At 41.1% G+C, this 288,358-nt stretch overlaps 11 protein-coding genes across 21 annotated transcripts in view; 5 read left to right on the top strand and 6 right to left on the bottom strand.

Annotated features, from left to right (window-relative positions):
- Positions 1 to 18,457: 18,457 nt before the first annotated feature.
- On the bottom strand, positions 18,458 to 21,956 carry gemin7 (gem (nuclear organelle) associated protein 7). 4 transcript variants are annotated; one of them, XM_026192411.1, is made up of 4 exons: positions 21,472 to 21,606; positions 21,295 to 21,340; positions 20,851 to 20,973; positions 18,458 to 19,661 (listed from the first exon to the last, which is right to left on the bottom strand). In XM_026192411.1, exon 4 carries the CDS (start codon positions 19,638 to 19,640, stop codon positions 19,254 to 19,256), a length of 387 nt encoding a protein of 128 aa, XP_026048196.1. In that variant the 5' UTR covers positions 19,641 to 19,661; positions 20,851 to 20,973; positions 21,295 to 21,340; positions 21,472 to 21,606; the 3' UTR covers positions 18,458 to 19,253. The 4 variants fall into 4 exon arrangements, with proteins under 4 accessions (XP_026048196.1, XP_026048195.1, XP_026048198.1 ...); XM_026192410.1 differs by having other exon boundaries at positions 21,500 to 21,606; XM_026192413.1 differs by lacking the exons at positions 20,851 to 20,973; positions 21,295 to 21,340; positions 21,472 to 21,606 and adding an exon at positions 21,891 to 21,956.
- Positions 21,957 to 37,655: 15,699 nt separating this feature from the next.
- On the top strand, positions 37,656 to 41,355 carry LOC113036910 (uncharacterized). The gene is made up of 5 exons (XM_026193500.1): positions 37,656 to 37,957; positions 39,552 to 39,711; positions 40,552 to 40,714; positions 40,836 to 40,889; positions 40,964 to 41,355. Exons 1-5 carry the CDS (start codon positions 37,830 to 37,832, stop codon positions 41,209 to 41,211), a joined length of 753 nt encoding a protein of 250 aa, XP_026049285.1. The 5' UTR covers positions 37,656 to 37,829; the 3' UTR covers positions 41,212 to 41,355.
- A 30,970-nt stretch (positions 41,356 to 72,325) lies between these two features.
- LOC113036966 (uncharacterized) lies at positions 72,326 to 77,006 on the top strand. Its single transcript, XM_026193613.1, has 2 exons — positions 72,326 to 76,691; positions 76,879 to 77,006. Exon 1 carries the CDS (start codon positions 72,436 to 72,438, stop codon positions 76,267 to 76,269), a length of 3,834 nt encoding a protein of 1,277 aa, XP_026049398.1. The 5' UTR covers positions 72,326 to 72,435; the 3' UTR covers positions 76,270 to 76,691; positions 76,879 to 77,006.
- A 7,945-nt stretch (positions 77,007 to 84,951) lies between these two features.
- Positions 84,952 to 109,626, bottom strand: LOC113035666 (galaxin-like). 2 transcript variants are annotated; one of them, XM_026191272.1, is made up of 16 exons: positions 109,577 to 109,626; positions 109,445 to 109,477; positions 108,715 to 108,760; positions 103,813 to 103,967; positions 100,644 to 100,778; positions 100,216 to 100,410; positions 99,883 to 99,945; positions 99,360 to 99,373; positions 98,908 to 98,930; positions 97,954 to 98,054; positions 96,910 to 97,001; positions 95,635 to 95,861; positions 87,992 to 88,151; positions 86,876 to 87,038; positions 86,697 to 86,750; positions 84,952 to 86,601 (listed from the first exon to the last, which is right to left on the bottom strand). In XM_026191272.1, the coding sequence occupies exons 1-16, from the start codon at positions 109,602 to 109,604 to the stop codon at positions 86,351 to 86,353; spliced, it is 1,740 nt and encodes a 579-aa protein (XP_026047057.1). In that variant the 5' UTR covers positions 109,605 to 109,626; the 3' UTR covers positions 84,952 to 86,350. The 2 variants fall into 2 exon arrangements, with proteins under 2 accessions (XP_026047057.1, XP_026047058.1); XM_026191273.1 differs by having other exon boundaries at positions 95,635 to 95,714.
- Positions 109,627 to 119,164: 9,538 nt separating this feature from the next.
- On the top strand, positions 119,165 to 123,371 carry LOC113036933 (caspase-1-A-like). Its single transcript, XM_026193548.1, has 8 exons — positions 119,165 to 119,270; positions 120,469 to 120,753; positions 120,871 to 120,965; positions 121,097 to 121,273; positions 121,379 to 121,628; positions 121,724 to 121,894; positions 122,044 to 122,153; positions 122,568 to 123,371. The coding sequence occupies exons 1-8, from the start codon at positions 119,264 to 119,266 to the stop codon at positions 122,670 to 122,672; spliced, it is 1,200 nt and encodes a 399-aa protein (XP_026049333.1). The 5' UTR covers positions 119,165 to 119,263; the 3' UTR covers positions 122,673 to 123,371.
- Positions 123,372 to 126,650: 3,279 nt separating this feature from the next.
- LOC113036374 (caspase-1-like) lies at positions 126,651 to 128,648 on the top strand. The gene is made up of 8 exons (XM_026192696.1): positions 126,651 to 126,703; positions 126,802 to 127,080; positions 127,155 to 127,237; positions 127,363 to 127,539; positions 127,629 to 127,866; positions 127,960 to 128,112; positions 128,241 to 128,350; positions 128,429 to 128,648. Exons 1-8 carry the CDS (start codon positions 126,697 to 126,699, stop codon positions 128,531 to 128,533), a joined length of 1,152 nt encoding a protein of 383 aa, XP_026048481.1. The 5' UTR covers positions 126,651 to 126,696; the 3' UTR covers positions 128,534 to 128,648.
- A 5,411-nt stretch (positions 128,649 to 134,059) lies between these two features.
- LOC113035759 (syntaxin-1A-like) lies at positions 134,060 to 213,700 on the bottom strand. 3 transcript variants are annotated; one of them, XM_026191442.1, is made up of 10 exons: positions 213,220 to 213,695; positions 192,493 to 192,570; positions 177,518 to 177,617; positions 159,192 to 159,266; positions 153,219 to 153,292; positions 152,567 to 152,675; positions 142,421 to 142,494; positions 142,192 to 142,326; positions 140,026 to 140,136; positions 134,060 to 135,495 (listed from the first exon to the last, which is right to left on the bottom strand). In XM_026191442.1, exons 1-10 carry the CDS (start codon positions 213,247 to 213,249, stop codon positions 135,418 to 135,420), a joined length of 864 nt encoding a protein of 287 aa, XP_026047227.1. In that variant the 5' UTR covers positions 213,250 to 213,695; the 3' UTR covers positions 134,060 to 135,417. The 3 variants fall into 3 exon arrangements, with proteins under 3 accessions (XP_026047227.1, XP_026047228.1, XP_026047230.1); XM_026191443.1 differs by lacking the exons at positions 134,060 to 135,495; positions 140,026 to 140,136 and adding exons at positions 135,504 to 138,424; positions 140,333 to 140,443 and having other exon boundaries at positions 213,220 to 213,700; XM_026191445.1 differs by lacking the exons at positions 134,060 to 135,495; positions 140,026 to 140,136 and adding exons at positions 140,363 to 140,443; positions 140,828 to 140,870 and having other exon boundaries at positions 213,220 to 213,698.
- A 2,175-nt stretch (positions 213,701 to 215,875) lies between these two features.
- On the bottom strand, positions 215,876 to 221,598 carry bud23 (BUD23 rRNA methyltransferase and ribosome maturation factor). Of its 2 annotated transcripts, none has more exons than XM_026193552.1 (12): positions 221,374 to 221,598; positions 221,028 to 221,065; positions 220,060 to 220,155; positions 219,363 to 219,445; positions 218,171 to 218,267; positions 217,984 to 218,080; positions 217,856 to 217,906; positions 217,657 to 217,742; positions 217,406 to 217,451; positions 217,258 to 217,319; positions 216,460 to 216,549; positions 215,876 to 216,272 (listed from the first exon to the last, which is right to left on the bottom strand). In XM_026193552.1, the coding sequence occupies exons 1-12, from the start codon at positions 221,419 to 221,421 to the stop codon at positions 216,218 to 216,220; spliced, it is 849 nt and encodes a 282-aa protein (XP_026049337.1). In that variant the 5' UTR covers positions 221,422 to 221,598; the 3' UTR covers positions 215,876 to 216,217. The 2 variants fall into 2 exon arrangements, with proteins under 2 accessions (XP_026049337.1, XP_026049338.1); XM_026193553.1 differs by having other exon boundaries at positions 221,502 to 221,598.
- Positions 221,599 to 222,726: 1,128 nt separating this feature from the next.
- On the top strand, positions 222,727 to 225,515 carry dnajc30b (DnaJ (Hsp40) homolog, subfamily C, member 30b). Its single transcript, XM_026193599.1, has one exon. It carries the CDS (start codon positions 222,758 to 222,760, stop codon positions 223,856 to 223,858), a length of 1,101 nt encoding a protein of 366 aa, XP_026049384.1. The 5' UTR covers positions 222,727 to 222,757; the 3' UTR covers positions 223,859 to 225,515.
- Positions 225,516 to 226,893: 1,378 nt separating this feature from the next.
- On the bottom strand, positions 226,894 to 256,355 carry sh2b2 (SH2B adaptor protein 2). Of its 2 annotated transcripts, none has more exons than XM_026192323.1 (9): positions 255,851 to 256,355; positions 240,841 to 241,774; positions 234,105 to 234,206; positions 233,795 to 233,886; positions 233,310 to 233,410; positions 233,044 to 233,205; positions 232,719 to 232,921; positions 232,021 to 232,195; positions 226,894 to 230,460 (listed from the first exon to the last, which is right to left on the bottom strand). In XM_026192323.1, exons 2-9 carry the CDS (start codon positions 241,741 to 241,743, stop codon positions 230,126 to 230,128), a joined length of 2,073 nt encoding a protein of 690 aa, XP_026048108.1. In that variant the 5' UTR covers positions 241,744 to 241,774; positions 255,851 to 256,355; the 3' UTR covers positions 226,894 to 230,125. The 2 variants fall into 2 exon arrangements, with proteins under 2 accessions (XP_026048108.1, XP_026048107.1); XM_026192322.1 differs by lacking the exon at positions 255,851 to 256,355 and adding an exon at positions 251,918 to 252,145.
- Positions 256,356 to 270,669: 14,314 nt separating this feature from the next.
- The window catches only part of cux1b (cut-like homeobox 1b), a 62,226-nt gene continuing 44,537 nt past the window's right edge, over positions 270,670 to 288,358 (bottom strand). Inside the window, exons 15-23 of one of the 3 annotated variants that reach the window (XM_026193484.1) lie at positions 286,971 to 287,786; positions 286,197 to 286,280; positions 285,623 to 285,724; positions 284,964 to 285,511; positions 284,730 to 284,871; positions 283,748 to 284,035; positions 283,456 to 283,644; positions 281,442 to 281,706; positions 279,853 to 281,047 (exon numbers count right to left, since the gene is read on the bottom strand). In XM_026193484.1, the coding sequence (XP_026049269.1) occupies positions 280,540 to 281,047; positions 281,442 to 281,706; positions 283,456 to 283,644; positions 283,748 to 284,035; positions 284,730 to 284,871; positions 284,964 to 285,511; positions 285,623 to 285,724; positions 286,197 to 286,280; positions 286,971 to 287,786 (2,942 nt within the window). In that variant the 3' untranslated portion in view covers positions 279,853 to 280,539. Of the gene's footprint in view, positions 271,499 to 271,601; positions 271,667 to 271,761; positions 271,843 to 271,929; positions 271,987 to 272,235; positions 272,320 to 272,456; positions 272,574 to 272,676; positions 272,790 to 274,542; positions 274,747 to 279,852; positions 281,048 to 281,441; positions 281,707 to 283,455; positions 283,645 to 283,747; positions 284,036 to 284,729; positions 284,872 to 284,963; positions 285,512 to 285,622; positions 285,725 to 286,196; positions 286,281 to 286,970; positions 287,787 to 288,358 lie in introns of those variants that run through there. The other 2 variants (XM_026193486.1, XM_026193485.1) reach the window with 2 other exon arrangements.

Below are 288,358 nucleotides of genomic sequence, written 5' to 3'. Positions count from 1 at the left end.
CTACACTGCGTAAAAACAGTTTCTAGTAGGATAAGGAGGGGTGGGAGAGATTTTACAGATGCCAGAGGATTCAGGTGACGATTACTGGAACACAGTTTGCAGACTTACAGCAAAGTTTGAATAAAGTCAAGGAGAGTGAAGAATGAGGAGACAGTCATAGTGTTGGGAGAGAGGTGATAAAATAGAAATATTAAAGAAAAAAAAGATCCAAACTGAGAGAGTCTGGATGTGGTTTGAGTGGGAGCTGGTGCTGTTTTTAGAGCCAGCAGGTGGCTGTGGAGCACCAAGGCCACAAGACTCACAGAGGAATGTATGAATATGACTGCGGTAAATCATGCCATAGCCTTCCCAGTGCAGTGGAGAAGTAAAAAAAAAATCAGTGTGAACAAACAAAAACCAACTTTTGACCAGAAGTCTGGACTCTGACTCACATCTGGAACCATTTTTAAGTTTCACTTTCAGTCACTGTTTACTTTGGTTTTCACACACTGTTTGGTTTAGGTTTAAGCACCAAAACTGCTTGGCCAAAAAAAAGGCTGATGGTTTGGGTGTCAAATGTCAAAAAAACAAAAAACAAAAAACAAAAGACAATGTGTCTCACAGTAAGCAGATGTATCTACGTAAAATTTACCAAGCTGAGATGTTTTCCCGTAATCCTTGTTGCTATAGACGCTCATGTTGTTTGCGCTTATATTTTGGGCTCGATTTGTGTTCAACACGTATGGGCTGATTCCATTCAAATCACAGACCCCCTATTTCACCCCCACTTCCAAAGTATTTGGGATGCTGTGTAAAATGGAAATAAAAACAGAATGCACTGATTGGCAAAGCATTAAAACTGAGACATTTTACGTTCTCTCCGGTTACTCCTGCTTCCTCCCTCAGTCCAAAAACATGCAGTTAGTGCGGTAAGGTAATTCTAAATTGTCCATAGGTGTGAATGGTTGTCTGTCATTCTGTGTTAGACTGGTGATCTGTCCAGGGTGTACCCTGCTTTTCACCCTATAACAGGTGGGAAAGGCTCCAGCCAACCTGCAACCCTGATAATTGAAAAAAAAAAATAAAAAAAATAAAAAAAATAGTAGCTCAGTATAGTGATTGGCAGTTGGCAATCAATTTGCAGCATGTGATGTTAACCTCTTAAGCCCCAACTAGATTGGACATACAATATGTAAAGACATACATACTTAGAGAGCCAGAGTTCCTAAGAAATAACGATGGCTACGGATTCAAAAATCAGCAAAATACTGCATTTACAAATTGTGGAAAACCTTTCAGAATAGGATTCCTCCATGTGAAGCTGCAAAACCTTTCATCTACAGTCCATAATTTGATCAAAGTTTTCTTAAAATCTGGAGAAATCTCTGTGGGCAAGGGACAAAGTTGAAAATCTTTGGGCCTCAAGAGACAACTGCACTACACTGATTCTGGCATGGAACTAACTGCTCAGTAACTCTGTCATACAAAAACAACACCACATGTGATCATGATCCAGAAACACTGTTGTCTTCTCTGAGACAAAGCTCACTTAAAATGGACTGAGAGAAAGTAGAAAACTTTTCTGTGGTTTGAAAAATGCAAGCTTGAAATCATGGATGCCACATCCTCTGGACTAAAGAGGAGAGTGACCATCCGGCTTGTTATCAGCGCTGGGTTCAAAAGTCTACGCCTCTGGGTCATGTTTCGGCTGTGTGCTGGCAGGAGAAGGACCCAAATGCAAAACTCACCATACAGGAATTAAACTCAAAAAGCTGCTTTATTGCAGAATGGCACAAAAAATATAACAAAACTAAACTGGGACATGGCTAACTAACACACAGCCGGGGAGGGGAACACAGCCATGAGGGTAGATCACAACATGGACACAGAGAAACACAGGGCTTAAATACACAGAGGGAGCAATCAGGGAATAGGTAACAGGAGGGAAACAAAGCTGGGGCAAATCAGACCTAACAAGACAAAGGAAGCAAAACCAGACGTATTTACATGAGACACGGACTTTCAAAGTAAAACAGGAAACATAACACAGAGATGTGAACTTGACAAGGGGATACAGCTTACAGGGGAGACAGAGCAACTAGAGAACACAGAGACATAAACCATAAGACAGAACTCTAAGAAACCAAAGACTAGAAATGATAAATAATATAATAAACTCAAAACCCTGGGTCAACGACCCAGGCATCCTAACACTCTGATGGTATGAGGGTGCATTAGAGTCTATGGAACTGGCAGCTTGCACATCTGGAAAGGCACCATTAACTGAGAGGCATAAAAGGTTTTGTGCTCCCATCCAGACAACATTTTCTTAGGAAAGTAAATAATAAACTACATACTCCATCTAGTACAAGAACATGGTTTCATAGTAGAAGTGTCTGGGTGCTAAACTGGCCTGCTGCAGTCCAGACCTTTGAGCAAATGAAAACATTTGATGCATGATTTAAAAAAAAAATCAAACGCCACAAAGAAGACCCAGGGGTTTTTAGGAACTAGAATCCTATATAAGTAAAAAACTGGGCCAACATTCCTATGCCGGAAGTCCAGAAAGTGGCCTCATCAGTTCCCACACATTTACAGACAAATGCTAACAGTGGTAAACGTGGCCCTATGCCAACTTTTTTGACACATGTTTCTGCAATCAAATTCAAAATTAGCTTTTTTGTTTTTTTAATGGTACTTGTTCTCTGTTTAAACATATACTTACTGTTACTGTTTTCTATTGTGAATAAAATAAGAGAATTGCTAGTCGTTGCATTCAGTTTTTAATTATGTTTTACCTTTTGGGGGGATTGGGGTTGTACCTCACATCTTCAGAGCTTTTTATTTTCTACACTGTGGTTTAGTTATGAAGAAATTTTTGAGAATTGGTATATTTCAGAGGAAGATGTCACACAAAAATAAGCAACATTTCCCAAACATGACCTGCTTTAAAACAAAGCCAACAGAGTGTGAAATTTGAAATGCTTAAACTATCCCATAGAGTGGAAAGCTGTCCTCTCAGGTGGCCATTGATTTCCATGTGCATGCATTTTTGTATCTATGGTTTGAACTTGAGGGAAGCTCAGAGCTTTAATTCAGGATGTGTTGTCTGGCACAGTTAGTGGCCTCTTCTGGGAGGTTAAAATGCCCTCCAACAGCTGCAGCACCTGCTCAGATTTCTCTCCGAGACAGTGTGATAAAATCCAAGTCTCCCTTCATACATAAAATAAAAATGCAGACTCACAATTCATCTGGAGTCATGACTTGACATACATTTTTGTTTTCTGCATGTGTCTGTACATACGCATATGTACTTCATGCACATGTGGGGACATATGTTTGTTCTTTGGTGAAGAAGTGCATGCCTGTCTGAATTTGTGTATTTCCCACGAATAACATACTGTACATACATGAGAGTGTTATTTATGCATCCTCTCTGTGTCTGTAAGTGCGTAAGCTCCAGATGTGTCCCGGGGTCAGAGCAGGGCTGCCCTCTCCAATCCAGATGTGTCCAGGTGTGGCCTTAAGTGTCACGCCAAAGAGAATCTTCTTAATGGCAGAAACAGGTCACAGGTTCACAGATATTTTGTCCTGACTTGTGTCTCAAGAAGAAGAAAAAAAATCACAAAAAAAAAATAAAAAATCAATCATGTGACAAGCAGGTGCACAGACACTTGACTTGCTGTAGTTTCTACTAAAATGAATGAATGTCTCTGGTCTAAAGTAATCTAGTGATTAATTTCTCTGTTATTATCTTTGGCAGGATATGACTGTCTATTCAGTCCTTACAGCTGTGTCCGTTGATATCTTGAGCAAGGAGGACAGGACCACGCTTAAGGACGGAGATCTGGCAACTTTACAACAGGAAAAGGGCACTCAAGTCTTACATTCTCTGGCACAGCAAATGGAGAGAGCGAGAGAGGAGGAAAGAAAGAGACAAAGAGAAGGAGGCACTAAAGTTTAACAGAATTTTTAAAATGCAGAATTTACTGAGGGGAAATGTGAGTAAAGTTCAGGAAGAGCTTGGTGTTTGTTAAGTGTAAGGATTTGGGTTTCGGGGGCATCAGGTCTGTGGTCGGGAACATAAGGAGAAAGGGAAAAAGGAAGATGTGCTCTACTTGTTATCTAGCCTCACTGTTTACTCAGATTCCAGCTCACAGATAGCATCAGCAAATAAGCTGCGGCCAAGTCAACGTGCTGTTAGACCATGCCAAAACTGACCTTTTGCTTCTGTGAACACACACACACACACACACACACACACACACACACAACATATACACATGCTGTCAAGCCATTCTCCAAATTCTCCTCAGTTATAAACAGCAAGTATCAGTGGGGCCAAAGCAAAACAAGAACCTGATCCTCAGTACGTTTATCTGAATCAAATAACACAAACATGAACATTTACATTTAAAAGGCTCTGTGATCATTACATGTACAAATAACAAAACTCAATCCTTATATGTAGCAGCTAAACTACTAAAATATGAAATAAGAGTAGAATTCAGCAGTAATTTACCAAAATGATAAAAAGATCATGCAGAAAATGTTCTCAGAATCCACTTTTGAACACCTCACAGGATCTTGTGTGGGTTATACAGTCATCCATCCATTTTGGCCTATTTGGTGAGGCTCAGATTATATATATGTACAATGTATATAATCTACAAACAGTTAAAAAAGTGATTTAACACCCCAGCAATTCAAGAAATTAGAAACAGAGGTCTAATCCACTGTAACTCGTCAGATTTTGATAACTGTAAACTATCCTCTCTGTTATATGGAGAGGAAAGTAAGATTTTTCAAAACTGTTTTAACATAATTCAGCATTTTGGAGATCATCTTAAAATAAATGATCCTGATGATGGTGACAATGGTGATAACATTGATTACTTGGTATACAACCTGTTCTTATTTTTCTTGTTTTAAAAATAATTTTATTTTTTCAAATGTGACATGTCTCAGATATACAAAAGCTGTCCTTTGGGAACACTGGGTGATAAACAGGGTCTTGGGATAAATGAGGTGGAGCTGTTGCTACCAAGCTGGTGTTCCTGGTGTGAGGGGCTGTATTTTAATCCAAACCCAATTCACTGTTTCCTAACCATTCCTGAATCATTTAATTGTAATAATGTAATAATATCCTGGCTTAGAAACGTGTTATCTATGCCAGCCCTCCAACCTCTTTATTTGGACTTTCTTGGACACCATCACCAACTGGCACCAACACCAGACGGCCTCTTGTAGCATATGACAATGGACACAGTTGTGATAGCACAAGTAAATCTATTCCTAGATATAATATTTTCTTCATTATTATTAAACCTGTTTTGCTCTCCCTGCAGCTGCCATATGTCTATCCTCCCTTGGCCTTACAATTTAAGGTGAGTTTTTATTCCTTACTGTCACCAAAGCCTTACTCACAGCAGCATGTGTCTCTATGGTGTTGTAGGTTATATAAATAAGATGACAGGAGGCCAGCAGGAGTAGAAGGAACATGACCACTTGCCACGTAGCTTTGGTGAAAGTTATAACCGGCCCATGGGCTGTTGAAGCTAGCTCTGATGTCTTTCTGGTGAGCCAATTTCACAGATACTTGATCTGACTGAGAATTATGCTATGACCAACACTTTGAAGTCTTTATTGTGTTTCTCAAACTAGTCTGAAACAGTCTTTGCATTGCTGCAAGATGCAAGCTAAAAGAAGGCACTGCCATTGCCATGAAGAGGTGTAGCAGGCATACAGCATAAAAAGTGTGGCCACAAGAGTTCCTTAACCCAAGCTTTCCCAGTAAATCATTGGCCAGAACATCATTATTCTTCCAGCAGCTTGTTTTCTTCCCACAGTGCATTCCTTGTGGACTTACTCACCTGTTACATGGCATGAAATAAAATGAGCTTTAATTTATATCACTGCTAATGTGGGAACCTCTCATCATGCCAGGGGTGCTCTAACCAGGTCATCTGGCCAATGATAATGGTTTGATGAGGGTTGCTAAGTTCTGTTCACCTGCCTGTACAGTGGCTAATTTTCTGACCAATATGTCCTAGACTATGACTTTCACTGCTGGCTGGACTCTTGGTTTATTGCCTACATTTAAGAAATGTACTATTTTGAAATGGATGAATCAACCCTTTTAACTTCTGCTCTTTGGTGCTGGACCTCGTAGATGATTTTATGAACTAGAAAAAAACTGTAGCAAAGTAATGATGGAATAAAGTCTCCCATGTTTTTGTAGACTAATAAAATGACTAAAGTGTATTATAATTTTGCGACAGCATTTTGATGAAGCAATAGGAGTTAGTGAGCTTTGATTTTATTACGTAAGCATTACTGGATCTTTCATAATCCCCATCTTCTTGCAATGTCCCTCATTCATATTCAGTGTCTCCCTCTTTTGCTGTATTCCTCTCTTTGTGCGACGGAGTGGTGTGACAGTAGAGAGCAGACAATGTCGGGTTACCCTGGTAATTTAGGGAGGAGGACGGAAGTATCCTGGACAGGCAGTCCCTCCTCCCGAGAGTCCCACTGATGATTCACCAGCCTGCATGATGAAGGTTGGTGACCCCAATTTGAGTAAGGCAGAAGGAGGTGGAGCGGGAGAAGAAGGCGGATGAGGAAGGGGGATAATAAGCAGGAGGGGATGGCGATGCCTACGTCAGTGGCACTCGCTAATAGGCAGATGTCCTTGTCCATGACAGAAGTAAATCATGTCTCTTGGGGGAAAGAATACAAGAACGAGAGGAGAGGAAGGGAAGAAACAAGTAAGACAGAGACCAAGATTGCTGTCTGGAGTAGTGAAGTGCAGGGCTGGACGTGAGTGCGTGTCTAAGTGAAATTATAGGCAATTAGTTCAGCCTCTGAGCCCACTGTAGAAATGTTGTTTTGATGAAGAGGAAAACAAGAAGGAGGGAAGCCAGAGAAGGTGAAATGACTCAGTTTAAGTGTTTGAAGCTGTTTAGGTTGAGTGGGCCGGGTTGCATTAAACCAGAGAAGGTCACAAGTGATCTGCAGAGACAGAGGAATACAGAAAAAAAGAGCAAAAAAAAAAAAAGGAAAGGTAAAAGAGTAGTGTGCAGCAAAGAACTAGTAATGTGAGTGTAACAATAGCAGACTATGGAAATACTCAAGAGCAAGTTAACTTACAATTAATAGTATATTTCTAAGGAAACAAGCAGAGAAAAGTACCATCAGAAAACTGCAAACTAGCAAGATAAATAAAAATCACTCACATCCCTGTTCCCCAGATTACGTAATATATTCTCTGTATTAAATTACTATTTACTGTTTATAATTTTCTTAAAAGGCTTGTATGGCTTCAGACAATTCATGTGGAGCAATGTGTCATGTTTTGTAAGCATCTCCTTGTTTTTGCATGAAAATATTTATCTATTTTTTTATGTAACTCTTTGAAGCACCACAAAATTGATCTTAGATGTAGTACTTAAGTGTCCCAAAGACTCGGCTAATGACTAAAAGAACATCAACTTTTATGAGTATGTGATCTACCTCCTGATGAAATAGCTGTATACCCACCCCCACTGCCAAGGAAGTTTCCATGCCACAGAAAACATAATCAAAACAATAATAATAATAACAATAATAATGGATTGCATTTATATAGTGCTTTTCAGGACCCCTCAAAGCGCTTTACAATACCACTATTCATTCACTCTCACATTCATACACTGATGAAGGCAAGCTACAGTTGTAGCCACAGCTGCCCTGGGGCAGACTGACAGAAGCGAGGCTGCCATATCGCGCCATCGGCCCCTCTGGCCATCACCAGTAGGCGGTAGGTGAAGTGTCTTGCCCAAGGACACAACGACTGAGACTGTCTGAGCAGGGGCTCGATCCGGCAACCTTCTGATTACAAGATGAACTCCCAACTCTTGAGCCACGACAGCCCTACAAAACACCAGAAACACTTATTTCTTAAAAGTAATGTGGACATTCAAGGTCATAGAAACATTTCAAGCAATCATATTATGAGACACTAATAATAATAATAATACGATCCCATCAAAAAAACTAAGGACAGGATTGGGCCTGCACCCAGGGCTGGACTGGGACAAAAAATCGGCCCAGGCATTTTGACTAGAGACCGGCCCACCAGGTGTTATAGGAAAAGCCATAAAGCCTTTGAATGAAAGCAGACGCTGTTGTGACAGTGATGTACACTGTCTTTTTGGTATATTTATGATTTCTATACATCTTACGTCAGATAAAAACTTTGGTTGTAAGATTCAGATAATTATTTATTAAAAGCTAGACATTTTAAATGAGAATAAGAAAGAGACACATTTCTTTGTGCCCCCCTTTCCCTGTTAATGCCCTACATGGACCCCTGGCAAAACTTTGCCAGACCCGCCCCTGCACAGTTACCAGCTGTCAGCTACTTAGAAAAGGATCCTGGTGTTATTTGTCTCTCAGAAACAGTTCATAACTTCCCTTCAACTCATTCCTGTCACCTAAAAGGTAAACCTGTTTCTCCATCACCTGTTCAGCTCTGATGATTCAGTAAGGACATCTCCTGGTTTCATCTTCATGTTTCCCTCTCACCACATATCCAAACCGACATCATGACCAGCAGCTTTTACAGCTGTGGCTCCAGCAAACATCGGCTGATACTAGAAATTAATATTAAATAACTTCTTACCTGAAGTTCAGTTCACCACACTCAGACTGGTGGCCGCCTCGGGTCTCTCCTCCTCCTGCCTCCCCTTTCTCTCATCCACCCGCTGGCCTCTGTGGAAGCTCCGCCATAGCCACCACCAAACAACTGAGTTATTTTTACACATCTGCCAGCATCTGGCCAATCCACCACCTTTCATTGTTTGTACCGTTACAAAGGGGGAAAAAAAAAAGGCAAATACCGGCAAATGCCCAGTATGGCTAATGGCCAGTCCAGCTATGCCTGCACCTGAAGCAGGGTTTAAAGGGAAAATCATACTCATCAACAATGTGTTCCTATTTTTGTCTTATTAGCAAACATAGCTGAAAGGTTTCTGAATAACATATGGTTCAAATCATGTTTCAAAAGTAAGGCTTGAGTGAACCATCAAATCTGATAAACAACTTAATTTATATTACTGTTCAAAGAGTTTATTTTTCATGTGCCACAGCTTGGCATTGCTTTATTGACTGCATAGAGATATTTGCTCAGTAATAATAAAAGAATGACATCCCACTGTCTGCCTACACACTCAACATGTTCTTTTTCATCCTCATCTCTGAGTTGTGTTCATGGTGCAGATGTAAATAAAGTTGAGGTCATGGAAGAAGTATATTAATTTTTTCTTGTTTAAAGATTGTGTGAAAATATAAGGTATTTTGGCATACTGCAGGCTAAACGGGCTATTTTGCAGTACCGGGGTGAAGTTTACAGTAATGCACGATGTTGGAGTGGTGGAGGGCTGGCTGTACTGTTCATGGTCTATGTTGGGCTACATCAAGGCTAACAGGTATCAATTTAAGGTCAGTATTAGTCGCTCACCAAATTTTTACTTACTTTATATTGTCTAGGGGGTTGGAAAGCAGCCATATAGCTCATTACACATCTGCTTATACCTTGTTGAATTCAGATCGAAATATCTACAAAGAGCAGTGAATGTCAGAGTATCAGTACAGGTCAACTGATAACAGCCTGTCCACTGAGAAAATTCTTCTGGTGCTCCCAAAACAAACTATGTGGCTTATTTCCAAGTGATTCCTTTCCCTATGCTGCACTGCTACACCCAATCTTCAGGTTACTCCAACTGCCAAATCCCACTTTAACTGCTGCCTGGGATAAACTGGCAACCTCGACAGGTGGTAACGCACTTCTCATCCCACGATTGCTGTGGTACACTGCAACCTATACCAGCTGTCATAGGCCAAAAATGCAAATGTAAAATAGCTAAAAATAGCTATTTTAAGGCCTTGTAAAAATAAAGTTGGGAATCTTTGACGTTACCTTAGATCCTAAGCTCAGCATACTAACATGACCATAGTTCAGCTGATGTAAGATCTGTAATATGTCGTGAACCGCTAAATCACAGATGTCGAACTCCAGGCCCTGATGGCCGGTGTCCTGCAGGTTTTAGATGTATCCTTGATCCAACACAGCTTATTTAAATGGCTATATTACCTCCTCAACATTTCTTGAAGTTCTCCAGAGGCCTGGTAATGAATTAATCATTTAATGCAAGTGTGTTGACCCAGGGTGATATCTAAAACGTGCCCTCGAGGCCTGGAGTTCGACATCCCTGCAAGATAAGCACGTTAACGTTTGCTAGTTGGGACCAAAAAGGTACAGTTGAAGTTGATAAAAAAATTTCATAATTTTGCACATATAGATGTCATACACCAGAGGATTAAATAGATGACCATTGTGACTTGATCCTGGCATTAGCTGAAATATCATGATGGCAGTCAGTAAACTGACTTTGAAATCGATACAACATATTTAATAGGAATATTGATGACTGCACAAATGTGACTTTTACGTGTAGAAAAAAAAGGATCTCAGAGATAAACATCAGTCAAACCTTCACTCAAATATTCACAAGCTTCTCAATAATAGCATTTCTAGCTGGTCCTGATTGGTCATAGCTGATGAACCTGTCCAATCAGCGCTGACATCAGTTGGTCCTCAGCATCACAGACAGTAATTAGCAGCATCTTCCTGTGTTTACTCCTGTGGGGAAGGGAGTGGGCCGTGATAGAGTCTACAGACTTATAGATAAATGGAGATAACTTTAATCTCACTCTAATTGGCGCTTCCCTTCTCCTCCCACCTCCTCATATGTCTTCCTGTCTAGACTTGAGTTGGACATAAGCCTCCACTTTCCCATATCATGCTGTGGCAACTTCTTGATCATGGGCATGGATAGATATAGTCCAATATGGATTTGGTTCCTTTGCAGGGCTACAGGCCAATAAAAAGGAAAATTATAGTTTAGTATCTTCACTTTTTTATTTAAACAACTGGCAGCTTCATTTATGGGAAACAGTCTCAAAATGCTGTTGTGTTCATACATGTATATTCACCCTAAACACAAATAAAATTGAGTCTTTCAATGCCTAAGGGGTTTTTACAGTTTGGATTCCAGGCTTTTTCCAGCTGGCATGCTCCACTGCTGACCTCTTTATCTCCCTGGCCACTTGAGCTGGGGAAATGAGGCTGCCACAGAGCGCCTGGCCCTCACAATTGCTGGAGATCCTCCAACATTCCCCGCGGTGGCAAGTCAAACAAACCTGGGGACTGATTGTGACTCAGCCATTCCTTTTGTGTCTGTTTGCCTGGCTGCTTTGACAACACCTTCAGTGAGAACTTTACAGTAAATATCAGCACTTCTACTTTAGAAAACGTACTGTGACTGTATTGTATGCGCTAACATAAATGGGGTTTTATTCATTTATTTACCCAGTTCTTCTTAATAATATCTATAATCATAAAGGAGGGAAGCACCAGAAACACTCTCTCATTCATTCACTTCCTTACATAGTTTACAGTATTCTATAATGAATATTTAATTTGTGTTTTAGAAATAAACATAAATCTTTTCTGTCGTCACTGGTGGCTGTAATATTATAGGATTAATTTAATCATAATTACTACAATCATTGCATTGAGGGATTTTCAGCACTTCCATTGTGAGAATGTTTGAACTCATTAACTTGTGTATAAAGTTCATAATTAGAAAGCAGACACTTAAGTACAAAGTAATTCTGCTGCCTTGCATAGTAAACAGAGAATGATACAGTTGTCTAGAACTGTGCACATGTCTGCTGACACAATGTTTTTATGTATGCAAGCTGCTGAAAGCAAATGAGCAGTCAGGAGGCAAAGTATCGGACAATCTTCTTGGCATACTGTACCTTGCACTAAAGAAGGTCTGTATCAAATTTAGTGCCTTTTGTCTCACAAAGATATTTTTTAGTGATTTGTCTGTTGGTTGCACCACAGAGAGGTTCAATTCAGAGTCATATTTATAAAGCAACAAAATTACAACAACAGTTCCCTCAAGGCACTTTATATTGAAAGGTAAAACCCTGCAATAATTCAGAGAACAAAAACCACACACCCATGAGCAACCACTTTGGTGACAGTGAGAAGGAAAAACTTGCTTTTAACAGGAAGAAACCTCCAGCAGAACTAGGCTCAGTGAGGGACGGCCATCTGCTCTGACTGGTTTTGGGTGAAGGAGGGACACAGGGCAAAAGACACACTGTGGAGGAAAGATTTTCAGCACGATTGTAAAAGTAGAGAGGGTGTCTGTCTCCCAAATCCAAACCGAGGGTTGCTTCCACAGTAGAGGGGCCTGAAGGCTCTGCCTCCCATTCTACTATTACATATCATAGGAACCACAAAAAAACAGCAGTCTGACAGCAAAGTGCTCTATTGGGGTACAAGGAGGTCTTTAAGATAAGATAAGACCTGAAACTGAGTTTAGATTTAATTCTGGATTTAACTCAGAAGGTAATCTGGGAAAATCGTGGTCTCTCTTTGTGGTCTTTGTCAGTACCCAATTAAAAGCTAAACTAAAAGTTTCTCAGTTAGATTTTAGAAAAGCGTGGTAAAATGAATGACAAAGTTGGCTTTTTTCATTACTGTTTTTCTTTTAATTTTGGGGGGATTGAAGCAACCCAATTTTACTTCCAACTCATTTTATATTGATGCTTAATCAGGACCCCTTAGCCCTTCTTTTAGCATTCACTTTTAGCATAATTGTTCATTGTACAAAAAAAAACAAACAAAAAAACAAACTGTCTACACAGAGGCAGAGTGACACTGCAGGCACATGTAATGAGAAAAGGGTACGCAAGCATCACTATGTAAAGCTGGTACTGTGAATGCTTGCCTTCCCCACTAAACAAGAAGAATGAGCAGTAAGACAACAACCGCAATGTTTCCAAGTCAGTTACAAATAAGCAAAAATATTAAATTAAATGTGAAGTTGAAGGGAGAAAGTGATCACACTGACTCATTGAGGAAGCAGAGGAATGAAAAGCAGTTTCACTGACTCATCAGCCGGCTGAGTGAATTCCCCATCTCATACTCCAGTATATTCATTCATTGTGCTCCCAGTGTCACAGCTCAGACGAAACTTAGTCCTCGTTACCATATATGTTAACGGGTTTAACTCTAGCATTGATGCAATGACAACCAAAGTTAATACTTGCTTATACTTGGGTTAATACTTGTTCCAATGAATGTTATCACGTGAATCATCATTTCTTCCCCCTTTTGATAATGAAATGTGCTAAAAATACCAATTCATGAGGTCACTGCCCAATTATTTTTGTCTGCTGGCTGGTGTTTTTGGCAAAAAGGGTGATTAAGTGGTTTTGAGAGCTATCAGACACTTGCCAGGAAGTGACAGAGGACCACAAACAGGAAAGAGCGGAATGTGCTTCCTGTCGGCCGATGGTAGTGTACAGGGGCAGATTCCTTGTACCATCGTGACTGATACACCAGCATACACACACATGCATACACTAAAAGGCAAGGATGTTTTTCCACTGAAATCAGGGAGAAGCAGACTGTCAGGAAAGGCAAACAGCAAGAAAAGATAACACTGAGACAGCGTGTTCAAGTGCAGTGCGGCACATCGGGAAGCATAAGCCAACACCAGGCCTTCAGAACTGCCTTGTAAAGCTCATTCTCACTTAACCTTTAGAAAATACTCATGTAATATTTGTTTTGTTGAATAAAGTGAAGTCATGAAGAGATCACTCTTTCGGCCAACTTAATAATGCATCTGTTTGACAAAGATCTTCCCCTCAAATTGGACTGATCTTTTTCATACTAAAGCTTAATTTTCTAGGTCACGTTTGCATGAACAATGACAGCCTGGCATGCTGGCATAACAGACTCTTTAACAAAAAGCTTTTTACCAGTCAGGTAGAACCAAATCTGTGAAGGTGTTCACCGAAAACACCAAAACAGTGAGCTGAAAAAGGTTTCTGCTTGTTTCCATTTTCTTTTAATTGCATTTTTTTAAAGATGTTGTCCAGAAGTATTTGGATTTTGCTCAATGGTAATTTAAATAACCATTGAGCAATATTCAAGTTTTTGCCTTTTGCAGCTTACTTTAGGCCGTTATCTCTTTGCACTGTGAAGCAGTCTGATCAGTTCAGCTGAATCTGAGTAGAAAGTATAGCCCTGTATACTTTGTAATTCATCCTACTACTTTTACCAGCTGTCACATCAATAAACAACAAAAACCCAGTTCCACTGGCAGCCATACATGTCCATGCCAAACACTGCCTCCACCATGTTCGACAGATGACCATTGTGATCTACCCATTGTTCTGATACAAGTTCATTACGGTTTCATCTGTCCAAAGACCGTCCACTGAACTGTGCAAAGTATTTTAAATGTTTTCTGGTAAAGTCTAATCTGACCTTTCTGTTCTTGAGTGTCACCAGTGGTTTGCACCTGGTAAGCCCTCTGTATTTATGTTCATAAATCATCTCTTCATTGTAGACTTTGACAATGACATGCCTACCTCCAATACGTGATCAGATATCAGATCGGAAGTGTTATTAGAAAATGAACCAGGAACCAACTAAAGCATGAAGTTGTATAAAATTGAAATGAATGTGTTTATGTATTGTATACATTACTGCAGATAGTCACAGAGGTGAGAGTGAGAGCTGGGGGAGTTGAGAGCTGCTGGTCATAGAACAGTATATGAAATTAACATTGGTTGTCCTTGAGGGCTTCCTGATTCAATCACACAGGCTTGATGACGTCATGCAGAGGTTTAAGCCATATTTCGGATTAGGGAGGGTGAGAGAGAGTGAGAGGGATAGCAATGTGGGGTGGCGGGGAGGCGGACGGGGGGGGATGAGTCACTACCTCACTGATGACTGTCTCCACTGAGTGGTCAGATAATTCAGGTACAAAAAGAGACACAGGCACAGCACGACCGCCTAATGGCACTCAAATAAAATGACTTATTGGGAACTCGCAAAATACACCTTTTAGGAAGATTAAATAGTATTGATGCCACCCCTCCTCCTCCCCATGAGGCTGGTACAAAACAATGACCAATACTGTTCTTCTGTATTTAATTAATGATCAGGGACTTACACGACGGATGTCTTTGCTGCCATCATATGTTGAGTCAGTATGGGCTCTATTACTGAAACATTCAAGAAAAACAATCTGGTGTAATCCTGATTCATCAAAGAGTACAGTTGATTTAGGTTATACAGTCCCAATCAAAAGTTTAAGACCACTTGAAAAATGGCAAAAAATCTTATTTTTCAGGGTTCGATCTTATAAGGTTCCAAGTAGAGCTTCAAACTGCAACAACAAGAAATGGGAGTGAGACAAAACATTTTTTTGAGCATGCAATTTATTAAAAACAAGCTTAAACTGAAAGAGGCTGCTTTATAGCTGATATAATGTTTAGGACCCCAAAAAACAAAAAAAAAAAACCCATAAACCCCCCAAAAACAGAAATCAAAGTCCCAAACACGAACTCAGTAATAAGTAGGTCCACCATTATTGTTGATCACTTCAAAAATCGTTTCACGGTGTGCTTGATGCAAGCGTGCTACCTGACAGAAAATGACAATGAATCCATATTTTTGCACATAATTGGCCTTTAAAAGGCATGTGGTTCTAAACCTTTGATCAACTGTAAAGCCGACTGTTTCAGTTAAAGCGTTGTTTTCAATAAATTGCACGCTCCAAAAATTGTTTTGTCTTACTCCAATTTCTTCTTGTTACATGTTGAAGCTCTACTTGGAACCTTATTAAGATCCAACCATGCATTTTTTTTAAAATCGTTTTCAAGTGGCCTTAAACTTTTGATTGGGACTGTATGTTCCATGCTGTAAAAATGACTGAAAAAATATAATCGCATCACTATAATCTGCATCCATAGATGCAAGGTCAGAAACAAGGACAGATGATGAACCTCGAATTGTCATCATTACAAATTTCTTGATCATCAGAATCATCATTTTCAGTCAGTCAGTTGAGATCCTGCTGAACAGTCCAGCAGGCGAGTTTCACGAGTAAAAAAAAAAAACATTTGTGAAAAACTTGCTAAGAAAGAGGATAGCAAGATAATACTTTAAAAACTGTTGCAGTCCAAACATCATTACTTTTATGATGATATTGGAGAAATATCTTTTGTTTCTTTATACTCTGTACCTGATGAAACCTTTAAGAGGAACAAATTACAATTTTCCGTTGATCAGTTAATCAATTGAGTATGAAGACTTAAAGTGTTCATAACATACTATAACAGTTCTACATGTGAACATGAGGTTTTGAACTGTGTCTAAGTTAGCTCATTGTACAGCAACACTTTTATTACGTTTAATGTCATTATTATGAATATGAAACTGAAGATCAAGGAAATCGGCTGTCACACTTTTATAGATTAAATGGTTTTTTGTTTTTTAATTTCTCCAAATAAAAACAAACAAAATAAATATCCAGTATGATATATGTACGTCAAGGGCACTGGCACATATATTTTTCTTAAAAAAACAAAACAAAAATAGTAATACATTTTCAAGCAGAAACCAATAAATATAAAAACTGCGTGCAACTAACTGTTGCTACTGTAGTCGACAAACTGTTCTACCAGTTTGATGAAACAGATATTACACTGGTCATCATGATGATAGAGAGCCAACTGGAGAAAACTCAGTTTCTAGCTTTGTTGTCAGGCATTTTTAAATAATTATAAAAAAGGGTTAAAATATAGCTATGCAGTGGTAAGCCTTACAGGACAGACTTTGATTCCAACTGGCTGGAGGTGCTTCTGTGTGGAGTTGGGATGATCTCCCTGTGAATGCACACAGTTCCTCCAACAGTCCAAACACATGCATGTTAAGTTAGACCAGACCTTCCCAAAGTGTGGGGCATTGCAGGGGGGGCGCGGTATGAAAAGGGAAAATAAATAAATAAATAAATAAAAACCAACGCTTGGACACTGCTAGCACGGGGCTCGGGCCAACATTTTTCTTGTAAAACAAAGGGGGGCCTAGCAAAAAAAGTTTGGGAACCACTGAGTTGGACGATGGTTCTAAATTGGTTATAGATATGGTTGAGTACGAATGGTGTTACTCTTTATGTTCTTAGCCCTGTGATGGACTGGTGTCATATTTAGTATGAACCTAACCCTTAGTCACATTATACAGTACTACACAAAAGTGGGAGATATATATATATATATATATATATATATATATATATATATATATATATCTTCCAGATAGCCGACCATTTCAGAGGAATGCTTTGTTATTGTTTTGAGAGGAATGTTTAAGTCACTTAACACTGACCTATGAATCACCCAAACATAAAAAGCACCTAACTCAAGTAATGCACCAGTGTTGTGTCTACAGATAATGACAACTTGGCAAAGAATCCATTTTAAATTGAACAGTTCAGACAGTTAATAGCAGCCTGTTGTTGAAAAAACAAAACAAAAAAAACAAAAACCCGTCCCTAAAAATATCCCCCACAATTTACTCCTTTTCTTTAGATTAATCTAAAGAATTATTAATTACTAGTAATCTGTTATTATTATTACCATTATCATTATTATATTATTAAGCTAAATACCAAAGATAATAAAATCTGACAGGCATAAAAGAGAATTTTTGCACGAGCAATGTAATTCCACCACAAGAGGTATCAGCTGAACCTGGCATATCTTGACACGCTGTGCAGTGCAATCTTAAAAAAAATTGAGGAAACTGACCAAGTGGAGGACAAGTGTCAGACCTAAATTACAAACTACAGCCAACACAGCCAAGGACATAACATCCGAAAGTTGTGTCCTTAAGAATAAGGGGGAAAACAAACAAACAAAAAACCTGTTCACTGAAGTCTCATTAGAAATGGTCTCAGTGGGAGAGTGGCCATCAAAAAGCCATTCTTAAGGGAAACAGGCTGAGCAATGACAGAATAGACAAGGACTAGACTGAAAAACAGTGGCAACAGGTCCTATGGAGTGATCCACATTTGATTTTTTTTTTTTTTAGTTAGACGAGGTCAGGGAAGAGGTTTCCAGCCATCTGTAAAACACAGTGGAGGGTCTAGTGTGGTTTGGAGCAGTGTTAAAAAGCTTTTCAAAATTGGTGGAATAATGAACACTGAAAGGTACTATCAGAACCGTGGAATACCACCAAGATTCCACGTATCTGATTGGAAAATGCTTTACTTTTTAGCATCCCAAACATGCTGCCAATGCAGTAGAAGAATAGCTGGATAGAAAAAGACAATGAAAGACATCATGGATTATCCTCCAACATTACTGAAGCAGTGTATTATCTTAAGAGAGAATGAAACACAAGGAAGCCAACATCCAAAGCTTCTTGAATGTCCTTCAAGAAGCCCAGAGAATTATTCCTGAAGACTACTTCAAGAAATTACAAAAAAGCTGTCTTAAGAGCTCAGGATGTGCTGAAGAATATAGATTGTCTTACAAAATATTGACCTTGAAGCTTGTACTGTAAATGTACAAAAAGTTTGCTTTATTTAAACTGCATGTTTTTACACGTTTCAATAAATCACACATACTTCCCATTTCTGTAGAAAAATAATAAAGAAATGGAGGTACCTCAAGACCTTTGCACAATGCCAAAAGGAAGAGTTTAATGAGCCCACTTTAGGAAAAGAGCTCGATTCAAGAGTGGCTTTTGAAATTGAGCTTTTCATTAAACATGAATATTTACCAGTTATTTCTTTAAACATTTTATTTTGCAAAAAATAACATTTTGCCACACAGTCCTGATCACTTTCACAGAGAATACAAAAGTGTTTCCTTTAAGTGCAATAATTTATATACCACATTCAGTTAAATTGAATGAGGCAATTTCACAACTCCAGCACCAGTACAGCAGTAACATGTTTGTACATATCCAACTCTGATGTTTAACTGAGACAGGAAACCTGTTCATAAACATGATACTGAGGCTAAATGTCAGGTGACATCTGGCAGGATTCACTGACCTCAAAAAGCTGCATTATCTTTGAAGTTTTGCACTTCTTTAACTTTGCAGACTGTTACAGCCTCTACCTCACGCATTTGTTGAGACTTATTATGAAACCACTAGTGGCACTTCTGATATTTGAGAGTATCATTGAGCTCTGGAGCAACCACTAAACTCTGCCATCAGGTTTGGATGGCTACCTCTTGACACAAAGGCACGCGACTCCCTCTTGTGTTGAAACAGTGGGACTGCTTGTTGAATGCAGTCAAATCACTAGCATATAATCCAGTCCACCGCACACACAAAAGCAACATGTTTATACATCAAAGGTGAATGATATCACATCCTGACATCTGATTAGAGCCTCTTTCTGCACACCAATGGGAGTGTGCAGGTCAGACACCTGAAAGTTCAGCACGTCAATATCTGATGCCCCAAATGTGGCCTCCACCTTCACATTCTCGTACATCTGGAACTGAACCTTCTTGTTGGTCATGGAGAGCAAGCACCGGAGGAAGCCCTCTCTCAGCACAGATCGAGCATCCTGCTCTTTCTGCAGCTGCTCGCTGTCGGTATCTGAAGCTGCTGAGGAGGAAATGGAGGTTCGGCAGAGAGCGATGAAGCGGGGCGAGTTGGGGTCAAATCCACGGCTGTTGGGGTCAGGTCCTTTGGGCAGGCGGAGTACGGGCACTGGAGTCGCCATGCTGACTGCTTCTGCCAAAGCCTGCAAAAGGAAAATAAAAGTCAGGAGCAGGAAAATAAATGTGCTCAAGAAAAACTTTTCCAAGCACAACCACACAAAAAAAGATTAAACTGCAAACTAAAAATAAACAGATCTACTTGCAGTTCAAGATTAGCTACAATATTATGAAAAAGTCATTCACTGTCACTTGTAAATTGTCAGTTAACTTTTCTTATTATATGTAAGACGTATTTAAGATGAAGTGAAGGGGATCATCATGGAAAAGTTATTTATTTATTTATTAGTTACATTAAGTAACAGGTATAAAAGCAGTTATGTAATTATAGCGCTATAGTTACAGATCCTGCTACAAAATGTATGTAAACCATATGTGTTTGTTTTAAGTTCATTTCTATGGGATCAAAATGACATCTTAACAATTCTAAGTATAAGTGGTTATTCTTTTTTTCCCTCTTTATCCTGTCAATTACGCATATCCGTGTTCAGATTTTTGAGAACTGGTCTTCAGTCAAAGATGTTTGACATGGGCAGAATTAAAAGCAGCATGTCACGGATAAGAGAGATATAACGGAGACATAAGAAAAACAAACAAACAAAAAACCCAACAACAACACTCGCCTTAGTGTCGTGCATTCTTAGCTTTACTGAAATCAACGAACCTTTCATAGCTCGCTAAGAGTTGCTGATTAACAAATGATTTGATCCCATTCTCAGCTGCATATCACTGTAAAGTATATTTTGATTTTGTGTTTTTCCTTTTGTGCGTGCCTTTGTAAGATTAAAGCAAATATTCGATGCGCCATTCAGGGTTTTGATAACAAGTTATCCACATTTTCATTACGTTTTTTTTTTATCGTTTTCTCTCCAGCCCCCCTCTTTCTTTCTTTCTTTCTTAAATACATTCGGGACTTTTCATTGTAAAAATGCACTTCAAATTTAAGTTATTAATAAACACGAAAAAAAACCGATTTATATCATCGTTTCATCCAGAGCAGATGTTACAGTAAGCTAAAATGTACGCTGACCTACATTAGGCAAATTTACCAGAAAAGTAAAATTGGCCAGTTTATGATCAACTGAACTTCATTAACAGTCAGACACTTGGTTTACAATCCCGTTTAATTTAGACACAACATAACCGCACAAAACGACCAGAAAGCATAGTGAAACAATCCAATTAAAATGCACAAATGCTCTTTCCTTTACTTACTGTGTGCTTTCTCGTGTTAGCACCGTTAGCAACAGCTATCTAGTCCCAGACCTTGTTGTTCGGTTTCTTCCTCGACGGATTCATTTGCGCATATAAATCAGCTTAAATGTGCATTACCGCCCCCTAGTGGACGTGAGAGCAAAGAGCCAAATTTGCAAATAATATTCGCAATTTTTTTTTATTTGAAAAGTGAATTTTGAAATATTTTATTCTATACATCAATAATAATAATAATAAAGGTGGACATGTAGAGATATCAAGAAGCAACTGTTAATACCATTAAAAATAATGTTTTTGAATACAATTACTTTTTAAAGACACAGTAAAGTAACTTGTTAAAAGTGTGTCAAAGGTAAGTCAAATAACCATTCATTAAATCCGACATAAGCAGAAGAGCATTTCTGAAATCAAAGTCATGCTACAAGCTAGTTTGCTGAAAATTACCTCCTCTGTTGTCATTTAAGCTCACTGTAGCATTTTTCTTCAGGACCTGTAGTCGCAAACATTTGAAAAATCCACCCACAGAGCATAAGTAAATTTTGTAGCCACTGATGTAAACAATATATATAACTTTTCACTAGTCCGTTGTTATGTTGCAACATAAATTTTGAAAGCACATACTTTTGAAAGATGAAATAAGATGAATTACCAGTTGAACTTTTCACAACACCTGGGGCTTGTTTTGCCCCACAGCCACTGTGTAGTAAACAGTGTAGCAAAACAGAGCTCAAGTGAACCAGATAGATAGACATAAGGTGTCACGGTCCTGGGTTGGTTTTCATATTATTACAGACCTTTGTTTTTATCTGGGGTTTGACTGCTAGTGTGATGGTTTCTGTTTTGTATTTCTTGTTCAGAGGTTTTGGTCCTTGTACTCTGTGTCCCCTGTGTAGTTTCAAGTTTGTGCCCTTAAGACGGTTGTATTTCCTGTTTTACTTTGAAGGTCTGTGTCTCAGGTCATGTATTCTGTTTTGCTTCCCCATTGTCTTGTCTAATTAGGCTCAGCTGTGTCTCCCTCCTGTGTGGCATTTCCTTGTTACCTTTGCTGGGTCTCAATTCAAGGGCGGCATCCTTCAGAGACCAGGCCTTCGCAGTCTACTCAGGCCAGGTTGAGAAGGCTGGAAGTGCGAGGCTGTGAAATAGGACGGTCTAGCCTTCAGATTTACGTCACCAGCTGTGTCTAATAAACTCAGCCGTCTGCTCCTTGCTGTCTTAAATATAACAGGACATTGGAGTAAATTCTCTACCATCTCACACTTCTGTTTGATCAGTTTTCTATTTGTTTATTCAGCTGTGTAAAAACTATAACTTTAATCTCAGCCAAACCGATTTACTCAGGAACAAATAAAACACAGAAAAAAGCCAAACAATAACATTGTTAAGTTACCTGAGTGGCAAAAGACCGCGCGGGGTCTGAAAACAATGTGCAGGGAGTCTGGTGTTCTCGTCAGCTTTAGTGAGTCCTTACCACCCTTTCAGCTATTGAGTCTCAGAAAATATTGGAGCACTTTTGCAAATATGTGAGCAGATATTTGAAGTTGACACAGCTACATTCTTGCCTGAAAATATGTTAAAAGTTTACTTTGTGACCCAGAAAGAGTAATAAGATTAATATTAAAACTAAGCAGCTGCCACTATTGTTGGAAACTGGAATTGGCTGGGCTGTGTTATGAATCCTGGGATAGGTTGGGCCACGAAGGATACACCTGACCCATCCTTCAAATTTGGGGGAATGAAGGATGCATTTGGAGCAGCCTTCGAATTGGGACAGCCCTCGTCGCGTCACTGTGACGTAGTCGGCCTTCAAATGCGGCCTCGGAAGGGTCCAGCCCTTGAATTGAGACACAGCCCTTGTGTGTATATTTAGTGTGTGGTTACCTCTGTTCTTCATTGGAGCGTCTGCGTATCATGCATGTTGGTCATCCTGCTCATCTTCCCCAGTGTCTCTCCAGCTATGTTTCCATGTTTCAGGTTGTTTAGTTTTATAGTTTCATGTTTAGCTGTCCCCGGTTTAGGTTTTTGTTGGTGGTTTTGTGGTAATTCTTACAGCTGCAACAAAGGCTCAGTTTGAAACACTCTGTCCTGCATCTTTGTCTGCGCCTGGGTCCACACCTCTTATGACCACCATGACATAAAGGAAGATATTTTGTGATTTTTATTTCATTTTCATTCATTCTTTTTTTTTTTTTTTTATCTTTGACAGGTCTGAAAATGTATCGAACTTCAACTGAGAAAATGAAGAAGCTTTTTCTCCAAGAGAAGATTTATTCCTCCAAGGCAGGGGTGGGCAACTCCAGGCCTCGAGTGCCAGTGTCCCACGGGTTTTAGATCTGTCCTTGATCCAATCTTGATCCATCCTGATTTAAATGGCTAAATTACTTCTTCAACATGTCTTGAAGTTCTCTAGAGGCCTGGTCATGAACTAATCATTTGATTCATGTGTGTTGACACAGGGTGATATCTAAAACCTGCAAGAAACTGGCCTTTGAGGCCTGAAGTTGCCCACCCCTGCTCTAAGGTCATTATAAGGTCTTTGATTTTGTTTGCTCACAAGATGGAGCCAACGTGCTTCGTATTTGCAAAGTCATCATTCAGTGAAAAGAGATAGTGGAAAGTTGTGGGTTGGCAACCAGAGGAGTGAATCCAAAGGTGTAAATAATTTCCCACACCCAAGCATTTGTAGCCTAAGCTCATTTGCAAATCCTGACGCTTTGTCCTTTAAAGGTTTGCTTTGTTCACAGTTAACATATTTGCACACAGATCCTGTCACTGTCTGTCTCCATTTAACCTGTGTGAAGAAGACCCCCCAATTGGGGTCAGCAGGGGGCTGAGGATGAGATGAGCATCACAGCATACATAGTTTGGGAAGCACAGACACCTTGTTCATGTTGCTATTAATTTGAGTGACAGGTGGAGGCCCAGTGTTTGTCAGTGCATCCCAGACAGTTTCTGCCTCTCTCTCAGTGGTGCATCCAGCCATGTTGGAACCCTCCTCTGAGGTCACAGCAGCAGCAACAGTGCCAGGCTGAAGAAAGTGAATGTACACAAGGCAGCAAGCCCAGAAAAGTCCAGGACACATACTCAGGGAGTTTGCTGACCAGCTGGCACATGTCCTGATGGACAACTTTACCACCTTTCTGAAGCAGACTGTAGTTTCATCATGTTTCAAGTCTGCCATCCTATCATTACAGTGCCCAAAAATCCACCATCACATGTTTTAATGACTGTTGCACTAGCTCCCCTAATGATGAATTGCTTTTGAGAGGCTGCTAAGAACTACATCATCTCTATAGCTCCCATGTACGACTGCTACGGAGGCACAATGGAGTATGTTGACCAGCTGTATCTCCACCTGGTATGGCAATTGCACAGTCTAAGACAAAAAACAACTGTAGAGAGTGGTAAGGACTGCAGTGAACATCATCAGGACTTCTCCATCTATCCAGGATGTTGTGCACAAACGACGTCTCAGCAAAGCATCGTTTCCATCATCTGTGACTCCACCCACTGACACCAAGCACTGTTCTCCCCCTAGAAAAAGATTTTGTGGCATGAATTCTGTTTTAACTTTTCCTGTCTTGGTTCCAAAAGTTTATTTCAGTGCAATAAAACTGCATTTGCTGAACAACTCCATCTCTGCACAAAGGTAAGACACCAGTCAAACAGAATTCAGCCACTCAGCCAAGTGCTTCCCACTCGACCTCTCTCTATTTCCAAAGATCCTGTACATATGTCTGTGAAAGTTCTCAGTCATCCAGGTCATTGTAGTCTAAGGAGCTTGGATAGGAAAGCGTCTGGACTTCTTTAAATCGCTTGAAGACGTTTCACCTCTTGTCTGAGAAGCTTCTTCAGTTCTAGGGTCAAATGGTGGAGAGTCCCAGATTTAAGCCCTGTGGGAGTTTCCCCCGAAGAGGGACAATAGACCCCCTAATGATCCTCTGCCTAATCACATGTGCCAAGGCGTGAAAATGGGTGTAGGTCACAATCAGCCAAGGTTTTGGGTGAGCTCATTGTGAAACCTAACCCCACCCTATCATGGAATTTCCTGAGGTCAGATGGCCCAGGATGTGAGTGGGTGTTAAGGTGTCTGGGAAGGGATCTCAAAACTGGATTATAGATGGCAGACAGTTGGTATCGTAAACCACCGCCTCTGTTCAAAGATGGTCGCTCACAGTGGACGTAAATGGCTTCTTTCACTCCTCTTTCAAACCATCTGTCCTCTCTGTCCAAAATGTGAACATTGGCATCCTTGGAAGAGTGACCTTTGTCCTTAAGATGCAGACGAACAGCCGAGTCTTGTCCCTGGAGGTTGCTCCTCTATGTTGTGCCATGCGTTTATGAAGTGGCTGTTTGGTTTCTGGGCATTTCTCGCTACACTACAGCATACACTACCTTGTTAAGTTTGTGTTTAGGAGATTTACCTTTGGGATGAACCAGTTTTTGTCTGAGTGTGTTGCTGGGTCTGAAGTATACTGGGATATCGTGCTTGGAGGAGATTCTGTCATGGTCCGGGTGAGTACGGGGTTTTTCCACTCCGCTGGGCTCCACCTTCAGGCAGAGACTCCGATCAGCTTCCACACCTGGTTCCAATCAAGTCACCAGCATATAAGACCAGCATTCACAACAGACCTCTGCCAGATCTTCTGCTAAATCATGTCAGTGCTAGGCCGCCAAGCCCTTGTGAGAACCCTTAACTACTGCTTTTCTCCTCACCGTGTTTTCTTTGTCATAGGACCCACCTGACAGTCGCGCTTCCCAACCTAGACTACTCACATCTCCGCCTGGACGCTGGTTCTGTCATCTGGTTGCTTCCTTTCCATCATTGGACTACACCTGCCTGCCTCCCTGCCAAGCCCCTCACTCCAAGCATATTCTGGATCCTCTCTGGACACTCCTCACCCGGAACCCCCTGGACACCCCCTCCTCGCATGACACTTTAAACCTGCTACGCTGACTGCGTACCTCCATCCAAGTCGCTGCCCCTTTTTTCCATTCCCCGGATCCATCCGTGAAATCTAGCACCTAGTCATAGCACTCAGAGTTTCATGTTCACAGTTTGGCCTCACAGTTCTCAGTTCATAGCTTCCACAGTTCATAGCTTCCACAGTTCATAGCTCCCACAGTTCATAGCATTCATAGTTTCCTGCTTTGTAAGTTCACTAGGCACTGTAAATAAAGCACTGTGTTCACGCCCGTTTTGCCTCCCTCTGTGTCTTCATTTGAGTCCACAGCCTGGCCCTCTCGGCTGTAACAGATTCTCCTGAGTTTTTCTGATACACCGGCTACATAGGGGATGACAATGTTGTTGTGTTTGTCCTTCTTATCCTCCCTCCGCTGGTGTCTGATCTTCTTTTCTGTGCCTCTTTGCTGACTTGATGTTTTAAGAGCTTTCTTCACATGTGTGTGTGTTTCTTCTTTTTCCCTTCAGGCTTAAAGGGAATATTTTCTGCCCGGTGTTGTAGGGTCCTGATTACTCCAAGTTTGTGTTCCAGAGGGTGGTGGGAGTCAAAGAGGAGGTTCTGGTCCGTGTGTGTGGGCTTCCGATAAATTTTAATTTGAGGTCTCCATTCCCTTCAATGTACACGGCACAGTCCAGGAATGGCAAACAGTTATCCTATGTGTCTTCCCTGGTGAACTTATCCACAGAGTTAATGTGAGCAGTGAAGGATTACACCTCTTGTGTTCCTGTACAGTTTTTCCTTACTTATTGTTAAGTTTTATATATACATTTATCCACATTTCTTAGATTTTTCTCACATGTATATAACCTAGATTCTTTAAAAAAAAATTAATATCTTTAGTTTTATTCATTTCATACAGTCCAAAAACTCCAGTCCTCGAGGGCTGGTGTCCTGAAACTTTTCAATGTGTCCCTGCTGCAACACACCTGAATAAAATTTAGTGGCAACCCCTGACCCAACTCAAGTAAATTTAAGTAAAAGTTCATTGTAAAAAAGTACTTCTAAAACTACTTTTATTGCACCATGTTCATTCACCCTGAGCTGCTGTAACATGAATCAAATTGCTGAATTGCCACCTCAGCATTCAGCCAAGTTCTATTACTAATGACCTACTAAATTTTGGTGTAGCAGGCAGCCTCCCCCATATCTCAGCCTGTGTGGGAGGCTGACATGATGACTGAGCAATCTTCAAAAGAGATTGAGATATTTTGGCTGCTGACCTGAGAACTGAGATCATTATTTCTCTAACAATATCCATAACAGATCTAAACCATAAGTTAGAAAAAAATCATTTGATCACAGTCTTACTTTTTTTTGCCTCTTTCTTACCATAATCATCCCTCATAGTTTAAATGGCCACAGAGTGTTTGTTCTCATTACTGTGATGTGAACTAATGAGCAGTTTAAACACAAAAAGCTAAATAAACATGGATATTGTAAAAGAGGTTCCATGCTCCACAAATGATAAATGGCCTGTATTTGTATAGCGCTTTACTAGTCCCTAAGGACCCCAAAGCCACAGCCACCCTGGGGCGCAATGACAGAGGCGAGGCTGCCGGACACTGGCGCCACCGGGCCCTCTGACCACCACCAGTAGGTAACTGGTGAAGTGTGTTGCCCAAGGACACAACGACCAAGACTGTCCAAGCCGGGGCTCAAACCGGCAACCTTTCAATTACAAGGCGAACTCCCAACTCTTGAGCCACAATCGCCCACATATCAAGTGCATCTGTCAGGACTGACTCAAGGGAAAAAGTGCAATGAAGGATTATTTGCAAACACTAAGTGAGCAAGATACAAATGTGAGGGAGTCGGGGGTTCCAGGAATCCACGGGATGTAGGGAGACCGACACCACGCTCCACTTTTGATACGCCACGTCACTCTGCCAAACACCCACACTCAGGAATCCAGGGGTGGGAAACAAGAATGAGTCCAGGAAATCTATATACAATAAAAAAAAAAGAGATCAAAACCAGGAAATCACAAGGAAACAAGAGAGACAGTTGGGGCGAGGGCTACACTAATGTGAGTTGTACAACGATCCAGCGACAAAAAGTCTTGAGCCACTGCCTTAAATAGTGGCCAGGAGTTGCAGGATAATGAGCCACAGATGAGTAACTGCTTGCAGGTGCGTGGGCCAAAAGCTGGAACCCATAGTGAGATCCGCATGAGGTGTAGTCCACCTAAAACAGGGGTGGGCAACTCCAGGTCTTGAGGGCCGGTGTCCTGCAGGTTTTAGATATCACCCTGGGTCTACACACCTGAATCAAATGATTAGTTCATTACCAGGTCTCTGGAGAACCTCAAGACATGTTGAGAAGGTCATTTAGCCATTTAGATCAGGTTGGATCAAGGGCACATCTAAAACCTGCAGGACACCGGCCCTCGAGGCCTGGAGTTGCCCACCCCTGACCTAAAACTACCAACCAACCACCCAACCAACCATGGAGCACAGAGTTTAAAAAAACACTAACACACATCAAACAATTTATGGTTAGGGGGAGTGAGTTCCTTAGTGTAAACATGTGAAAATCCCCCTTCTTGGTCTATTTTTGCCTCTTTCTCTAAAATATTTGAATTGACTTGTGTCACCTTTAAACAATCAGTATGCTTGATAGGGAATTTAAGGATATTGGCTTGTACAATTGATCCATCCATCCATCCATCCTCTTCCACTTATCCTTGTCAGGGTCATGCAGGGGCTGGAGCCTATCCCAGCTGTCTTAGGGCGAGAGGCATGGTACACCCTAAACATTTCCCCAGTCTAACCAGGCTAACACATAGAGACAGACAACCATTCACATTCACACCTATGGGCACACACACTATGATCTCTTTAAAGAAAAAAAGTATGTGCTAATTGTTTTGTGTCTTCTTGTACACATATGCTACACGACTGGTGTATTAGCGAGTAGTCTTTCAGTCATTAAGTGTGCAGATGGGTTTGTTGGTCATTCCAAAACTTTTGTATTTTATAATTTAGATCGCTTTCTACCCAGATGAACATAATGGACAATTTTAAAACTTGTCTTCATCATGTATTTTTTAAAATCAGAGGTAAGTTAGTTACCCTGCTTTGATTTTTTTTTTTTAATGTTTTTTTTTTGTGTCCCGTTTGGATCTTTAGCCATCAGAATTGTTGTCTTAAGGCCAAGAAAGATGCCAAGCGGATTTATTTTACCAAGTGGATCATCATGGCCTTGCCATATTGGTCCATTTGATTGACCTTTAATTTATTTATTAATTTATTTTCAGTTGCTACAAACGGGACAGACATGACTGGGGGATAGGACAGGGAGAAAGAATGAAAGAAAGAGAGGGAGAGAAAGAAAACCAAAGCGGAGAAGAGACGGTGAGAAGGGGGGGAAGAAAGAAAAAAAAACAAAAAACAAAACACCTGGATCACCTGTATGGAGAAAACCCTGCTTTGATATTACTGAACCCGTGTTGTAAATGAAGGTTTATGATGGCTGTACATTTTTAAGCAAACACATTGTGTGTGTGTGTGTGTGTGTGTGTGTGTGTGTGTGTGTGTGTGTGTGTGTGTGTGTGTGTGTGTGTGTGTGTGTGTGTGTGTGTGTGTGCGTAAGCCACCTTGATTCTGTGATGACTAATTGCCCATTTTTGGGCAATATCACAAGGGAGGTGTGGTTTTAAAACAGTTTAGACTGAGCTGTTTGCTTCTTTTGCATCTCACTTTTAGAGACAATGTGCGGTCGGAATTTCCTAAAATGTTTACAGATGTTCTCGCTCTGGGCTCTAGGCTTTGGTAGGCTACTTCATTCCTTTGCCAAAATTGAATATTTTGAATTAAACATTGTTATGTTAATAATGCTTCCATCTCCCGTCTTTCAGTTTTGCTGATTTTTGGCATCACCACTGTCTGTGGTAAGTAAGGTTTTTTTTCCTGAAAATTAGAGACCACTTGTTCTATACAGCTTATACTGTGCAGATATTGTGTATCCTGAACTCTGTATGTGTGTGCGTGTGTGTGGACGCAGAGGATGCATGTATTTATTTGTTATTCATTTTTTATATTGCTATCTACCTATCTATCTATCTATCTATCTATCTATCTATCTATCTATCTATCTATCTATCTATCTATCTATCTATCTATCTATCTATCTATCTATCTATCTATCTATCTATCTATCTATCTCTGTGTGTGTGTGTATATATATATATATATATATATATATATATATATATATATATATATATATATATATATATATATCTTTATGTGAAAAGACAACAGCAGAAGAACTAGCTTTCTGTTTCCATCTGTTCCCTTTCCCCCCTCTCTCTCTCTGTCTGTGCACTCTTCTGTGGTTTTGTCGTGACTAATGTACAGTGGAAAAAGGCAGTCGATTGTTGCTTTTGAACAGATACTTTTGTAATATTTATCAAATTGTATCACGCTAGACAATGACATGGCATAAGCTTTGAATTAGGAAATATTGAATCTATTTATTCAGAAAAACAGATTTAACGGGTTTTAGTTTGTTAATACAAATTATTCACAGCTTTGAATGTTTGCTTGTCCACAGAGCCTGCAGGCTCCAATAATAATTGTCATCGGTGAGTCACCTCTGCCTTACTGTAAAAATGTGTGATGCTTATTTTTACCATTTGATCATCATTGCAAGTTAAGTGCTGTTCAGTGAGTGTCACTGAGGTTCCCTACAAGAAAAGAATTAACAAATGAGGCTGTCATGCCTGTTCAAACAAAAGGCACGAGTTGGATTTGTTGAAATTGGTGTTGCATGCTTGTCCACCTTTGTTTTTTAATGGCTGAATAATGACTAAACATTTGTCCATTCTCTGGTCTCTTGCTGTTTAAGTGTGCATTAACGATTTGACCACATCTGTCAGTCCAGGGTTAACCTCTGCTTTAACCAGTTGATTGGCCGTAGTACCTTCACCATCCACTTCATTAAAGTAATTTATCTTTCCACTTCTGATCATCATATTCACTTCACTCATTAGAGCCCACACTTCTGACACCACTTGTCAGTTTGACCGGCAGTATCTTTTAGGTTCAAACAAAAGGCATCTTCCACAAACTAATAAAATACAATAAAGGTAATGAAACCACTTGTTTTCCCTGCAGAGGAAGATATACTTTTATATCTGACTGCCAGCAATAATGTCCAGGCTTTGGTCATCTATGCTTTTCAGAAAAGACTGTAATGGAACATGGTATGACATCAAAGAGGCTACATGCTGTGAAAACAGACTTCACCCTGGTGCAAGCCTGTCTTGTTGTGGAAATGAGCCTTACAGTCCTGGAACAGCCACTTGTTGTAAACAGCAACACAGACACACTGTCACAGGTAATGAATTTATAAGATAGAAAACTGGAATGTAAAAAAAAAAAAAAAGAATAGAATAGTAATATTAAAAAGTCATCAGCTGGTATTAAAATAGGTTATATGTTTCCATATATTCAGATCTATTCTTGAAGGTCTTTTTCTCACTTCTGAGAACATTTGTGTATCACTCAACCTTGCATTATGGGTATTAAGCAGATAAAGGTTTTTCTTTTTTAGCAAACAAAAATTGCTAGACACCTACAGTGCTGATGTGATGGTTGAGAGGGAAAGCTTACACTATTTTGTTGCAACCATCATAAAGTACGGGGAGATGTGAGGAAACAGAAGTACAGTGCATCAGGAAAGTATTCATAGCGCTTCACTTGTTCCACATTTTGTCATATTGCAATCTTTACCAATAGATTAAATTCATTTTCACCCCAACATTCTACAGCTAACACCCCAAAGTGACAAAGTAGAAAAATAGTTTGCCTGAAATTCTTGCAAATTCATTAAAAATAAATAAAATAAATGATAACATATACATGTACAAGTATTCACATCCTTCACTCAATACGTTTGAAGCTCCGTATTGAGTCTTATTGAGTATGATTTTTAGACAGTTTGTCATATTATTCTTCCCAGAAACTCTTAAGCTCCATTGGGTTGGACAGGGACCATATGTACACAGTCATTTTCAGATATGTACAATTAGATTTAAATCTGGTTTCTGACTTTCCTAATTAAAGACATTCACATACTGGTCCCAAAGCCACTCCTTTGCTGTCTTGGCTGTGTGCTTAAGATTGTTGTCCTGTTGGAAAATTAACCATTGCCCCTTCTCCAGTCTCTGCTGCCGAAAAACATCCACACAACGTGATACTGCCACCTCCATGCTTTTCTGTAGTGATGGTGTTAACCAAGTAATTAGTGGTGCCTAGTTTCCTCCAGATATGATGTTTGGCATTCAGGCCAAAGAGGCAAATCTTTGTTTCATCAGACCAGGGAATGGTTACTCGTGGTCTGAGAGTCCTTCAGGGGACAGCCACTCCAGGCAGGCTGTCATGTGCCTTTTACTGAGGAGTGGCTTCTGTCTGGTCATTCTACCAGACAGGCCCGATCAGTGGAGTGCTGCGGAAATGTTTGTCCTTCTAGAAGGTTCTCCTCTCTCCACACTGCAATACTGGAGCTCTGTGAAAGTGATTATCAGGTTCTTCGTCACCTCCCTAACTAAGGCCTTTCTGCCCTGACCACTCAGATTGGTGGGGCGGCCAACTCTAAGAAGAGCCCTGGTGATTCCAAACTTCTTCCATTAATGTGCTCATTGGGACCTTCAATGCTGAAGAAATTTTTCTGTACTCTTCCCCATATCTGTGTCTTGATACAATTTTGTTTCATAGGTGTGAATATTTTCCAGATGCACTGTGGCTGTCTCGATGCTGCTCAAGTAAAAGAAGCAAAAGAAAACAAAACAGTTTTTAGATTGAACTGAGTTTCTTTGAAGTTGTGAACTTTCTAATCGTGATTTGATGCACTTGTAATAACACTCTTTCAGCAGTTACATTAAGGTACTGGTGTCTGCATCCTGTTTTTACAGCCAGAGTTACACAGGGTCTTAGTGAAAAGGTATCCAGCTGCTGTGAACTGAAGGCTTACAATCCAGTGAATGAAATATGTTGCCAGTCAGCCATCATAGCAAAACCTTCACCAATGGCTGAGTGTTGTGGTAAAGGTGAGTAGATGCACTGATGGAAAGCATTAATTAAATCAATTCTAAAGTATACAATGTAAATATGGAATTATGTTTTCTCCATCACTAAGTTTTGAGTGTCTGCAAATTTGTAGTTGTTTGAGTATTAAATCGTGAGATTCAGTTAAGGTGCAAACTGAAAGACATAGGAAACTGCAAGGTGGTGTCAAGAGAGAATATAACTAGCCACCATCAGATGGCAGACTTTGGAAATCAAGAGAAATGACTGAAGGCAGAGAAAATGATTAAGTGGTGGCTTGATGCATGCTCAATCATTCAGGTAAGGGAATGCCAACATTTTCATTGGGAGAAACTTTTTGTCACTCATCCAAGTGATTTCTTCAGTCTCAGCTGACTGCTGGTTTCCCCAACCTTATAAGTAATACATCTGCATAATGACAGGCACTATCACCACTGACTAACAATGGGTCATGAGGGCGGTTTCATGATCATTATTGTGCAAATTGTCATGACCATTAAGTCAAAGGAGCTTGCAAAGAAAAGCGTCTGGACAAGAACCCTAGCAAGTATAAAGCTAATATAACGGTGGAAGTATTACTAAGGGACATAACTAGATTGAACTGAAATCAGTGATTGTCTCTTGAAACAGTCATAATGAGATGCATCAGGGCACTCGTTTGGGAAGTTATTATGAGGCACTTTCTAAATGAACTTTAATTTAAAAGGTCAACAAGACATAAAAACTGAATGTACAGAATATACAGTAAAACATGATTAGAAAACACACACACACTTAAAGGTTTACCAACATTGCAGCAGCTTGACAGCTTAGCTATGGTTAAGGTAAATTAAGAAAGCAAAAAACAAAACATATTTTCTTTTCACAGATGTTTTTGATAGGGTCAAGCAGTTGTGTTGTGGTTCACCTGATATTAAGATGATTCTGATGAGAAATTCCAGTCACCATCAGTGCTGTGGTCACAGCCAGTATGACACCGAGACTCAGTGCTGTTGTTCAAATGAGAAGAGGCTGGAAGTATACCCAAAGATTTCATCCTGCTGTCTCAGGGACTCCACTTCAGGTCAACACAGCATATCACACTGTGTAGAATAGATTTAATAAAATCTAAATCTGAAAGTTTTTGCAGTTTGCATCATACTTTACATGTTAGACCAAGACAAGAAAGTCATTTCATGGACTAGAAATAAAAAAAAAAGTCTTATCCCTCAAGACTATCTGCACTAGATATGCCATGTCTTTAATGTTGCATATACTTAAAAAAAATCTTTGTGGAAGTATGATAGCTGTCACAGAGTATTTAAAGGAAGCCAATGTTAATTACTGTGAGTAATGAAATTGTGTTGACTGTCTTTTCAACTACAGCTCATTTATGTGGAAATGAGACCTATGACAAAAACACACAACTATGCTGTCAGTCAACTGTTATTGACAAACATTCACCGAATCACAGATGCTGTGACAAAAGTAAGTGAAGCTGAAAAAACAGAAAAGTATTTCACTGAATATACAGTAGATGATTAGGAAGATTATTCACCAAATGAAGAACATACAGACATCTTTAAAAAGCTCCATATTAGTTTAGCTATGATTAAAGTTCAAGTGTTTCAGTTTTGGATATCTGTATCTTTTCCACAGGGGCGTATGATGGGGAAAAGGAGCTGTGTTGTGGTCCAATTAGTGATAAGAAGATCCTGACAAGGAACTCCCCAGGTCACATGTGCTGTCATCAAGGCCAGTTCAACAGCAAGACTGAGTGTTGCTGCTGGAAGGATGATGGTGCTGAGATACAACCGAGGAATTCATCTTGCTGTAAGTCGTGTATATAAATTTCCCCTACAGAGCACATTGTGCCATTTGTTCTTGTGATGTTAGCTCACTGTGGAAAACTCTTCAAGTAATAAAGTGTGAAGACAAAATATGCCCCTAGTAATATCATTTTATATACTGTAATACTAAACTAACTCTTTCTAAAACTGAGAATAATGCCTTGGGAGTTTATCAAATGATGAAACAAAGAAATACTATCTTGTCTTCTATTTGTATTTGTAAAATCCTATATGCTCATTTTTAGTTAAATGTGTGCATTAAAGAGGGTTTTGTGTCATGAACCAGAGGTTCATGCAAGATATGGACCCTATGTAGACTCAAACCCAACTTAACTTTTCACAAGACTTTATTTACACAGCAGAAGAAGAGTGAGGTAAACATGAATATACACCAGCTGAGAGCAGACTATCATGGAATCAGAATCAGAAAGGGTTTTATTGCCAAATGTTGAGCGGGTTTACAACATTAGGAAATTGCTGGAGAGCCACTGGGAGAGAATAATTAATCACAGAGAGTCACTAATAGTGAATGACCCTGGAAACCCAACAACACCGGCTGGAAAATCCCAGACACGGCCATGGAACATGACAGTTTTATATTTGGAAAAACATAATGTGAAGCTATAGTTGCAAGGGAACACCCTGACTAATATTTTCTCAAACATGTTCCATGCTCTGAGTAAATGTTATTTTCTTTCCTTTCTCAGATCCTTTTTTTCCCCTGTTATGTCTTTCCTGATGTAACTGAGTTCAGCATTTATGAGAAGTTTCTTTTTTTTTTTTTTTCTTCTTTCTTTTTCCTTCATTTGCACATTAAAATGAGAACCCATTTCTTCCACTCAGTAATGAGATCTAGGACTTGGTGTTTTTTAACGGGTGCCGTCTAAATGCCAGATAGGTATCTGGAATGAAATGCACCTCACAAACATTGCGTATGCCATGCGTCAGCCTTTATACAGTTTAATGTAGTGCTTCACTGTTCATTGTTCATGTTTAAATTAATAAGCTGGCAATAGAGTTTTACATTATATATCGCGTCAGTGATTCATTGTGCATGTTCAAATTAATAGGCCAAGAAATGAAAAGGAAGACGCAGCCCTACTTCCATTCCTAATGTTAGTCTCACAGATTTCCCAGCTGTCTCGTGTTTTTGTCCCAGGTGTGACAGAAATACAGGAAAATAATCTGCTTCTCTGTAATTGGGCAAATCCACACTGTTGTCATTGTGGACAGAACGATGTTGGCTTTCTCTGTAGATATGTTCATTAAAGTGACTTCCTGTCTTTCAGAGCTCATCATTCCTACAGATTAGCAGCAGCTGTTTTTGTTTCATCATTAAAGTCAGTCCTACAATCAGTTTACTCCTGCGTCCAGTCAGGCCTGCAGCACTTCTTCTGCTTCCAGCAATATTTCAGCTAAGGATGTTTTCAGTTGTGATGATTAAAGAGATTCTGAATAATCGATTGTGCGTTAACTTCCAAAGTAACACAGTGCATTTGATGTTTTGCCAAAGAATGACTTCTTCTGAGTGGTATATGGCAGAGGAGGAAGGGGAAAAACTTGATTGTTGTATTTATTCCCAGCCATCCATAAATCCATCCGTTTATCCACTTTCTACCCCAATCCAAGGCCGCTTCACGGGGTCAGCACCCTTCCAGCTAAAATGTATAATTTGCCCAAACTTTCTGTCTAGTGCTTTTAATTTTTCCTTCATAGAGTTGTCGTCAGTCAATACATAGGGAAAATGTTAGTTTCAGTAAGAACTGGGCAAGTACCATTACAGCAGCAGACCTGGGTAACTTTGATATGGAATTGTTCTGCAGCTGTTTGTAAATGTTTGCCAGCGTTATGGTTTCTGATTTATTTCAGGCTCCTCAGAAGTCTGATATTTATTGGACGGCAGATATTGTTTTGTGGTGCAGTAATTAAGGAGCTAGCAGTCAAGGGGATTGTATGGGAGAAGAGGCAGAGCCCAGAAGCTTTGGGAGGAAGCAACAACGAAATCATTTGCCTGCTGTTGCTTACCAGGGCTGAAGCCGACGTAGCAAAGATTCTGCAACACAATTGATTGTGCAGCAAGTTGAAGCTTGTTTTGCTTGGTGGTGTACAGATGCATCCACCGGTATCATCTTAGCATAAAACTTCATATTTCGACCAATCAAAATGTTCAGAATCACCTGTGTATGTGGGAAAGCACTGCAGGAAACTGCACTGTGAGTTTGAAGCTTTTGCACAATTTCATCCAACAATGCAAACCAGTAAATTATACATTTCAGGAACTTCCAAAGAAAGTGTGGAAGAGAGTCTTCATTGATTTCCTTACCAAGCGCCAGCTTTAGAGACATACGATACTTTACAAGCATGAGAAGTTTCTAACTCCTGTCCTCTCTCCACCCTTCCAACCCTCACACCTCTATGTTTAGGTCAAATCAAGGCAACACCCACTGTGTATAATCCACACATACAAGTCTGCTGTGATGGATGTATCTCTGCATGGAAGCCTTGGATGGATCAGGTAATAATCAAATTGTTTTTCCTTGTCTTGTTTGTTTTGTTGTTCTGTCTCTGGGCCTCATTTTTAGTTATAATAGAAAGGTCAAAAGTTTTAATTTGTGTCTCTGGGGGAAAAAAAATCCTTTTCCAATGACAGTGATAGACTTAAAGCAACGTTTTCTTTCAAATAAAAAAAAAAAATTATATGTATGTATTAGGAGAATTTTGGAAGAATATATAATAAGATTGTTAATGGGTAAAATGATGGGCAACACATTTCATTATTAAATGAAATGTGTTGTGTCACATCCTAATTAGGATGTAGAGCTGACAGCAGTGGAAAAGAGAGATTCTAGGAAAAAATTCTGCTTTACTGACCCTTTGATGAGAGAGCTCAGAGCTCCACCCCGCTCCTTTTATACAATAACTGAGGGTGTTTTTCGATCTGTCTAAAACTCATCGAACGGCCTCAGTATTCGCTACTACTAATGCAAAAGGGCCAAAAGGCATTTCTGAACAATTTACTGTATTATCTCTGATTCTTCAAGTGCTGTGGAGAGACGCCGTACGGCTCGGGACAATGTGGAGTTCTCTGTTGTAATAACACCTTGTACGAGGACAGAGTCGATGGACAGGAATGTTCAGAGATGGGTATTCCTTACAACCCGGCCAAAGGGACTATATGTTGTTCTCAGTTTCACGGCAGCCCAGGACAACACTGCTGTGGGACAGAAATTTACCGGCCTGATGTTGAGATTTGCTGCAATGGACACAGGTGATTGTGTGTGTGTGTGTGTGTGTGTGTGTGTGTGTGTGTGTGTGTGTGTGTGTGTGTGTGTGTGTGTGTGTGTGTTGCTGATAAAATCTAGTGAAAAGGGATGGGTTTTTTTCCCATTCCTTATTCATCAGCTTGGTATGTAACAGTGTTTGATTTTAGGTCAGTGGGCAGTTAATTTTAATGCATCTTGTGCTGGTTGAGGGGAAACCCAGAAGGGAGAGGCAAAGGAAATGTCTTGCATTCCAGTAGAAGGTCTTTTCTTTATCGAAATTCCAGCTGTGCATAACACTGTCCCACCTTTGTTTACTTTCAGGCACCGTTGTGCTCTGGTCTAATGTGATAAAGCATTCTTTTTTTCTTTTCTTTTTGCCTGTCCCGTTTGGCTCTTTTGCCATCAGAATTGTTGTCTAAAGGCAAAGAAAGATGCCCAACGGATTTACTTTACCAAACTGACCATCCCAGCCTTGCCGTAATGGTCCATTTGATTCACCTTTTATTGTTTATTTTATTTTCACTTACTGAATACGGGACAGACTTGACTGGGGGAAAGAAGGGGAGAAAGAAAGAGGGAAAGAGAAACAGCTGAGAAGAGGGACGGGGGAGAAGGGCAAAAAACATAAACCAACAGAACGGGCAGAGAAAAAAAAATGCATATATCAATCACCTGGATCACCTGCTGAGAAAGAAAAAAGAAAACAAGCAGAAGTGATAAAGCATTCTTCTGTATCGGTCCATGTGGTTTCTGACTCGGTTTGGTGCCATATGGGTTAAAGTTTGCAGTTAAACTGTCTGTGTTTGCATCATTCAATAGTCTGGATATTCTATGGCCTGAAAACATTTGTGGCAGCTACTTTTCTTTCGGTCTCAGTTTTAGTATTGGTGGAGCAGGTTGTATCCTGAATGCTCTCATTAAGCGTATTTTCAACTGCAGAGTCTGTCAGAGTGGGTGATGACAGCAACACTGAGTATGAATATATTATGTGTGAACAGTGAGAGCTGAAGCTGCAGTTCTGATTCTCTGCTTTCAGTGTACAGCCTGTGTAATAACTGTGTTGAAGAAGTGGATAAATATCTTCCAGGCTGACATCCAACAATATACATAAGGACATGTCTCACTCAGCCTCTTATAAACTTATCTTGCACTCCTTATTTCAATGAGGAATGATCATTCAGAAGACTTGAATATGATTTACTAAGCTACAGAAATTAATTGATCCTTTTGATTAGTCTCTGATGACACATGATGGCAGAATGGAATTATGGTGAAGATAGAGGCTTGGACGGAGCTTTAAGTGACTTGAGGGACACAGAGATGGGTTCCTGGAAAGGAAAATAATGGAAAAGCCCACAGATTTAAAGCACACAGGGTGGAGTCTGATTGGCTCAAAGAAGGCGGGTAAGAAGAACACTGGACTAGTGTAATGATGTCAGTATTGAATTTGACAGCGTGGGAAATTGGAAGTCATGCAAAGAATTGACTAGCAGGCAAACACCCAGAAAACCAGAGAAATGTTGTAATTGCAGATCTTCATTATTTAACTTATGCATAAGCTTCATTTGATATTAATGTGTCCCTCTGTTTTCCAACCAGACACCCCAAATCAGAAAACATTCACTGCTGTGGGGTCAAAGCCTACAACATTAAAGATCCACAGATGAAGTGCTGTGCAGGAACACTGTACACGCTGACATCATTACATAAGCATGGAGGGGACCTGCAGTGCTGCGGATCCACTCTGCAAGAGCCACAGGTAGTTTATCAGTAATGATGTATATAATATAATTATCATGTTATCTGACCATTTCTCGTGCATCCTATTCATGCCATGAGAACTTATTTGAGATAAACTATATGAATTTCAGGGGCAGGACGACACGTCACACACTCCACTTCAGGTTATATCTCTATAAATGGCTCACATGCTTGTTTGTTCTCATTTCCATGCCCCACCGTCCATCCATCAGTTTTTCACACCCTCTCATCATTATTAGGGGATCTGTGAGGTTCAGAAGCCACTGAGAATCTGTCACTGAGCCGTTCTCTGCACTGCAGTCTTTAATTTTGACACTTTGTTTTTTCTTCTCTTTTTTTTTTCTCCAAAAGCATTTTGAATTTCCTTTCTTACTTGTGACACCTCTCAATAACCAGTTAAGCATTAAATCTAGAATATATGCCTACTCTACAGTGAAGGAAAACAACACCTTGTAATGCATTGGCTCCCAAGGCTGCTTTCATGGACACAGCTTGTCCGGCTGTCACACAAATAGTTGATAAATGCATCCAGGAGAAGATTACTGTACTTTATAAAAGTCAGTCCGAAGAATCCTTTACAGATCATTTCAAAAAAGAGGAGGATCTCCAGTCTGAACCTAAACACAACAATTTATAATTCAATATAACCAAACCATCATTATTAGGCTTTGCAAGCCAAACTATGCAGTTGCTGCCAAGGCCCCAGTAAGACCAATACTAAAACATTTTTTATATTTAGTGATATATTTAGTGTATATCTGACAGTCAGAATACCTTCAGCATAAGGAATATTACACCTGTCTTTAGAAACTTAACTAACATCTCTTTTCACTACCAGGACATTTGCTGCTCAAGTGAGGAGGAAGAGGTGATCTACTCTGCCAAGACAGGGTTTAGATGCTGTGGTCACCTCTATTACAACACCACCCTGTGGTCATGCTGTGCTGGGAGGCTGAGATCAATCCATGAACCAGGACAGGGTCAAAGAAAGATGATTAATGGTTTGTTTTGTCTGCTTAGATGTCCTTTCCATGCAGTAGAACTTCATTTGACGTCATTTTAATTTGATGGCAAAGCCCAGATCCTGCATTTTACCAATAACATGTATAATGTTGTTTTCAGAATCCAGAGTCCTATCTGTGAATAACCTGAACAAAACAGATCTTTGCCAAAAAAGTAAGTCTTTTTTTAACATAAAAAATGCTGATGTTTTGGTTTGTAATGCCATGGCTTTATGTATCTTTGTTTAGTGCACATTGGGACTGTGGAAAGTGTGTCTCAGCAGAGCGTTGTGTTTGGGAATGTGCTGACGGTTCATGGTATGGAGGCCGAAGCTCTGCCTTTTCCTTACGTCCTGGAAACAGATGATCGCTGCAGCTTCCCTAAACTGATTCTTGGGAAGACCTACTTCTTTAACAAAGTTAATGTTTTCACTGATTTCAATCATGACTCTGTTCTTCAGTCACTCCATTTCATTATTTCCAAATGTTCACCTTAGGTCACCATTGGCTGATTTATACATGGGCAGTCCTGATGAGTTACTCTATTCTCTGACAAAGTACTAATTTTGTATTTTTATTTTGTGCTTGCAATATTGGGTTTTTCACTCTCTTGAATGTATTACATATTACTGCATTGTTATACATTGGTCTGTTAGCAATAGTGATGCTATCCTAAAAAGACATACCTAATCTGTCCTTTGTTTTTTGTGTATTATTAGAGCCATTAGTAATGGTTGATTCTCACAATTAAATCAAAAAACTCCTTATGTACCGTCTGTAACCGTAATGTCTTTACCTGATTTAGAAACAGTAATGCATTACAGAAAAATGCCATTACAGAATGCATTATTTTTAAATTGTTACACTTAACACTGCTTACTTATGCATTTAAAATAATTACATACATAATATTACTAAAACTGCAGCATCAGTTACATGTGACTCTGCACATAACTAGTCAAACCCTGCCATTCCTCCACTCTCAGAAAATCTGTTCACTGAGATGACTAAGTAAAATTTTTGAAATCACTGAGAACATTGTAGCTTTTTACTGAAATATTTACTGAGTTTCACATTGTACTCACTCACATAACTTAAGACAGTTATTACTACTGTGACACAGCCCAGTTGTATTTAAGTATACAGTGTATGCAATAATACGATGAAACTATTAACTTCAGAAGTCTAAAAAAAAAAAAAAAACTTAAGTTTCTTCTTGATTCTTGTTAGCATGGAATCAACAGTTGCTGACTTCTTACAGCACTATAAAATGTAGCTTCATAAAATATTAGCATATGGCTCATTTTTTATTTTTAAGCTATTTTCTTGCACTGAAACAAATTATAATACATAATTTAAAAAATGTTTGACCTTGACCCACATAATCAAATGTATGCATATACTGTAAATGGCATAATTTATTTTGATAGCTAAAGCTAGTGAATGTTAACCACTGAGTTGCCAATGCCATGAATGCTACTATGCTGTACCACCCAGAGGTCCCACTGAAAAGACCATGAAAGTATTTTCTTTTCATAAACAGCTGTTTTTATTCTTACTTTTTCTATTGGAATGTAATTTCTATAAGGCCTCAGTGCACAGACACAGTAGTGGTGATGGCAGATGTTTGGGCTTTGTAGTACTGTCTCGATACTGCATGTTTGACTTTGCATGTTTGTGTTTATTTTGTGGCCTAATGTTCTTATGATTTAAGCTTTAAATAAATAACATATTTTGCTTTATCCTATTGAGTTGATGATCTTTTTTTTTTTTTTTTGCCTGTCCCATTTGGTTCTTTAGCCATCAGAATTGTTGTCTGAAGACCAACAAGGATACCCAATGGATTTACTTTGCCAAATGGATCTTCGTGGCATTGCCGTATTGGTCCATTTGGTCGATCTTTGTTTTTATTATTTATTATATTTTATTTTCAGATGTTACAGATGGGACAGACATGAGTGAGGGATAGGAAAGGGAGAAAGAAAGAGGAAGGAAAGGAAAAACAGAAGGGGAGAGGGACAGTGAGAAAGGGGGGGAGAAAAAAAATAAGAATCTCCTGGATCACCTGTTGAGAGAAGAATAGAAAACAAGCAAAAAAACAAAAAAAAACAAAGCAACATACTAAACACAACACCATCGCATTAATCTAGCTAAGTGTAAACAGCAGTAAATACTAAATATTCAATGTTGTTGTGCAGCACGCAGGACAGATGTGCTTCGAAGTAGTAGCCAAGAAAGGTGTAATTTAAGTCTACGAGCAGTGAACACCCGTGTGCATACCTGTGTGGATCAGCGTGCTTGTATTCCAAAGGTTTCTCCATGTAACGATCTGCTAGGGAGTGTGGGGGGGGGGGCATAGCCCCGTCCTCCAGGGTATGAAGCAGGTATGGAGGAGATCAAAACTCCAGACATCCAGAGGCCCCCAGAACACAAGAGACCATAGAAGACCAACAGAGGGGCAGCCGCGCCACTGTCCCAGCAAGAGCTGAGGAGAGTCCCAGATGAGGGCTCACTCAGCTGCCGCGGAGCAGAAGTCAGGGGGAGTTGCAGTGACGCGCCTGTGAGCTCCGCCGGCAGCCAGCTGTGCCTGAGTGACCGAGCCCCAGGCCGAGAGGCCGGGGGCACCCCACCTCCGAAGTGGCCCAAGCGAGCCCCAGGTTCCAGGCCCCGATAAGCGGCCGCCAGTGAGCCGGTGTGTACCTGGACGCCCACCCCCAGACACAAAGAACCACCAACGCACCGACACCTGAGGGAGTCCGCCACCGGCAGGGGAAGTGGTGGAGGGGTGGAGATAGGCCTCCAAACCTTGGAGGGCCTGAGGTGTCCCCAGAGAGGTGGTGTCTGATACCCAACCTGACATATAGACACAGACATACAGGCACACACAGACACAAACATCCATTCCCCCCCTCATGCTCTCATATGCACTCACTCCACACTCAACCAACGTGGAGACAGACATAAAGAGACGCTGTACACACGATCACACTCCCCAAGCGTACTCTACAAACCGGGTCTAGGTACCCTTGCCCCTGGAGGGGGGAACTGCACCCAGACCCAGGTGGTGTTACCCTTTTCCCTGCGGTGGGGAGAGGCAGACCGCCCCGACTCCGTAGCAGCAGGGAGGCCCCACACTCCAGACCGCAGTCGGACGGCCAACTCCTCCTAGCCCTCCCGCTCCAGCAGGCCGCAGAGAATGGGGGTGGGAGAAGACTCCAAACCTCCCTCCACCCGCTCATTGAGTTGATGATCTTGCCATTGGCAGAGGTTTTTTTTTTTTTACTAAAAAAGTGCTTTCATTACAGACTTTATGTTTAACATGCAATGTTTGCAAAAAAGTTGAAACATTTATTTTAACTAGTTTTGAACTTTTAAATAGTCCACAATAAATGTTAAAGAGGATTCTGCACCTTTCTCAGATCAGATTCATTAAAAACATGGGACTTTGGCTGCATCTATAAATGTATTACTGGTACATCTGGTACACGTTTTAGGTCAGAAAAGTGGTATTCAAGCATTAGTGTACACCAGGGGAGGAGCGGGGGGGGTGGCTTACTGGGCTTAAGCCCGGGTTGATTTTTCAGAAAGCCCAGGGTCTTTTGGAGTGTAATTTTTTCATAGTTAGATGCCTGGCTGACACTGTATAAAACAAAAACTACACACAATATTCGAAGCACATAGTGCACACTGTGGGAATTTATGACTGTGCGTAAATCCCCCCTAATATTGGTATGATCCGAGCTCAGACACTAAGCGGGGCGGGGCAGCTGCTGCCTGCGAGTGCGCTGTTAGAGAAACGCAGCCAGGCAGACAGAGGAGAACTGAAGTTCGACCAGGTACCAAAGAAAATCATTCGTACTGTACAAATAATGTAAATATGACGGTGTATCATGAAAGATTGATATCCAACTGATCACTTGACCAATATTACGTTACTCGCTCTTCAAGTGAATCAACAAATGGCGAAATGAAAAGCCGAACAACAACAATGCTGTTTCTTTAGAGAGTCTTAGCTTACATGTGTGTTTATTTCATATTTTCAGTTGTTACCCTCCACGGCTATAAATCGATTTCAGTAATGTACTGATATACAAGAATGGACATAAGGGGCTTCTTTCAAAGAAAAAACTCTGGTAGTATTTTATATATTATGCTTTGGATGTTGTTCAGTATATTTCTGTGCAAAACAAGAGGAATTTCAATACACAGCAGTATATTCACAGTTTAAACCAGATATTTACATACACTTTATGGAAAACACAAGAACATTTTTTTACTGTACATCATCAATTTAGAGTAAACTTGTTTTGTTTTGGTTAAATAAATATTGAAATATCTTTTGAATTAGCTAAATGTCAGAATAAAGAGAGACAGAGCTGTCTATTTTTATCACTTTCATCAAATTTAGGAGTACATATACACTAAGTTTATTGTTAATTAATAAGAAACTCCAGACGATTCCATTCTGAGCTGAAGAAGCTTCTGATAGGTTAGTAGAGTCCATGTGAGTAAAGTGGTGGCACACCTGTGGATGCATATAAGGCAAAACACAGAGCCTGTTTCTTTGAAATGGGAAAAATCAAGAGATGTCAACAAAAACACCAGGAAAAGAACTGTGGAGCTCCATAAGTGTGGCTCAGTTTTGAATACAATTTGGTGCCATTTGCAATTAAGAAATACAGATTGTTTCTCTCTTTACTCTTAAAGTTAACAAATATGTTTTTTATATTTATCAATCTAAAAAAATAAACATTTAGTCTGATTTGATGTTACAATTAAAAAAGTGTTTTTTATCTCAAGAGTAAGTAAATATCTGGTTTCAACTGTATATTTGATGATTGTCAGCACAAAGAGGGAGAGAGAGGAACAGAGAGGGAACAAGAGCAGGTGAGACACACATGTTAGTCAAATGGTTGTTTACCAAAAGTATACCCGTATCATAGGTACTCATGTATCTCGTACCTAGTGTTTCTTTTTAGGTTTGTTATTTTTCAAATTCTATATTTATTAAGTTGTGCAGGCTTGTTTGCACAACAAGGCTAAATAATTATATAAACTTTTTTCAATCTAAATAGTGGACTTTGGTAGAATTAAAAAATAAGTGTAGTGCAGGTCTATGATGATTTTTAGTGCTACTATCATCTAGTTCTGATTCTGGTTCTGTCTTGGTTAAGTCCTCAGTAGTCCTGATTTTGAACTGTTGTAGTCCTGTTTTAATTCCGGATCAGTTCTGGGTCTGGTTGAATTGGGGTTTAGTCCTCTGTCTTGATACAGCCCCGACTTTGTTCTGCCTGGGGGTGTCCTGCATATGTGATATATTTTTTTCCTATATGAAGTCATTCTCTTTTGAACAAAACTCAAAACAGAGCCCATTAATCTTTTTCATTCATTTCTACCCCCCCCCGCCCAAAAAAAAATAAAATTCCCACATGCATACTACCCTTTATGGCTAAGCCCCGGGTGTTTCAAATGTCTGGCTCCGCCTCTGGTGTACACCCATTTAGACTGCTTAACCTCCTAGGACCAGGGCCCTGTTTCAGGAAGCCGGTTTGGAAAACTCAGAGTGAAAAACGACACTCACGGTTGAGTAACCCCGAACTGTCCAACTCGGAATATTCCGTTTCAGAAAGGCTGATAACAATTAGTTCAATCAAGGCGGAGTTGCTTTAACCCCAAGTGAAGCGCGCGGACGAGGATACATAAAGCCCTGATAAGCGGAGCACAGATTAAGCGAGTCACCATGGAGACGGAGGGAAAGAAGGCGCGGTCAATGTATTTTACAGCGCTTGAGGCCGAAATTCTGATGGCAGCATATGCCGATAACATGCAAATTCCGCGGAAAAAAGTAACACAGCGACAGCTGCAAAAGAAAGTGAGCATGCATGGCAAAACATAGCCGACAGAGTCAATGCGTGAGTGTTAATTTAAACATTGATCGAGGGATTTCCACCCATTTAACACGTTATTTTATCATATGTTATTTTATTTGTTATTTTATACATTTTATTTTGTGACGTGATGTGAGCGCAGGTGCAACCCAACAGGCCCCAAACGTGCCTGGCAGCAAGTAAAAATGAAATATAAAAACATAGTCCAAACAGGTAAGGTGTAATTGTATTATGAGCCATAGTGCTTGGTCTGTTTGTCCGATGTAAATCAATTGCAGTTAGAGGCTACATTAATTTTCTGTCTGTAAGCACTTATTGAAATTATCTGAGCACATTACAAGTACATATTTGCTTACTCTGTATGCTCAAATGTGACCCGTTATAGCCAACAGAAAAAAAGCGGAGGCCCGAAAAACAGATGGGGGTCCTCCACCACCACCACTCACAGAGGCTGAGCAGTTGGCCCTCAGCCAAAACAGTGGGCGCCCTGTGGCCGAAGGCATCTCTGCGGGGACATCCTCTGAGTCAATAACCCCGCAAGACACAAGTGCCTACATAGGGGGTAAATTCAAAATAATACATGATGTGCATACATCCTTTCTTCACAGTCACCTTCGCAGTGCTACTCATTCATTTGATAAACTCTTTACCATAATGGATTATTTTGTAGTGAGGTTATTTTCCTACTGATTTTGCCTTGCCTCAGTCTTGGTTGTCTTTGAGAGCATAATGACAATGAAGTGTAAGGTGCTTGGTATGTTTGTTAATTGCCATTTGGTCCCTTGTAAGTTATAAGTGACCTGTATAAACCTCATATTCTATCAGTTGATGGTGTACTGCATCTGGTGCAGCCTCCTGTTGAGCCAGACCAACATGCAGTTGTGAGTAATACTCCACAGATTATATGAGTTTACAGTAGAACAGCAATGTTGTTTATTTCTTTACTACAGGAAAATAATGAAGAAACATTGACAGCTGTTACAGAGGAGGAAGCAACAGAGACACTTTATGAGGTTTACATCTTTTAATACTTTGTGTACAGGAAATACAGGCGACCAATAAAGCCAGTTGAACAAAAAATCTGTTTATTCTTCTTTCAACATGTTGAGGTGATGGGTCAAAAGAAATGATTGTGACATATGGTGTCTCTGACTGCTCTTCCATCTTGTATGTCCGTGGGAGGGTCAGGATGTTCATGGTTTGGATCACTGCTGCTGTTTGGTTCAGAAGGACAGTGTTCTCCTCTAATTGTGGCAATGTTGTGAAGAATCACACATGCCACAATAATGTCACATGCCCTTTCTGGGGTGACCCTGAGTCTTTGCAGGCACTGGAACCGGGCCTTAAGCATTCCGATAGTCATTTCAACTCTGGCTCTTGTCCTGCAATTAGCCAGATTATATCGCTGCTGTGGGCCCGGTTCAGGGTCAGAGTAAGGGGTAAGCAAATAGGGTAAACATGGATACCCCCTATCACCAAGCAAGTAGCCAGTGAACTCTCCTAAGACAGAAGGATACACTTCAGTTCAAATGTCCCTGAAGCAATTGGTCTTTATATATTTTAAAGTATTTTCAACTCACCATGTCCAAATTTTGTGCTCAGTGTACATTCACGGAATATTTGTGAGTCATGGACAGAGCCTGGCCACTTGGCTTCCACATTTGTGATAATGTTGGCAGCATCACATATGATCTTCACAGTGCAGAGAACACAAATTAGCATCCATTACTATGATGAAATAATTTGTTAGTTTGAAATGCTACAGGGAACTATGTACCTGTACATTAATGCTGTGGAAAGACTTCCTGTTCACATAGTCTCCTTCATTTACTGAAGGAGCAATAATTGGAATGTGAGTACCATCTATACAGCCAATCACGCCTGGGAACCCTGAAAATAAATGTAAAATTTAAGTAGTAGTTCAAGTATCACCACATCATAAATTAAGTTTTGTTCATCCTGATACCTGCAATTTTGTGGCATCCCTCTTTGATAAATCTTGTGGGTCTATGACCGGGGAACACCACACACGAGTACAGGAGACGTTTCAGTCCAACTGTAACATTCCTGACTGCCCGACAGACGGTAGCCTTGGAAACGTGCTCAGCGTAACCAATATTATACAGAAAGCTCCCGTTTGCAAGAAACCGAAGTGCAATACAAATAATATGTACAGAACTGAGAGCATGTCCGCGATGTGTCACATGCGTAATATATGGCCTGAGGATGTTATCCAAATAAATTATAGATTGTGCTGAGAAACGGTAACGTTCGCACAGGAAATCATCAGGTAAGATGTCCAGACGCGCTCGAATCACTCTCTCCCGGCGGAGAGCTCTGCGGAGAATTTGGGCTTCGATATCTACCGGCTCTTCAAGGAAGGGACACGCCATGTCTGAGACTTCCTACTGTCAGGTTTCCGACAAAGGGGCGGAGACAGTCAGGGTTAGTTGTGGTAAACCTGCTAGGGGGCAGGTTAGCTTCACGGCGTGTGTCGTCATAGTGACTCACTCAGGCTGCAGCTGAACTCGCTTTGTGAAACCGAAAACCCAGAGTTTTCGTTAACTCAGGGTATACTTACTCAGTTTTTCCACTAAACCGGCTTCCTGAAACAGGGCCCAGGGCCCTGTTTCTCAGTTTTTCCACTAAACCGGCTTCCTGAAACAGGGCCCAGGGCCCTGTTTCTCAGTTTTTCCACTAAACCGGCTTCCTGAAACAGGGCCCAGGGCCCTGTTTCAGGAAGCCGGTTTAGTGGAAAAACTGAGTAAGTATACCCTGAGTTAACGAAAACTCTGGGTTTTCGGTTTCACAAAGCGAGTTCAGCTGCAGCCTGAGTGAGTCACTATGACGACACACGCCGTGAAGCTAACCTGCCCCCTAGCAGGTTTACTACAACTAACCTTGACTGTCTCCGCCCCTTTGTCGGAAACCTGACAGTAGGAAGTGTCAGACATGGCGTGCCACTTCCTTGAAGAGCCAGTAGATCGTGAAGCCCAAATTCTCCGCAGAGCTCTCCGCCGGGAGAGAGTGATCAGAGCGCGTTTGGACATTTTATCATTTCCTGATGATTTTCTGTGCGAACGTTACCGTTTCTCAGCACAATCTATAATTTATTTGAATAACATCCTCAGGCCATATATTACGCATGTGACACATCGCGGACATTCTCTCAGTTCTGTACATATTATTTGTATTGCACTTCGGTTTCTTGCAAACGGGAGCTTTCTGTATAATATTGGTGACGCTGAGCACGTTTCCAAGGCTACCGTCTGTCAGGCAGTCAGGAATGTTACAGTTGCACTGAAACGTCTCCTGTACTCGTTTGTGGTGTTCCCCGGTCATAGACCCACAAGATTTATCAAAGAGGGATGCCACAAAATTGCAGGTATCAGGATGACCAAAACTTAATGTATGATGTGGTGATACTTGAACTACTACTTAAATTTTACATTTATTCTCACGGTTCCCAGGCGTGATTGGCTGTACAGATGGCACTCACATTCCAATCATTGCTCCTTCAGTAAATGAAGGAGACTATGTGAACAGGAAGTCTTTCCACAGCATTAATGTACAGGTACATAGTTCCCTGTAGCATTTCAAACTAACAAATTATTTCATTATAGTAATGGATGCTAATTTGTGTTCTCTGCACTGTGAAGATCATATGTGATGCTGCCAACATTATCACAAATGTGGAAGCCAAGTGGCCAGGCTCTGTCCATGACTCACAAATATTCCGTGAATGTACACTGAGCACAAAATTTGGACATGGTGAGTTGAGAATACTTTAAAATATATAAAGACCAATTGCTTCAGGGACATTTGAACTGAAGTGTACCCTTCTGTCTTAGGAGAGTTCACTGGCTACTTGCTTGGTGATAGGGGGTATCCATGTTTACCCTATTTGCTTACCCCTTACCCTGACCCTGAACCGGGCCCACAGCAGTGATATAATCTGGCTAATTGCAGGACAAGAGCCAGAATTGAAATGACTATCGGAATGCTTAAGGCCCGGTTCCAGTGCCTGCAAAGACTCAGGGTCACCCCAGAAAGGGCATGTGACATTATTGTGGCATGTGTGATTCTTCACAACATTGCCACAATTAGAGGAGAACACTGTCCTTCTGAACCAAACATCAGCAGTGATCCAAACCATGAACATCCTGACCCTCCCACGGACATACAAGATGGAAGAGCAGTCAGAGACACCATATGTCACAATCATTTCCTTTGACCCATCACCTCAACATGTTGAAAGAAGAATAAACAGATTTTTTGTTCAACTGGCTTTATTGGTCGCCTGTATTTCCTGTACACAAAGTATTAAAAGATGTAAACCTCAAAGTGTCTCTGTTGCTTCCTCCTCTGTAACAGCTGTCAATGTTTCTTCATTATTTTCCTGTAGTAAAGAAATAAACAACATTGCTGTTCTACTGTAAACTCATATAATCTGTGGAGTATTAAGAGTACTCACAACTGCATGTTGGTCTGGCTCAACAGGAGGCTGCACCAGATGCAGTACACCATCACCATCAACTGATAGAATATGAGGTTTATACAGGTCACTTATAACTTACAAGGGACCAAATGGCAATTAACAAACATACCAAGCACCTTACACTTCATTGTCATTATGCTCTCAAAGACAACCAAGACTGAGGGAAGGCAAAATCAGTCGGAAAATTACTCCACTACAAAATAATCCATTATGGTAAAGAGTTTATCAAATGAATGTGTCGCACTGCAAAGGTGACTGGGAAGAAAGGATGTATGCACATCATGTATTATTTTGAATTTACCCCTTATGTAGGCACTTGTGTCTTGCGGGGTTATTGACTCAGAGGATGTCCCCGCAGAGATGCCTTCGGCCACAGGGCGCCCACTGTTTTGGCTGAGGGCCAACTGCTCAGCCTCTGTGAGTGGTGGTGGTGGAGGACCCCCACCTGTTTTTCGGGCCTCCGCTTTTTTTCTGTTGGCTATAACGGGTCACATTTGAGCATACAGAGTAAGCAAATATGTACTTGTAATGTGCTCAGATAATTTCAATAAGTGCTTACAGAAAGAAAATTAATGTAGCCTCTAACTGCAATTGATTTACATGGGACAAACAGACCAAGCACTATGGCTCATAATACAATTACACCTTACCTGTTTGGACTATATTTTTATATTTCATTTTTACTTGCTGCCAGGCACGTTTGGGGCCTGTTGGGTTGCACCTGCGCTCACATCACATCACGAAATCAAATGTATAAAATGAAAAATAAAATAAAATAAAATAACGTGTTAAATGGGTGGAAATCCCTCGATCAATGTTTAAATTAACACTCACGCATTGACTCTGTCGGCTATGTTTTGCCATGCATGCTTTTGCAGCTGTGGCTGTGTTACTTTTTTCCGCGGAATTTGCATGTTATCGGCATATGCTGCCATCAGAATTTCGGCCTCAAGCGCTGTAAGATACATTGACCGCACCTTCTTTCCCTCCGTCTCCATGGTGACTCGCTTAATCTGTGCTCCGCTTATCAGGGCTTTATGTATCCTCGTCCGCGCGCTTCACTTGGGGTTAAAGCAACTCCACGTTGACTGAACTAATTGTTATCAGCCTTTCTGAAACGGAATATTCCGAGTTGGACAGTTCGGGGTTACTCAACCCTGAGTATCGTTTTTCACTCTGAGTTTTCCAAACCGGCTTCCTGAAACAGGGCCCAGGGAGCGGAATCACTTTCCTGACCTCAACAGAGAGAACAGTCCATTATTGGGACGGCCTAGGTCCTTCACGATCTTCCTGGTCTGAAGTGAACTGAGCGAAGCTACATTATAAAGTGGTTTTTTTTGTTTGTTTGTTTTTTAAATCTTATTTATACCTTATCTATTTGTTTTTCCTTTTGTTTTGTTTGGTCCCTTCTCTGTTTTTGTTTTGTTTGTTTGTTTATTTGCAGGGGGGGGGGGGGTGCTGTTTGATTATTTAGCCCAAAATACTCAATTTTGCTCTACAAGGGCCTGATATCCACTTACGAGGACATTATGCTGCTACTGTTCTATCAAAATTTTAAATATCCTCATGTGTGGCTCTTATTTGTCTTAGAAACAAAAATAAGGTTAAAAAAAAAAATCTGGTAATTCTTTGTTTTTACATTCATTGGGTCCCAATCAGCCCAAATATCAAAGAGAAATTAAAAATGCATGCCGTGGAAGAGCTCAGGTCCTAGGAGGTTAATTGATAACTTGATATCCCAAGACTATTGTAAAAAAAAATTTCTGACATTAAGTTCTAGATAGATTAAGACTATCTGGTAGCTTCATAAGGTACCAGATTACTCTAAAGTAATATTAGGCTGCTTTGTACCCTTTAAAAATCAGATAATTTAAAAAATATTCATATCTAATAGCTTTGTTTAAAAAATAAACTTAATTATACACCTGACACATCAAAATATGAAAAAGCAAAAACAATGCAACACAGAAGCACCTAACACATTTCATGAAAATCAATAAGGTTAGCCCTTTCTGTTATTATTCTTCGTACATTACAAGGTCATTAAATTACACCTTGTAAGAATGAGCAGAAAAGGCCCTCTTCTTCTCTTGTACTAGAGAGGTTTGGCTTGATAGAAAAAAAACTGTGCAAAACAAAATCCAGAATGACTGACCTCCTCTGGGGTACAAAGGAAAGTGTATGAATGCAATTTTGCTTGAACTGACACTCAGTCTTTTATTTTGTTTTGGTCCTGTTAATCCTTCTCATGGGAATATTACAGAGCAGAATATAAAAAGAAAGGGGACTTTTCAATAACACAGGAAGCTTTTAGAAATACCAAAATATTCAACTGACGTCATTTGGATGCAACCAAAACAAATGAAGTGATGTTATTACCAACTTACGCAAACTTAAAAAGAACCCAGAAATAAACTAATGAGGTGTGCTAATCCCTAAGATCAGTTGTGTAGGGTGTGCCTGAGTGTGAGGATGTGAGTGAATGCTGTAAATCCAAAAAGTAAAACCTAACTAAAGGCTTTTGAAGACTGACTTTGCAACACAACACTATGTAAACAATGGTATGAACCTAATCAGATTATTCAATTAGGAGGCATATATTTGCACTGGTTCCCATCTGAATGTTACACAGTCAATCTTTTTATTTGAACCTATACATATACCTTTAGGTTCAAATAAAACCTATACACCATATACATAAGATTATATATATATATATATATATATATATATATATATATATATATATATATATATATTATGCACAGTTGTCAGCTATGTAGAAAAGGATCCTGGTGTTATTTGTATCTCAGAAACAGTTCATAACTTCCCTTCAGCTAGGGTGTTTGAATTTGTTTGCTCACAAGATGGAGCCAAAGTGCTTCAAATTTGCAAAGTCATCGTTCAGTGAAAAGAGATGTGGGTTGGCAACCAGAGGAGTGAATCCAAAGGTGTAACATTAAGTAAATAATTTCCCACACCCAAAGCACTTGTAGCCAAATCTCATTTGCAAATCCTGAAGCTTTTTTTTTTTTTACCAACTTTGTTTTATGGATTTCAACGATGACATACAAAGTTAGCAACAGCAAAGTCAATCTTGATTTCAGAACAGTTGTATGTCCACTATACCCTCCAACCCCCCCAACCCGAATTCTCCCCCTACCAGGTCCACACTAGACAAGACACCGCAGAGAACCAGTCTCTGCCCACACACACACACACACACAAAATCAATATCTCAAGACCCATACACATAACAAGCATAACCCCCAAAAAACAACAACAGCACCCCCCCCCCCCCCCCCCTGCAAATAAACAAACAAACAAAACAAAAACAGAGAAGGGACCAAACAAAACAAAAGGAAAAACAAATAGATAAGGTATAAATAAGATTTAAAAAACAAACAAACAAAAAAAACCACTTTATAATGTAGCTTCGCTCAGTTCACTTCAGACCAGGAAGATCGTGAAGGACCTAGGCCGTCCCAATAATGGACTGTTCTCTCTGTTGAGGTCAGGAAAGCGATTCCGCTCCCTGAAGACCAACACAGATAGACTGAGGAGGAGCTTCTTCCCGCAGGCGATACGGTCTCTCAATCACACCACATCACACATGGTATGGTATGGTTTTTACACACACACTGGACATTCTGGACATTTGTTTACACTAGTGGCCACTGCACAACTACACTGCGTGGTCATCTAATCAAATCACTTTATCACAAGCGACTTAAATAAATCACTTTAAGCATATTTGCACTGCACAAGACACTTACACATGGATTGCAAAACCCTGGACATTATATTTCTTCATACCATTTAGTACTTGTACAGCTGCTGTTATTGTTCTATATTTCTTCATATATTCTTATATATTTCTATATTGTGTATTTTGTTGTACAGTTATTTTATTTTTAACTTAAATTTTTATATTTTATTTTATTCCTTCTTAGCTAAATTTACCCTTCATTTTAATTTTCATATTGATTTCCTATACTATTCATAGTCTTTTTTTCTTTAGGCCACGAGCAGTTGTCTAAGCATTTCACTGCATATTGTACTGTGTATGACTGTGTATGTGACAAATAAAATTTGAATTTGATTTGTTCCCTATTAATGATCTACGGTAATTTGTGATATTGCCCCCATAAAATAAAATGGCTTTAATGAAATCATTCTGATACAGAGATTTGGATTCTTGTGCATGCATTGGATAAAAACTAATTTTGTCAAGACTGAATGTAGCTTACCAACTGCTCCTCAGTCCAAACTGACTTTATGGTTCATACGTGTCAACTCAGGGAACTCCTGTCGTAACCTCCCTTCTGTGTGAGCACACACACACAAAAAGAGAGAAACAGAAAGATCATTAATGCAGAGGATTGCAGCAGCTCTTGGATTTTCACTCTCTGCCGGATTTCAGAAGAACAGTCACATAAATTTCATTACAAATTTTTCGCCTTTGCTTCAATGTGTCTTTAAACCCTTGCTTGTTCAAATTGTTTATTCACATAGTAAAGAAGTAGCTAGGGAACTCAGTAAGTAGGAACAGCGATAGTTTAAAGATATTTTCTAAAATACAGAGGATTTCATCATCCGCAGTTTGTGAAAACTGCAGTTAAAAAAAAAACAGTAAATTCACAAATGATGGACTCTTTTCAGAGGTACGCTTCATGTACTGATTAACATACAATTAAAAGATGTACATTAGGGTGCACACTGGTTATTCCTACGGATTCTGCTCAAGAATCTGTTTGAGCTAAAAACTTGAAATATATATATGTATATTTTAAATCAGCTTGCCTCCACCCGGCACTATTGATCTATCTATCTATATCTATATCTATATATATATATATATATATATATATATATATATATATATATATATATCTATATATATATATATATCTATATATATATATATATATATATATATATATATGTGTGTGTGTGTGTGTGTGTGTGTGTCTGTGTGTTAAATCTTTTATTTTATTTTTCAGATATTCAAGCTCCAACCCAAATGGTAAGTTAATGAAAACGTTTGGTTGTGGTTCCTCGTTTTTCTTTTCTTTTGTTTTGTTTATTTGTCTCTTTTAATTCTATGTTGTTGTACTTTTTTCAACATGTTCAAAATAAAAAGTTTTAATCAATCAATATAGTTCCACTTTATATACCGTCAGTGCACTTTACATAGTTAAGAACCTTATACAGATAGAAACTCAGCAAGCCCTTTTGAGCAAGCTTTAGTGTGAATGAAACACTCCACTGAAAGATGTACAATCATGCAGGTAACTTACAGACATAACACAAAGTATGACTATTTTACAAAGTAGCAAAGGATTGTTTTGACTATTCATTTAATTTTCTTTATATTCTCAAACGGTCAAAAAATTTAAGTTCAGGTTTTTTGGAGTTAAGAAAGTTTAGAAGTTTTCTGTTTTCCACATTGTTTCGCTTTGTTTTTGCTCCCTGATTACTTTCACTTATACATGATGGTTAAGTTTAGACACTAAAATATTTGGTTAGTTTTGGGAATACATTTTTTGTTTGTTTATTTCGGTCAGAATGTATGTCTTTACAATAACCTGAAAGATTAAAAATAATGCTTAGGACACTTAGGAGATCCTTTCCATTTCCACTGACTCCCAGAAAAATATAACTATAGCATGATTGGAGGTCAAGGATTAGAAACCAACCAAACTTCTAGAAAATCATTGTGGTGGGGCGTGGTCTGCGGTGCCGTCCAGGGAGGGCGGACACACCTGCACGGCATCCTTAATCACGCCCGCCTAGTTAAAAACACTGGGACTCAGGGGTTTGGGAATGTGTTGTGGTGAGATGTAAATAAAGATGGCTCTGAATGATACTCCGTGGTCCCGCCGTGCCTTATTCTCGCCACAGTGGTGCCGAAACCCTGTGTCCAGCCGGCGTGGGGATGTCGGACCCACAGGCTGCGCCGCCCGCCCAGCCTTTGCAGTTTCTGGCGCAGATGCTGGCGGAGCTGGCGAAGATGAGCCAGGACCAGGCGGCGGCCCAGCGGGCTCACCTGGCTGCGCTGCAGGAGCAGACGGACCGGCAGACGCTGGTTCTGGAGCGGCTGGTTGGTGCCGCTGCTCCGCCGAAGCCTCCACCGCTGTCGGTGGCGATGCCCCGGATGGGGGACGGGGGCGACCCCCAGGTTTTCCTGGAGACTTTTCGTGCCACGCCGGAGGCCTGCCAGTGGCCGCAGGTGGAGTGGGCTCCACGTTTGCTTCCTCTGCTGTCGGGGGAGGCTCAGACGGCGGCCCTGAGTCTGCCGCCGACCTCGAGGAGCAGCTTCCAGGACGTGAGCCGGGCGGTGGTGGACAGGTTGGGGCTCACCGCTGAGGATCATCGCCGGCGGTTCCGGGCCTGTCTGCTAGCCGCGGCGGATCGACCGTTCGCTTGGGCCCGGCAGCTGCACGACGCGGCGGTGCGCTGGCTGCAGCCGGGATCGTCGGAGGGCAAGACGCTGCTGGTGGACAAGGTGGTGCTGGAGCAGTTCGTGGAGGGGCTGCCTGCGGAGACGGCGAGATGGGTCCGGTGCCACCGTCCCGCGAGTCTGGAGGTGGCGGTGACGTTGGCGGAGGACCACCTTGCCGCTAGAGCGGGGGAGCCCGGGGACAGCCGCCGGAGGCCGAGCAAACAAGCCCCAGTGCCGGCACCGAGGCGCCGGGTACCTGCGCCAGGGCAGGCAGAGCCGGCGCTGAGCCCCACTAATCCTTTTGCTGCGTTTGTGCCTTCCCGGGGATCAGACATGAGTAGTGCCGCCCCTGAGCCACGGAGAGCAGCACAGACGCCGGGGCAGGAGTGCTGGAAGTGCGGGCAACTGGGACACCTGAGGAGGGACTGTCCTCTGATGGAAGTGGGGCAGGTGTTCCGCGTTGCCGGTGCCCCAGCACCCTCTCCCGGTCCAGGAGGGACATACAGCATTCTGGTAAGGACTCGAGGGGGTATACGCCATGCTTTGGTGGACACGGGCTGCACGCAGACCCTTGTGCACCAAGGCTTGGTTCGCCCCGGGGCATTGCTGGAGGCGGAATGGGTGGAGGTGAAGTGTGTTCATGGTGATGTTCACAGGTATCCCATAGTGCCGCTGTTATTAAAGTATAAGGGCAAAACGCACAGAGTAACGGCTGCGGTTAGCCCGCGCCTGTCGCATCCCCTAATTCTGGGCACGAATTGGCCGGGGTTTCGGCACCACTTGTGAAATGCACTATACACAGGTACGCCCACACACAGGTCTTTATCACCAGGTTCCACATTTATTTACAATTTTCCCCGGTTATGACTGAACACAGTCTGACAGCTGTCAGTCCCAGCTGATTTCCCTCTCTCTCCGCTCCTCTCCGTCTCACTATAAAAAGGGAAGGAAACCATTATCAGTCCAAATCGCCATCAGCTGTTCTCACCGGCATCTCCAGCACCGCCCCGTTGAGCCCACTGCACCACTCCTCCCCTGCAGCCGCGCCCGGGACCACACCTCCGCCACAATCATTAAACCCATTACTGCACTGAAATGTGCATAAAATTTGAATATAAGTTGTGCGGCCTACATTATAAAACAAATTGTTTCCATACTTCTTTTTTTAAAATTTAATGTGATATGGACTGTTGTGTTGATTGTTGCCTGTTTTACACACATCCACAGCACTGAACCAAACACACATCTCTGTGGGTCGTCGTGTTACAATCCAAAGCAAAATCGTTGCTGTGAGAGTAACCACAAGCCTCACTCACTCGACAACTCAGGTGTCACTATCTATTTGTTTGTTTGCCTTTGTTTTGTAGTTGTTTTGGTTGTTACTACTGTATTACATCACTCTGTGGTGTATGTAGTATGTAGTAGAGTAAGTTGAACAAGTAACCTCACCCCAACAAGGCAGTTAGAGCTGAGTGAGCAATTGTGTCTTTGTCATGTTTGTCTTATGTGTATCATTGTAAAAAAACAAAGAATTACTTGAACGCGTCATTTGTTTCTGTGGTACTTATAATTTTGGAAAATACCTCTAGAGGTAAACAGTTAAAACAAAAGAAAGAAGATTGTTTTAAAGAACCTTTAGTGGATTTAGTGGAATGTAGTATTGAGAATGCAAACCGACATGATACCCAAAGAAGCAGTAGCAGCAAAACATAAAAAGAAGGATTTTACCTTCCTACCTGTGTTTGACATATTCATCCACCCCCCTTCTACAATCAGCTGAGCCATGCTCTAGGATTTCTAGCCTTTTTTTTTTTTTTTTTTTTTTTTTTTTGGTCCAAGTTAACAAACTATGAGATCACAATAATGTGATTTTGTCATGATCATTCTTGTAGGAACTTGCATTGATAGTCATGAAACATTAATATGTTATTGTAGCAACAACAGGAAGAAGAAATTGCTCATATAATTATCAGTTATTATACACATTCTTGAGCTTATTCCAGCTCTTGACAGGTCACGGGTCTAATGGTAAATTAAGAGATGATGAGATCATGACTATGCAAGAAAAAAGAGGGGGGAAATCAGAAGAAGTCACTGCAACTCCCCCTGGCTTCTGCTCCGCGGCTGCTGAGTGAGCCCTCATCTGGGACTCTCCTCAGCTCTTTCCGGGACAGTGGCGCAGCTGCCCCTCTGTTGGTCTTCCTTGGTCTCTTGTGTTCTGGGGGCCTCTGGATGTCTGGAGTTTTGATCTCCTCCACACCTGCTTCACGCCCTGGAGGACGGGGCTGTGGCCCCCCCCACACCCTCTAGCAGATTATTACATGAAGGAACCTTTTAAAAAAACAAAAAACAAGCGCGTCCATGCTCACAGGTGTACACACGGGTGATCACACCCACAAACGACACCCTTTTTGGCTCCTACCTCAAAGCACACTGTGTTCTGTTGATCTTATGTGCTGCACAATAATGTTTAACATTTAGTATTTACTGTCATATTCCCATATATCATTGTGATGTTGTTTATTCTATTACTCTTGTTTTCTTCTGCTTGCTTTCTTTTTTCTTTCTCAGCAGGTGATCCAGGTGATTGATATATGCATTTTTTTTCTCTGCCCGTTCTGTTGGTTTTTGTCTTTTGCCCTTCTCCCCGTCCCTCTTCTCAGCTGTTTCTCTTTCCCTCTTTCTTTCTCCCCTTCTTTCCCCCAGTCAAGTCTGTCCCGTATTCAGTAAGTGAAAATAAAATAAACAATAAAAGGTGAATCAAATAGACCATTACGGCAAGGCTGGGATGGTCAGTTTGGTAAAGTAAATCCGTTGGGCATCTTTCTTTGCCTTTAGACAACAATTCTGATGGCAAAAGAGCCAAACGGGACAGGCAAAAGAAAAAAAAAAGAAGTCTGGGTGTCTGTCTGAACTCGTTCATTGTTAGCGGAAATCAAAAAGTGTAACAATGTTTTTACATCACTTGAAATTCAGGACTGTTCAAAGGATGTGAAAACACATAAGCTCTGACTTCAAAGAGTGAATGAGTTAAAACTTGCTCGCTATATCTCCTTTCTCCTCTTTCTATTCTCTAAACCACCCTGTTTAGGTCAAAGGAAGGCCACAGCTACAGTGTATAACCCACATACTCAGGTCTGCTGCGATGGACGTGTATCTCCGTGGAAGCCTTGGATCGATCAGGTAATGTACTAATTGCTCCCCAGCCCCTACAGGGAAAAATGATCAAACCACCATTTCCACTGAAAGTTGAAAATCTAAAGCACTGTTTTACTGAAGCAGAAAAATGTTTGAAAGCATACATACCTTTTATTATTAAATTCAATCATATAGCTTTACAATGTAGAAAGTTGGCAAGAGTGCTACTCTTTGACAACAGAATTCAGAGGTCCAGGCCACTGCTTTCACACAGTGCCAGAGGCTGGATTCTATCTCTGTTTTCTACGTGTAAAATTCCCTTAACACCGTCCGTGTCACAAGCAATGATGGGAACTCAAGCGCAGAGCAGAGTTCAGTCCCAAAAACAGAGTTTTTGTTTTTACACAATCACCAGGTGCAGAATATTTACAGTGGAGGAAATGCGGGGTTCCTAGGGTCCAGGGGGAAAATCCGGGAAGGGGAAGCTCTCTCACACACGCTCTCTTCTTCACACACGTCCACACAGCGGGTAGTTTATGGGTCCGGGAAAACTATTCATCAGAGAGATTGGTTAAGCAAAATCACAGATTTACACACAAAAGTTCACTGAGGCTAGAGTCTCACTAACGTGTCTTGCACAATCATCCAGTGATGAGACTGTCTGCGTCCTGGCTTTAAATGGCAAACACATAATGGCAGCCTGATGGGCAATAGGTGTGTGGACCAAGGGCGGGAGCCCGCAGAGAGCTCCGCCCATGCAGCAGGGCAAGAGAAAGGGAGAGTAAACAAAAACACATGTAACCTTGCGGGGCCGGCCGGGCAGACACGGGGACCATGATAGTCCGTATTCATTACTGCCAATGCAAAAGGATCAAAAGTCTGGTAAGGCTAAAAGACTGTAGAAACATAATGCATGGATGTTACATGTATGTAATGCAGAATTTTCGCAAGTGTTTTATGTTCTTAATTTGCATTTTTCATCTGTTTTTTCTTCATAACTCATGCATTTCCCTGTTTAGCTTTGAATGTGTAAACTAGAGAGTCTGGTTGTGTCTGCTTGCACAGTTTACTGTATTATGTCTGATTCTTCAAGTGCTGTGGAGAGACGCCGTATGGCTCGGCACAACGTGGAGTTCTGTGTTGTAATAAGAGCTTGTACGAGGGCAGAGATGATGGAGAGGAATGTTCAGAGATGGGTATTCCTTACAACCCGGCTAAAGGGACCATGTGGTGTTCTCAGTTTCACGGCAGCCCAGGACAACACTGCTGTGGGACAGAAATTTACCAGCTGCAATGGACACAGGTGATTGTGTACTGTTTACTTGCTTTACATTGCTGATAAAATCCATCTCCCCTCTGAAATCCACATACAAAACACAATCACAAATCCCAAACCTCAAATCTCAGTAAGTCATGTTTGTATTATTTTATTTAAATATTCTTCTGCCAAAGTTGAATGCTGGTGAAAAGGAAACTCTTACAAATACATATGCCAAACACCCATGTGACATCTTTGAGTAGCCAAGCTGCCTTTTGTTGAAATCAGTCCACAATACACACAATTTGTTTTTTTCTCACTATATATATAATATAAAAAATCTGCCTAAATGCTGCAAATGAGGGGAGACACCTCATAAATATCTTAGATTAATGTCTGAATCTTAACGATGACGTTAATAAATACTTAGCATCACATGGCACTCACGATAAGAACAAAAAAAAGAGAAAGAAAAATCAATAGTGATGTGTAGAGATGGGCAGTAACGCGTTATGCATTACTGTAATCTGATTACTTTTTCAGGTAACGAGTAAAGTAAGGGATTACGGTAATTAGGTTACCGTTACTTTCCCTTAGGAATGCTGCGTTACTAAAACGGTGATTTTTTTTTTTTTTTTTTTTTTTTTTGGTGAGAATGTCTCACGACAGTGACGTAAGCAAGTGCACCGTTAGTGACAACAGCTGTGTGCAGATCAACAGTGGATCACATATCGATTGTGGGAGAGAGTGTGAGCGTGCAGCGTTTAAAGCGTGGAAGTACTGACCTTACTTTGAGTTTGATTCCATAAAAAGTGACAAAAACATTAGCGTCCATCGTGCGTGGGAAGAAAACTTCTTTTTACAGCGAAAAAAAACCCTAAACTTCCAAGCAAGCACCGAGTGCGCAACGACGGGAAACTCACAGAGAAACTCGCGGATTCTTCAACTGACCGCGGCACACCTGCACCAGGGTAAACCTCCGCCTACCGCAGTCCTGCTTTACAGGTGAAAATAGAGCAACAGGACCGCTGAGTCTTTGACTTTATTTATGTTCTGCTGTGTTTTACTTGCATCTATTTGAAAGAGTGAGTGTAAACACAAAAAATATTTTATTTTATGTGCTGGAATGTGTAGAAAATAGGTTTCAATGTTAAACAAATTTATTCAACTCGGAGAATGTTGCATATAATTAAATTTTTGCTTGATGCATAAAGTTAAAAGATTAAAACTAATAAAACAAGTTTAAAAAAAAAAAAGAGACTTTTCCATTTGATTACATTTTGTATGATGGATTATGTAGAAAAAGTAGAATTGGGCTGAAAGATCTATCGCTTTATCACCTCTTCAGGTTGTAAATCGTGTTTTTAAAAAGTAACTAAGTAATTAATTACTTTTGAAAATAAGTAATCAGTAAAGTAACAGGATTACTTTTTTGGGGAAGTAATCAGTAATTAGTTACTGATTACTTTTTTCAAGTAACTTGACCAACACTGGTTGTTAATAATAAATTAATTAAAGCAACGAAACAACCTGAAGATCCGGTTGGGAGCCGAAAGAGCCGGTTCTCTAAAAAGAGCCGGAAATCACATCACTACTAACTTGATTAATGACAGTTTTTCGAAGAAACATCAGGTGAAATTTGTGATTGCATAACTGTCACAGTGGTTTTGCAGATGTACGTCACGCTCTCTCAACCGTTGAACAAACAGTAATTAAGTTTTGGCTTGAACGGAAACAAATTTCACTACGAAAAATTCCTAAATGCATTTTCTAAAGATTATTTTTATTTTTACCTTTTGTACTGGATGCCAAAGTAGGGACGATTTATTTAAAAAAAAAAAAAAAAAATGCATATTTTGTGTGCAACTTTTAGAAAGACAAATATCTTCATCTTCAGAGAGTCTCTATAATAAAATTTCATTTATTTTTGTCCGGGACGACGTTAAATTCATGTGTTAAATTGTTTTTTACATGTAAGATTACATTTATTTTCCAGTCAAGAACAACAACAGTAGGAAACATATCTCTCGCTGTAAATTTCTTCCCGCTTTTGTTCTGCATTTAAAAATTTCAAATCACAATAACGTTGCAGCATTGGTATTTAAGGATTAAGTGAAAATAAATAGGCGTAATTTGTCCGAGCAGCCCCCAGTTCTCAGGACCACAGACTGTCCCCAGCAATTTCGAACAAAGTGTTTCATCTTTATATCAGAAACACGATTCTCCTTCAGCTGCCTCTCATTGATATGAATTGCGAGGCTTTTCAAATCAATGGGAGGCAGAAAGAAACTCGCTTCTTCGTTGATATAGAAAGACATAGCCAGTTTATTTTAATAATGATCAATGTAATCTACCAACACTGACTTTGATTAATGAGTCACAAACGAGCACACCCCACGATAGCGCAGTTAGTGTAAGAGCAGGTTTTACGTGTTCAAGAGGCAGATCTAGGATCATGCTGACGCTCTGTAAGTGATTTTTTTTTTTTTTTTTTTTTTTTATTATCATGCATTCTTTTTTTCTTTGACATTATTTAGCTCAATTTTCAAGAGAAATTGCATTTAAGTTTGATTTTTTTTTTTTTATTTCTGGGAGTACTGCATTTTTTTTTCAATCTATGGAACTGGAAAATAAAACAGGATTTTGTTTTTAGTAAATGACGTTTTAGGTATTTTTTTGTGGATGTAGTGAAAACATGTTTGTGTTTTACTGAGTGTTGGTTTGAAGATACAGGTGTTTGTTAGTTTTTCTGTGGTTCAATTATAAAGGTGATTGGTTAATTCAGTTTTATTTACTGTGATGGCATGCCACACATGGTAAGCTCCACACCTCACCACCCGTTGATTCACTTTAGTTTAATTTACAGTCACTACTTTAAAATATTCTATTTATTGTTCAATATTGTTTCTTAAATGTATTTATTTTTCCATCACACCTTCCACTGTTTATATGGTGTACACACATATTAACCTTGCAAGGTCAAAGTTCTGTTTTATGTTATATTAATACATCTTTGTTTGAGTTACCTGGGGTTTGGCTTCTCCTGTCTGGCAAAAGATATGGCAAAGGGCTGCGAGACCTGAAGTACCACTGACAGCCTAATTGCATTGCACCACATGCTTCATTGCCTGGGGGGTGTTTCATGTTTGTTTCATTGTTTTGTATTAGTTGGTTATATGGCAGCCATCTTGTTTTCCCCCGTGTGTGTCATTTGGTTTAGCTAAACCGGTATTTAAGTTCCCCTGTGTGTCATTTCAGCAGGTTAGTTTGTCATGTTTGTTTGAGTTTAGTTTATTGAGTTGACCTCTTTTATTGGTCTGCCTGTTTAAGTTTTGGCTTTGTTAAATATATTTTCATATTTTTGGGTCAATAAAACCCTTTTTTTTTTTTCTTTTTTTCTTTTTTGAATTAAAACACCTGTGTCCTTTATGCTTTACTGCTTGGTCCCTGACATTTACACAGCACCAAATCACAACAACAGGGCCCTATTTCAGGAAGCCGGTTTAGAAAACTCAGAGTTAAAAATGATACACGGGGTTGAGTAACCCCGAACTGTCCAACTCGGAATATTCGGTTTCAGAAAGGCTGATGACAATTAGTTCAATCAACGCGGAGTTGCTTTAACCCCAAATTAAGCGCGCGCACAAGGATACATAAAGCCCTGATTAGTGGAGCACAGATTAAGCGAGTCACCATGGAGACGGAGGGAAAGAAGGCGTGGTCAATGTATCTTACAGCGCTTGAGGCCGAAATTCTGATGGCAGCATATGCTGATAACATGCAAATTTTGCAGAAAAAAGTAACACAGCCTCAGCTGCAAAAGAAAGTGAGCATGCATGGCAAAACATAGCCGACAGAGTCAATGCGTGAGTGTTAATTTAAACATTGATCTAGGGATTTCCCACCCATTTAACACGTTATTTTATTATATTTTATTTTTTATTTCATACATTTTATTTTGTGATGTGATGTGAGCGCAGGTGCAACCCAACAGGCCCCAAACGTTCCTGGCAGCAAGTAAAAATGAAATATAAAAATATAGTCCAAACAGGTAAGGTGTAATTGTATTATGAGCCATAGTGTCTGTTTGTCCGATGTAAATCAATTGCAGTTAGAGGCTACATTAATTTCCCCTCTGTAAGCACTTATTGAAATTATCTGAGCATTACAAGTACATATTTGCTTACTCTGTATGCTCATATGCGACCCGTTATAGCCACTAGAAAAAAAGTGGAGGCCCGAAAAACAGGTGGGGGTCCTCCACCACCACCACCACCACTCACAGAGGCTGAGCAGTTGGCTTCCACATTTGTGATAATGTTGGCAGCATCACATATGATCTTCACAGTGCAGAGAACACAAATTAGCATCCATTACTAATAATGAAATAATTTGTTAGTTTGAAATGCTACAGGGAACTATGTACCTGCACATTAATGCTGTGGAAAGACTTCCTGTTCACATAGTCTCCTTCATTTACTGAAGGAGAAATGATTGGAATGTGAGTGCCATCTATACAGCCAATCACGCCTGGGAACCGTGAGAATACATGTAAAATTTAAGTAGTAGTTCAAGTATCACCACATCATGTATTAAGTTTCGTTCATCCTGACACCTGCAATTTTGTGGCATCCCTCTTTGATAAATCTTGTGGGTCTATGACCGGGGAACACCACAAACGAGTACAGGAGACGTTTCAGTGCAACTGTAACATTCCTGACTGCCCGACAGACGGTAGCCTTGGAAACGTGCTCAGCATCACCAATATTATACAGAAAGCTCCCGTTTGCAAAAAACCGAAGTGCAATACAAATAATATGTACAGAACTGAGAGAATGTCCGCGATGTGTCACATGAGCAATATTAGGCCTGAGGATGTTATTCAAATAAATTATAGATTGTGCTGAAAAATGGTAACATTCGCACAGGAAATCATCAGGAAATGATAAAATGTCCGAACGCGCTCTAATCACTCTCTCCCGGCGGAGAGCTCTGCGGAGAATTTGTGCTTCAACATCTACTGGCTCTTCAAGGAAGGGGCACGCCATGTCTGACACTTCCTACAGTCAGGTTTCCGACAAAGAGGCGGAGAAGGTCAGGGTTAATTGAAGTAAACCTGCTAGGGGGCAGGTTAGCTTCACGGAGTGTGTCGTCATAGTAACTCACTCAGAATTTATCTAAACTCGCTTTGTGAAACTGAAAACCCAGAGTTTTCGTTAACTCAGGGTATACTTACTCAGAGTTTGCTCTAAACCGGCTTCCTGAAATAGGGCCCAGTTGCCCAAAGACACTTTATATTGTAAGGTAGATCCTACAAAAACCTAACTTGGATGACCTCCTATGAGCAAGTGATTTGGCAAAAGTGGGAAGGAAAAACTCAACCATCTGCTGCGACCGGTTGGTGTGAGTGGTGGAAGACAGGAAAAAGACATGCTGTGGAAGAGAGCCAGAGATTAATACCAAGAAAAAACAGTTGGTTAGAAATGCCAACTGTTGCTTCATTCTGTGTAGGTTAGTGATGTAGAAAGACAAGTTGTAAGCGATATAGAACCTTTTATATTTGCTCTAATAGTATTTGCACATCAGAACCAGTTTGTGTTACTTGTTAATTGTCCCCTTTTAGTACTTTGCTGGCCTCATTCTCCATCTAACATGACTGTCAATGAACCATATTTACATTTTACTTTATTTCAAGCAGCCACATGAATAATAAAATATTAAATTGTAGTTAAAGATCTGAAAATGTATCGAACTTTGAGAAAATGAAGAAACCTTTTCTCTCAGAGAAGAGTTGTTCCTCTAAGGCCTCAAGAGCAACTATCCTGCAGCTTTTAGATGCTTCCCTACTCCAACACAGCTGAATCAACTGGTTTGATTACCTCTTTAGCATGCCATCAAGTTTGACAAAGGCCTGATAACAAGCTATTCATTTGATTCAGGTGTGTCGGAACATGGACGCATCTAAAAGCTGCAGGACGGTAGCTCTCGAGGACTGGGATTGGGCAACCCTGCTCTAAGGTTATTATAGGGTTTTTTAATTTGTTTGTTCACAAGATGGAGCCAAAGTGCTTCAAAATTACAAAGTCATCATTAAGTGAAAAGAGATAGTGGAAAGCTGTGGGTTGGCAACCACAGGAGTGAATCCAAAGGTGTAACATTAAGTAAATCATTTCCCACACCCAAGCATTTGTAGCCTAAGCTCATTTACAAATCCTGACAAGTTTGCTTTGTTCACAGTTGACATATTCGCACACAGATCCTGTCACTGACTCTCTGTCTGGTGAAAAAGACCCCTCAATGGGGGTCAGCAGGGGGTCAGAGGATGAAAAGAGCATCAACGCATACGCAGTTTGGGAAGCACAGGCACCTTCTCAAGCTTCTCATTGCTTCTTTTCTGAGAGCCTGTTTTCTTTTGACAGTCCTTGTCCTACGTGCAGTGTATCTAGTTTTGCTTCCCCTCGTCTCGTTATGTTTGATTACTCCCAGCTGTGCTCTCCTGCTGTGTCTCATTCACTCACTACTCCCATGTGTATTTAAGCCCTGTGTTTCCTCTGCCCTTTGTTGCGCTGTACCCTCGCTATGCTGTGTTTCATCCCTCCGTGTTCAAAGTGATTCCTGGTTCAGTTTCTAGTGTTTTAGTTTTCTTCTTTCGAGTTTTGTTTTGTATTTGTCATAGTGATTTCCAGTAATATAGCTGCCACTTTCAGTTAAATTTGGTGTACTGTTTTTTTTCATCCCAAACCACAGAATTCGTATGAAGGAAACTCGTCCACCACAAGGGATCACGCCTAACAGGGGAACAGCCAATCACAAAGCAACAAACAAAAGTCAGGTGATTAGTGTGAGCTGTGGGTACTCCTTCCTGACATTTTCCTGTGCTGGGTTGTTTCCCACGTGGTTTGGACTGACTAATGTTACCTGTTGGGCTGGTGGAACTTTTTTAAAAGAGTATTTATTTCGTCATTGTGATACTGTTTCTGTACTGGTGTATCGTTTTATTAGGTGCTGTAACATTTTATTATAGGCAGAAAATAATTATGAATGTCTAACAGTGGTTGCAGGTATTGACTGCTGTTCAAGTGAAGCTTTTTTTTTTTTTTTACCCATTATTTCCCATTTGGCAGTGACGGGAGGGTTAAGTAACAGTCAGAGTGTCTTGGAGGGTTTGTGTATAGTGAAGTAATCTTAGATGGCAGTCAGTGCAGAAAACCGAAGAAGCATCTAACATGAGTGAAACTGAGGGACTTTCTGTGAACAGCTTAAAGCTCCTCAGGTTGGGGAAAAAAGAAAATAAACCTTCTCCCCAGTCTGAGGTCCAGAACGCTCTGGAGCAGGTTATCTTCAAGGATGTCTCCATACATTGCTGCATTCATCTTTCTCTTGACCCCAGTCTCCCAGTTCCTGCTGCCAAAAAACATCCCCACAGCGACACACTGAAACCACCATACTTCACTGTAGAGATGTATTAAACAGGTAAGGAGTGGTGGCTGGTTTGCTCCAGATACAATAGCTAATCATTTTACTAAAGTTTTATTTTAATCTACCATCCAAAGATCTTTTAATGCATCATAGTAGGCTTCTATTCTAACTATATATAACTGCTTCTTGTAAGTAAGTCATCCTCTTTTGCTGGGACTTGAGCGGCTGTGGTATTACAGGACTGGCATAACAAGTTGGGCACAACTGTCACCTCTGTACCACCTTAACAATGGTGTCCACAACAAAAACTCGGTGTGTGTGGCAAATATGTGAGTCTTATGACAACCGACATAACGCCTACCTTTTTGTCTGCAGATAACACTTTGATAAGTCACCGCTCAAAATGTTTAGACGATGAGGGGAAAAAAGTAAAAGCAGCACAAAGTTTATCCAAGCCAGCATGTGTTTGGGGTGGAAAGTTCATAACAACTTAGCAGTCATTGTAGCAGGTAGCATACAAGAATATTAGCATAAAGTTTGATGTTAACATAAGCTAAACTGCTATCGGCTAATATGGTTTATCATTTAAAATGCATGAAAGTTATTAATTTTATGCTACTTTCTTGCAATAAGCTAAATTTTAAATGGCATGCTTGGTTATGTTCTTGAACCATACAATTGAATGTATACATGTACTGTAAAGGCCCTGAATTAATAAATGAATAATACCAGTGAATGAAACAGTCAATTGCCAACATCATGGACACAAACATGCTATAAAGACCCAAAACACTACCTCAGAGGTCCAACTAAGAATTAATTTCTACTTGTAACTACCAGAGATGGGCAGTAATGTGTAATCTGATTACTTTTTTCAAGTAATGAGTAAAGTAAGGGATTACTATTGCAAAAACGGTAATTAGATTACTGTTACTTTCCCGTAGGAACGCTGCGTTACTAAAACCGTGAAATTTTTTTATTTTTTTATTTTTTATTTTTTGCAAGAATGTCTCATGACAGTGACGTAAGCAAGTGCGCTATTAGTGACAACAGCTGTGTGTAGATCAACAGTGGATCACATATCGATTGTGGGAGAGAGTATGAGCGTGCAGCGTTTAAAGCGTGGAAGTACTGACCTTACTTTGAGTTTGATTCCATAAAAAGTGACAAAAACATTAGCGTCCATCGTGCGTGGGAAGAAAACTTCTTTTTACAGCGAAAAAAAACCCCTAAACTTCCAAGCAAGCACCGAGTGCCCAACGACGTAATGGGAAACTCACAGAGAAAGTCGCGGATTCTTCAACTGACCGCGGCACACCTGTACCAGGGTAAACCTCCGCCTACCGCAGTCCTGCTTTACAGGTGAAAATAGAGCAACAGGACTGCTGAGTCTTTGACTTTATTTATGTTCTGCTGTGTTTTACTTGCATCTATTTGAAAGAGTGAGTGTAAACACAAAATATTTTATTTTATGTGCTGGAATGTGTAGAAAATAGGTTTCAATGTTAAACAAATTTATTCAACTCGGAGAATGTTGCATATAATTAAATTTTTGCTTGATGCATAAAGTTAAAAGATTAAAACTGATAAAACAAGTTAAAAAAAAGAGACCTTTCCATTTGATTACATTTTGTATGATGGATTATGTAGAAAAAGTAGAATTGGGCTGAAAGATCTATCGCTTTATCACCTCTTCAGGTTGTAAATCGTGTTTTTAAAAAGTAACTAAGTAATTTTGAAAAATAAGTAATCAGTAAAGTAACGGTGTAGCTGCCGTCATAGGCAACTCTCGCATTTAAGTTCATTTTATTAGATATGTAAGGTTGAAACAATTAGTAGTTGAAATATTAAGAAATAAATCAATAGTAATTCATGTTTTGTTCATTGGATTTATATGTTTAAATGTGTTATTTTTACTAATTGTGCAATTAGATAGGAACCTTTTCTATAGTTCCGTCTGTTGTTGCTAAGAGGGTATTTTTGGCTGGCACACTCAGCAAGCTAATTGAGACGAGCCACGAGGTTTGCACGTCCACAGTAAGATAGTAAGATAAATAAAAGAGTGCCTTTTTTGGACCTCCCCACGATGTAAGGATTAAAGTTTTATTCCCTTTGAGTGAGGCCAATGAGGTAAATGTTTTCTTTTATTTATTTTCATTGTATGTAAATATGCTAGTGTTGCGTGATATTCTAGTGCAATTACCGCAGTGTGAGGTGTAATGTGTATTTTATTGATTGTTTTGTTGGAATGTTTCGTCATATATAATGCTTAGGGGCTTTATTAAGAATATTCATTTAAGTTTGTATTTCTTTTTAGTTCTGACGGCATTGTATCGGCTGTGGTTGGACATCATTACAAGTTAAGGCATGTCGAAGAATCCTCCTGTCCGAAATAAATGTCAGTTAAAACACAAGGAACAAGTTGAGCTTTATTACGACTCGAGGGGAGTAACAGTCAGAACTCAGCCTGCTTCGTGCTGGAGGAGAGAGAAGGAGAAAGAGGTCTGCCGAGCGGGAGCGGAGCTGAGCCGAGCGGGAGCGGAGCTGAGCCGAGCCGAGCCGACAGCGCGCCGGGTCACGTGATTAAGCTCGCGTCTCTCTCAAGCATCAAAGACGCTCAAACACACACACAGACATCTCATAAAGCAACCAGAGTCCAGCGGTGCAGCTTGGTTGCTTTATGAGATGTCTGTGTGTGTGTTTGAGCGTCTTTGATGCTTGAGAGAGACGCGAGCTTAATCACGTGACCCGGCGCGCTGTCGGCTCGGCTCGGCTCAGCTCCGCTCCCACTCGGCTCAGCTCCGCTCCCGCTCGGCTCAGCTCCGCTCCCGCTCGGCAGACCTCTTTCTCCTTCTCTCTCCTCCAGCACGAAGCAGGCTGAGTTCTGACTGTTACTCCCCTCGAGTCGTAATAAAGCTCAACTTGTTCCTTGTGTTTTAACTGACATTTATTTCGGACAGGAGGATTCTTCTCTATGCTCTTCTTGATAGCCAAAGTGACACGACATTCGTCTTGAAGGAAAAGGCAGATGCTCTGGATGCAGAGAAGGAATGTGTGCAGTTAAAGCTCTCGACAATGTCTTCTAAAGACACTTTAGTACCAAGTCAAAGGCTGTCTGGGTTACAGGTCAGAGGTTTCTCTTCTTCAAGGAGAATTCCTCTTCCTGTGACATACACAAGAGAGTTTATTCCTGCGAATTTGAGTCATATTCCCACACAAAGGACAGCAAGAGCGTGGCCACACTTAGAGCACCTGGCTGAAGAAATCGCTCCACTGATTGAATGTGACGTAGGCCTGCTCATTGGTTACAATTGTTCACAAGTGTTGGTACCCAGAGAAGTTGTGGCGGGAAAAGATAATGAACCTTTTGCCCAAAGAACAGACCTTGGCTGGACAATAGTTGGAGGAGCTAATCCATGTGTTGACTATGGGGATGCCATAGGATGTAGCCACAAGATCATTGTCAAGGAAGTGACACCCAATCAGTCAGCTGAGCAGTTGGTCAAAGAAGTGCAATACGTCTGTCGCACACAAGTCAAAGAGGTGGTCACATCTGCAGATGTAATTAAAGTGCTCGAGTCCGACTTCAATGAAAGAAAGGTGGAAGATTCACACTTCTCACAAGAAGATTTAAGGTTCATCTCCATAATGGAAGAAGGAGTGAAGATGAAAGCAGATGGACACTGTGAGTTACCTTTGCCATTTAAGGAAGACAGACCAAGTCTGGCAAACAACCGGAGCTGTGCAGAACACAGACTCAAAAATTTGAAGAGAAGATTTGAGAAGGACAAGCAATACCACAAAGACTACACAGAGTTCATGAGAGAGACTATAGAGCGTGGTGATGCAGAAAGAGTTCCCTCTGTAGACCTGGACAAAGGCCCTGCCTGGTACATTCCACACCATGGAGTGTATCATCCTCAAAAGCCTGGCAAAATAAGAGTGGTGTTTGATTGTTCAGCAAAGTACGGAGGGGTGTCCTTGAACAACTACCTGCTTACAGGGCCAGAGTTAACCAACTCTCTAGTGGGGGTCCTGTGCCGATTTCGAAAAGGTCCAGTTGCAGTGATGTGCGACATTGAGCGCATGTTTCATCAATTCAGAGTCAGAGAAGAAGATCAAAATTACTTTCGCTTCTTGTGGTGGGACAATGGAGACTTCAACTCTACTCCATCTGTCTATCGCATGCGCGTACACTTGTTTGGAGCTGCTTCTTCCCCTGCCTGTGCGAACTTTGGTCTCAAGTATATTGCTGCACAAGGTCAAGGCAAGTTCAGTGAAGCTACCATAAGATTCATTGAGCGAAATTTTTATGTGGACGATGGTCTTATCAGTTTCCACTCAGAAGAAGAGGCAATTCGTTTGGTGAAGGAAGCAAAGGAACTTTGCAGCACAGGAGGCTTGCGACTTCACAAGTTTGTTTCAAACAGTAAGCAAGTGCTTAATTCGCTACCGGAAGAAGATTGTGCAGAAACAGTAAGAAAGGACTTGTCACTGGGCGAGCAACAAATTGAAAGAGCCCTAGGTGTCAAATGGTGCATCGACTCGGATTATTTCCAGTTTCGAGTAGTTGTGAACGAGCAGCCACTTTCCAGAAGAGGAGTGTTGTCCACAGTAGCCTCTATTTACGATCCACTTGGCTTTGTGGCACCTTTTGTTCTACTTGGGAAGCAGATACTACAGCAAATGTGTCGAAAGAAAGCAGATTGGGACGAACCACTCACAAGCGATCTGAAGTCACGGTGGGAGTCCTGGTTGTTGGATCTAAAAAATCTAGCAGATGTCAAAATTGACAGATGTTACGTGCCAAAAGATTTTCAAACAGTTCAGAAGTACGAGCTTCACCATTTCTCAGACGCAAGTGTTTCAGGGTATGGTGTTTGTACGTACCTGAGAGCTGTCAGTGAAGCAGGACAAGTCCACTGCGCTCTTGTCTTTGCCAAGTCCAGAGTAGCACCCACGAAGGTTACTACGGTGCCACGATTGGAGCTGTCTGCAGCAGTTGTAGCAGTGCGGATTAGTGACATGCTCAAAGCAGAGTTGGAGCTAGAAGATGCTCAAGAATTCTTCTGGACAGATTCTCAAGTTGTCTTGGGATATATCAACAACGATGCGAGACGTTTCCATGTTTTCGTTGCAAATCGCATTCAGCGTATTAAGGAAAGCACTCAACCGATGCAATGGAAGTTTGTGGTATCAGATCTCAATCCAGCAGATCATGCCTCGCGTGGACTGAAGGCCAAAGACCTCATTACCTCCAACTGGTTTAGTGGTCCAAGTTTTCTTTGGCAAGAGAAACTTCCCCACGAAGAAGTCACGGTGGGGAAACTTGATGCAGAGGATCCAGAAGTACGCAAAGTTGTTGTACTCCATACAACTACAGAAACAAATTCTTTGGCAGAACGTTTTCTGAAATTCTCCAGTTGGTCAAGGTTGGTCAAAGCTATGGCAAGACTTCTCAGATTTGTGAAAGAGTTTAAGGGCTTGGAAAGGAGAAGCAATAAAGCCACTAACCTTGAAGAAAGGACAGAAGCCGAGCTTAAAGTCATATCCATTGTACAAAGATCAATCTTCTGCAAGGAAATCAAGGCACTTCAAACGCGAAAGGATCTACCCAAGGACAGAACAAATAGACTCTATCGACTCGATCCCTTCCTGGATGAGAAGGGTGTTCTTAGAGTGGGAGGTAGATTAGAGCGTTCTACATTGCAGCCACACGTCAAGCACCCGGTCATCTTACCAAAGACTTGCCATATCGCAAAGTTACTGATTGATCACTATCATCAGCGGGTGAAACATCAAGGACGGGGCATGACGATAAATGAGCTGAGATCGAACGGAATATGGATACTAGGATGCAGTCAAGCAGTATCATCCTTTATCTACAACTGTATTAAGTGCAGGAAATTCAGACGTCGAGGAGAAGAGCAAAAGATGGCAAACCTACCAAGTGAGAGAATGGAGACCACCCCTCCCTTCACGTATTGTGGGATGGATTGTTTCGGCCCATTCTACATTAAAGAAGGAAGAAAAGAACTGAAGCGTTACGGGCTTCTGTTTACCTGTCTATGCTCTCGTGCGGTGCACATAGAGCTGCTTGATGATATGTCAACCGACGCTTTTCTAAACTCACTGCGTTCTTTCATCGCTTTGCGTGGGAATGTACGTCAGTTGCAATCAGATCAAGGCACCAATTTTGTTGGAGCCAGATGTGAGTTTCTGGAAGCAGTAAAGGAAATGGATCAGGAAAGTTTGAAACAGCTAGGCTGTGAGTTTGTGATGAATCCTCCCTCTGCCAGTCATATGGGTGGAGCCTGGGAAAGGCAAATTCGTACGATCCGAAGTGTATTGACAACCATTCTGGATCAGTCATCCAGATCATTAGACAGTTCATCTCTAAGAACCTATCTTTATGAAGTGATGGCGATAGTTAACAGCAGACCTATCACCCCACATTTACTCAACGATCCTACTGGACCTCAGCCACTTACACCTAATCTTCTGTTGACCATGAAGTCGTCAGTAATACTGCCACCACCAGGAGACTTTGTAAAGGAAGATTTGTATCTTCGCAAAAGATGGCGTAGAGTCCAGTACTTGGCCAATGACTTTTGGCACAGATGGAAGAAAGAGTACTTGTTGAGCCTACAACAAAGACAAAAGTGGCACAAAACAAACAGAAATGCAAAGATCAATGACATAGTGATCGTACAAGATGACCAAGCATCAAGAAACGACTGGAAGTTGGCCAAAGTTGTTGCCATACACCCGAGTGAAGATGGATGTATACGCAAAGTACAACTGTTAATGAGTGACTCATTGTTAGATGACCATGGAAAGAGACTGAGTAAACCAGTTCTACTTGACAGACCTATACACAAGACTGTGACACTATTAGAAGCAGATTAGTTTACATTTCATAAGTTCATAGGTGGAAATCACAAGTGATTTGGTGGGAGTGTAGCTGCCGTCATAGGCAACTCTCGCATTTAAGTTCATTTTATTAGATATGTAAGGTTGAAACAATTAGTAGTTGAAATATTAAGAAATAAATCAATAGTAATTCATGTTTTGTTCATTGGATTTATATGTTTAAATGTGTTATTTTTACTAATTGTGCAATTAGATAGGAACCTTTTCTATAGTTCCGTCTGTTGTTGCTAAGAGGGTATTTTTGGCTGGCACACTCAGCAAGCTAATTGAGACGAGCCACGAGGTTTGCACGTCCACAGTAAGATAGTAAATAGTAAGATAAATAAAAGAGTGCCTTTTTTGGACCTCCCCACGATGTAAGGATTAAAGTTTTATTCCCTTTGAGTGAGGCCAATGAGGTAAATGTTTTCTTTTGTTTATTTTCATTGTATGTAAATATGCTAGTGTTGCGTGATATTCTAGTGCAATTACCGCAGTGCGAGGTGTAATGTGTATTTTATTGATTGTTTTGTTGGAATGTTTCGCCATATATAATGCTTAGGGGCTTTATTAAGAATATTCATTTAAGTTTGTATTTCTTTTTAGTTCTGACGGCATTGTATCGGCTGTGGTTGGACATCATTACAAGTTAAGGCATGTCGAAGAATCCTCCTGTCCGAAATAAATGTCAGTTAAAACACAAGGAACAAGTTGAGCTTTATTACGACTCGAGGGGAGTAACAAACGGGATTACTTTTTTGGGGAAGTAATTAGTTACTGATTACTTTTTTCAAGTAACTTGACCAACACTGGTAACTACTTATTATTCGGTCACCTTAGTTTAAGGAGAAGTTATTTTTACATGAGAACGTGATTCATGTGATGTAATGGATGATATAGTAGTGGAAGTGTTTCTTTAGTGAATATGTGAGGGACATTCACGCTATAAGCAGGAGAAACTGATAAAACTGCCTGTTTGAATATGTTGGTTACAATTTTATATTGCATAGTTAACAGGACATAATGTCCTTTTAAAGATTTAGACTTTAAAAGGACACCAGCATATAATTTTCAAACTAACCCTAATATTATAGTAAGATACCTTTCTAGTTTATTTTAACCAATATACTGAACTATCATGTTTAGAAACCTACATAGACCAAATAGTCTATAAAAGGGGTCAGCAACCTGCGGCTCTGGAGCCACATGCGGCTCTTTTGTCTCTACACTGCGGCTCCGTGGTTTGGGAAAATAAATTGTAAAAGTATTTAGCTGAAGTGTATTTCATTTGTGGGGGGTTTTTTTTTGTTTTGTTTTTTTTGTTTTTTGTTTTTTGTGTTGTTTAACTTGTTCTAAATTGGAAGATTATCATGATATTGAAATATAAAAATAAAATGATATTTTATTATTTTTCGTCGCTCAAAATAAGGATACACTACTCACCAAAACGCCATGCGTTTATCCAGACTTTCAACCCCAGGTAGGTCAAGTATGGAGAAATGTAAGAAAAGAAAAATATCTGAAGAAAATAGAACATTTAATGATGCCTGGGCAGATTTATTTGCGTTTACTTCTGACGAGAGCAGCCTACCAGTATGTCTAATTTGTGGATTGTCGATCTTCAGATCCACATACGTATTTGAGCAGCTATTCTCCACCATGAACTATTATTAAAAACAAAAACCACTCACACCTCGCAGAAGACGGCTTACAGTCCTGCGTAAAGACAAAAGTGACTTCGTACAGCCCCGGTCTGCACACGCTGTGTGCAGAGGTTCAGGAGCAAAAGTCCCATGGAAAACTTGTCACGGCAGACCCGATGATGTTTGCATGAACATGCTTTTCGGCTTCTCTTTATTGACTACTTTTCACACACAGTTGCTGTACACATGCAGCTAGCTTTAGCTTTCCAGCACACAGCCCGACACATAACACAACAGTGGAGAGAGCACAGACTTTAAGGTGGCGAGGCGTGATTGCGGACACTCAGGTGCGTCCACCTCTTCTGCAGAGGCACTGTAGGCCAATAAGGATGGCGGCTCAGTTTTTGTTTGCTACATGGATTATTTAAGTTCAGCTTTTTTAATTAATTTCAAAGAGACCTTCAACTGGATGTCTTTCTTTTTTGTAATTTTTTTTTTTAAGATTTCAAAATGTGTTCATTACAATAAAATTTCATTTTCTTTGTAGCACTTCATGGATTTCATAAGCAACACTTTATAGTTGTTTATACAAAGCATAAAGATAAAAAAAACAATGTATGCAGTGTTATGTTCATTTTAGATGTCAAAAAGTATTTGCGGCTCCCAGTGTTTTCTTTTCCGTGGAAACCGGGTCCAAACGGCTCATTGGGTCTTAAAGGTTGCTGATCCCTGGTCTATAAGGTCTAAAAATTGATGCTATAGAGACCTAATCACCCAGTAGAATATTTAACCTGTCATATGTGTCTTTGGCCTATTGTCCATCACTGACATATAACAACTGCTCCTTATTAAAACTCAAACGACTGATTACACATCAACACTGACTTGTCAAAGTTCTTTTAAAATTATATATAAAATTGCTAGCTCAAGTTGATGACAGAGGTTACAACAGAGGTTCGTCCTTAAATGTGTTTGTCTTGATAAGTTGTTGGTAACTACTTGTAGAAGACAACAGATACATTGACCAAACCATCTGATACATAACTCCAATTACCTCCCAGTGTTCCTTAAACCTGTTATTGTGTGTTATGTGTGCGTTTGAGGATTTCATTTAGTAAAATCTTACTTTGCATTTGCAAATCCATATTTTGAAATTGCAAAAACTTTACAACAATGATGGTGAAACCTACTTAACAGCAAAGCCAGACACAAATGACCAATTTTCTGGATTTTTATTGGAAACACAAGGGATTATTTGCGCAGAATTGATCCTCTGTCCCCTACGTTCAAGCATTTCCTTTGACAGTCCCGTGCCCTGCACCAGTTTATTCTGTTTTGCTCCCTCCCTGTCTCGTCTCGTGTGATTATGTTCAGCTGTGTTTCCTGCCTGTTTGCCATTTCCATAGATTTTACAGCACATAAAGGCTCTGTCCCAATTTAGGGTCTGCACGCTTGAAGTACGCATTTCAAGTGCGGTTACGTCACTGCCACGCAACGACGGCTGTCCCAATTCGAAGTGTACTTCAAATGCATACTCCAAATGCGCCGTCGATTTCCCCAAATATCAAACGTGGTCCGGTGCACGCTTCGTGGTCCCATATATCCCACAATTCATAGCGCGGCGGTGGGTGTGGATAATTTTGTCGCAAAATACGGCAGAAGGGAGCGGCCGAAGAGGTTTTTTTTTTCCAAACTTTATTGAACTTATAAAGCGAACAGTCAGTCATTCCAGTTCAGTTTGTACAGTAGACATACAAGGCAAATAAGAGTAACAATATACAGTACAATGAAATAAGGTTGAATAAATAAAGGATTAAAAAAAGAAAAAAGGGGGGGGAATGTGACAGACTTCATAACAACTTTGTACTTGAAAGTTGTGACAGCTCATTCGTTAAACATTTCTGAATGAATTTCAATCAATGATAAACCTTTTTTATTGGAAGTTAATTTAAGAGAGTTTAAGTAATATTCAATTTCAATCAAAAACAAATCAAATGATGGGGTTGAGTTTTGAGATTTACATTTATGTATATGGAATTTCCCTAATAAGATGGAGCGGCCGAAGAGTGAACTGTCAAAAGTACTGAATATGACGTCACTTATTTATGTGCGAATGTTTAATAATTAAAGTCAGTCATATATCCACAAACACAACAAGCTGAAAGTCAGTGATTGATATATATATATATATATATATATATATATATATATATACACACACACAAAGCTGTATGTAACGTGTCTCGCGGTTAGTATCATGGTTGCTAGGCAACCTGAACAGCGTGACGAAGCGTATACCGTCCCATTTCACAAGCCACTCACTTCCGCACTTCTCGTACTTATAGTACGCACCGTACGTAGTGCGCGTACTTCAAGCGTGCAGACCCTGAATTGGGACACAGCTAAAGAGTGACATCAGCCCACAACTTCTGCATATGACAATGAAGAAAGACTCATACTCTGCCTATCCCGGAGCCTGAGCAGGGAAACTGCTTGTTTCTACCCGCTTTGTGTACTTATTGCTCTTTACATGATAGAGCCTGCATTTTATCTTCTTTGGAAAATGCTAGTTGCATAAGCCAGGACTGAAGATGTTAGGGCGTAATGACACAGAGGCCAATACGGAATGCAGCAGGCAATTTCTGCTATGTGGTACCTGTAGGCTAAGACTCCGGTGAGTCAAGAGACAATTTGTAATCTGATAACAGTTTTGGTAATGTCACACGACATACCTGATTACTTTATTAACTTTATTTGACAAGTATACCAGATTTAACCTAGAAGTTGATATGAATGTAATAGTTTAAGAAGTAGCCACAGTATTAAAGTGTCTTCATTCTGAATGCTGCACCTTTTTTGTGCTTTTTTTCTGAGACACAACATAATAATAAACAGAGCTCTTATGTTTAGCATATCTATATAACGCAATTAAATGGTTAGGCGCAAATGTGTTGTACACACAGCGTGTGCAGAGGTTCAGGAGCAAAAGTCCCATGGAAAACTTGTCACGGCAGACCCGATGATGTTTGCATGAACATGCTTTTCGGCTTCTCTTTATTGACTACTTTTCACACACAGTTGCTGTACACATGCAGCTTTAGCTTTCCAGCACACAGCCCGACACATAACACAACAGTGGAGAGAGCACAGACTTTAAGGTGGCGAGTCGTGATTGCGGACACTCAGGTGCGTCCACCTCTTCTGCAGAGGCACTGTAGGCCAATAAGGATGGCGGCTCAGTTTTTGTTTGCTACATGGATAATTTAAGTTCAGCTTTTTTAATTAATTTCAGAGACCTTCAACTGGATGTCTTTCTTTTTTGTAAATTTTTTTTTTAAGATTTCAAAATGTGTTCATTACAATAAAATTTCATTTTCTTTGTAGCACTTCATGGATTTCATAAGCAACACTTTATAGTTGTTTATACAAAGCATAAAGGTAAAAAAACAATGTATGCAGTGTTATGTTCATTTTAGATGTCAAAAAGTATTTGCGGCTCCCAGTGTTTTCTTTTCCGTGGAAACCGGGTCCAAACGGCTCATTGGGTCTTAAAGGTTGCTGATCCCTGGTCTATAAGGTCTAAAAATTGATGCTATAGAGACCTAATCACCCAGTAGAATATTTAACCTGTCATATGTGTCTTTGGCCTATTGTCCATCACTGACATATAACAACTGCTCCTTATTAAAACTCAAACGACTGATTACACATCAACACTGACTTGTCAAAGTTCTTTTAAAATTATATATAAAATTGCTAGCTCAAGTTGATGACAGAGGTTACAACAGAGGTTTGTCCTTAAATGTGTTTGTCTTGATAAGTTGTTGGTAACTACTTGTAGAAGACAACAGATACATTGACCAAACCATCTGATACATAACTCCAATTACCTCCCAGTGTTCCTTAAACCTGTTATTGTGTGTTATGTGTGCGTTTGAGGATTTCATTTAGTAAAATCTTACTTTGCATTTGCAAATCCATATTTTGAAATTGCAAAAACTTTACAACAATGATGGTGAAACCTACTTAACAGCAAAGCCAGACACAAATGACCAGTTTTCTGGATTTTTATTGGAAACACAAGGGATTATTTGCGCAGAATTGATCCTCTGTCCCCTACGTTCAAGCATTTCCTTTGACAGTCCCGTGCCCTGCACCAGTTTATTCTGTTTTGCTCCCTCCCTGTCTCGTCTCGTGTGATTATGTTCAGCTGTGTTTCCTGCCTGTTTGCCATTTCCATAGATTTTACAGCACATAAAGGCTCTGTCCCAATTTAGGGTCTGCACGCTTGAAGTACGCATTTCAAGTGCGGTTACGTCACCGCCACGCAACGACGGCTGTCCCAATTCGAAGTGTACTTCAAATGCATACTCCAAATGCGCCGTCGATTTCCCCAAATATCAAACGTGGTCCGGTGCACGCTTCGTGGTCCCATATATCCCACAATTCATAGCGCGGCGGTGGGTGTGGATAATTTTGTCGCAAAATACGGCAGAAGGGAGCGGCCGAAGAGGTTTTTTTTTTCCAAACTTTATTGAACTTATAAAGCGAACAGTCAGTCATTCCAGTTCAGTTTGTACAGTAGACATACAAGGCAAATAAGAGTAACAATATACAGTACAATGAAATAAGGTTGAATAAATAAAGGATTAAAAAAAGAAAAAAGGGGGGGGAATGTGACAGACTTCATAACAACTTTGTACTTGAAAGTTGTGACAGCTCATTCGTTAAACATTTCTGAATGAATTTCAATCAATGATAAACCTTTTTTATTGGAAGTTAATTTAAGAGAGTTTAAGTAATATTCAATTTCAATCAAAAACAAATCAAATGATGGGGTTGAGTTTTGAGATTTACATTTATGTATATGGAATTTCCCTAATAAGATGGAGCGGCCGAAGAGTGAACTGTCAAAAGTACTGAATATGACGTCACTTATTTATGTGCGAATGTTTAATAATTAAAGTCAGTCATATATCCACAAACACAACAAGCTGAAAGTCAGTGATTGATATATATATATATATATATATATATATATATATATATACACACAAAGCTGTATGTAACGTGTCTCGCGGTTAGTATCATGGTTGCTAGGCAACCTGAACAGCGTGACGAAGCGTATACCGTCCCATTTCACAAGCCACTCACTTCCGCACTTCTCGTACTTATAGTACGCACCGTACGTAGTGCGCGTACTTCAAGCGTGCAGACCCTGAATTGGGACACAGCTAAAGAGTGACATCAGCCCACAACTTCTGCATATGACAATGAAGAAAGACTCATACTCTGCCTATCCCGGAGCCTGAGCAGGGAAACTGCTTGTTTCTACCCGCTTTGTGTACTTATTGCTCTTTACATGATAGAGCCTGCATTTTATCTTCTTTGGAAAATGCTAGTTGCATAAGCCAGGACTGAAGATGTTAGGGCGTAATGACACAGAGGCCAATACGGAATGCAGCAGGCAATTTCTGCTATGTGGTACCTGTAGGCTAAGACTCCGGTGAGTCAAGAGACAATTTGTAATCTGATAACAGTTTTGGTAATGTCACACGACATACCTGATTACTTTATTAACTTTATTTGACAAGTATACCAGATTTAACCTAGAAGTTGATATGAATGTAATAGTTTAAGAAGTAGCCACAGTATTAAAGTGTCTTCATTCTGAATGCTGCACCTTTTTTGTGCTTTTTTTCTGAGACACAACATAATAATAAACAGAGCTCTTATGTTTAGCATATCTATATAACGCAATTAAATGGTTAGGCGCAAATGTGTTGTACATTCACACTATTTAACCAAAGATATGAACCTAATTAGCTAGGATGCATGAAGCCATACTCTTTTGATAAAGTTCAGGACTGAACGACTGAACACAATCAAATGAGGAGACAGGGGAAGCAAAGCGGAACATGGAACACACAGGGCACGAGCCTGTCAAACTAAAACAGGAAGTATGGTGCAGACAGACGAAACCCAGGGAACAGAAGGAGAAGAGAGAGGGAAAGGAAGCAAGGGACAGAGCGAGAAAGAGAGAGACCAGACCCCAAATACGAATGTATACAAATATAATTATATATTATTGTTGTTATATAAAGGAACATGTGTATGAAATGTAAGTGGCACACTAATTTCAGAAAGTAATAATAATAATAGTTATTATAATTTTTATTATTATTATAAAGTGAAATAATAGTCTTAGTTATAACATAATATAAACAGAAAGTGATACCTAAATTTCTGTTGTCAGCTCCTTTAAATGCAAGTCCGAAAAATAAATGAATAAATAAATAAGCTATTATAATTATTATTTATTCATTTGGCTTGAAAAAAGTTTGTTTTGGTACAACAGAGCATCAGCTTGATCCTAGATCTGCAAAACCTGATCTTACACTTACACCAACTGCGCTATCGTGGGGTTCTCATTTGTAACTCATTAATCAAAGTCAGTTTTGGTAGATTACACTGATGACTATTAAAACAAACTGGCTATGTTTTCGTACATCAAGTCAATCCCATGATGAGGCTGAAGGAGCGAGTTTCTTTCTGCCTCCCATTGATTTGAAAAGCCTCACAATTCAAACCAGTGAGAGGCAGCTGAAGGAGAATCGTGCTTCTGATATAAAGACGGAACACGTTGTTAGAAATTGCTGAGGACAGTCTGTGGTCCTGAGAACTGGGGGCTGCTCTAAAACAACCAGCTTTATAGAGAAAGAAAAAACAGTGCTAAAAGAGAGTGGATCATTTCAATATAGAGACTGTCTGAAGGTGAACATATTTGTCTTTCTAAAAGTTGCACACAAAATATGCATTAATTTATTTATAAATCGTTTCTACTTTGGCATCCAGTACAAAAAGTGAAATAAAAATAATCTTTAAAAAATGTATTTAGGAATTTTAGGAATCTTTTAGAAAAAAAAATCTTGTGAAGTAAGACACACAGAGTAGTGAATTTCAACACGTATATATTTTACTTGCAAGGAAGGAAAAACATACACAGTGAACGTCTATGCAATTACTCATTGGGGCAATCCCGCCAGTTGTATTTATACACTTAACAACTTTATGCCAAGATTCAGCTGTGTGCAGGCAGGAGAAGGAGCCAAACGCAGACACGAGGGATAAACTCAAAATGCCACAGCTTTATTGGCAGACATTGGGAAAGCATACACAACTACAATGAAACTAAAATGGGAAAAAGCTAAACTGATACTGAAGGAGACACACAGGGTTGTGTAGATCATTTTAGACCTTTTAGATTGCTTGCTCACATTGCTTTTTAGTAACAGGAAGCTATTTGAATACAAGAGAAAACAAAGCAGGTTAAATAAATGTTTGTATTTATTTATTTGAATCCTTAAAGGACAATAGGTCCGGTCAAATATTAAACATTTACAATATAACTATGCAATATATTATATTAACAACAAGGCACTAAATCAAGCAGGCAGTGTTTATGTTTGCTTATAGCTTAAATGTCCCTCAAATCCTTACTAAATTCCTTACCATTCTTAAATTCCCATACCTATCCTTACCATTTCCACAACTATTTTACATGAATCACATTCAAAGAAACAGAAATTCATGGAATTTTTAGTGGGTTCTTCTAACATATTTGTATTCTTGATATTGGCACTAAGTGTTTATCATTCATTAGAATTAACAATCACAGTACATCATGGACTTTACTGCAAGTATTCAGTTGTATGGTTCAAGGACGTGCAAACAGTTGTCACTTATATTTTAGTTCAGTGCAAGAAACAAAGTTACATTTAGATTTTGTTCAAATTTAGATTTGAGCAACAACATTGTGCACCAGCTTGCTGTGTTACAGTATTGATTATTGTCAAGTTGTGTGAATCACTACAATGTGAATCCCCGTAAAACTGAAGTGAAAAGCTACGTTGTCTTTTGTTTTCTTTACTTAAAGTACCTAAATTCTGTCTGTGATACGACATCTTGGGATGTGTTAAACAACAGAGCAACATGGTTTGGCTGGACACAGGCAGAGTAATGTATAAACAACACATCATGTGAAGTATTGTATACTACTGATAAATGGACAGGTTCTTCTATATAACACTTTTCTACCCTACCTGAGCACTCAAAGCGCTTTATATAGCGTCCCTCATTCACACATTCATACAACGACTTCTTCCTGTGTTTAAGTTCGAGCTAACATTCACACTGTGATGGGTGAATCAGAGAGCGATTTGGGGTTAGTATATTAGGTTGCAATGCAACCATAATAAATATGGTAACAAATTACTTTGTAAAATAATGTTAACCAGTGTAATGTAATTTGTAATTAATTACTTTTTTGAGTGATAAAGCCAACACTGTGAGTAAATATGTGGGGAAAAAAGAACTTCAAAGACGAGAGTAACAGATCCACACTGACCACGTATACATCAGCCAGTGGTGACTAGTCATGAACATTTGGAAATAATGAAATGGAGTGACTGAAGAACAGAGTCATGATTGAAATCAATGAAAACATTAACTTTGTTAAAGTAGTAGGTCTTCCCAGCAATCAGTTTAGGGGAGCTGCAGCGATCATCTCTTTCCAGGATGTAAGGCAAAGGCAGAGCTTTCACTTTGGCCTCCATCCCATGGACCTTCAGCACACTCCTGAACACAATGCTCTGCAGCGACACACTTTCCACAGTCCCAATGTGCACTAAACAATGAGACACACAAGTACTTTACATATACTTGTAAACAGCATTTGTTCTGATATTTAAAAAAAAATCTAAATAACAGATGATATCTTACTTTCTTTGCAAAGATCGATTTTGTTCAGATTATCCACAGATAGAAGTCTGGATCCTAAAAAAAAGAACATTGTAGGTGCATTATTGGTTAAATACAGAATCTGGGCTGAGGCATTGAGATAATATGACATACACTGAAGATAAACTTTGTGAGAGAACAGCTCATCAGACACAACAGACCATTAATCATCTTTCTCTGATCCTGTCCTGGTTCATGGATTCTTCTCAGCCCCCCAGCACAGCATGACCACAGGGTGGTGTTATAGTAAAGGTGACCACAGCATCTGAACCCTGTCTTGGCAGAGTAGAGCACCTCTTTGTCCTCATTTGAGCAGCAAATGTCCTGGTTTTTGAAAAGATATATAGCATTTTATGTTAAATAAAAGCATGATTGATTGGACTCATTGAACACTGTGTTAGTTCAGGCAAGCCATAAAGTCAACTTCAGCCTGTAATGTTGATACAGAGCTGGTATCAGGCACATTTTTGGAGATTAATAGAAAATATTACTTTGACTAAAGTCAGTCTGACTGTCAAATATACAGTAAATACCTCCAGCAAACAGTTTCAAGATAGAGAGATGAAGCATTTGAAAGGAAGTGATTAGAATGGTTCATCAACCCTGATAATTATTGCTGGTTCAGATTAGAATGGCTTCTTTTGCTAATAATCTCTACCGAATTGTTGTGAATCTAGCTTTTGCAGAAGGAATCATAAAATGTACACAGAAGATGATTAATCTGCTTTAAAAAAGCCTCTAAATGTTTATGAAAAGTTTTTAACAGTTGGCCAAGTAGCTCCAGTGATGAGTCACTTGTTACATCATGCTGTTTTCATTCACTTTATGCTGACTGTGCTTAAGTTAAATATATTTTTGATTTGTAGTTCAGTTATGCAGTTAGAGAGAGAGTTGCGGTTTCCTGTTTACCCCTCAGGCCCATATCAGTTTCTCTACTTTACCAGTGTTATTCATGTTGCTTCAAAATTACAGACAGGACTCTGAGATAGTTAAAAAGCTCAAGAAATCTAACTTTTCAACAGTTGTTTATTTTTTCCATTTTCATATTGGTCAAATCATGGTTTATGCGTCATTTTGATATGACACCAAGAGGCAGAAGGCACCAGTCAGAAAGAGGCGCTTTAACAATGATAGGCCACTGTAAACAAGACACACAGTGTGAAAAGTTATGGGACAGGGAGGCCAACTTAGCTGTGTTAAATCTAATGACATAATACAGTGGAATACACGAATAAGATGAACAAACAACAGATTTTCATCATCATTACTAATTCTACCTGTGGCTTTTGCAGAATGGATCCGCAGCACTGCGCATCCCCTCCATGCTTGTCTAATGATGTCAGATTGTACAGTGTTCCTGCACAGCACTTCATCTGTGGGTCTTTAATGTTGTAGGCTTTGACCCCACAGCAGTGAATGTTTTCTGATTTCAGATGTCTGGTTGGAAAACAGCGGGACACATTAATATCAAATAAGGACAAAAATAAATAATTATGTCTGTAAGAGGCTGAGTTAGATGAGTCTGTAAGGAGGCAACAGATGAAATGGAGGAAACACACTTTGAGGCTGGAATTCTTGCATGCAGTTCATTTACAAAAAAATGTGATTACCAGGTTAGTGGAATGAACAACCAATGAAGAAACTTGTGCCAACAAACTTAAGATTTAAAAAAAAAAAAAAAACTATGGAAAACTATAAATCAACTACATGAAACTCTAAAAGGCTTACCTGGTAAGATCCCAATCCCCCCTACTATAAAGGGGCTTGGAACTTATCATTGCCTGTTTGGCAGTCTGGATCTCCAAAGTGGATTGCATTATGGAACAGAGTAAACCTGTTTACTGTTTTCCTGTTTGAGGTTTACTCTGTTACAGCGGATGTCTGTAAACCTCAAACATCCCAGATAAGTTGAATTGTCAATACTGACAATTTAACTTTGCAATAAATAGTTTTGAATGCATAGGCCCCCTGCACAATTATGTTATAGTATGAAGATGATGACTTGGGAAATGCTAACATTACCAGAAATATGTATTTTATCTAACCTACTTACCACTTGAAACAAACTAATAAAGAAGTGGTTCACAGCAGCATTAGTGTCACATTCACTGAGACAACTCTATTCTTTCGGCTAGATATAAAACAATAGAAATTGCCATCTTAGTGTTTTGTGGGCCATACTCAGTCTTAGTCCTCAAGAGGCATGGGTTATCCTGTGACAGAGTCTTTATGTATAGTGTTGGATGTCATTCTGGAAGCTAACTTCTTCATTTAACAGTCTTTACACAAGCTGTGCACTGAAAGCAGAACATCAGAGCTCCACTTTAAGCTCTCAGTCATTGTCTACATAGAATGCATTTATACCAAATGCACTTTGACAGCTACTGCAACTGGAAACAGACTCAAGAGCAGCCAAAAAGTCAACCAGTTCAACTCCAACAGACATAACCATAAAAGTGAATCCTGAGTAAAAATACCTGGTGAGTTGGGCAATAATCTATATATTAAATTCAAATGTGTCACTTCAAATTGCAAAATACTTAATGATGCAATAGCTAAATACTTTAGCTCTAAGATGAGTCATGACCACACAGAAACAAGACACGGAACACAATGAGACACCACACAGACTGAAAGAAATGTATTTTAAGATTCCTGGGAACCAAACGAAGGCAGGGAAAAGTTTGTTACGCAACTGTCTGTGTGTCTTAGAAACCATATGAAATCATCAGCTATGAAAAATGTTTCATTCTACTTCTCTTCTCTCTCTCTCTCTCTCACTCAGAAGACAATACATTAAACTAGTTTCCATGCTCCCAGCTGCTCTGACTGACTAAATTCAAAACAGGAGCCATTAGATACTAATCAGATAAAACAAAAGAAGAAATCCCTTTTCAGTGGATTTTATCAGCAATGTAAAACAATATGTCTGTGAAGGTTCTCAGTCATCCAGGCCATCATAGTCAAAGGAGCTTGCAAAGAAAAGCGTCTGGACTTCTTTAAGTTACTTGAAGATGTTTCACCTCTCATCCGAGAAGCTTCTTTAGTTCTAAGGTCAAATGGTGGAGAGTCCCAGATATAAACCTAGTGGGAGTTTCCCCCCACAGAGGGACAAAAGGACCCCCCGATGATCCTCTAATCGCCTGAGCCAAGGTGTGAAACTGGGTGTGGGTCCCAATCAGCCAGATTTTCGGGTGAGTTCATTGTGAAACCTGGCCCCACCTTATCATGCGAATTCCTGAGGTCAGATGGCCCAGGATGTGAGTGGGCGTTAAGGCGTCTGGGAAGGGATCTCAAAACTGGATTATAGATGGCAGAGAGTTGGTGTCGTAAACCCCCGCCTCTGTTCAAAGATGGTCGCTCACAGTGGACATAGATGGCTTCTTTCACTCCTCTTTCAAACCATCTGTCCTCTCTGTCCAAAATGTGAACATTGGCATCCTCGAAAGAGTGTCCTTTATCCTTAAGATGCAGATGGACTGCTGAGTCTTGTCCTGTGGAGGTGGCTCTTCTATGTTGTGCCATGCGCTTGTGAAGTGGCTGTTTGGTCTCTCCAATGTAGAGGTCTGAGCATTCCTCGCTGCACTGTACAGCATACACCACATTGTTAAGTCTGTGTTTAGGCGTTTTGTCTTTCGGGTGAACCAGTTTTTGTCTGAGCATGTTGCTGGGTCTGAAATAGACTGGGATGTCGTGCTTGGAGAAAACTCTCCTGAGTTTCTCTGATACACCAGCTACATAGGGGATGAAAATGTTGTTGCGTCTGTCTTTCTTATCCTCCCTCGCTGGTGTCTGATCTTCTTTTCTGTGCCTCTTTGCTGACTTTAAGAACGCCCATTTAGGATAGCCGCACGTTTTGAGTGCTTCCTTTACATGTGTGTGTTCCTTCTTTTTTCCTTCAGGCTTAGAGGGAACATGTTCTGCCTGGTGGTGTAGGGTCCTAATTACTCCAAGTTTGTGTTCCAGAGGGTGATGGGAGTCGAACAGGAGGTACTGGTCCGTGTGTGTGGGCTTCCGGTAAACTTCGATGTTGAGGTTGCCATTCTCTTCAATGTGCGCTGTGCACATTGAAGAGAATTGACAGCGTCTTCATTAATCCCATGCAAACGTACACCTATCTGGAACAACCCTGACATATTACAAAACAATAATATGATAAACTTTTCAGATTGGAGTGGTAAAGGAATCAAATATTTAGAACATATACTAGAAGGAACAGAATTTATTTCATTTGACAGACTAGTTACACAATATGGGATCAACAAGAAAAGATTTTTAGAATATCAACAAATTAAATCCATAGTAAAAAAGAAATTTAAACCGGGTCAAGTTGAACTACAAACACCACCAAGTGTGGTTCAATTTCTTACTCTTAAAACCCCCAAATTACTATCCAAAATATACAGAATGCTTTCTAAAACAGATGAATCAATATCACTTCCTATTGCAAAATGGGAAGCGGATTTATCAGTTAACTTAGACCTAAACTTCTGGTCTCAGATTTGCTTAAAAACCTTTCATCTAATTAGAAATCCCAGTCTTCAATTAATTCAATACAAAATATTACATAGAGTGCACTATACAGGTCATCGGATATTCAAGATGGGCTTTACGTCTACCAACAACTGCTCACACTGCCAAACCAATTCACCGGACAATTATATCCACGCTCTTTGGTTCTGTCCACCAGTTCAGAAGTTTTGGCGCGAGATATGTGAAGACTTATCGAAGTGTCTGAAATGTAACATTCCAACTTCCCCCTTAGTGTGTTTGTTGGGCAGCTTAGATAATGTCACTTCAGAAAAGAATATCGCCCATATGGTTTTCACTGCCCTATGCATAGCCAAGAAAACAGTCCTCATGAACTGGAAAAATAAAAATAATCTTAATTCTAACCAATATAGAAATTATCTATTAGATTACATTAGTCTTGATACAGCCTCTGCCACCACATCAGATCAATTGCTCTGGGCTCCTTTGATCAGTTCCATCACCTAGTGGGGGTGGGGGGTCATAGTTTGGTCCCGCCTTCACTGTTGTGATTGGTGTGGGGGTAGGGACAGGCTTAGGGCGTCGGGGGGTTCCCCGGAGGCATTTTCCTTGGGGGGCTCAACCCGGGGTAGCGGTCATGTCCGGTTAGGGGCTCTGTTGGCTCTCAGGTGACTGTTTCCTCGCGGCTGCGTGCAGCGGGACTAGGGGAGGGTCTGTGCTGACGGACGTGGGTTACTGACCTGGTAGCCTGGCTGCCCCTGGGTGGGTCCGGGATGGGCGTGAGGTTCTGGGGGCGCTCCGTCTCTGGGCTGGGGCCCGGGCCGGGCCTCGGGGGCTTGGGTCCTGGTTGGTGTGTTGCCGGGGTTGTGGGCGGGTGGGTGCATGGGGGCCCAGCCCTGGAGCAGGGTGTCGCTGGTGCATCGAGCCGCCTGGGGGGCTCTTCAACTGGTGGGGAAGATTGTCACATCTTGCAGGAGCTTTCCTCTCCTCAGGGGCTCTCTCTACAGGAGGGGGAGATACAGGAGAGGTGGAGGAAGATCTCAGCCTGGGTGTTTATTGTCTTATGTAGTCTGGAAGAAGAGTGGATGGTGGGGTGGGTGCAGTTTTCTCTGTGGTGGGGTTGGGTGGACTGTCCTGGGCTCTGTGGGGCCGGGAGGCGCTGCTGCGCTGGGCCCCGGTCTGGATGGGCCCGGGCCCCCTTTCCCTGGTGGGTTGTGGAGTATGGGGTGCCTACTCCGCGACCCTCCGGAAGGAAGGGAGGGGCAAGTGACCCCTCCCTGGGGTCAGCGGGGGAGCTGGCCCCAGGGAGGGGTCACTTGCCCCTCCCTTCCTTCCCTCCCCATCTCCAGCTGCCTCCCTCTTCCCGCTCCACCACAACCACCCACACATGCAGGACCTTGGAGTAGGGGTATGTCACCAGGGTGCAGAGGACTTAGACATTCACATTACTCACACTCTCATTACACATACATATAGGATCTTGGGGGTGGGCACGATACACGGAATCCAAAGTACCATCAGGGTGTACACCCCACCCCTGGCGTCATTGCCCACCTCTCAATGTTAAATACACGTAGACATTGAGGGCCAGAAGGAGGGACCATGTGCTTACCTGCTGCTCTCTGGCAGGTAGCTCCATGCCCTCCTGGGTTTTAAATGCACCTTAGAACACACATGCATCAACACTATAATGAGCGGGTGGAGGGAGGTTTGGAGTCTTCTCTCACCCCCGTTCTCTGCGACCTGCTGGAGCGGGGGGGCTAGGAGGAGGAGTTGGCCATCCGACTGCGGTCTGGAGTGTGGGGCCTCCCTGCTGCTGCGGAGTCGGGGCGGTCTGCCTCCCCCCACCGCAGGGAAAAGGGTAACACCACCTGGGTCTGGGTGCAGTTCCCCCCCTCCAGGGGCAAGGGTACCTAGACCCGGGGCTTAGAGTACGCTTGGGGAGTGTGATCGTGTGTACAGCGTCTCTTTATGTCTGTCTCCACGTTGGTTGAATGTGGAGTAAGTGTATATGAGAGCATGAGGGTGGGAATGGATGTTTGTAAATGTGTGTGCCTGTATTTCTGTGTCTATATGTCAGGTCGGGTGTCAGGCGCCACCTCTCTGGGGACATCTTAGGCCCTCCAAGGTATGGAGGCCTATCTCCCCCTACCACCACTTCCCTGCCAGTGGCGGACTCCCTCAGACATCGGTGCGTTGGTGGTCCTTTGTGTCCGGGGATGGGCGTCCAGGTACACACCGGCTCACTCCTTGGCGGCCTGGAGCCTGGGGCTTGCTCGGGCCACTTCGGAGGTGGGGTGCCCCCGGCCTCTCGGCCTGGGGCTCGGTCACTCAGGCACGGCTGGCTGCCGGCGGAGCTCACGGGCGCGTCACTGCAACTCCCCCTGGCTTCTGCTCCGCGGCTGCTGAGTGAGCCCTCATCTGGGACTCTCCTCAGCTCTTTCTGGGACAGTGGCGCGGCTGCCCCTCTGTTGGTCTTCCTTGGTCTCTTGTGTTCTGGGGGCCTCTGGATGTCTGGAGTTTTGATCTCCTCCATACCTGCTTCATGCCCTGGAGGACGGGGCTGTGGCCCCCCCACACCCTCTAGCAGATCATTACATGAAGGAACCTTTTAAAAAACAAAAAACAAACGCGTCCATGCTCACAGGTGTACACACGGGTGATCACACCCACAAACTACACCCTTTTTGGCTCCTACCTCAAAGCACACTGTGTTCTGTTGATCTTATGTGCTGCACAATAATGTTTAATATTTAGTATTTACTGTCATATTCCCATATATCATTGTGATGTTGTTTATTCTATCACTCTTGTTCTCTTCTGCTTGTTTTCTTTTTTCTTTCTCAGCAGGTGACCCAGGTGATTGATATATGCATTTTTTTTTCTTTTTTTCTTCTTTTTTTTCTTTTTCTGCTCATTCTGTTGGTTTTTGGTTTTTGCCCTTCTCCCCCGTCCCTCTTCTCAGCTGTTTCTCTTTCCCTCTTTCTTCTCCCCTTCTTTCCCCCAGTCAAGTCTGTCCCGTATTCAGTAAGTGAAAATAAAATAAACAATAAAAGGTGAATCAAATGGACCATTATGGCAAGGCTGGGATGGTCAATTTGGTAAAGTAAATCCGTTGGGCATCTTTCTTTGCCTTTAGACAACAATTCTGATGGCAAAAGAGCCAAACGGGACAGGCAAAAAAAAAAAAAAAAAATGTGCACAGCGCAGTCCAGGAAAGGCAAACAGTTATCCTTTGTGTCTTCCCTGGTGAACTTGATGTTTTTATCCACAGCGTTAATGTGCGCAGTGAAGGATTCCACTTCTTGTGTCTTGATTTTGACCCAGGTGTCGTCTACATATCTGTACCAGTGGCTGGGTACTCTTCCTTTGAAAGAGCCAAGAGCCTTCCTTTCCACTTCCTCCATGTAAAGGTTGGCTACAATAGGTGACACGGGGGAGCCCATAGCACAGCCATGTTTTTGTCTGTAAAAGCCTTCGTTGTATTTGAAATATGTAGTGGTGAGGCAGAGGTCTAACAGTGTGCAAATCTGATCGGGTGTGAAGTTGGTCCTGTCCTCCAAGGAGCTGTCTTCTTGTAGTCGTTTTCTGACAGTCTCCACGGCCTCCGTGGTGGGTATGCAAGTGAAGAGAGAGACTACATCAAAGGACACCATGGTTTCATCTGGATCCAGGGTAAGTTTCTGGACCTTGTCGGTGAAGTCGGTGGAGTTCTTGATGTGGTGTGGGGTGTTCCCCACGAGAGGAGCAAGGATGGTAGCAAGGTGTTTAGCAATGTTATAAGTGGCTGAGTTTATGCTACTGACTATGGGTCTGAGTGGGACAGCTTCCTTGTGGATTTTAGGAAGTCCGTAAATGCAGGGTATGGCATCCCCTGGGTAAAGGCGGTGATATGTAAGGCGGTCAATAATTCACATGTTCACATTTTGGACAGAGAGGACAGATGGTTTGAAAGAGGAGTGAAAGAAGCCATCTATGTCCACTGTGAGCGACCATCTTTGAACAGAGGCGGTGGTTTACGACACCAACTCTCTGCCATCTATAATCCAGTTTTGAGATCCCTTCCCAGACGCCTTAACGCCCACTCACATCCTGGGCCATCTGATCTCAGGAATTCGCATGATAAGGTGGGGCCAGGTTTCACAATGAACTCACCCGAAACTCTGGCTGATTGTTACCCACACCCAGTTTCACACCTTGGCTCAGGCGATTAGAGGATCATCAGGGGGTCCTTTTGTCCCTCTGTGGGGGGAAACTCCCACTAGGTTTATATCTGGGACTCTCCACCATTTGACCTTAGAACTGAAGAAGCTTCTCGGATGAGAGGTGAAACATCTTCAAGTAACTTAAAGATGTCCAGACGCTTTTCTTTGCAAGCTCCTTTGACCCCAATGTAAAGCAAGTAAACAGAACACATGCACACAATCACCTGTGTCCATTGCAGCAGATCTCAGTATGAGGCTGGTAAATTTCTATCCCACAGCAGTGTTGTCCTGGGCTGCCGTGAAACTGAGAACAACACATGGTCCCTTTAGCCGGGTTGTAAGGAATACCCATCTCTGAACATTCCTCTCCATCATCTCTGCCCTCGTACAAGCTCTTATTACAACACAGAACTCCACGTTGTGCCGAGCCATACGGCGTCTCTCCACAGCACTTGAAGAATCAGATATAATACAGTAAACTGTGCAAGCAGACACAACCAGACTCTCTAGTTTACACATTCAAAGCTAAACAGAGAAATGCATGAGTTATGAAGAAAAAACAGATGAAAAATGCAAATTAAGAACATAAAACACTTGCGAAAATTCTGCATTACATACATGTAACATCCATGCATTATGTTTCTACAGTCTTTTAGCCTTACCAGACTTTTGATCCTTTTGCATTGGCAGTAATGAATACGGACTATCATGGTCCCCGTGTCTGCCCGGCCGGCCCCGCAAGGTTACATGTGTTTTTGTTTACTCTCTCTTTCTCTTGCCCTGCTGCATGGGCGGAGCTCTCTGCGGGCTCCCGCCCTTGGTCCACACACCTATTGCCCATCAGGCTGCCATTATGTGTTTGCCATTTAAAGCCAGGACGCAGACAGTCTCATCACTGGATGATTGTGCAAGACACGTTAGTGAGACTCTAGCCTCAGTGAACTTTTGTGTGTAAATCTGTGATTTTGCTTAACCAATCTCTCTGATGAATAGTTTTCCCGGACCCATAAACTACCCGCTGTGTGGACGTGTGTGAAGAAGAGAGCGTGTGTGAGAGAGCTTCCCCTTCCCGGATTTTCCCCCTGGACCCTAGGAACCCCGCATTTCCTCCACTGTAAATATTCTGCACCTGGTGATTGTGTAAAAACAAAAACTCTGTTTTTGGGACTGAACTCTGCTCTGCGCTTGAGTTCCCATCATTGCTTGTGACACGGACGGTGTTAAGGGAATTTTACACGTAGAAAACAGAGATAGAATCCAGCCTCTGGCACTGTGTGAAAGCAGTGGCCTGGACCTCTGAATTCTGTTGTCAAAGAGTAGCACTCTTGCCAACTTTCTACATTGTAAAGCTATATGATTGAATTTAATAATAAAAGGTATGTATGCTTTCAAACATTTTTCTGCTTCAGTAAAACAGTGCTTTAGATTTTCAACTTTCAGTGGAAATGGTGGTTTGATCATTTTTCCCTGTAGGGGCTGGGGAGCAATTAGTACATTACCTGATCGATCCAAGGCTTCCACGGAGATACACGTCCATCGCAGCAGACCTGAGTATGTGGGTTATACACTGTAGCTGTGGCCTTCCTTTGACCTAAACAGGGTGGTTTAGAGAATAGAAAGAGGAGAAAGGAGATATAGCGAGCAAGTTTTAACTCATTCACTCTTTGAAGTCAGAGCTTATGTGTTTTCACATCCTTTGAACAGTCCTGAATTTCAAGTGATGTAAAAACATTGTTACACTTTTTGATTTCCGCTAACAATGAACGAGTTCAGACAGACACCCAGAATTCTTCTGATTTCCCCCCTCTTATTTCTTGCATAGTCATGATCTCATCATCTCTTAATTTACCATTAGACCCGTGACCTGTCAAGAGCTGGAATAAGCTCAAGAATGTGTATAATAACTGATAATTATATGAGCAATTTCTTCTTCCTGTTGTTGCTACAATAACATATTAATGTTTCATGACTATCAATGCAAGTTCCTACAAGAATGATCATGACAAAATCACATTATTGTGATCTCATAGTTTGTTAACTTGGACCAAAAAAAAAAAAAAGGCTAGAAATCCTAGAGCATGGCTCAGCTGATTGTAGAAGGGGGGTGGATGAATATGTCAAACACAGGTAGGAAGGTAAAATCCTTCTTTTTATGTTTTGCTGCTACTGCTTCTTTGGGTATCATGTCGGTTTGCATTCTCAATACTACATTCCACTAAATCCACTAAAGGTTCTTTAAAACAATCTTCTTTCTTTTGTTTTAACTGTTTACCTCTAGAGGTATTTTCCAAAATTATAAGTACCACAGAAACAAATGACGCGTTCAAGTAATTCTTTGTTTTTTTACAATGATACACATAAGACAAACATGACAAAGACACAATTGCTCACTCAGCTCTAACTGCCTTGTTGGGGTGAGGTTACTTGTTCAACTTACTCTACTACATAGCTACATACTACATACACCACAGAGTGATGTAATACAGTAGTAACAACCAAAACAACTACAAAACAAAGGCAAACAAACAAATAGATAGTGACACCTGAGTTGTCGAGTGAGTGAGGCTTGTGGTTACTCTCACAGCAACGATTTTGCTTTGGATTGTAACACGACGACCCACAGAGATGTGTGTTTGGTTCAGTGCTGTGGATGTGTGTAAAACAGGCAACAATCAACACAAAACAGTCCATATCACATTAAATTTTAAAAAAAAAAAAAAGAAAAGAAGTATGGAAACAATTTGTTTTATAATGTAGGCTGCACAACTTATATTCAAATTTTATGCACATTTCAGTGCAGTAATGGATTTAATGATTTTCTAGAAGTTTGGTTGGTTTCTAATCCTTGACCTCCAATCATGCTATAGTTATATTTTTTTGGGAGTCAGTGGAAATGGAAAGGATCTCCTAAGTGTCCTAAGCATTATTTTTAATCTTTCAGGTTATTGTAAAGACATACATTCTGACCGAAATAAACAAACAAAAAATGTATTCCCAAACCTAACCAAATATTTTAGTGTCTAAACTTAACCATCATGTATAAGTGAAAGTAATCAGGGAGCAAAAACAAAGCGAAACAATGTGGAAAACAGAAAACTTCTTAACTTTCTTAACTCCAAAAAACCTGAACTTAATTTTTTTGACCGTTTGAGAATATAAAGAAAATTAAATGAATAGTCAAAACAATCCTTTGCTACTTTGTAAAATAGTCATACTTTGTGTTATGTCTGTAAGTTACCTGCATGATTGTACATCTTTCAGTGGAGTGTTTCATTCACACTTGCTCAAAAGGGCTTGCTGAGTTTCTATCTGTATAAGGTTCTTAACTATGTAAAGTGCACTGACGGTATATAAAGTGGAACTATATTGATTGATTAAAACTTTTTATTTTGAACATGTTGAAAAAAGTACAACAACATAGAATTAAAAGAGACAAATAAACAAAACAAAAGAAAAGAAAAACGAGGAACCACAACCAAACGTTTTCATTAACTTACCATTTGGGTTGGAGCTTGAATATCTGAAAGATAAAATAAAAGATTTAACACACACACACACACACACACACACACACACACACACACACACACACACACACACACACACACACACAGAGAGAGTCTTGTTTTCATATCTTCGTGGGGTATCTCGTTGACATAATGCTTTCCCTAGCCGCTTACCCTACTCATCAAAAATAAACGCCTAATCATAACCCTTAGTCTAAACTTAACCATAACCTAATTGTAACCCTGACATAGTTGTACCCCCCCCCCCCCCACACACACACACACACACACACACACACACACAAACAGATTTCTGTTTAATAATTAATTTTAAAAAATAGGATTTTATTCCTGATTTGCCTCCTTGTCCCTTTTTTCAAACTTGACATTTTTATTGTTACTTCCAGAGGTCCCCTGGACTTCCCAAGAAACACAACACCTACCTTCTGTTTCATACCTGTGGATATAAAGCACAAAGAGTTTTCATTAACCAAAACAAACAAACAAAAACCCCTATAAAACCCCTATAAAAGTACTATACTTAATTTGAGAATCACAGTGTGGTATGATAAGTGTTTAGGTTTTTATTTTGTTAAAAATAAATGACAAGTTCTGATATTAAAATATAGTTGACTCACAGCAAGACAAATTCGTCAACTGTACTTCAGCACTATGATTCTTATAACAGCAGCACTCAGTTTTGACGTTGAACTGGCCATGATGACAGCACACATGATCTCTGGACTTCCTTGTCAGGATCTTTTTATCATTATTTGGACCACAACACAACTTATTTTCCATATTGTAAATCTCTGTGGAATCTCTGTTTTTTAGATTAAATATGTTAATCTCAGTAAATGATCAGCTCTTTAAACTAAATGCTCGGTTTACATGTTTTTCATAAATGATATCCATTAAAGACTGCTTTTTCATTCAGGATTATAAGGTCTTATCAGCTCTACTCACCTTCACCACAACTTCCATTCTTTGGTGATGGTTTGTTGAAGTTGGTATTTCCACTTGAAAGGCCTGTAGAGGGAAAGACAAAGTCAACATACAGGCTTCACTCACAGTAATTAGCATAAGCTTCCTTTAACCATCCAAAGGAAAATGGAAAAAGGAAAATTTGCTGCAAGCAAACTAATCGAAAGCTCTTTTTTTTTTCTTTTTTAGCAAATGTAACCATACATACAGTTTGACATACCTAAAGACTGATATGTAAAGTTGGACTCAAACTACAAAAAAATGTCATGAAATCCATTCAGCAAAGAATGACATGCTATTATGTACTGAGCTGACCTGGACTGAAATTCTTGACACAGCAGGATGAATCCTTCGATTGTATCTCCAACTTCTCCTCATTTGAACAGCAGCACTGAGTCTCAGTGTCATACTGGCTGTGACCGCAGCACTCATGGTGACGGGAATTCCTCACCAGAATTGTCTTATTATCAGCTGGACCACAACACAACTGTTTGTCCTTATCAAAAACATCTGTGGAAAAGATCATTGTCATTTTTAAAATTTTTACTTCAAATATAACTCAACTGAGAAGCTGCTCCAGTATCCTCAAAATGTTTGAATGGAGTACATTTCACAGAATTGTAAAATTGTTCTACTGAAAAAACAATAATGTTTCTGTGTTTAATTAATAACATTTCACTGACAGCAATGATTTGTAATGAAGATGTAATTTAGTCTTCTTTTCCAACTGTGTGTCTGCTCACCTTTACCACAGCATTCAGCCATTGGTCCAGGTTTTGATATGATGGATGATTGACAACATATTTCATTGACTGGGTTGTAGGCCTTCAGGTCACAGCACTTGGACGCCTTCTCACTCAGACCCTGAGTAATACTAGCTGTAAAAACAAGATAACTTATTGTAAACAACAGAAAATTTGTTATGGCGAGTGGTTTATGGTAATGAAATCACTGCAAGGAAGTTCAGAAGTTTAAAGAAGCAAACAGTTGAATCTAAAAGTATCTGTCTGTGAAGGTTCTCAGTCAGATAGGTCATCGTAGTCTGAGGAGCTTGGAAAGAAAAGCGTCTGGACTTCTTTGAGTTGCTTGAAGACGTTTCACCTCTCATCCAAGAAGCTTCTTCAGTTCTAAGGGTCAAATGGTGGAGAGTCCCAGATTTAAACCCAGTGGGAGTTTCCCCCCAAAGAGGGACAAAGGACCCCCTGATGATCCTCTACCTAATCACATGAGCCAAGGTGTGAAAGCGGGTGTTGGTCACAATCAGCAAAGATGCACAGAAAAGAAGATCAGACACCAGCGAGGGAGGATAAGAAAGACAGACGCAACAACATTGTCATCCCCTATGTAGCTGGTGTATCTGAGAAACTCGGGAGAGTTTTCTCCAAGCACGACATCCCAGTGTACTTCAGACCCAGCAACACACTCAGATAGAAACTGGTTCACCCGAAAGACAAAACTCCTAAACACAAACGTAACAATGTGGTGTATGCTGTACAGTGCAGCGAGGAATGCCCAGACCTCTACATTGGAGAGACCAAACAGCCACTTCACAAGCGCATGGCACAACATAGAAGAGCCACCTCCACAGGACAAGACTCAGCAGTCCATCTGCATCTTAAGGACAAAGGTCACTCTTTCGAGGATGCTAACGTTCACATTTTGGACAGAGAGGACAGATGGTTTGAAAGAGGATTGAAAGAAGCCATTTGCGTCCACTGTGAGCGACCATCTTTGAACAGAGGCGGTGGTTTACGACACCAACTTTCTGCCATCTATAATCCAGTTTTGAGTTCCCTTCCCAGACGCCTTAATGCCCACTCACATCCTGGGCCATCTGACCGCAAGAAATCACATGATAGGATGGGGCCAGGTTTCACAATGAGCTCACCCGAAACCCTGGCTGATTGTGACCCACACCCATTTTCACACCTTGGCTCATGTGATTAGGTAGAGGATCATCAGGGGTCCTTTTGTCCCTCTGTCCAGACGCTTTTTCTTTCCAAGCTCCTTAGTCTAAACGTATCCCGGTCAAAACTTACATTAACTACTGATTTTATCTACTGTTCTGATTTTATCTGTTTTGATTTTATATACTGTTTGTTTGTTTGTTTGTTTGTTTGTTTGTTTGTTTGTTTGTTTGTTTGTTTGTTTGTTTGTTTGTTTGTTTGTTTGTTTGTTTGTTTGTTAAGTGGGTTTAGAGCTCTGGGTAGCTCCCCAACTAGGTCTAGACTGGGTCTAGAGAGTATTTTAAATTCAGGGAATTTAAAATAGAAAGTAGCTCGTCCACAGAAGGACTGGTAGCTCCCCTTACGATAAGGGTTCAGATCGCGCGAACAGGTGTGAAATGTGTGTGTTTAGTTAGTTTGTTTGTTTGCTTGTTTTAATCAATTTTAAATCATGCTTTTTATTTGTTTTTGTTTCTAATGTCTCTGTAAAGCACTTTGAATCACCTTGTTGTTGAATTGTGCTATACAAATAAATTTGCCTTGCCTTGCCTTGCCCGGTAGGTTTTTCTTATATTTGAGCTTAAAATCTCTTGCTTGGAATAAATTATGGGCTGGATGAAAACTGTGACGATAAATTTTTAATCTTTTGTTGTATTTCTTCATGTACTACAACCATTATAAGAAAGAAATGGAAGAATGCAAGAATGACTTAACGAAAAACGAAAATAAACTTCTTCTGCCGAACCCTAACCCCGTAAATAAATTGAAACATCTAACACTAAGCGCTAGCAGATGGATCGATCAATGATGAATATTTTTTTGGCAGACTCTTAAAATTTAGATGTGGTTGTCTTCTATATTTGGATTGTAATGAACCGCTGATCTGTACCATAAGTCATCCTTGCAGGGGTTGTCGGAACTGTATGCGCAGTCGCACGAAGGACAGATGTGCTCAGAGGCATGCCCCGTAACGCGTATAGAGCAGTCTGTCGCGGCAGGAATAAGTTGTACAAAGTCCATGTAAGTTACGATAATACTTTGATAAGTATGATAAGTGTGTTTCTAATGTAAGGTATGTTGCTGCGTTTGTATTGTGAGCTATCTGAAAACCTTTTTATTCTGTATTTACGTTACTTACATCCATGTGCTATTTTTTAGCTAGACATGTGTGTCATGCAAGCTAGCAGCACCCCATGAGAAATGGGCCAAAGTGTTTAAGTGTTTACCGGAGTTTTGCACCCTTGGCAAGCAGACTGAGGTATGTGATGAGAGATGATCTGTTGTTATATTTTATTTAACTGAACTGTGTAATCCCTTGATGCTGTTTGAAGTAACCCCTTTTGTTTTATTTAATCTGTGACTGTATATCTCAGAATTACTTGTTTGAACTTGCCTGAATTAACTTAAGCTCATTGTTGTTATTGCTCATTGTTATAGTTCAAAAGGTACTGTACGGGTATCAATTTTTTCTTATTTTATAGTTTTCACGGTGCTCAACGTCCAGAGAATGAGCCGTGTGTGGTGAGGAAATAAATGGCTGCACCCGTTAGAGACTCTTCTGTCGTTCTTGATGCCAAGGGCTGCTACATGGATGTTTCTTGTCTTATAAAGCACAATATATATGCTTCAAGTTGAATCAAAGTCATTGCTGATTGGGTAAGGGGGTTAAACGTAATGTAGCTTTTCAAACCAAAGTAGGAAGTTTATACAATCATCTGCAAGTTTAATTTGTAAAGTATTAATATTAACCTTTTTAATCTCAAGCAGTGCAATTTAACATCTCTGCAAACTGCAGCTACCAAAACAGGAGTTTAAAGAGACCGTTCTGATTCCTGAAGCGTAAATGAAAACAACAAACCAGTAAAACACTGAAGCTGCTTCTTTACATTCAGTCACTCTGGTTCTTTCACATTTACAAAGTCAAATTAACATTGGCTTTTAGTTAGCTAATTCACAAATTCATTACCTGTGATGATCTTTCCATGTTGAACTTTACAACAAGTGGCTGTAGCAGGATTGTAAGGCTCCTTTCCACAACAAAACAGATTTGAACCTGGATGAAGTTTGTTTTCACAGCAAGCAGCCTCCTGGATGTCATACTGTGTTCCATTGCAGTCTTTTCTAAAAAAGCACAGATAACAAAACCCAGGATATTATCCCTGTCACTCATTTCTATTCCACATACATAACATTATAACATAAGAGTAGATTTGGTGAAGGTAAACAAGTTTAAATCAAAAGCAATAGACAGTGCAGGTGGTGGAGGTGAAGAAGAGAATGCACGCAGGATATATTGGACAAAGGATAAAGAATGTTAAATATGAAGCTGTCAGGCAAGAGGAAAAGATCCCAGATTAGATTTGTGAATATATTGAAGGAGGAAATGCAGAGGGCTGGTGTGATAGAAGAGGATAGAAGAGATAGGGTGAGATGGAGGAAGATGATCAGTTTTTGCAACTCCTAAAGGGAGCTGTCAAAAAAAGAAAAAGAATCTATAACTGTATGTCAACAGCAGTGCATTTACACTCACTATCTATTTCATTAAGTATACTCGTTCTGCTCCTTTTTAATGCTAATATCCAATCACCTAATTAAAAGGGAGCGACTCAGAGCATTTAGACATGTAGACATGCTCAAGAAAACCTGCTGATAGTTGAAACTGAAGTGACTATGAACATGGAATGGTTGTTGATGCTGGAGAGTCTGTTCTGACTATTTCAGAAACTGAAATCACAACTTGTTACAACCAAGAAACAAGATATGCAGAAAAACATCTCTGAACATAACATGTCAAACCTTTAAGCAGAGCACGCCTGCTCCTCCTGTCAGCTAGGAACAGGAAACTGAAACTAGAATTCAGGACTCACTAAAATTGGAAAACAGAAGACTGACAAAATATTCTGATGAGTCTCAAACCATATCAAACTAGTTTTTTGAACATGACAAGCTCACTGTACTTAAATGACTAGCGCAGTCACCAGTTCTCAATCCAACAGAGCACCTTTGGGATGTGATTGAAAGAGATCTCTTTCAAAGAGATATCTGCAGCAAATGTTTGACGTTATCAAGTCATTATTCACCAAAATCTCTGAAGAATGTTCCCAGCAACTTGCTGAATGTATACCATGAAGGGTTAAGTCAATAATCCAGAAAACAAACTTTACATAAATGTCATAAATTGATTTACATAACATTAAGTGAAATTAGTATTTGATGCCCCACAACCTGCCCATAATTCTAGCTTCTCAGGAAGCCCGAAAATCCTATAAAAAAGGCAGCTTTTTTATAGGATGTGAGCTAGGAAGAGTAGGTGCTTGGTTGCTCAACCATTTGCAGAACTTCAAAGTAATTTGAAATGTGAAATGACCTTTAAATTCTGTATGTATATATGACATGTCTGCTTCATTTTGACAAGTAAATGATCATTTTAGGAAAACTAATCTTCTTTGTTTTTCTTTCCTCCTCTCTGGAGGGATTCTGTCATAGGCCAGTTTGAATTGAGAAGGCGTGGTCTAAGAGTATATAAAGGTGGACTGCTGGATGAGAGGTGGATAGGTTGCCATGTTGGAAGTTGCTGTGTGTGTGTAAAAGATTGGCCAATAAACTAAGGTTGCTCTCTGTTCAGTCAGGTGAGTTTGATGCCTGTGGGTTTCATAACACACATCTCTGCCTGTTTGCAGCAGAGGCGGAGCCAAACATTTGAAACACCCGGGGCTTAGCCATAAAGGGTAGTATGCATGTGGGAATTTTTTTTTTTTTTTTGGGGGGGGGGGGGTAGAAATGAATGAAAAAGATTAATGGGCTCTGTTTTGAGTTTTGTTCAAAAAAGAATGACTTCATATAGGAAAAATATATATCACATATCACGTATCACCTTAAACTAGTTTTTTAATTAAGCAGCAAGGCAGAACAAAGTCGGGGCTGTATCAAGACACGAGGACTAAACCCCAATTCAACCAGACCCAGAACTGATCCGGAATTAAAACAGGACTACAACAGTTCAAAACCAGGACTACTGAGGACTTAACCAAGACAGAACCACAATCAGAACTAGATGATAGTAGCACTAAAAATCATCATAGACCTGCACTACACTTATTTTTTAATTCTACCAAAGTACAATATTTAGATTGAAAAAAGTTTATATAATTATTTAGCCTTGTTGTGCAAACATTTAGTCTTGTTGTGCAAACAAGCCTGCAAGCGCATGGCACAACACAGAAGAGCCACCTCCACAGGACAAGACTCAGCAGTCCATCTGCATCTTAAGGATAAAGGACACTCTTTCGAGGATGCTAATGTTCACATTTTGGACAGAGAGGACAGATGGTTTGAAAGAGGAGTGAAAGAAGCCATCTATGTCCACTGTGAGCGACCATCTTTGAACAGAGGCGGTGGTTTACGACACCAACTCTCTGCCATCTATAATCCAGTTTTGAGATCCCTTCCCAGACGCCTTAACGCCCACTCACATCCTGAGCCATCTGACCTCAGGAATTCGCATGATAAGGTGGGGCCAGGTTTCACAATGAACTCACCCGAAACTCTGGCTGATTGGGACCCACACCCAGTTTCACACCTTGGCTCAGGCGATTAGAGGATCATCAGGGGGTCCTTTTGTCCCTCTGTGGGGGGATACTCCCACTAGGTTTATATCTGAGACTCTCCACCATTTGACCTTAGAACTGAAGAAGCTTCTCGGATGAGAGGTGAAACGTCTTCAAGCAACTTAAAGAAGTCCAGACGCTTTTCTTTGCGAGCTCCTTTGAAACAAGCCTGCACAACTTAATAAATATAGAATTTGAAAAATAACAAACCTAAAAAGAAACACTAGGTACGAGATACATGAGTACCTATGATACGGTGATACTTTTGGTAAACAACCATTTGACTAACATGTGTGTCTCACCTGCTCTTGTTCCCTCTCTGTTCCTCTCTCTCCCTCTTTGTGCTGACAATCATCAAATATACAGTTGAAACCAGATATTTACTTACTCTTGAGATAAAAACACTTTTTTAATTGTAACATCAAATCAGACTAAATGTTTATTTTTTTTAGATTGATAAATATAAAAAACATATTTGTTAACTTTAAGAGTAAAGAGAGAAACTATCTGTATTTCTTAATTGCAAATGGCACCAAATTGTATTCATAATTGAGCCACACTTATGGAGCTCCACAGTTCTAGCGGGCGATCGTGGCTCAAGAGTTGGGAGTTTGCTTTGCAATCGGAAGGTTGCCGGTTCGAGCCCTGGCTTGGACAGTTGTGTCCTTGGGCAAGACACTTCACCCGTTGCCTACTGGTGGTGGTCAGAGGGCCCGGTGGCGCCAGTGTCCGGCAGCCTCGCCTCTGTCAGTGCGCCCCAGGGTGGCTGTGGCTACAATGTAGCTTGCCATCACCAGTGTGTGTGAATGGGTGGATGACTGCATATGTAAAGCACTTTGGGGTCCTTAGGGACTAGTAAAGCGCTATATAAATACAGGCCATTTACCATTTCTTTTCCTGGTGTTTTTGTTGACATCTCTTAATTTTCCCATTTCAAAGAAACAGGCTCTGTGTTTTGCCTTATATGCATCCACAGGTGTGCCACCAATTTACTCACATGGACTCTACTAACCTATCAGAAGCTTCTTCAGCTCAGAATGGAATCGTCTGGAGTTTTCTTATTAATTAACAATAAACTTAGTGTATATGTACTCCTAAATTTGATGAAAGTGATAAAAATAGACAGCTCTGTCTCTCTTTATTCTGACATTTAACTAATTCAAAAGATATTTCAATATTTATTTAACCAAAACAAAACAAGTTTACTCTAAATTGATGATGTACAGTAAAAAAATGTTCTTGTGTTTTCCATAAAGTGTATGTAAATATCTGGTTTAAACTGTGAATATACTGCTGTGTATTGAAATTCCTCTTGTTTTGCACAGAAATATACTGAACAACATCCAAAGCATAATATATAAAATACTACCAGAGTTTTTTCTTTGAAAGAAGCCCCTTATGTCCATTCTTGTATATCAGTACATTACTGAAATCGATTTATTAATTATTTGTTGATTCACTCGAAGAGCAAGTAACGTAATATTGGTCAAGTGATCAGTTGGATATCAATCTTTCATGATACACCGTCATATTTACATTATTTGTACAGTACGAATGATTTTCTTTGGTACCTGGTCGAACTTCAGTTCTCCTCTGTCTGCCTGGCTGCGTTTCTCTAACAGCGCACTCGCAGGCAGCAGCTGCCCCGCCCCGCTTAGTGTCTGAGCTCGAATCATACCAATATTAGGGGGGATTTACACACAGTCGTAAATTCCCGATGTGTGCACTATGTGCTTCGAATATTGTGTGAAGTTTTTGTTTTATACAGTGTCAGCCAGGCATCTAACTATGAAAAGATTACACTCCAAAAGACCCTGGGCTTTCTGAAAAATCAACCCGTGCTTAAGCCCAGTAAGCCACCCCCCTGATTCTGATAGTTTCCTATTTCCAGTGTCTTGTGTTTAGATTACTTTAGTTTACTGAAATGTGCTCCAGAGAAATTTTCAGAAATACTTTATGAACCAGTCCTGGTCCAACAGTCACTTTACACCAATGTGATGTGAAATGTATAATTTACTTGTTTGTCTATTTAGTAGTTAAACTTTTAACTTGAACACTATATATTTATTGATGCTGGACTCCCCCCGCCCCCTCACCCCCCTTATTTGTTTATCCTATTCTTCTGAGGAACATCATAATCGTCATGGGTTCCCTGAGCCGCCAGGTCAGTGCTTGACCTAATAATGGTCGAAATACATCACTTTTTGGGGGGGTTGTTTTAACACAACTTTTGAGAAACAATTGAGAAAGAGTCGACTTACCGAGAACAGTGGTTTTTGGAGGCTGCATTTTCTCCAACTGCAGGCTCTGCCAACAGATGCAAAGTCAAAGGTGTGAGTCATGGCATTAACAAGCTAAAACGTGTTAATATGTCAGCAGGTGTTCTAAACGAATATAATACATTCAGCATTGTTCAGACTTTAAAAGGTGAAAAACAAAAACGCCCCCCAGTTCTTCTTTAGAGACGAGTACAGTATCAGTTTACCGCATACACGCATAACTCTCTGCCAAATCAATTACCTTTCACTTTTCTATAACGCCCCTGTAAATTATTATCTTATGACGAAACACAGGCAGCGCATTCCCGACAAAGGTTTGCAAACACAGCTGAAAGTGAAAAACACAAAGCAAAAACCCAACAATAATAATAGTTTGGTACCTGGCTATGGAAACCTTTTCTGTGTACTTTCATGAAATTCTTTCATAAAAAAAGAAAAAAAAAAGCCCCCTCTAAGCATCCACTCACCGCTTACTCAGATTTAGTTAAATTAATATTTCAAATAGATTAAATAGGCTTTACACATAAACAAAGAGCATTTATTTTTAAAATAATAATGCTTTAATTTAATGAGTATATGATTTACATTTTAAATTACACATGGTGCTTTGTTTTATCTCCACTTTCTTTAACACAGGCAAGCTCACAACAAACATCAGTGGCCCTTTATTCTGAGCTCATTAAATAAATAAATAAAAATAAAACCTACTTACCATGAGCAGTGCTGAAGTCAATAATTAAACAAACTGAAAGAACAGGCAGATAAGAATTACTGTAAAGTTAAGAAAAATAAATTATTCAAATTATTCAAAATCTATTTCAGTAAAGGTGGGAAATTCGCCTACCAAATCCGAGAGTCCAAAACGGAATCATCTGGGAGCCTTTTGGTTATCTGACACTGAGATGCAGAAGAAGAGGCAAACAGCTGCTTAAATACTTTTAAGACCACGCCTCCCTTGTGACTAAAAATAACCCTAATATCATGCCAGGGCATGATGTCAGGGTTGATTAAAAAAAAAAGAAAAGAAAAGGGAAAAAAAAGAACCTCCACTGCAATATTCATTTGTAAAACTTCTGAAAGTGCAGCATGATTGGGGAAAATATGCATTTTTTTTACTCCCGCTCATTTGCTGCGAGTAAGGGCACCCTCCGTTTCTGAGGTGCGCCTGTTGCTTGCTGCACAGAAAGAGGGATATTCAATTCAATTCAATTCAATTTTATTTATATAGCGCCAAATCACAACATAAGTCACCTAGATACATAGATACAGAGAAAAACCCACCAATCATATGACCCCCTATGAGCAAGCACTTTGGCAACAGTGGGAAGGAAAAACTCCCTTTTAACAGGAAGAAACCTCCGGCAGAACCAAGCTCAGGGAGGGGCGGCCATCTGCTGCGACCGGTTGGGGTGAGAGAAGGAAGACAGGATGAAAGACATGCTGTGGAAGAGAGACAGAGGTTAATAACAGATATGATTCAATGCAGAGAGGTCTATTAACACATAGTGAGTGAGAAAGGTGACTGGAAAGGAAAAACTCAATGCATCATGGGAATCCCCCGGCAGCCTATGTCTATTGCAGCATAACTAAGGGAGGATTCAGGGTCACCTGGTCCAGCCCTAACTATATGCTTTAGCAAAAAGGAAAGTTTTAAGCCTAATCTTGAAAGTAGAGATAGTGTCTGTCTCCTGAATCCAAACTGGAAGCTGGTTCCACAGAAGAGGGGCCTGAAAACTGAAGGCTCTCCCTCCCATTCTACTTTTAAATACTCTAGGAACAACAAGTAGGCCTGCAGAGCGAGAGTGAAGTGCTCTAATAGGGTGATATGGTACTACAAGGTCATTAAGATAAGATGGGGCCTGATTATTTAAGACCTTGTATGTGAAGAGCAGGATTTTGAATTCAATTCTGGATTTAACAGGAAGCCAATGAAGGGAAGCCAAAACGGGAGAAATCTGCTCTCTCTTTCTAGTCCCTGTCAGTACTCTTGCTGCAGCATTTTGGATTAGCTGAAGGCTTTTCAGTGAGTTTTTTGGACATCCTGATAATAATGAATTACAGTAGTCCAGCCTGGAAGTAATAAATGCATGAACTAGTTTTTCAGCGTCACTCCGAGACAGGATATTTATAATTTTAGAGATGTTGCGCAAATGGAAGAACGCAGTCTTACATATTTGTTTAATATGTGCATTGAAGGACATGTCCTGGTCAAAAATGACTCCAAGGTTCCTCACAGCGTTACTGGAGGCCAAGGTAATGCCATCCAGAGTAAGAATCTGGTTAGATACTATATTTCTAAGCTTTTCAGGGCCGAGTACAATAACCTCAATTTTATCAGAATTAAGAAGCAGAAAGTTAGCGGCCATCCAGGTCTTTATGTCTTTAAGACATTCCTGCAGTTTAACTAATTGGTGTGTGTTATCTGGCTTCATGGACAGATAGAGCTGGGTGTCATCTGCATAGCAGTGAAAATGTATGCTATGTCTTCTGATGATACTGCCTAAGGGAAGCATGTATAATGTAAACAGAATTGGTCCTAGCACTGAACCCTGTGGAACTCCATAATTAACCTCAGTGTGTGAAGAGGACTCTCCATTTACATGCACAAACTGGAGTCTATTAGATAGATATGATACAAACCACTGCAGTGCAGTACCTGTAATACCTACAGCATGTTCTAATCGCTCTAATAGGATATTATGGTCGACAGTATCGAATGCTGCACTAAGGTCTAGCAGGACAAGCACTGAGATGAGTCCACTGTCAGAGGCCATAAGAAGATCATTTGTAACCTTCACTAAAGCTGTTTCTGTGCTGTGATGAGCTCTGACTGACTGAAACTCTTCAAATAAACCATTCCTCTGCAGATGATCTGTTAGCTGTTTGACAACTACTCTTTCAAGGATTTTTGATATGAAAGGAAGGTTGGAGATTGGCCTATAATTAGCTAAGACTGCTGGGTCTAGAGATGGCTTTTTGAGTAAAGGTTTAACTACAGCTAGCTTGAAGGCCTGTGGTACATAGCCGATCATTAGAGATAGGTTGATCATATTTAAGATCGATATCAAACCCCTTATGTCAAACAAGTGATTTATGACCCCCAATAAAAGTATTTATGACCACGGAAGTAATAAAGGAAGCAATAAAACATATGGTAGCCATAAAAATAACATATTAATAAACAATATCATATTAATAAAAATTATCATATTTCATAACTCTTTAATTTTCAAAAAAATATCTAATTGTTATAAATATATAATTTTTATCATCAATAACACTTTTCTCATTTTAAGCAAAAGAAAAAAGTTTTTACTTGTTTTTATGGCCAAAAAATGCCATCTGTTCTGGTCCACGGGTGTGTGCGCGCCTGCGCCCGTGCACGCGCCTATGTGTGTATGTGAGTGTGTATATGTGAAAAATCTGTTAAACCTTACTAATGTGCTTAGTTAAACTTGTGCTTTTGTAACGTTCAGTATGGCAAGACATACAGGCTGCATAATCTAACATTTAGGCTTAAATTTAACTGATAAATTAGTTATCAACCCTAGCTTTTTTTTTTCCAGAAAAAGAAAAAAAGACTTTCTCTCTTTTCTTTAAGAACATGGATCCCAGACCTGCCCACCTGATCCTGCTCGCCCAGACCCCTGTAACCAGCTACAGGGGTTCTGCGACTCCAGCGCAAGTCACACAAATGCATCTTTGTAGGGTTCAGCCAGCATCCGTTAACCCCTTGGCCCCTCTGGCAGATTTTGGGGCTACGCCTTCAACCTCAGAGAGAGTGAGCTCTATTTCTACCAGCTGCCAGTGAAAGTTTTGGCCCTCTATGTTCATATCACTCTTTATAGCCATCCATCCATCCATTCGCTTCCGCTTATCCTTTTCAGGGTCGCGGGGGGCGCTGGAGCCTATCCCAGCTGTCATAGGGCGAGAGGCAGGGTACACCCTGGACAGGTTGCCAGTCTGTCGCAGGGCTAACACATAGGGACAGACAACCATTCACACTCACATTCACTCGCACATTCACACCTAGTGGCAATTTGGATTATCCAATTAACCTATCCCCACAAGTTGCATGTCTTTGGACGGTGGGAGGAAGCCGGAGTACCCGGAGAGAACCCACGCAAACACGGGGAGAACATGCAAACTCCACACAGAAAGACTCTTTATAGCCTATTAGTTTTATTTGCGAAGGAAATTAGAACAAACATCCTAATGAGTGATTTGGCAGAACTACGTTGTATTTATAGAGTTGCTAATTATTTGGCATTATTGCAGGCAAACCAGCCTATGAAATGGATTAAACACATCATGACTGGGTTCCAGTGCTACACAATGAGCACTCCGAAATCCCTGCTTCAAACATACCACCATGCCAATCAGATTACTTATTCCGTGTGAGGGTGAAGAGGTGACCCTTCTGGATAAGATGGTGAAGGTTTGCTGCATTTTGGTGAATGGTGTGGTAGTAAAACCAGGGAAAAATGAAACTTGCTCTTGTTAAATATTCTTAAGTCTTGTGCTGTATAAATAGCGGTAATTTTTCAAAAGATACAGTAAATTAAGTAGTGTTAGTAGTGGGTGATATCGTGTAAACGCTGTCATGATTTTGTGTAAACATTTTGTCATTTTCTATAAAGTGGTTTTAATTTTTTTTTAAAAAGGCAAAAATTGGTTTGTTTCTTTATTCAACTTTTGAACAGTGGTACTCAGTCAGTACATATTCAGTAAATGCAAATTATTTACACAGCAGTGCACTACAGGCATAAATCTAGACCCCTAGATAAAACATTATGGGTCATTCCCACAACCCACAGCTTTACTGCGTTCCAGCAAAGTATCCAATAGCAGTGACAACTCCTCCACAGTAGCAGGCGGGATTTTTCTTTTTTGAGGACGGCTCCTTTTACCTTTCAATACGGATGGTCTGTTTATGTTTTGATTGAGAGCCTTTTTTTGGGCAGCTGAAGAAGAGAAGTCTATCTTATGGCCGACCTCTGGCTGTATCTTGGTCATATTACCAGGCAAAACCCAGTATGCAGGTTCATCTGTAACAGTCCTTGTGCCACAGATCCGCACTGTTGCTTCTACTTTAAACAGAAGAGCAGTGACATGGGTGCAGGTCTCCACGACTCCGGCCATACAGCTGCAGTGGGCGGCTTCAACCTTCCATGTGATGCTCACAAGGCCCCTTGACTGCAATGCTGGTTCATTCAGTCTTTGAGAGTGCAGTACCTGAAACATACAAAGTTAATTTAAAGACAAGAACTATGAGCCAAGGCTGACATAAATGTGTTTTATCTACTTTCTAATCCATTTATCATAAATGTAACAAAGTGTTTAGAAAGTGAGCACATACATGTAATTTTTCCTTTTTTTTTTTAATGCATCCATCTATAGAACGCTGCATGTTATATTCTAAATCTGCCTGTTCTCTTTCAGAAACCTGCCTGCAGAAAATGAACCTAAAGTATGTAATGCAAGGATGTAATCACTTGCACTTCCCAGCCACCGTATACAGACAAAGATAATACAAAACCAAGAAAGACTACCATACAAGCTATACCACAGGCACAACATACCCTTGCATCAATGAGGTAACCACTGGCTTCTCTGAAAGATAATACTATACAACTCAGTTACTTATTAAAATTTCTTCAATCTGGATGGAATGAGGTTAAAAAAAAAAAGTCCTAAGGACTGTGATGCTGTGATGTCCACTCCAGGCAAGATTTTGTTGACGCACACTTGAATGCGCCAGAATAGCAAATGTCTGTCTTTATTGATGTGCTCAGACTTACTGACGATCAATCAAGTGAATCTGATTAAGAGCACCTGACTGCTACATATCCTCTGAATTCATATGGAAGTAAGGGTGTACTGTGAGTAATCTTGTGAAAATCTTCTTTTTCCCATGAGTGTAAATAATTTGTGCTTTGTGTCTATACAGGGAGTGCAGAATTATTAGGCAAATGAGTATTTTGTCCACATCATCCTCTTCATGCATGTTGTCTTACTCCAAGCTGTATAGGCTCGAAAGCCTACTACCAATTAAGCATATTAGGTGATGTGCATCTCTGTAATGAGAAGGGGTGTGGTCTAATGACATCAACACCCTATGTCAGGTGTGCATAATTATTAGGCAACGTCCTTTCCTTTGGCAAAATGGGTCAAAAGAAGGACTTGACAGGCTCAGAAAAGTCAAAAATAGTGAGATATCTTGGGGATGCAGCAGTCTCAAAATTGCAAAGCTTCTGAAGCGTGATCATCGAACAATCAAGCGTTTCATTCAAAATAGTCAACAGGGTCGCAAGAAGCGTGTGGAAAAACCAAGGCGCAAAATAACTGCCCATGAACTGAGAAAAGTCAAGCGTGCAGCTGCCAAGATGCCACTTGCCACCAGTTTGGCCATATTTCAGAGCTGCAACATCACTGGAGTGCCCAAAAGCACAAGGTGTGCAATACTCAGAGACATGGCCAAGGTAAGAAAGGCTGAAAGACGACCACCACTGAACAAGACACACAAGCTAAAACGTCAAGACTGGGCCAAGAAATATCTCAAGACTAGTTTTTCTAAGGTTTTATGGACTGATGAAATGAGAGTGAGTCTTGATGGGCCCGTGGCTGGATCGGTAAAGGGCAGAGAGCTCCAGTCCGACTCAGACGCCAGCAAGGTGGAGGTGGAGTACTGGTTTGGGCTGGTATCATCAAAGATGAGCTTGTGGGGCCTTTTCGGGTTGAGGATGGAGTCAAGCTCAACTCCCAGTCCTACTGCCAGTTTCTGGAAGACACCTTCTTCAAGCAGTGGTACAGGAAGAAGTCTGCATCCTTCAAGAAAAACATGATTTTCATGCAGGACAATGCTCCATCACACACGTCCAAGTACTCCACAGCGTGGCTGGCAAGAAAGGGTATAAAAGAAGAAAAACTAATGACATGGCCACCTTGTTCACCTGATCTGAACCCCATTGAGAACCTGTGGTCCATCATCAAATGTGAGCGTTACAAGGAGGGAAAACAGTACACCTCTCTGAACAGTGTCTGGGAGGCTGTGGTTGCTGCTGCACGCAATGTTGATGGTGAACAGATCAAAACACTGACAGAATCCATGGATGGCAGGCTTTTGAGTGTCCTTGCAAAGAAAGGTGGCTATATTGGTTGCTGATTTGTTTTTGTTTTGTTTTTGAATGTCAGAAATGTGTATTTGTGAATGTGGAGATGTTATATTGGTTTCACTGGTAAAAATAAATAATTGAAATGGGTATATATTTGTTTTTTGTTAAGTTGCCTAATAATTATGCACAGCAATAGTCACCTGCACACACAGATATCCCCCTAAAATAGCTAAAACTAAAAACAAACTAAAAACTACTTCCAAAAACATTCAGCTTTGATATTAATGTGTTTTTTGGGTTCATTGAGAACATGGTTGTTGTTCAATAATAAACTTATTCCTCAAAAATACAACTTGCCTAATAATTCTGCACTCCCTGTATGCTTTGTGTGAAGCTGCTTCATTAGCAAAAGAAAATATTTTTACTTTTTGTTTTAATGAATACTTAAAAAACAAACAGACAAACAAACAAAAACTTATCTTTAACCAGTTCAAAATGTAGAAATGTATTCCTTTAAAGTCATTTCGATGTTTTGAATGTATTTGTCCACTAGATGGAGCCAAAATACTTCAAACCCATGTTGTCACCATTTGAGTGAAAAGAAATGGTGGCTTGTTTGACTTCTGGAATCAGTTGTTTCGTTATTAAAATCATCTCACACGTAAATTAAACATCTCTATCCATTTAAAAAAAAATTTTAAAAAAACCTAACTCCACGCCTTCCTCCAAAAAGTTTTCGAATATGTCAAATGTTCACCAAAATAGAAAGCAAACAGTCATGCGAGGTGTACCAAATGAAGTGGTCAGTGTATATGCTGCATTTATGAATAGGTACCAGTAGAAAGGTAGGGATGTGACCGGATGCAACGTTGCGCCAACATACACTACCGTAAAATGTAACGTATGTGAGGAAGAACGCTATGCTTTGGCGACCTCTTGAGGCAAAAAAGCACTCGAAAGAACTTGTATTGACTCGTACTGTACCTATGCGTGCTGGGACGCCGCTCATCTGTTTGGAGGTTAACTCGAGTGATTTGAGGTTCTGGCGCAATGGCAGGTAAGGCGATTTGTCATCTAAAGCAAGTTGTAGCTACTCAAATGTGAACACATGAACACATAACTGAAGTTTTAAATCACACGCAATTAATACAAACAAGCAGCACGGGTTGAGGAAGTTGGAGAATGGCTATAGCGAACACGGATCTGACTGCTAATTGAAAACTTCATTTTTTCTCTCTTTTTTCTTCTCTCTCTCTTAGTCATTAATTATTCGTTGCCAGAGCTCAGGATGAAATCAAACTTGACCTGGTAGTAAGGCAAACCACCGGTTAAAAGCTCTGCTGTCATTTTTTGGCACAGCTGCAGAGTGAAAAGCAAAGGAGATCCTCCTCCGATCTAAATCCTGTTTAGTATCCGCAGAGATTGTGTTTTCACAAAACGCATTGGCCCAAGTGATGCCCTTAGAGGAAATGACGTGATACTGTTAATTGTTCTGCTTTTTATTTTATTTGTATTCTTTTCCCTCCTTTTTTCAGCGCGAAATCGTTTGTAGTTTCACTTTTGTACTGCCCACCCACTTTTTTTAATAATCGGTTTACATATCCACACAGCGCGGGATGAAGATCACTGGCCAGAATATATCAACACAGATTTTAAAAGTTACATTTAGTTATAAATTAGCTGCATTTATCTCGAAAAGGAAATATTTTTAGAAATATCTTGTGTTTTCAGATGGGAAGCACGCCACTGGAGTGCTTTTAATATGCAGCACTAAAATATTAATTAAATCTCAAATCAGGTACACCTGTAAAATCTAATGCAAACCAAACAGAGCTTTATAAAGAGATCACTGCTCAAACTTGCAGTTTTCCAAAAAATCCAAACAAACACTGGTCAGACAGCTGAGAACTGAGCTTTCTAAATCACAGATGTGTTTCAATCTGTGTACAAGCGTGTTGACTAATTTTTTACCACTTGAAGTCACCTTAAGAAGTCAAAATGAGAGCAAATTATTCAAGTTGTTACGTGAGTTTGTGTTGAATCATCTTAAACCTGATAAATGGGATTTTCTTTCTCCTAGAAAGCGCAAGCTCGATGCTTGTGCGGGTGAGGAGTAAGTTTGTTGAAAAGACCTCCAACCCTCTTCTTAACCAGCTCCTGGATGACATTTTGGAGGATGGCATCTTGAATGATGGAGAGAGAGAGTCAATAGTTGAGGAGAACAAGAACCGAGCCGACAAGGCGCGCTGCCTTATTGACACTGTGAGGAAAAAAGGAGATCTAGCCAGCAACAAATTGATTCGTCACCTTCAAAAAAGAGATCCTATGCTTTTCGCTGAGCTGGGTCTGACTGTCTGACCAGGTGAGATGGGATACATCAGTGGAGCTTATCAACACATATGAGCAAAAGGAGGCTTTAACCCTGATTTTATAGAGTCACAAACTGATGTTGTACTTTGACACTGAAATACAGAAATAGGATCTATCAGGCTTTGACTTTGGTTGATGCCACTTAGGTTATGTTTAATCTCTACGCATTGTTGTTTGGCACCATGTTTTGTTTTTTTGTTTTTTACCGTTACCTGATTTTTCGTATTTATGTTTTTATCCACAGGAGGAAACGAAAACCTCGTGAACACTCATCCCTACTGCCGAGACTTTGTGAAATAAAGAGATGTGCAGTGAACATGCTCATCTTTCATCATCATTACTTTTCAAAGCAATAATATCAACATGAATGATCACATCTAAAGATACAATACTGTATCTTAATTTTTTTTTACACTCTAGAGCACTATTATATGATGCTTTTATATTTTGCCAACGTGACAATCAGAAAAACAATCTATTTGTGCTCTCAAATGTGCATGAACATAAAACTGTAATGTTTCCAGGTTCCTCTGTACATTATTTTTTGCATGTGATGGATGAGAATTACAATCTGTTTACGTTAAGATCATTTTATAATCTAGTTGAATTAAATCTTAACGACAGTAAATGAGCTTGTGTGTTTATTATATAGTATGATTCATTTGCATGTACAATGACATGTGGACCTTTATAGCGCATGACGGTTTTTTTTGTTTATGTTTTTTGTTTGTTCGTTTTGTTTGTTTGTTATGGCTCCCAAGTGAATGGTTAGCATGGGTGCCACGGTGTTTTATAATGTTACAGTATAGTTTTAGCCATTATAAGGTACAGTTTAATGATCCGGGTTACTCACATCAAAGTAGGAGCACCACAGGCCTGCTCTGACTTTTATACAGAAATTTATGCACTGTGCGGTACTACTATGTAGGTCATATGCGGAAAGGAGGAGCCTTATATCGTTCATCTCTGATAGCAAACATTACGCAAGCATAATCAGGTTAAAGTCAGCAGCAATTTAAGCAGGTTGGCCACACAAGTTTTGAGCAATGGCAGGTAAGAGCACACGGACTAAATGCATTTTGTTCTACGTTGTCATATATGAGTTTAGCCAGCGAGCAGGAATGCAGCACAATAGGCATAAAGTGTTTACCACCACTGGATTGTGTTACGAACGTTTTGCGGAAGACAGCGGCGGAAAATATGTATTCTTACACTTTCGACAAAACAAAAGTGTTTGTCAGAGAAAAGTTTGAATAGTGTGATTCGACATTTGTTATTTTCATACTATGTTTATGCCAGATTGGATCCATACTTTCGTTTTGCACCCCGGAAAACTATTCCCGCCCAGATGTCTGTTGTTGAAAAAATCTTCTAGTGGAAGGTTTTCAGAGATGAGAGAGCGAGGGTTTAAGTTTCTTTGTTGACAACTATTTGCGTTATGTATACACACTGAATCCACGGAGGCTGTTCTTTAAGTACAACTTCTAAAGATGGGAGGTCACACATTTCCAAAGTGCGACAGGATAGCATATAAAGTTTGTTTTGTTTTGTTTGTTCTTTATTAAAATATCCAAATTTGTATGTTGACGACAGGCATCGGTAATGGTTTCGTTATGCACTAAAACAGTAGCTTCGTTTTTACTCTGCACTTTATGAGGAAGAAGGACATATCAGCCATTTCCTCCGTCAATCCGAAGAATACCGGGCGTTATAACAAGGCAGGATGTCCTACGTAGTGCGCAAACATTCACTCTTTGCACGGAACCAGCGTTAGAAATGCTGAAGTGATTCATGCACATGAAATGTTGTAGATTAGCGCTAATATCTCAGGGGATCATTCTGTAAATGTGGGTCTTTCACCGTTAACTGCATTAAGATGCCGGATTATTAGATACAACTAATATATTTTACTTTGTTACAAAGCAATAAATCTGTACATAGATCGCAATGTTTGCTTTTAATTAAAAAAAAAGACTATTCAACTTTTAGAGTCATTGTGAAAACCGCAGTTTGTAGTGATGCTGACATGTGTTATGCGTTACTGCTCCCCACCACAAAGTGAAGCGTCCAAAGACGATAATACAGCTGAAAAGGCTCAAACCGAGCAACCCCCCCCCCCCCCCCCAACGTATTCGATATATTAAATAAAAACAGCAAAATGTATACATCGCCCATTTAGTTTGAGACGAAAAGTTTTCAAAGGTCAGCAATCTTTCTAAACATTTCTAAAATGACATATTCTCTATTCTAGATAAGGAGCTTGGCAGGGTACGGTCAGACTTTGTGACGAGTGTGTCCAAAGCGGTTATAAAGATGCTGCTTGACGACCTCGTAGAAGATGGTGTGCTGAATGATATGGAGAGCGAGTCAATACTTGAAGAGAATGACAGCAGGGCTGATAAGGCGCGCTGTCTCATCGACATTGTTAAGAAAAAAGGAGACCCAGCCAGCAGCAAGATGATCGTTCACCTTAAAAGTAGAGACTCTTCTCTTTACGAAAAGCTTGGTTTGTCTTGCAGTCAGCCTTCTCAGGCAGGTGAGAAACCTTAAAAAATATTTTTATTAAAAAATATAGTGCAGAAGATAATGTAATGATCACACAGGTACAAACAGAATAAAATACATTATTTCAAGCAATAATCTGTTTTGTCAGCCTCAGCTCCAGATCCTCGGGAGCCACCGGAATGGTCAGATACACTGATCCACACGACTGAGAAATTCTGGAAGATGAAAATGGATGATAAAAGTGTGAGTCATTCACAAACCTCATGCAAAATATCTCAGTTTGATAATAAGAAATAAAGTGTTTTCTTATTAAAGTTAATGTTGAGACACAAGATAGATTTTTCAACTTTTTTCCCTTTATTTTTGTTTTGCAGATTTACCATGTGACCAAAGACGCCTTTAAAAATCGCGTAGCTCTGCTGATCACTAACATGAAGTTTACTGATGGGAAATTCAATAGAAATGGAGCTGAGAAAGATGAGGAGAACATGAGGAAGCTGCTCTCTGCTCTGGGTTATGAAGTGGTGAAATACACAAATCTCACAGGAAAGGTATTTTTATTAAAAGGGAAAATCTGGGGAAAAATTTTATGTCTGGTTTGTTTTGAGATACAGGAAGTTATGCCTTGACTTTTTTTTTTTGTTATGTTCTTACAGGCTATTAATAAGGCTCTAATTGACTTCTCCAAACATCCAAAACTCAAAGATACAGACAGTGTGTTGGTGGTTATAATGTCTCACGGGAAGCTAGGAGCAGTCCTTGGTGTCGACTGCAAAGAACCCATTTGTGATAATGAGGAACAAGATGCGTATGAGGTGAACAACATTTACAAGCAGTTGAGCTCAGACAAGTGTCCTGCACTTCTGAACAAACCCAAGATCATCATCATCCAGGCCTGCAGAGGAGGTGATCACCTTCTGTTCTTACAGTTACAAAAAAAGGCTTAAGTTATAGATTTGCTGGAGTCTTCTTATCTTACAAGTACATTGCATATGTTTCAGAGGAGAGAGGAGGTGTGCTTGTTAGTGACTGTGCAAAGCCAGATCTGGTCTGTGATGACGTGAAACAGCCAAGTCCATCCCTATGTGCTGATGAAGAGGGCTTAGAAGACGACACTCTACGATGTGTACACAAGGAAAAAGACTTCATTTCTCTTCTCTCCTGCACTCCAGGTCAGTGTAGCTAGGCAATTATTAAAACTTAGTGACACACACACAGTGATGACACACATGAATCTGTAATGATAACCCCCCCCCCCCACCCACCCCCCCCAAAAAAAAAACCTGTATCCAATTTCTGTCTCTGAATTTTCTTTCTGCAGATACTGTGTCATATAGAGACAGGAATCAAGGGTCTATCCTCATACAGTACATTGTTCAGGTTTTCAACACCTTTGCACATCAAGACGACGTCGAGGAGCTCTTCAGAAAAGTAAGCGCTGCAAGTGTAAATTGTTTTATACTTATTGGAAGCAAGTCTCATTACTTCACAACCATGTTGATACTGCTTGTGACATTTATGTGGACAGTTACGTTAAAGCAATATTTAAATTACACTTCAATTATCACTGGGAAATAGTGCATGTACAGTATTAAAAGTAAAATAATAAAAGGTTAAAAAGTTTGCAGAGTATGGCCCAAAAGAAGGCTTTCAAAGCATTTTTCATCTCCTGGAAGTTACGCTTACAGGAATCAATAAGTGCCATATCTGTCACTTATGTTTCTGGAACATGTGGAAAGTTGTATTGCTATAGTCAAGCAGTAATTACTTTGTTCTCGTGTCATTAGTGTGATAATGTTGTACATTATTACTGTGATAATGTCGTACATCATTTTAATCATACAGGTGATGCAACGCTTTGAAGACTTCAGTGTTCAAAACAGGAGACAGATGCCAACAAAAGACAGATGCACACTGACAAGACGCTTCTACTTCTTTCCAGGCCTCTGAGATATTTTTACAGTTATGTAACTCAACTTTGCTGCCATTTCAATTGATGTTTTTAGTGCTCAGAGTTAGGTCATTTTATCATTTCCAAAGAACTACAAAGAGATGCAAACCTAGAAGCAAAAAGATGATATGATCTCACAGTTAGACAAAAATGGCCACAATAAGATGCAAAATAGCTACAAACAGATGGAAAATACAATGATAATAAAAATTTTAAAAGAATGAAACAAAGCTGCCATCTGTCTGTCTCCTTTGTTAAAAAAAAAAATCCTGATGACATTTCTAGCTTCATGTGAGACCCATGCACACAAAACACATCAACATGAAATATCCTCTATGTGGCAATTGGAGACGGTTGGATGGACGAACTGGAAGAGACGTCCAGCAGAAACAGGGTCAGAGAGGGACAGACATACTCTCTTCCACAGCATGTCTTTGTCCTATCTTCCTCCCTTCACACCATCTTTGCAGAAGATGGACACCCCTCCCTCAACCTGGTTCTGCTAGGGCTTTCTTCCTGTTATAAGGGAGTTTTTCCTTCCCACTGTCGCTAAACCTCTTGTTTGCATAGGAGTCCATATGATTGTTAGCTTTTCTCTGTTTTCTTTGTATTATTTTTTTTCTATTATTCTAGAGTAACATGTAAAGTATCCTGACATAACTGTTGCTGTGTTTTCATGCTATACAAAAATAAAGAAATAAAAATAAAATGCGCTTTGCTTTTATTTTCCACTCACTGCCTTTCTCTCTCTTTGGATTCATACACCACTGCTGCATTTAACTTAAGGAGTTACTACACTCTGCCTCTCTCTCCTACAGTGTCTTGCTCTCAATTCTTCTCATCTCTGCCCTTGTCGCCACATCTTCCTGTTAAAAAAGAATCCACTGGTGTTAAGTGCTTGTTCAAAGGGGGTCATCTGACTGTAATTGTGCTTGTTTGTTTGTTTATATCATAGGACCTTTAGCCTACAATATAAATTGCCCTGAGGTGACAACTGGTATACTGGTTTAGGGCTTTTGCTATACTGCTCCACTTGATGGTCATAGCTTAGAAGATTTTTTTTAAAGGATCTTTTTTAATTTTCAGTCCTTACAATGCCCCAGCAGGTAGGGGCACCAGCCACTGACAGGGAGTGTGGTGGGGGAAATAGCCCCCACACCTGGGGATGCCCGAGACTTTCAGAAGGAGGTGAAGCCTAAGACCCAGCCTGACACATACAGGTCCTTCTCAAAAAATTAGCATATAGTGATAAAGTTCATTATTTTCTGTAATGTACTGATAAACAGTAGACTTTCATATATTTTAGATTCATTACACACAACTGAAGTAGTTCAAGCCTTTTATTGTTTTAATATTGATGATTTTGGCATACAGCTCATGAAAACCCAAAATTCCTATCTCAAAAAAGTAGCATATTTCATCTGACCAATAAAAGAAAAGTGTTTTTAATACAAAAAAAAAGTCAACCTTCAAATAATTATGTTCAGTTATGCACTCAATACTTGGTCGGGAATCCTTTTGCAGAAATGACTGCTTCAATGCGGCGTGGCATGGAGGCAATCAGCCTGTGGCACTGCTGAGGTGTTATGGAGGCCCAGGATGCTTCGATAGCGGCCTTAAGCTCATCCAGAGTGTTGGGTCTTGCGTCTCTCAACTTTCTCTTCACAATATCCCACAGATTCTTTATGGGGTTCAGGTCAGGAGAGTTGGCAGGCCAACTGAGCACAGTAATACCATGGTCAGTAAACCATTTACCAGTGGTTTTGGCACTGTGAGCAGGTGCCAGGTCGTGCTGAAAAATGAAATCTTCATCTCCATAAAGCTTTTCAGCAGATGGAAGCATGAAGTGCTCCAAAATCTCCTGATAGCTAGCTACATTGACCCTGCCCTTGATAAAACACAGTGGACCAACACCAGCAGCTGACATGGCACCCCAGACCATCACTGACTGTGGATACTTGACACTGGACTTCAGGCATTTTGGCATTTCCCTCTCCCCAGTCTTCCTCCAGACTCTGGCACCTTGATTTCCGAATGACATGAAAAAGTTGCTTTCATCCGAAAAAAGTACTTTGGACCACTGAGAAACAGTCCAGCGCTGCTTCTCTGAAGCCCAGGTCAGGCGCTTCTGCTGCTGTTTCTGGTTCAAAAGTGGTTTGACCTGGGGAATGCGGCACCTGTAGCCCATTTCCTGCACACACCTGTACACGGTGGCTCTGGATGTTTCTACTCCAGACTCAGCCGACTGCTTCCGCAGGTCCTCCAAGGTCTGGAATCGGTCCTTCTCCACAATCTTCCTCAGGGTCCGGTCACCTCTTCTCGTTGTGCAGCGTTTTCTGCCACACTTTTTCCTTCCCACAGACTTCCCACTGAGGTGCCTTGATACAGCACTCTGGGAACAGCCTATTCGTTCAGAAATTTCTTTCTGTGTCTTACCCTCTTGCTTGAGGGTGTCAAAGATGGCCTTCTGGACAGCAGTCAGGTCGGCAGTCTTACCCATGATTGCGGTTTTGAGTAATGAACCCGGCTGGGAGTTTTTAAAAGCCTCAGGAATCTTTTGCAGGTGTTTAGAGTTAATTCGCTGATTCAGATGATTAGGTTAATAGCTCGTTTAGAGAACCTATTCATGATATGCTAATTGTTTGACATAGGAATTTTGGGTTTTCATGAGCTGTATGCCAAAATCATCAATAATGAAATGCTTGAACTACTTCAGTTGTGTGTAATGAATCTAAAATATATGAAAGTCTAATGTTTATCAGTACATTACAGAAAATAATTAACTTTATCACAATATGCAAATTTTTTGAGAAGGACCTGTAGACAGGCATGTTTTCATAGTTTCCCAGAGCAGACACTTCCAAGTAAGGCAGGTGAAGGGAGGGGGATTACTTGTGAATTGAAACTTACTGAACTTGCTTCTCTTCTTCGAGATCTTGCAATGATAAGAATATCTGTGGTCTTGATGCAGTCAACCCTACAGGCATAGTTCAGTGTATTGGAAACACTCAGCAAAGGAACGGTAGATGGAAAGAAAATTATTATATGAAATGAAGAGAGATGGTGATTTTTCTCTGGTTATGTTTTTTTGTTAATTTTTTGTCATTAACGTATAATATTGGCCATTAAAACATCGTAGAGTTGAAATGTTCAGACAAGTTCAAACATGACTTGACATGTTGTGGTAATTCAAAGGACACAGAAATGTTGATACTGTCGGTAAACTGCTTTTATCTCATCTTTCTGTTTTCTTTGACAGCAGCCCAAGTTTCACTTTTACTTCCTGTTCCTTATGTCTGCCTTCTTTTTAAAGCAAGCTGTTTTGATCATAATTCAGTATACACAAAATGCGTGTAAGTTAGGAGTGAAACTATCTGAAAATAAATTGAAAATAAATTAAGTTATAAATGCAATTTTGGAGAGTTTATATGCCTAACGTGCAGCAGATGAACCTATGAAAGTAAGAAGAAACATTGTCACAAAAGCAGCAGCTTGCCTATGCACTAAAACAGGAAGAAGAGTTTATGAACTCTTGTTCAATACAAGTTAAGGCTTAAATAAAAATGTTAAAAATGCAAAAGCTAGTTGATCCTTGAATTTAAAAACATCTTACATTTCATTAACGGCTCTATAACCACTTATTGGCATCTCTTTGTTCCTAGGAAATCAGGCAGTGCTGTCCAAAACAGCACACATGAGCACACATAAAGGTTTGCAAATGGTAACATACAGAAAGCACAAGTAGTGCAGGAGGTGCTCAGGAACATGACTCTTAGAAAATATAAAAGATGTGTTCTTTGCAAACAAAGATATTTGTCATGACTTCATTTCTAAGAGACCACTGCTCAGAAGAAAAAGAAAATATTTTATGTTGCATTTCAAGTTTGACTTGATTACAACCACTTCCATGGAAGTGTGGTTTCCACACAACTATTAATAGATAAAACATCTTGGCAAACACACAATCATTTGTACATGCTGGAGGACACAGGTTGCAAATTTGTGAAGTAAAGTTTATGAAAGATGGCAGGTAAGACAGAAGTTATCATGATCCATGCACTTTCCAAGTGTTAATGTGTGATAGATTTTGATTTTGACATGATTATTTGATCTCATTCTTCCCTCTAGATAAGGAGCTTGCCAGAGTGAGAGGACGGTTTGTTGAAAAGGTATCAAAAGCCCTTCTTAAACAGCTCCTGGATGACCTTTTAGAAGAGGGTTTGCTGAATGATGGAGAGACAGACTCTGTGCTCGAAGACAACAGCAACAAAGCAGACATGGCCCGTGCTCTCATCGACATGGTGAAGAGGAAAGGCGATAAAGCTAGCAGGAAGATGATCGAACACCTGGAGAAGAGAGATCCTACACTTTACTCTGAGCTGGGTCTGTCCTGTGGTCAGCCTCCTGGTGAGTTCACCCTGTTTGGAAGAAGGAAATAAAGAATAAAGTCTGAACAGTGCTTTTGCTTTTTCCAACTGCAGCGTCTCAGAAGGAGCAAAGCTGGTCGTCCAAACTCATCGCCACAACTGACTCTTTCTGGAGGACAAAGCTGAACGATAAAAATGTTTGTCATGACTGTTCAAACACTTTTAACAAACAAGATTCAAATTTGGAATACTTTGTAAGTTTATACACTTAAATTTTACATTTATAACAGTAAATATTCTGTCTTTACATTTGTATTTTTAGATTTACCCTGTGGCAGAAAAGTCCATCAGCAGTCGAGTGGCCCTCCTAATCACTAATCGAAATTTTTCTGATGAGAGATTAACCCGAAAAGGAGCTGAAGTTGACGAGGAGAACATGGATAAACTTCTCCGATCTCTGCATTATGAAGTGGTCAAATACAAAGATCTCACTGGAAAGGTATTTAAATACTAATCTTTTATTCTTTCCTAGCAAATTACGGCTGAGTGACAAAATAACTGATGCTGGGACTTTTTGTGTTCAATCAGATGATCGATGAGGCTCTGATGAATTTCTCCAAACATCCCAAACTCAAAGAGACAGACAGTGTGTTTGTGGTGATTATGTCTCACGGGAAACGGGGAATTGTCCTCGGTGTCAATCACAGAGAAGAAGTGGAACCAGATGAATTCCCTGTTGACAATATTTACAAGTACTTGGGCTCACAGAAATGCTCAGCACTGCTAAACAAACCAAAGATCATCATCATCCAGGCCTGCAGAGGAGGTGACTTTCAATCATTTCATCTGACCAACATCCACAAATGTCCTCGTAGCTACAGTTTGGACCTGAATTAAAAGCATGCTGCGTGTGTTGCAGAATCTGGTGGCTCCGTGATGGTTAGTGACAGTGCAAAAGTGGTCTGTGATGATGTGTCACAGAGCCGCTTTGATGAAAACAGCATTGTGGATGACTCTACTCGATACGTGCACAAAGAAAAGGACTTCGTTTCACTTCTGTCCAGCACCCCAGGTCAGTTTGTCTGCTGATGGGTTTTATTATGCAAAAGATTTCTGACATTATTAAGATAAGCATCTGAAATTTGCACCAATAACACACAAGCATAGTCTCATTCTCAGTTTTCACATGATTTCCTGCAGACACTGTTTCATACAGACAGGAAGACCGTGGGTCTTTTCTGATCCAGTTCATCAAGGAGGTATTCAACACGTGCTCTCATGAGGACGACATCGACGAGCTCTTCAGAAAAGTAAGTACCTGAAAACTCGTTTGGTGATAGTGCTGCAGGCAAACAGATGCAGTCACTGGTTATGTTTTCATCACACAGGTCATGCAACGCTTTGAAGATTTTCCCTCTGAGAAACTGAGACAGATGCCAACCAAAGACAGATGCACTCTAACCAAGCGCTTCTACCTCTTTCCAGGCCGCTGAGACAGGATTGAATTTTGGTCAAAGGAAACACATAATAAGTGCTAATAAGTACATTAATGATTTCATGGATTATCACTTCCTAGTAATAAGGGATTCATACTTATCTGTAGTATAACGAGGGATATGCATTGATTATTGTGAATTATATGTAAAATATTGATTTCTTTGTTTCTGTTTTTACTGCTTTGTGAAAGTGAATGTGAGATTTTGTCAACTTTTAATACGTTTGGACATTTTAGTAGCTATATGAGTGAGTGTATCATTTACATTCATCAGTTGTTCTTGTCTATAATGTCATCACTGTTACTGTTATGTGTCTAAATAAGTAAATGAGCCCTTAGTTACAGTAAATGAATCTTGTATTAACTAAAATGTTAACACCAGCGGTCTCCAACCTTTTTTGCGCCACGGACCGGTTTATGCCCGACAATATTTTCATGGACCGGCCTTTAAGGTGTCGCGGATAAATACAACAAAAATAAAACTAGTACCGGTACCGAAAAAAAGAAAATTTATTCATAACACACGCGAAAAGACCAAAGAAAACCGAGTAAACGATAAAAACGATAACTAAATAACGCTGAAAACCGATAAAAACCCTGAAAACCATACATTTCACACCTGAGCCTCAACTCTCGCGGCCCGGTACCAAACGACTCACCGGTAAAGACATAAAGACCTGGATGGCTGCTAACTTTCTGCTCCTTAATTCTGATAAAACTGAGGTTATTGTACTCGGCCCTGAAAAGCTTAGAAATATGGTATCTAACCAGATTCTTACTCTGGATGGCATTACCTTGGCCTCCAGTAACACTGTGAGGAACCTTGGAGTCATTTTTGACCAGGATATGTTCCTCAATGCACATATTAAACAAATATCTAGGACTGCTTTCTTCCATTTGCGCAGCATCTCTAAAATTATAAATATCCTGTCTCAGAGTGACGCTGAAAAACTAGGCTGGACTACTGTAATTCATTATTATCAGAAAGTTCTAAAAAGAACTTTCGGGTGAGAGAAGGATGGCTGCCCCTCCCTGAGCCTGGTTCTGCCGGAGGTTTCTTCCTGTTAAAAGGGAGTTTTTCCTTCCCACTGTCACCAAAGTGCTTGCTCATAGGGGGTCATATGATTGTTGGGTTTTTCTCTGTATTATTGTAGGGTGTAACTTACAATATAAAGCGCCTTGAGGAGACTGTTGTTGTGATTTGGTGGTATATAAATAAAATTGAATTGAATTGAATCATGTGGGTCTATGACCACTGGTCCAACATATAATTATGCTTAATACAAGCATTTTGTTAGTAACTCAGATTTTTATTACTGCACATTAATTATCTTTAATCTACATGTGGGCTACAATAATAGAAATTACAAGTATATAAAGTTACATATTTATAGAAATGTAATTATTTATGTAAAAGTTTTAATAAAATTGCCAATAGGAGGTGGTTAGCTTGTGATATTACTAATTACTGTGACCTAAATTTACTGTTTTTCTATTGAAGATCCAGTGGCAGATGAGTTATACATTGATTTAAACACATTGTATAGACTAGAAAGCTTTAGTAATTTATACCTGACAGCCCTTGTTATTTATGCTTTTTGAATAGAGTTTTAAGGAAATACATCACTTTATTTTGTATTTTAATTAGAGTGAAGATTTAAGATTGTGAGGGCCCAGTGGGATTTTCAGTTTTTTAAGCAGGCTGCAGCATTTTTGACTGTGGGAATGAGCATTTTAAAACATCTTAGTATAGTACAGTTACTGACATATTAACACATTCACATTCAAAGAAATCATTAGATGCTTCCTAAACTTGTTCATCTGGGGATGAGCATGTCTTTACTTTTATGATTGGCTAGCTGACAACAGATAGGTCAAAAGATCCTTAACTGGGTGGAAAGAAAGCGTGAGCTCGTGCCTTTAAAAGTTGTGCAGTGTTTTGGCCACATCCTGTATGATGGTGGTTTTCAACCTTGGCCATCTGATGTAGCCCCCACCCTCAAAACCCTGTTAGATGGGTTAAAAATAATTCCCTTCAGCACCACCTTATAAACACCTGCACTGTTTTATCTCTTACGCTCAGTGCATGCAGCCTACCTTTGTAGCAAACTGCCTAAATCTTTAATCAGTTGGTAGTGGGTTTATATTTCAGACATGCATCTAAAATGTTTAGTTAGCAGTCCATATAACAGCTATATTCATGAGCCTGTTTTAACCATTTATCAGTTCTCTTTAGCTAAAAATTTTATTCATTTATTGAGAATTTCGTGGTTTCAAGTGATGAAATGCTGCATGAAAAGCATGGTTTGCTTGTTTCACTCAAGCCAGAAGCTAGTAGTGCAAACGTTTTCACTGATGATTTCCTGCATCTCGGTGCATCTCTTTCTTTACAGGAAGATGACCCTGATGGTGTGAAAGTAGTTTTGCAAATAGGAAGTAGCTTTCTTGGTAAAAAAAAAAAAAAAAAAAAAAAAAAAAAATTGAAAGGAAATCCACAAACCTGAAACTCTGTAACATTAAGTGTACAACTTTGAAATGCCTTCAAATACTAAAAGAAAAAGTAGGTGAAACTCTGGTCTCTCTCATGCAACATTTAGAGGAATTATGGGTCGCACAAGACTTTTGCTCAATTTAAGGTTTAAAGAAGAATAGAATTAAGAATAACTCAAAGTATTCATTTGGAATCTAAGAAAAAAAAGTGCATACTTTTAGTGGTATGCAGTGTAAAATATCTGAATGTTCAAACTGACTGTAAAGTTTTATCCATTTAATTCACATTTTCAAAACTGAACTTTAAGTTCTTAAATTTTAATGGTAACGGCAGTCTCTTTAGCAGCTCTTCAATTCTATGCAGAATAGTAAAAGTATAAATAAAAAATGTAAGAATAGCAGTAGCAGGGTGTAATAAAATCAGTCTAAAAGGTAAAGTGGAGAGGGATAAAAGGTAGTGTTCAGAGTGGGTTATTTTCCTTATTATTCAGCTGGTCTTCTTGTGCCAGTCACAGTGTATATCTCTGTCATATCTTGGTCATATGCACTGTGATTCTGATGACACCCTTAGCAGCTTTGTCCACCCTCTGCAGGTCCTTCCAGTCTTGTTCTGTGTGTACCAGGCAGTGCAGCACTATGTCATGAAACGACATACAATACAATACAATGTTGTAACTGATGTAAACCAACTCATGTGAGGTAAAATACAAGCAGATGATGGTAAGTTGGTGTAATGAGTAATTGAGATGACAGTGACAATTACATTTAACTTGTAAATTAGAGCAACCACAGCCACATACAGACATTATGTTAACTGATGATAGTGAATGTCTGGTACTGTTTCTCTGTGTTAAATCTGTTAAATAAAAACTCAATCACTTCACATATTTGATTATCACAACAGGCACAAGACTACAGAGGAAGTAATTGTCATCTGATTTAAATGTGACAAAACGGGAAATTGCAGAGTCCAGCGAGCTAATATAAGGTTAGGTGCCAAAAGGACAGAGCCTGCGCCTAGAAGAGGGAAGTAGGTCGGAAGTTCATGTCTACAAAAACAACAAGTTCAAACTGGAACAAGTGCCATTAGGAAGTAAGAGGAATTACACTCTTAATTCTGTATGAGAAGTTTAAATGTAGATTTGAGTGCAGGGTAACCAGATCCAAATAAATTTAAACCAGGGCGTAGGACGTGAAGGATAACATGCGACATGTTGCTAATGCTGAGTTGTCTGAAATATGGATTTATTCAGCTTAAAGCAAACACGCAAAAACTTTGCAGGTTTGACAGTTAGCATGTGAAGAACAAATACTACTGCAATTTTCAAATCTTCAGTGTAAAGTTAAGAAATACAATAAAAACAAAAGGAAGCTGAAGTTTCTTCATATGGTCTTTTCTGCCTTCTTGCACTCATTCTCGCTTCTTCTTATTTATTGTGTGACTATATGTCATACTTTCCACTTGTGAAACTGAAAGAACTCCACTAACTTTACTCAGGTAGCTTCCCAGTGTTTCATTGGGCAGACATCCCTTTTCTTTCCCAAATTTTCCATCATATTTTGACAAAATCACTGCCTTAGCAGATTTTAAGGCTGTGCAATTTCCCCTGTTGAGTAGAATATAATATGCTGAAAAGTTACCAAGATGCATCATGACAACCTTCCCTGCTTTCAGTTCAAATGGATAAACAGTCACATGCCAGAGAAGTGTTGATTTATTTAACAAATATTGCCAATAAATGTGTGGGGCATCGTCTCACTATACTGGATAAGGGAAAAATAGATACAATACAGTACAAGCTATAGGTTAAAAGATGGAACTGAGCACTGGACACATAATATAGTTGGCTGTTTGTGGATGGTAATGTTGGCTTTGTTGTTAATGTTACTTTTCTGCACCATCTAGATAAATGCCTGTTCCTTTTGAGTTCTTGAAGTTGTTAGTTCTAATAAAAGAAGACTGCTACAATTTTCAACTTTATTTAGGGAAATGTGACCAGCAGCAGTGATGCAGTTTTGCCATCAGATCAGGTTTATGCGCATACATCTGCGCATAAACCTGGAAGAACTCATATGAAGCTACCCAAGTGTTGCCATTTCAGTTTCGGCTTGTCCATTCAGCAAGCTAAACCTAGACACAGAGTGCTGCTGCCTGACCTTTCTTTTAGAAGTGAAGGTGTGTTTTCTATGAAGTGGAAGCATATCCATATTCAGATGTGTCGCAGATCACATCAGAGGCAGTGAAACGTGTAAACAGGTCTGTGCAGGTTCTGTAATGCAGGTAGTCTAAGAAGTTTGGAAAGAAAGCGACTGCACTTTAGATTTTGTGAAGATGTTTCATGGGCTAAACCTTTCAGTTCTAAAATCAAATGGTAGACTGTCCCAGTTGTTAAACCCTACTTGGGTACCTTGAGAGGGTCACTAAGCCAGTATTAATTATGTGGATTGTCACAGTGAAACATCTTCAAGAAACTTAGTCCAGTCATTTTTTTCCCAAGCTCTTTGGGTCTAAACAGATCTTTGTCATTTTAATCTTTATTTTGCATTTTTCCCATGCCACAGAAAACGAGAAATTGCTGAAAGCGGTATTATGGCTACCCACAAGTCCCGCTCTGCCCCAGCTTTCAGGTTACTGCACTTCTGCTGCTGATAGAAAGCTAAGGACAGGTTAGGTTTTTGCTACTAATGATGTGTTGGTGCACCAATAATCCTGCTTTGTGCATTCAGGTTCAAACGTTGTGTATGTGCTTGACTGAAGAGTCAATGGTGCAAAGCGACCAACTGCAGGATTATGACTGAACTCCTCAAAATCAGAATCCTGTCTAGAAAAAGTGACATCATAGTCAGTTCATCTTGACAAGACAGCCCGTCCAGACCAGTGAAGGAGAGCAGTTTGGGACTGGGCTGGAGGAAGGCTGAATATTTGACGTCCCTCTCCAATTTTGCAATCATGTTTGTGGACATTCTGGTGCTTAAATAACTTGCTACCAACACATCAGGTCACCATTCACGTTTTCACTGGTATTGGACTTCTGGATATATTATTCCCCTGTGGAATCATGTGTGCAAGGCAAACTACAAACTCAGTGTAATTTTTTGGGACAAACTTTACTTAAAAAAAGAAAAAAACAAGACTCATTAAACAAATAAACCCATGTCATTACAATACAACACAAAGGCAACAAGTTGAGTAGGCAACATGGTAACATGGTTGCAGTCTGTGCTGTCTGATGTTTCCCCCCAAAAATGATATGAGTCTTTTAACAGGGCTACTTTGGGTTCATGCTGATGCATTCATTGACTCAGTGAGTTCATCAATGGAAATAAACATACAGTAGAAGTAGCTTGACAGGATAATATGCACTGTTTAAACCTTGGGGTTTACAGAAACGGCAGAAATAAACAAAAGGTTTGTCACTTCATTAATCCAACCAGACTAGACTCCACTTTAACAGCTTATTTAAATATACTGGCAGTGTTAGAGAGCTTTATATTACTTTAGAAAACAAAGACACATTTGGCTACCAACAAGCACTCATGTTTTCATCCAACGACTCACATACAACATGTTCAGACATGTAGCTACCAAGGAACTTGCAAATATCCTTTCAAATCTTATATATGCATGCATGCACTCAATCACACTCAACACTGGAGCAACGGTCAAAAATGCTGCACAACCGGTAAGGCCAGATGAAATTAAGTACAGTAGCGTTGCTTCTGTCAACTACAAGAGATGTGCAATTAGAAAAAAAGTTTGGCAGTATGTTAAATATACGAGCAAAATACCCAACATCAACGTAGCTATGTTCTTTTTGATGTATTCCCTTTTGCAACAGAGTACAAAACACCACTTTACAGTGAACTAAACCATGCAGGGCTTTTAAGAGGGAGGTAGAAGACATCAGAGAGAGAAAGTAAGAAGACTACAAAAAAGATAAATACATGTGCAAATGAACAGAGGTCTACAGATAACATAGCTCTGAAAACATAACCGATGAGTTACCTGTCACTTTGCCTGTACAACACAAAAAAAAGACACATCTGAATCAGTGTCATACTTGGAAGTTGGAATGTTTTAGTATAGCGTTACATTTCATTTAGTAACTTTTTCATTCAAGAAACATCATATCGTTGACAACACTCGACACTCTGATAAACAGTTTGCAGCACCACACATTTACAAAATAGCAACTCATGCGAAACAAAAACAAAACACCTCTGGCCCTGTACACTGTGTGTAAAATTTATTGTACATTATGTAACGTATCTTTTGCTGAACACGTAATAGATTGCATTTGTTAAAACAGGAAATTGGAAATGTGTGTTATTCTGCTTTTAGCTCTGTCGTGTGACTTTGTGTGTTTTTTTTAGTGTGATCGTGGCTGAGGTTTAGCCCAGTGTTCCCCCAACAATGGAAGCAATGACGACTCCCAGAATGATACAGCATATAATAATCATAATTTTCTTCTGAATGGTATTAACAAATAAAAGAAAAAAAAAAACATCCAAAGCAGCAAATGGGGAGCAGAGAAAACATGTTAGTTATACTGTTTGTGCTTTACTTGAACAGAGTTAATAATAATTTGAACAAAATGCAGTTTACAACAAATGTAAAAGAACCGAGCTGGGGAAAAAATGCAATTTAATTCATTCTAATAATGCTGGAGTGTGACCAAAATGTTACATTATTTCTACATCTTCTTTTAAAAGAAATCTTTAAATCCTGCATTTTGCTCATACCATCTGTCATATACACATGCCACAAACAGAAATCATCTCTGTGGTTAAAGCCATCACATGCACAACATAAAAAGCATCGATTTGGCTCCATCTAGTGGTTATCCAAGAATATGCAAGCAAGACTGCAAATTTATCAAAAAGTAAAAATCCACCAAACACAAACTTCACTTTTAAAACGTGTTTAGCAAAGGTCCCTCTAATGAAGAAGTTCAGCGTGCAGCAAATAAATCCTGTGGACTTGCACAGTTTCCAACAACTCTTAAAGAAACCGTTTAAGGAAATATGCCCTTAGTTATGAGTCACATACATCTCATCACATCAGTATAATAAGGAGAAAATAAAAGTTCAATTAAACACATCATCTCTCTCTATGAGACACCCTCATGCAGTTCTAAAGTTTTACATATCAGGACATAAACAAAATCATCTGGTTATTACAGCTAAACTAAAATTATCCATCCATTCTCTACTGCTTATCCTTCTCAGGGTTGCGGGGGCGCTGAAGCATATCCCAGCTTCCTGAGGGCGAGCGGCAGGATACAACCTGGACAGGTTGCCAGTCTGTTGCAGGTCTAACACACAGATATAGGGCAACCATTCACACTCGCACTCCCACCTATGGGCAATTAGCCTATCCCCACTAACTGCATGTCTTTGGACTGTGAGAGGAAGCTGGAGTACCCGGAAAGACAAACATGGGGAGAACATGCTAATTCCACAAAGAAAGACTTAAATTAGTTCATTCAATTTTAATTTACTCAATAAACCAAAACATGTGACATTATTTGTTTAAAAAAGGCAAAGTGCAGAAGCAGTGTGTGAAAAGCTAAGTAAACAACATGATTCAGTAGTTCGTAGAACCAACTCCAACAGCAATAACTTGAAATAATCATTTTCTGTACATATTTCTCAGCATTTTATATTAATGTTTTTTTTTTTTTGGCTTACTCTTCTTAACATTGCTTCAGCTTGTTGAGATTTATGCGCATTTAATGAAGCACAGCTATTCCACCAGAGCATTTCAATCTAGTTGAAGTCTGGACTTTAACTTGGCCATTGAAACACCTTGATTCTTTTCTTTTTCAGCCATTCTGTTGTCGTTTTGCTGCCATGCTTGGGATCATTGTCAGTGACTGTAAGGTGCCCAGCTTCTGTGGTTGCACAACCCAAATCATCATGAGGTGTTTGATATGCTATAGGGTTAGGGGGGTTAGGGTTAGCGCCTTCGGTGCTAGGCCCTCAAACTGGTCATCCTTCTGCTCAAAGACCTGTTTCGGAGAAATGAAAATATCTTGATCTCTGAGCTTCAGGGAGAAAAGTGCCCCGACGCTCTGAAAGGACACGTCAAAGGCACAGCGTTAACAGAGAACCTGGCGACCCAAGACTCGTTCCCAACAACAGAGAAGGATGAGGGACAGAGCAGTACACAGGGATGGTTCTCGTTGAGGCATAGACCTTAACGAGAACCCTTCTCCACTATCAAATGCATTAGATTAGCAGCACGTGGCTGCTACTTACCCTTTTAATTCCTCTGAAAGTATTAAGAATGTACTTAGTCTTTCACACACTGGTTCTGCATTTTGGATTTTTAAAAAATAAATAATGACACATATGTCATGTGTTGTTATTCATCTGAGGTTCTTTTTACCTCATTTTAAGCTCTGTAAAGTAACTGACTAAACCTTTAAATGTGCAACTATAAACTTACATTTGTTTGTTATAAATCCTAATTTCACTCATAAACTATTAATAGCTTATTTAATTTACCTGGTCATTTCAGATTCATCGATATATCGTGGATGTATCGGGTGAGAAGGAAATAAAATCTCTACATTGTTGCAGTATCTTAAAAATCATGATTAAAAAAAATCACAATTATTAAAAAAAACTAAACAAAAAAGAAAACATCCACCCAGCTGTTAACACATCACCACAAGTCAATTGTTTTATATTTGTTAGACTTTTCCAAAAGCAGAAATTGCACGGAAGCATAAACACTACAGATGAAAACCTGGAAGGGAGAATACATTTTTGGAGATTGCTGTAATTCCTGATCACTCCTCCATAAAGTCACTATGGCTGCGAAACAATAAAATCTCTAAGGCACATATTTGACCAACCTAACTCAAAAGTGGATTTCCCAAAATGTTTAACTATTTTGTTTTACCTTTAGTAATACATCATTGTTAAAACTAATTGGTAGTAAGCTTATTTTGATGACCATTTTAGTAATAATGCAATCATCTTCAATTTGTGTTTGTGGGACAACAGAGAGAAACATGCACATGACAAAGCTTTGCAACTCAAACAGGCCAAGCACAAACCGTTCCTGGAGCTGAAGCACACATTAAGAATAAAAGTTGATGCAGATTATATTTGAGTGTTCATAGCTTGCTGCACAGACCTCAGACCAGTAATGCAATGACTTGCTTCCCAGTTCACAAGCAGTGCTCACTGCACACATTGCAGAGGCCACCATACAGTACATTTAACACATGAACAGTTGTGTGTGTTTTTTTGGCATTCATGTCACTCATAATGACTGTCCTGTCTGCCATGTGATGATTTTTTTAGGCTCCTAACTGAGTCCCACTGCGAGCGAAATAATGAGGATGGTGATACAAATCGCAACACAAACTCCTATCAGGATCACCTTCTGGATGGGGGACCATGGGGAGGGAGAACAAGGAGAGCACAGCGTTAGATAATGAGTCAGGGGATTGAGAGGAACATGAGAGAGACAGAAAGAAAGAAAGAAAGAAAGAAAGAAAGAAAGAAAGAAAGAAAGAAAGAAAGAAAGAAAGAAAGAAAGAAAGAAAGAAAGACAGAAAGAAAGAAAGAAAGTTTGCAGTCTTTAATTATAAATGGGGAAATAACCATGTAGATGACCCTTGCACTGAGTCATTGGATGTGTGCAATTTATCTAATGTTGAGCACCTGGTTAGACGTTGACCAAGAGGTGGCAGAATTGCTCCATTGTGTTGCAGATTGTTTAAAAGAAGGAAGACTGCCATGATTCCTTTCAAAAGCATTTGTCAAATGTTTATATACTATGGGAACAATCAGCTTCACATAATCCTGTCCAAAGATAGTGAACCTCCAGAGTTCATGATGTAAGATGATACATCTGGCTTTACTAGCAAACAACTATTCAAAGATGACAGTTTGTGCATTTTCTTTATATGCACTAAACATTTAAAATCACTATCATCTGTTGTGGCTCCTTGTCATGCCTCTCCACCAGAATGTAGTGTTCATGTGTTAAAAGTGACTCTGGTTGTAAAGGTTGAATTAAAAATACATACAAGGTGTTTTTATTCCATTTCCTCTTAAATACAAATATGAAGATCATTTTTCTTACCAAATTGAATTGTTCTTAGGTCAGATTCTTATAGGCACTCACCGGCCAGTTTGTTATGTACACCTATTCAAATATCTAATTAGCCAATCATATGGCAGCAACTAAATTCCTTTAGGCATTTAGGTCATCTAGACATGGTCAAGATGACCTGCTAAAGGTCGTGATAGGGGAGCAGCAGTAACTCAAATAACCAACTGTTACAACTAAAGTATGCAGAGGAGCATCTCTGGAGGCACGACATGATGTGCTACAGCAGCAGAACATCAACCGTTTAGGCTGGTGGTATAATTGTGTGGAGGATATTTTCTTGGCACACCGTAGTATCAAATGGTCACGATTTAAACTTTGCAGCCCATCTGAGTCTTGCTGTTGACCATATACTTTCCTTTCCTTTCCAGGGCTATATGCCATGTCGTAGAGCTCAAATCATCCCTACCTGTTTTTTTGAACATGGCTGTTCTCAAATGTCCTCCACACTCACCAGATCTCAATCTAATAGAGCATTTTTGGGTTTTAATTTTTGCAGCATCATGGATGTGTAACTGACAAATCTGCAGCAGCTGTGGACTAAAATCTCTGAGGAATGTTCTTAGAACTGTGTTGAATCAATAAAAGGAAGAACTGAAGAATTAAGGCAGTTCTAAAGTCAAAAGATGCTCCAGCTCAGTACTAGCAAAGTGCACCTAATAAAGTGTCCGGTGAGTGTATATGCTAAAGTTACTGAGGCTGAAAGTCATTGCTGTAGACTTAAATACACTCACAATAACCACAGTCCATACACAGATACATGACAGGTGAGCATGCACAGCAACCACTCCACTATACACATGCACCGATTCCGACTTTAACTACCACCGTTCCACATGACAGCACGTTTTTCCGTTTAAGCAACTCACCCTCCGGGCTTTACTCTGGTATTTAACAGCCTTCTTAGTGTCTGATACCGCCCTCTCCACATAGTCTACCGAGTGCTCCACATTGTACTCAATGCGGTCTATCATTTCCCCCTAGAAGAAGTTAGTTACAGAGGAGGTGTGGAGGACATGCAGACAAGAAGAATAAAGAGGAAGCCAGATATGTAGGCAGGAGGAGGAGGAGCGGATACAGATGGAGGCAAGTGACAGGGGAGGAATAACAGATAAATGAGTAGGAGAGAGAAGAAAGAAGGAGAAGAAAAAAGAGAAAAAGAAATAATTATGTCACCCGTCTGTTGGTCTTTTTGAACTTTTTGCATTTTGGGATGTTGTCCTTTCCCTGCTCCACATAATCCTGGGCCTCCATAACACAGTGCTCAATGTTGTTGACGAGGTTGCCCTGCACAAGAATCAGAGATGGAGACACATTAAGGTAATAGTAAGAAGAAATCTGTAGTACCAGCAATGTTTAGATTTCATAAATATGTTTCAAAGCAACCTGACTAGACTAATGAAAGCTATCATTACATGAATGTCATAGAACACAAAATAACTGTGATATCATATCTCTTATCATTTCCATTGTATTGGTAACAAACCATGATTAAAACAGCATTAATCAACAAGATAGAAAATCATAACTTTTCACATTAGCACTGACCCACAATCACTTGACAAATCAAATGGCTACTAAAGTGACCCAGACTGCTCTCTGTGCATGCACTAAAACAAAGACAATTCAAAGTCCACACAGGTGAAAAGTCACGAGTTAGAGATAAATTACCTTGCTGTGTTAGAAGGGGAACAACGTTCTGTGTTCTCCAGAGCTTAGAGTCATTGGAGTGGGGGCAGTGTTGTGTAGTGAAGAAGAAAACAGAGGCGAAAACCAAGAGAGTGGGAGACAGAGAGAGCAAAGCTGAGAAGGGTAGATTTAACAATCACACTCCAGTTTAATCTTAAATCATGTGGCACTGAGAGCATAAAGGGTTAGTTAATTGAGCTGTTTAGAGCACACACATACAAACACCCATTTCCACTGAATTATTAGACGTTTTCCCGCTAAATGTTATTGCATTGTGCCATCAGTGTAACCAAAATCAGTTTCATGTAACGATTTACTTCAATATTTCACATATTTTCTTATTTTTCATATTTTCAAGTGTTCTCTAACTCAGAATCCATTCTGTACAATTCAGGCCGATTATTTCTGATGAAGGAAATAGTTAATCTCTGTGGGGGTTAAGCCGCGCACACACACACACACACACACACACACACACACACACACACACACGCAGCAGCCCTTAAGTTCCACACTTTGCTACGGAGACAAAAGGCAACTCAACACTTAAAGAAAACCCGAATATGTATCAGAAAATTAGGGAACTGTTCACTCCATGAGGCTAATGTGCAGCATTCAAATTTTGCAACATAATAAAAAGACTAATCCTGAACAGCTCTAAATGCATGAAGCTAAAGCCTGAAATATTTAAGGTTTATTTATAATTAAAAGCTTTAACAAAATGTGACTCTGTTAAGTTGCCAACTTGAAAGTTGTAGATGTCAGATTTATTTTCCAGCTAATGATCGCAGCAGGAGAATTATTTATAAAAAAAAAAAAGAAAAAAAAAAGAAAAAACTGTCCAAAGCCAGAAATCACACGTGGAGATAATCACCAAACTCCAATCAACTTATCTTTGAGCCAAAAATGATCTGTTCCCCCAAAACTGTCTAAATTTACTGAGATAGTTTGCAAACAGACACCCAGATGGAGCTGAAAACATAACCTCCTTCCAACTGTGTTGGCATAGACAAGCCCTCAATTACACTAATACACTTAAAAACCGTTCTGCAAAATGAAAGACGTGTAGTTCCTTGAGCTTTAATAGGCAGGAGCAGCATGCTAGCATGCTGAGCTGATTAATGATTTTACTATTAATGAACACGGGGAGCTACTGAACCGCTGCAATGGCAAGATGGCCCTTTCTGCATGTAGAAACCAGTCATTATGCATCAATTGGCAGATGGATTGTCAGTTATAAACATATTGAGCATTTGCATGTTTGTTTCATTTGCATGCATTTGGCCGAGACTCAAGCAACACAGCTGTAGAAACAGAAAGGGAGAGAGAGAGATTAGTGTTTTCACCTGGCTTTCCACCAGCATGGCCATGTCCATGAACATGTCGTGAAGCTCCCTGATACTGTTTTCCAGCTTGATAATCTCATTGTGCCGCGTCTCGATCTCATTCATTGCTTGCTGGGTGATGTTGTCCATAATTATCTAAGAAGGTACAAAATTAAGGAAGTAGTGACTGACAGGTGCGCCCCCGCTGCATTCTTTATGTTTTGCTTTTTTTGTTTTTTGTAAGACTTACCCCCGAGGTGAAGATGGCTGGATTGTCACTTTCCAACATGCTCTCCAGCTCCTCGTTTGTTGTGTTTCTTCCAGCTAAAAAGGCAAAGCGCACAAACTTCAAAAAAAGACCGCCAGCTTGCTTAAACTTTTAGGGATAACTGTAGGTGCATCGATATTTCATTTAAAAGGTTTCCAAAGAGAATGAAGACCATATTAATAAAACACTAATATAACGCCCTGGACGATAACAGTCATCCCCTCCTGGTCTATATGCCAATTTGAGGATTAATTAAAATAAAAGCTGTTTGCTCATCTTTTACACATACTTATTTTCCATCCTCTCTCCATCCGTCTCCACTGTACAGGAACGGCAACACTGGATGTAATATGTAAAAGATTTGTCCAGGCAGGAAAAGGGTTAAAAACAGATGTAATAATAGAAAAACTGATCTGAATGTCGCAGGGTAAATATGTGTTCATACATCTGTCAGTATTTAACTAGACATCTCAAATTATCTCCAAGCTAAGGTTCAGACAGAAAGCCATAAACCCTGCAATTCAAACATTAATGGGCCTACAGTTAAAATATTGCTTAACTACAGGAGTGAGCCATCGGACTTCTCATTGCACTTAACCCCACATCTCTGACATTTGCAGGCCAGAAGTTTTGCATTTTTCTGATCCAGCCACACTAATGTGAACATGATTAATGGTGTAAAATACCTCGAGAAACTAACAGTTCAGTTTTTTGCTCTGTGTATATCCATTTGTTGATGTGTTTTGAAGCAAAACATTCACGGTCTCTCTTCTTTAATCCTATCAGCACGTGTCATTAACGTTTGAACGAGGATCTGTGGCTACTCTAAAACCTACAAGTTAGATTTTTTTTCGCTTTTGACAAATCACACACGGTAGCTCAGCGACTGCAGCTGAGTCAGAGATATCAGTCTGCATCTCATTTGTAGTAGCTGAGATTGAATCTGATACTCGCTGATCATCTTTTGACATTTCCCCTTCAACTGTCAGACAGGCAGAACATGAGTAAACACGGCTCGTATTCATTTGAATATGAGGCTTGTGTAGTTTTCTTAGCATGAGGAGCAGAGGAAGACGGAGAACTATCACCTACTTATTTAGCAGTTTATTAAGTTTGCTTTAATATTTTCAATCTCCCATCTCTTTCTGTGTGACAGCATTTCTTATGGCTTCTTTCTGCTGATGAGTTTGCTCCTCATCAATCTTTATTTTCCCCGACAGAGTTGCCCTACTTTACAAGCATTTCCCTACACCTACACTAATACTCTCGTTTGAGCGCTGAGTTTGCATGCAGCGCTGCTCCACTTGGGCTCCATTACTGCCCCACTGTTACTGTAAGTCATAGTCAGACACTATCAGCAGCATTTCCAATCTTTCCTTTGCACATTTTAAATCCTCTTTGGGGTTGCATGTGAATACAGGACTTTCCCTTTCTTCCCTGTGATGACACACGTGATGACCCATCAAATAGTAACTCGATGTACAGAGCTGAGCAGTTAGTTTAACTTCTCTCGGCTACGGTTAAAAAAACAAAAACAAATAGCAGGCCAAAGAAATCTAAAAGCTTTCTAACAACACTGTCTATTAAAAAAAAACTAGTGGTGAGAGAAACACTGAGCTTTTTTACTAAATAGAAGTACAAGAAAAAGCCATTTAGAGAAAAAGTTCAGAAATATTGTTGTAAAAATGATTTTAAATAATCAAAACTGCCCAATAGGCAAAATGGATTAAGATTAACAAATTAAATTAAAACACTAAGAAATATATTTTGAACATTTTCAAAGCAGATATTTTGACTCGCAGCAGGGACAGCACAAGTGCCTTCATGATGGCTGCATTCCATTTTCTTCATACTGGTTCACTGCTGTGGCATGCTGGGATATTATGGGGAAATCATTAATTCTGCCTGTTCCTTCCCTACTGCGCCACATCACAATGTCTGTCTAGAAAAAGATCTAAAAAGCACGCCATCTATAACATTTCTCCTATGGCCTCAGCGTCACAGGCCTAGAGACCAGTGGGTGATCGCCTGGCAATCACAGTTTGCTAGAGAAAAATGTGCACGTTACTTGTGCTTTAATGAAATTGCTCGCAAAGAGGTTGTAGTACTACACCAGAAACATTCTTGTGATTGCTTTGAACGCCAACAGGTTGTTGCGGTCCCCTGTAGTTGACCTGTAGTGTCGTATACTACAGGTCAACTACAGCAAGCTCAGGCAGCCACTTACCAACATGTCGGGAAATTCTCAATGACTGGAGGTTGTCAGCAACTGATATAAATTAACATAAAAGAGCCCTTCAAATTACACTGTGCTAATACAGCACTTTAATAAATGTATTTAGCTCATTTCTGCTCCTGGGGTATACTGAAACAGCAACCACAGGGGCTGACAAAAGAAGCCAACTGGAAGTGCCAAAAACCTGCAGTTCATCTAGTGGCCACTTGAGGCTGCTTACCCTTTTAACTACTCCAGAGATAATCTTAACATGCTCACAGCCTGGTACAAAAATGGTTTGGGTCTCTACAGTGAATTTCTGCTTTCAAACATCTCTCCAGGGGATTTATTTCTTCCCTTTTATTTTGTTCAGGGATAGAGTTATGATTGCTTTGACAGAACGTTATCAGCAATAGCTGTCGGCAAGACTTCGCCTCCACTAATTTGTGGCACTGAGCTGGACCCCATGACAGTGTGTGTGCTGCTGGTGCCTTCTGGAGTATTTTTAATGGAATTATGTGACAAATATTATGACCCTCTATGAGGTACAGCCCATCCAAGAACTATGTACTTCAAATTGGTTTAGTTTAGAGAGAATTTCTGTCTTTTTATTAGTCTGCTACATACTGTAATAATTAGCTGCTATATGCACTCACCAACTACTTAATTAGGTACATGTATTCAGCTGGTCATTAATGGAAATATCTATAAATGTCTAAGCCCATCATTAATAGTTTTATATTTTCTGCTAGTATAACGTCACTCCAAGAAGAAATGCACTTAAGTAAATTAAAGAATTTTAAAGTATTTTATAATAAGAAAAAGCATCAAAGCATTACTTAACCTATCAATAAGCGTTAGGGCGTGCTGATGAGTTACAACACATAGTGACCTCAGTCTGTCGCAGTAAAATGTGCAGCACGGCTAAAAGTAGAAACGCTGAAGAGTGATGCTGAAAAACTTGTTAATGCATTTAATACTTCAAGGTTCTACTTTAGTAATTCCCTCTTATCAGGTTTTTCTAAAAGCTGAACCTGAACAGACTTTATTAAATCTAAAACATAACAGAAAAACTACTAATAGCGACTAGAAAGAGAGACTGTTTCTCTTTCCTGTTAAACTCAGAACTGAATTTAAAAGCCTTCTGCACAGATACAAGGTCCTGAATAATCAGGCCCCATCACAACGTATCACCCCAGCAGAGAACTCTCAGACTGCTAGATTGTGACTTGTGGTTCCCACAGTTTGCAAAAGTAATGGAAGGCAGCTATCAGGCCCCTCTCCTGTGCAACCAGATTAGGCTCAAAAAATTCCTTTTTGACTCATAGCTTATAGTTAAGGATGGATCACGTCACCCTGCAGCATCCCTTAGCAGTGCTGGTAAAGGCAGGGAATGACAGACTTGCCATGACGCAATGAGCTCTTCTCCACTCGCCCCTTTTCACTCCTGATGTGTTTACATGCCACTAATGCCGGTCATTAACGTGTCTCTTCTATAGTTTCTTTTCTCTACTCTTTCTCCTCAGCCCTGCAGTCACAGCAGATGGTCGCCCCTCCCTGATCCCTCCCCGGCCATGGCAGGGGGTCTCTTCCCATTAAAAGAGAATTTGTCTGTCTGGAGGTGGTGTTTATTGGACTTTTCTGTCTAATATTGAAAGGTTTGTTTTTTCCTTACAATATGAAACACGTTGAGATGACTGCTGTTGGTGCTATATAAATAAAATGAGTCAAATTGAACTCAAGACTATTCAAACTGGAACTCCTTGGGGAAATTGTTTTGTAGATCAAAGAAATTTATAGTAACCCTGACATGGTGTGACCAGTTCTTCTGTGTGATATTAAAAAGAGTGTAGCGAGATAGTAGTTTGACACTTTGTGCTTTGCTTTTAACGATGATTTTATTAACTTGAAATTCTTGGAAAAAGGCAAATAACTCCAGCTCCTAAAATTTCAAATAATTAGAAAAAACACAACTCAATTCATTCACAGTAGCTTAAAGTAACAGACCTGCACAGCTTGCTTTGTGAACTCTTCTCATTCTTTCTCACCACTGGACCCCTGGGAGGGGATTTTAGAGGCAACAAAATCTGGATTCATGATCTAATCAGCGTGTGTGAGAATGCGTGTGATGAAGACTGGTGGTTGCTGTGGGGCCTCAGAGACAGAGCAGGTAGCGTGATGGTGACTGATGATGGTCGGGAGTCAGAGCCGATGATTGCCTTCACGAACAGAATTTTGATGAAGCCGCACGCAAGCATCCATGGCAGTGTCCATTCACACTTCTCTTTATATACACAGAGCGCATCATGTGCAATTCAAACTTCATATCCATATCAAACCAATGAATTTCATTTAGTTGTGAGTAAGTGGTTGCACAGTTTCATTACCATGCTTAAGAGACATGTTGAGCAATAACATTTTAGCAGCATGACAAATGGGAGGATGAGAACGAGGCACAAAGAAGAGCGAGAGGCCACATTCACTACATCGCTGTGATTGGTTTCCAGTCCTCTCTGATAATAATCGCTCTAACATCAGACTAAAACTACAACATTGAGGAGGGTCAGAGAGGAGTGACAATGAGTCATGCATAATCATGAAGACAAAAAAAATTGAGGCACACTACCCTACACTATTTATCTCACTTCCCACACACACACACACACACACACACACACACACGTTCCTCATAGTTTTTTGTTTTAAGCCATGACAGTCTCTGAGGGAGGCTCTTAGCTGTTACCATGGAGACCTAAACCCTGAGAAGCCTAATATGAAGCCAAGAAGTCTCACTTCACCCATGGTGTTTATGGGCTATTAAATCATTGATACTATGTTGCTACCAGTAACAGCATTATTTCATTTCCATTGTTATATAACACAAATCAAGCGAGACCCTCCAGAAGCAGAGAGAAACGGCAAATTGCACAACCAGGCACAAGAACAAGAAGTGTAATTTTCTAGTACATTTTGCCGATCTGCACCCATGTAAAGGAGATCGATCTCTTTTGTTCCCGAGGCAGGTATGTGGCGTACATCTCTGTCTTTTCCGCTGGCGTTGCAAGCGCGCTCCTCCTAAGCTAAAAGAGCGTCCACTGAGAAATAAAACACAACAATCAAATGTCAAAGAGACCCTGCAATGCCTGTGACCAACATCCACTCCACCCTGCTGGCCTGGCCTCTCTGCTCACTGCTGCAAAATAATGGAAGCAAAATAGCATATCAAAATATGCATTCTCAATCAATAGTAAACTAAAATGCAAACACAGTGGATTAAACTCATATCAAAGTGCTTTAAAAGATTAGCTGAAATTCCATGGGTTAGTTCAGCATTTGTAAAATGCACTCACTTGCTGTCTTGCAAGAAATAGTAAAGATTTATATTTCTCTAATATTCAGCTTTTGAATATGAAAACATACTGTATTAGCTGAGCATGAATCCTAAAATCAAAAAACAGAGCCTGTCTCTACCTTAAAAGTATAAAACTGGATAACCTAAAGGTTTAAAATCACTAACAAATTAATTCTTACTCTTTTTCTAGTGAAAAGAGTGAAGTAAAGGCCACCGTGGACCCAGCTGAAGAGAACGGTCCAGAACAGAGTCCGTTGGCGCGGTGTTGTTGCAGCCCTATGCTCCACCAGGAGTCTACAGGCTTGACGATGATTTAAGTGAAAATAGCATACAGTTTTATGGTTTTAATAATGTGTCTCCGATACATTAAAACTGTTTGAGTTCAGGTCTGAAAACCAAAAATTGTATTCATCAATCATTCATTTTCTTTCACTTATCCATTTCAGGGTTGCGGTTGGCCTGGAGCCTAACCCAGCGGGGTAAACCCTAGACATGTACCACAGGCCTAACAAGAAACACACAGCCATTCACATCTAAGATCAACTTAAAGTCACCAATCAATCTAACATGCATGTGTTCACACAGTCCCAAAGAGTTCCTGAAGTAAAAGTCATGGGGAGACAATGCAAACTCCACACAGAAATGTTGCATAACTCAAAAACGTCTTGCTGTGAGGCAATGGGGCTAAACACCACAACACACAGCGGTGTTGCCCAAATTTTATTGATAGAGATAAAATTCCAGAAGAATAGAAATGCATTTTTATTAGAAATGATGCATCTAGATCTATTTAGGACTTTATTTAGGACATTATAAGGTACTCAAAAAAAATTCTGACAACAAATCTGTGGAGGAAACACCAAAGACGGCAGTTAAAGGAGATGATAAGTGTTTTCATGCACTGACATGAGTGCACAGCTGAGGTTCACGGCTGTTGTCGCAGATAAATCTAACACTTGAGGCAAAGATACACATAAGTAAATGTATTGTTTTATGGGTTTATTGTAGCCTTCACATAACTTGACATGACAGCGTTTTTGCGGGACGAGCCAGAAACACTAAACACCACCAATACTACCAATTTTGCTCATTTGTAAAAGACATAGGAAAGAAGAACATAAGGACGACAAGAAGTTATGAACCTTGTTTTAAAGCAAGAAAGTTGTTCACAATTACCCGAAATAACTTCTCGGCACCGTTACTAATAGCAGCTTTCTTGAAGCAAAGCTTCAAGAAAGACTTTTTTAGAGTCACTGTTGATCAGGGGCAAAAATGTTGTCTGGACAACAACGTGTTTACATGACAGTGTACCTTTCCTGTTTTCTTTTTCATGCATGTACCCAGCGGGTTTGAGTAGGAGTGAACAGGAAAGGGGATGAGCAGCAGAGGGAACATCAATACTCGGTCTGACAGAGCAGACTGTTTCCCTCTGTGTGACACACTCTCATTGATTCACAGACATGCACACATACACATGTCAAAGGTGCAGGCACAACAGAAAAAGGCCACTTGCTACATGACCCTAAATGATTTAAACAGTGTTAGATTCAACTATTATGGACTTCTTCTCATTCTTAAATCCCTAAACTCCAAGTCTGTCTTTATTTCATACTGATGATTTCCCGATCTTTCTTTCCATCTCTGTGCTCTCACTCTCTAACTAATCCCTTCCTTGACGACAGGTGAGATCAACTAAGGCCTCCTGTGACTCCACCAGCTGACAAATCAAATCCAAATGGATCTAGATGAGCTCAAGGAAAAAGTGAGTCACATGCGTGTGTTTAACTTCACTAGTGGATTTGCGTTGTTCTTTTTTGCGCACGGTTGTTGTTGTTGTAGTCTACATATATTGGGTGGAGCTCATGCATACAGACTGGTTGCATGTGTCCATCTAAACTGACAGATGGCCAGAGGAAATGACATCTATACCAAGCGCCGTGCAACATAACTGCCCTTGCTCTCCTCTGCTCTTGCTATTACATGAGTCACTGTCTCTGGATGCTCGTGTGCATGTGTGTTTTTATAAAGGTGACTCTATCATGATTGTTAGGGGCAGCTGGCACAGTGCGGTCTGCCAGGATGCTGTGTCAGAGGCCATGCGAGGTGCCTGGTCCAGGAGCCCAGCGCCTACAGCTAATACCTGTCAAATCACATTACACATACAGCGTGTCACGAGTGAGATGAGCTCAGATCTGAGCTGCAGCAACCTGGCATGTGCATGCATATGGGTGTGGGTGTTGGTGATCTATGTGTTTTGGAAAGTGGTTTCAGTGTGAGGGTGGTTGTTTTGGTACACTACACAAAACAATTCAAAATAAAATATGGGTGTGGGAAACTGAAATTTCTCTCTAAACAAAATTAAGAAAAGACTGCATTTTGTAGTCTTTTCTCCACAAGTGTTACTGATGATTCTGTGGGATGATAATGGTTGGACACACTCTCCAATTTGTATTGTTTTATGTGTGCGTGTGTGTGTTCAAGTTTAAGCTGAAGACATTCAAATGCGACTTTGAGAGTGAATAAACTGAATATATTTATAAATTAAATTTGAATGTCATGAATAACGATGTGCTGGAAGCTGTTGGAGCAGCTGCGAGATGTTGCGATGATGAAGTTTTCCTCCTGCCGGAATTTTTTAAAAAAAAGCAGAAACCTTGAAAACAGAAAATGTCAAAAGAACCTGCGCCTAGAATTACAACGCTTCTCGCTACACAAGTTTCTCTGATTGAATTTGATCAAGTCAATCAATTGAGGTTTGAGGGGTCATAGTGTGTGGTAAACAGTGTGCAGAAATACTAAAGCTCTTTCAAAAATGGTGAATACACCTCAAGTCTGCACACAGTGGCAGAAAATGGGTACAGTAGCACAGCTGGATGGTAGAGGAAGGGTGGAGTGTGTGGAGGCGAGTGTCAGGAGTGATTTGTGACAGAAAGATAACAGCAACAGTAACAGTGTGTGCAAGATGGTGACACCTGCTATGATCGATGTTTTATAGATGGTGGCGCTGATAAAAAACACAGGTCTGGCTGGAGGTAACAGACCTAAAGATGCTAAGATTTTCACTGGCAGTGGCCAGATAATTAGAAATGAGTGCATGAGAGGGATAACTCAGGTTAACAATTGTTGAGACATATTTAAAGACACAAGGTTGAGATGGTTTGGACATGGTCAGAGAAGAGATGGTGGATGCACGGGGCAACTGATGCTGAGCTGTTAAGCAGGAGGAGAAGAAGATGACCACAGAGAAAGTTCACAGATGTAGTGAAGGAGGTCATGCAGACTGTTGGTGTGGCAAAGGATACCAGGAATAGAATGACGCTCCGCATCCACACTATTGTTTTCAGTCATTTTCACAGAGTTGTGCGTCCACAATGGCCAAAAACACTTACGTTCCAGTACTGCGCATGCGTGAAGTGCAAGATGTTGAGGAAAAGCAGCGAATTTTTTAAATGGACTAACAATGAGGTGGAGTTGTTGCTGCGAGTAACACAAAAGTACAACGTTGGAAAAGCGAGTGAGAGTTAAAGAATTTGAAGAAAAGCTATCTACATGTACAAACTAATATTAGTCTTTAATAGGGCTGTCAAAATTGAGAGCAAACATAACAACTGATGTGCAATGCCCTCCGCTATCTTAGTTTAATTGGTCACATGACTACATCACATGACTAAAATGTGTCATCGTTTTCGAAAAGGCTCCTGGTTCGCTGTACACACTGCGTCGCGAAAGCGGCGTTTTCAAATGTATCCGCTTTGGAGAACGTTTTCAAAAAGGTCCGTTTTCCTTGACCAAAACGCCGTCTCAGTGTGGATGGAAGGCCAAAACGGAGAGAAAAATATGCATTTTCAAACGAAAACGTTTTAGTGTGGACATGGCCTAAGGCACATTATCTGCTGTGGTGACCCCAAAAAGGGAGCAGCTGAAGGAAGAATAAGAAGGAGGAGTGCGTCACTGCCAACTGAGACCCTCTCTGTGCCTGTGTGGGTCCTCCAAGGCTTCTCTGGCTTCTTCCCATAGTCCAAAAAAATGCATGTTAGGTTAATTGGTTATTGTATATTGATGTAGGTGTGAATGTAGGCATGAATGTTGCTTTAGGCCCCAGTGCCAGCAGGGATAAGCTCCATCTCCCCTACGCTGGATAAACAGTTCAGGAAAAAAAGGATGCAGATCTCATTTTTAGCCTAATTAACATGAATTCAACATCTGAGCAATAAGAGGGAGGACAGATATGAAGAGGACGATGCTTGGCCTGAGGATAAAACACATGCTAGGAAATGTGGGAAAAGTGATTATGACAGAGATGACTAAAGCTGACCATTTTGTTCACAGTGTAGCAACAGCACACCTACACAAGAGTTAGATGTTATACTGTACGATAAGAGGGTGTGTTCTAGGTGGGATCAGACAAACCAGATAGAAAATACAAATTAGAACAACAATTAAGATGTTTTTATCTGGGCTATGAAAATAGATGTAGATGTTCTGAATCTGTGCAGTGTTCACACAGGTACAGTCACAGTTTGAGGGGTGGCGGTGGCTTTAGTCTCCTGGGTCTACTCACTAATCTCCAGCTGTCTCTGAATGCGTCCCTTGCAGCGCTCCCTGTAGTCCGACTGAGTGGTGTTGTATTCTGACATCACCTCGACAAATTTACGGGACAGTGTGGAGTGCTGCAGAGACAAGGAGAAACAACAAACCACTTCACCTGAGTCCGACTGATGCTGGCGCCAGACAGTAAATAAGAGAAGTAAGAATAAAGTCAATGCTACGTGAACAGGAGTGTAGCAGTGTACCAACTGCATATTACACACTAATTATATGAAAATGTAGCGTGTTCAGAATGGAAATAGGACAAATAGGCCCAACAAGTATACTCAAAGCAGTGAGTATAATACTATACTATGAATACTAACAGAAACACTTGATATTTTCATGTGCTGTTTGATAGACACCATTAATCCACATTGTAATGGGAGGAGGTAACCTCTCACATGTGAGTTTTATTTGTGATTACGGTTAGAGTTGGGGGTTTGAATGCCATGATGTCATCATCTGTGAAGTTGTCTCATCTTTGCTGATTGTCTGAGAGAAATCCAGCGATGTCCTCACAGGGTGGGGAGGGTGTTAACTAAAGTACTCAAATATGGCTCACCGTCATGCAGTAAGATGCAACTGGAGCACAGCTGTGATTCTTCTGCTTCCCTGAACTGTACCTGTGTTTTACGTATCCTCAGGTCGGCCGATGACCTGTTCTGCCCCTCCTCTTGCTCAATGGTTTGTTGGATACCTGGGCAAATGCACAAAAGTACACATTTGATCAACAGACAGCTGCTCTCTTTGAATAAAGCCTCCAATGCTGTCTGCCTGTAGAGATTAATTAAATCATACACAACGTACAGATTAGATGAATTAACAAAGATACCAATGATTTAGCTGTTCAGTAGTAGTGAAAATAAGGGTACGAATCCGTTGATGATACCAGAGGAAAGACGAGGAGGTTAATAAAAATCAAAAATGAACTGTAACCACGAGAGCAGAACTGTGCTCGCAAATCCTCATGGTACTCTGCTAAATAGATTATGAGGAACGGCAGTTCATTTTGTGTGCAGATCTGGCATTTTGTCCTGAGGCTAGAGCAAGAAGAACGGTCCAGAGGTTATTAAAAATACAAGAATTCAATATCTGGAGACCACAAACATACACATCCAAATTTATTAGAAATCCAGCTATTTGTTTTTGAGATACCGTGTTACAAGGTGGACAAGGGAAAGGATGAACTGTTACAAGAGGAAAGGCTAGGAGGTCAAATCATAATCAATAACACTCTGGAGGCTGTGAATTTTTTACCGCATTCGGTCAATGCTTGTGAAGCTGGGAGTGAAAGTGCTGGACACTTTGTCAATAGGGGAATCAAATTCTAATTCAACACCTGTAATCAAGAGGATGTGATCTATGATCTATGTATTAAACTATAATTATAACCCGGGGGTGGTTATTATATCTACGTATAATAATGTAGTAATGCACTAAGATTGCCATACATGCATGACACAAAGATTAACTAATCATACGTCAAATCAGTCACTCAGATGAATAATTGATGATGTGGAAGAAGCAGTGACTATTAAGAAATTCATCAAGGTACAAATTACTGGGGTGACTGTTCCCGTTCTAGTTTTCCAGTGACATGTTAGTGTGTAATAGTCACTTTTTCTTGGCTGCTTCGTCGCTGTCACACATCAGGAAGATGCTGCCGAGCATAATAACGTAAATGAAAGGCCATCAGAGGCCACGGGAAGTACTGTTGCTGAAATATACAGAGATGTAGCTTTCATTTAAATCCAGTTTTTCATTTAAGATGGGATTAGATGGCTGATGAAGGCTGCTACACCTTCATGGACACATCTTACAGTGAGATGTGCAGCTACACCTGACTTGTTACTGTAAGGGTCTGTGCTCGTTTCTATTTATACACACAGCTTCAGTATAACAAACTATCACAGCTCATAGGGTGTTAAAAACATGATAACTCATAATAAATTACTTGCTTTCAGGATCTCTGAAAAACGTGTACGATCGGTCTTGATCGATTCAGCCACTGGGGATGCTTCCTTTTTGCCAATTAACTACAACTGTGTATTATTTGGAAAACCCAGACAGGCTAGAGGAGTTGCTTTATTTATTTAACACAATAATTGGTTGTGTCACAAAGGAGACATTGTATTTTAATTGTTCCAGGAAAATCCACGATGGGTTTTTGATTTACTTTAACATAATCAGTATTGTGCATCATTTAGAAATCATTTCAAATTGGATTTTTGCCTTGAATGTGTTTCCAAAACCACTGAGAGCATGATTAAATCCACTCTTTGAGCTTGTTAAGTCTGTGTCTTCACAGTGCCAGGCTGCGCTCAGTACAACCTAAGAGTGGGCGATCGTGGCTCAAGAGTTGGGAGTTCGCCTTGTAATCGGAAGGTTGCCGGTTCGAGCCCCGGCTTGGACAGTCTCGGTCGTTGTGTCCTTGGGCAAGACACTTCACCCGTTGCCTACTGGTGGTGGTCAGAGGGCCCGGTGGCGCCAGTGTCTGGCAGCCTCGCCTCTGTCAGTACGCCCCAGGGTGGCTGTGGCTACAATGTAGCTTGCCATCACCAGTGTGTGAATGTGTGTTTGAATGGGTGGATGACTGGATATGTAAAGCGCTTTGGGGTCCTTAGGGACTAGTAAAGCGCTATATAAATACAGGCCATTTACCATTTAAGAGTATTTATAACTCTAGGCACATATAGCTAATTAGGTACATCTTGTCCACAGCACAGAAAACGATCCTTTGCTTCACTACTCATACAAGTTTTTTCTTAATAAATAGTTTAGGTGCATGAAAATAAACCACTAGCACAAATATAAGAGGTCCTCAACAGCCAAAGCAGACTGTATATGCAGTACTCAATGCAGTATTGGTATTGTGAAATTGAAAATGTTCATTAATACTATAATTTCCCATCTTTATTCTTAACTGGAAAGCTATTTAAAAAGGCATTTGGTACATTTACCAGTTTTCTAGGAGGTACAAAGAATTCACTTTTTAATTGTCTTATTTTTCAATTTTGCTATTTTGATGCTTAAACCTACTTATTTGAATTCTTGGTATTTCTTGAAATAAACTTTCTTTAAAACTAAGTGAACAATTGACCTCACGAGTCACTCTAAAGCAAAAATAAGCTGCAGACACCTTACAACCAATTAAAAATAAATAAATCAGTGGTTGCCTGGTGATTCCGGTATTTTGTTATGTTGTTGTGATTATGCTGATGATAAAATGCCAGATTCAAACAACTACTTCAAATAAATAAATAAAAAACTGCATTGAGCCAGTTGTCTTGACTTCCACAAGTGCTTGCCTGCAGAACTTCAGCAGCGATTAATATAATAACTTTATGTTCATTTTGATTTACCAAAATGACCATAATTCAAAAAGACCAAGATCAACCTCTGAACCATCTGTTGTCTGTTTGCAAAGACATTTTGAATTATTCATAATGGTTAAAGAATACACATGAAATACAGTGGAGAAAATAATTATTTGGTCGTCTGCTGAATTTGTAGTTTTGCTCACTTACAAAGAAATTTTTATAGTAGTTTCATTTTAATGGAGGGAGACATAATATCAGAAAAAACACATTACATAAAATATATAGATTGAATTGCATGTCATTGATTGAAATGAGTATTTGATCCTGAAGCAAAACAGGTGGAGAACACTTTGTTGCTGAACACAGCGGTAAGCTGTTTAATTGTTCTTGGTCATCAGGTTTGCACAGATTTCAGGAGGGATTTTGATTCACTCCTCTTTACAGAAACTCTAAATCCTTTAGATTTCTGCTGTTTCAACCCCCCAAACAGATTTTCTACCGACTGAGGTCTGGAGACTGGAAAGCTCACGCCATGACCTCAAAGTGCTTCTTATTTAGCCACTCCATTGTAGCCTTGAAGACATGTTTTCAGTCTTTGTCATGCTGTGTAATCAATGGTGTTCTGGGTGACTGTGGTTCCAACTGCTTTTAGATCATGAATAAACTCCTCTGGTGTAGTTTTGTGCTGACCCACCACTTTTCTCATGATCATCCTGACCCCATGACCCATGAGGGTAACTGATGGTCATTTTATATTTATTCCATTTCCAAATTATTGCACCAACAGCTGTCAATGTCAATTCAATTTTATTTACAGTGGGGCAAAAAAGTATTTAGTCAGCCACCGATTGTGCAAGTTCCCCCACCTAAAATGATGACAGAGGTCAGTAATTTGCACCAGAGTTACACTTCAACTGTGAGAGACAGAATGTGAAAAAAAAATCCATGAATCCACATGGTAGGATTTGTAAAGAATTTATTCGTAAATCAGGGTGGAAAATAAGTCCAGGCCCGTCTGAAGTTTGCCAGAGAGCACATGGATGATACAGCAGAGGATTGGGAGAATGTCATGTGGTCAGATGAAACCAAAGTAGAACTTTTTGGTATAAACTCAACTCGTCGTGTTTGGAGGAAGAAGAATACTGAGTTGCATCCCAAGAACACCATACCTACTGTGAAGCATGGGGGTGGAAACATCATGCTATGGGGCTGTTTTTCTGCCAAGGGGACAGGACGACTGATCCGTGTTAAGGACAGAATGAAAGGGGCCATGTATCGTGAGATTTTGAGCCAAAACCTCCTTCCATCAGTGAGAACTTTGAAGATGAAACGAGGCTGGGTCTTCCAACATGACAATGATCCAAAACACACCGCCCGGGCAACAAAGGAGTGGCTCCGTAAGAAGCATTTGAAAGTCCTGGAGTGGCCTAGCCAGTCTCCAGACCTCAACCCCATAGAAAATCTGTGGCGGGAGTTGAAAGTCCGTGTTGCTCGGCGACAGCCCCAAAACATCACTGCTCTCGAGAAGATCTGCATGGAGGAATGGGCCAAAATACCAGCTACTGTGTGTGCAAACCTGGTAAAGACCTATAGTAAATGTTTGACCTCTGTTATTGCCAACAAAGGTTATGTTACAAAGTATTGAGTTGTATTTTTGTTATTGACCAAATACTTATTTTCCACCCTGATTTACAAATAAATTCTTTACAAATCCTACCATGTGGATTCATGGATTTTTTTTTCACATTCTGTCTCTCACAGTTGAAGTGTACCTCTGGTGCAAATTACTGACCTCTGTCATCATTTTAGGTGGGGGAACTTGCACAATCGGTGGCTGACTAAATACTTTTTTGCCCCACTGTATATAGTGTTCACTAAGCTTCTTGTTGATGGTATTTTAGCCCATTCCAGCCTTATGCAGGTCTACAATCTTGTACCTGATGTCCTTTGACAGCTATTTGATGTTGCCCATGGTGGTGAAGAGGTCAGAACAGGTGTGCTTTATGCACATAATGAGTTGATTCACTGATTCTGATTTGTATGCTACATCTATGCTAGCCTGAGTTCTCGCAAGGTAGGAGGGGATCAAATACTTATTTCACTGAACAGCATGGAAATCAATTTCTAACTTTTATGTGTTGTTTTTTCTGTGTTTTTGGTCAATATTCTGTCTCTCTCCAATAAAATGAAACTATCATAAAAATTAGAGACTGCTAATTCCAGCGAGCAAACTGAGCAAGGGGTTCAAATAATTATTTCTCCTACTATATATAAAAAGTAACTGCTGTTGCTCCCTCTTCAGGATCTATCATAGGGTGCACTCTGAGGTCACTCAGTGAAACACACAGAAAGCAGCAACACAAAGGTATCCTGTGGCATCAAATGACGTGAACTGGAGTGACACAGTGGACTGTGATGCAAGGCCTGGTCTGCCTGACAGCACTTTGTCAAGCGTGTGCCTCCCGATACATATATGTATGCTTATCTTTGTGTCTCCAGGCTGTAGGCATGCCAGATGAAGGATAAGGCAATCATCTTCTAGTTCTGTGCACCGAAGTATATATTTATCTTCCTTTAATACAGAGTATACCGTTTCTTTACTGAATCTATGAGTGTAAACCAAGTCGTCTGTCAGCTGCCAAATGCTATACAGTTCACTGTCTCATTATGTCTCACTTGTTACCATCTCGCCGATCCTAAGAAAGTACCAGGACCACGAGATAAACCACTGTGCACACATATAATAAACAGCGCAAGAAAATTATTTTACATGGTCATTAACCAGTTAATTGGTCTCTAATGTATGAAATTAAGATATTCAGTTTGCTAACACATTGAAAATGCTTGTCAGAATCTCTCTAGTCCCATGTTGGCAGTCCAAAGCCTTCATTTTTCAGTTTACAGTGATGTAAGTCAAGGAAAAGCTGCAAAATCTGAGAAACTGCAACCTTAAAATATTTCAGACTTTTTGCTTTAAAAAAAAAGAGATAGAAATTAAACATTTTACTCCTGGTAGTTTCATTCACAGTTATTAGAAAATTCCTCACATCCTTGTAGACAATAAAACAATTTTGAGCATTTATTACATAAAAATACTGTCATACTCAAAAGTGCAATAATTTTTGGATGCCAATCAGAGTTTTGGGAACCAACTGGTCACTAATTCTCAGAACAAGGCACATTTAAATAAATTAAACAAATGCAAAAAAGTTGAAGCAGCATAGAAAATAATAGTAGCGGCTCTGGCAGGCGAAAAGAGAAAGAAAGTATACCCACTCTTTAACTTGGAGCGTACTTTGTTGGCCAACTTCTTGATGTCTGCCATAAGATCCTCAAGTTCAGCTTTAGTTTCTGAGAGGAGATGAGACAAAAAGGAGAGGATGTGTTAGTGGATTACATACTAACTCAGCCAAGCACATAAACCACTGGGAAATACGATTTCACAGGCACCGACTCCATACTGACACACAGGAAGTGTCGCTCCCAACAGAGACAAACATTCATCACTTTCAGTCCACAGCAGCACAATTCATCCTTCTTTAACCTTCCTGCCTTCTTGGGACCTTTTTGTGCCACTGCTATGTGTTAAATGGCTGCCATTTCCACTGTGTTCAGTAGAATATAACCAAACTTGCCACAGGATAGTTTTTACCTGTCAATGTTAATATTCCAGTGTGAATTCCTTAAATCAGCCTAAAATGGCTGAGCACTCACTAGCTGGACAACACACTACACAGCTCACTAGCTGGACAACACACTACACAGCTCACTAGCTGGACCCACACAAAATGGCACTCTGGCCCAGAGCTCACCCTGCTCTGGGCTTAAATACCCTTAATTGCTGATGGGAGTCAGCTGTACAGGAGGGAAAGGTGGCACTTCAGGCAGGAGGTAGTGGGACACGCCCACACAGGCACCCTCAGGAGAGAGAGAGGCCCTGCTAGGGCCGTAACAGACCCCTGGTGAGGACAAAGATGTGATCGTAGCAATAAATCAAATCACGATGGATGAAAAATCTGGCCTACAACAAGATGAATTTAGTATATTTTAGTATATACTGTATAAATTTGATATAGATGATGGAGTTACTAATACATTTAAAATCTCTGCCGGCAGTTTGTACTGATCGTTTAATACGCAGAAAATGTTCAAATGGAGAAAACAGCGGGTACTAGAACTGGAACAACTGGTGTAGCTTTGATCAACGATGAAGACTTGAAACATTTGCTAGTTTCAGGTCAAATCAGTGTAATATGTTATAGGAAACAGGGAAAAAGGTAAAATTTATTTTGTGAGCACAAAGGAAGTTTTTCTCTTCAGTGAAACCTTCAAAAGTCAGCAGCAGTGAAGGGCCCACTCAAGTGCTTTCCATGTTCAGGTTATCACAAATGTGAAAAAGGCACTGGAAATACATTTATTTTCTGTAGCAGTCAAATTTGTGGCTTTTTCCATGTAAAAGGGCCACTGAAGCATTAACCATTGCCTGTTTAAAGGCTGAATACATCCATTTACGCTGAAGAGAATTCATCTTTTTTCATATATGGATCTACATTTTCTTATAAATGTGCAGAAGTGCATTTTCATAATTTTTTCCATGTGCATTCATCACCAACACAACCTCAATTAACCTCAATTTATTTAGGGCATGCTATTTCGTTGTTACAGTGAAATAATTGCATGGCCTCATATTAGAAAGTACGTTGTTAATCATTTGCTTTATGACAACGACAGCAGTGGAGGAAGTAGCAGGGAGATAATAACATTTACAGTGCTGTGAAAAAGTATTCGCTTCCTTCTTGGCTTCTTAGTTTTATGCATATTTATCACACTTAAATGTGTCAGATCATCAAACAGATGCTAAAATTTAGGAAAACATAACCTGAATAAATACAAAGTGCAGCTTTGAAAGCATTATTTCATTTATTAAAGGACAAAAAAGCTCTTCGATCTTACTTGACCCTGTGTGAAAAAGCACTTCCCTCCTAAACCAGATAAGAACTCCAATCAAGATCTGTGATAATTGTGAGTTTGTCACATCACTGTGTAGGAATTGTTGCCCAATGTTCTTTGGAGATTTTTTTTTGAATTGCCCCCTCTGTGATGCCAAAAACAACCTGACCCATCAGGGCATGGACAGAACACCTCTGGTTTCATCTGGAAATACAAATCATTTGAGTCCCGCAAGTCAGAGAAAATGGAAAAGCTTTCACACATATTCCCTCTCTCTATCACACACACACACACACACACTACCCTGGAGCATTAACTGCCATTTTTAGCACATTGCAAGGGGGTGAGAAACTCATTTATCATCTTAATGCCATAAAAGAACCAAATCTCCATATGTTAACAAGCTGTAGGAGGCCAGCATGAATAAAAGATTCTTCTAAAAAGTTATTCCGGTCAACCTATTCAATCAAAACAAACCGCCTGCAGTAGTTCTTTCTAATGAGTTTGTTTCTGCGTAGTTCCCTCCTTTTTAAAGCTGAATAAATCACAACGATAAATAACGGCCAGTTTTAGCCCCACTAAACTAAAATTCGTGCTAAACATCTGAACCCAATTAGAGACACAGCCTCAGTGGATAATTTGATTACACAGTACGAGGAATACTTCAATCACTGCTACATGTTCAATTACTGAAATATAATATTTGCACATATCTCTGATGGGAAAGAAACTGAGAAATGTGAAATCATCATCATCTCTTCCTCTGAAGCTACAATACAGATCCATATTATATGAATGCTCCTCATGGCAGTCTGGGATATAATTTTAATGATTACGGACAGTCAGAAAAGCCCACATGGATGGCAAACTGAACTCTGAAAGGAGAATGTTATATTTGGATTTTAGTGACACTGAATAATACCATTCATACCATTTCATCTAAATCCTAATCAGGAGCTCATTCAAACAAACCCTCACTGATGCGATAATGCAAAAGATGGTAAACCATTTATAGACTGATCAGCAAAGCACTACAAGACTTTAATCTGCTTAACAGATGCATTTCCATATCAGCCTGTGGTACGTACAGCTCAGTGAGACAAAGCTGTGGACACACAGAGTGCTGGCTGATAGGTGTCATTTCACATACAGCATTTTTGTTTTGTTTGTTTTTAAACAGCAAAGTGGAACATTTTCATTACACGGACAGCAAACACACTGATCACCCTAAAGTCTAGCTTCAAACACATCAAGAATAAATCTGAATCTTTCTTTTTTTTTTACCAATAAATAAAAAAAAAAAAAAAAAGAAAAGCCAACAATAAATTTATTGTATCACCAAAGACTTCCTTAAAGCTCAAGCCTGAAAAGCCTTTTCATGATGTGTATCACTGATCCAGACGCACATCCTTGCAGGAGATTGTGTTTAAGAAATGCCAGAAAATACCTGTTTCAGTAAACGAAATGAAACAAAAAAAATTTAGGATATATTCAAGCGTCTTTTTGAAATGTGATGCACAAACACTGGGCAAAAATCCAATTAATAGCAACTGAAAGATGTAGAACGAGAACCTCGGGAATAGAACCGTGAGCACAGGATCATTTTCCAGATAAAAAAAAAACAAAACAAAAAAAACTCATAATGGAAAGACTCACTCTCTTGAGTTTACAAAAAGTAGATGTGGAAGAAAAGAAGGGGGTTTAAAATTGTTCTTTTAAGAGGACTATGCATATAAAGTGAGATCATGTATTCTGTCCCTTCATTTACATTTGTAAGTCTCTATTTCATAAAAGAAATTAAAGGTGGGAAAAAACACAGAATTAATGTAAGTCTACCATATCAACACTCTCCAGCTACAATAAATAATAACCTACCAATGTTTTTAAGAAAAGAAAAAGAAAGCACAAGTTAGAGTACCAAGAAATAGCTACTCCACTCAGGAAATGAGCAATTGGGAACTAGATCCTTGGTATGTGTTTGAATAAGCCCATATCGCTTGCAATTAATTTTGCTGCCTGTGGCAACAGCAAATACTGAGTTTGTCAGGGTCAATCACTAAGGTGGTGGGCTGAGAGCTTCAAGGCAAAATAACAGTGTATGTGCTATGCATGCATGTGGACATGTGCACACTTCTTCATAAGGCTGATTAGTTTCAGTTGTGTAGGACTGAACAGATCACCGATACATGACATCAGGCAGCTGCGGGCTAACCTTCTGTGTCATCCCTCATTTTAAATGTCAATATAGCAAGTCTCACTATTGACAACAGCTATATGTTGTGAATATATGTGTAAATAAAAAAACTCTTACTTTCTAAAATGTGTTGGGATTTTGATTGTTCTTGAAATAAAAACATTGTGCTCATTCATAAATGATTACAACTTGAAATAAACCTGTAGGCCCGAGTAACAGGTTGTGATGTGATGTTTGTGAGCGGTTGGTTGAGGTTGTTGGTAGTCACTAGGTAAAACTGTTTGCAAGGAGATACATGGCACACTGAGCTTAAAATCTCTCTGCGATTGCTTTGGCCACTAGCAGATTGCTGCAGTCGCTTGTAGTTTGCATGGAAGACACTGAATTGCCTGCAAACCCGCTAACTATTCACAGGGGATTTTTTTCACGTTTGAAAAAGGGAGCAACAAATCAGAGAATGTCTGCCTTCAAAAGTCGCACCTTTTCAAGCGCGTGATAGTGATAGAATCGTTTTTACTTCAATCGTCTCTGTTTGAGGGCTTAATTTAAAAAAAACTTTCATCATTCATATGTAAAAAAGTATAATATTGTAAATTCATTGTTTAATTGGGTTCTATGAGTTTTAGAACTAGTAATAAAATCTGCTGATGTCATATTTATGCAGACCATCCATCCATTCGCTTCCACTTATCCTTTTCAGGGTTGTGGGGGGCGCTGGAGCCTATCCCAGCTGTCATAGGGCGAGAGACAGGTTGCCAGTCTGTCGCAGGGCTAACACACAGGGACAGACAACCATTCTCGCTCACATTCACTCCCGCATGCACACCTATGTCCAATTTGGATTAACCAATTAACCTATCCCCACTAACTGCATGTCTTTGGACGGCGGGAGGAAGCCAGAGTACCCATGCAAACACGGGGTGAACATGCAAACTCCACACAGAAAGACCCCGATGGTGGAATTGAACTCAGGACCTTAGCAACAGTGCTAACCACCGAGCCACCAGGCTGGCTATTTATGCAGACAAACAGCAAATCTCAAACTCAGAGAACAGGACAGTTGTGTAGGACTGAATAGAAAATGATGCCTTCTTCTCCTTGGTGTGTGTTTCTCTTGCTAATTAAGCCAACTACTTCTGCAGAGTTTGTGATAAGACAAACTCAAGGAGAAATAAAATATATATGTAAATTTGTGGACGCATTTCACAAACCAGCAAAAACAGACTGGCTGTATAAAGACCAGGAGCAGGAAAAAGAGCAGATGCAAAGGACGCACACAGTATGTTGGATGATTTGGTCAATGGGAGGACAATGCAAAGCTTTGATTAACAAGCAGATGAAGAAGCAGAAGAAAATATGGACATAGCTTCTGGGATGGCAAAAGTAAGGGAATGCATCAGATTGTTAACTCTGTATTCTTTCCAATGGGCACCAGCAAAAATGTCAACCTGTAAATTTTGGTTGTATGACAGTCTATAAGAAAAGCTCTCACTGCTCATGTGATCTATGACCTCCAGTTACTCAATCATAAGTTTCAATTATTACAGTGTGATGCGTAGTTTGGATTTTATGCTCTCTATTAAAGCCAAAAAAGGGTGACAAGGGCGGGAACGCTTTACCGTGCACCTAATAAGTGACTGACAAGTTGCAGTTTCTCAGTTTTCTGATCAAACATCAAAATGGGAAGACGCTAAGTTTCTTTTACTTGCAGTCTGATTGTCAGATACAAAAGAGCCTGCAAATGATTTCGTTTAAATGATGGCACAGATCTTCCCAACTTCAATAATCAATCTGAATCAAAAGTTAAACATCACAGATTGCAAGAAATTTGTTATTATACCCATTTATCTTCAATAAAATGAAGAGCCTTTTAATTTGTGGATTCTCCCCCCACTGCAGTTAAGGTTCATCGTTGTGCCCACTTATTCATGTGTTTGCACTACTTCGGAAACTCAGAGGGGTGTGAGGTTATTAACAAGCGTGTCTCTCGGTTCTGTGTAACCATAGCAACCTCCGGTCACCTGTTCGATGAGGTCAGCTACCAGTATTACAGAGAAAATACCATAAAAACTGAGCTTTGTTTGAGGCTGTGTGTGATGTGTTTGTGTGTGTGCATCCTGTGCGTGCGCTAAGGAGTTAGATTAGATTTCCCGCTTGTGGTTACCAAACAGAGGAGGCCAAGCTGCTGAATCAAGTGTCTATTCAGCCTCATTACTGACTGTGTGAAAAGAGGAAGAGTACAGGAGCTGATGAATAAGCAGAGGGAGAGGAGAGAGGGAAGCAAATTAGAGGGCAAAACTGAGGAGTCAATTGAGCTGTGGCATCACACTCCATCCCTCTTCCAGACGCTCTCAAATGAAATCTTCAGGTCATGCTTGTTGCCATCATTAAGACTGTGTTGCTATGGCGATGTCTGCAGTCAGTCCTCTCGCCAGCTTCAGATTGTTTCAAAGTGACAGAGGGAAGGAGAGCGAGAGAGATGCTACAAGGCACGGAGAAATGTAGAAGCTCGGAGAAGAACAGTGTGATCACATATCAAATAAACGCAGGAAACACAGGAATTAATTTGTTTTGAAGGGTAATAAAATTAGCTTTTTGCAGGATTTACACTCACGTTACTCTGGTTACTCCAGCTATAATCAATTTATTCACCGCAGAGCAGTCTTATGATTTTAAGTTTTGTTGCAGTTTTTTGTTTCACATTTTGTCGTTTGTACATCTAGTACCCTGTGTTTCATCATCTTTATCTGCCGTTGTTTGTTTATGCATCTCTTTTTTATGTCTGTGTTATAGTAACATCCTGTTTAATTTGGTAACAACTTTTTGTGCATCTTTTACTTCTCGTCTTTACCTTTTAGCCATCTGTGTAATTTCCCACCCAGATCTATTAGGTTTCCCTTGGATCTGGGTTCCCACTTCATTCATCTGCTTTTATAATTTTTCAGGTTTTGTTAAAAATCACAGTAACCATCTTTCCTTCGAATAGTTCCTTTAAGCGTCCCATGATGTTGTTGGCTATTTTACTAATTATTGACGCAAAGCAGAAACAAAACAGTTCAGACAGGCGTGCTCAGTTAACTCTTCCCAATTTCAGTCTAGGTATTAAAGTATGTAGTCATTTACAACTTACAACACACTGTTACAACACACACTAAGACACACATATGATTAAATTGGTTAAATAAACAAACCGTTTCTCCCATGTGTAAACGCTGCAGATCTCCACTCCCACTTGCAAAAATAATGAATTAATTTAAAAAGACAAAAAAAAAAACAAAAAAAAAAAAAACCACAAGGAGATACACACACACACACACACACACACACACACACACACACACACACACACACACACACACACACACACACACCAGGCAAGTCAATGACCTTTTTCACAGTGGACTGACAATCACAGAGATTGATGACTTAACAACCAGAACGGTGGAGATTTGAAATGCTCATTTTATCAAATCTGTTACGGGAGTATTTAGTAATATCTTAATAATAACTGTTCCTGACCAAGACATCACGTGACATATAAAACAGCGGAGCAGAACACCATTGAGCTCATCAAGTTAGGGTGGAAATGCATAAAACAAGGCTAATGCAGTAATGCAGTGCTCCGGGCAATTTGCTGTGTGTCTTCCCCTCTTTCCCTGCTTCCTCAACTGTTCCTATCATAATAAAAGGTGCAAAAACCCAATAATGATAAACATTCAAAAACAGTGAAGAAAAGTGGATTAGAAAGAAAAAAGCAAAATGTAAACGTTTATGCCACACTTGCAATATTTTGCCATGCACAGACAACATCAGTATTGATTTCTTCAGCTGTTGGAAATAAAAAAAATGTAATATCACTGTAGAAATAATTCCAAAAACTTTTCCTTTAACTTTAAGCTATCAGTGTGAGGCTGTTCCTGATTATCAGATTGATGATATCTCAATTAAAGCTTTGAATCAAAAAGCAAACCTCCTGCAGTGAGCATGTTCTTATCATCCTATCACTTTCCTCAAAGGTGATCATTAAATCGTATCATGTGAACTGAGAAAAAGATCCCAGAATCCTTTCCAACGTTAAGCTTCTAGCCTACATGAACTATTACAGCAGGAGTGTTTAACCCTTCATCAAAACACAATCCGAGGTTGCTTTTCACATAACATGGGTAACATGACACTGACAAGATACCAAGCTGCTTCTGTTTCCTCCTCTCTGATGCAGGGTCAATTGGTGCCATTCCAATCTCTAACTTGCAGCTATTTATCTTCTTCTTCATCTCTCTCTCTCTCTCAGCTCCCTCTGTAAATATATTACCAGTCCTTTGTGCGTTTGCTCCGCTTATTGATCGTCTAGAGTCCAGATGCCTGATGTTTCAGAGAGACAGTGTGAGCTCATCCCTCAAATATTACTGACATTTGCCTTACTCCAGAAATGCTGTCCTAACATGGATAATGGCAAACGGAAAGCACAGTTACAATTTAACCACTAAAGTACTATGCATACAAGAAGTGTTTAAAAATAGAGCTCCTTCCTTCCTTTCCTGGGTTAGATTTGAAATCTCTGAGTACGGACTTATTTCTTTCCTGTAACTTTCTGTGTTACAGGAAAGAAATAATATTGTGTTTGGAGGAAAGAGAAAATGGCAACTGCACTCTTCATCCTGTTATTTTTTTATTTTATTTGGTACTTTACAATTTACGGCACTTCTCATGTGTAAATGAGTGAACACCATCAATAGCTGCCTGGAGAGCTCGTCATAAAAATGATTCTGAATGATACTGGGCCTGCCCCCTGCATCGCTACGACAGACGACTTTTCTTTTTTCCTTCCAGCACGGTCATTCATAACAACTATAACGCATTTGATTTTCAATACAGTCAGACAGCACGTCAAAGAGAATATGGGTCCTTCTATAAAGCTGTTGGGGACTAATGCTGTGTACTTGAAAAGGTTGCAAGAAATCAGATAAATGCACCTTTATGACTTGAGAAGCTCTACAGCCAACTCCTCATCTTAGCTTTGGTTGGACTGGTTCCTACTTGTTCTTACAAGTAGCATCTAATGTAGCTGCTGCTAGCAGCAGACCAAGCAGGGTCTTTTTTAGTCAGGTGCCTATACGGAGAAGCCAAATGCCTTCGTTCAAAAGTTTTATGGTCAGACGAGACAAAGACTGAGCCATTTGGTTATAACGAGGTATGTTTAGAGCATGGTGGTGGTAGCATCATACACGGTTCTGTTTTGTTTCCAGTGGTACTGGTATATTGAGGATAAATTAATAAAGGAGGAGGACTACCCCAAATTCTCAATGTTTGACCACTTTCTAAGCAGAGTGGTCAAACATTGAGTCAGAATTATGCCAGAAGTTTTTTTTAATTTCTTCTAAAAGCATCTGATGAAGTTGCAACTTGCTAAGGTCATTAAACATGTTTGCTGTACATTCATTCCACACTGGAAAAAGAACAGTTCAAAGAAATCATTAAAAGCCCAAAGATTACTATTCATTCATTCATTCCTTCCTTCATTCATTCATTCATGTCCACAATAAGTGGGTAGTGGTGCAATGGATCACGGTTGATCCGTAATCCAAACCAATCCCACTCCACGGTTCGGTACGCACGTGACCCGAAGATTCAAAAAAGAAGAAAAAGGTCTGCGTATGGTGTGCGTGGTCAGTCTGTCAAGCGATAGCTAAGTGGAGGAGCAGAGGAGTTTGCGGTATCTAAGCAGCCCTTTGCCGCCCAATCCGACCGGGCTAAAGCTATTACAAAAGCTATTGGGGTGTTTAGCTGCAGATGGGAGGTCGTATTCAGTTGTGCAAAACAAGGGGTTTAAACTAGTCAACGCGTTAGTTGACACATTGACGCCGTGCAGCCCCACGCACGGGGCGATCCATGGTAACTAGTTAACGGAGATTTGCCGCGTAATGCAGTTATGACATTAACGTCATTTTAACGAGATTTATGCTGACAGCACTAGTTTAAACTATGATGAAGGTGCTTGAGCCACGCTATGACATCCCGTCGCGCGTCCACTTCAGTGACAAGATCGCTCCCAGCATGTATGAGCAGGAAAAGTTTAAAGCTATGGCTGAGCTGTCCCACCATCTTCTGTTGCCCTAACTACAAATGGGTGGACCTCCAGGGCAACGGAAAGCTACGTGACCGTGACCTCTCATTATATCACAGCGTAGTGGTAGATAGAAAGCCCTGTACTGCCCTACATTGCACCTTAATTTGTTTTTATATAATTGCGTGGAATAAGTCTTGAGCTGAATGTTTTTTAATAGGTAAAAAAATACTTAAATAAGTAAACGGCGAGTTAAATTTCTGTCTTCTTTTTTTCCCCTGCTGATCCGAAAATTTATCCGATCCGTGACGAAAAAAAACAAACAAAAACATCAGATCCGAACCATGAGACTTTTGATCCGTTGCACCACTATAAGTGGGTGTACACTTGTGATCACAACCGTAAATCAGCTTATGATGCTATAACACTAATCCTGAAAATCTAAAATATTCAATCTCAGAACTCAGTTTAAATGAATATGTCCTACACTCTGTGCTGCAAGAAAACACTGGTCATGTTATCTCTTTGGTTACCGCTCACTGTAGAGCACATAACCTCATTATGTCTCTGCTAACAAACCATTTCCTTCTCTCCAAGAGCCTCCCTTTGCCCTGCAACATCTTCCAAGATGATACGTCAGGGTTATAAAGAATTAATATGGTAATGATATGGTCACTTTGAAACTAATGCAGATCAGACCACTAACCCTGCACGGCATCGCTGATCTGGCTCTACAGTCGAGGACAGAAGGCACTCAGACTGATTTATCCCTGTGTGAATACGTTATCTTACCACCTTTGACCTCCATTGTCTCTTAATGTGTCCCTATTCTTGGTTGCGATAGTCCGCATTACAATAACCTCACTTTCATAGAGATCTTATTATTCAACAGTAAAATGCCATGTCTTCGGAGGCTATAGCACCACATTATCTCAGCTCAGACATAATGAGGGAGACGTAAGAGAAAAGGAAACAGAGTGAAAAAAGAGAGAAACACAAAGAAAAAGACAGCTGAGGGAGAACAAAGAGAATACAGAAAGCTGGGGGAACTTACACAACACTTTCAAATTCTGGTTGAGGGTGGAGGAGCCTTGGCAAACAGCACTCCGAGGGTGGGAGCAGACCAAAAACTGACTAACTAGAAATAGTAACACTCACAGGCTGCAATTAAAACAAGCATCTCCAGTGCTGTGAGTTGAGGACTTTTAAGATTCAGGGGAAGGATGCTCTTTACAAATTGGAGGCTGAGATGTCAGAGGGTGCAAACGCATAAGTGGCTGGAAAAACAGACTCAGAAATGTTGTCAAATAACCTCTCAAGTATCAGTGTTAAAGGGCAGATTCTCTGCATCCAAGTGCAGATAAGAGTCTACTGCTTTATTGTGTTTCTGAGGTGCATATAACAACTGTACCACTCGTCCTTACTGTTATATTGTAGGGATAACATTCCCAGCACATCACAAAATATGTATAAAAAAAATGCCAATGTGAACACTGACAGAATAGACCGAGTCCCTCTGTTTACATAAATTTCAGCTAATGAGTTTGAGTCTGGCGTTATGATTCATGCAAAACTCTCCAGCCAGGAGATGTAAGAGAAAACAAACATTTAAAGGCCCTTCGCTGGTGTTCTGCTAGCTTTGCATCAGTTTTAACATCACTTTGCTATCTGTGATAAAATATTCACCACCGCTTTTGCATGGTCAATAATGAACCTCGATGCTAAGAGTTGTTTACTAGTGGAGCACCACTTCAAGGTCTTACACCAGGCTGTCTGTCTTAAATGGTTTTAATGGACAGATGAGGAAGGCATGTTAAGTGCACTAGGATCAATCATTCTTCAGGCCTGGCACACAGTCGCTGCTCAGGATTCCTCCCAGAGTCCAAACACTTTGTGGCTTCCTGTGTCATCTAAGTATGGCTTGAATATATTCTCCCTGTGGTGAATGGCGTGGTTGGGATGGTCTTCAACTTTCCCAACTAGGTGTGTTCAGTGGTCATCCATAATGTGCTCCATTTTTGCAACAGGATAGCACATACAGATAATGGAAGGATTGGTAATCTTGAGATTTACTTCTATTCCCAACAACCCAGACACCTGAAAAGCCAAGTGCTAAAAAAAACCCAACCTGAAATTGTTTTGGTTTTTTTTCCTTTTTGAGCTCTGTGTCTAACAGCTGGTTAGTGCAGCTTTCTGAACTCTTAAAAACTGAGCAGATCAGCTACTTTCCTTCTTGTCTTTTCAAATACAAGTGGATGCAATTAAAATGGGTGCTAGTAGTAAAGTACAGTAAGGAGAGAGGCATGGATAATCCAATCCATGCCTCAGTTTAAAAATCAGCAATTAAACCATTCAGATAATGAGAAGGAAACATTAGCACTGATTTAGGGTGTAAAATCCTTTGCATTTATGATGAATCACTGCTGCTAATTGCTACATGAATAAAATCCATCATTTATGTCCAAGATGCTGAACAGTAAGCACTGGCCATCCTCTCCAAATCTATACATACTTGACATGTAATGAATAAAAGGTTAAAAAGAAAATGCTGAGGGATTTTCCCAGCATGTCAAAGTCAATTTTATGACTGTTTTTGTAACCGTCTTTGTTTAACGGATCGGGTTGTGACTGGTAGTTTCAGGATCTGCTAGTTGGGTCTCCAACTAGCCAGGACTTTCCCTGGACCAAGCATCTCCCTTCAATTTGACTGACTTTCTGAGTATTATTTAATAAAATCACTCAGTTAATTTAATGCTGCTGTTTGGACGACCTTTTTTTTTAAAATGGCTTGACCAAGCCATGAAAACAGTAACAATGAACTGCACGTAGCCTACGATGGAAAACAATGTCGAGCTGCAAAAACTGGTCTTATATTTGACAAGTTTCAATTCAATTGATGTTTAAACTAAATGGGTAAATACTTTTATTAAAGCAGCATACATGCTGCTTGTCACACAGCATAAAGAGGCACGAGAAATTAGAAGGAAAGCAAGCAAACACATCCATGTGCCAAAGCACAGTAGAATCAAGCTCTGCTCAGCATCAGCCGAGCTAAACACCTTCTGTAAACATGAACTGTAATCTATTATCAGCTCGTGAACACACTTTAACATTCAGCAGCAGTGAAGCGAGCAGCAGACCATATGAATGGTGGCTTTCAGTTTCCACAGCGGGCGGTAATGCGTTACTAGAAAACACACAATCTCTGAAAGCTACTGATTATCATCCATAACAACCACAATGTCTCAGTGTCACAAACCCTAATGTTGATTAAAAAGGTGCTTTAAAAACACCTGAATACTCCCAACTGAAAATAACTGCATGCCTCACTGTATCCTAGAAATTTCACACTCTCCCGGGACTAACAGAGTGTGGAGGACGTGGATGCAACTGTGTAGGAAAAGTAATGAACGCTGACCTTTTGTTATATATTCTGCCTCACTGATCAAAAAATGAGAAGCTGTGCCCAACAGCCAGTGCGACAAGCTAAAACAAATAATGCAATCATTTAATTGTGAATGGAAAAATCAATAATGTTTCTAAATTTAAATTTGCAGCTTCTCTTCCTGCATTAGAGGAATGCACTCATGAGAACATATGGGCTTAATACACATTATGACACAGATGATTACAGAATCCATCATCATTTGTGAAACTTCTATTCTACACAGCTGCAGAAAACCGTCCACACAAACACATAATTAACTACAAACAAAAAAGCACACAAACAGCATACGGCAATTCCCCTGAGGTAATTTTCTGTGCTTCATTCAGAGGGGTGGATAAACTGAGATATGGGATAATGTGTAATGCAGGGGCGAAAGTAACACCGCAAAGAGGCTACATGCATGACAATATGTGTGTGCGTATGAATGTAGGATCTACACCTGTGGAGTTCTTGAGGAAACATCTCGGGCAGTGAAAGTTTGCAGCAAGCAGAAGGGGAAGAAGAGGAGGGATTCGGGGTTGTGAAGCTGGCCAAGCGCGCAGCTCCTGGGGAGATGTGAAATGTTTTTGAAGCCATGGTGGAAGCACAAATAGATTAATAGATCTCTATTAAAACAAACAAAAGTAAATAATCTTACATATTATATAGTACTTCATCAGTAGCAGCAGACTGGATAAAAAAAAAAAAAATATGGCAGTGTTTTTCCTCTCTCTCTCTTTCAATATAACGCACAACCCACTACTCCCATTTAAATGCTTAGGCCGCTTTATTAGGTACACCTTGCCCTTACTTTTACTTTCAGAAATGCCTTAATTCTTCAAAGCAGATTAAATGAGCTGCTGGAAACAGTGATCAGAGATTTTGCTCCATGTTGACATAAGAGCATCACATAGTTCCTGCAGATTTTTTTTTTGGCTGCACACCCATGATGTGATTCTCTCCCAAAGCTGCACTATTGGATTCGGATCTGGTGACTGTGGAGGCCATCTGAGTGCAGCGCAGTGAAGTCATTATCATGTCCAAGAAACCAATTTTAGATTGTTTAACCTTTGCGACATGGTGTGTTATTCTGTTGGAAGCAGTGATCAGATGATGGGTTCACTGTGGTCACCAAGTGATGGACATGGTAGCAGCAATGATAGGACACTAGTAGAGTTTAAACACTGCTCGACTGGTACTAAAGACAATATCCCCACACCTTTACACCACTACAGGGCCAGAACCGTTGACATAGGGCACAATGGATTTATGCTTTCATGCTGTTTAAATTCTAATCCAACCATCTGAATGTTGCTGGAGAACCTGAGACACAAAAGACCAGGCAACATTTTTCCATTTTTGATGAGCCCGTGCAAATTGTTGCCTCAATTTCCTGTTTTTAGGTGTCACTAGTGGCACCCAGTGTATTCTTCTGATACTGTAGCCCATCTGCCTCAAGATTTGACATCTTCTGCATTCAGAGATGTTTTCCTGCATGCCTGGGTTGTAACAGGTGGTTATTTGAGTTACTGCTACCTTTCTGTCAGCTTGAAACACTCTGGCCATTCTCCTCTGACATCAACAAGATATTTTCACACAGAACTGCCGCTCACTGGATATTTTCTCTGTAAACACCCGTTTTTATGTGGGGGGAAAAGCAACAGAAGTTAAGAGTCAAGATTCTTGGATGAGTAGCAAAATACTTGTGCTAGAAGAGGATAAGAAAAGGACAGACTCGCCTATTATGCATCAGCAAGGAGGTAAAGTTTGATTTGATGGGAGGAACCTTCAGAAGCAGAACTGATTCATCTTACCACGGGGGAGGAAAAAAAAAAATCAGTGAATATCAGCAAGACTTTCCATTTTTGATACAGCAGTGAATGAGCGTAGGTCTTGCATGCATTAGATTTCACAATGAAATGCCACTGTGCAATTACTTTTGATGACACACTCCAGCAGAAGCAGGGAAATGTCAAAATCACAATTAGAACCACAGCAGCCAAAACAAAAAAAATGATGTTTTCACACAGGCACGCACAACCACACTCACACACATATACACATGCAGACCTTATAATGCACAGATAAACGATGAAATTGGAAAAAACAATTGTGTTCCCACCAGGATGAATTGAATCTCTTTTTTGAGATTAGTTTCTCATTAGGTCAACGTTTCAGTTTTACTAAGACTGTGGCTTCTGATCATGAAATAGCAAAACAAATCCATTTCACATCATAAGATTAGCATCTATTATCATGGAAATGTTATTAGTTATTTTAGTGCTAATCATTTAGGGATCCCACCAGCTATTATATGAAGACTTAGCCAGGGACAATGTCCAAAACTCTGAGCCAGCAGATATCCACGGCAGCACATCATGTTTAACGTGACGGGCATTTTTATGAATGCAGATTAATTTAAAAAGCTGCTCCAACACTAAACTGTTGTCAGAAGGTGGTTTTGAAATTGAATTTCATAAATGTTTTCCTTCCTTTGTGGAGAATTTTTATCCAGTGCCTGTTTAAAGAGATTAAGTGCTCCTTCTTCTATCAGCTGTTCCCTTTAGGGGTGGCCACAGTGGATCATCTGCCCACATCTCACCCTATGCAAACCATCCACATTTGCCACAGCAACCTTCCTTCACTATATGCATGAACCTCTGTGGTCTTCCTCTTTTTTCTCACGCCTAGCAGATCAGTCTTCAACATCCTACTTATCATACTACTTATTAAATTTAGTCATGCCTCAGGTCCCAGAAACAGATAATGTAAGGAAATGTAACAAGAAACACTGATGTAGGGAAATTACTGCTAAACCAAAGCAGTAATATGTAATATGTAAATATATGCACAAAAACACACAGGGTATAAAAATCCTACTCAGCAAACGAATGAGCGTCCTGAATGTACGTTCCAGGTTATTTCAGTCGCCGTCAGTGGTCACAGTGCAACGGGTAGAAAGTACAGAACATAACGACCTACCTGTAATGAACAACCCTGACATTTACATCAATCGTTGATTGATGTACGGTTCTTTAGCATTTATCACAAAGGCGCACACACGGCTCTGATTTCATTCACAGTCATTTCAGTCAGGAAATGACCTGCAGGAGAATTTGTATCATAAATGCAACACCTTTCCTCATTGCTGCTCCGCTCAGTGCGTCCATCTGCACGCTCAGGATAGATAAAGGGCCCATCTGATGCCTGCCGCTGCAAGCACATAGATATATTTGCAGGCGGGAGGGGAGGCAGGGAATAAGTGAGGAGGAAAGGAAAATTATTAGTAGGAGGTGTCACTAGCATGAGTAACATCCCCCTTGTGTGAACAAGGGTCAAGATCAATGCCCTGATATAAAATGAGAGAAGAAGAGGTGATGAGAGATTGTGGAGCAAAAAGACAGCAGGAACGATGGATTGAGTATCCAGCACAGACTGAACAAAAGCAATGTAAAGAGGGGCACAAATGGGCAAAGAGACAGCAGAGAAACTGGGAAGTATGAAATATGGTTAACAGCAGCTGAAAAGGAAAATGTAGCAGTAAAGAGTGATGGAGACAGAAAGCAGAAAAACTGAGAAAAATGGAGAAACGGGAAGGTAAGAGATTTCACCGTGAGGGTATAAATGCCCCAAAAGCAGAGAGAGGACGGATTGGTGGAGCGCTTTGAAACATTTTCAAGGTCCTCTGACTTCTACTGAAGTCTCCAGTCTGCACACAGCCTTTCTTGCTCTTTCTGACAAATTTTTCTTTATTTCCTAAATTTATTTTAAATGACACAGTCATTTTTCTTCTCTTTGTTCAGCGGATTCTGCAACGATTATCCTGCTTTTGGCTGCCGTCGTACATTAGACGGCAAACTGTGACTTTTGGCTTTCTTCTCTTTCTCCTTTCCATTAAAAGCTTCTCTGACTCATTACTGAATCACTGCAGTATTAAACATTGATGTTATCATTAAACAGTGATAGGTGAAAACAAGGGGTCAGTCGTAGTAACCTCGGCTGAATGAATCAAGAAATCAAGTCATGGCGAATCACTCTTTCTGGAAATAAGGGAGCAACAAATCGATGGGTAAAGAAAGAAATTAAAACCAACACAACATTTAGTGATTTGTTAAGGTTGTTTTTAAGCCTTCAAAGCTAGATTGAGATCTGAGGATGGTTTTGCACAAGCGGTCTCTACCTAGCCCTGTGGTCGGGCGTATCGTGTGTCTCTGCACTGGTATATTCTCCATTTCTTTTGATGGTTATTTCCCCATTAATGTTAGTTTACATCAGTGTGGTTGGTACTGCACATGGCCTTATCCTTTTACTTTGTTGTAGGCCCCTTTTTTAAATCATTAAACTTGCTCTAGTGGTGGCATCTCTTATTTTATGATTTTGGGCGGTAGGTAACAAATGGTAAATGGTAAATGGCCTGTATTTATATAGCGCTTTACTAGTCCCTAAGGACCCCAAAGCGCTTTACATATCCAGTCATCCACCCATTCACGCACACATTCACACACTGGTGATGGCAAGCTACATTGTAGCCACAGCCACCCTGGGGCGCACTGACAGAGGCGAGGCTGCCGGACACTGGCGCCACCGGGCCCTCTGACCACCACCAGTAGGCAACGGGTGAAGTGTCTTGCCCAAGGACACAACGACCAAGACTGTCCAAGCCGGGGCTCGAACCGGCAACCTTCCGATTACAAGGTGAACTCCCAACTCTTGAGCCACGATCGCCCCAAGTTTAACAAGTGAGAAATAAAACTGTGGATATGATTAATAAAAACCCATTCAAATTCTGGATAAATTAGGACTTTGGTTAAAAGAATATAAGTTATAGTTTCACCTGAATGGAAACTCCTAAGGCAGTCGAGTCCCATCAGAACAAAAGTACAGTATTTCTGAGGCAAGAGTTACCCTGAGTATGTCATTTTAAAGAGCTAAACACTAGAAAACAGAACAGAAAAAAAGAGCCTTACTCTCATCTGGGTTGGGTGAGGCAAGGATGGCGCTGTGCTTCCTCTTCACCTCTTCAACTTTCTCTGCCAGCGATTCGATAAAACCCCGGATCTCTTCCACCTGTCAAGAGAGCGAGACACAAAAAGGTGCTTTAGATCTGCTCCGTAGCAGGAAGCACCTGTGACTCACCTGGCAGATGCTGTGAAGACCACAAATATGAAAGTTTTTCCAAGTTCATCCAGCCTCAGTCATCATTTCTCCATGCAAAACTGGACGATTCTCTTATTTATACCCTGTTTAATTCTGACACAGATTTCAAGATCTGGCTTGTTTGTACTACAGACTGATAAGTGAGCTAGGAAAAGTTTTCCCAGTAACCCGCTGCTGCCTCCTACGTATCTTACAGATACACGAGTGCTATCGACAGCAAATAAATGGAAATGAATGCCTTTAACCCAGTCATTAAGCACACTGACAAAAACTGATCCTTGAAGTGCATCATATTCATCTCCTCCTTTGAAGTCCACTGAGGTTCAGGACTGATATTCTACCCCTTCACCTCTCGCCTATACTTCCTGCTGCCTGGCAGCCAGCTGTACCGTCTCTGGCTCTCGGTGACAGCCGGAAAATCAGCGGGTCACATCTGTCAGTGACTTCATCAATCTTTACTTTCATCTCAGTCCATCAAACTGCTGATCATTTTCTCCTCCTTTACACCTGCTCTGCTACAGGCCAGCCTATCCCATGTCATTCCGGTCATTTCCTTGCACATCTCTCTGGCTTGGCTTTTTAACTCTAATTCCACTTTTCCTCTGTCAGTTTTCACAGCTCTACTACAAACCTGAGATTTCCCCTTCTCAGCCCCGGTGATTATTCGCCAGTTATCTCTTTAATTGGCTTCTGATTGGCTCTGTTTTTTAATAACATAATTGGCTCTGAAAGACAACTGGGAGAGAGACCAGACACCGTGGGTGGGTCGCTTAGGTGAATGCAGAGTTAAACGTCATGGGGGAAAGAGAGCAAAAGTTAAAGATGTAAGAGAGTGAGAAAGGACTGGAGAAAGGAAGGACACCAAAGAGAGTAGAAGATGAAACCACTTTAAGCTGCCTCGGTTTAGAAATCACACGTTAGTGAGTCATGGCACATCTCTCTGCTCTTATAAGGCATCAGATAAATTTTATTGGTATGAGAGAAAAACATGATCAGATGAGGCTAAAAAGCCCACAGATGTGTAAAAACAAACTGATACACGTACTTTGAGGGTAGTTTTGCAACTGCTTGTGACTTTTTGACCGAAGACATTTGTTATTATTCTCTGTGTCTTGTACAAATGTCATGTTAAGCAGCCTTAATCCCAGCTGGATATTGCAGTAATTCATTAGTTTTAAGTTATTCTAGTGTAAAAGTCTCATTTTTATCTGGTAAGGAGAATGATTAGGAGCCTCGAGGCCACAGCGAGTCTTTCTTGCTTTGGCTCACTTCATTCTTGCATCATCAGGTGAAGCATAAATGGGCTCTGTTGCACAATGTAAGAAAAGTAAGACATTTTTTGACAAATAGCTGAAGATGAGGATCTTTTCTCTGCCTTTTCTTTTTTAGCTCACTGTTAGGCACTTATTTTCTTCGAATTATCCATATTTAAAAACATTTTTTTCAAAATTGTTCATAATTTCAAATATCAGCCTCATCTACTATCCATCTTTAGATCTTCAAATTAAACTCTTTCTACAGCATCACAATTTAGATTTAGTTGCGTCTTAGAGTAGTGTTTGCATCCATCTAAACGATCTGATACTCAGACAACGCCAAAGCAGATTAAAGCCTCAACATATTGCATACAAATGTATTCACACACTTGCTGTTGTGAATACATAAGAAATGATTACTTTATAGCAGGAGTCTAATGATTCACATACTGTGCAAGTCTTGAGCCACCCATCACGTCTCAATGTTTCTTTAGGAGAATGAGAAATAGGAGAAGCATGCAAACATATATGGAAACACAGAACATAAAGCAAAACAATTCAGCTAAACTTGAGTTGTATTACATAAGAGCTTACTCATAATCAAGTAGCTCTTCACCTTCCTAAAAGTCATTCCAAAGTTCATCTTGACACCACCAGGACGGAGCCTCCACCGTGTTTTGCAGATGGCTGTAAGCGCTCACTGTTGCATTTCTCTCATGACCTCCTGGATACATATAGACCTCAGTTTTCTAAAAGCCACACAATGTGGAAAAGAAGTTTTCAGTAACTGCTCTTTTGGATATAATCCTTTATTAATCCTTTGGATTAATAAAGTATTTCTGAAATTTACTGGGGGAAAAAAAAACAAAAACAAAAAACACTGTCAAACATTTCTCTTTTGTATTTTTCATAGATTCAACTAAACAAATGAGAACAAGTGATGCATTATTGTACAGGCTGCTAGTAACAAAGAGTATAAAGATATCATTTAAAATTGGCTCTTTCCCAAGTTATTTTTATACACAACACTGCTTCATACCTTGAGACTTCCGTTGTGGTTTGGCATACAACCAAAAAAAAGAAAGGAAAAAAATATTCCTATGAAGATGATCAGATACAAGGACTTGACTGAAAATAAGTGAGGAGCAGATTATGTCTAAAGAAAGACCTTGAAAAACTTCAGAAAGCCTGAAAACTATTCTTCAAGGCAAACCCATCTCCTCGGTAGCAAAATATAAAGAAAGGAGTAGCTCAAGACTTTTGCACAGTACTGTAAACATTTATAAAAGCACGTATCAGAAAAAGCTTGCAGAGAAAAACTGCACTGCAGATTTTCATAATCAACAAAGTAAAAACGCTACTTAAATGTAAAAAATAGAGCTTTTTAATCACTTTATTGTGAACGCATGTCCGGGCTAATGAGCTTCAAAGACGAGCCACATCACATGAAGCAGATCCTAAATTAATTTTCTAATTAAACTAATTAGAACTTCTCTGTGTAGCCACTATTTCAACAGCACTAATAAAGATTACGGAAATATAAGCAATTCTTTTAGTTACAATTTTCATTGTGTGACATGTGGGGTGGGCAGTTTCAGTGGCTGTTACATAATCGCATAGTAATCGCATAAACAGGCATGCACACAGATAGATACTAAGCATGACCATAGGTGGCTACATTCATCTTTACAAAAATTCCACAACATAAAATCAATATGCACACTCAGTGTTTACAGTGTGACTCAAGGTCACAGTGGTATTTCCACTGTCCGTTATCCCTGCAGATCACTAGTGAAAGCTTAATTAACACACCCAGTCGGGGTGGAAGCCTGACCGCGCCTGCTCTTCTTCTGCTCCACTCACCATCTACATCTCTCTGTCACATATTGATACCCGTTCTTCCTCTCTGGTCTTGCTGTCTAACTTCTCCTAACGACTCTGCCACTCTCACACTCCCTGAAGCTTTTAGCTCAGTGTCAAACCGCTCTCTGTGGATCCCTCTGTCTACATGTTTCAGTCAAACTCTGCCTCCTTCATTTCTTCACTTGAGACAGACTGAAAATTACAGACAGATAAAGAGGGCTGTGTTTCTATATCAGGGATACAGACAGTCTGTCAGAAGCGGGAAGCAGCAGAAGAACATAAATGAGACAAATGTGAGAGAAATGGCTGCAGCCTGCAGCGATCCTCCGGAGCTAAAACATCCCATAATTACAGACTTTTTGAAGCTATACCCTGGATTACCTCTGTACTGACTGTCAAACCTCAGATTCAGGAGTTTTAGACTTCGCAGCTGAAGAAAGAAAGAATAGAAAACTCTCTGCACTTTCTTTTTAAATATAAAAATGTGTTGTTCTGGTTGCTGACGTACAGGCGTAGCTGAGAGATACCAAAATTGTTTCATATTTTGCATTCAACGGGGCAGCACATTGGTGCACTGCTTAGCACTGTCATTTTACACAATGAAGGTTGTTGGTTCAAATCCATGATCTCCCTGGGCCTGTGTGGGCTTTGTCCAGTGCTTCGCTTTCCACAAAAAAAAAAAAAATCAACAACAACAAAAAACAAAAACTGGTGATTCTGAACTGAACAGAAAAACTCTTACTGTGATGGGCCATCTACCCGCTTCGCTAGTGCCCAGCCTCCCATGCCATGACACCCTTGATAGGCAACATCGGAACATTAGATAAGCTTTTAAACAAAATGGACAGCTGTACCAGATGTGCCAGATTGCTGAGTCACAAGCAGATTGATGATTCTCTTCCTGTTTTAGATGGTGCTCTTCTATTGTGTCGTCCCCCCCCCCCTTCACCGTATACTAGCATGTGCACCAAATATTGCCACTGCCACCTTAGCCACCTGTGATCTTAATAACAGGGAATGTTTTAAAAGGTGGCCACAGCTCAGACTCAGAAAAACAAGGGAAAAAAGAGAGCATACGTTTTGAGCATGAGTCTGCACAGTGACTAAGCATTGATTCTGGCACTGAACGACATTTTTCCAAAACCATTTCCTCCTTTTTTGCTTTGAGGAGAGGGGTACAAACACTTGGACATGTCAGTCTAAAATCTTCAATGTTTTGAAGACATGATTAACAACATTTTCACAGTCAAATTATTGAGTGTCCCTTCTTGCCCTGTTGATGGGGACATGAATGTTTCATCGCAGCATGAAGGTAATTGCCTCCAAAATCCTGAATGATTTAAAGTAATCATTCCCTGGTAGAAAAGTGCATGCCAGAAAAGATTAGCATGGCAGAGCCACCAGAGACCATTCATTCTGGTGGTCACTGGTTCCAGTTTATCCTTAGTCCTTTTCCTGGTTTCCGTGCAGTGCCTGTGTGGGTTCTCTTGCTCCCAGAGTCCGATCAACCTTGAATTTAAAAAAGAAAAAACTAAAAACTTTAAGTGGTTAAAGCACCTGAGGGACCTGCTGCAGTAACAAGATAACACATTAGTAGTCATCTGATAGCCGCGAAGCACATGAACGAGCCACTAATGGTGAAGAATGAATGAAGCAGCCGATGCCGAGCCAACTACTACAAGCATAACTTCCCCACTCTGTGCGCATTAACATTTTTGCTCCATTTGAGAGACCACTGTAGTAGACAAGCTCTCGATTTTCTGGTTAATCTGCATTTCGTCTCTTGCCCATTCTTTGGCTCATGAATAAAATAATAAGACTGTGGACAGAAGCAGCTGAGGTGGCCTGTTTGATTGACCTGTGATCAGATGACTCCAAGCAAGAAAAGGTTTTCCGAGGATACGCACACAGTCAGAAGAGGTATTCACAGACTAATTACTCATTTATTATCAATATTTACATACTATAAGGTGCTTTTTGATTGCCTCTGCTGCCGAGTTTCTCCAAAACTGAGCCAGTTTAACACAAACTTGTTACTAAGCTCAAACATCTGGCAGGGTGTGCACTTCACCACATTTAAATTTACATGAAGTTATGGTTGATGGAGAAATCTAAAAGCTAATGCTGGAAGTGGGTGGAGAGTAGGGATGGGTATCGTTTAGGTTTTATCCGATACCGGTGCCAAATCGGTACTTTTGAAATGGTGCCGGTGCTCAAACGGTGCTCAAACCGGTGCTTAAAGAATGGAGAACACAAAATTGGTCCAAAAACCTCTCATGTTCAGCTGTTTTTTGTAAAAATATAACAATGTTAGCCTTTTCTGCAGCTATGGGGCATACATGGTATCACTCTTGGCTGGAAGCAGTGCTTAAACAATGGAAAAAACACAAACTTTGTCCAAAACCTCTCATGTTTAACTGTTTTCCACTTTTTCTTTGGTCATTTTAGCCTTTTTAGCCAGGGTGAAGGGAGTATCTGCCATCAAACAAGAAGACAGCCGCATGTAGCTATGATGATGTTTGCTAGTTCACCTTACATGCATTAATGTAATAACGTGGTTAGCCTACTCAATGTAAATTAGCTACTCACGCAGAGAAGAACGGCTGCTGCTGCCACCATCATCCGTCATCATTTCTGCTACACTGGCAGGGCTAGGGGCCAGGACTCTCCTCTTCGTGTTTTTGGGGGATGTTGCATAACAGGCAACCCACCCGCAGTAGATGTGCTCGGTGTGAGGTCTCGCAGCAAGCTATCAAATACGGCGCATTTCTGGGCTTTTAAAAAAAACGCTATGCGTCGCCAGGTGTTTCATCGGATTTGAGGTGTTACCTCCTTTGACAGTATCACAGTATCAGCTTAAAGCACTTGTTGCAGGCTGCTGAGTTTGCATATTTTGCTGTGAAGTACAGCCAGACTTTTGACCGCTTCGCCTTGGACATTTTTAATCTGTAGCTCTGCTCTAACAGAACGTACGTACCTGGCCCCGCCTACTATCCTCGGAAACGTAAAATGATTGGCTAGAATCTAAAGTGTATCACAGCTCAGGAAAAAAAAGCACCGAAATAAAGCACCGAAATGTGCGCTGCTTTTCGGTCTGGTTACTACCGTTTATGTCAGAACCGGTGCCATCATGGCACCTGTTGTGTTTACATACACTGCTAAGATGGTGAAGGGTTGCTTACAAGGGGGACTGAATATGAACATATACTCAGTTACCAGTAGGGGGCTCTGTGACTAAGGATGATGGAAGGAGAGAAGAAGTGAAGTGTATGGTGAGATGTAAAATGGCGAACTACTGCTGAATATATACGTTCCATTACAAACCAAGCCGTCTCCGTTCTTCTGTCGAAACACCACAAATTGGCGACGAGGGTGAGTGCATCAGTTCCGAGTCCACCATCTTTTCTTCCACATGTAGGTGAGCCGCCGATTCCATTTACTACATGGCGGAAAATATTCGACAATTACATGCTAGTAATCAATGCCACGGGAGACGCATGGCCGGATGCTAGGAAACGCGCTGTTTTGCTACACTGCTTGGGCCCGGAGGGACAGCGGTTATTCTACACGTTACCGGAGCAAGGTGATACATATGCTGACGCCATGAGCACACTGGAGAAGCACTTTGTGCCGAAAGTGAATGTCGTGGCGTGCCGTCATACATTCAGACAGCGTATGCAACGAGCGGATGAGACTGTTTCTCAGTATGTGGTGGCTCTGAGAGCATTAGCTTCATCTTGTAACTTTGGACTAGAGCTGGGCGATATGAGATTTTTTCATATCACGATATGTTTTTTTCATTTCAGGCGATAACGATATCTATCACGATATAAGCCAAATAACTATATTTGTAAGATTTAAATGTGCCGTTGCTCACAAGTAAAATGTGAAATAATCAGCAGCTTGTTTTTATTTAAATATTTATTCCCCATAATAAGTTCAACAGGGTAGATGTACTTAAGGAACATGAGACTTTTTCAGATAAATAAAGGCAAATATTGCAAACTACACAAAAGGCAGCCGCTAAAGCGTTTAAGTTTCAAAATAGAACAAACAAAACAGACTACTAAATTGTCAATTCCACTTAGAAACAAAATATTAATTCTAAAAATAAATCTTAGTTTGTTTTACAGAAGAACAGACAAAACTGACTAACTTTTGTCAATATCAAATAAACTGAGAACTAAAAGGAAATTCTCAATCTCTCCTTGTTGTATAGCTTAGCTTTTCAAACAGTTTTAACAGTTACTTTAGTCTGACAAAAGCCGAATGACGAATTAGCGCTTCCAGTCAGAGACTGAGGCTACGTCCACACGTACACGGGTATTTTTGAAAACGGAGATTTTCCGTTTTCGTTTAAAAAAATAATCCCGTCCACACGTAAAGGCAGAAATGAAGGAAAACGCTGCTATGAACATGCCAAAGCAGCAGGTGGCGCTAGATTCCTAACCGTGCCGAAATGCTGGCCAATCAGAAGTCTAGAAGCCTCGGTGGGAAAAAGTAAACAAAGCTGGGGCATAGAAGCAGAACCGAGTCGTATGTGTGGACGGACAGTAACTGTGTGTATATGTAAGCATTTAAACACTGCAGAGAGTAGAATTAACAGTAACAGTATTGTAGAAATTCATTTCACCGAAACAATAACGTGGCGCACAGTGTGACGCATGCACCAGTTTATTGTATTTCCAGACTTGCTTTCGGCACAATTTACAGTGCACGCTTCTCTGTTTTTTTTGTCAGACTTGAAATAGCCGAAATACCTTCACACTACGGAACTTCTATGGCTCTTCCGTTCGACAATCTCTCCGGCATTGGAACCATCATCTGTTTTCTCTTCGGTCACGCTCGGTTGATTTTTCTAGTCGGCACACTCATTTCCTCCATTACGCGCTGGCTCCATTACCCGCTGGCTGCTTCCCAAACAAACACACGTGCGGCTTGGCACTTGTGCTATACGGTAACAAGTCACGCGACGTGACTCTGCGGCTGTGATTGGTTCGGCTCCGCGTTACTTAATTTGGATTGGCTGACCTTTTTTTTTTTTTTTTTTTTTTGAGGACAAGAGCGGCGAGGTCTATCGCGATAGCTTAATTTCTCTATCGAGTAAAAGTTATATCGCGATACATATCGTTATCGTTCTATCGCCCAGCTCTACTTTGGACAAATGGAAAGTGAAATGATAAGAGATCAGTTGATCTCCAATGCTCATCTCAGCGCTGTGAAAGACAAACTGTTACTGGAGGATGAACTCACACTGGATAAGGCTCTAACTATTGCGAGCCAGGTAGAAGCAGCAGTCAAAAACGCTACTCTACTCTCCACACCCGGCTCGTGTCCGACCGCGCCTGTTCAGACAGTCGACGCGGCAAATTCCCACTCTCACCAGAGGAGAGGACCTCGCCCCGCTAAAGGCTGCACTCCAGACCAACGCAAACGGGGAGGTTCAAAGCAGCAGCAGCAGCGGAAGTGCTTCAGGTGTGGTTCTCACAAGCACTTAGCTAATGATAAAAACTGCCCGGCTGCTTCTTCAAAATGCAATAACTGCGGGAAAAAGGGACATTTTGCCAAGGTATGTAAGTCGTCAGTCAGTGAAGTGAGAGAAGTAGTGGTTCCAGAATTGGCAGTACTGTGCGTGCAAGATGCTAAAATGATGGCAGCTATTCAAGATAAGCTTACCTGCACTGTCGACATTGAAACTGTACAAGGTGGCTCTAAGACAGTAGAGCTGATAGTAGACACTGGAGCTTCTGTGTCTATTCTGCCAGAAACTATCTACAGACAGTATTTTGCAGACTGTTCACTGGTGCGACCTAAAGTCAAACTAGTTACTTATGCTAAAGATGAGTTGGCTGTGATGGGTTGTCTGCCTGCATCAGTTGCACTGCATGCACAGAATGAAAAAGTTCCTGCTTCCTTCTACATTGTCAAAGCTGGTTCCCCGCTATTAGGCCTCGACCTCATTAGAGCACTGAACGTCTGCATCGTCGGAGGCAAAGTGGACCGTATTCAGGATGAAACTGCAGATGAGCCGGATTCGTCTAACCAGAAGTCTGCTGTGTACAATGTTGATCCTATTCCACCAGCTCAACTTGGATGTGTTAAAGGGTTCATCCATAAAGTACAGGTAAACAACAATGTGCGGCCTGTACGCCAAAAGCTGAGACGCCTGCCATTAAGTGTACGTACAGAGGTGTCAGCAGAACTCTCTCGCTTACTCAAAGCTGGCATAATTGAAAGGATCGATGCAGCTGAGTGGGTGAGTCCTTTGGTCGTGGCCAGAAAGCGAAAAAAGGAGTTGAGACTGTGTGTTGACCTTCGTGAACCCAATAAGAGCATTATTGCTGACTGCCATCCTCTTCCTCATATGGAGGATCTGTTTTCTGACTTGGGAGGTGCCACTCACTACAGCCAGATTGACCTCAGCTCAGCATACCACCAATTACCTTTGCATCCGGAGAGCCGCAAGCTGACTGCTTTCATCACTCATGAGGGACTGTTCCAGTTCACACGTGTCCCATTTGGCCTAGCATCAGCACCTTCGGCGTTCCAGAAAATGATGCAAACGGTCCTGAAAGATCTGCCTGGTGTTTGCAACTACTTGGATGACATCATCGTCTATGGAACATCAAAGGAGGTGCATGATACACGCCTGCAAGCTGTTCTCCAACGTCTCAGAGATGTCGGCCTGCAGATTAATGCTGGGAAAAGTTCCTTCTGCCAGTCACACATCACATTCCTGGGCCATGTAATCTCAAAGGAAGGCTTACGTCCAAGCCAACATCACCTTACTGCTATTGCTGAGGCTCCTGCTCCAAAGGATATGGCTGCATTGCGCTCGTTCCTGGGTTTGTCATCCTGGTTCAGTAAATTTATTCCAGATTATGCTACACTGGTGGAACCACTGCGACAGTTGCTGAAAACAGACATGAAAGTCGAACTCCAGTGGAACGAGGCAGCACATGAGAGCTTCAGTAACCTGAAAAAACTCCTTCTGGAAAGTCCCGCACTTGCCGTCTATGACCCTGACTTACCTGCTTTTATCACCACAGACGCATCAGACTATGGGCTAGGCGCTGTGTTGACACAGTTACATCCAGATCAAGTGGAGCGGGTTGTGGCGTTCGCCTCCCGAACACTGTCTCCTGCTGAAAGAAAGTACTCCACCACAGAAAAGGAGGCGTTAGCCTGTGTCTGGGCGGTGGAAAGATGGCGTACATATGTATGGGGCTGCAGATTCACACTTCGTACTGACCACCAAGCTCTTACTACCCTTCTCAGCACCAAAGGTATGAACAGAGCGGGCATGAGAATCGCACGATGGTCTGCAAGGCTGATGTGTTTTCAGTATGATGTGCAGTACCGTCCTGGTGTTCAGAATGTCATCGCAGACTGCCTCTCACGGGTTCCCCTGATGTACTCCAGCACTGACATTGATGCTGAAAAAGACCTTCTCTTGGAGATAGCTGAAGTTTCTCCTCTCTTGACAGCGACACCGTTGACGGATTTTAAAGCTGAATGTGAGGACTGCCCTGACCTTTCTCTGCTGCAACAGGTTATCCGCTCAGGCTGGCCTAAGGTGAAAAGGTCTCTCCCACCTGAGATACAGCCGTATTTCCTGGTGCGACATGAACTTGCTGTGGAATCACCGTTGGTTTTCCGGGGGACACGTCTGGTGGTCCCAAGGTCCCTGCGGGAAAAGGTGATATGCCTCGCACACGAAGGTCACCAGGGCATAGTTCGCACAAAGCAGCGGCTCAGAGAGCTTTACTGGTGGCCATGCATGGATACTCAAGTCCATGCGATTCTGTCATCGTGCTCAGTCTGTCAATTGTGTGACAAAACGGCCAAAACTGCTCCTACTCCCTTACAGCCGGTTCAGTTTCCAGATGGTCCCTTTCAGCATGTGGCCGTTGACATTGTTGGACCTTTTGACCGCGGGTCGCAGGACTGCAGGTTTGCCATCACACTGGTCGATTACTTCAGCAAATGGCCAGAAGTAGCCTTTACTTCATCAGCTACTACAGACACTGTGATTAGGTTCTTGTCTTCAGTTTTTGCACGGGAGGGAAACCCTTGTGAGCTTACCACAGATAATGGACCACAATTCACTTCATCTGCCTTTGCTGATTTCCTGACGGAAAGGGGCATCAAGCACATCAGAACAAGTGTGTATCACCCTCAAGCGAACGGGTGTGTTGAAAGATTCAACAGAGTGCTGAAGGACTGTGTTCAGGCTGCACAGGTGTCCCAGAAGCTGTGGAAGCCCGCCGTGACAGAGATGCTACAGAATTACCGTGCTACAGCTCATGCAACGACTGGAGCAGCTCCGTTCCAGCTTCTCAGAGGGAGACCCATGAGAACAAAGCTAAATGTCCTGCCGTTTCCCAAAGACACAGGACAGTATGACCAATGCAGGGCCAGAGTCTCTCACCAGCAACGTAAGAGTAAACGCTACACTGATGCAAAGAGGGGGGCAAAACCTCCCCAGCTTGTGGTCGGTGACAGGGTGCGGATACGTAAACCTTTCCGAGTGGGGAAGGGAGAGAGACAGTTCACTGATCCACTGTCAGTGCAGCAACAGACTGGACTGAGCACCTTCATCTTGAGTGATGGAAAGAGATGGAATGCAGCCTGTCTCTCACTCTGCTGCGCAGAGAATGCTGAGCCGTTGCAGGCTGGTGACGAGGTTGAAAATAACACAAGAGAAACTCCTAAAAGACCTTCTGTTCCTAACAGACCGAGACAGTTACCAGCTTGGACCAAGGATTATGTTATGAAATGAGTTTAAAAAAAAAAAAATGAAAAGAAAAAAAAGTGAAAAAAAACACGCTTGAGCTGTTGGGTGCTAATGTTAAGTTCCATACTGCTAGTTCTGAGGTCCAAGTATAATAGAGGATTGATTTACTGTGATTTATTTGTGAGTTTTGTGACTTAAGGTTGTTAAGTTACTACAGTAACCTTAACGGTACAAGTATTCATTATAAAGGACGATTTAGGCACCAGAACAAGATTGTATGTTAAGATCACGGGTATAGTTCAAACACCCAGTAATGTTATAAGTGAAATAGGTATTGAAAATGCTGTCTGGTTGCAAAGTTTACTACTGATAATGTTCTGTGCAAATAGTAATGTTGCCATGCTAAGTAAGTAATACTGAGGTAGTAGAATTCTGTGAGAATGAGGAGAGATGTTGTGTTTACATACACTGCTAAGATGGTGAAGGGTTGCTTACAAGGGGGACTGAATATGAACATATACTCAGTTACCAGTAGGGGGCTCTGTGACTAAGGATGATGGAAGGAGAGAAGAAGTGAAGTGTATGGTGAGATGTAAAATGGCGAACTACTGCTGAATATATACGTTCCATTACAAACCAAGCCGTCTCCGTTCTTCTGTCGAAACACCACAGCACCGGACACCGGTACCCATCCCTAGTGGAGAGGTGGAGTGTGTTAAACAATCGCAGGCAGTCACTGAGCACATTTAATCAACTCACATCTATATGCTGCCCAGTTGCATGAATTAGTGCTTTTGATGACTTAACAACAATATTGTGATGATAAAAACAATATTTCCATCACACGTCGGTAAAGAAGGCTGCTTCTTCTCCTTTTTGACGCTTGTCTGTGCTGAAATATTAAATATCTATACAGACGTTTTGATTGATCTCCTTTCAGCTCAGTCACTGATGATTGCGGCTTTTTGGCGATGTGTTTGTTGTCTCACGGCGCTTTGAAAGCTCACGTATCAAAGTGCTGGTTGCCAGACCTTTTTCGTAACTCAAAAATGCTGCTAAATGCCATTCAACCTCGCCCAACCCACCTTTGTAGCAGCATTTGCAATGGTGATTTAAATACTTCAAAGGCAAATCCCAGGTGTTTTAGAAAATGAAAGTAGTGGCGCATATAATACAAGAAATATAACTGCCAACAACACAAGTAATAAAAAAATTACACTACTGTTCTCACAGTGAACGCCGTCACCGGGTAAAAACAGGCCTGGCACCATATGAATGATGATTCCCAGTGGGTCTCCCTCTCTCTGGGGCGGAGATGTCAACTGCTGCCATGCTGAAACGAGGCCCTCCCTCTGAGAGCTATAATGATGTTCAGCTTGTACTCTCAGCAAACGTGCATGGCACGCACTGGGAACACGCTCCCAAATGTATGTGAAAAGAAATTTACGCTGTGGAAAATTATTATTTTATTCTCTGATGAACTTGTAAGTTTGCAAACGTGCAAAGAAGTGAACAGTCTAATTTCTATGGTAATTTTATTTTAATGAAGAGAGACAGAATATTGACGATAATCTAAAGACTACAATCAGTATTGTTGAGAGACTCCTGATCTCAACTTCTATCTGTATAAAGCGCGTCTGTGCACAGAATCAGTTTCTTGCATTCCAGCCTCTCTACCACCCTGGACACGATCAAAGAGCTGTCAAAGGACATCAGGGGAAAGATAACAGGAGGATGATCGTGAGAAAAGCGGTGGATCAGCCAAAAACTGCATAATGAAGACAATTGGGTTTCCAGTCACCAAGAACAGCACAGTGTCCCCAAGGTCCCACTGCTCAAGAAGGCACATGTACAGGACGTCTGAAGTTTGTCAGTAAACATCTAAATGACTCAGAAGGCCTGGGAGAAAGTGCTATGGTCAGATGAAACCAAAATCGAGCTCTTTGGAATCAACTTGACCCACAGTGTTTGGAGGAAGAGACAGCTGTCCCACAGGACACCAACCCCACAGTCAAGCACGGCGATGGAAACATTATGCTTTAGGGCTGTTTATGTGCTAAGGGTACAGGAAAGTACAGGAGGGACCAATGGACAGGGCCATGCACCATAAAATCTTGTATGAGAACCTCCTCTCCTCAATCAGAACACTCATGTACGAAGTTGTCACTGCAGTGGTTGGCAATAAACCTAAAGGACTGAGAGAGTTTCTTTAAAGAGGAGTGGGCCAAAATCCCTCTTGAGATGTGTATGAACCTGGTGACTTCTTACCGCTGTGCCGGCTAATAAGGGTTTCTCCAACAAGATCTGCTTGGGTATCAACTACTTATTTCACTCAGTGACATGCAAATCCATTTATCACTTTTATGGAACGCGTTTTTGCTTTTTAAAGTTTTAATTTTGGTTGATATTGTGTCTCGGGGGCTGTTACGGCACTATTCATTGCTTGGTAAGTGAGCAAACTTACAAATGTAGCCGGGGATCAAATAACGATCCCCCGCTGACACACAAGCTCAGCATCTGTCGTGCCACGAGGAAAGACTGAGAGAAATACATGAAAAATATCAATGTTATTCAGAGTTGGGCGAGTAGAGCACTGGTGTGATTTGTTGAATCAATAAAGGCTTTTTCAAATGAAATAAAATGCAGAACAATTTATGCCACACCAGCAACAACATCAACAGTTATAAATCATAAAAACGCACCCCAGAGAAGACAAACGGCATGAGATTGATTACAGCGCTCCAAAAAAACCAGCACGATTAGATTCAATATCAGCAGAGGAAAAACACCCGGGCATGTTGTGGAGTAGGAAATTACCTGGACTGACAAGTGATTAGCCTTCAATGAGCCTGATAATGTGTAAATGGAGAAAAAGTGATTGACAGCAAAAAAAGGAGAAGGAAGGATCAGGATTGGGAGAGAAACAAACCTGTTCAAAGAATTCGTCCATAAAGCCTTTCTCCATCCCAACAGCGACTTCATCTTCCTCCTCAGTCGTCTCCTTCCCCTGGACACACACACATACACGAAATAAAAAAAAAATTATACACATATATATTAATACATAATCTTAATACAATTGAATTACTTACATTACATGAACCAGTTAAATAATAAAGCAATAAACATGGTTAATAACATTTAAAAAAAAAAAAAACACACTAAAACAACATGTAAACATAATTTCTATCAACAACAACAACACTGATGATGACTGAATTGGACCATGTTAGGTTGTTTTTACATAATTCAAGGTTAAATGGAACAGTGAGAACACTCCCCCCCTCCCTCCTCCCAAACCTCTCCAAACATCACCTGATTAGAATCAAGGAGCACTTAATGACACTTTTAATTAGAACCACAGGTCGAGTGATTAGCAAGTCATTATTGAATTAGAACCTACGAGCAGAGAAAACCTTGACTTCTGCACCCCTCTACCTTCACTCATGCACAGATACATGTAACCATTTCAGCTTAAAGGAGCAGATTAATATTTTGATACCACTCCTATTTCTCTGTAGTTAACACACCAAATCATGCAACAGGTTAGACTTTAATCGGAGGAAACCAGCTGTTGTGACTTCGTCCAAATGGTAATAAAATCCCCTTAGCAGTTCTCCAAATTTACATGTGACTTAATAAAATGTAGAAAAATAAACCCTAAATAGCAAACTAAAAGCTTATTGTGGAAAAAACAAACAACAGGGTTACTCAAAGAAAAAGAAAAAAAAAAAAAATCACAAGACTGGAACCTGTTCAAACTCAAATTCTCAAACTGTCCGACTCTTCTAGTAATTCCGGTTGTTTTCTGCTGTTACTGAGGTACATTCACGTCACTAAGGCCTGAACATTCTCAGTGAATAAATCAAAGCTTGGACGCAAAAACATAAAAACAAAAAGTTCAAAACTCTGCAAACATTTCGCAGTCTGGCATATGATTCATTCTGAAATGCATGCTTCTAATCACACATCAGCCATTATACTGCATTAGTGGGATCTCATGTGGCCTCATCTCATTCATCACAGCCACTGTCAAACTAATTTGGTTCCCCATTAGTGGCCTATGAGATCCATTTGCTTATCAAGGCTGTGAGGACAGAGTGCAGTTTTCATCTTCTTTTGCCTGAAATGACTCCTTACTCTTATCCCAGAATTTCCAAACAGCAGTAAGAGAGTCCTGAATTATGCAAATGATGCTTCCCAGTGTCTGTCAAAATGATGACTTCATTTCCTCTCAAACCTCAAAATAAAACTGTTACCAAAATAAGAATAAGATTAAGAGTCCCTAAAACTTTAAAAACTCTTTAAACCATTAAATTAACCAGTAAATATTTAAAAACTTCAATGAATCATATCCAGATATTATTTATGCTCTCCATGTGTATGGGCAGCCAGCCAGGTTCAACCAGACAGGGAAACAAATGTGCAGGCATTACATGCATCAGGAGGCAGGAAGCACAGGAAACTTTTGCATCAAGTGATCAATTTCCAGTAAAAGAAATGAGCTACTTATCCCTTGTTAACTGTTTAACAATGGATCAGCAGGATGCACATATACATCATGCATTACTGACATAAGTTTGTACAGCTGATACTACCAAACATTCATAAATACATTTATATTCTCCAGCCACTTTACTCCTTGTCAGTGTTGGACTGAACCCATTTTGTCTTCAGAGCTGCCTTAATTCACTATTTCATAGATTCAACAAGTTGCTGTAAATATTCCTCAGAGATTTTTGTCCACATTGACATGACAGCATCACACAGTATCTGCAGATTTGTTGGCTGAGTACAGTGAACTCATTGTCATGTTCTGAAAACAAGTTTGAGATGATTTAACCTTTGTGACATGGCAAACTGTGGTCAGAAAGGGAAGGGCATGGTCAGCAACAATAGTCGGGTAGGCTGCGATGTTTAAATGATTTTCAGTTGGCGATAAGAGCTCCACAGTGTGCCAGGAAAATATCCCCCACACAATTACTCGCCTGCGGCTGCCATGCATGCCTCAGCAGCCTGGTTTGTTGACACAGGGCAGGGTGGATTCTGATTCTACCACCTGCATGCTGCAGGAGAAATCGAGACTCATCGGAACAGGTAACATTTTTCAAATCTTCCATTGTCCTATTTTGGTGAACAGGTGCAAACCGTAGCCTCGGTTTCCTGCTCTTAGCTGACAAGAGTTGCAGCCAGTGTGGTCTTCTGCTGCTGTAGCCCATCTGCTTCAAGGTTCAACATATTGTGCATTCAGAGATGCTCTTCTGCATACTTGGATGTATTTATTTGTATTATTTGTGTTACCATTGCCTTCCTATCTGGCCAATCTTGCACTAGCATCCATGCAACATTCAAAGTTGTTCAAATCGATTTCTTCTCCATCCTGATGCTCGCTTTGACCTTCATGCCAGATCCACTGAGTTGCTGCCATGTGATTGGCTGATTGAAGTGTTAATGAGCAGCTTAACAAGTGCACCTAATAAAGTGGTCAGTGAATATAGTTGCCAATGTATGGTGGCACTGCAAGTAATTTAAATACTGAGATTCATCTTTTTAAAGTCATTCTAAAGTATGAAAAATTGCTTCTGACTCTTTTTAATAATCTTTAATCCTACAACTGTTTACAACTTGCATAGTTCCCATTTCTGTATAGCTGTATATCCCAGATTCTGTAAAGTTATTTATTTCATTTCATATTCTGTATAGTTTTTCATATTTATATCCTGTTCATATCCTGTACATAGCTTGTACTCACTACAGCCTGTACATACTTATAGTTATAGAATATTCACAACATACTTCATACCGTGTACATTATAACATACCATAATAGACCCATTTCTGTAATATACTCACATATCTATATTATTGCTAATATATATTGTAATATATCTATATCACTAAAGCACTTCTGGATGGATGCAAACTGCATTTCGTTGCCCTGTACCTGTGCATGTGCAATGACAATAAAGTTGAATTCTATTCTATTCTATTCTATTTATTCAGCGAAAAGCATTAAAGTGTCAGAACGTCAGAAAATAAAGTCTGCGTAGGAGATTTTTTGTAGATTACAACTGAAAAATATGATAAAATGACTCAACGAATCTAATATGACTTAAATCAAATCATACCGCTTCTTTTTTTATGTTCTACCACGCAGACACTGAAAGATAAAAATTGTGAAAGTTTGCGCCTGTAAAAAAATAAATAAATAACTGTATTAAAATGTCTTCTTCAATGCCATTTCTCTTTGAAGAGGGTTAAAATGTGATATGCTGACACAGCAGGAGATGGGGAGGAGACATAAGGAAACCAGACGAGAACAACTGAAGAAAAGGAAACAGTTCCTGAGAAAATGCTTGTGAAGACAGACTTTAGCAAGACAAATGCCACAGATCTAAGCGAGAGGAGTACAGAGATGCTGTAATCCCACTAATATCTAGACCTACTCAAACTAATCCAAGTATACACAGAGTATATATATTCACTACAGGTACAGTAAATTGCTAACAAATTAGAATAATAAGAATAAAGGTCCTAAAAGTCCATTTTGAGACCTAATCTTTAATGTGTTGGTATGGCACTGATGTGCATTCACGGAGCTGCAGACTTTCAGAAGCAGCCAGAGTAGAGGCGGCAGCAGCAGCAGGAGGCAGAGGAGGAGAATAAGCAGGGAATCAGAATAGGCTCAGAGCACCAGTACTGTGTTCAGCCTCCACAGAGAGATGCTGTATCTCCCACAGAGAGAGGAGGGCTTTGGTCTGGTTTTACTTTGTGTGGTCAGGAGGAGAGAAGACCGAGTAGCGCACCTCAAACGTCCTCCTCCCACCAGATCTGAAGCTCCTGCTGAGCCACAAAGAGGCTGGGAGAGGCCTTTAGTGCCGCGCTCTTCACTGAGCCTACAGACTTGACTATCCACACAACAGATGCTCTGAGCAAGACACACAAACATGCATACACACTGTAGCTAGCACACTGGCAATATACAGCAGAGGGTAAACACACAGAGAGAATGAGCTTTATATACAAGCTGGTCCCCCATCATACCAGAACCTTTGAATGCTTGCTGCCTCTGGGGCTCACACTCGGGTGAAACTCCCCAACTGTGGTGTAGTCAAGTAGTGGCCTGATTATGGTGTTTATTAGATTAGAGAGTTGATGCGGGCACCATGCCAGCAAGATATCGCTCTATGAAGACAAAAGTGCCTGCACAGACACAGGAGGAGGAGGAAATGTAGTCCAAGTGTGAGGGAGGGAGAGATAAAACAGGCATAGTGAGCAGGCTGCAAGAATCACGGTTCCTATCACCAAGGTATTAAAGGAAAAAAAAAAAAGAAAAGAGGGAGAACAGGGGAACAAAACAATTACAGAAAGCTGTTAAAGTGCATTAACATGTGCAACAAAAAGCCATGCAGGCAATAGTATGTTGATGTACAAGAAATCGGATTAAATAAAGGGGGTATGGGGGGGTGGGAATAAAATATGCTTGCAAGCATGTACGCTCTCAGACTCTGTGCAGTGTTTTATATGAAAATAAGCTGAGTAAGACCAGTGAGAGACAGTTCAAGTAGACACCCATGTGAGCAGTACTTTATCGTCCTTTTGTGTTACCATATTAAAGCAGACCCGTTTCCTGCATCTTTGTATTGCAGCCAAATCAAGCAGCTTCCTGCAGTCCCATTAGAAATGACTCATAAAAATCTGTGTCAGCTGCACAGAGGAACACTGAGTGTATAACCAGATTTATTATCCCAATACAGCTAGGTAGCATTCATTATAGATGTGCGCTCACTCAGTGACACGCAAACCTTTGATTATTTATTCATTTTCCTACAGTAGACAAACACCAAGCTAGAAACAGCAGAATCTGAACGATATAGTAGCAGATTTGCGCTCAGTTTGCAAAGCCCTGCTGCTCACAGGATATTTCGAATCTGCTAGTAAAGGAGGAAAAGAACCACGACTTTCAAACTGCAGTCTTACAGCGAGTTTTGCATGGGCTCAAGCGCCATAAAGTTTGTCAGAGAGTGAACACAAGACTCTGTATTAAAGTCCTTCACCCCTCACTTCACTACAAGGGAACTAAATGGGCACGTGTCCTTCCAGGTCCAAGTGAACTGGAAACTAATTTTGTATTTTTCATTCATTTCATGTTTTTTAGAGTTTCAGATTGTCTTTGGTCATTTCAGTCTATTAAAAAAAAAGTGAATAATTTTAGCATTACCTTATTGCTTTTGTTTGCTTTTTTTTTTAAAGTAATATGACTAAGAAGCAACAAATAAGATGCCAAATCTGCTACACGATCAACTCACACTGGTTTTTTGCAGCCATCTTGATTTTGCACATTATTTGAATATAAACCCCTGTTCTGAGGCTTAATGCTCCAACTGGTCCCCACGGAGATAAACACTGAATAACTAGCTCCACTTAAACCGCTATGGCCTGTACTCATTCAAGCCCTCGAGACATTCAACGCTCTACGCTTATATGCAGATCTGCGCTCTGCTTATATGCATTCAGGAAGGTCTACCAGCAAAACTAGCAAGTGAAATGTTATTTTTCACTTTCGCTTAAAGCAGAAAATCATACCCAGAATTACTTTGTTATGAAGGGCACAGGTTTAATTACATTTATCTGTCACCAGAACAACCACCGCAGGAGAGTACGAGTAAAAACTATATTTAGAGGCTGTGCATGCACTGATCTGCCACAACATTAAAACCACTTCACCTGCCTACTATTGTGAAGACTCCTCTTATCCCGCAGTAAACAGCTGTGACTGGTCAGGGCATTAACATGGCATTTTTGGGGTCTCCTTAAAGTCTGGCACCAGGACATGAGAAGCAGATTCTTTGGGTTCTATTGGTTGCAGACATGTGCAAATGCCTCCTTGATTAAGTCGGGATCTAGGGGAATTTGGAGGCCACATCAACACCTTGGGCTCTTTGTTGTACTCCTGAAGACGTCGCTGATGAGTTTTGCAGTGTGACAGGGCAAAATGTCATGCTGCAGGATACCGCCGTTGCCATGAAGAGTTCGCAGTAGAGGGTATTTATGTCATCCTATGTGACCAAGTAATAAAGTTTTCCATGCAGACCACTGCCTTGTTACCAGATAACAGATGTTAACCACTTCACCTGGGGCTAGGCGATTAATTAAATATAAATTTCAATTATTCAACTCACAACTATATTGTGAAAACAGAAATAAATTAGGATAAACTGTTGCTTTTTTGCTTCTACTTTTGCTACAAAGATCTTCTTTTTTTTCCCTTTTATTGTGTGTTATAAATTCAGACTCAGCCATTCGCCTACGGCTGCCATGCATGCCTTTAAAACCTGCAAATCCACTGCCACCTGGGCCTCTCTTTGTCCCCGACTGAACCAGCAGATGTCCCGTGGTGAAAGCAGGCTACCAGGAACTGGCAGTTACCCTTGGACTACAGGCTTTTTGATCAAAAGCAACCCCCTAATCAGGGCCCAACTCTGTATCCTGTGCCTCTCGCAACCTCTTTTTTATTTTCTTTATCTTTATTATAGTTTAATTATGTTAAAAGTTTGAGGAAATCTGCTGTAAAGTGACATCTTATTAAACTCAGTCACTGCAGGGCATTTTGTTAAGTTAATGACTATTCGTGCTAATTAACCTAAATAACTGTGATTATCATTTGTTCTAAAATCGAACGGCTTTACCATCACCTGTGAGTTTTAACGTTGTGGCTGATCAGTGAATAATTAAGCAGTCATCAAGTTGTTGCCTTGAAAATAAAAAAATAAAAGAATGCTGCAGTGACTGACTACACTGTGCTTTGCGTGCTGCGATTCCTGGCTACTGCTACACCAAATGTTCAAACAATCAGCATTTAACCTACATATCACAGGTGAGCTGTTGGATTTTTGCAGGACCGCACACAAGTCAATCCATATAAGATACAAATTCTTGTACCAAGTGGACATAAACGTAATGCAGTGAATACCGTGAAGACCCCAATAATAAGATGAACCTCTATGAGCAAGCACCTGGAGATAGTGGGAAGGAAAAACTCCCTTTTAACAAGAATAAACTTCCGGCAGAACCAGGCTTGGGAAGGGACAGCCATCTGTGGCATAGCACTGATGGTACAGAGATGGTGCTGACACATCGAAATCACAATTTCACAAACCTCACTGATCGATTGATCCACTGATTGGCTAACTGCGTGACCGACTGATGAACGAGAAGGACACAGCGTAGGGCTATCGAGACAGGTTACACAACCATGGAGCAGTATGGGTGATGAGAGGACACAGGAAGTGATAGACTGAACCAGAAGACCAGCCAACTGTAAAATTAATTCAGGTCTTTTCACATTACTGTTCCCTCTTCTCTCATATAGAACCAGCAGCAGAGAAAATCAACAAGTCTCCATCTTTAAGGGCACATACACTAATGGCAAGTGTGAATTTCAGCAGATGCAGTCAGCTGGAAAAAGCAATGTGGTTCATTTCTTCGTATGCACTGGTTTGTCCATTGACTCCTGCTGGTAACGCGCTTTTAAAAAAAATACAGCTCAATACTGCGTTGATCTAAGATATGAATCTAAAAAGGTGCTTTGCAGTTTTGGCCTTGAGTAAAAACATAAAATATTGTGTAAGCAATCACACAGAAGAACATCTACTGTTCTCTTTCTTATCAATCATCTGAGCTCAATACACCACCTGTCTAGATTTTCAACACTCAACAACACTCTGCAATCAAACCACAGCCAATTTACTGAAATGGCACAAATCGAAAGAAGGAACTCACCAAGGAAAAAAAGAAAAAGACAATGACAGGCTATTCCTCCTTCCAGGGTGTCAAATGCTGCCATCAGAAGCTGCTGGCATCACAGAGATATGAAAAAAGGTATTGTGCCAGCTACAGCAACAGAGAGACTGGTCTCACTCCAACTTGACACATGTGGATGATTTGTTAGGACCCACTTTAAATAAACTGCAGGGTTCATGTTGCAAAGGGGAGCATGTTTAACCCAAACCACAATCTTTAAGCAAACAAGTGTGCAGCTTGAACACAGAATTAATTTACAGAAAGAGCTCAACTTAAACATATCTATATCTATTAGTGGATTTAAAAGCATCATAAGGATACAGTGAATGAGACTTGTGGATGTTTCTCTGAAGTGGCCACGAGTGTTTTATGTTTCGTGTTGTGGGTAACTAGTTTATGTTGAATCTGTAGCATTTTTCGAGATTTGTTTAGTTTGCATGGCTGCTAACATGGACAGGTGAAAGAGATTTGATCTCAGTGGGACTTCCAGGTAAAATGAAGGTAAATGGTAAATGGCCTGTATTTATATAGCGCTTTACTAGTCCCCAAGGACCCCAAAGCGCTTTACATATCCAGTCATCCACCCATTCACACACACATTCACACACTGGTGATGGCAAGCTACATTGTAGCCACAGCCACCCTGGGGCGCACTGACAGAGGCGAGGCTGCCGGACACTGGCGCCACCGGGCCCTCTGACCACCACCAGTAGGCAACGGGTGAAGGGTCTTGCCCAAGGACACAACGACCGAGACTGTCCGAGCCGGGGCTCGAACCGGCAACCTTCCGATTACAAGGCGAACTCCCAACTCTTGAGCCACGATTGACTTAAAAGGAGAGATTGTGGGGCTTCTGAACAAAGGCAGTTATTTGGCACCTACGCCAACCTAAAACATGAAGTTTTTCCTCCAAAAGGGTTAAAGAATCAACACAAGAAATAACATTTTAAAGCCAGTCATTAAAACCCATTTAAAGACGTTTCCTGGAGCCAAGGGCTAACAGGGTCCTTTTAGTGGAAATCTCTTGTTCCAATCTTAGTTCCAGAGCTCTAATCATTACTTTTTTGCTATTACCATATTATAACAGCTAACCCTAACCCATCGTGCTGGCTTAGCTGTTTGGCTAAGCCAACACGAGTTATACTACATGTTCCTCCTTCATATTTTTTTTTTTTTTTAATTTTGGGGGTTTAGTTTCACTTTAGTTAGAAAAGGATATGCTTCATAAACTAGATGGGTGAATGTTTTATATTCCATTAAAAAAAAGAACAGATGTGGCTGAGGTTAACAAGACTGTATTATAAGCTGTGCCTACAGTGTACAGAGCACGCGGTAGATAGATGAAGGAGAATAATGTGGGTTGGAGAACAGATGCAGCGCTGCCACTACAGCAGCACAGTGTCAAAGTGTGAACATGTGCAACAATTTCCCTTTCCTAACAATCCTCCTCAACGTCCTCCCCCTTTAATGGTCTTCCTTTTTCTTTCTCATTCTTCCTGTCAGTCATTCTCTCGCTCTCCTTCCTCCAGACTCCAGCTTCACTACAGAATCATTACAGCAGTGAGCCCACACAGCATGGACTCAGTTACCTTTGTCTCGCTCTCCCTCCTCAGACCCGCACTGTTTGTCTTTTCTTCTTTACTATCTCACCATCTCTTGCCAAGACCACCAATTGCTATGTTGTGTATGTTGTGATACCTTGCTCTCAGAAGTATCAACATTTCATTCTGCTAGACACTCACCAGCCACTTTATTCGGCAAATCTTGTTTTGCCTTCAGAACTGGCTTACTTCTTCATTACACAGACTCAACAGGGTGATGGAAACACTCCGAGATTTGGGCCCATGTTGACACGATAGCATCGCATAGTTGCTGCACATGCTGCTACTGAGATCTGGTGGCTGTGGAGACCATTTAAGTACAGTGGATTCTCGTCATGTTCAAGAAACTAGTTTGAGATGATTTGAGTTTTGCAATCCACAACTGATCCACAAGTGGAATATGCAAACGATGCGATTGTGTTTTTCAGACCAGAGGAGGAAATACTTCCAATTTAGAAATATCGTAGCATCAGAGTGATTTAAACCTGTCTTAATACGAAGTGGCACACAGTTATTGGTTAAATAATATCTTATCATGTTCATAGGAAGATTTCGTGTGAATCCTGATTTCCTGACCAGATTTCCAATGTCTGTAGTTCCTACAGGTGTCGTTTTCTGCCGAAGGAGCTCACGAGATGACTGACCTTTTAGACTAAACAGTGCATGCTTACTCCCGTTATGGCTTGCTCATAATTGGCCTATGGGTATGGATATGAATATATAAGTGACATGCTGTTCATACACAAACTTGTTTGCCCTGAGCATGTGTGTAGGAAACAGTGGATCGTTGGCCAGTCTTCACCGTTAAAGGAGTGGGTGAGAAAATGTCATAAAAGCTCCAATTGAACTTTAATGACAGATCACAGGCAGTGAAAAGATATGCTGTCATCGTTTATACTATGGCTTTGCCCACCCCTAGTCTCTTCTCTTTCTTCCCTGGGGAATATATTAAGTGCTTTGCTTGGTATCTCGCTTACCATGAGGGATTATGACAGCACCAATGCACCACTAAAGCAATTATATTCCAGATATGGAGGAAATGTAACTGAAAGTGAGAAGGATGTCAAAGAAATCAAGATGCAGAGAAACCAAATGAAGGAGCGATGAAAGAGCTATATGACAAGAAGTGGAGGAAAAACAGGCTGTCAGGAAGCACCGGTTGAAACAAAATGGCAAATTTCAAACAAAACAATTACAGCTGTTGATCTCCATTAACTGATTACATTTTGGTATTTAAGTCAGGAATAAATAAAGTTAAAAGTGCCCTTGATATCTCAAACCCAAGGTGGTGTGCTCGAAGCTACAGAATTTAGTTTCTGGTGATGCAAGTGGAAAAAAAAAAAAAAAAAGTAGAAAATCACTGAATTTGTTCTCTAGTCTTGCTTGAAAAGTGACTTTCATCAAAATATTAAAGTTATGTTGGCGTTAGAGTGTTTGCTCATCAGTTTAACCGTCATTTCAGCTTTAAAGCATTTGTAATAGTAAACGCAGCCAGATTCAGGGTCGTCGCGATGCAAGAATTTCAAACCTTGACTGCAACACCCGGGTCGATTGTAAAAATTACGAGGCATAATGTGTTAAGCTACAGCCTGGATTTTTTCCTGTTTATTCGTTAAGGCAGACTGCTACCATTGATGGTAAACTTTTTTAACTTCAATCAGGGACTTTGAAGAGAAACATAACACATTTTAGACACAAATAACCATTATCCTGCTAAATTACCACTGTTGTTAACATTATACAGAGGCAATACTGATAATGTGAGAGCGAGGCATCAAATGTTATCGGTACCACTTTATTGTTAGCCATAGCTGCTACCTTAGTGATAACTTGAAGCTAAAGGAGGCGAAAATGGCACTGTTGCAAATCTAACCTAATCCAAAAATACAAACAAAAATAGCCACCATCACACTTTCAGTATTTTAGTAATAAAAAGGTACCGTAATTATCCGTTCTGGTGGTATCACTCTTCTCTTTCTCTAAAGAAATAGCATTTGCTATCTATAAAAATCAGGACCCAGAGGGATGAACACCAAACTGATGTTACATTTTATTTTATTTATTACACTATTGTGGCTGAAATAACTTGGGTATCTTATGAATCTACAGAGAATAATCAAAAAGAATAAAAAAAACAAACAAACATGATTTTGTTTCTCAGGCTCATAATTATACTGCTCTGGTTTGACTCCATGTGCAAAAAGAAAGGTTAAAAAAAAAAGAAAAAAAAAAGAAAAGAGTACATAAAGCTTCCTGCTTTGCACCCAACAACAGCTGTCACGGTAAGCAGTTTGTGAACACAGAAAAGCATTTAGCATGAACAGGCTGATACTTTATTATCTACAACAAAGTATCCATGAATATTGATTTTAAAGATTCCTGATGAACAGAAACACAGATGTGTAAATGAGAAGCTTTTCACTAGAAAGTTTTCTCAATCAGTTTAAAAGTTGATGGTGTCAGGATGGTATTCACAGCTTCAGCAGTTCCCGAGGACTTACTGATGCTGTTCTGCAAAAACATCTATTTTCAGTAATTGGGGAAAATTGAACCAAGTTACTAACACAACAGAGAGACAAAAACAGGCAATTTAAATAAAGTTTAACTTATTAAAAGAGTGCTGGAGGGACACAGCAGCAAAAATCCAACAAAGTAAAAACTATGAGAAAAGAAAATAACAGTCCAAAAGTTGATAATGAAAGCTCAACTCAGAAATAGGAAAAAGACAGGAAGGTTGATGATTCGACAGATTAACTTAGGGAAGGCATAAAGACAAAATATGAACCAGGGAGAAAGATAATAAGGCATAACTGAATTCAGTCGGGTAATAATGATGGCAGGAAGCAAAGCCACAAGAAGGAAGTCCCTTGAAAATAAAATAGGAGGTGAAAAACAAAGTAAGATACAGGGACACCCGGAGGACAGAGAGAAAGGAAAACACTAAGAAATATGTTGAATGTTGTCATTTCTAAGCCGTGCCTGATGACCGAAGGTGTCTTTTGATAATGATTCTACGACTGACCAGGCTATGGCAATACTCATATCAGCCTATCACTACGAATTCATCACATACAGGTGCTTGTGAAGGACCACTAATGTAACACTTGGTGGAAGCAAAAGTAAAAAGTGGGTAAAATAAAACAAAACCAAACACAAACTTGTGTCTCGGGCCCCAGTCACACAGGCCTACAGTGAGGTCGACGACCATCGAGCAGTCATCGAATGGAGCAAACGGAAGAAGTCTTCAGGTTTGCTGCTCTGAAAACCTCCTTGCAATTGCTTTGATTAGCAGATTACTGCCCAGTGTTCATATGGAACACACTCACCTACCAGCAGACATTCGCTTACTTCTAGCTGAACAGTCACAAAACTAAATGTTCACCTTCAAAGTAAAAGCTGTGCTTTTTCCAAACGTGTTGGCCGTGGTAAGGCACAACTTTTCTAACTTTTACTGTCTGTTATTTGCGTTGTACTTTCTGAAGTATCACTATTACCGTCGTCCATGCATACTCCAGACTACCGCGGCAACCTCCTAGCAACCAAAGAAATCAAAGGTGGTTATGGAGGTTGTCAGGGGTGGTGGTGGTGGTGAGATCACCAACCAGTCTGTATGCCGGGGTGGCCAACCCGCGACTCTTGAGCCACATGCGGCTCTTTGCCTGGTTTCATGCGGCTCTTACATTCATATCAAAGGTGGTTGTGGTTGTTGTTGTTGTAGTAAAATGTGCTTCAAATCTTCAGTGCAGCTTCAGCTCACTCCATGCTAACCTCGACCAGGAATTTTGACTGAACTTCGCAAGCACGAGTTGTGATATACAAGACAAGCCTCAGTTGGCAATATTTGCACGCTCTGTGTCAAACGATTGTGTGATCAAAGAAGAACTCCTTGATATTGTGCCATTAAAAGACAGAACCCATGACATAGATGTGAAAGAAACCATGATGGCTGCATTTGAAAAAGCAAATCTGCCTATAATGAAATTAACTGCAATAGCCACGGACAGAGCACCAGCTATGATGGGATCTGTGAACGTGCTTGTGGGGTTGTGCAAAGCTGACCAAACTCTTCCTGAGTTTTGGAATTTCCACTGCATCATCCACATGGAGTGACTTGTGTCTAAATCACTCAATTTAGATAACATCATGAAGCCTGTGATGGAAATCGTCAACTACACCCGCACACATGCGCTTAACCGCAGCCAATTCAAGAATCTCATCACTGACTTGCCGCTGCAGTGCACTGTGAGGTGGGTGTCAAAAGGCCAGGTACTCTCTCACTTTTGGATGCCGTAAAACTGTTTATGGAAGAGAAGGACAAGGACTATCCCGAGCTCTCGGACCTCAAGTGGGTTATGGATCTGGCCTTTTTGGTCGACATGCTGTGTCACTTGGACAGACTGAACCTGACCCTGCAGGGTAAGTTAAAAATGCTGCCTGACCTGGTGCAAAGTGTGTTTGCGTTTGTCAACAAACTGCTGTTCAAGACACATATTCAAAAGGTAGATTTATCGCATTTTCCCCACTCTGCTAAAAGCCAGCGGGCAAGTCGCCAGCGCTGCCCTGAGTAAGCAAAGAGCCAGATATGAAACGCTGGTTGAAAACTTGCACGAAAGCTTTGTGACCCGGTTTCATGATCTACAATTGAAAAGGCCACAGATTGTGTTCCTCATCAACCCATTTAATGCACAGATGGACTGTTTGAAAGTCCTGCTAGTCACAGGTGAAGCTGCGGCTGAGTTGGAGATGATCGATCTTTGTAAGGAGGACCAATTGAAACCTGCTTTAAGGGAAGGGACCATTGAGTTCTGGAAAAGTGTGCCAATGGAAAAATACCCCAATGTCAAACGGGCTGCGCTTAAGATACTGTCAATGTTTGGGTCAACATACGTCTGCAAGTCTGTGTTTTCTACCCTAAAACATGTGAAATCAAAGCATCGACCTGTTCTGACTGACACTCATTGCTTCGAGTGGCAACAACGGAATACAAGCCAGATTTGAAGAGGATTGTTCAAGGCAAGGAAAAAAGTGGCTCTTGGTCTCTGACTGGTTGACCACCCCTGCTCTATGCGACTGCGACTCAGGCCTTAAGGGCCCATTAAGTTCACCATTTTCACTCAGCAGCAGACAACAAAAGTGACGTCCCATCCGGTGGTACAAGCCGCACTTTGGTGTTCTTTTTGGCTGGTTGTGCAACTCTCCGTTTTAATGATATATCAGTAAAGAAGCTATACAGAGGCCATGTTGCAACAGTCTCGAAAGATGAGGCTTTCTGGAAGGGAAACAAAATACAAGCTCAGGGGAAAAATTAAACCTCTGTGACTTCATTGCTTCCAGTCTTGTCTTCTTTTGCTGTACCTGTGCTGATCTGGAGGTTTCGTCTGAGTGGCGACATCTGTCTTTCTGGAGAATACTGCAGTGAGTTCTCATGCCTTCAGCGCTGATATAAACAGTACAGAACTGTGGCAGCATCTATTTTTACTCCTCTACAACCAGATACACACTTTAACTTTTTCTTCTTTTTGAAAGTGGCCTATGAGCTATTAACACCTAACAATGAGGCACCAAGTCACATAAGCTTGAAACACACCTTGTGTTTACCTGAGACAGCAGTGGCATCTGATAGAAGGTGACTAGAGCGTGTTTAATAAAAGCAATCGAAACCAAAGGAAACTGCAGGGTCCGCGACAGTGAGCACAAATATTATTATATGTTCTTGTTTACTCCAGAGGACTTAGTTAAAAATATCTGTACCACAATATTAACTACCTACAAATGCAGACAGAGCTAAACCGGGACTAATAAGGACAATGGCAATTCACAACCTTAATCACCAAGAAACATCGGTGATAAAAAGATGTTATCGGCACAGCTACAGAGCCCTTCTGCTGCCATTAATTATAAGATGATGAGAAAAGAGGGGTCAGCACATTAAAAATTCAATTTTAGCAGCGGTAACAAAGATGACCTGAAGCTAAGTCTCCCACAACAGATGGGAATAGTTTGATTACAGAATCATCTATTTATTATTAGGATTTCTTTTAGCTCATGCCTCTTCGAAGCTGCCATCCTTATGAGAAGACGCAACATGATTTTGGCACGCAGAAAACGCCACAAGCAACATGGTGATTTGCATTAATTCTAGGAGTCAATATTCAGCAAACAGTGGTACAAACGACAGTCCATTCACACATATCTAATGTCTATTAACAGCCAAGAGATATTGGATATCATTGCAACTGTCACCTCATTTGCAAAGACAGACAAGTCTCTGGTGAAATGCCAGATCGGTCACACTCATTTCATGGCTCATTAATGCAATTATGCAGCATTTATCTGTTAATGAATAATGTGTTTGTGTCAGTCTGTGTGCCTTTCTGATAATATAGTGCAATAACAACGTTAGTTTATTCCTCAAAGCCATAATTTTACAGAAAAGTCTCATTTGTTGGTCACAAGCAGAAACCAGCCAGTTTGTCCTGCAGTTTACAGAGGCTCAAAGCTTTGAACGACGACAAACAAAACCTCTGACCCCCCCCTAGGATCAGCGTTCAGTTCAACAGCCACCAAAGTGGCTTCTTTTTCCTCACTGCCGGTAGTTTCAATAAAAAGGGTCAACAGTAAAGTTCAGGTCCGGGACAGAAGAAAAAAAAAGATAAAGACACAGAACAAAATGCAACAAAAAAGGTGGGTAAATGAAATAAAAACAAGACTTTTAAAGACACGAATGGGCTTTGTTGACAACTGTCCTATTAGTTAATGTGTCACTCCAATGCCAAACAGGTAGCGACAGTGATTAGCCCCAGCATTCAGAGACATAAAGAGCTGCCTGAGCCAACAATGGCTAACAAGGCTGTCTAGAGAAGCGAGGAGGGATAAAGGAAAGGAAAAATCTAGGGGAGGACAGGAAGCCATCTGATAAATCACTGATAGGAAGAGAGCAAAGAGCAATAATGGCCGAACTCACCATTACATAGAGAAAGAAAGGAAAAGAGAGGCTTACTATTAAAGACACAGAGATAGGAACAGAGGCAGATACAGTCAATCAAATGACAAGACTGAAGAAAAAGAGCTGATAAAATGTCAGGGAAAAAAATCTGAAGGCGAAATTAACTGTTACAGGTGCAGCGCTCATAATGCCGGCCTAAACGAATAACTCGCTGCTGCAAAATGATAAACAATCACATTTGATTTATAACAGTCCCTGTGGTGTGTGGAATCTGTAATAAACTCATCAGTGTTTTTCCCTTTAGGTTTCAGAGCTCGAGGAAGGCTGACAAACGCGTCACATCATCACCATCTGTCACCAAATCACTGCTGGGCCAACTGGGAGTGCTGGGACAAGGTGAGGGGAGGGAGGAAGCCGTGTGGCCATCCTTATTATTAAGTCGGGCGGCTTTAGGCAGCAAGCTAACGAGTTATTGGGAGAGCAGAGTCGTAGGCAGGTGTTGAGCTCATAAAGTAGCTTTATGTGCATATGGGCAGTGTTGGAGCAGAACCTGTACCCTCACACAAATATGAGCAAAACTCAATTTCCTGCCAAAATGACACACGAGCACATGGCTGAGTAAACTTGCAGTGTGACACACACAAAGACACATAAGCAACAAAATCTGTAAAGCTCACAAGTCCTCCGTTTGCTCCTGATATGCTTTGTTTCGATGTGAAAAAGAATTCTTATATAATGGGGGAGGTTTTCTAGCTGAATGGGTTTGCTTATTTTACACTGAAGAACTAATCACAAAGTCCAAATAAATGATAACACCAACACTTTTAGAAATCACCAAAAGTTCTTAAATTAAACCCGCAAAGCAAGTGTTAACAAATGCAAATACTATAAGATAGTTATGATCAATACTGACACAGAGCAGATACAGGACACAATCCACTCTATTTCTTTAGTCTGTGCAATTATGGTAAAACAGGCTCGTGTTGTTTTTCAGAGAAATGATTCAACTGACTTCCAGATGTTACATTTAGGCAAAAAGACTGCTGCCCCGAGCTCAATCCCTCCACCCTTCATTTCATGATTTGGAGACATCATCTATTATCTTGTTCAACTACAACACATACAAATCTTTGAACAACCATCCATAATTATACACACACACACACACACACACACACACACACACACAATGCTGTGAACCACTTCTCATTTCTTTATATTTTGCTTAAAAAAAAAAGAAAAAAAAAAGGGAAACATGCACATCTATGTATTGACACATGTGCAAAGGACTCAGTGGCACCGTGTCAAATGGAGCAACAAAGCCAGATTTGAAATCTTTGGTTCAAATTGTTGTCAGTATGTACAGAGAAGGTCAGGAGCCATCTGTGATACACGGTAAAGGCTGTGTCATGCTTTGGGGTTGCACTTCAGGCAGTGCTGTTTGAGAGCGTGTCAAAATGGGATGAATTATGAACACAGGAAAAGTACCATGAGATACTAATGCACCATGAGGTACTATCTGGAAAGCATCTGATTGGCAGCAACTTCATTTTTCAGCATGACAGTGATGCCAAACACACTGTCATCTTGACAAAACAGAACAGAACAATAGGCAGCAAACATCCAATGAAGCGCTTTGAACGTCCTTGAAGAAGCCCAGAGAGCTACTGCAACTGTACCCAAAGACTACTTAAAGAAATTACATGAAAAGAGAGTTCAGGCTGCTGAAGAATAAAGGTGATCATACCAAATACAGACTGTCGAGCTAGCTACAACTCTGTTTTTACTTTATAGACTGTGTCTCTTCCAAGTATGTTTGCACATTTCAATAAATTGCTGCAATTATTTCTCACTTTCCTAACAAAATATAAAGAAATTAGTGGTGATTTAAGACAACTGCACAGTACTCTATGTAGGTTTATGTTGTGGTGACTGCTGGCTAAGAAAGAAACCTCCACATGTCTCCCTTAATGTACTTAAGCCTAAATAGGTTGCAACACTGACTGAGTCACTAGCGAGTGGTCATCATGAGTTCCTCTAGTTTCTATTCCCAAAGCGAGGATGCTCTGTTATGCTGCTAGTCCACAGAGATCTTGAAGTAAAAGTTCCTGGGATCATGGGAATCTAAGATTTCCCCTAGTGTTAAGGTGGCCTCCCGAAACTCCCAAATCTCATTAAAACCAATACAACAGTGGAAATAGAAAATCCAAAGCAAAAGTAATGAAAAGCCACAAGAGGTGGGTTTATGAGCATGCACAATATAGAACTTGATCTTCTCCCGTCTTGTCCACCTGAGAGGAGAAATATAAAAAGTGCAGTTATTTGCAGAGCTACTTTCAGGTACTGGGTGCTAAACAAACCAATGAGTAGGCTACAAGTTCTTGTTCTTGAGCTTAAGTGTTGGCAATAAACTGACCAAGCTCTCAAGCTCGGCAGACTTAATTGCAAAGGTCTGCAAAATATTTCTCTAAACACATCTCTACACGAAAGCTGGAGCTCTGAAAAAGTCAGGGCGCTGATAGATTAAAAATGGATCGTTTATCACATAAATACGACTGATAATTGTTTCTTCGCTTTTCTATTATTATACTAATAATCTTTCGTCTATACGATTGGTCAGCCACACAAGGGTTTTTTGGGTCCTGGAAACTTGTAAATATATTTAATATAAAAATGAGTTTAAAGTAACTATAGAGTAATCAGAAACTAAATTACTGTCACTGCTTACTGTTCGGTTTTTGACACAATCCCATCTACAGCCGGCCCTTCAGAGACAGATAAGAATCAAGAAGCCACATTAACTTGAAGCTGAAGAGGAAACCAATATTAATCTAATGCTGATGGGAAGCAGCTCTCTGTGACTTGCAATTTATTCCAGTTTTATTTGGTGCAGTTTGTCTGAAATAGGTCTGGCTGAGCTTCTCCAGCTGCCATTTCTCAGACACGACGGATATGATCAAAACTGATAAAAGAAAATAGAATCAGGGTGTTTGTGGACTGGCTGATGATTCACACTGAAGCTGCTGAGGAAAATTTGGACTATTTCTCCATCTTTCTCTTTCTCAATGATACAACTGCATCTTTCCAGCACTCCAAAGACATAGCATGGCAGGCTGAAGGCACGCCTCTCTCTCTCTCACACACACACACACACACACACACACACACACACACACACACACACACACACACACACACACTTGGCAATGCTGGGTTGTCTCCCTTGTGACCAATTCATAGCTAGATCTTCACTGAAAACTGAAGAGCTGCAAATTGTTTCCCCTCTCCTCAGCTTAACTGCCAATTACCCAGATCTGACAATGGCCACTTTACCACCACACACACAGAAAGTAGCCTATATGAAGCTGAAACTAACATTCCTGTGGAGGATGCTACTCAGTGGCTGTACTTCTGTATCAGTCAAGCCAAAAACCTGTTAGCCATCCAATCACACGTCTTCTTGTTACCACGTTAGCTTTTTTTAAACAATTTTTAATTGTTAAAAAAAAAAAAAAGGAAAAAAAAAAACAGCTGGCAGAAAGTCAAAGGGTGCAATTCAAGATTTCAAGGCTTTATTTCTCATCAGTGGTAAGAATAAATGGTGTCGGAGTTCATTTCCACAAGACTACATCCCTAATAAAGCACATTGCAGGGGTTTGAAAGACAAAACGTTGCGTTCCTTGTTGTTGGTGTTTAAAGGTTCTTGGATAAGACCCCTGTGACGCGCAGAGGGCGGACATTTCACAGGTGGAATGGGCGAGCTGGGACCAATTTCCCCACTCGAGTCACACACCCATAGTTGGTCAGATCGATCAAACCACACTGCACAAATTAATTAATATCACTGGTGGCATATTTCCAAAAAAAATCCTAAAAGGAAACCAGCAGTGGATTAATCAGCGACACCAGAAAGATTTGATGCTATTAAGTACAAAGTCTTAGCCGATGACCCTTTCTTTAGCACCAAAGAGCCTTTAAACTCATTTCACAACACTGACAAAAAGATCAAAGGGGCCATTGAGAAAATGACTTTTACTTTGTTTTTAACATCTAAAACCATTCCTGTCTGCTGCGCTTCATCCCGATTTACGCACAGCAAACCATGGCAGCAATACGCGCTCGTTTCCTACAATAAAACGTTACATTTGAGCTTCCATCAGGACCCGAGAGTCACAACTGTTGCTCACTCCGCGCACCTCGCTCTGTGGCCAGGAGCTTTCTGAGCACACATCGCTCCATAAAAAAAGCCCGTCTGTTCGCATTAACAGGTGGATGCTGAGCAGAAAGCACACAAACACAAACTTACATGTTTAAGTTCTTGCATGCGGTCCTTCATGATTCCCCGTTTCGCCGGTAAATTGTCGTTATTCCCTCAGTTCCCGTTGTCTTCTGGGTGTATGTGACGGTGATGGAGCGGCGGGGCGGAGACCGACGGGTAGACGTGAGCTCGACCGAGAGGAAGAGGCGCGTCTGGCGGCAGCAAGGGGCGGTGATTTTCCCCCTTCGGTTCGGATGCTGGGATGGTGAGACCACTTTACAGAGCTGGGTGACGCGCAATAAAGGTGAAGCGAGGCCTTCCGCCGTTAACCCATTACTCACCCACAACTTCCTCAATCCGGACTAATTGACTTTATTTTATTTATTTTCTTCTTTATTCTTTTCGGAGCTCTTTTATTATTTTGGCTGCATATTTAGTCCGACTGCATGAAGGTTAGTTTGACACAAAAACCAAAAGCACTGGGAGCCTGCCTGAGGGGGGAAATTGTGTTGACTCTGGTGAGCAGGTTCGGAGATAACGCCCAGGTACTTTGCATTGTGCCAAAGCGAACAGCGACCCCTGTTGAAACAGACGGATATGGCAACAGTACAAGGAGCTCGAAATGACCCAGAAATATTGCCTTCAATAACATATTTTTGTATTTAAAGCTCCATTTGAGAAAATATAATTCAAAGAATTTATTTCTGTGTGTTTAGATGCTTGATAAACTCAATCTCACTACAACAATCCTGTTTTTTTTCCCCCCTTTAGTCAATATTTGTTGTTTCCTGAGCAAATTAAAATAAAGACAAGGTCCAAAGAAGCATTAAAAATAACTCTGTATTAGTAGAAATTTTGACATTATCACAATCTTCCAGCTGTTTTTTCTTAAGCATTTATTCAACTCTTGGGTGGGCTGGAGTCTGTGTCACTGGTCCTTTCCAGGCACAGAATCCCTGCAGTACCATACACCACTAAAAATGGTGCCAACATGGTGCAGCAATTTATTGAAATGTGACATACTGTATATAAAGCAAAAACAGAGCTTGTACAATTTTAACAAACTTCAAAGTCAGTAGTTAGTACGACGACGGTTATTCTTCAACACAGCCTGAACTCTCGTCGGCAGCTTTCTTGTTATTTCTTTAAGGAGTGTTCAGGAATAGTTCTCCAAGCTTCTCAAATCACATTCAAAGCTCTTCTATTGGATGCTGGCTGCCTTTTTGTTTTGTTCTCGGTCAAGTTGTTCCCACACTGTCCATCCATTCGCTACCGCTTATCCTTTTCACGGTCGTGGGGGGCGCTGGAGCCTATCCTAGCTGTCATAGGGCGAGAGGCGGGGTACACCCTGGACAGGTCGCCAGTCTGTCGCAGGGCTAACACATAGGGACAGACAACCATTCACATTCAGATTCACTCGCACATTCACACCTAGTGGCAATTTGAATTATCCAATTAACCTATCCCCACAAGTTGTTCCCACACTGCTTCAGTAAAATTGAGGTCCGGGCTCTGGGGAGGCCAATCCATGACCGATAAGTGTTCCATTTGTGCCCAGCAGAGGCTTTCCATATGATATTGCGCGCTGCAGCAAAATCTCACAGTACATTTCTGCGTTCTTAATTTCATCAATTTTGACAAAATTGCCAACACCACGTTTTACAGACTGCTGTAGACATTCACTGTTGTGCATCTCTCCTGACCTCCTCCGTACATATTGATGACTGTCCTTGTGTAGTTTGGCATACCACACCCTTTTCTCCCCATTTCCTTTACCTAAGAACAACTTCTCGACAGCCACCTTTCCACTGAGCTTCTGATGAAGCTTCAGCAAACAGTAGCTCCTGTGTTAGATCCTAGCCCATTTTTCATAAGGACATGACTGTCAGGTGGTGCTGCAGATAGTTTTTTTTTTGTTTGTTTTTTTATGCGTAGATCTTTTTACGGGGAATCTTCTTACCTCTCAAACTGTTATCTTTGATGTTCTTCATAGATTCAGCTAAAGAAATGGGAACACATTTTAAGTTTGGGGGTTTTTTTAGCAATGGGTTGCTAGTAACAAATATAAAATTGGTTCTTTGCCAACTTGTCTGTTATGTACAGACAAAACACTGGGTCATCTCTTGAATTAGATGCCTTCCTATGCTTGAATGATTCATAGGTCAGCATTTAAAAAAAAAAAAAAAAAAAAAAAAACATTCCTCTGAAAGTGGTCAGATAAAAAGGGCTGGACTCAAAAAGCTAAACAAAAGCAAAGAAATGCCAAGTGTCCAAAAAAAACCCAAAAGACCAACAGAAAGTCTGGAGAACAGAAGACCACTTCAAAACCTCAAGAAAGTCTGGCTCCTTGGAAGCGAAATATGCAACAATGAGGGGTGACTTAAAACTTGTGCACAAAAATTAATTTTTCCTTAGCTGCAAGAAACAATAATTTTCCTCCATTACAAATGAGGCTAGTTCAGTTTCTCCCTTGTAAACGCAGCTCCTGAAGTTTATTTCTTTTTAACCTGATTAACTACCATTTTTTTCATTATTAAGTCATTTTTATAATCATAGCTCCCTAATAAAGGCAAATTCATTTTGTGGCTCTTTCTTTAATTTCTTTTATGAGCTAAAAATAAATAATTAAACAACCTCAATACATTTTTTGTTTAGTTTTAATTGAGAAAACATTGCAGATAATACAATAAACCACAAAGATATGGCCACTTATAAAATTGCTTAGATTTATTTATACTGTTTTGCTTTTTCTTCACTGTGGTTTTTGCCACCAGCTGTGAGTACACACACATTTGTTCATGTACTTCCAGCCAAACTGAACATTGTGAGTGCAATCTCACCGCTTTTAGCGAGGAACACTCGACCAAATATAAAAACGACTGGCTGTAATTGCATTTTGCTCTTGCATCACATCCACTTGAATTAAAGGGCTGAAAAATAAATCAGAGTCCAAACACTCTGCAGTTCCAGAGGTGGTTCCGTGTGTGTGTGTGTGTGTGTGTGTGACAGAGGAGGGCTAATGAAGGCGCAGCTGCATGAGTCAGAGCTAGAAATGAGGTCTTCGCTTACGTCCAGTGTATTTAGTGTCGGCTCGAACCTCCCTGCAGGTTAACAAACACACAGCAGAGACAGAGAAGCCAGTTAAGGTGCATTATAAAATACAGGCAATAAAAGGTAAAATCCAGTTAAAGCTAAACTAAGTACATTACGACATTCAGAGCTTTAAGCTCGGCATAATGAATTCAATTTTTCGTCCTCTAAGAGTTGAAAATACACTCATGCACACACCGTCCCTGTCTCCTCCTCCTCTCCTTCTTTTCCAGGATCCAGTCTCGTCCCTTCTTCAGCGATTTTCCCTTCATGTTTCTGAAACGACATCTTTACAGCGACAAATGAATATTAATACTTAGCATTAGATGCAAAACATCTCACATATCCAGTCACTTGAGTCTTACTCTGTAAAAGGGAGGAAAACCTGCCTGACAGGGTTTTAAGTCAAGCAGGACAACGACCCTTTCTGTCATTTCTTTTGGTCTTTTGGCTTCATAAAGGCAGGTAAGACTGAACCTGCACTCATCAAAGCTGAGACCAGCTCACTATCCTATTGCAAAGTAATAAATGGGATGATTTATACGGCTGCGTTATCACAAATCATAAGCAAATCACCAATTATCCTGATGAGAATAAATTACAGCTGTAGCAAACAGTCCCCGACATCATTCATCTTTACTGATCATATTGTTTGCTGCAGAAAAAAAAAGAGATGTAGCAAATCCTTTGAAAGCTACTACCACACAGACGGGAAATAAAAAAAAAATGTAAGGTTGTTAAAATCCCATACATTCTTTCCTTCGGCAGTCAACAATGAACAATCAGCAGAAAAACACATTAGAAAACACTCAAGTGGCCTCGGGCTGAAACACATTGCATATGTCTACATGAAACACAAACACACAAAAAGCTGTAAAAACACCAGAGATTGAAATAAACTGAATTAACAGCTGTTATGTCAACCCATGCAAACAGCTTTATGAAACAGTCTAATTGCTCAGGGTTGGCAGCATCGCCTGCAGTGGACGTCTTTACCTTTGTCCTGAGTACTGAACCTGGTTTGGAACAGCTTTGTCTGACGTTTCTGATCCCAGTCCCTGAAATACAGGAAAAAGACATTAACATGATCATCATCTGGCTCAAACAAAAGGCAGCAACCCACAACATCCACAGCTTTTCTTACTTTGGGAAGAACTCCTGCTACGCCGGCAAACAGACACAGGAAGAACCTGGAGATAAACAGGAAGCGTGTGTGTAAGAAAATGTAAACCAGCCAAACAGCTCCAATATGTAATCATACATCATGCAGCCAAGTCCCCCCTGTTCTAATTAGCCCTGTGTTGTGAGCACCCTGCTACCAATTTCACAGCCTATTAGGAAGGAATCAGTTGCAGACGTCAAAATAAAAAGGAGCCACTTCCAGTAAATACTGACTTTTTTGCTTTTGCACTGTTGGGGTAATCCACCACCATGCCTCCACTGAAACCTGCCTTCATGGCCTGTGTTGTTATCAGCTCGAGCTTTGGAGAGAAAAGAGGAAGGTGGTAAGTGAGTGAAGAGAAACCTTCAGGCTGTTCCTCTGCTGACACAGAGCCTTCATGGAAACACAAAGAGGGTTTTTTCCCCCTTTTACCTGTTCTGAGTTCTCAGGATAAAGCTGAAAGACTGCACGTGAGCCTCTTGACTGAAAGAGCAAAAAGAGGTTATAAAATGTTTTCATCAAAAATAAGCTTCCTGGATATTTGAGTGATAAAATCTTACCAGACATGAGTACAGAGTGCTAAAGAAGGTGTAGAGTCTCTTTGGAGGACTGTGCGTCCTTTTGTCTGCATTACAAAGCCACTGCAGGGCAGAGATACTGAAACAGGAAAAGAGTTTTTTAAAGGGGTCATAAATCATTCAAAATTCCCAGGAAGAGCCTGACTTATAAGCATCCTTTGTTCTTTACCTGACACAACCATCAAAGGTACCAGGTCTGAACGGCATCCCGTGGCCCATGTCTCCCAGTACGAGGTCTCCTTCCACCTCTCTGTCCAGTGCAACATCTGTCACACAGAAGAGAATTACATTTGTTTAGAGTTTATGTATTTCTTGTGGTGACATAAATGCACAAAAAACAACCAACTGTAACCGCATATTGGATCTGTTATCATGCTTAAAATACATTTTAGGCTTAAATTCCATTAGCCAATCACATGGCAGCAACTCGATGTATTTAGGCATGTAGACCTGGTCAAGAAGATCAGCTGAAGTTCACTAAGCATTAGAATTGGGACGAAAGGTGATTTATGTGACTTGAATTAAGCATTTTTGTTGATGTTATCAGGGCTGGTGTGAGTATTCGGAAACTGCTGGGATTTTCCCCGAACAACCACCTCTAATGTTTGCGAAGAAAGGTCGGAAAAATAAAATATCCAATAAGGAGCAGTTCAGAGTTAAAACATCCTGTTGAGGACAGAGGAGAATGGCTTGACTGCTTGGACTTGATAGAAAAGCAACAGTAAATCAAGAGTATTTTGAAACGCACAAAGGTCTGAGTTGTAGCAGATGGGCTACACCAGCAGACCACCACACCTGGTGCCATACCTGTCTGCTAAGAACAGAAAACTGAGGCTAAAATGTACATAAGCTCACCACAACTGGATTTAAGAAACATTGCCTGGTGATGATGAGTCTCAATTTCTGCTGCAGCACTTGGATGGCACGGCCAGAATTTGACCTAAATGACATTAAAGCGTGGATCCCTCCTGCCTTGTATTTACAGTTTAGACTGCTCGTGGTGTATTGTGGCGGGATATATGATTTTGCACACTCTGAGCATTTTATACTCTAGTTTTATGACTACCTATAAGTGTGTGAATGTATTGGATGTCCTGAAGCTAACAATGTCTTCCTTTAACTCATCTAGTTCCAGTCTGAAGCCAGACTTTAGGAATATTTTTGGAATATAGTCAAGCTTTGGCACTATATGTTGGGAAAAACATTACGTTTTAACACACGGACATCAATAAAACAGGAGGCTGACTGTTCATTCCCTTCAGGGGTGTTAGATTATGTCAGTATTTAGCTGCACATGTACAAATTTTTAATGATATATTCCGTATATCATGAGTGATATAAAGTTTGAGTGTCAAACGAACCCAACATCGCGGTGCTGATGTCGACTCCGACCCAGTAGTGTCCCTCTTCTGACAGGTAATCTCCGCTGAGACCGGAGCCACACCTGAGAGGCACAGACCAGATTGTTTCTCATCACAAATACATCAGATTACTGTGTCACATAACAATGAGTTATGTTCAAACTAAAACTCATAACAATGACTTTTCTACAACACCAGCAGACATTCTGACTTTTGCCACATTTCAACCTTTAAGTACCACGAAAAAAAATGGTGCTTCAAATAAATCCGGGAGGTACAAAACCCTCCACAGCCAATCATAAATGTTTGCATCCCCCACCTCCCAAGTTTTTAGACTAAAAGCACTGCGCCATCACCTGAGCAAGAGGCTTCTTGGAGGATAAAGATAATATCCCAGAAACTACTGGAAAATGCCCCTTTCTCAAAACTCAGTTTTTCAGGGATTTCCTTAAATGCTTTACTTCTTTTTTCTTTTCTTTTTTTTTATTACTAATAAAGAATTCAATAAGTTTGATTGGAGCTAGTTCTAAACGTGCATTCATTCATGCAACAGTACTGCCAATATGCGTCTACCTGTCAAAGCACTGCTTAGATTACTGATGAGCCTTTCATGTTATTGTTAAGAGTAAATATGTACTACCATGTTACATCTCTAACTTAATGCACTTGCTATAAGTAAATTCAGCCACTCACTCACCCAACATCCAACAAGAAGCAGGGCTGTCCCTCTGGCAGGCTCAAAAGCTCCACAGCTCTCTCTGACATCTGGGTCTGGATCTCAATCATTCGAGAGCTAAGAAGCAACAAAACACAACAAGATTTCAGATCTTTTATATTATTAAAACATTTTTTGGCAGATGCTAACTTAATTTTCTCGCTTATGAACACAAAATCAGGCAACTTGCTGCTAACGGACAGGCATAAAACTGTTCTCTATTCTGTTTTACTGTAAATCCGTCTGAATCAGGGGAAAAGGGGGGTAATGACACAGCTATACCCCTTTTTTGAAAGAGGAAGGGTGGTTCATACATGACAGCCACAAACAAAGACTCTTTAAGTTGTTATATGTTTGACCCAAAGGAGTTTTAGGTGTTTGAATCTTTGGTCAGTGTCCCACATCAAAGTAAGTTAGCCAAGGTGGGATGAAAGAGGCTAAACACGGGGCATCTTTAAATTTAGTCAAGAAAATGTATCCTTTCCTGAGGTCTTCAAATTAATTTATACACTGAACAACTGTGCAGTAATGAGCATTCACCCAGAGGTGCAACTAATGAGTTCTCATTAACAACCCACTGTACCTGGTTTGATACAGATTAACGGATTGCTCATTTAGTCCTAAAACCAAACGCTTTCCAGTTAAACATAAAAAAAACCATCAGTCAAGAAGCCATGAAGGCAGAATAAAAATGGTTTAAATGAAGTGTCTCAATCATATACAGAATGTATATATAAAGTGCAGCGGACAGTAAAGGGGTTGGAATAAAACTACTGAGATTAGATTCTTTATGTTAGAAATGCAACCCTAACAAAAAACTTAAATGAAGCGCACAGTTTAATTATGTCAAAGGACAGAAGAACTGAGACACTGGATAAAAAAAAGAGTTGTGTGTTACATATAAACATGTAACGTAGTCACAAACATAGTATCGTTACATCCACACTCACTTTTGGGAGTACTTCTTGGCCTCCTCTTCATTGTAGAACTGCAGAGATTAGAGCACATCAGATTGACAGATCAGTAACACCTCAGTTTACTCCTACACCCCTGCAGCTGCTTCTCTGGTGCTTCAAGCATCATTTAAACCAGACCAACACACAGCTCACCAAATCACATCCTTTGAAAAAAACAAATTACCGACTCATGTTCACTAAACAACCATTTAAACCATGTCTTTAAAGCTGCTTCAGCTGGAGGCCTTTAAAGAGCCATTTATAGATTTAAAATGCTCCTGTAGAAGAAGCACCGGCAGAAAACCAAAGCTAAAAAAAAAGAATAAACCGTCCGACTGACCACATCTGGAGGAGCTGAGTGTTCGGGTCGTCGACAGCTGGACGCCATGCTCGCGTCTACTTGTCAATCGTTATGTTACGGGAGTAATTTTACTTAATAAACAAGCTGCCTGGTAGCAAAAGACTCACACGTGAATTATGTTGACGTCATTCACAAGCGACGGCACGCCTCTTCTTCTTTTGCACCGTTTGGAACGTTGGAGCGCTTTACTGCCACCCTCTGACCTGCCGTGCCGACCACCCTAAGCTTTCTAAAATAAATAAATAAATAAAATAAATGAAAACATATGAAAAGATCATTTTTTATTATCAATATACATTTTTACTTTGATCCTAACATAGTACTATTATCTCAAATTTTGACTTAATTCTCAAAACTAGAAATGCTAGTAAAAAAAAGATTGAAGTCGAACTGGAAGTTCATTTTTTTTAATTAATTGAGAATAGATTGTTAGAAAAAAAACGACTAATACTTTATTCTGAATGTGGTCCCAATACTTATACATTATTTTTCGTAGCAAATTTGCAATACTTACTACTTCAACTTAAAATCTGGATCTTGGATCTTTCGACTTTAATCTAGCACATTCTTTTATTATTGCTGTTGATTTTGAGAGGGCAACATTTTGAGATAAATCTCAAATAATAATATTTGTAGATTAACTGTAATGAAAAAAATCAGATTTAAATCAGATTTATTGCCATATTTTTAATACTATATTTATTACATTATTATAATCACTAATTATAATTATTTTTGGCCCTCCATATCATCACCAACTTACTGTTTATTTTTAATATATCTTTTCATCGTGCTGCATCTTTGTGATATGATTTATTGTCTATTTTTTGCACCTTTATCCAGGTTCTCATTCCTCTTGACTCCAACAAAAACAGGAACTTTATGCAGAAACTAATTCATTCATGAAATCCTCTTATCCGTCTTACTTTGCATCCAGAGAGATAGAAACCCTTTCCTCTATAAAATTCACGTTTAATTAATCACACAGTAACAAAGTTGGAATTATCTTATCAAAGGTTGTGACGCTGTTGCATGGGTAGCTACTCTGTCTTTTACATTACAAAAGAAAATAAAAATAATGTTTTAAGAATGAGAAATTGTCATTTCATTAAAAGAAAAGGACTTAAATTAAATCTCTCTCAAATTTTTTTACATTGTAGAAGATAAAGAGAATCAATTGTCCTAATTTCCTTTAATTTTACACGAGAAATAAAGTGTTAATGTTGATCTTTATGTTACTGGTGCTCTGCTAAATGATTGGTCGGTTGTGTTTGACTACTTCCTGTAAACATTGACTCTGATTGGGTCCTCTTTCTCTCACGCGCCGGATGCTGCAGCTGTTTTCCGGCCCCTGCTCGGTAAAATGGCAGAGGTCGGTCAAAGGCTGGGGAACGGAGTTTACCGGCTGTCTGCTCTCAAAACCAGCCAGAGTCGAGCCGTGTGCCCCGGAGGAAGTCCCGGGTGTCTTATAACAAACCATGCCTTCGTTTCCGGTCGGGTTACAGAGAAATCAGTCCAGTCAGCTTCAGAAAGCACAGAAACACTTCTCAGGTCAGAGAAAGTTTCCACAGTGAAGGAAAGCGGGAGTCAGGTGTTGGAGAGTGCGGCTGCCTCCGGTTTCACCGAATTTTTAGAAAACACGGGGAGCCTGCGAGCTCATAAAGCTGCTCTTTTCCTCCAGAAGAAGCTGCTGCTTTGCAGGATGAGACTGTGGACGACAGCAGCTGTCTCCATCCACCCTGACGCCTTCAGGTCCCCCCAACAGCGCCGAGCTCTCTGCACGCTTACCTTCATCTTGGCAGATCCTGGATCAGACAGGCTGGGAAGTGGACACGGTCTGAATCTGCTCCATGACGCCCTGAAGTCAAGTTTCACAGCAGCTAGAAGCTACAGCTGGAGGTCAGAAGACGCTCCTCTGCTGCACAGGAGCAGGACTGCCTATTATGACATCCTCAAAGTGTCTCTCAGTGCCACGCAGTCTCAGATCAAGACGGCTTACTACAAGCAATCCTTCATCTACCACCCTGACAAGAACCCCGGGAGCAAGGAGGCCACCCAGCGCTTCTCTGATATCAGCGAGGCTTACACCGTGCTGGGAAACATCAGCCTGAGGAGGAAGTACGACCGCGGCATCCTGAGCCGGGCAGACATCCAAAATGCAGGCAGACCCTCCAGCAAGGAGGCTTCCAGCAGATCCACGGGCTCCCAACAAAAACCTCAGCAGAGAGCCAGACAGTTCTCCCAACCTGGAGGGAGGCCCATATTTGATTTTGATGCCTTTTATCAGGCTCACTACGGGGAGCAGCTGCAGAGAGAGAAGGACCAGAGAGCCAGGAAGCAGCGGATGGAGGAGGAGCTGAAGAAGCATCATAGCAGGTGGAGGCAGAAGAAAATGATGGAGGTGGCTGTGGTAATGCTGCTGGCCATGGCAGGGCTAATTATTATCAATGTCAACGGGCCTTGAAATAGAAGCGGCAGCCGGAGGCGCTTCTGGGGCTGCACTTTATGACTCTCAGGGTGAGGAGGTGGAGACGGGAAGTGTTTGCACAGTTGCTGACAGCTGAAGAGGTTCAGTTGTTTTCAGGAGTAAACAAACCGTCTCACTCGGATTATTTAAGCTGTTTCAAGCAGCAACTTGTTAGGCTCCGTGTCTGTACTGTATACTGATTGTTTAAAAACATGGGTTCATTTCTCAAGTCTTCGATTGAAAAAAACCAAAAGAGTTCTTGCTTTTTACAGTCATTCCTCCTGTTCATGCTTAGTGATGACAAAAAAAGAGGCCAGGCTTCATTTTAATAGTTCACAGGACATAGAATTGACCTTTAAATCACGCATGATGTGTTTTTATTGTAAGCGATGTTGGACAAAAGCCCCAGTTTTCCCCTTCCAGTCAAAAAACTGAAGCTAAAATGAGCCTTCAGCTGTCCCCATTTCAAAGAGGATGTCCTCTTGAAAGACAGGCTCTTTTGTTGGCAGCTCACTATTTCTATATCTGCCTGAGCTCAGGGTGGAACTGCTTTTCAGGGAAACAAAGAGACTGGGTTTTGAAGGTTTTGAAAGTTCATTTAAGAAGAGGATCGCTTAAATCCAACAACCTGTGCCTACGCTAAGTGGAAAATCAGGTTGTGCATTTGTCTGAATGTCCCTTTTTTTTGTATGTATTGGTTCATTGTGAGCACTATGCACACATGGTGTGAACACGTCCTTAATGACCAGTGTAAACATGAGGAATGATTACAGAAAGCAAAACCTGGTTGAGACAGGCAGGGATGCTGTACGACAACAACTGAATGTTTCAGTTTCTCCACGTGTAGAAGGGCGATGGATCGAAGGCAGTGGAAACTGTAAACCACCCCACAGGTTGGGGACTTGAATGTAAGTCAGGGGTGTCAAAGTCATTGTAGTCACCGGCAGCCCATTTTGATCCACAGTCGGATGATTGGAGCGAAACCCGCATTAAACACCACAGTGGACCTGCAAAAGCACAAAACCTTCACATGTAGCTGTTGTAACTAACAAAAGCAACAATAACTTTGACCCATTTTCACTCATGTACAGTGATGTTTGTGGATTTTATGAACAAGTTAAAGATGTCGCTGCTGTCCTGTAGTGTAACGGTTCGTGTTACCAGGGCCCTGCATTTGACACCCCTGATACACTCAGTGTATGGGTGATGTCCTCATTACCTCATTTCATGTTTTTATGTCTTAAGAGGTCAAAGCTCCAACAACACCTGTAGTATTAAGATTACCCTGATGAAGGCAGCAGGCTGGTAAAAATCACAAAGCTGTTCTTTATACTGCAAATGTTGCTGGAGCTTTGACTTCTTTGGACCCTTTTTCTTTTCTGTGCATCTATGAAATAGGTGTAGAAACATGTTGCAAACCATGTACCTGGCATAGACTTGGGTTAGTCTTTCTAGCACCTATACTATTTTCTGTAGTAGCAGGCTGAAGTCAGACAGCTTTTGGTGGTTCAGGTTGATTTCTGTCTATCAAACTTCTGCAAAAGGAAGAAGATCATTCAACTTGTCCTTCCTGTATAATGCACAATTCTTTTGGCCTTCCTTATACTCCAGCTCTGTAATGTGGAAAAATCACTTTAGTAAAATTTGAAGATTATGGATTTTTTTTTTTTGTCCCACTGGGGAAAAAAAAGATTTGGTACCAAATATATATTTTTTGCCATACATAAGTCAAAATTTAAAATTACAATCTTGTTACTTATTTAGACTTTTCAGTGGCAAAAACAAGTTTCCATATAAGATTAAGCTGGTATTAGTTGCATTACATACTTGCACCTCCTTCCATGTATTTCAGTGTAAATATGTTTATGTATTGTAAAATTTAAATTTAAAGTCGATTATTATGTGTGAGGAAAGCTCCAGTACGAAAAATACAAAACTGTGCAGTGCATCCCTTTTCTTCCTAACTGATTCAGCATCAGGGCAGAGTCTGTTCCAGCTGCCAGAAGCAGAGGACAACAACACGGAGGGCTAACACAGAGAGACAAGCACTCATATTCACATTCACACCTATGACCAATTTAGAATTACACGTTACTCTAACATGCATGTGTAAAGGGAGAGAACCTATAAAGGTACAGAGATAAAGTCCCCGGCCAAAGAACTCAAACCCTTCTTGTATTCTCGCTGTGAGTTGAAAGCGCTGCAGTTACCTAATAATTACCTGAGCCGAGGATTCAGCCCAGCTTAGAAGCGATTACGTTTTAGTTTCAGAATCAGAATCAGAAAGGGGTTTATTGCCAAATGTTGAGCAGGTTTACAACATTAGGAAATTGCTGAATCCAGATTTCTTTTTCCTTGTGAGATAACTGTATCATGTCCTCATGAATAGAAATTAATAATAAAAAATGCATTATATGATACTGCATTGGTGTTTGCAGGAAAATAATTACTACTTAAATACTATGTGCACAGAGCACCCGTGTTTGTCCCCCCCAATGTTACAAGAGCTGACCTGTAGAGGGCATCTGAGCACAACGAAATGATCACTAGGTTACAGCTGGAGGCCTGACAGGCTCCCAGAGGCTCTTTGTGTGAGTATGAATGCATGCAAGCTGTAACATATTAAAGACATAAAAGCACTACAAATATTGACTCATGTCTTTAACTTGTTGTCTAGCATAAGTCAAACATTTGTAAACTGTGGCTTTTTAAATTGAGATCACTGGCCACCCTGATGAGTCTACGTGGGGAGCATGAAAGTATGGCAGGTCATTTTATGTCAGCCGTAGAGCTTAATTATAGAATAAAGGTGGGTGGTTGCGTTAAATATAAACACACAAACAGCGAGCAAACCCACGGTACATATGAGTTTTCATACCTCTGTTAACACAGACTCATAAGTAGGTCTCTTTTTGTCTCTGTGCTACTTTCGGCACTTTATGAGAATATGTTTGTTGAAACTCTCAAGTCTGTTACCTGCCTGAACTTTTGACCTGTGACGTCTCAGCGGGAATAACTGGAGAAAGCGTGCAAAAGTTTGTTCACATTTTATTCACAGAAATATAAAGTAGTATGTCAAGTACATCACTTTGTACAAAATTGCACAGACTCTTCAAAACTCAGCCAGACAACAGAAAAACTCGGCTGTAGGAGTGTTAAGAAAATAAAAGGGAGACGATGAGTAATCTGCGATATGTGAGATGGCTTTCTTGCAAACAAACAAGAAGAATCAATCAATTGTACATAAGTAAGACTCAATAGGAAAAATGTAATTTTACAACGGCTGAGGAATAAATATGTCTCAAAAATAGGATTCAAATTGGCACATGAACCGCTCCGTCCGCTCCTCGACTGCAATCACCTGTGAGGCTACATGGCCGCGCTTGAAGGGGCAGTTAACGCTTGATATGTTTATTACAACTGAAGAAAAGTGTTGCATATGTGCCACCTGTTACAAACAGCTGCTCGCTTGGCTGTTGCACTGTCTGTTTTTTATGCTTTAAGGAGAAAGAAAAAAAAAAGACTGACATGTTAGGAAATATGCTTGTTCACTGCCTTGCCAAGAGATTGCTGAGATGACTGACAGGAAATGTGAAGCTGCAGTTGCCAAATTTATCTTTTAGATTATTCATTAGAATAAGAGCGTAACAGGCAGAAATCTAGAAGGAAAAAACTCCTCATCTGCCCTCTGTAATCTAAGAGCCTTTCATCTGATGAGCACTAGCATATGCACGTACTTTGAAGGGTTCTGCTTAATCTACTATGCCAACACTTTCCAGATGGACTTAAAATTCTCTATACTGCACAGTTAATCTGGCCTGAAAATACCTGTGATTGGACAAAGTCTCCCTACCACAGGTTAGAGTTTTTAAACCTTCAAAACAAAGCCATGAGAGATGCAGGAATCCAATCATAGTTTTCTTGGATTATTGCTCACTGGTGCCAAAATCATGTTGCCTGCCCCAGTTTTAAGACTGTAGGTAAAGAGGGTTCAGCTAAGATAGGCTGACTCCATTAGAGGTGACAATATCCATCTATGAGCTTCTCCGAGGCTCATTTATGTCTCCTTTATTTAGCACAAATCCCAAACTGCAAGTATGTGCTCTGTTTGGGCGAGCTTGCAGGTTGCTTGGAAAGTAGCTCCAGCCAAAAATTAGTCCAGCATGCAATCAGAACATATTGTTGTACATGTTACACAAGCGAGTCTTGGCCAGGAAAACTGCTCCCTGTGTTTCCAGTCTTTGATTTAAATTAGCTACCTGTTGGCAGCGTGGCTTCACAGGAAACAGAACTTCCTGAACTACGGGGCACTTGCAAGATAGCCCAGAATCAACTTTGGTCCTGTGGTAGCTGTAACATTCATGTGGCCAAAAAGCATTTCAAATTTTGACCATGTTTTTGAAAAAAGTGTCTGACACCATAGATATAGTTCAGTTTTTACTTTCCAGAGGGTCACCTAGTGACAAGTCTGGTTTCTAGACATCAAATAAGCACCGTGCGATTTCTACCAGCAATCACCTGACAACAGTCACCACTTACCACAATAACCGACTGCTTTTTACACTCAGGCGAGTTTCTGTTTTAGTCTGACTACAGTGCTAATGTCAGTCCGAGTCACAGCTTTGGAAACACGCCTCCGAGGGAGGATGTCCTGTCATAAATCCCGTGTGGCTCTAGCTTGCAACGAGCAAAATCTGTTCCACTGTAAGAAAATCAAAATGACTGACAGTAATTTTCCGAAAATTGAAATGATCCGGCGCAGGTCCAAATAAGTTCTGCTAATGTTTAGCTCTGTTCTGTCCCATTCATTGAACGCTTTGCTGCTTTTCACTCTCCAATGTAAGTATAACAGAGGCAGTGATAGGAAGTGACGGGGCTCTGGTTGTATTACACTAATTAGTTATTAGCAATATTTCCAAAAATGTCACACTTTTCCTTTTGTGAAAATGATGTTTTTCTTGAATAATTTTCTGCATAAAGCTTATTCCCATGTCGGCACAAATTAAAGCAGTGATGCCATATCTGTCCATTCAAGCATGGCCATGTAGTACCCTTTATTTAACTAGCTGTGTCATTCCAGGTCACACCCAAAAGCTCACCTGCAGGCCACATATACAGTGTACAATACTGCTACCATTCAAAACAACATGTCCCAAGTCCCTCCGATAAATGCTGGATTTGGTATAATTATATTTTCAAGGCATTACTTTAATGTGATCTATATAAACAGGATATCTAATCTACAGGTTATTCATATGCTGAGCGTGAATACAGAACCGTCACCAGATGGAGGGACCCCGAAAACCATGTTTCAGAAACACTACTGTAGCACACCGATCATCGAAAAATATTTGCACTCTACTACACCACCACACACTCATAGAAATACCCCAGTAGGACGACAAAATTGGAGCCACGCTTCCCTGTTCGTGCAGACTTCTATTGTTCATGTTCCATTTAAACAGCTTTAAACTGATTTGTAACACAACATATGACCGTGTGTGTCTGTGTAGAAGAAAATGCTCTCAGTATGCAGGTATGCAGGTTCGGTATGTCAGATAATTGTCAGGCACTAAGACCCTTTAGGCTGTACATGTTTGGGAAAAAACATCTCCGAGCTAACACTAACACACCCATGATTGCTGTACTTATGTTAGTGGAGAGCAAAGACCCAGGGCAGGACTCTGTAGGGAAAGCCCACAGGGAAAGTGAGGATATCCGGGACGGGCTCAAAGCAGCTTTACAAACATTAACAGAGCTCATAAGGGAGGGGCTGTTTCTTCGGGGTCATTTTAAACTCGCAAGCCTTCAGCAGGGTGGTGACACGGGCTCTGCTCCCAGGGAACTATGGGTAAGGGTGAACGGGAAGTGGTCAGTAGAGATGAATCAAAGCCATATGACTCTACTGGATGACTTCCTCTTGCTTTCTCCACCTACGATTACATTCACCACAGCCTTTTTCTGTTTTTTTTAAACAGCTTCTTCTCAACCTTAACCCATCCTTTCCTACCTGTAGCCCTCACTGTTTCCCATTAACCGGCATCCACAGAGAAATCCACAGAGGCGGAGGGTTTTTATGAGCATGGCCACGCTGCTAAGGATCATTATCATCCCATCCCTTGTCAAATCAGAGGAACAGGAAATTGCCTTGAAATAAAAACCGACAAACTGGACGCTTAGTGATCCAGTGATTTGGACCATTTTCATCATCAGCAGAGGAGAGCCCAATGTAGCTTCCAACTTTCTGGACCTGGCCTGGGTCATTTAGTAGAAAGAGTACTGGTTCTCCACAGCTCGGGCCCTGCGAGTCCCATCAGCATCATGATAGTCATCAGATGTACCACTAGAGGCCTCCAGCAGACGTTCAGAGCTATTGCTCCGGCTCTGCAAGCCTCCACCTACTCCTCCTCCAGTACCTGGGTCGCTGCGGGAGAGGGAGGGAAGGGCGGTGGGTGAGGAGGAGGTGCTTGAGGAAAGTGGGGCATCAGATGGAGGCCCCGTAGGTGCTGCGATTCCAGGAAGGTGAAGAGCTGGCTGGGCTGAATCTGTTCGGCACATTGCATCCCTGGATGGAGTAAGGACTGGAGGCGAGGTCACATCTGTAGGAGATTGTGGGGAGAAGAAAGGGATCCTTTTAATAGAGGACATATTAATTATACAGAATATTCTCTGCTACTGCTATTTGTTTGCTGGCTTCCATTAAGAGAGTTGCTTGTAAAAAGCTTCTTCACAGAGCAGTGTGTAAACACAGGCGGTGCGAACCTCCTTTATTATCCTTTCTCTCAGAGGGCAATAACACCGACAACACTGTTGCCAAAGACACGCCTGACCAGCGTATCAATAAAGTCTTTTACACCCTGAATCAAACCCTCACTGTGTGTGTGTGTGTGCGTGTGTCTGTCAATGAGTGCGTGAGTGTGTGCAGCATTTGAGGAAACAGAGGACTTCTTTGTGACCACCAGAGTGGCTAGGAGCCGGAGTCTCGGCCTGCATGCAAAACTCCTGCGGTATAATCGCCCCCTCACTCTCCTGTACAGGAGGGCATTTATCCCATGCCAGGAGAGTGGAGGGCAGAAGGTGGGGGTGGGTCTTTTAAATCCAGTATTGTTTACATCTGTGTTTACCAGCTTGCAGTTTTCGAATTCTCTGCCTTTGCTGGTGCATTGCAGTGTATCCAGTTATATTACCTACATCAGATCTGTGGAGTAATGACGCCACTGGTTTGACGTTACACTTTACAGTTACAGATTTATTACAGTTAAGAGTTTAGGTCCAAGCTTATCGATTTCCACAAATATTCTACGTATAAAACTGGTGAGTGAATCCTTCCTAGAGCCGACAGCTGGATGGTGAACGGGTTGAAACAGCTGGCAGAAAAGCAAGGCAGCAGTGAGCAGATGGGAAATTCTGTAGCATAAATAGTATAATATGTTACGTGTATATGATGCAGTGGAGCTCAAGTTGCTCGCCTGAACTAGTTTGCAGGGTTCATGTGATAAACAGTGAGATATAAACAGGTCCAAAGCTCCACAGGAAACCTTACGTGGAGTCTGAGTTTGAGTTCATAACAACCTAATAATCATTAGTGTTAATGATTATTAGGTTTGTGAGTAAAAATTCAGCAAATTAGCAGCTAAAATTATATTTGCCACTTTATTAGGTACATCTGTTCAACTGCTCATTAATGAAAATATCCAGTTGCCTGATTACATGGCAGCTACTCAGTGCATTTAGGCATGTAGAGATGGCACGGCTGAGATCACCAGCTGAAGTCCAAACTGAGCATCAGAAAGGGGAAGAAAGGTGATTTAAGTGACTTTGAGCATGGCACAGTGTTGCTGCCAGATGGGCTGGCCTCATTATTTCAGAAACTCCAGATCTACTGGAATATTTTCCCACAACCATCTCTAGGTTTACAAAGAAACATACAAAATCCAGTGAGTGATGTCAGCGATCAGAGGAGAGTGGTCAGACTGCTTTTCGCTGATAGGAAGGCAACAGTTACTTAAATAACCACTTTTTACAACTAAGGAATGCAGAAGACCATATCTGAGTGCTGAGACTCAAATCATGGGAAAGTACTAGTAATAGAAGGTATACCAAAATAAAGTAAACGTCGAGTGTACACAACATGTGTTGTAAGTTACTGCACTGATTACCTGTGTTTGAGCTCCGCTGCACTTGTACATAGGAGCGTAATGTGATGTCAGCTGAGCCTCCAGATTCAAGAGGGATGGGGTGGGCGTGGAAGTGTCGCAGCATGTCCGATACGGTGTGGAACCAGAGGTGGTGGACGTGGCACTGCCCATTCTCATTAACTGACAGACGCAAGTGCTGGTAGGAAGAGTGGAAAGGTGGAGGGTGGGGGGCATTAACAAGTAGAGAGAGGAAGTAGAGAAAGAAGAGGAGAAAAACGAGAGACAAAGCAAAGTGCGAGACACAGTGAGCATCAGAAACAATCAGACAAACCAGACCAAGATAGAGGTCAGGACATTATTTGAGAGACTTATTGCTGTGGCAGACCGCCCAAGGCTGACACCAGAGGAAGAGGTGGCAGCTGAAACTTCCTCAGCACTGCCGGCTGGCAGGATGTGATGTGCAGGGATCATGTTACATAAGAGAACATAAAACATTGACATTACTGCAGCTTTTCCAGAGCCTGAGCAACTGCAGTCCCCAGAATTCACAGAACAAAACAATATGTATGTCATTTAGTTAAAGCTGCCAATTTTTTTTAATTAACGAAAATAAAAAATAAACATTTATTTTTTCCAGCTCACCAGATAAAACTGAAATCATTTCCAATGTGCAAGTTTCAGTCACATGACATTGCAGATCGTCCATCTAATCATCTCACCTTGGCTTTGCCCTGGAAGTTGAAGGTGAGGACGTACTCGCCCGGACGCGTCTCGCTTTGACGAATCACAAACAGCCCGTGGCTTCTCGCCCCACCGGCAAGCACCAGCTGAGCTGCACGTACGCGGGACAGCGTGCCATGGAACCACGGGTAACCTGCCAAACTGGCATCTCCATCTGAGTCTTTTGATCCTTCACTGCCACCTAAGCAGCATCACAGGAGAAACCACGGTTTATTTTTCCCCATCTGTAATTTTCTCATGTTTATTTTCTCGTAAACCTGCTTGGATCACCCTGTAAGGAAAATAAAATGAATTCATCATTACCTGCAGAGGAGTTGGAGCCCTGGGCCTCTGGGGATTGGAGGAAGCGCTCTAAAGGCATGTGAGATGGGTGCTGGGTAAAAGGAGGTTCCCTGCAACGGACTGAGGAGGTGCTGTAATGCTCTGCTGCTGTAGAGCACGATCTCTCGGGAGCACGGTACACTCCTAAACATGTTTTTATACATTATTGTATTGGTCAGTGTCAAAACATGTTCACGTTATGTTACACGGTGCTGCATCGGAGACTAAAAACAAGTCTCTACGCTCACCCTCAGAAAGCAGCTCGCAGCTGCAAGAGGCCACCATGGAGCACTCTTTGGAGGCCTGACCATGAGGACAGGACGCCAACTCGATGTCATCGCCGCTGTCACTGTACACAAGCAGTTGGGTCAGAAGAACCGCAGGAACGTATACACATCCACACACATGAGCAAACAAACATCAGTGAGTCCTAACAGACGACTCTACACAAATCCTACAAGCACCTACACAAGCGACCTTTCTGTTTATGTCCTGAGCTGCACTGACAAATGTCCACTCGTCCAAGAAACTGGGCAGGAATGTCCGCGGTGCAAGCTCGCCCATGTTTATGCTCAAGAAAGTTGTCAAAAACTCTAGTAATTGGATGATTAATGACTGTGTGTGTTCACCCTCCTCCCCCTTTTCCCGTCCACTCTTTCCTCCGCACCCGCTTCCGTCCCTCTCTCCTTCTTTCCATCTTCAGTCAACAGCAAATATTTATCTGGTGGTTTACCCGGGGTCTATGCAGTCCTGGATGTCAGCAACCCACGAGTTTTTCTGCAGCGAGTCGATGGTTTCCAGGATGTATTCTCCCCCGTTTTCCACCTGTGGAAGCAGCCAAAAACTGCAGTCATACACCGAGCTGTGTTCAGTGCACCACGTCAAAGCAAGAAAAGAAAACCCCACCAAAAAACAGGTGAAGTGGAACTTGACTTCAGCAAAGTCATGGTGTACTTGATTTGCATACCAGACGTTTTTTAAGTTCTGTTTCATATGTAGGGTTTTTCAGTGTTATTGATGTTAAATATTTGTGTATTTCCTACCTTAAGAACAAACGTGTTGTCCTTGTCAGGCATCTCCAGCGGCATGGTGGTCCGCACCTCCACAATGGCTGATAAAGGGATGCTAACTTTGGGCTTTGAGGACTACAACATACAAACAGACGCATATTAAAAATAGTGTACATACATGCCACATACTAAAGGCATAAAGTAAGCTTGTTGCACTTGACACCAGTGAGTCCCAACAGGTCAGTCAGGACTGAGCCAAGGTTGGTAAGATGAAGGTGTTGGAACCAAATAAACGCATTTGCTAATATACAATAAGTTGATTTTTTAAAATGCTCTTTAACATTTGCCTCCAAAAACTAAGGACACAATCTAAAGTGGGAAAGTTGCTTCTGAACTACTCATACTTTCTGTTGCAGACATGTAAAACATCCTTCCGTTGTGTTCTGAAATTGTGAACCAAGCCCTGTTTCAGATGACCTTAGACTATAAAAGTCCCAAAGCAGAGGAGGCAAATATAATTGGTCCAAAGTTAAAAAGAAAAACATTGGGTTACATCCTACAGGAGGTAACTGCAACACTTGTAAAAGTAGAAACTGTGTATTTTTCTAGCTTTAAATTAGTAGTGCGGTAGTTTAAATAGTACCACTTCACCACTTTACCCCCTCTCTTTAGTGTGAAACACACAAAGATAACTTTTCCAAACCCTCAAACTTCGCTCTCATACATGATAATTAAGGGGCAACATGCAGTCACAACATTTGGTTCAGCCTTAGCAGTACACCCACAGATTAAATAGGACCGCTCAGTTGAAATTAACATTCATTTAAATAACTTTTAAATATCTCCATGGCTCAGATTTTATGCAGTATCTCATTTCAAAGCCTGTTTTTTGGCGATTATTCCTGCTGGCTGACTAACAAATACGACACAGGAAGGCTTTATAAAAGCGTGAACACAGAAAACATGCTGGCCTCATGTTCCCCCTCTGCAGAGAGTTGGATCCAGATGACAATCGCAGCAGATCCGGTGAATGTGTGCCGAGGTTGTGAGCCGTGAGCTGTTTCTGTGTGTGTTTCAGGAAAGGCGGAGTGGGAAGAGGCTGACTGACTGATGGTCAGTCAGAGGCTTTTATCAGCTGATCTGTCTGGAGAAAACACCGTCCTCATCTTGATCCACCTGTGCAGCTGGCTCTTGTCCCCGCCCACAATCCCTCTCTTTGGATCAGATGTCAAAAACCATTTCCTGTAATAAACTATTTCCTGTGCAATCTAAGTGGGCTCCGTCTGTCGAAAAGCCAACCAGTGCACATAGCAGTTTGTGCTTAAAACTCGAATAGTGTGTGGTTATTATCTGAGATAAGTGAGAAAAGTGACTTTGAAAAGGGGGCTTGGCTTCTTTCAAGGGCATAGAAGGCTCTGAGTTGGTATAATGACAGGACGTAAAACAGTTTGAAACAAGACGAATGCATGCATGCAACAGCTTTCCCTGACTGCTGTGTATATGTGCATTACTGTGTTTCTATATTAGTCACTTTCCTGAAAGTAAAGGCTCTGATAAATAAATATTTAGCATTTCACAATGAATAATGCATGAAATGAAAGCTGCAGTAGTGACCAAAAGTACACACATGTTTTTACTTATTTTCTGCCCGTACAAATACAGTTACAATGGTGGATGCTGATATTAAATAATGCAAAAGATTCAGAAAATGAGGTCAGCATATAACTAATCCCTTGTAGCCAATAGCTGAGGCTTCAAGTGATAGAAGATAAAACAGCTTGTTTCAGATAAACTGAGCAGCTTGTCCTAGTATAAAATAAACATGGACTGTTTTGAACTATGAATCATGCAAAGCTACTCTAGTGAAGTGCACCTCTCCTTCTCCTAACATACGAGGTTTTAAATAACCAGGCCCCATCTTTTATTGAAGGCCTCATAGTACCATAGCACCCCTATAGACCACTTTGCGTTCATACTGGTAGTTTTCTTGTGGTTTGTAGGATATTTAAAAGTAGAATGGGAGGCAGAGCCTTCAGCTTTCAGGCTCATCTTCTGTGGAACCAGCTTCCAGTTTGGATTCAGGAGACATTTACCCTCTCTATTTTTGAGATTAGGCTTAAAACATTCATTTTTGATAGAGCTTATAGTTAGGGCTGGATCACGTGTGCCTGAATCCTCCCTTAGTAACCCTGCAACAGGCCTAGGCTGCTGGGGGCTTCCCATGATGCACTGAGTGTTTCTTTGTCACTCACTTCTTTTCACTCTCTGTGTAATTGTACACCACTTTGCATTTCATCAATAGTTATTGTTAATTTTTGGCCCTCCTCTACAGTGTGTCTTTTGTCCCGTCTTCCTCCCTGAGCCTGGTTTTGTCTGAGGTTTCTTCCTGTTAAAATGGACTTTTTCCTTCCCACTGTCACCAAGTGTTTGCTCACAGGGAGTCATCAGATCACTGTATTATTGTAGAGGCTTTACCTTACAATGTAAAACGCCTTGAGGCAACTGTGGCTGTGATTTATAAATAAAATATATATATATATATATATATATATATATATATATATATATATATATATATAAATAAAACTGAATTCAACTTAACTGAATAAATAATGTGGAGCTAAAAATAAGCACAATAGTTCCACCTTTAAAGCTGGTCCTTAGGTTAACTGCCTCTGCTGCTACTCTTCCTCTTTAGTTTGTGCAGGTTAGTTTTGTGGTGCGAACCAGAGCGGGTTATCTCAGGCATTGCGGCTGTGTCATAATGCAGGCAGCGAAAGCGTGCTGCAGTGTGCCGTCTCTGCCACACAGAGCAGCCAGCAGATAGATGGACCTGACAGGGACGGAGCTGGAGTCAGAGCCAGGAGCGGGCAAGAGTGAGATTTTATGAGTCAGTTTATCTTTCATGCACTGTTGACTCTGCACTGTTATGACTTGTACTGCGCGAATACGATGGCAGTGATAAAGCAAGTCAGAGAGTTGCAGAGCAGGACCGTCGAAATGCATGTGTTTAATTAATGTGTCATCAAGGCTGTAACCGCCGCTCTGAAGTCTCAGGCTTGTTCACAGCTGATAATAATTTTCCCAGTTTGGATGTTAATAGAAGTTAACAGATGAAACTGCTTTAGAGCCGTCATTACGTTTTTTGTTCTTTTTGTAGTTCTTAGCAACTTGGCAGAGTTCGAGTGACTGACAAAACTATTTTGGTTCCCATTTTCAGTTGGTCACTGCTGACAGTTTGCCAAAGGCGCGGAAGCGATCGATATTTATTTTTTGCACATGAAAGGGAAACTTTGTGATCCCCTCACCTTATAGAAATCAATGTAAGAGCGTCCTCTCTCCCTCTCTTTCCCACAGTCTCAGCTTTTCTACTTTCATACCCCCCCCCCCCCCGCACGTCTGCATCCCACCTGTCCTTACCCCTCTCCCCCATATTCCCACCAGCCATGATCAAAGGACAGTGGCAGATTTACACACAATCAGCTGCACAGCCTTGTGGCCTACTTAAGGTCAGGGGCAATGATCTGGAAATCCCATATAGACAAATGTGAAGGGTGTGTGCACACACGTGAGCGCGTGGTTTGAACTGTGTCGTTCTGCGTCAGCAGGGCTGGATCGCCCAACTAAATTTAAAACTAGAATTTAGGAAGTGCTACTACTACTGGTTATTTTTATTACTTCATCACTTTTTAAACATTTTCCTAATCTATAAATAGACTTGAGGAACTAGAAATGCACTAAGCTTGGAAAATTAAAACTGCTAAAGACAGAACTCGCAATACCAATAATGGCTGTGAAAAAAACTAGTTTCTTTTTCCATACCATTATCTGTTTTTGTTTTTGTCAGCTGGGTATGTTGAGAACACTGAAAAACTTTAAAATATATGGAGATGAGGACAAATTACTAAAAATTAAGAGGAACTTAGCTGAAATCTTATTATAATAACATAAATCTCTGTTTGTTTGTTTGAGTCTTCGGCCGCCCTATCATGATCAGGGGTTGAGCAACCAAACGTGGCACACGGGTACAATCTTAGGTCCCGAAAGGTTCATATTTATACTGGATATACATGTTGCCTCGCAAACTTCTAGCAATGGGCTGAAAAGACTTATGTTTTGCATTTATGCAACTACAACATCTGAAAATAAAATAAAAGCTTCTTATAGTTTTCTTATTGTCTTCACATCAATAACGGCTCACGTATATACAGAACAACTGAATTATACATCCTAGCAACCACATAGCAACAGGCTAAAATGTCAGATTTTTAGCATCTAAACAACATCCAGCACTATGTCTGTGCTGGTTCTCAGTGATTCGGGTCAAACTAGTCTTTGTGAAGACACGTCCCCTCTTATCCAAGAGGCCTCTTCAGCTTTAAAACAACTGGAGTAGAGACCACCCCTTTGGAGGTGACCCACTACTGACCATGTGAGTCCTCACATGAACCAAAGGCCAGTGTCCATAGGTGAAACCTCTATGAGACACTACCCCGCCATCATGTGAGGCTATGACTCATGTGAGTCACCTGAGAGGGGGTTGAAATACGTCATTGTGTAAGAACTGAAAGAGCCTCTCGGATGAGAGGCCAAACATCTCCACAAACCAAAAAAAGTTCAGCTGCCTTCATTTTCAAGCTCTGACCACCCATATTTATTCATCTCTGACGGAGATTAACTATATCAGTTTGTCAAAAGCACGAACAGGCCAAAAGAAACACGCCAACAACAACAACAACAATCTGAGACACTTAAGATTATTGTTTTAGTTGACTGATAAGAAAAACATCTTTCAGGATTATTATTAGATTAAACAACAAAGAGCTGGTGTCCACTTCTCAAATTCTAAGGATTTCAGGTTTTGCACACTTTTTTACATTTGAAAGCCAAAAACAACTATCTGATTAATGCAATAATAATAAATAATAGCTGATCCATTTTCATCGTAATCATTTTTTCCTTAACTCTCCACCAGAGATGGGTCAAGAAACTTGATACCAGATCCAGCCAGACTAGCCCGTACACGACTACTGGTAAGTGCCTCGGCAGACGGTGCTGTTATGGGTTTTTATGCAACGTTAATTCATTTTGACATAGATAATGTTTTCAAATTCCTAACTGACCCAAATAATGACAAAGCTGCCGGTCTTAGGCGATTATATTTGACATTGCTGTGTGTTTACATTCGGTTCTCTGGTCATGGCTGACTGATCAAACATGTGAGCCACATGAAAACACAGCTCACTCCAGCGAATGACGCTGATAGGATATGCCAAACTTAAAATGCAACCTCCTCAATTTATTATTAACTGAAAAGTCTGCAGTTAATAAGTTAGGGTTAGGGCATCATTATTAACCTTTTTTTTTTTAATGCTACTAGAGTTTAGGCAAGCAGCAATCGCAGTGGAAAACAGTCAGCCTCTAAAGTCAAACACCTGCTCAGTGGTTAGATAAGGAAACCCAGACAGGGTTAGGCATGTTTATCACAAAAGATTTAAAACCTTTCATTCCAGCACAGTTTCACCTTTCCTCAGCTGTCCTATTTTGTCTATCATGGTTTTTAAAATGTCTAGAGCAGGGGTGTTAAACATAAGGCCTGGGGGCAAGAATTGGCCAGGCAAAGACTCCAATCTGGGCCATTGGATGTCTTTGGAATAACTGAAGGAGAGTGAAGATTTTGGACTTTTATTGTATTGTTGTATTTTCCTGGTTGTGTAGCTTTTCCTACTGATAATGAGCTCATCCATTGCCATTCATACACAACGTCAAAGTAATTAAGTAGTAGATAAACATTTAAATAAAAGAAAAGTTCCCATCTACTCTAGAAATGATAGTCTGGGCCATGAGCTACCAGAACTTTAACTCTGTAATTTTACACATTTAATTTTTTCCATTCATCCATTCGCGTCCGCTTATTCTTTTCAGGGTCGCGGGGGGCGCTGGAGCCTATCCCAGCTGTCATAGGGCGAGAGGCGGGGTACACCCTGGACAGGTCGCCAGTCTGTCGCAGGGCCAACACACGGGAAAGACAACAGCACTCACATTCACACCTAGTGGCAATTTGGATTAACCAATTAACCTATCCCCACAAGCTGCATGTCTTTGGACAGTGGGAAGAAGCCGGAGTACCCGGAGAGAACCCACGCAAACACGGGGAGAACAAATCAAAAATCAAATCAAATCACTTTTATTGTCACATCACATGTGCAGGCACACTGGCACAGCACATGCGAGTGAAATTCTTGTGTGCGAGCCCCACAAGCAACAGAGATGTGCAAACTCCACACAGAAAGACCCCGGCCTGATGGTGGAATTGAACTCAGGACCTTCTTGCTGTGTGGCAACAGTGCTAACCACTGTGCCAACCACTGTGCCACCGTGCTGCCCATTTAAGTTTTTGTGCTGACAAATTTCTTTCATTTATGACAGCAGCAATTCTTTATCGTGAAGAAAAACTGAGATGTTCTATTGAAACTGCACTTCTTTGGCTTATATTATCTTAAATATTTTAAATGTTTAGTTAAACTTCGGACCTTTAACTGGTCCGGCCCACTGCCTGTAGGCTGTGACATAAAGTGAGTTTGACATCCCTGGTCTACAGGGAGCACCTGACCTCAGAGGCATGCTTACTTTGTACACCTTCATGCCTGCTAAGTATAAAGTTTAGACAATAAACATCACTGGTTAGCATGCCAATGTGTAATAAGAATGGGCTGCTGTTATGATAAGCACATTCCAAGTATTGATAAGAGTATCAGTGTTGATATACCTTGGGTGGTACATAGAACTCTAGCAGGAACCTCTCCCCTTCCTCCCTCTTTGCCTTCCTCAGCAGCAGGCGGCACTTCTGCCACTGTGCAGCACCCATACAGTTTGTGTCATCAGCCACCATGTATCTCAGTGCTCCCTCTCTCTGGATTTCCAGGAGCTCAGCCTTGTGGCCTTGGGAACCCCGTGGAAGCCGAAGCTTTTGGGACCACTTCTCCCCGCCCGCAGCCTCCCCTCCTCCTCCCCCATTAGCCTTCCTGGTCCCAGAGGGCGCATCGGGTTCAGGGGAAGCCCGTCTATGCCACATTTCCTTCACCCCATCCACCACACACAGGCTCATGTTCCTCAGGGAGAAGCCCTTCTTGAATCGAGCCTTTGGGTGACTGACTGAAACGTCCTCTGAACTGCGAGACTGTCCGAGAGCGGAGACCTTGTGGGTCGTCTGAGGGCCCCTGGAGGCAGTGGTGCCGCTGCCTCCCCCATTTATTCCTCCCCCTCCGCTGTCCATACTGTCCAGGGAATCACTCGAAGCCCCGGCGTCCTTGCGTCTCTGGTAAAGGTCGTGACCGTAGGACAGCGGGCAACCCTGGATCCCCAGGAAAGGAACGATGCTGTACTTTGTCGCTGTGTTGGAGCCGTCCTCTCCCGGAGAGGATGCTTGGTTTTCCCGGGCCTGGGTCAGCGCTGCAGAGAAGCACTCTAAGAAGTGTTGGGCAAAGTGCTGCGAGAAGCTGGCATCGGCGCCTGGCGAGTCATAGCAGGGGTTCTCCGACAGAAAGCGCTGGAACTTGTCAGCGAAGTCTGCAGCAGAGGCTCGAGCATGGAGCTCACAGAACTCTCGCCAGTCGGGCAGCGGGCACGAGGAGGAGAGCTCGGGGCTACCGGGCAAAACCGCTCCGTTCATCACTGGGCCATGCCAACCCACCGAGGAGAGGCTGAAGGGGAGGAAGAAGAGCACAGTTAGTGTGGAAACTATAAATGGACTGCGACATGAATTTATCCATCTCTTGGTCTTGGATGTCACACGCAACAGTTGTGGCACAGCCTGCATGTGTGATGGCACAAAGAAGAAGATGAGGCAGACTGCAAACCAGCTTGTTTGTCATTACAATATTTACATCTTAATCATATGAAAAATGAAGTGATTTTCAGTGAAATATTTACTAATAAAATATTACACATTTTTACTTTTTTTGCACTGTTAAGCAAAACAGCTTCTTCTATGATTTATGTACACAATGTTAACAGCGTTATAGGATATGTGAAATCAGCCTATTTGTCATTTTTCTAACAGACAATTACATTTTTTAATAGTTTATTTATCGTAAGAAGATATTCAATCTAAAAGAAAAACCTCTTTAAAATATCAATCTATGAGGATATAAACGCCACCGCGTTTCTAAAAAGCCAGAGAATGACAGAAAGCGTGCCCCGAGTGTCCTCAGTTGCCGTTATAGCTCTGGCGCACAAACAGCCCCCCATTTCACTGTGTTGGGGCTTTATTCACTTTGACTTTGAGTCCAGATGTGTGACAGTCCAAGATTATGAGCAGTGCTGGCATGCCATGAAGGGCTGAAGTTGCCATGTGCGCAGACAGCGGATCGAAAGGAAATGATCCACAAAAGCTCGGTCTCTATCACTTCTGAGCCTCGCCAATTGATCATTTGTGACGCGCGCTGAGCTAATCTGAACGATCTGGAAGTGTGTTCTGTCAGATCAGGTTAGCGCGGATTGCAAATTCAACACAAACCGATCCTCTTTACATCCTGTGTGTCTCACTCGTTGGCGCTTTTCTAAATAATGAGTATTTATGAGAGCTGCTCTGATCCACTCATCCTTGCATTCCTCTGCCCTCCAGCAGGTGTGCGTTTGCATGATTCACTCCTCAACCTACCCTCTCTGGCCCCAGCAATGCCAGAGCGCAGCACATCACTGCAAAAACTCTTCGCTGCACAGTCAGAGTCATACCATCTTTGTGTCAGTAGCAACATCCAACGACAGTTTTCACCTCCCTCCCCTTCTCACTCCCTCTCTCTGCTTCAGCGCGCGAGTGACTAACACAGCATTAGCAAAGAGTGCCAAACCATCAAAAACACGCTGGTTTGATTATTTCTGTAAAAGAACGCAGATAACAAAGAAGTTAACATGTGAGTGGGCAGGCCGGGCAACATACACAAAGGGACAGCTAACACTCCCCGCGCCGCGAAGGCTTATTCTCAGAGCTGCCGGGCTTCTCTTGGCAGTTGACTCACAGTAAGAGCTCAAATGTTTGCTTACTGAAATTGCACTCTTAAACCAAATCATGCATACATTTGCACTGCAGAGTTTCCTGGAATTTCTCTGGCAAGCAGCTTTGTTGTCATTTTCAAAAGCATCAGTGTGGGTTGTCTTTTCAGAAAGGATTAGCGCTCTCGCCGCTGGAATGAAGTCTGACACGCATGTTCAACTACAAGCCAGTCGCTTTCTTTCGTTTCTTCTCCCACAGATCTGAAACAAACTGTTTGCCAGATCACAGAGAGGATGTGATAAAGGGAGCTCACTAGCACATCTTAGATTCTAAGACCTGGTGTTAAAATTTTAGAGGAGTGCGGTGATGGTTAGAGACACTTGAAAGTAAAGGAACGGCTCAGATTAACAAGGGAAAAAATGAGAATGGTTAATGTTTTCCTTTAAACTGCAGCTATTCACAAATCTATGGGAATTTGGACTTATTTTACTCCTTTACTTCATTTAAGTGTGACGAAGCGGGTGGGTCAGGGGTCTCAGTTTAAACAGATGTACAAGTTATGGTTTATTTTAGTCACATCTTCTGGATGAACCTCTTTATACTCCTCACCAGTTACCCAGTTCTCATCTATGACCCACCAAAATAGTGTTTGTGGTGGCTCGGGATTTAGAGCAGGTCGTCAACTATTCAAAACATCAGTTTGATCCCCAGCTCGTGCATCTGTATACTGAAGTGTCCTTGAGACACTTCCTGAATGCATCCATGTTTCCCATGGATTGCATGTGTGCATGAGAGTGAAAAATGTGTCTTTGGATGCAGCTTACGTTGTAAGAAGCTTCTGGGTTTAAACCCATCTGACGACGATCATCAGGTTAACTGGTGATTGTAGTGACTGTCGGCGTAATCGTAAATGCAGAGGGTGTGCCAGCACGATTTAATGAATTCACTGAAACTTGATAAGTGGAAAAAAACTGTTTTTACTATAATACGTGTACTGATTTTCCTAAATCTTACCTCTGACATATATCTGCTATACAATATCATTTTTAAAAAAAAATGTTTTTAATAAATAGAACTACAATTGAAACCAAAGTAAAAGAAAACATTTTCAAACAATAAAAACTAAACTGAAACAAGAAAACCTGTCCTGGAAAAACTGTTAAAAAAATAAAGTTAAAATGAAATCCGAATTAAAAACTAATTAGAAAATACAAAACTATAATAAATCTGCTGAATTCAGTTGAACTAAGCATAAAGGAGTCTTCATGCATTGAGTCCACACAATTCACTCTAATTTACAAATCGCAAATTAGCAACAGATTAATGTTAAATGTCCAAAGTTGCATCTATGCCTTTAAAGGGTTAAAAAGATAATCCATCAAGCTCCACAGGAATGCACTGCACTGTCCACTGGAGCAAAATGTAACATGTGTCACTGCAATTACCATACTTTACTTGAAACAGAGGAGGCCTAAAGACGTTTTTAAGTTTTGATCGCTTGGGATAAACATGCAAACTCCACCTATAAAGACTCCAGCTGGACAATGGATTTGAACACAGGACCTACTGGCTGTGAGGCGACTGTACCACCAATACTGAATAGTGAAGAAAAATGAAAGAGAGGCACCGAAATACATCCTAAGAGGTATCAGACAGACACAGTGGTCATTTTGTGACTCTGTTCAGTTTCACAAACCAAAGAAAAATCATTTGTGAACCTAAAAATGTAAACTGCATGTTGCTGACTGGAAATGTCAAAGAATAGAAATCAGCCAGTCAAATTCGGATGGAAGGTAAAAATATTATGACTAGCAAATTAAGACAAAGTGCATCATTGATTTCAGGTAGGACAGAACGTGTTAGGCATCCACAGAACAGTATAGCTTCTGGAAAGAGTGACAATGGACCTGAACCCAAATCCATTCATTTACCAATTATTACAATTAACTCTTATTAAATATTATAAAGACCATTCAAGCCTAGATTTATTAGAAAGTATACAGGGTGATTTTCATAACTCAACAGTACAAGGTTTGCTTTTATAATGCCTTATAACTGATTATAAAGCATTAGTAAATGTCTTATTATCCCCAATGTTAAAACTTATTAGGAGAAAGTTGCTAAACGTTTAAAAGTAAAAAGCTAAATTCTCTTTCCACTCATTCATGAACTTCATTCACGAATCTATCACTTCATTCATCTAAACATCCATTCATTCTTTCTTTCACGGCACACAAGATTTAACCCAGTGTTGTAATAATTATCTCCCTCGCCTTGTGTGTGTGTGTGTGTGTCTGCTTGTGTGTGTGTTGCTGTTGCTGTTGCCAAGGCAAGAAAGTCAATATCCATTCAGCTATTTAAAAACCTGCACTGGGCCCACTTTCCACTCATTCAGCAGAAAAACAACAACACATTGTGAGGTGCGATTCTCACACTCCTGCCCTTCTGTAAAGATGAGGATGCGCCTCTCTCAAGGATACTGAAATGACTACACACACATACACACACTAACACTGACACACTCAGTCATCGAGTCAGCATGAAACTCAAGCCATGAGACGCTGGAGGAAGTGGACGGCATTATGGTTTTCTGAGGCTCAGCAAACTGAGACTGACTACATACTGGAAAGACACACGAGGATCTAAAGTTTAAATGATGGCAGAAACAGCCAAAGCAGAGTGATGGGGGGAGGTGATGCAGTGCGGATGAGAGAGGTGTGTGGTGGAAATAGTTGAGCTCTTTACTTGAAGTACTGACCAGAAATGTGTTTTGGGAACACATTTTTTCACTTTACATTTGACCTGAAGCGGAGGGAAAGGTTCAACTCTTTTTCCTAACGTTTGTTTGACAGATGTACTTCAGACAGTTTAAGTTTCATAAACCTAACAACACATTAAGATTAAACTGATATCTTTAAGTGAATATGTTGTGCTCTGGCCAATATATTCACTCATGGCTTGAGTTTCATGCTGACTTGATGACTGAGTGAGTTAGTGTTAGGGGGAAGCATACATCTACAACCGCGTTAGCCTGTCTTTATGTGCTGCAGGAGAGGATATCTACAGACAGGAGTAGTGCTGTGATGGCTCTGCCCAAACTCACTGACAAGAAAGGTACTAAGAGGAGTCAGGTATGGAAATACCTCGTGGACACCTGGCACTGTCTTTGTGGAAGCAGTTATTTTTCTATGGGCTAAAATGTTTGTATCAGCTAATGCTACATAAAAGCTTAAGCTAACGTAATGTAGCATTAAGTAGGCTACTCAGCAACCATGCTAACATTTTACCCTGTGTCCTTTGAGCAAAATATAAAGTCAACATTTTAATGATATAGAATGCCACTGATTTAAAACCACTTTTTAATAAAGGAGGTCATCTATAAGTACACAGAAAACTTAGGCATGGAAAATCCTGTCATACTACTTGTATTGTCACAGACCTGCTACATTTCTGTTATTGTGACTTCCTGTGTTTTCTCCACTTGAAAAAAGCAAACACTATGTTGTGTTGCTGGTGATGCAAAAAATTTATCTACTTTGCTAAGGCACAAAAAAAGAAAGTAGTATTGAAGTAGAAAAACAGCAAAAGTCAAAAGCAAACGTTTTGGAGTTTTTTTGTTTGCTTTTTTTCAAACGTTTCTAAAAAGTCTCATTTTTATCAAGCTCTTTGTAATATGGTTACAAAAAGTGAAAAGTTCATGATAAACTACACCTATGAATGGCTTTTTTAAAATTACCATTGTTTGAGAATTCGGGCATAAAACGGCCTTCGCGTGTTGATCTGGGATGTGTGTGAGGAACATATTCAGCATTTTAGCTGCTAAATATTCCACTGCTGACAGCAGCGAGTCACCTGTTTCTGCTTCTAATTACAAAGGAGCAATTTATAGGTTTATCACAACAAGCAAACTTTTCCTTTAACTCTACTTTAACTCAAAGGCCGTTAAATTTACTGTGGAGTATTTTTCTGTTGTTGTATAGGTACATTTGATAAAGTAAAGAACCTGAATACTTTTTCCACCACTTGAAGGGGGCATGTGTTTGCTCCACAGGCCAGCTGCTAAAACAATCAGTGATGTGTGGAGGTGGAGGAGACAAGGGGAGCGTAAAGAAAGGGAGACAAACTGCAGGATGGGGGGAGCAGGGGCACCCTGTAGTTTCTCACATTGCCGCGACTCCCCTCAGATTTTTTTTCAGCTCCAATGATTTGGAAGCAAAAGAAATAAAACAGACTTAAGGGGAGTCGTGGGGAATCTAAAAATGTTTACCTCCATCCTCCAGGCCTCGAAAGGCCCTTTTCCTTCCTGTTACTTGTCCCTATCGGTTGTAAAAATCTACCACTCCTGTGCACCCACCACCTCCTCCTGCTGGTGCGTTCCCCCAGGGGAGGGGGCAGATATCTCTGTCAGGTGGTCGGGAGCTCTGTCTGTAACTGTAAACTGACTCTGGGGGAGACTGCAGAGAGATTACTGTGCAGGGAGAAGTGATTGGCTATAGCCTGCAAAACACATCATACAAAATCCATTCACTTCATGTACCTTGTAGAGCTCTCACAGGACTGAACTGAGCAGAGGTAGGAATTACACATGCCTGATTAATACTGTGGTGTTTTGGGTAGTAATATAGAGCTACTGAGGAAATGATACTTTAGCTAAGCGGACCGGATGCACATGGATTTTTATTTATGTAGCCATGTCTACTTCTGTGCACTTTCAGGGATAAACACTGCACTTGCCTTTTAACAGACTTATATGCCCTATATGCTGCAAGCAGCTGCGTGCCAGGAGCACAGTCTCTGCGATTGTCTGATGAGGATGATTGGTGATGTTGTGCTCCCACTCCAGGGAGTTTGAGCCCAGACATGTTTTCTAAGATTAGCCTGCTATACAGGACAGCACACAGCTAGCAGCACACCCAGTACAGTGATGTACACATACAACATCTTCAGCGCTCTCTGAATTAATTAACAATGTGTTCTTATATAAGATGGAAATATGGCAGCGCTTTGAAATGGACAAACGATATACTGTTTATGTGTTTATGCTCTGTGTGTGCATTTGCACACAGATTTGTGCGCACCATTCATACATGCCAAAGCTAAACAAACTCAGTGGACACTTTATTAGGTATGGATTGATACTACTGGGTTGGATCCAACAAGCTGCTGGAAACATTCCTTGATGATTTTAGTCCATGTGGGCGTGATAGCATCACAAAGTTCCTGCACGTCCATGATGTCAATCTCCCGTTCCACCACATCCCAAAAGTAGATTGGATGGAGATCTGGTGACTGTGGAGGCCATTTGATTGTGTTTAAGACACCAGCTTGAGTTGATTGCCCTTTGTGACATGTGCATGACCTGTAGACAACAGAGCATGAGTACACTGTGCTCATATAGGGATGGACATGGGCAGCAACGATGCAAAGGTAGCCTCTGGTTTAGACCAGATTCTGACCCTACCTCACAAATATGGCTGCAGAAATCGAAATCTAGACCAGGCAACGTTTATCCAATCTCCACCAGAACCAAAGCGTTGCCTATTGTCTGGTTTTGCCCGTGTGAAGTAACTATAACAGCACAGCACTACTATAAAAGTATAGAGTTGAAATAGATCCCCTCCCATTAATGAGTTAAAACTTAAGAAACAAAACAAGAAAAACACATTAAAACAGTTAAAACAACCAACCAATTCTGGATAAAGTTAGTCAGTCAGTACTAATACCTGAAACCATTTTAAGACCATTCAAAGTTGTACTGCAACATACCTGCACATCAGCTGCCAAACACATTAATGTTAAATATTGGAGTTGCTCCATATAGTGCCTTTAAATAAAGAGATGAATCAAAATGCTTCATGCAAAATTAAGATTTCCCTTTGCAGCAGAAACATGCTGCAGAATAAACAGGATAGCTCTTTTGTTTTGATACTTCACGCTAAAGGAGGACCGAAGCAGACACAGGAGGAAAGTCACGCTGACAAAAAACTGACTCACCTACAGAAGACACAATACGGATTATTACAGCAGTCTTCCAGGTGTGTGTAGGAGTAAAGATAGCAAAAGAGAAAGAAGGGTACTATGCACTCCAGGTTTGCCACTACAGACGAAGAAAGGATGATGGGAGTGGAAGGAAAACCAGAAGAGATGTAGAAAAAAAAAAAAAGAGTGAAATCCCAGGAGAGAGAAACTCGAGATAGAGAGGTATGATAGGGAAGGGGATTAGACGCTGCAGCGAGAGAAAGAGCAGAAATAGAGGTCAGCAGTGATAGACCCTGACCTTCGACTACTTTTAGATCTGTTCACTTCAGAGGAGCTGGTCAGTGACCTTTAACCCAAGCGGTGATAACCTCATTTCTCCCCAAAGCTCCTGAATGCCTGGAAGAGTTTCTGTCCTGTAACACAGGACCACCGCAGAGAGCGTCTATGTTCACTGGACGGGTGATGGCGCACGCAGACAGACGTTATGAAAGCTATACAGCCCTGATCCAGACACTGATATGCCTGAGCTGTCTGTGCGAGCCTGTGTATGTGCGCGCAGCGGCAGACAGATACAACAATGATAAGAAGCCAGTGGTGATGGAGATCGAGCATTCCTGAGGACCAAATCACCAAACTGTGACTGCACACAAATAAACTGAGTCGGCTCACCTGTGGGAGTTTTTTTCCCAGACGCTACTAATGATGTAGGTACGGCCTCATTGCTCAGATATTAAACACATAAATTAGCGTGTCCTCTGCAGGCAGACTTTCCTCTCTCTCTCTCGCTCTCTCACATGCTTCCTCTGGCAAGCGGTGACAATGTAAATGTTGAGTGAGCTCAAGCATCCATATGGCAGCCAGTGATAAAGGACGAAGTGTGTGGGAGATGCACATTGCACCACTGACTTCCATTTCCTGTCTCTCACCCACCAGGTCTAACTAATTTCACAGATGACCACAGGCCTCTCACAAAGAAGCACACAGAAGGAGGAATACTGTACAACCTGTGTGAGCGTCGAGTCTTTCAGCTGCTGGACTAGATGGGCTTTTAATTTGTGGTGAAGCTGATGCAGAAAACAGCACGATGATAGTGCCGACAGAGGTTGGAGACAGCCGCTTACACAGATCTATGTAACATTACTTTGTGGTTAACTTCAGCCGTGGATTTGTCCCTGTAGTTTTCTTATGAAGTCATCGTATTTCATCTTTTCAGTCTCACACGCCTTAAATGATGTAAAGTAAAACGTGAGCAAATCTGAATCTGAATATTTAGATCTGCACAGAAATCTAATTTTCATTACTGATCAATCTGTTGGTTATTTTTATAATTCGTGTGCCTGTGTGGGTTTCCTCCAGGGGCTCCAGTTTCCTCCCACAGTCCACAGTCATGCATGTTAGGTTAGCTGTAGATATGAATGTGAGCGTAGTCGCCACCGGTGCTCTTTAATGGACTCGCACTCAGTCCTGTTTACCCCACCCCTCCCTGTGCCAAAGTAACCCACCACCCTGACGCTGTTTCAGTTACACAAGAAATATTTTTTATGTTTATCTAACTGATTGAATATCATATAATAAATAGCTAAGCTTAATAGGCATGTCGGTACATGTCAAAGTTTGAGTAATGGTATCCTCAAGTCTTTTTTAACCACATAGAATATTACAAAGGTTTCTCCTAGAATCTGAGCTACTTTCTGCACAGCCATGTCTACAGTTTACAGGTCATGGTCCAAAAAGGAGAAAATATCCAATGAGCACCAGTTCTTTGGGTGAAAAGTGCTTTACTGATGTCAGAGGTCAGAGAAGAATGGCCAGACTGCGTTGAGCTGATAGGAAGGCAACAGTAACCATAGTTACCCCCAACATATGCAGAAGAGCATAATGATGTGGGGATTTAAAATCCTAGTTAAACATCACAAAACAAAAACAGCACCGCCAGTGCAATATTAGAGAATTTAGTTAGAAAATACGGGAATAATATGCTGTTTTCCTTCTATTACTTCAATAGAAAACCATAACCTAGAGACAGAGACGCAGTCCAGCCTCGGAGGAGTGTTAGCAGAATGGTACAATGATGTAAACATAACAAATACGAGCAGGCCCGCATCCTGGTCCAATCTGACTGATAAGGCTTCATATTGACTGACTGTCTCACATAACCAATAAAAAGACACATAAGAGAAAGTCAATAGTAGGCCTATAACAGGCCCACTGCAGGCCCGGGGAGCCTATTTAAAGCCGACAGTGAATCGCTGTGCAGGCTGCGCACTGGACTTCATGAATGGGAATCGGCAGCAGCCTCCTGCTGAATGGCTGACAGACACAGGTCCAAAAGCGGGCAATGAATGGGAGTCCGCGTGTAGAGTCACGAGCTGGTACACTGATTCTGGATCCTCGCGAGCGGAACCGGACTGTACATCATACCAGATCACATCAGGCCCCCCGAGCCCTCCTGTGAGCCACCACACCGACTCCCCCAAGTCTATTAAACAGATTATCGGAAAAGCCCCCCTTCTTACACCGCGACCCCCCTCAAAGCCAGGAAGCCTCACACACAACCCCCCCAAACAAGCCGCTATCATCATCAAAAGACCGCACTCGCTCTCTGCCTGGCTCTGAGCGCAGGTTTAAGCTGCGGGGATGAAGCGGGTTTAACACCCAAACAGAGCAGCGTCTTCTCCGCCTCAGCACCTGGAGGTGTGCTGCTGCTGCTGCTGTCCTCGACAAATCACGATGCTGACTCCTTTCTGCTGTCAGCACGAGCACACGAGAAAGGCTCTGCAGAAATGTCTAACCCTGCGCGTCAGGATGGTCCAGACGCGCTAAATAAGAAATAAAACGCAGCGACGGCTTCTGCGGTGCCATCAGCTCTCACCTCAATACAGGAGTGCTGTCATGACGCTGGTGTGTCTGAGGCGATCCCGGTGAGGTTGTTCACTTTTCGGGATCAAACATGGTCATTCCCCGGGCTCGGCTGCTGTCTTTACGCGAGCTCACAGCCGGTCAGCTCTACCTCCATCTCCGCTCGACGCACTATGCTGCTCCTGCTGAACGCCTGGCTCCGCTCTCCACAGACCACCATCAACCAGGGAGAGTCACAAAAGCTGCTACTTCCGCTTACTGCTTTCAGAATAGAGCTAAAAGTTTAAGGGGAAGGAATGAGTTGCCTGTAAAAAGCTTGATTATATATGTTCACAGACACGCCAAAAGTAGCTGTGTCTGGGTGGAAATTGGAGGACGAGGACATTTTTTCCTAAGATATTAACATGATGTGTGACGTGCCAGTTGTTCTCCAGCTCCTTATTGTGAATTATGGAAACCTGAACAAGCTTGGTCAATCTGACAGAACAATGGGATCATGTGGTTTTGTTGATTTTCTTAGTGGTACTTTTATAATCATATTCTGGAAAACACTATGAAATACAGACTAAAGTTAGATGAATGTATTGTAACACAGCTATGATTTAGGCGAATTATATATACCACAAACTTGTCATTTCAAACCAAAGAATCTTGATTTATTATGTATGAATTACCCAAATTTATACTAGAAAACAGGAAGAATTTCTTATATAAATAATATTAAACTAAACTAAGGTGGTACTTGGTTACTATGAGTCCTTTTTTAGAAAGCAATGAGCGTTCAGGAACATAAAAAAGGAAGTATACCACAGATTCCCTAAATTACATAATAACTAATAATAAAAATACATTTTATAAACCTCTGTAGCAAAACAGAAAAGTGTCTTCCAAATAATTTCAGTTAAGTTCAATCTCATTTATATCGCACCACATTACAACAACAGTCAGCTCAAGTGGGTTCATTCTGTAAGGTAAAGGCCCTACAGAGAAAACCCCCCTCCCACAAAAGCAAGACTTTGGCAACAGTGGGAAGTAAAAGAAACTCCCTTTTAACAGGAAGAAAAATCTAATTCACTTAGGACTGAAAGGTTGAGGGTGAGTGGAAGAAGACAGGACAAAAGTCACACTAGAAGAGAGGAATAGATTAATAATGAGTAATGAATAAAGTCAGTGATGATGATACTCTGCAGTGTTTCTACTTGTTGGTCTAGTAGAAAACGAGCTTCTAGCTGTTTTTATCATTAGTTTTATGATCAATCAGGATTTCTATCAATATAAGAGAAAATTTTCCAGGGAAGTAACAAAAGTGGGGCCGTTTATAGTTTTGCTTTTAATGCAACTTTCAGATCACACAATGCTGATTTCTGTATATTAAACACATGTGTTCTTCATTGGGTGATCACAAACTGACTGAAGCCTGGTTTCTATGAGTTATAGTGCACTGCGCTCTCCGTTATCTGAACATGGAAATACAGAACTGAAAATACGTGCTGTGCAGTTAAACTGCTTGGTTCCTTAAAATCATTTTTAAAGATAACTCACTCTTTGTTCAGATTTAGCATCCACAGAAAACACACACACACTTTCGTTGCAAATTTTTGAATCACTTTCAGCATTATCACGAGGGTCTTTTATTTTGAAGGCGCATTAAAATGCTGTCATTTTCTGTGTGTCTTCGGTTGAATTGACCGCATCTTCCTGCACTGGGGGGCTATGTGTGCGCGTGTGTTACACTGATCTATTTAACACTGCCCTTAAAGGAGCCACACCCTTTTATTGTTGCCACTGACACAATGCTGGATGCCCTGTTTATCTGTGCGTGCTATTTAAAGAATAAGTACGTGGAAAAATACATTTATTAGTTTGAAAAACAGGATATTTGATCCATTCTTCAGAGCGTGCACAGACACAAGGGCATATAAACAAATCAGCTGACCACAGACCCAGATTCACAGGAGTGGAGGACAGTGTGGGCGTCTTAAAGGAGTCCCACCTCTTCCTCGTGTTGCCCTTTAAACCAGAAACCCCAAAACAGCACTGGAGCAGCTCACCAGGGGTTCCAGGACAGCGTGTCAAACATCTAATTTTACTCTTCTGTTTGCTTTGTGTTGTCAGAGCTGATGATTAAACTGATACTGAATACTTTTATCACGAGTTCACATCAGCATGAAAGCAAATGAGGTCTGTAATGTGAACATCTAACACGATAATCAGGGATCCAAAACATAATGAAGGAAGGAAAGCTAGGATCTGATGTGCCACAAATTAACACCTTCAATCCAAAACAATTAAATCTGTCCATAAAAATATGAAAACATGTTCATAGTTTCGTAACTCTCTTCCTCCTGCTCCTCCCCAGGAAGAACTATAATCCAGAGTACATCCTATGTGGGGTTAGGGATTAGGCTCATACTTCAGGGAAGTGACAGAAAACCACAGACAAAATGGGAAATGACATTTCCCTCTGTGCAAGTAACAGAAGTATTTTCAGAGGATCTTTTCTTCCATCACTTGGCTGAAGAAAGCAAACAGGTCATGTCCGCAACATCTGAAATAAAAACCTTGGGTGATGGGGGTTTAGTTTTTCTTTAAGGGGGGTTTGTCTTCGAGGATAATATCTTTTCCAGTTGGTAAAGCTCTTTGAGCTGCGTTTCAAACATGCAAGGTTAAACAAATAAAGTCAGTTTGTCCTTTATTACATAAATGTTGTTTGGGCCAAATTAGGCTTTTCACGTGGCTCTGTGATGTTTCCGTCCCAGTGGTGGGGGCACACAGAGTTTAGCTTCATGATAATCCTCCCTGAGAGGATTGAGTCTGGTGGGGGGGTTAAGGACTAAAATAATGGCCTGGTCAGGCCACAGACAGGTGGTAGTGGGAGTGGATGATTTGAAAGGTCAGTATTTAATCTGAGTGTTTCCTCTACACCTGCTTTAAGTCAGAGCAGTGACAATGTGATCTTGTTTTTTGAACTCTTTTCTCAGCTATTAAGCAGCTCTAAGTGATCTGTGTAATGATTCGCAGTATAGACAAATGATGAAAGAAAAGCATGGTGATTTAAAATGGCTTCAACGGTTTACAAGTCTTTGTAAAGTACTAATACCAGCCCAGAGACTTGGTGTCTGAGGAATATGGTCCCAAGAAATCATGAATTTAGATGTTTTGTGTCACTGTCTCAATAGAGACTACACAGAATTACCTTAACACCTGGTTCTTAGTTCTTATGACTTCACATTTGGAAAACTTTGGCTTTTATTTCACTATAAAAATGTCTTATCAGCTTATATGTTATATCTTTTTATTTAATACAGTATGAAGTAAGCTACTTTGAGCTGCTCCTTTATTTCCCGAGGGGTTGCCACAGTAGATCGATCTGCACGTTTGGTTTGGCACAGATTTTTTTGCCCTTCCATCTATCTGGGCTTGGGACCAGCAGTACATTAGCTCGTAAGCCCCTGAGGCTGGGTTTGTCTCTCCTGCTCGGCTTTGAAATAAGGATCCTTTGCATGTAAAGCAATTTTTACAAAATATTTTCTTAAATCCCTTAAATATTCCATGGCATGTTGAAGGATTCATGTACATTAATGCGATAAATATCCAAAAAACAAGCTACCGAGAAGGGGAAAAATTGTCAGAAGACCAAAAGGTCGGTACTAAAACTGGACTCAGGGGCAGGAACCCAGAACAGAGACAGGATGTTTCACAATGTTTATTAGTTAAATTTGAAAGCGTGACAAGGACAAAAGGCAACAAAAACACAGAACTTAACGTTACGAGGCCTAGTTAACGTGGCTAGGTGGATATGGATCTACAGAGGGGGAACTGGGCCAGAGATGCAGAGTGGAAGGAGGCAGTTAAGCAGACATACTAAGGAGAGAGGACATCGGAGTTAGGGAGGTAGTGGAGAGGAGCTCTGAAGATGGTGAGTACATTATATAACTTTACTTACTTGGAGGAAGTGAGCGATGAGAGGGGGTGACGTGAATCCGGAGTGAGCTGAGCGATGTGGAATGGCTGACCTGAGGTTCACTCTGGTTTGATTGCCTGCAAACAGCTCCAGGTGTGTGGAACTGGAGGAGGAGGTGGCCCTGCCCAGGGGTGGATACCAGGTAGACTCAGGAGCCTGATGGAAAATTCCAGCCACCCACCCCGGACCATGACAAAAATACTTTTTCACAGTACTGTAGTAGCAGTCCACCCTCCTTTGCAAATATGGACACTTTTCACACAAAACCCAAGATGGTAGTTGCAATAAAAGTAAGCCTGAGGCTTCAGCCTGTGGGTCTACAAACCGGTGGGTGATTATGAGCGCTAGAGTATGACCATTTTTTCTTCACAGTCTGTGTTTGTTACACATGTACAGACACACAACTTCACACATGATTTTAGTTTTTGATGACTACTAACTAACTGCTTTTGCTGTTCCAAAGACGCCACGTCCCAGTGGCCCCCAGGATTACAGGCCCGTGGCACTGACCTCTCACATCATGAAGACCCTGGAAAGACTCATCCTGGACCAGCTGCGACCCATAGTCAGACAACATCTGGATCCCCTTCAGTTCGCTTATCAGCCTCGTTTCGGAACAGAGATGCCATCATCTACCTGCTCAATCGTGTCTACACCCATCTGGACCAGCCGCTGAGCACTGTGAGGGTCATGTTTTTTGACTTTTCCAGTGCTTTCAACACCATCAGGCTGACCCTCCTGGGTGATAAGTTAGCAGCGATGCAGGTGGATGCTTCTCTGGTGTCCTGGATTGTTGATTAGCTGACAGGAAGACCACAATATCTACGTCTCCCACAGTGTGTGTCTGACAAGGTAATCATCAACATAGGGGCGCCACAGGGGACTGTCCTCTCCCCCTTCCTCTTCACCCTCTACACCACAGACTTCAGCCACTGCACAGAGACCTGCCATCTTCAGAAGTTTTCTGATGACTCCGCGGTGGTTGGATGCATCAGCAGGGATGATGAGACAGAGTACCGGGCTGTGGTCGGCTCCTTTGTCACGTGGTGTGAGCAGAATCATCTGCAGCTCAACGTGGCAAAGACCAAGGAACTGATCGTGGACTTCAGGAAGACCAGGAAACACTTGACCCCTGTTTCAATCCAGGGGGTCGGTGTTGACATTTCAACCAACAGACTCGATAAACTGATTCGTAAGGCCAGTAATGTTGTGGGAATGGAGCTGGACTCCCTCAAGGTGGTGTCGTGGAGGCGGATGTTGTCCAAGATAAAGACAATGTTGGATAACACCTCCCACCCACTCCATGACATTCTGGTCAGTCACAGGAGCACGCTCAGTGAAAGACTCAGATTACTGAAAAGCACCACTGAACGACACAGGAAATCATTCCTGCCTGTGGCCATCTCCCTGTACAACGCATCCACTTAACACACTGTTTACTGCAACAGCTACACCCTTCTTGCACATGTTCTTTTTCAGCTATTTATTAATACGTGACTTTTATGTATATATATATGCCTGTATATATTGTGTTATTCTTAGTTAGTGCATTGTCTGTCTTTGTTAATGTTTGTTTATAATGGAGCACTGTAACGAAAAATAATTTCCCCTAGGGATCAATAAAGTATTCTGATTCTGATTGTGTTCAAATCATAAAGAGCAAGAACAGTGTTTCATTAATCAAAGACGAGTTTAAGGAACATTTGATTCCTTCACCTACAATAATTAGATGAAATCATTTAAGTGCATGACTGTCACTGATTCAGCTGGCGTGTAACTGCACACATAAAAGTGTAAACTGCATGCAGAACCACAGTTTTAATGAAACTATAGGTGTCATTTATGTAAGCTGTTATTATAAATGCAGTATAAAGTGTAAGACTAAGGTGAGCTGAATGCTGAGAAACCTTCCTGCTTCAAAAGATGAATGGAGGACGTGACAACAAAACTAAATAAACACATTTTAGAGGAAGCATGGAGAAATGTGTTGGGGAAAAGGACTCAATTTCTGAGAGTGTGAATGAGATACTTTTAATCTAATGAAAGTGTGTGGCACTTAAAAAGTTTTAAAAGGGGTAAAAATGACAGATAAGAAACATTTTGGTTTGGATGACCATGCGGGAAGCAGCCTCTCACTGCTGTTTTCATTAGCAGTGATGAAGAAATGGAGACAGAAACCTTTAAGCTCGTTATTCTCAATTCAAGCCCAGAACAGGGCAAGGAGCCGCTTAATGAAACAAAAAGAGACCTGGGCTGCACGAAGGCTCTCTCTTTGTCTCTCTCCAGAGACCCTCGCTTCTTATTGATCCTTAAACACTTCCTGCCGGAAGGATGAATCGACAGAGGCCTTGAGGGGGCAGTGGCCGCTTCAGCCTAATGCTCATCCCCAGCTTCCTCCCCGGCTATGCCACATCACATCTGTTCTAGTCCTGTTCCGTCAGTGTCTCAATGCCTCCAAATTACTATCACATTGTTCCTTTTTAATTCCTCTCATTGTGCCACAAAAGGTCACCGCTTTCCCTTTTGTCCTTTGTGCTCACATACTGCACAGCTCGATGGCAGAGGACCCGTAACGTTACTGTGCACACAAACAGCACAGCCTCCTCAGTGGGCGTCATTGATCAGAACGCTGTATATACCATATTTAGACTTCAGATGGGTGAGACACGGGTGGGAGAGAGCTGGAAGACCAAAAAGGAAGGGAAAAGAAGATGCTTTTGAGTTGATTTCCTGTGAAAGCATCTAAAGTGGTTGAGATGAAGATTGGTCTCCTGGGGGCTGTTGAAGGATCAATGTGTCAGCGGGCTTTAATAAGAAACTGCTCCTCACTCTCGCCGGACCAAAAACAGGCTACTGAGGTGCACACAAAATGTCCTGACTTTGAAGAAGAAATACTTTTCAGTAGAATTCACCAAAAAATGTGAAAGTGTAGCCTGTGTGCACATTTCTAAAGCTATAAATGAGGTTTTAAGACAATAAAATGGGAAACAAAAAAAATAAATTGACCCCTTACACCTGACACGTTGGAGGGGGGTTACAGTTTAGTGCTTTCACTTGAACACTGCTCTGAAATAACAGAGAAAGTTAAGACATTACCATATCAGCATACTATTAAATACCACCCAGGGAGGTAGTTTGAGTTGCACTGTGTCATCCACTTACCAGACAATTTATTATGTACACCTGTTCAACTGCTCCATTAACACAAATATGTAATTAGCCAATCACATGGCTGCAGTTCAGGGCTTTTATACATGTAGACATGGTCAAGATAATCTGCTGAAGTTCAAACTGAGCATCAGGAAGAGGAAAACATGTGGTTTAAATGGTTTTGAATGTGACATGGCTGTTGGCTGATCTGTTGGGACTTTCCTGCACAAATATTTCCTGAGTTTACAGAGAATCATTGAAAAAGAGAAAATACCCAGAGCAGCACCTTGTTGATGTCAAAGGTCTCAGGAGAAAAGCCAAACTACTTTGAGCTGATAACAAGGCAACTTAAACTTAAATAATCAGTTTTTACAACCAAGGTGTGCACAAGAGCATAACTGAAGGCTCTTGAGCCTCAAAGCAGGTGGGCTACAGCAGCACAACACCACACTGGGTGCTCCTCAGCTAAGAATGGGAAACTGAGGCTACAATTACACAGTTCCAGTTAGTTTTCAGAGTGGATTTGATATGATATTCAGTTTTAGTTTTCACTTGCTAAATATGGGTGTTACGTTCCCCTGAGGGGTCTAGGCAGGGAGGGGGAAGTAACAAAAGTGACCGGGTCAGAAAAAGGAGTCAGGGAGGCAAAACGTTAAATAAAATAGTTTTATTGAAGTAATTCAACTAAAAGAGACGGACAAGCCGTTATCACCATAAAAGAAACAAACAAAACTCAGGCGTCGGTCAGTAAGGCAAAAAGTCAAAAGGAAAGCGCAGCTCACTAGCTGGAAACACCACAAGACACTCAGCTCACTAGCTGGGCCCACACAAAATGGCACTCTGGCCCAGAGCTCACCCTGCTCTGGGCTTAAATACCCTTAATTGCTGATGGGAGTCAGCTGTACAGGAGGGAAAGGTGGCACCTCAGGCAGGGGAGGTAGTGGGACACGCCCACACAGGCACCCTCAGGAGAGAGAGAGAGAGGCTAGGGCTGTAACACCCCCTCCCATAAATGCAAACCCATGGTTTGTCAAATCACAATAACCAAAAGTGAGTCCATAGCCGTGTCAGGACGAAATGCAGGCTTTCCACCTACCAAACCGCGTAGCAACGGTTAGGCATTGCCCGCGGAAGCTGTCAACCCCATCTCAATGGGTTCAAAATACTTACTGAGGGTGGCCGCAGACCCTCAAAACAATGTCTCATGTGATAGCCAGGGCTTTTTTGAGCCATCACATGTGGAGAACACAGCAGGCAGTCAGAAGACCTTACTGCAACAGTTTTCAGACGATTGCTCAGGTCACGGGTACAGGCATGTTTGTTAGTCAGGGGTGCAGGTCTGAGTGGTGGTGTTATACATGATCTGTCCACCTGCAGGTCATTTTGAGGAACTGGGACATTGTCAACCAGCAGCAGCTCAGGGTTAGGTGACCTCTCACACTGACTACATGACACGATTGAGCAATTATGCTCCAAGTGTAGCCTTTTACTAGGCCTGGCAACCTTGTCGGTTTGAGAACCACGACCAACTTTTCTCAAAGCAGGCCCTTTTTGCTTTGAGTCGGCGTTCCGTTTGAGTTTCAATTTTGAACAGTCAGCAATGAGGTGTCCAGGGTTGTGGCAGAAGAAACAAAGCTTTGTTTTGGGTCTCGAAACCACAACTTTTTCAGCCTTGTTAGCTGGCTCCCTCCTAGCTCTCCAAGATGTGTTACCGTGAGAAGGGATGTCACATTCCACCGTGTTCGTTTTATGAGTTAGGGTAAACCCATCCGCCAGTATGGCAGCCTGCTGTAGAGTGGAAACCCTTTGCTCACTTAACAAGAAATAGACTCAGGAACAGAGTTTTTAAAATCCTCCACAAGCATGAGCTCACGTAACGACCCCAAACTGTTAACCTGGCTTGCAGAGCACCACCTACCAAAAAGCTTTGCCTTCTCCCGAGCAAAGTCAAGGTAGGACTGACCCTGTGCCAACTCCAAACCTCGAAAATTCTGCCTATAGGCCTCAGGCAAAAGTTCATAGGCTTGGAGGACGGCACTTTTAATCTTTTCATAAACTAGGCTGTCCTGCCTAGACAGACCAGAGCAAGCTTCCTGAGCCTTACCTGTGAATTTACACAGCAACATCACCCCCAACACGTCTTCAGGCCACTGTAATGCAGTTGCTATGCTTTCAAACACACTGAAGAAGCTCTCAACACTGGATTCACAGAAAACGGGAACCAGGTGGATGTTATTGCTTACAAACGAGCTTCTAGACACCTGTGCACTGATGGCTTCATCAGCCATTTTAGGGGCCGGAGAAGGGTTAGAAAACACACCCTAATTAAGACACAACCACACCTCTCTGCCAACTCACTCCAAAACTACACAACTTAGTTTAAATGACCAACTTACCTCTTACAGTTTACACAATAAACAAACACAACTTACCCAGTTCCTAAGCACAACAAACTTTACCTATCTTCTGGAGCGTGCCGGGCTCGAGGCAACTTGAAAGGCGAAACTTCAGCGACTGGAGCCCTGAATTGCCTACCCCCGACAGAGAATTAATCCCCACCCAGGATTACTCCAAAAACAACAAAGGCAAAATAACAAAAGAGTGCCCGAAGGAGGAACTTAAAAAGCTCAGCTGGGCACTCACCTACCTCAACTGGGAAGTTATTAATCTCTAAAAGGTGCCAAAGCGAGATAATCAAAAAGAAAACCAAATCCAACACAGAACTCCCTTTTCAAATATCCCGGACGAGCCCCCACTTGTTACGTTCCCCTGAGGGGTCTAGGCGGGGAGGGGGAAGTAACAAAAGTGACCGGGTCAGAAAAAGGAGTCAGGGAGGCAAAACGTTAAATAAAATAGTTTTATTGAAGTAATTCAACTAAAAGAGACGGACAAGCCGTTATCACCATAAAAGAAACAAACAAAACTCAGGCGTCGGTCAGTAAGGCAAAAAGTCAAAAGGAAAGCGCAGCTCACTAGCTGGAAACACCACAAGACACTCAGCTCACTAGCTGGGCCCACACAAAATGGCACTCTGGCCCAGAGCTCACCCTGCTCTGGGCTTAAATACCCTTAATTGCTGATGGGAGTCAGCTGTACAGGAGGGAAAGGTGGCATCTCAGGCAGGGGAGGTAGTGGGACACGCCCACACAGGCACCCTCAGGAGAGAGAGAGAGAGGCTAGGGCACAGATTTGACTGGGGAAAAGAAAGGGGAGAAAGAAAGAGGGAAAGAAAAACAGCGGGGAAGAGGGACGGGGATAAAGGGCAAAAAACAAAAACCAACAAAATAAGCAGACAAAAAATACATATATCAATCACCTGGATCACCTGTTGAGAAAGAAAAAAGAGAAAACAAGCAGAAGAAAAAAAAGAGCAATAGAATAAACAAAATCACAATGATATATGTGAATATAACAGTAAATACTAAATATTAAACATTATTGTGCAGCACGTAAGATCGACAGCCCAGCCCGAGCGAGCCCCAGGCTCCAGGCCCCGATAAGCAGCCACCAAGGAGTGAGCCGGTGTGTACCTGGACGCCCATCCCCGGACACAAAGAACCACCAACGCACCGATTCTGAGGGCGTCTGCCACTGGCAGGGGGAGTGGTGGGGGGAGATAGGCCTCCAAACCTAGGAGGGCCTGAGATGTCCCCAGAGAGGTGGCGTCTGATACCCAACCTGACATATAGACACAGACATACAGGCACACACAGACACAAACATCCATTCCCACCCTCATGCTCTCATATGCACTTACTCCACACTCAACCAACGTGGAGACAGACATAAAGAGACGTTGTACACACGATCACACTCCCCAAGCGTACTCTACGAACCGGGTCTAGGTATCCTTGCCCCTGGAGGGGGGGAACTGCACCCAGACCCAGGTGGTGTTACCCTTTTCCCTGCGGTGGGGAGAAGCAGACCGCCCCGACTCCGCAGCAGCAGGGAGGCCCCACACTCCAGACCGCAGTCGGACGGCCAACTCCTCCTCCTAGCCCCCCCGCTCCAACAGGCAGCAGAGAACGGGGGTGTGTGAAGACTCTAAACCTCCCTCCACCCGCTCATATGTAGTGTTGATGCATGTGTGTTCTAAGGTGCATTTAAAACCCAGGAGGGCATGGAGCTACCTGCCAGAGAGCAGCAGGTAAGTGCAAGCCCCTCCTGATAGCCCTCAATGTGTACGTGTATTTAAAATTGAGAGGTGGGCAACGACGCCAGGGGTGGGGTGTACACCCTGATGGTCTTTTGGAGTCCGTGTATCGTGCCCACCCCCAAGATCCTATATGTATGTGTTATGAGAGTGTGAGTAATGTGAATGTCTAAGTTGTGGGATAAAATTGAGGCAGAGGCAGCCAGAAGGGGACGGGGGGGGGGGGGGGGGGGGATGCCTCCCCTGCACCCTGGTGACACACCTTTACCCCAAGGCCCTGCATGTGTGGGTGATTGTGGTGGAGCGGGAAGAGGGAGGCAGCTGGAGATGGGGAGGGAAGGAAGGGAGGGGCGAGTGACCCAACCCTGGGGCCAGCTCCCCCGCTGACAGTCAGTAATAAAACTAATACTGACAATATTTCCTGTATATTTTTAGTGATGTCATCATTTCATTTAGGTCAATGCTGATAAATCTATTTCCTTGTTTCTTTCTTTCTTTAAATTGTTATTAAAAACTGGGACAAAGCATAAAGATGACCTCGTTTCCTTTACCAATCAATTTATCAGAAACAGGTTTAGGAGCTTATTTGGTTTGTCAGATGATCCCAGAAATACTCAAACAACCAACAGACACAAAACATCTGAAATGACACTACAGTTTTTTAAAAATGACACCAAAAGAGCGAAAACAAGAATGCTGCTATTAGTTTGCTTTTCTTGCTATTTGTATGGGCTCCATGGAGCTTTTAGACCTCTGGGTCCATTTAATTTGTTCATCCGAGCACCAGCAACTAAAAGTCAGTCTATTATTCTTTAAGATGTCTCTTTTATGTCTCTCAAATTTGATGAAAGTGGAATATGAATACTTACAAGAGTGACCTTTACTCTTTTCTGGGGGCCCTTGAGTGTGCGGTACAGACGGAAAGTTGCCTGTTTGATACTCCAGCCTCGCTTCTGAAGTGCTTTTGAGAAGTGACTCATATTCACAAACTGGAGGAAATAATTCAGCCTCTGTTTAATAAAGACAAGATCTTTATTTCTTGTTTTCCGGTTGGGTTACAGGCTGGTGTTGGACCTCGTCACACAGAGTCACAAGAGTCGGTCTGACTCACACCAACTTTCACTTAAAACACTTTCACAGGGGCGCCAAGAAATTAGCAGCGCTGATCCTCAGACGACCTGCTGAGTAAAGTGTTGCTGTGTGTGTGTGTGTGTGTGTGTGTGTGTGTGTGTGTGTGTGTGTGTGTGTGTGTGTGTGTGTGTGTGTGTGTGCAAGCATTTGTGCATGTGTGTTTTCAGTGTCACCCTGTACCTGACTTTGCATCTCTCCTGCTGAGCTGGCAGGAGGTGATGCATGATGTGTGCAATGATGTCATCCCAGCCACTCTGGAGCTCAGCCCAAGATAGCACAGTAAACCACACCATCAATGACAGTGTAAACAACACGAGGAAACAACAACAGGAAGGGAAGCGCGTCAGTTGCGTCAGTGCTGGAAAGTGTCTGCCAATAAACTTTCTGGTGGAAACAACAGAGGTGGAAAGCAGGCGTGTTTACCCAAACACTGTGCTTAAATATAGTTTTGCACAGGTGTGGCTCACAGAGACAATGTTGAACCAGCTAAAACACTACAATGCTGCCCTCACAGCAATATGAATTTATCTAATCACAGAACACACACACAGTTCCTCATGATAAGGGGCTTCCTTTTGATACTTTACAGTATTTTTGATGGCTTTCTTTTCTTGTCTTTCTTTCTTTCCTATTAGCTTGAAGCAGTCTAGTCCTTCTTCTCTGAGCTCTGATATTTTCTCTTTTTCAGATCATTCTCTGTAAACTCTAAAGATGGTTATATGGGAAAACCTCAGTGGGTCAGCAGATTCTGAAATACCAGATGGACTGGTTTTTGCAAAGTCCCTTAAATCTCTTTCTTCTCCATCCTGATTCTCAGTTTGAACTGCAGCAGATTGTTCTGACTGTGTCTGCATGCCTAAATGCATTGAGTTGCTGCCTTCTGATTGCCTGATCAGATATCTGCATTAACGAGCCAATGAACTGGTCGGTGCATATTGACCCTTTTCATTGTTACTGCACCAAATAAGGAAACAGTTCATACTTAATAAAGACGAAATTTATCTAAAACAATCTTGTTTTTCATAATGATGAATAGAAATATTCACCACTAATTAGTTTTACCAATACCTATAAGCCCATTTTCAGCAACCATCACTGCTGCGCACTTGTGTCATCCAAGTTAAAAGTCTAATTAATTTTGTTGGCATAGTTGGAAGTTGTTGATTGAAGAAGCAACAAATCTGTCCATTCAGGTGAATTTGGTTGCAGTCTCAACAAAGTGTGATGTCAAGCATTCTTGACCTAACTATAGAAAACTAATTTTTATGAAATTTCATGTCACACAACAGTGTTTACCACTCACTACAATTAACTGCACAATCTTGCTCGAACCGCCTAATGAAGCTGCCAGCTGAGGATCTGTGTGGTTTCTCAAACTGCACACGCAGTTGTGCACGGGTGGGGGGGCTCCCACTTCTCCTTCAGTTCCAGTTATAGCCAGTTTCCACTGTTCTGTGACAGGAGCAATCCACACATTTATTTGAAAACTTTTTTTTTCATTTCCTTTTTTGTTCTTGCTCATTCGTGCGTTTAATAGCGTCCTTTTCTTAGAATAAGAATGCTCTGAACAGCTTAGCACTTTAACATAACAAACTAGCATTTAGTGCCACGGGAACACAAGGAGCGATGGATGCTGAAAATACAAAACTAGTAAAAAACCTAAACCAGTTCAGATTTCCTTCTTCAGCTTGCTCCAAACTGGAGAGGAGAGGCTGATCTGATTAACAGCGACACAAAAATCAAACATTTACTATTTTGAAAGGTTATAAAAGAGAGAAAAATGACAAATGAGCTGAATGAGATAAGAAACAGTGTCTGCTGAACTGATAAAGAGGGTCAAAGCACAATATTAAAGTTAATCTATTTAAATGAAGCCACATATTATGTCGTTTGAACAAATCAGTCATTTTATTTCTTAGTAAATTATATCTTTTTTCTGTGAATTAACACGAACCACACCCACCCATAACTTCCCCTGATGAATGGGCGGGGAGAAGACTGGGGTGGGGGATGTCACAAGAGAGACCAGCTCCATATTCAGCATCTGGACTGGCTGATTGAAGATCACGTGTCAGAGTGATTCAGCCAGACGATGTCAGAGCAAATCAGAGCGCTGGGGAGCGTTAGGCATGGAGCCACCTGACAGAGGAGGCCTGTTTCCATAGCAACACCCACAGGGGGGTGGAAGGGATAGGGGGTGAGGGTGATTTAGAGGGGTGGGGGGTAAACTGACTTCATGCAGACAGGCTAAAGACGGAAAAGAGGAATGGGACCGAGAGATTTCCGAAGGGGATTACGAGAGGTTGAAATAAAATGAATGAGACCTCCCCGGCACACATATAGGCACCAAACTCCTTTAGCAACAAAGACACACACACACTCCCACACACTCTTTGTATCCATGCAACAGTCCTCTGCAGCAGTTTATGGTCTGAGCTACTTAGTGACACAAAGGAGAAAAATCCTGAATGGTGTGTTAGTTCAATGAAAGCTCTGAATGAGATTTTCACAGCCGCAGAGAAATGAATGAAGATGATGCCTCTGAATGGGAGCGATGTCTGGGGAAGAAAAAATAAAAAGGTCTTACCTGCCAAGCTGAAGCAGGATTCATGGGCACTGAGCTGCAGCCTGCAGGCTCCACTGAAAACTCTTCATTCATTTAGGACACAATGTCAAGGAATTTAAGCCCGTAAGGCCCCAAAACCTGGAGGAGTTGCAGAGTCAGTTTGAGCACGCGTGAGGAGCTGATGTTTAAATGTGTGCGTTTAACTTAGAAACCGACTAAAATGTGAGAACAAAGTGAATGTTGTTAGATTCAGGTGTTCACTTTTTTACATAACAGTTTAACTATTTAGTTGAATTACATGGATTGTAGTCTCCAGTCTGTGAAAAAGAAAGTACACGCCCCTCAGTCACTAGCTTGCAGGACCACCGTTAGCAGCAATGACTTGAAGTAATTGTTTCCTGTGGGATTTTATCAGAAATTCTGGCACATTCTTCTTTACAGCATTGCTTTAGTCCATTGAGCTTTGCAGGCATTTATTTACACACAGCTCTCTTAAGGTCTCAACATGGCATTTCATTCAGGTTGAGGTCTGGACTTTGGCCGTTCCACTGTGTGCACAGCGTGCGTGGGATCATTGTCTTGTTGTGCGACTCCTTTACGGTCCAAGCTTTAGCTGCTGGACAGTTAAAATACACAAGAGTTCATTGTCAGACTCAGGTGTTGTGCCAGCAAAACAAGCCCATCTCATCACCCCTCCACCACCGTGCGTGACAGCTGGTATGAGGTGTTTGTGCATATCAGCACAAAAGCAACTAATAGCATATCTACTTTGATCTTTTTAGTCCAAATGACTTTGTTCCAGATCTTTTTTGTTTTGTTCAGATTAAAATCTGTAAACCTAAGCCATGGTGCATGTTCTTTTTGAGAGGAGAATCTCTTCGTCACCCCCCCCAAAACAAGTTATACTTGGTTCAGTCTTTTTATAAATGCAATGTATTTAGCATTAACATTTAACATGCTACTTGAGGCCAGTGGAGTCTGAGATGTAGCTCTTGGGGTTTTTGTAAATTCCCTGAGGATATATAGTGTTTTTCTACTCTGAGCACTCAAAGTACTTTATACAACTTGCCTTATTCACCCATTCACACCAGCACTTTCTTTCTATGTTTAATTCATTCATGTGTAATATCTTGCCTGAGGATATTTGGCATGCAGTCTGGAGCAGCCAGGGATCGAACCGCGAACCTTCCAATTAGCGGATGATGTTGTAGTCTAAATCTTACTCAAAAACAGGTAATACAGTGTTTTTGTTTGAGTTGTGGGTCGGCTAATGAGAAAAATTATGGGTTGTATTTTTATTGTAGCTGCTTTTCAGTTGTTCTGTTATTCACTACAGCAGGTAGCGTCACGTGTTTGATTTGGCAGATTTTTGCGTCAGATGCTTTTCCTGATGCAACCCCAAAGGGGATTTGTGTCTCCTTTGGGGCTCTTTTGCTTGTTCGGTGAATGTGTAAACACCTACATTATGGAGCCAAACAAAAATCCCATTAAAAGAATTTATATCTAAGATCTAAAGCTGTCACTTTGATCTTCACATATTGGAAGCATGAAACTTTAATATAGTAATCCAAAAAAATTTCCCTACTAATTAAAAAAAGAAAGAAAACATGTCAACATCAGATCCATGTCGTGCCATTAAAGACACAAGTGGAGATGTTGGGAACACTGTTTCATTAACAGGAAACAGAAATCAGGGAAGCTGCAGGCAGACAAAAGCAAGGCTACAGTCAGAAGAGTCAGCTAAATAATTCATATTGATAAAAAGAACATAACTTTACTGCCCTCTGCTGAACACAGGATGGAAAGCAAAAGGATTAGATGATCCGCTGTCCTCTTCTTTCATGTGCACTTTCGAACAGCCTCAAAACAAGCATGGCAAGGCGAAAAATAAATAAATAAATGAAATGCTGAGGCATCAGTGCGCTGTCATTAATGAGAGGACCCATCCAAGTGAGGCGGCCTGTCCACTGCAATAAAAATAACATTGGGCCATTAGGCTTACTTAAGACCTTTGTAATTCCACAGATGGAGGATGTTAATATTTATGCTGCTGACGATGGGCAGCTGGAGACGCTGAGATAAGAGATGTAGGAGAAAGTGTGGTGGGGACGCGTGAGAGGAGAGGCGATGTGAAAAAAGATTGAGGTCAAAGGTGAATGGCGGTCTGGGGGGCAGAATGAAGCCGTAATTGTGCCGAGATAGCCCTGGAGCCTGCTCTGATTGATAAGCAAAATGGGGCTTAAGATAGAGGCCGGAATGGTGGAGGAGGAAGTGCACGTCTGAGTCTGCCAGCCTTGTTTGTCTTTAATGGCAGTGAGCTGTGGTGCTCTTTAAGAATTGCCTCTCATGAATAATGCAGGTTAATTCAGTCATGCTAAGATGTAGGCAGACTTCAGAGGGACCGCTGAGGGTCGAATCACTGATCTGTGAATTCATTCCCCGTCTTTATTTAGACGGTTACTCTTTTTTTTTCCTTCGTCATGGTGCAGCTGTTACACAAACCCAACAACGCTCTTTTTTTTAACGTTCATTAACTCATTAAAAAGATCCCTATAATGTTACTGATGTGCTCTTTTTTCGGTAGCACGTTATACTGCTGCCCACCACTGAGAGTGTAATTACCTTGGAATTACAACTCGGGGTTCAGTATGTTGCTCAGGGATAATTTGGGCATTCAGACTGGAGCAGCCAGGAATCGAAACACCAACCTTCAGATTAGTTGATGCGCTACAGCCGCCCCAACGTGGTAGGTAGGTGAATATAGTTACATGTAAGATACGGTGTTAGTCCTTTTAATACTAAGGAAATGATCAGTGTCAGGCCTAAGCTTGTTCATTTCTGCTTTAGAATACATTTACTTATCTTTACACTCAGAAAAAAATCCTAAGAGAGATCTGGACACTGATGTTTTTGGCAGTGGAACAATTTTCTGCATCATCATCATCATCATTTATTTATTTATATAGCACTTTAAAAACACACCTGGTAGACCAAAGTGCTGTACAATACTAATAACTGCTGTTATTTGATTCTCTTCTGGGTTGTGTCCAGCTACAGTAGACACAATGCATTTGGCACTGGAGCAAAAATAAACTTATAGTCCTATCTAGTGCAACAGATAGTGAGAGAACATTGACACATTAGAGAAAGTACAGCCTGCTCAGGAAGTTCATCCTGTCTCGGCAGCTGCAGATACAGATACGAGTCTACGCAGCGCCGACTGAGCACATCCATCACGCTCTGGTCAGGTTCAAACTCCAAAGAGGACAGAGACAGACAGCTGACAGGCAAGTCTGCAGGAAAGCGTCCACCTGCCCACTGTTGACTTGAGTTTGAAGGCACTACCTGCTCCAATGTCTCCCTTTTATATAGCACTACAGGTCTACGCTACAACACAGCCAACAGTTTTTACCCCTCTTGCCATCACCCAGACAAAGTAGCAGAAATTACAAAAACTATTACTTCTAAGGAAGGAAACCACCATACAAGTCAGTATTACACAGCACATAAGCAGACTTAAGCTTGATTTTGAGTTCTGTGTAAAATCTAGGTCCGAACTTGCTACGTAACCAGAGAGCAATTAGTCAAAGGTTTCTTCCTGTCAAAAGGCACTTTTTCCTTCCCACTGTCCTACTTCTCCTTTCTCTGGATTATTATAGAGTCTTTACCCTACAACATAAAGCAGGCAACTGTTAATGTGATTTAAGGTTATATAAATAAAACTGAATGGATTTGTATGTATATTATCTTCGGCTATCTCACACACCACAAGATGAAGATAAAATGAGACTACAAAAGAAATTGCTGTATAGTCTTTATTGTAATAGATGTGCAATGACAGAAAGGGAGAAGAAAGCAGGTAAACACGCACAATGACGTTGAGTATTAGGATCACAGACTCAGTAACCTTTAGTCTATTACTGCATCACTCAGCCGAGAAGAAAACGGTCTCCTAATAACAAACAACAGTAACAAACCATTAAAACTAGTACCTACCAATCACTTATTACTCCCATTAATTATTCGAAATAGAGCAAAAAGGAATGAAAAAATCTTAACTACTGTATGTGTTGTTCCACCACCAGGATCTGCTCAAAAATCCTTCTATATAACTTCAAGCTGTGCTTTTACCCACCAATCAAACTTAATGTTAATGTCTTAATGTTAACCCCACCAACCTAAACTTACATCTTCAGTTCCAGTTAAACACACCGCACAAACAAAAAAAAGAATAAGGAGTATCGTGGTCCCTTCAGTCCAGAAAGATAAAGAAGAACTTCATTAAACCTGCTTTAAATAGCACATGTCTCATATATACTGTTAATGATTGACTTTCAGTATTGTATTATCTAATAAACGTCAGATTATGGTTTTGTATATCACCTGCAACTTACCAATCATCAAGTAATCAAGCAACCCTTTAATTTACAGTTCACAGCCCTAAACTGCCCCCTAGTGGTGAAATTAGCTACTGCAGGAAGAATAAAGGAGCTTTAATAAAGGTAAACTTCTCTAAGGAACATGCATGCTGCTCAGTGTTGATGTCACCGATGCCATGTCATGATGTCACCGTGGGTCGGCTTAAAGGTTTGGGTCGTTCTCATGGAAACGGTGGATGTGGTCAGCGTACCTGAGACAAACAGCGAAGCACTCGTAAGGGTCAAATAAAACATCGCATTTATCTGCTGCATTATGTGACGAGCTTCTGAGTCAGCTGCAGGAGGCACACTCACTTTTTCGCACAGAAAGCTGAGCAGTCTCTGCCAATGCTCTCGCTCCAAGCGGTCTTATACAGCACCTGAAAATAATCACAGGTGACAGGTGAGTCCTGTTCCTCTGAAGCTGCAGATGTACCTACCGGAGGAGGCCACGCGGTACTGAAAGCAAACCTACCAAGAAGACCAAACAGTGCAGGAACAGAGTGTAGAAGAAAGCAATGGTCCTGGCCATCTTGTTGGAGAGAATCACACGTCCCTGAGAGACGCAAACAACCGGAGAGTGAGATGAGAAGTTCACACGGACACACAGAAGACGCGTCTGATGTTTGATTCAGATTCTTACCAGGCCCAGAGTTGCTTTATCCCAGGGGCTGAGGCTGAGGTATCGGCGCTGACGCTCCTGAAAACACACCGCACAGAACTATGACGACATCTCCCGGCAGCACGTGTGAATATAAAATCTAGAGTTGATTTATTTTATGATAAAACAACTGTTTGTGGAATATTAATCCATGTTCTTCTTCACCTGTTTAGACATCACTCTGCATTTAGTCATTATTTATTATCACTATCTCATAAAACAAAGAAACTCCTCTAAGAAATGACAGCGTTTAACATTTTTATTTGATCTCAAGTGTGTGACTTTCACCCTCTTGCTGAAGGAAGCAAACGGATCCAGTCTTTCCTCGTACTGGGAGGAGTAACGCATCACGGTGTCGTCGCTGCCTCCAGCCTGCAGCAGGGAGGAAACACAAGAGGGAGGGGAGACCGATCCAAATTAAGCATTCATCAGCCACTGAAACACCCAAACTGGGTTTATTTTGTGCCAGCAAACCAAACTGGACATCAGAAAGAATCTCTCAGACATACTCTGCCTGGGTAGCTCTGCAGAAATTTGATTTTCTCATAGAGTTTGATGTTGTCCGCTCTAAGGCTGTCCAGTTCATTCTGCAGGGCCTGCATGGTCTGCTGCATGGAGCGACTCTCCTACAGGCATCAGAGGGAACAAAGGGAAGAGGAATTAGCCCTCCAGCGAAAGAGACACATGAATATACGTGTGTGTGCGCGTGCATATGTGTGTGTGACTCACAGCTTCCAGCTCCTGGTTGCGAGAGCGGAACCTCTCCCTTTGGCTGGAGATGATGGAGAGCAGCGAGTCCATCTGGCCCTGAGGAAGCTCAGGCTGGGCGCTCACACCTGAACCTGCAGATAAAGCAGCACTTACATGCCGGGAATCTTTTCCTCTATTTGCATGGCTAACGTTTCAGATCAGACAGAGGCGAGCGAGGTTTATTTGATTATTAAGATAGACAGCGCTCAACTCACCAGACCCTCAGGTTTTAACTGACACACGAAAGAAAAGCACTCGAACGCCTCTAATCCGGTGAGAATCCAAAAAACAGACAAACCCCCTGCGGAGCATCCTTCAGCACATTTATCTGACTTCAATTAGAGAAGCTGTGCTAAAGACAAACTTCAGTATCAAAGCTGGGTGAATAATTCGGTTTACGAGGCGTGCCAGCGGTAGGCTTAGAAGGGAAAAACATTAAACTAATAATTTGTCATTTTTTGACACGTAGAATAGAAATTTAAGGCAACAGATGAGCCAGTGCCAACAGGCATGTGAATGCAGATTTACCATCAGTGATCTGTAACGACTCTTTTCTTAATTTGGAGTCTTCTTCCCTTTTTCTCCGCTCTGCTCATGGTTTTGAAATGTGATAATTGACTCCAATAACACTGAACATTGAATATTATCTCTCCATCCTTTGCTTTATCTGTGCGTTAATGAAAGCAGAGGTAACATTAGCATTAAAATGTGTTTGAAAAATAAATGTAAGGTGTCATAAAAAGGCGAAAGTGCCTGCTGGCTGCGAAATATGCAAACAGGAAACATTAAGTGTTGTTGTTTTTTTTCTCGGGTGGCTGTAATTTTTATGCACTTCCACATCTCGTCTACCGTGAGCTGCGTTTTCAGGCAGAAAGCTGTTGAGAGGCGGCTCATTCACACGCATGAAAAATGTGCGCAGCTTTCTATTTGACTTTTAAGGACTCAACTATACATTTATGTGACGTTGTGAAATATAAGTGTTTTGTAGCGTGCATGTCAGCCGCCTTCTACTACAGCTTATTACAGTTTTATTACACAGGTGTTGTGAGGATTATGAAAAGCTCCTTGGCTGCAAATAACCCTGGAAATATACAAATTACATTATTAGACCACCATCCACTGTAAGGTTTATGCCACTGCTGCCTTATATTAACTGTACTGTAATGACCAAAATCTTGTTTTATGTTTCATGTTTTTTTATGGTTAATCAAAATAATATTTTTAATGCTAAAACAGGTTTTTTTTCCTCCATAAATTTAATTTTATTTCCAATCATTTCAATTTTCAAATTAGTTTTACAAAAAAGATGAAAAAACAAACAAACAAACAGTAAACCACATATTATCATTATTATTATCATAATTTAACTTAGATGCAGTCATTTATTTGCTTATTTCTCAGAAAAGTCCTATTTGGGTATAAAACCATGAATTCAGTCTGTTGTTTGCCAAATAAGTCATCTCATTTTTAGTTTCTGACCATTTCTACAATCTCTATATTTATTGGGGGTTTTAATGGTCTAATAAATGTGGTTTTTTGATTTTATGGTAAATGGTAAAGTTGTTTCACAGTGACTCTTTATTTTGAGCATTTCTGCACAAAACATTTGCAATATTTTTTTATTGCAAATTAATATTTTTTTTTAGTTTTTTAAATCCTTTGTCCTTTCCAACGATTTCTAAACAGTTTGATATTGTCACCACTTTGATCATAAATTAAACTGCGGGGCCACTTTATGGCTAAAGGTGGCGTTTCGTTTTGGGATGACATGTGAGGAATCCAAATAACAAACAAACACATCATGATCAAACATCATCAACTTTCCATTTCATCCCGGCGACCTACCGATAAAGGTCGCAGAGGCCTCTTTGATCGGCTCGGGGATGTTGCCCATGTTGCTGACCTCTGACCCGTCTGCATCGGGGCGCGGCAGGGAGGACATGGCTTGGACGGTGCTCAGGTCATGCTCCAGCTTCAGGATCAGCTCCTTCTGCTCGGCGCTGGTACGCACCGCGGCTGCAAACTCCACCTGCAGCTCAGAGTAACGTCCTGAAGACAGACAACAACTTTAAGACCATCTCTGATTCAAAAAACTTCCCAACTGTAGACTTAAAAAAAAAAATTATAATAAAACATAACCCAACATAACTCACCTGTAGCTGCTGATAAAAGGCAGAAGCAGTCCAAAACATCTGTGAAAGCCCTTTTCTTTGTTTCTAACAAGCTCAACTGATCTCTTTCTCTGAGAATACTTCTTTTACAGAGTGAACGCGGAACAGAAAAACAGCCACAGCACACTTTTAGTATTTGTATAAAAGAGATTTACTTCAATTATCACACCTAGGGTGCATGTGAATAATAATGATGATGAATCAAATGTCAATCATAACAAATACATTGTGAACATTTCATACAGTGATATTGCTTTTCAATGTTGTAGAAGGGACTGTTTTACAGTGCTGAGAACAAACAACATGATACGTTTAGTAAATAGAAAGATAAAGAAACAATGATACATGAGGAAAAACAAACCAAAGGGAGGGAGACCGTGAAGGAGTTAAAAAGCATCTCAGGAGTGACGGAAGTGTGGAGAGGGACGGGGAAGGAGAGAGGGGGAGGAAACGACTTTCAAAAAACATCTTGACCATCCCTTTACAGTCATGCATCCTTTTGTACTACAACACACACGTACGCGCACGCACACACTCATTAAAAAAATAAGCATTGGGAGAAAGTGATGAGAATTATTACTTTCACGTTGTTGATGACATGTTGGGGGGAGGGTAAAAAAAAAATCGAAGAAAAAAAAAAGAACAATACTCTGAACTTGCTAAAGCCTCAACAAGCATCTTAAAGCTTTCCAAAAGGGGAGGGAAGAGGTTAGGGTGGGGGTAGATGGGGAGGAGGTTGGGGGTGGGTGGGTGAAGATCTCCCCAGGTCATTTTGGTTGTCAGACTACACTGTGGTTTAAGCTATGGGTGAACTGAAGCGACGACACTAGCAATGTACAGGGGTAAAAAAAAAAAAAATGCAACATTTTAAAAAGTCAGCGACCTTTTTCCAACAGAAGAGGATAACTAACGTCACTATTTGGCTTTTTGCTTCCTCTTTTTTTTTTTTTTTTTTTTGTTTGTTTAAATCTTAAGTCTTGTACTGAATGAAATGTTTTTTATCCCGGAGCCGATCTCCGAGGCTTAAGCGTGAAAGACGACGGGGAAATGATTTTAAGACTTAAAACAATAACAAAAGCCATGTGAGTAAAGTTAAAAGGGGGTTAAGGGAGGGGGGGAGGGTTTAAAACATGAGTGTATTGTGCTGTATTATGTGTGTATGTATTACTGAGTGTGCTATGCATACAGCACCGCTGATTCAGAAAGTGTTTCCTTACAAAAACCCACTTCATAAGATATATTTTAAAAGTATTACAAAAAACATCTGAGGTCTCTCTCTCTCTCTCTCTTATTTTTTTTTCTTCTTTTTTTCTCCTGAATATGGTGACCAGTGCTGCTGTTCGGGCTTCCATTACAACTAAAAACATGTCAAATGAACAACCACTACTTCAACAGATCATACAGTAAAGCTTTACGACTTCAGAAAACATGATATGATATACAGCATCTGTTACACCTTTACAATGTTATTCAACAGTGTATAGAATCATCTGATTTAAATTTGTAGAAAAATATCTGTGGATCATGGAAAAGTCCTGAATCGTCCCTTCTCTCCTCCTGCCTTCAAAACAAAAGCATACCGTGACAATAGTGAATTAATAGCTACTCCATCGACCGTATTTACACGTCTCTCTCTTTTTTTTCCTCCAAATAACCATCAGAATTGGCACGTGTCATTATCAATACCTGTAGTGCCGTTTATCAATGTCACAGCAAACCTGACACAAACAGAAAAATACAAAAAATGCCCTATGAATAAATTCAGTGTTATTACAGTGTATGCCATTTCTGCATGCTTCCTCCTTCATTCAATGCTCTGGCCTTTTTCGCTGCTAGTCAGTTTATATACAACGTAAGTAATGCATTGTGGGAAAAAAATAAACAAACAAACAAACAAATTAGTTTGTAAATAAAACCCTCTCCGGAGAGCTGATGGAAGTCGAGTTTAAAGTACCGTGAGAAACAAATTTCAGGTCAGGACGCGAGATGCATCGCGAACGAATCGGGGGGAATCCTCTACATCTAATGACATCACTAGTTTGGTGCCCTGCTTGGCAGTTAAAGGCACAAATCTGATGATCTCACACGGTTCGGGTGAGCGGATGGATCAGGCTATTACAAAAAAAAAAGAAAATAATTACTGATGGGTTAAGTGCTCATACTTTACAGTAGCTATTCATCACCATAAAACAAACACACTGTGGCTGTCCAGTCCAAGCGGTCCCAACAGAAGGCAGTATCACTATTCAGCGCGCAGCAGGGGACAGATGTCTCACATCAGTCGACGGCAGGGAGAGCCGACGTTTGGGCGATTATTTTTTAACAACTAACAGACGCTTTGGAAAGTCCGATTTAAACTTTTGACGGGCTGCCGCCTTATCTCGAGTATACGCTGAGGGGAAAGTGGGAGGCTATAAAAAAAACGTTGGGATTTGTGAATAGAAAACAACACGTTTGATACTCATGATATCTACACCTGCACAGGACGACGGCCCGCCTGTCACACAGTCATCTGTAGTTTGAAATAAGGGTTGGCTGGACAGAAACTCAGTTTAATCACATAGAAAACATGGGTACAGCTATCTTATGATTCTTTTTTGTTGTTGTTTTTAGTGTTACAATGTGGATAAGCATCTGTGCTTGGTTTACAACCACTTTTTTTTTTTTTTTCTTTTTTTTTTAAAGGCATACACTTCCCAGGATCCCGGGATCGTACTCTTGTTGTAGTGTTTACAGACCCTGTCCTGGTAAGTCTTACAAAGATCCTAATAAGTGCTTCGTTACTAACTGCAATAGAAATTCTGCATAATCATAGGCTGGCTATCTCTGCTCGATCTGGCGTAGCACACCTGCTAGCTGGTACACTTCTCTAATCTCAATTTGGCAGATATGACCTCTTTCAAGTTAACATGCGTTCGTATGTTTAGGTAATTTCACTTGACCTATTTGACAAAGTGTATAATTTGGACCAGTTAATTAAGTTAATGTGATTAATGAGTGGGCAAGGTCTACATCTAAAGAAAGCTGCGTGCCCTGCCGAGCAGTAGTGTTGGGCTTGCCCAGGAAAAGGAAAAAAAAGGAAGGACAAAAAAAACAAACAAACAAACAAACAAACAAACAAACAAATATTATTGGAGGATAGAAAACAGGAAAACAGATATGCTATCATATATTCACTGATCTTGATATGTCCTTTGATTCTCTAGCTAGCAGTTTCTTTTTGTGTGTGTGTGAGCATAACAGTTGTGGTAAGAGCTTTTTATGCTTACGGGAGCATGAACTGTAGCAAAACACATCTTTCAAAAGCTATTGAAATGACACTAAACTTTAGGATTCATGAATATACAAACAAATGAGAACTAGTACATCTTTGTAAATATTAACCAATACTGCCGGCAGTCTATACGTCTAATAAAAATGTTACTTGCCCTCAGGAACAGTATAATCCCTTAAAAAATAGACAACTCAAATGATAAGACATTAAATGAAAAATACAGCACCTATAAATAAGCGGAATAAAAACCAAACTATAAATGCAAAATAGCAATAAAACCAAGCTACAGTAAATCATAGTATTACACTACTTTGTGAGAAGATTAATGTAATGGTAACGCATCAAACAGCTTAAAGAAGGGTGTCAGTTGTGCACTAGTAGTGTGTGCAAGATACGAAATATGACCCCACTCATCGGAAACACTGAACACTCGAGTCTCACGCACGCTTTGTGCACACGCATGTATTGACGACAGGCGTGCGTGCACATGCATCCACGCAAACTCTCACGCACGCACACAAACACACAAACAAAGGGGAGGCAGTGGGCTGACAGGCACTGAGGGCTTGTGTGGGACAGGGAGGAGGTGATATGCCTTATAATTTGTAGTGTATACAGTAGAATTCAATGCAAAAAAGACTTACATCCCTGGATACAGGAGAGACTGGAGGAGAGTGGTAACTACTCACACCAGGGTTGGGGCGAATTCACCAGCAGAAGTTTCTGCACGCTGCAATTCATTTGCTTAAAAAAAAAAAATAAAAAAAAAAAATACCCATTTTCCATCAAGAATTTCATTATTGACAAATCGATCGATCGATCGGTCCAATTCTGAGTGAACTGACCTCAACCCTGACTTACATGCAGGCAAATAACAAATGCACACAGACACACACGTACACACACTCTTCCTGATTTGGCCTATAAAAAGATGTGTGTTTGTGAACAGAGAAAATTTTGTCGGTGGTGCGGACATACACGCACACACGCGCACACACACACAAACACACCCACCCAGCAGGTCCAGTGCTGGGCAAAGTTGTGACGTGCACAACCAAAAACAACGAGAGACACGTATAGTATCACCATGTCAGACAGCTACAGTACTACGTGAATTCATTGTATGTCAACAATGCAACATTATTCCATTCTAAGGTTGTTGTTTCTTTCTTTCTTTTTTTAAACAGTAACTTGTTATTCTTGTCTTTTCTGTTCTTATTTTGTACTAATTAAAAATGTTTCCTAAAATTCCCTATTTTTGTACTCTTTAGAGTCAATAGACTGTGCAATCTCTTATTGGCAACCAAATTGCAATATTTAAAAACAAAACAAAGAAAAAACAGATCATCCTTCATCCTAAAAAGAAGGGTTTAAGGAGGCAAAAAGAGGGGTCCTTCTTTCCTTCCTTCCTCTTCAGATGAGTGTGTGTATTTTGTGAGGAATTACACATCCTTCTGGCCATCACATGGCTGTCAGCAGGATAGGATATGGGACACAACAGGTCAAAGTTCATCGTTCTTACACCAGTAACCATGGCAGCTCAGCCAGCAGGCCTTCAACTACCCTCTTAAGAGTGTAGGAGTGAGATTAAAAAAATGAAAACATGCTGCCATTGAGAAGAGAATACACATACACACCATTTCTTTTTTTTCCTCTTTTTTCTGGGTGTGTATACACTCTCGCACACACACACACAGGTGCACACTGACACAACCCCTAACATACAAACACACGCACACACACGCAGTGAGTGAAAAAGGCAAAGGGTTTGTAACAGTCACTCTACAGTGTGAAAAATGAGGCATCTCACTGAGTGAGGGGAGGTTTGTGGACACTTGGGAGGTGAGAAGAAGAGCGGAAAAAAATCTCCTTTAAGAAAGTGAGAGTTCTTGTAAGAGAGTTCCTGTCTCTATCTATCATCTATCAGTGTCTATCACTGTGACAGCTGCTGTGTCAGGCCTTGCCTGTGTTACTGAGTCCAGGTTTCAACCCCAGCTGTGGGTCAGACCCCAGCTCAGGACTAACCAGTCTGGTGCACCAGTGGCTGGTGATAGGGGGAGGTACAGCAGGGCCAGAGGCCAGCAGGACGGCTAAGTGCTTTTCTCAGTACAAAAACAAAACGCAGTTTTTAAAAACAAAAACAAACAAAAAAAACCAGGAGAAACAATTAAGTTCTCTTATTTTGTTCTTCTACGTATTCAGTAAATCTTCTTTTTAAGGGTTTTGCCAACCACTCTTTGTTTCTTTCCTCTTTTTGGAAAGCTTCTACGTAATAAAAATGGCTGCTGAGCTTGACTTTGGCTGTGTCCACTCTCCAACTGGAACAGAGCAGGAGGGGTCCAAGGTTAGAGGTCGTGAGGTTATGAGACGAGAAGGATGAAGGATGATCAGGGGGAGCTAGAACTCCCACTCTGAGGGATCCTCTTTGCTGGCAGCCTTCTCCAGCCTGTGGATGATGTTATTGAGATTGGCTGCTTTCTTCTTGCGCAGATTGTTGTCCCTGGGGTTCCTGGCAGGGCCAGAGGCTGGGATGTTAGTACTAGAGGCAGAGCTACTGGAGGATGCCTCTGTGAGGCTGAAAAGCCCCAGTCCACCCTGTCCACCGCTGGAGCCCGGCCCGGCCAAGCCTGTGGCGGTGCAGTCTAACTGGGCAGGGGAATTATTAGAGCCCCCTGCCTCAGACTCAGCCTCCATGTCGTGGTCTTTGCATGCTCCTCTGTGATCCTCCAAGCCAATGCCCAGAGATTGGCGTGTCTCCACTGTGCCCTCAGATTCCGTCCCATCGCAGCTGTCCCCTTCTCCTGATTTGGACCCACGGAGGGAAGGCGATCCCGCTTCGCTGCCAGGCCCTACCCCTCCAGCTGCCTGGATCTCCTCTATGAAGAGCTCTCGCCGAATACGTGACCTAAGAGGGAAACATGAGTTCAGTCACGCTAATTAAATCCTGAAATTCAATTTGTGGAATACAATACACTCTACTAATGTCAAAATATTTTCGATGAACAGGGAACAGCTTACGCATTTGGACTAACAGTGCAACAAAAACACAATGTGATCTGGCAGAGTCGTACACAAAGATTTAGACAATTCATTTATCCGCAGATAAAGTCAAGACGAACCCACTAATGTATTTCAATAAAACAAGGAATTTGAACAGAGGTACTATTCACAAAGACATGAGATCCTTATCGTATTAACTTCAGGTAAACTATATTTAATCCATCAGAGAGCAGCTAATAAATGCAGAACAACAGAAAGAATTTAGCAGGAGTCCATCTTTTTTTCTCCTAAATGCTGACCTGTAGTTATGGAACCAGTTGATAACAGTACTGGTCTTTAGGTTGAGCTGGGAGGCCAGCTCCTCAATGGTTTTGGGGGAGGGGTAGGGCTTCTGCTGATAAGCCCTTTTCAGAGCCTCCTTCTCCTCAGGGCCCAGCACCACCCTGGGCTTCTTCAGCTGCTGCTGCCCTGGGCTCTGGGAGCCCTGCATGTACTCTGACCCCACCAAGCCTCCGTCCACAGAATGGCCATCACTCAAGGAGCTCAGCCGCCTCTTCATGTATGCTGGATGGGAAAGAGGGAGAAATGGGTCATCCAGTGAATACATTAATAAATCTACAAATGAATGGGGAGTTTCAATGATAAAGCTGGCAACACCAGTAAAAACCACAGATGCAAACTACAGTGCATAACAGAGACATTTCAATACAAGTGAAGGATTACATTTAAAAATGCATAAATAGCTGTACCACATGACATTTAAGCAGTTATATAAAATGTGCTGCATTAACATATAAAGACAGCAGAGCAGCAGAGAGGTGGGACTTCAGCTGGAACATAAACAGGTAAAAGATTTGTCAGCAAGGTTTGCCATTCAATAAGAAAACACTGATTGCCTTTGAATTTCCGCTGTTAATGTGTAATCGTGTTTCCATCAAAAGCCCTGAGGCAGGAGATGGAGTCTCTCTTCTCGGCAATAACCCCTATTACTGAGCTCTGAATCAGCTGCAGTTGAGCCAAGCTCAATGCAGATTAGCAAGATGATGACAAAGACTTGGAGTAATAAAGCTGCTCTGTTTTCATACAACGTAACAGGTCTGACAACTAATGCCGCCAGCCTCCCAATCAGCCACTAGGTGGTGCTCTCGTCTTTCTCACCAGTTGTAACAATGAATGCATCTCTTCCATTTTACAGCAAACAAGCAGCACCGTTCACTCGGGGCGCCAGCAACTGAAAATGAACAGCTCATGGCAGCTTCGTATGAGGTTGACATTTTCCCAACCCCAATACATGCTGCCAGATACATTAGTGTTGCAGGGAAAAGCCCCTCAGAGCAAGATTAGAGCGCTCTCAAACTTGTGCGCCGCCTCGCAGGCTTGCACCACAAGGGTGAGAGGTCAAATGTGGTAACTTTGGACTAGGTCCATGTCTTTCCTCTGGGCTCTGCTGGTAGCCAGAACTATTGCCCATTGCTATTTGGATGCATTACTCTTGGTCAATAATCTAACATGAAGCTGAATGTAGTGCAACCCCACCAGTCCAACCCCCCGACCACACAGGCGTTAGGTCAGTTGTGTTTTTCGCCCTTGTGCGTAGTTTGTGATATCAGCAGGGTAAGCTGATCCTGGACGGCTGTGCCCACTGGCAGGTTCAAATATCCATACCCTGTTTGCTTCAAGTGGGCAGTGCGGGGTCACTGTGAGGCAGCGAGGAAGGAGGGGGAGGGTTATGAAGCAGGCCTATTGGGGGTTTTTGATTCCTAAACGTATCCTCCTGACAGAAAAGAGTGCAGGATGATGGAGTGATGGAGCGGGCAATGGGCTAATAAATGATAAAAATACGAGCTTATAGACACTGATGATTATTATGTTGATGACGATGATGAAGAGTAGTGCTGATGACTGTGAGTAAGCAGGCCCCCGGCAGTCGCCTAGCTGTCACATTGAATACAGTACGTGATGTCTGCAGTCCTGATTGGTACTGACATCACACCAAGATGACTGTGATCTGCACAACATGCTCTGCTGTCCTGCACAAAGGATATTGTGTGCAGATGTGCATGTGTAATTCAAAGGCTGCTGCTTGTGTGTGGTTTTTTTGCTTTGTTTTTTTGTGAGCATATTTCTCAAATAAATGCATGCTTAAGCACAAAACATGAAAGGTTTTCTGAGCCTTTCGATTATTATTTCTGACAGCATGCTGTGCTGTATATAGAGTATGCATCTATTTCTACTCATTGAGCTTTTTGTTACACACACACACACACACACACACACACACACACACACACACACACACACACACACACACACCTTTCTTCTCCAGGCGTTTCATGTCCATAAGTTTCTCCACGCTGTGTGGGTCCTGGAGCCAGAGCTGCATGCGGACAAAGGGCTCCCTGCCCTTCAGGCTCAGCTTGTGCCAGGGTTTAGGCCTGGCCAGCAGGTCTGAGACAGAACCCTGAGTCAGACCCAGGATAGTCTCCCCAAACAGACGCTGACCTGGTTTGGAGAAAGAAAATGGAACCAGTTAAACTACACAGAAAAGTACAACACCACAATTGAGCATAAGAGCAAAAAACAAAAAAAAAAAAAAAGGTCTTACCCAGGTTATTATCGGTTAGCACCTCCTTAACCTTCTTGGTGATGGCATAGGTATCAAGCTCAGGAGACATTGCAACCATCTCCTGGATGCTCAGACCCGAGTGACCTGGTAGAGGCAGCGGGGTGCCCGGCTGAGACTCCCCACCTGAAGGATCCTCAGACGGAGGTTTGAGACTGGAGGACTGTGACGCAAGTGGGTCCCCAGTGAGACCATTGACAGATTCTTCAGCTGAACTGAGGGGGGACTCTGGAGCGGGGCTGCAGCTTGCTGATGTCTTGGGAGTACCCTCTGCTCGAGCACGACACAGAATGAGAAAGTTCGCACAGGTTAGGCGACGTGTAACTATGCGAGGCGACACTAGTTTCATCTCCTCTCCCTGCTGGGTTCAGGAGGGACTTCAGTCAAATTACATCGACTAATTTAACTCCTGTTGAACAAACAGCAAAGGTGCTTAAGTTTTCAGTTTGAAGCCTTTTTGGCTTCCTCCTCCTATTCCTTCATCTCCCTGTCTCTGTCTGTGTAGTGCCGCTGTGCAGCTCAGCAGGCTGGAAGAGAGCAGTCATGAGGAGCTGTCAGTGTACATTAGCTGCTGTTTACACCCCCAGAGAGAAAAAGAGACACACACGTGCATGTACGCACACGCACACATGCGCGCAGACACACACATGCAGAGCTGCCATCTGGCGCTGCAACACTAACTTGTCTATGACATGACAAACCAGCAGCTTGCTGGCTGACACTGCCACAGCACTGGGGATGTGGGGGGAGGAGGGGGATAGTGGGAGGAGAAGTGAGCAGGAGGGGGGAGACGGTGGGTGGGATGGAAGCAAGAAGGACGAGGGGGATGAGGAGGGGGGCGGGTGGGGTGAGTGACAGAGTGACAGTAACAACTAGCCACTAGCTCTAATCAGGCTTTCAGAGTAGCGTTCCAGCATAATATATGGTGTGTGTCGGTGTGTGTATTTGCATGTGATTTGTTTACCTTGGTTCTGAGTTTGCTGGATGTGTGCGTTTTGCCCCTGGTCTCCGTTGAGCCAAGGCTGCATGCGGAGGTACGCCTCTCTGCTCCTCTGGTTCAACTTGTTCCACGGTTTGTGTCGAGACAGACTGTCGGTCAGTATACCCTAAACCCCGCGGAGGGAGAAGACTTCAGACGTGCAACCAATGGACAGTCAAAGCAAAGCCATGAAACTCTGGAACTGCCCCTAAACCTCACCTCTTTAGAGTCCTCCTGGTTGTGGTTCTCTTCTCCTATCTGGCTGGACATGGTCCTTCGCGGATCCGTCTGCATGTTGCTCCACCACTGCTCTCTCCAGTAACCTGCTCCTCCGGCACTTCCGGAGCGGGACAGTCCCTCTGAGCCCCGACCCATCCTGAGAGCTCCATCAGCAGACATATCGACCCCCGAAGAGCTGCGGCCCTCTCTCTTCACGCTGGAGCTAAAGTCCAGAATTGGAGACGGGGATGAGGGCGAGGACAAGAGGGAGCTGGGAGGTTTCTTGAGGGAAAGGGCCAGGGGGTTGTAAGGGGGAAGCGGGGCGGTAAGAGATGAGCTCAGGATGTCCCTCTGTGATAGTGACACTGATGACGAAGAGGAAGATGATGCTTTAAGGATGGGCTCCAGTGCGGCCTGTTGGGCTTCCATCTCCCTGCGAGCTTGTTCTAGGATGGAGCGGATGGCTTCGTCTGATCCGCTCCCCCCTCCACTTCCTATTCCACCTCCCCCTTTCAGTCCTGCATAGGACGGCTGAGCATGAGACAAGTCTACAGAGAGGAGAAAAACGGCCTTCATTACAGACACAGCCATCATGGGCACCTTAAATGCCCCGGAGAAGACGGGGGGGGGGGGAAATTAAATAAATAACTCCAACTTACCAGCTTTCTGCACCTGCAGCTCTCTTTTGGCCTGCTCCAGTATGGACTTGATAGCTTCATCAGAACCTGCCTCTGGGGTGCGCACACGAGCGGTGATGTTACCTGGAAAGAGAGGATGAGGGAATGGGAGGAGACGGAATACCTCGTCAGATTAAAACGCTGGGAATACTAACAGAACAGATAAAGAGGAGACGCTGATGGAAGAATTACACCATAGCACAGCACAAAGAACAACATTCCCACCACTGAGCTTCAAGGCAACTACACTGGAGGGATTGTCATAATTTCTCAGGTCCCTTTAGAGCTTGCACATGCACACGTGCTGCAGGGTTCGTATAGTAAATACTCCCCGCAGAATAACAACTACCAATAAAATCCCTAAATACACATGCTGGCTTTTCCTTTGACGCAAGTCACTGAAACTGTGCGGTTACCTTCAAGGCACATTTATATCTGTATGCCTGCCCGCAATTAATATATGGCGACATAGGCACACACAACACAGAAACATCCCAACACAAACATGCCACACAGACAGAACGTGCTAGAATCTCCGTGTGTGAAGGGGACAGACCTGTGTGTGAAGCTGTATCGGAGAGGGTTCTCCGCTTCGGAGCGTCCTGAAACACTCGGCTAAGCTGGGGCTGGCCTGAGCCCTCTGTTAAAAACAATATACCACACACTATGTTACAGCACTTGTGTGTTTTTTTCCTTTTACAGCTAGACTAAATGGTGCCTTACAATGCTCTGCAAACATAATAAGTGTCTGTTCCTTCCAATGCACATTATATAGTACCATAAATGCATTGATCTTAACCATCTGTGGCCCAAGTAGGATTCCAACTTCTACCTCCAAAAGTTATAATAAAGCCACCACAGAGACGGCCTAGTGGCAGCTATCAAACATGGGAATACCAACATGGACCATCTATGACTCGCTGGCAAATTGTGGTATATTTTTTATGTACCTCTGAGACCAACTTCAATCAGCAATGTCTTGATGCGTTAAGAAAGGCAAGCCCAGGCTAATCGAATCTACCCGTAGTTAACAGTACCCCTGCCTTTCTCCTAGTTCCCACCGATCAATACTATTGATGTGTGAAAGGTTTCTGTATTGACCACGATAGCTAGGAGAGGCTCTTGGGATCAGTGCGTGACTAGGAGCTCATTCAAAAAACACAGGTGGGGCACAGAATGGGAGTTAGGAAAGAGAAAGAAAAATAAAAAAGCTAGTCCATATTGACAAGCTAATCAGTTGCTCTATGCAGGGCTTTACACACATACACACAACATGCAAGACACACACACTCCCCCACGCACAGACAACAATACAGGAACGCAGACTCACCTCTCTGCCGTCCCTGGATGCTGCGCAGAGCGAGGATGTTCTGCTCATCGGCGAGGAACTGCCTCATCTTGTGGAACGGCTCCTTCCCCCTGATGGTTAGCTTGTTCCACGGCTTTGGTCTGGCCAAGATCTCGCTGACTGATCCCTGGGACAGTCCCAGCACATAATGACCAAACACACGCTGACCAATGTTGTGCTTGATCAGCTGCTCTTTCACTTGCCGAGCAATCTCCGCTGTGTCCATGTCCTCCCCGTCCAAAACACTTCCTGTATTAGCATCAGAGTGGCTTGGTGATGGGGAGGGGGCGCTGCCAGCTGTACTGCTCCCGTTAACAGGAGCCATGTCAGGGCTGGCTGGAGGTGGCTGGGGGCTGCTGGCTGCTAGAGGGATGGCAGCAGACCCTGAGCCAGGGGTGGAGGTAGGGATGGAGCTGAGGGTTGGCGTGAAGGGGGTGAACAGTAGAGCCCCACTGGGGATTCCAGAGGACTCCTGCAAGGCTTTTGAGTAGAAGGTCTGGAGCAGCTGCCGCTGAATCAAGGAGTTCAAAGCCATCTTACCACCCACCAGAGGGAAGACGGGGGAGTAGAAGTCCTGTCCAATGCCCGTAGGAGCGAAAGGGAGCGTTTCACTGCTGTTGCTGCTGCTGCTGGTGGTGGTGGTGGCAGTGTTGAGAGGGTCCGTGTGAGTGCGAGACAGGGGGCGCTGTGAGGAGGACGGAAGAGAGGGAGGGGGAGGAGGGGGTGAGGAAGAGGGGTCGCTTGGCGCGGTCTCCTCCTTCGCTGTGGACTCTTCTGTCCCTTTTCGCCCGGCTGACCCTACAAGAAAGGTCAGACACACCATGCATTATGGGGGGAGTCAACAAAAAAGGGGTTCCAAAACGAGAGAGAAAAAATAAAATAACAAACGTTGAAAGTTGTCTTAATCAAGTCTTTTTCAAATTAGTGAACTCTGTTTCCTTTTTTGCCAACCCCCCCAGGCAAGTGCCCATGCATTTGTGATTTCAACCTTTCTTGTAAGCCACAGCCTGGAGGGAAAAAAAAGGACAAACAAAACAATTGACACTGTGCCACTTAGGCAGATTAGCTTGGCCCAGGGCTCAGTCTCTTTTTCCCTCTCTCTCTGCTGCAGGCAAAGCAGAAGTAACTGGACAGAGCAAGATGATGTCCTTAGATAGCCAATACACCAAGTCCTCTTCCATGCTGCTGCAGTGTGTCCTTACACACCGATTTATTCCATTGTAGGTGTAGTAACATTGTTTTTAGTCCAGAAAAATACATCCAGGTGAAAAAACATAAATAAATAAAAAAAACTTCTGAAATTAGTTTGGCTTAACAGAAAAAAGACGCATGTCACCAAAAGACAGACTGCACAGCTCTGCTGACTCAAA

The sequence above is a fragment of the Astatotilapia calliptera genome, chromosome 14, assembly GCF_900246225.1.
Source record: "Astatotilapia calliptera chromosome 14, fAstCal1.2, whole genome shotgun sequence".
In the NCBI taxonomy this organism is placed as follows: domain Eukaryota; kingdom Metazoa; phylum Chordata; class Actinopteri; order Cichliformes; family Cichlidae; genus Astatotilapia; species Astatotilapia calliptera.
The sequence above is the reverse complement of the archived record's forward strand: the minus strand, read 5'-3'. Positions and strand labels throughout refer to the sequence as shown.

What these genes read in the sequence shown, in the direction of transcription:
- dnajc30b (XM_026193599.1), top strand. Translation starts at nt 222,758, where the DNA reads ATGGCAGAGGTCGGTCAAAGGCTGGGGAACGGAGTTTACCGGCTGTCT.
- bud23 (XM_026193552.1), bottom strand. Translation starts at nt 221,421, where the DNA reads ATGGCGTCCAGCTGTCGACGACCCGAACACTCAGCTCCTCCAGATGTG. An exon ending in TGCTTCTTGTTGGATGTTGG is followed by an intron (nt 219,446 to 220,059) that starts GTGAGTGAGTGG and finishes TGTGCCTCTCAG; the next exon opens with GTGTGGCTCCGGTCTCAGCG. An exon ending in ACCTTTGATGGTTGTGTCAG is followed by an intron (nt 218,081 to 218,170) that starts GTAAAGAACAAA and finishes TTCCTGTTTCAG; the next exon opens with TATCTCTGCCCTGCAGTGGC.
- LOC113035666 (XM_026191272.1), bottom strand. Translation starts at nt 109,604, where the DNA reads ATGATTCCGTTTTGGACTCTCGGATTTG. An exon ending in TGACTTCAGCACTGCTCATG is followed by an intron (nt 108,761 to 109,444) that starts GTAAGTAGGTTT and finishes ATCTGTTGGCAG; the next exon opens with AGCCTGCAGTTGGAGAAAAT. An exon ending in TCAGAGAAAGATGATTAATG is followed by an intron (nt 86,751 to 86,875) that starts GTCTGTTGTGTC and finishes TCTTTTTTTTAG; the next exon opens with GATCCAGACTTCTATCTGTG.
- LOC113035759 (XM_026191443.1), bottom strand. Translation starts at nt 213,249, where the DNA reads ATGAAGGACCGCATGCAAGAACTTAAACAT. An exon ending in CTCACCCAACCCAGATGAGA is followed by an intron (nt 159,267 to 177,517) that starts GTAAGGCTCTTT and finishes ATCTCCTCTCAG; the next exon opens with AAACTAAAGCTGAACTTGAG. An exon ending in CCATGCTGGTGGAAAGCCAG is followed by an intron (nt 140,444 to 142,191) that starts GTGAAAACACTA and finishes ATTCTTGTGCAG; the next exon opens with GGCAACCTCGTCAACAACAT.
- LOC113036966 (XM_026193613.1), top strand. Translation starts at nt 72,436, where the DNA reads ATGTCTTCTAAAGACACTTTAGTACCAAGTCAAAGGCTGTCTGGGTTA.
- LOC113036910 (XM_026193500.1), top strand. Translation starts at nt 37,830, where the DNA reads ATGGGTATTCCTTACAACCCGGCCAAAGGGACTATATGTTGTTCTCAG. An exon ending in ATTTGCTGCAATGGACACAG is followed by an intron (nt 37,958 to 39,551) that starts GTGATTGTGTGT and finishes TTTTCCAACCAG; the next exon opens with ACACCCCAAATCAGAAAACA. An exon ending in TCAAAGAAAGATGATTAATG is followed by an intron (nt 40,715 to 40,835) that starts GTTTGTTTTGTC and finishes TGTTGTTTTCAG; the next exon opens with AATCCAGAGTCCTATCTGTG.
- gemin7 (XM_026192413.1), bottom strand. Translation starts at nt 19,640, where the DNA reads ATGGCGACTCCAGTGCCCGTACTCCGCCTGCCCAAAGGACCTGACCCC.
- LOC113036933 (XM_026193548.1), top strand. An exon ending in CATCCAGGCCTGCAGAGGAG is followed by an intron (nt 121,629 to 121,723) that starts GTGATCACCTTC and finishes CATATGTTTCAG; the next exon opens with AGGAGAGAGGAGGTGTGCTT. An exon ending in TCGAGGAGCTCTTCAGAAAA is followed by an intron (nt 122,154 to 122,567) that starts GTAAGCGCTGCA and finishes TTAATCATACAG; the next exon opens with GTGATGCAACGCTTTGAAGA.
- sh2b2 (XM_026192323.1), bottom strand. Translation starts at nt 241,743, where the DNA reads ATGAACGGAGCGGTTTTGCCCGGTAGCCCCGAGCTCTCCTCCTCGTGC. An exon ending in ACAACACGTTTGTTCTTAAG is followed by an intron (nt 233,887 to 234,104) that starts GTAGGAAATACA and finishes CTGCTTCCACAG; the next exon opens with GTGGAAAACGGGGGAGAATA. An exon ending in CTGCGAGCTGCTTTCTGAGG is followed by an intron (nt 233,206 to 233,309) that starts GTGAGCGTAGAG and finishes AAACATGTTTAG; the next exon opens with GAGTGTACCGTGCTCCCGAG.
- LOC113036374 (XM_026192696.1), top strand. An exon ending in GTCCTGTGGTCAGCCTCCTG is followed by an intron (nt 127,081 to 127,154) that starts GTGAGTTCACCC and finishes TTCCAACTGCAG; the next exon opens with CGTCTCAGAAGGAGCAAAGC. An exon ending in CATCCAGGCCTGCAGAGGAG is followed by an intron (nt 127,867 to 127,959) that starts GTGACTTTCAAT and finishes CGTGTGTTGCAG; the next exon opens with AATCTGGTGGCTCCGTGATG.